The sequence below is a fragment of the Amblyomma maculatum genome, chromosome 5, assembly GCF_055883805.1.
Source record: "Amblyomma maculatum isolate TAMU_Amacu chromosome 5, ASM5588380v1, whole genome shotgun sequence".
Classification (NCBI taxonomy): Eukaryota; Metazoa; Arthropoda; class Arachnida; order Ixodida; family Ixodidae; genus Amblyomma; species Amblyomma maculatum.
Genome location: NC_139348.1, coordinates 163,348,400 through 163,636,757, shown reverse-complemented (window position 1 = coordinate 163,636,757; position 288,358 = coordinate 163,348,400). Strand labels below are relative to the sequence as shown.

Here is a 288,358-nt window from a genome sequence, read left to right as displayed (position 1 = left end):
TTCGCGCTGCGATGTTCAGATACACAAGAAAGCAGGAACCACGTACACAGGACAAGCGCGCACTGACAACTAAGGTTTATTGATAACAGGGTTACATTTAAAACATTCCACACGCACTCTCTGATACAAGAAATCTCGTAAACTCACTGAACAGGCAGTGTCACATTCCTACGCACCTACGCTCCTTTATTATTTTTATCTCATGATTAGGTAGCACGACTGGTGGCGTGTTTACGCACTTGTCTTCTCCAGCTTCCCATATCTGAAACGCTTCTTCCAGATATGGGAAGCTTTCTTGTCTATCTGTGTGTATCGTAGCGCGAAAATTCTTGAAATGGTAAACCAACTAGCCCCCATTGCTGCTTTGTATGCCACACATTTTTGACAGGTTATTTGGTGCTGAGAAAACCGCATTAACGTCAAACCTTCGGGCTATATTTTTCAAATTGTGTGATAGACCATGCACATATGGCAGGGCCACATATCTTTTTGTATCTTTCTGTCCAGCCCTCTCCTGCTCCCGTGAACCTGCGCACAACTGTTTTTACTTTATTGATCAGTTTATCACATGATCTTAATATGACGGGAACGGGAAATCCTGCGTTTGCTAGTCTAGATAGTTGTTCATTAAAGCTGATTCGCATATTATGAAAGCATGATTTTGACAGGACTGCAGGCTGGACAGAGTGATGCCATCTTTTACGAGCTTAGAATGTTGCGACCCATAATCTAGCAGCGGCTTTGCACTCCTAGGCGAATACCGCCAACAAACATGATGGGCACAAAACTTCAAAGTGTGGTCTAGAAAACGCAGCTCATTCTCTTGTGACATTCGCTCAAATGTAAATCTCAGACCCAGCCCTTGCTCTTGAAAACCTTTAAGAATATTCATAGGTGTTGAGCTACTATTGCAACCTTTGTAAAAGACCAGGAAATCATCAATATACCGAAAGATTCTTATCCCCAACCCTGGCAAGGTTTTGGCAATCATTTCATCTACTCTGCGAAGAAAATATCACTTAGAACAGGAGCGACCTTTGAACCAATACAGATGCCTGATTTCTGGGCATACATGGCACTGTCAAATTCAACAAGCATACTTATCAAATAAAAGGATGTGAATTCCAAAAACGACCAGGTTGATATACCACAGTTGTTACCAAAAGCTATTTTATCATAATGATCCGAAATGCACATTCGCAGGCTTGAGAGTTTTATGTGGAACCGAATAAAATAGATCCTCGATATCAATGCTAAATGCCGAGCAATCCACTGTGTTGTCCATTTTCAAGTACTCTACCACCATCTCAGAGTTTTTTACGAGATACGGATCTTCGAAAAGCAAAGTAGACAAATGTTTCTGCAAATAGTTTGAGACAATACATTGCCAGGAGCCCTTCTCAGAAATTATCGTTCTAAGAGGTTCCCCAAGTTTGTGCGTTTTCACAGAAAAGAATATGTCCAGAAACCTTGATTTGGCGTCTTTCAGAGCATTGGCCAATCGCCTAAATTCAGTTTCCCTAACAAGCGCAAAGACTCTCTCCTGACCTTCTTAGTGTCCTTTGACACCACCCTAAAATTCTTCTCAACAGCCTCCAGCGCTTTTCGGTTGTACACATCACCGGACAAAATAACAAAACGACCGTCTTCATCTGAGAGAGCGACCTTAAGATTCCTATCGACCATGAAATCAACCACAGGTCCAATACTGGCACCGGTCTGTCCTCGAAGCAATATTCACGCATTCCGAAATGAAGCAAGTGCGCGAGCTGTCTTTCACCTGCGTGGCCAATCGCCTGACGAATGCCACCTTGTCAATTGTTGACAGGCGAGGCTCCGTAGCAAACTTGCGGCCCTTGCGAAGCACAACACAATTTGTGAGGCAAGCGTTGCTTGACTGGAAAGGTTAATACACGAAAAAGAGCTCTGTGTACAAGACATATACTGTAATAGAAGAGACATCTGGGCGAGTTGGTACGGTGACATGATGAATAAACAGCGCTGCAGACTAGGACGAAGAAATACAGGGCAGGGCCCACGCTGCGGCGCAGGCCACTGGGCTGCCGGAATAGGCGGAACACCCGCAACTCCGAGAACTCCCATGCACTCAATAAAGTTTTCAATCAATCAAAATCTGCGCGTCGTCTGTGGCGTCGAAGAACAAGGTCACGGGCAACGCTCCTACCAGGAGTGGACAGGATTGCGGACAACAGCGCAGAATTCCTATGGGCAAGTGTTCCTCTACGAAAAGGAACAAGGTTACGTCTGGTGAAGTTATGGTGCTTGGGGATGCCTGCGTGCCGGAAAGATACCTGTTGTGCTTCGCAAGGGCCCCAAGTTTGCTACGGAGCCTCGCCTGTCACCAATTGACAAGGTGGCATTCGTCAGGCGATTGGCCACGCAGGTGAAAGACAGCTCGCGCACTTGCTTCATTTCGGAATGCGTGAATATTGCTTCGAGGACAGACCGGTGCCAGTATTGGACCTGTGGTTGATTTGATGGTCGATAAGAATCTTAAGGCCCCTCTCTCAGATGAAGACGGTGGTTTTGTTATTCTGTCCGGTGATGTGTGCAACCGAAAAGCGCTGGAGGCTGTTGAAAATTTTAGGGTGGTATCAAAGGACACTAAGAAGGTCAAAAGAGAAGCTTTGCGCTTGTTAGGGAAACTGAATTTAGGCAGATTGGCCACCGCTGTAAAAGACGCCAAATCATGGTTTCTGGACATATTCTTTTCTGTGAAAACGCATAAACCTGGGGAAACTTTTGGAGCGATTATTTCTGAGAATGGCTCCTGGTAATATATTGACTCAAAACTATTTGCAGAAACATTTGCCTACTTTGCGTTTCGAAGATCCGTATCTTGTAAAAAACTCTGAGATGGTGGTAGAGTACTTGAAAACGGACAACCAAGGGGATTGCTCGGCAGTTAGCATTGATGTCGCGGATCTATTTTATTCGATCCCTCATGAAGTTCTCAAGCCTGCGAATGTGCATTTCGGATCAGAATGATGAAATAGCTTTTGGTAACTACTGTGGTATATCAACGGTGTCGTTCTTGGAAGTGACATCTTTTTATTTGAAAGTATGCTTGTTGAATTTGACAGTGCCGTGTATGCCGAGAAATCAGGCATCTGTATTGGTTCAAAGGTCGCTCCTGTTCTAAGTGATATTTTCTTAAGCAAAGTAGATGTATTGATTGTCAAAACCTTGCCAGGGCGGGGGATAAGAATCTTTCGGTATGTTGATGATTTCCTGGTCTTTTACAAAGGTTGGAATAGTAGCTCAACACCTATGAACATTCTTAAAGTTTTTCAAGAGCAAGGACTGAGTCTGAGATTTACATTTGAGCGAATGTCACAAGAGAATGAGCTGCGTTTTCTAGACCTCACTTTTAAGTTTTATGCCCATCATGTTTGTTGGCGGTATTCGCCTAGGAGTGCAAAGCCGCTGCTAGATTATGGGTCGCAACATTCTAAGCTCGTAAAAGATGGCATCACTCTGTCCAGCCTGCGGGCAGTCCTGTCAAAAGCATGCTTTCATAATATGCGAATCAGCTTTAATGAACAACTATCTAGACTAGCGAACGCAGGATTTCCCATTCACGTCATATTATGATCATGTGATAAACTGATCAATAAAGTAAAACAGTCGTGCGCAGGTTCATGGGAGGAGGAGAGGGCTGGACAGAGAGATACAAAAAGATATGTGGCCCTGCCATATGTGCATGGTCTATCACACAATTTGAAAAGTGTAGCCGAAAGGTTCGACGTTAATGTGGTTTTCTCAGCAGCAAATAAACTGTCAAAAAAATTGTAGCGTAGTTAAGAGGAAAGCAGCGAAAAACGTCCGGGAAAGAAACACGTGTCGGGTGAAGCATGAGTTTCCCTATGTTCCATGTAAAGTAGGAGTGATATACAGGATTCCGTTATCTTGTGATAAAATGTATGTGGGTCTAACGGGCAGGTGCATTAATGTTCGGGTACGAGAGCACGAGAGATTAGACATTGATAGAGGCTGTAATCTGGTTGCGCATTGTAAGGGGTGTGATGGCTGCCATCCTTTTCTAACACAGACAGGTATTTTGGATGCCCATTCGGAACAGATTAACCGGGAAATCATTGAGTCCAGCCATATCATGCGATTAGGTAAAAAATGTGTTAGTGAACCGTCAGTCGCTTTAACTTATAATGAGGTTGGGTTTCTTGAACATGGTGTGTGTGCTGGGTCATCATGAATTGGTTTTTTGTTTAATGTGTGGTTTAGTGCGGCTTGGCTTGGATATTTGGTTTGGTTTGTGGGGTTTAACGTCCCAAAGCGACTCAGGCTATGAGAGACGCCGTAGTGGAGGACTCCGGTAATTTCGACCACCTGGGGTTCTTTAACGTGCACTGACATCGCACAGCACACGGACGCCTTGCTTTTCGCCTCCATCGAAAAGCGGCCGCCGAGGCCGGGATTCGATCCCGCGTCCTTGGGAACAGTCGTCGAGCGCCCTAACCACTGCGCCACCCCGGCGGGGTTGGCTTGGGTATTTATACTGTGTGTTTTTTCAATAAACTTCAGTTGCGACTCAACGCCCGTCCTGTTTGCTTCTTGATCTTCGTCCTAGTCTGTAGCGCTGTTTATTCATCATATCTAATATGAATTTATTATTTAGTTTTGTCCTCCGTGTGCAGTTGCAAGGGTGATTACAAACGAACGCCTGCCGGAAAGCAATCCGTTCGGTTGCCGCTCGAATCTTTATTTTTTCGCTCTTGTGACCCTAAGTACAACCATTAAAATCGGAGCCGTTCATCTCAGCGCCTGAGCAGCGTGTTACACACGGAATGTATATACAGGAAGCCCGTAGTCAAAGTCTCATGGTGAGCCTGTGTTGGGGGCTATGTTCCTGTACGAGCGAAATCAGTGCAACCATTCTGCTACATTTCGCAGCCCATGTTATCCAGAAAACTGCCTGCGGGCTTACTCCATTCAGTCGCCGTGATTGAGAAAAAGAAGCACTCTGCGCACTTCTCCGAAGCGAATTGAGCATGTGGCAATGATCCTTACGCAACCCTGACACTCTTCCCTCCCTTCATCCTGCTGCTAAACAGTGGCTACACCCATACATGATAAAGCCATCTACATAATGGTCATTGCAAAAGCCTGTTTAGTTAAAAGGTTGAATGCAAAAGTTGACGAATAAAACGGGACCAGGAGAAGGACACAGGGACACCTGAAGCAGCATCTATGCGGCAGTGTTTTATATGCGGAAATGAAACTAACTGCGCGGGACGTAACGTTATTACGCGGGCTCGGCTTCTTTTAAGGTGGGGAAAGCGAACAGCAAAGCAAGTCACCAAACTGCGCTGCCGTTGAACCTGTCCCCGCCAGCGGTACTCCCACGTCGCTGCCTCGCGTAGAACTGCACAGATGGCACGTCGATATTGCTTGAGCAGGAGCCGTTGCTCGCAGCTAACGAGATTACGGCGGGACCCATTAGCGCTTTCGCCGAATTTGTCTCTTTTGTAGAGACGTGGTGCGGCTGCTGGGGAGGAAGGAAAGACGGAAGGACAGCAGGGGGGTGGGGGGGGCGATGTGGACAAATTTCCATTGGTTCTGGCCGCTAAAGCGATCATCCGGCGGCAGGACAGAACTCGACGTAAGCCGGAGGGTTTACACAAGACGCACTACAGCACTTCTTCCAGACGGCGTTGTAGTTAGCGAGCGCAGGCGCCTTCCAGGCGTGTACTTACTTGTCTACACCGTATTCACCATTCGAGCACTGCCCAAAAAATACGCGTTCAGAAGCGAAACAACTATGGATTAAGTTGTCCCTCTTGTAAAAGGTATTAGCAGATATTCCAAGCTGCGAATACAAGCGGCATTAATGTTATATGTTACGCTGTAAAGTAACCTTAATGATACAAATTTACGAATAACATTATTTGCGTTTTCGAAGACATTAAGACAAAAAGTACACATCATTCCAATGCTGGGTTTTAAATCCGATTAGAATGTAATAGATTAGCAAATATAGTATAAGCCGTGCCATAAACATGAATCTACTGTTTGCAAATAAACGTCGTTTTTATTTTATTCTACTACAAATTATTGTATCCTTTTACAATGCAATTTTGAGAACATTACAGATATATTTATTCTGTTGATCCCAAAATTTTTCCCGCGGTTCTTGGCGTAAAATGTTTCTCAACTAGCAATACTTTACAACTAACACATTTAGTGTCGGCCGCAAAGTACACGCACATCCACATCATTTTGTTTCAATATTCTTCTTGTTACTCATTCGCTGTTTTCATTCACGGTGATATGAATAACATTGAATTATATTGTCACGTAGTGGTGACGAGGTTGACGACACAATTGAAGGGTCGATGATTGCACTAAAGAAACTGTTTATTTGGGCTGACTTGCGCCCGCAAAAGAACTAAGCAACTCGGCGGCGGCGATAGAAACAAACGTGCTCGTCGATCGTCGAACAAAGACTGCCCGTCACACTCGACAACGCTCAATTTAAAGGCTGCACAGAACAATCTAGACAACGTCGCAAACAGCTACCAGCACGGGCTGGAACATTGTGGCAAGACACCCAAGAGGCCGGAACCTTCGAGACAGATCTCGGTGCATCTTGCGCTACAACAAAACTGATAAAGGTGTGACTCGCGACATCGAGCATTAACAAACAAAGATTACGGAACTGATACGCGGTCCAGAATCAGAGTGATAAGCCTGTATGCCGGCGGCTGTTAAAAAACAACAAATACTGTTTTGAAGGTTTCGCGGCATTACTCCCCTCTTAAAAAAACATCGCCTCGATGTTCCAGAACAAAGAAACTTAAACATAAACACTGCAAAGTTTAAACACCACAGATTCTTTAACGCGCGTAATATGGCTTCAGTCGAACAACATGTACAATTTCTGGGCGTGCGCGTCGCCGTTGTGATGCTGACGTTCCGTCGGGAATGACTTCATAATCCAGTGGTCCGACGCGGCGAAGGATTTTGTACGGCCCAAAGTATCGACGCAACAACTTTTCACTCAATCCGCGACGGCGAATTGGTGTCCAAACCCACACTTGGTCTCCTGAATTGTACTCTGCGTGCCGTCGTCGTAAATTGTATCGTCGGCTGTCGGTGCGCTGTTGGTCCTTAATACGCAGCCGTGCGAGTCGTCGGGCTTCCTCTGCACGCTGCAGGTAGGCGGCGACGTCAAGGTTGTCCTCGTTGGTTAGGAGCGGCAGCATTGCGTCGAGCGTCGTCGTGGGCTCCCTGCCGTACACAAGCTTAAACGGGGTCGCTCGGGTCGTCTCCTGGACTGCCGTGTTATACGCGAAGATCACGTACGGCAAGATGGCGTCCCAGGTCTTGTGTTCAGCGTCGACGTACATAGCGATCATAACCGCGATCGTTTTGTTCAGGCGCTCCGTAAGGCCATTGGTCTGGGGTTGGTACGCAGTTGTTCGTCTATGGCTTGTGTGACTGTATTCCAGGATGGCTTGCGTCAACTCTGCCGTAAACGCCGTTCCCCTGTCCGTGATGAGCACTTCTGGGGCGCCATGTCGCAAGAGAATTTGTTCGACAAAAAATTTGGTGACTTCTGCCGCGGTACCATTTGGTAGTGCTCTTGCTTCGGCGTAACGGGTAAGGTAGTCAGTGGCCACGATGATCCACTTGTTACCCATAGACGAAGATGGAAAGGGGCCGAGGAGATCCATCCCAATTTGTTGAAAGGGCAGGATTGGGGGCGGAATCGGGTTTAGTAGTCCTGCTGGTCTGATCGGCGGCGTCTTGCGTCGTTGGCACTCACGACACGTCTTCACGTAGTGGGAAACTTTGGCAGGCAGTCGCGGCCAGTAATACTTCTCCTGGATTCGACGCAACGTGCGCGCAAATCCGAGGTGGCCTGCTGTGGGCTCGTCGTGCAACGCCTGCAGAATTTCTTGCCGAAGGGTTTTAGGCACTACGAGAAGCTGCGCGGTCTTGTTGGGTGCAAAGTTCTTCACGAGGAGGCCATTGCTTAATGTGAAGGATGATAAATGTCGCCTGAACACACCAGGAGGGGAAGCGGTCTTTCCTTCCAAGTAATCGGCTAGCGCTTTCAGCTCAGGGTCTGATCGCTGTTGTTCTGCGAAACTGCTGGCGCTTACCGGTCCCAAAAAGGCGTCATCGTCATCGTCCTTCGGGGGAGAATCGACGGGAGCGCGGGATAAGCAGTCTGCGTCGGAATGCTTCCGGCCCGACTTATAGACTACAGTCATGTCAAATTCTTGAAGTCGTAGGCTCCATCTGGCAAGGCGGCCGGAAGGATCTTTCAAATTAGCCAGCCAGGAGAGCGCGTGATGGTCGCTTACCACCTTGAATGGTCGGCCGTATAGGTATGGACGAAACTTAGAAGTGGCCCAGATGATCGCAAGGCACTCCTTCTCGGTCGTCGAGTAATTTACTTCGGCTTTTGTGAGAGACCTGCTAGCGTAGGCGATTACTTTTTCCTGTCCGGCAGTCTTCTGGACGAGAATGGCTCCTAGGCCTACACTGCTCGCGTCGGTGTGAATTTCGGTCTCGGCGTTTTCATCAAAGTGGCCAAGTACAGGAGGGCATTGCAGGCGGCGCTTAAGTTCGTCGAAGGCTTCCCCTTGCGGCGCTTCCCATTTAAAAGGTACGTCAGCCTTTGTAAGCTGCGTCAACGGTTCAGCGATCCGCGAAAAGTTTCTGACAAATCGTCGATAATAAGCTCACAGCCCAAGGAATCGGCGCACAGCTTTCTTGTCGGCAGGCGGTGGGAATTGTGCGATTGCAGCTGTTTTCTCCGGGTCTGGGCGAATACCGTCCTTGCTAACGATGTGACCTAGGAATCGGAGTTCTTCGTAGGCGAAATGACACTTCTCTGCTTTTAGCGTTAGCCCCGATGACTTGATGGCTTCCAGCACTGTCTGTAGTCGTTTTAGGTGGTCTTCAAAGTTTGACGAGAAGACAACAACGTCGTCCAAATATACCAAACAAATTTGCCACTTCAAGCCTGCCAGGACTGTGTCCATTACTCGTTGAAACGTGGCTGGTGCGGAGCAGAGGCCAAATGGCATCACCTTAAATTCATAAAGGCCGTCCGGTGTGATGAATGCGGTCTTCTCGCGATCTCTTTCGTCGACCTCAATTTGCCAATATCCGCTCTTCAGGTCCATCGATGAGAAGTACTTTGCATTGCAGAGCCGGTCGAGAGTGTCGTCGATGCGTGGAAGCGGGTAGACATCCTTCTTCGTTATGCTATTCAAGCGGCGGTAATCAACGCAGAAGCGAAGTGTGCTGTCTTTCTTCTTGACCAAAACGACTGGTGCCGCCCAGGGGCTGTTCGATGGCTGGATTACGTCATCACGCAGCATTTCCTCAACTTGATCGCGAATGGCCTGGCGTTCCCGCGGCGATACACGATAAGGGCTTTGGCGCAGAGGTCGGGCGGGTTCGTCCGTTATTATGCGATGCTTGGCCAGTGGTGTTTGTCGTACCTCCGATGACGATGAGAAGCACTCCCCGTAGCTTCGAAGCAGACTGAGAATCTGGTCTTTCCTGTTGTGGGTCAATGCCGGGTTGATGTCAAATGTGGGCTGACGGAATAGGTCCGGTGCGTCTTCCAGCGTTTGGTCGTGGAGGGAGAATACATCTTTGAGGTCCGCTAATTCGTCGAGAAAGGCGATCGTCGTGCCCTTGTTGAGATGCCGGTATTCTTCGGTGAAGTTTGTTACCAGAACCTGAGCTTGACCTCTCCGGAATTTCGCGATGCCTCTTGCGATGCCGACACCTCGTTCTAAGAGCAATTGGATATTTCCTTCGACGATGCCTTCAGCGGTTTCGATGTTGGCGCTACCTACGCAGACTGCGATACTTGATCGGGGCGGGACGTTCAATTCTTCGTCGAGGACGTTTAGAGGGATGTGTTGCATCGACGTCGTCGTAGCAGAAATGGCTTTGTCCGCAGAGAGCTTGATGAGCTTGGATCGCAGGTCGATGATAGCCCTATGTTCATTTAGGAAGTCCATGCCTAAAATCACGTCGCGGGAGCACTGCTGCAAGACCACAAAGCTGGTGGGGTAAGTACGCTCATTTACGGTTATTCTTGCAGTGCATCGTCCGGATGGAGTAATCAGGTTGCCACCTGCTGTGCGAATCAGCAGGCCATCCCAAGCGGTGGTAACTTTTCTTAGCTGAGAGGCTAACGGTCCACTAATGACTGAATAGTCAGCTCCGGTGTCTACTAGGGCAGTGACTCTGCGACCGTCGACAACAACTTCGAGGTCACTTGTTCGCGTCCTCGCATTGCACGTGGGCCTTAGTGTCCGATCTCGGCTCCGTCGTTTCTTCAGGTCATGGCCGGGTCATACCGTTGTTACTTCGCTGGGCGGCGGTGTCTGCTTGCACTCTGGTCGTGTTGTCGTCGATGTCGTCGTGTGGAGCTGCGATGAAATGGTTGCGTCGTCGTTAGTGGTCGTCGGCGGCGGAGGATCTTCGTCTTTTCGCCGTTGAGCAACCTCACCTCCAAAGGTTGCTGCCTTTAGTTTCCCCTATGGGGGCTTGGGGACCTTCCGCGCACACTACCATCATAGTTACGTCCTGGCGACGCAAAGCGGGCCCTGTACGGCGATGGAGACCTGAATCGACGGCTTGGTGGCGCAATCTCACCGCTACGCAGATAGTTGTGGATTTCTTGCGGTCGTTCACCTGGGCGTGGTCGTGGAGCGTCGACTGCAAATCCGCGGAGACCGATTCGTCGGTACGGGCAGTGCCGCAGAATGTGGCCGGCCTCACCGCAGTGGAAGCATAATGGCCTGTTGTTCGCTGTCCTCCATGTGTCGCACTTCCTGGGGCTTGTTGGTCGTTGGTAGGCTTGGCGGGCGGGAGCCAAGGGGCGGTTTTCAGGAACAGGCCGGTAGCGGCGAGGGCTCGGAAAGTCATCACGTCGGGGCGGAGGGCGACGTAATGCACCAGCGTAGTTCATCGCTGTTGCCTCTTGTGCTGGAACAGTCGCAGCCGTCGCTTCAGGAACGCCCAGCGCCTGCTGGACTTCTTCACGGACGACGTCCGCGAGCGTCGCCACCTGGAGTTGTTGCGATGATGGCTGCATTCGGCGGAGCTCTTCTCGCACGATCTCCCGGATGAGGTCACGAAGGTTCTCTCCACTTGCAGATGCGCTGGGGTAGTGGCTTGAGTAGTCTGGCTGAAGTGACCGCTCGTAGTGGCGCATCCGGGTGTCCAACGTCTTCTCGATGGTCGATGCTTCACTTTCAAATTCTTCCACAGTTTTCGGTGGGTTCCGGACAAGCCCCGCAAAAGCGACTCTTTAACTCCTCGCATTAGGAATTTCACTCTCTCACCTTCGGTCATGTTAGGGTCGGCGCGGCGAAACAGGCGTTTCATCTCCTCTACGTAGACCAGGACGGGCTCGTTCGGTAGTTGAATTCTTGATTGGAGGAGGACCTGAGCTCTTTCTTTTCGGACAGAACTTGTAAAGGCCATCAAGAATTGTGCTTTGAATATCTCCCAATCCTTGAAAGAAGTCTCGTGATTTTCAAACCAAATTCGGGCATGTCCTTGAAGAACAAAGTAGACCTGCCTGAGTTACGCAGCGTCGTCCCAGCCGTTGAAATCTGCCACACGGTCGAAAAGGTCCATCCAATCTCCCGCATCTTCATCCGGTAGTCCATGGAAGCAGGGGGGCTCCCGGGGTTGGACGAAAATAACCGGTGCTGTAGGCTGGGCCATTGTCAGCGTCGATGCCTTCCGATATCGAATGGGGTGAAGCAGCAGACCGTGTTCGGGTTGTAGGCCTTGAAGTCGGCGGCTGGCTCGGTGACCTGTAGGCTGGTCTTCCAGGGCGACAGGAACACGGTTTGCTTGGGTCTTCGCTTGAAGGCTCAAAGGCCGCACCTCCACCAGATGTCACGTAGTGGTGACGAGGTTGACGACACAATTGAAGGGTCGATGATTGCACTAAAGAAACTGTTTATTTGGGCTGACTTGCGCCCGCAAAAGAACTAAGCAACTCGGCGGCGGCGATAGAAACAAACGTGCTCGTCGACCGTCGAACAAAGACTGCCCGTCACACTCCGCAACGCTCAATTTAAAGGCTGCACAGAACAATCCAGATAACGTCGCAAACAGCTACCAGCACTGGCTGGAACATTGTGGCAAGACACCCAAGAGGCCGGAATCTTCGAGACAGATCTCGGTGCATCTTGCGCTACAACAAAACTGATAAAGGTGTGACTCGCGACATCGAGCATTAACAAACAAAGATTACGGAACTGATACTCGGTCCAGAATCAGAGTGATAAACCTGTATGCCGGCGGCTGTTAAAAAACAACAAATACTGTTTTGAAGGTTTCGCGGCATTATAAGCACTTCATTTGCAATTGTGAAGGCTATATAAGCTTGTCTGCCCAGTTCCCTCGAAGGTCAGTGTATGAGCCTCATATTTTACTTGTCTGCGGCGCTCAAGTGTCGCCCTCTTTATTGATCCCGGACAGCGTTCTCTAGTCGAACTGAACGACTTCCAGGACTTGTACTCAAGCTATTTTGCTTTAAAATGTTGGAGAAATTTGTTTTTATTTTATTTACATACTTCATTATTGTTAGTAAAGCATTATTCCCAAGTTACTTTGTAATGTTACTAAAATGTTACTAAAAGTAAAATGTCACTAAAGATAAAATCTCTGAATACTTCATAATACTGATGTCAATTGGGTTACATCAAGCTATATTTAAAATATAATAATGCATAAAACAATATGTAAAGATGTTATTAAGCCTTGAAATTAGTTTAGTGGTATGCTTCCAGAGTATTCGACAATACAGGAACCAGTTCCTTAATCACTGGAGGAGGAGGAGGAGGAGGAGGAGGAGGAGGAGGAGGAGGAGGAGGAGGAGGAGGAGGAGGAGGAGGAGGAGGAGGAAAAAACTTTATTTGCAGAAGAATTCGAGGCACGCAGGCCTCCTGGGTCTCCGCACGACCCCACTCACGATCTAAACGTTCATATTATGTTTATCCATGACGTATGCGGCCCGGCTGACAACGATCTTCTGCCTGGCCGGGTCCGCTGATCGCAGTGAGGTCTCCAGTCCTCCCAGGTTCGGAGAGGCACCGGCCCGGCGGGGGGAGGAGACGCAGGGCAGGATAAAAGAATGTGGGTAAGAGTGGCCTTGGGGTGGGAGCACAAAGTGCATATGGGGGATACCGGCTGAAATTTGGAAAGTAGAGCTGGTGTCGGTAGAGTTCGTGTCTGCAGACGACGCCAGATTGACTGCTCTCTGATCTGTTACACTTAACGTCCAGCTAAGCGTACTCACTTGTCTACATTGATCTACAGTAGAGTGGCACGGTAGTAATTTAGGTAATGGGGTGTCCAACACTTCAAAAGGATAGTTTATTTTCAATCTGGCGCCTAATAATCTAGATACAGCATCATTTATAATATTCAGAGTAGTACTGTACACGTAACAGAATACAGCGGGATGCCTATAAGTACAGAGAAATGTCGCATAATTTAGGTACCCTTTTGCATAAAGTAAGGGCGATTTGGGAAAAGTCTGCTAATCGCAAGAATTTCGTTTCTTCCAACAGTGGCCATTCAGTGATACTGCTTGGAAAGATTACTTGGCTTGTGTGCCGCATGTTGGATTTCTTCTGTCCTTCGATAATTATTTTGCTTTCAGTTATAAAGCTTCTTTTACTTGTTTTTATTAACCTTCTGCGGTGAGGGTTAAAGTCAGCTGTGTTGTATCGTCCTTTGTCCTCGGCTCTTCCTCGTGCTCTTCGTAGCATGCATGATTTCCAGGCCGTTTTCTTCTTCTTGAAAGCCGAAAAAAAAATGTGCTGCACTTAAGTTCCGCCTTTAAGAGCATGAAGGAAGGCCAGCCCACATATAATGCCCCGGTTTAACCAAGCAATATCAAAGAATGTGCGAGGCCTATGGGTCCTGAGAGGTTGGTTCTCGTATCATCATGTGAAAGAATAGGTTGCAGTTAGCCGCCAAACGAAACGCAACTCAGTGCGCCTGCCAGCACCATGCTCGTGAATTTTCGCTCACCTGATTTTCGGTGAACGGAGCCTTTAAAGCTAACGCGTTATAATTTCTTGGCCTCAAACGCTACTCAGTACGGTTCATTCGATAAAAGACAGCAAGGCGGCACTGACGGCAATTTTTTTTTTTTTTCAGGACTTCCTAACTCCTATGGTTGTCGCTGTATCGATTAGACTTCCATAAAATTGTTTCTGTAGCTACAACCATTTCGAGGTAGAGCGGTAGGAGAGGAGAAGAAAATCGGGGATAATCAGTGCGTAGTATACCTTTTTAGCTCTACGGTTATCTCCAAAAGATGAAGTTTGGTAGAAAAGGGTTAGGCAAGGAGAGGCGATCTCCCCATTACTGCACACAGCTTGCTTGGAGTACGTATTCAGAGACTTGGAATGAGAGCAGTTACGGATAAGGATAAATGAAGAATACCTCAGTCATCTACGATTCGCTGATGACATTGCCTTGCTAAGTAACTCAGGGGATGAAGTGCAAAGAATAATTGATGACCTAGGCTGGAAAAGCAGAAATGTAGGCATAAAAATCAATATGCAAAAGACTAAGATAATGTTCAACAGCCTAGAGAAGGAACAGCAGTTTGCAATAGGTAGAGAAGCACTGAAAGTCGGAAAAGCAGAAAGGTAGGCCTAAAATCAATATACGCAAAAAAAACTAATATAATGTTCAACAGCCTATAGAGAAGGAACAGCAGTTTGCAATAGGTATAAAGAAGTACTCCAAGTCGGAAAAGCAGAAAGGTAGGCCTAAAATCAGTACGCAAAAAACTAAGGTAACGTTCAACAACCTAAAGAAGGAACAGCAGTTTGTAATAGGTAGAGAAGCACTGGAAGTCGTAGGCGATAAAGTCTACTATAGGACAGGTAGGAACCGCAGATCCGGATCATGAAAGGGAAATAATAAGGAGAATAAGATTGGGAAGGAGCGCATTTGGCAAGTACTCGCAGATTAAGCATCTTACTGGTATCGCTGAAAAGAAAATAATATAACAGTTGAATCTTGCCTGCACTCACCAATGGGGACGTGGAGGCTAGCCAAAAGGGTTCTACTTGAGCTGAGGACAACCTAAAAGGCTACGGAGCGCAAAATGGTAGGTGTAACGTTAAGAGATAGGAAGCGTGCAGAGTGGGTCAGAAAAATAACCCGATTTAATGTCATTGTGGTAGAAATAAGAAGAAATGAGCATGGGCAGGGCATGTAGTGCGAAGAGAGAACAACCGATGGACGCTTAGGGTAACAAACTGGATTCCAAGGGAAGGAAAGCGTAGCAGGGGGCGACGGAAAGGGTGGATGAGGCTAAGAAGTTCGCAGGGGTGAAGTGAATGCAGCTAGCACATCACCAGGCTAATTCGAGAAATATGGGAGAGGCCTGATGATGATGATGATGATGATGATGATGATGACCCCTTCTTCCATTTGGTTCCACAGAGAAGGGACGTCCGGCAAGACTGTAGTACCATCCCGCCAATGCACCTTGGGAATGTGCTGCTCATAATAAGCGGAATATAAAGGAATCGGCGAAAGAAGCATGCATGGCCCTGAGTACTGCCATCTTTACGATTTTGTGTCTGAATCACAAGAAGGCTTTTTTTTTTTTTTTTTTTGTAAGCATCGCAAGTCCCAGCCAAAAACGACGCTCAAGTGTCATCGATGGAGCCCATTCACGATAGCCTTTTTTTAATACAGGAGAGCAAGCAATGCCATTAAAGCAAGCTCATATAGTCCAAGTTCTATGCCTGGATTAGTGAATAACTCCCAACAGTTCCTACCCTGAAACTTCTGCGAAATTTATTGCTGTCTGACTGCACTGACTTGTGCGGCGCCAGTCTCGTAAATTATTAGAGAAGTTGGCAATTTCCATTGAGTTCTATTTCTGTCCGACGGAAGAAATAGTCCGGTTCTATTTAATGCAGCTATCAAGGGACCACGAAGACAGTCTAGATTGAATAAAGCCCGCAGTTATTTGTGATCTCCAAGTTTGATCGGACCTACAGTTCTCGGGTTTGGTGGTTTATAAACCTGAAGTCGGCCCAACATAAATAAAACGTTCGCCACGCTTTGCGAAGTATTGCATGTTTTTGCCGCACTGACTTCGTACACGAACAGCCGCTACATCATTGCAGTGTGAGCACTCTTCTGCCGAAAGGGGCTCTCTTATTTGCAAAACAGCCAACTCGGTCATTATTTAGTTCTACTTTCCGTTTGCTGATCTTGCTTAACGCTCCGCTATGTTTAATCATGGTTGTGAAGTCCTGCGTCATCGTCTGCCGCCGTCTCTACATCACTAAATTACGCGCGCGTTTACTCTTCCAGTGCAAGCACTTGAGTTTAAAGCGTTAAAAAACCCTATACATCTGAATTGCATTAGAAATGAATATCCGCATGACATGCTCTGCCGAGGGATACGTCCTTCGCATGACCCCTAATTAGTACTTTCTAGCCGCCACTGTCGGCCAATGGGCAGCTTAGGTCTTTTGTAGGCTTGTACGGTGTCAAAACATTTTTCACTGACTCCGCACTGACCTATGTATAATTTGTTTTCAGACAAAGTTGCACGGGAGACCTTTATTAAAGGTAAATTACGCGAGCATCGTCATATAGAGATTTAGTATGGCATACACCGTCTACCACTAGCTGCCACTAGTTGGCTGGTGGTATATGCTTGCAGTAGGTTATGGCCATTTTTCACGAAATGGACGCCAAACTGCGATGGCGCCAGAAAATAGTCTAAGGAGGATCGGCAGTGCGCGGAACCGTTTGGGTGTTTATTTTCGAGTATTCATCAGTGCTCTCAGACGCTGTTACCTTAACTTTCCATGAAAAAGAATCCCGTCGGTGAAGAACTCACTCGGGTGACTCGCGCACTAAGTGATGCTGCGTGTATGAAACACTTTCGAATGGAGTATGTTAGCGTCGTGACGAAAGCAGCACTGCAACTTGGCTCTTTGTATGTCAACAACGCCGCAAAGAATGGTTGATGACCCAGAAAGGAATAGCAGAAAGATAGGCTTGAGCATCAATATTGATACGGGGCAGAAGGCTAGCACAGGAAACCACAACAGGTGATGAGCAAGTGTTCACCGCACAGCAGAGCAGAACACAGCAGGTGTTCTGGCAAGCTCCAACGGTTTCTTCAGCTTCAGCTTCAGCTCTCACTCTATTTTCTATCGTCGTCCTCTTCGGTGGCATATACGTAGCATTACCCCGTCACGAAAAGCACAGTCCCGGTGCGCACTAGGACAAACTACTGCAGGGGTAGTACGGCTTCATTCTGGCGACATGAACAATCTCGGTGCGTGGCATAGAGGACTGTCGCGGCGGATGTACAGGGGCGACCTCGTATGTCACAGGAGTGACTGGCCGTAAAACACGGTAGGGTCCTGCGTAGCGTGGCAAGAGCTTTACGAGCTACGAGCAGGAGTCCAGAGCAAGACGAGAGAGCTCGGAGAGTAGTGGACATCCCGGTGGCGAGAATCATGGTGTCTTTTTTTAAAAATTTAGGGAGGAGGCCAGTCGGCGGCGAGCAATAACACGGGCGGCGTCAGCTCGGGAGATGGCGTCACGAACGTAGCAACTGGCGTTAGCGGTGGGAGGCAGTACGCTGTCAAACGGAAGGGGAGGGTCGCGGCCGTATAGAAGATAAAACGGTGAGTAGCCCATTGTGTCGTGACGAGAGGAATTGTACGCGAACGTTACAACCGGCAATGTGATATCCCAGTCACGGTGATCATCCGAGACATACATTGACAGCATGTCCGTAAGCGTGCGGTTGAGGCGTTCGGTGAGGCCGTACGTTTGTGGATGGTAAGCGGTGGTAAAATAGTGCTTAATGTAGCAGTACCGAAGAATTTCGTCGGCTACTCGAGCAAGAAAGCAACGGCCATGGTCAGTGAGCAGCTGGCGTGGAGCACCATGGAGCAGGATGACGTCATGGAGAAGAAACGCAGCCACGTCAGTTGCACAGCTGGTGGGTATCGCTCGGGTGACAGCGTAGCGCGTAGTATAATCTGTGGCCACCGCAATCCATTTATTCCCCGACGCAGAAAGTGGGAAAGGCCCGAGGAGGCCAAGGCCAACTCGGGAAAACGGGTCTACTGGGATGTCGATCGGCTGCAGGGATCCAGCAGGCATAACCGAGGGCTTCTTCCGTCGCTGACACCGGTCACAAGAAGCCACGTAACGACGAACAAAGCGATAGAGGCCTGGCCAAAAGAAGCGGCGGCGGACGCTAGTCGTACGTACGACTATGTACCAACTGACCCAGATTTCAACCCTCCTTCGTACGTACGAGACACGCCAAGATGACCCGCTGTGGGTGCGTCATGCAGCTGTTGAAGAACGGTGGTACGCAGGTGTTCGGGGACTACGAGCAGAAGCTCGGCGCCATCTGGTCGCATATTCCGTCGATATAAGGTGCCGTTGTGGAGCACAAACAGAGCAAGGGTAGCATCAAGGTGATCAGTGCTGAGGCGATTAATAATGCTGCAAAGCTTGGGATCTAAGCGCTGCTCATGGCGAATGCTTGAAAGGTCAGAGACGGCCAACACATATGTGTCATCGTCGCACTCGCTCGCAGGTGGCGGATCTACCGGGTTGCGGGACAGGCAATCGGCGTCAGCGTGCAGCCGGTCAGACTTGTGGACGACAGAAAAAGTGTATTCCTGAAGTCGGAGGGCCCAACGGCCCAGGCGACCAGTAGGGTCCTTCAGCGTAGAAAGCCATCATAAGGCGTGGTGGTCGGTGATGACGGAGAACGAGCGGCCAAACAAGTAAGGGCGAAATTTTGTAATGGCCCACACGAGGGCTAAACACTCACGTTCTGTGATCGAATAATTCCGCTCAGCTGCTGAAGGGAGACGACTGGCATAAGCAATGACGCGAGTGCGAGCCATCTGCTGTTGGGCGAGTATGGCACCAATACCGTGACCACTGGCGTCTGTGCCTACGTCTGTTGGTACCGAAGGATTGAAGTGTGCCAGGACGGTCGGGTTGGTAAGGGCTGCAATGAGCACAGAAAAGGCTTGGGATTGTTCTTGGTGCCAACAAAATGGAGCGTCGTTCTTCAAAAGATTGGTGAGTGGACGAGCCGTCTCCACAAAGTTGGGTACAAACCGCCGAAAATAGGAGCAAAGCCCAACAAAACTACGCACGTCACTGGTGTGTAGGAAATGCACTTACAGCACGTATTTTGTCTGGATCGGGTTGAACGCCACGGGCGTCGACCTTGAGTTCACGTCGGCCGAAGCTACATTTCTTCGAGTTCAGCTGAAGGCCAGCTTTTCGGAAGACGCCAAGAATGGTATCAAGGCGATGGAGATGGCTCTCGAATGTAGAAGAAAATACAATGACGTTCTCGAGATAGCACAAGCACGTCGTCCATTTCAAGCCGCGCAGGAGAGAATCCATCATGCACTCGAATGTTGCGGGCGCATTACACAAGCCGAAAGGCATCTCCTTGAACTGATACAGGCCATCGGGAGTGAAAAAGGCGGTCTTCTCTCGGTCTCGTTCGTTGACTGCGATATGCCAATAACCGGAACGAAGATCAATGAAAGAGAAATAGCTGGCACCGCCGTGCAAGCAGTCGAGGGCATCATCTATCCTGGGGAGCGGGTAAACGTCTTTCTTTGTAATTTTGTTGAGGTGACGGTAATCAACGAAGAATCTCCAGGTATTGTCCTTCTTTTTAACAAGCACGACAGGCGACGCCCAGAGACTGCTCGAAGGCTCTATAATGTTTTTTTCTAACATCTTGTCCACTTCACCTTGTATGACGCGTCGTTCAGAAATGGCCACTCGATAAGGTCTTCTGTGAATTGGCCGGGCGTCTCCGGTATCAATACGATGTGTAACGAGGGACATTTGTCCTAAGGGGCGGTCACCAAAATCGTAAATATCGCTGTACGAAGTCAGAAGACTCGTAAGTGCTGTAGCTCGGTCAGGGCGCAAGTTAGGTGCAACCATTCCTGATATGCGGGCCTCCGGAGGTGGGGACGATGCAGGTCGTGTCGACACTTAAGCAGTAGGGTCAGGCAAAAGAGCGGCAACTGTGACGTCAGACCGTGGGATCAGTTCGGCGAGAGTAATGCCCTCAGGAAGAACGTGCACAAAAAGGCCGAAGTTCAAGACTGGAATATAAGCGTTGTTATTTTCTACGTGCACGATGTTATGAGGGAGAGCGATCCTTATGTCGGTTATGGGGCAAACAACGTAGTCGCCATCAGGAACGGAGGGTAAAGGCGACATGAGCACATACACTGCACCTTCTGGTGGCAGACGAGTAAATGTAGAGGAGCGGAGAGAGAGCGTTGAAGTATCAGAGGCCCGTTTGTCAGGACAGAGTGGCAGGTCCAGATGAAGCAGTCCAGACGAACAGTCAATGAGCGCGGAATGTGCAGTTAAAAAGTCGAGTCCTAATATAACGTCGTGAGGGCAACTGGTAAGGACTGTAAATAGCACAGGGATATGGCGGTCGGCAATGGTAATTATCGCAGTACACATACCAACCACAGTAGCTGTGTTGCCATCAGCAACACGAACGGTAGATGAGGGAGCGGGTGTGAGGACTTTGTTGAGGCGTTGACGGAGCGAGGCACTGAGGGCGGAAATGTGGGCGCCAGTGTCAATAAAAGAATAAAAGCAGAAACTGAGACTCCGTCCACAAAAATGTCAATGAGGTTACGTCTGGGTGCGAGGGTCAGTTCCGAGTTGACAGTCCGGGTCGGTAATGCAGCGTCACTCCCGGGCGCTGCACTCGCTAGTTTTCCGAGTTGGTGCCGCCGTATGATGGGGAAGAGTTGCGAGGAGGCACCGGTGAACGGGATCGACGAGACCGTGGAGATGGAGATCGGCTGGAGTGACGGACCCTTGAGACGGCTTCGGTGTGAGGTTCATCTGGGTGAGAAGGGAAGTGTCAAGGTCCATCATATGCGGGGCGGAGTTGTTCAGGTTGGGCAGGGAAGCGCCGAGGTCCGTAGTAGTACCGACGGTCAGCGTTGTAAAAAGGACGAGGGGTGGGGAAGGTACGAGTGCGGCAATATCGTGAAGTGTGGCCGGCTCGACAGCAAATAAAACAAATTGGCCTGTCGTCTCAGGTGCGCCACTCTGCAGGATTGCGACTAACGTAGCGACGTGGGGAAGCTTGGCTAGTGGTTGCAGCAGCCACTACAGGAACAGGATGCGATGGTGACAAGGGCGGTACGGGGTTGGAGGAAAGACCGACGTTGGCAAGTTCCTGGCGGACAACAGCCTGTATCATGGCCACGGTGTCGGGCAGTGGAGATGGGAGTGGTGCAGGAGCTAAGGCCTCGAGTTCTCGCCTGACGATCCGAGTCATGGTAGTGGACTGAGAAGGCTGTTGCAGAGGAGCCAGATCATCGCAGGATGGTTTAGCTGCCGTGTTCGGAAGGCGCTCAAAGCGATGTACCAGGCGTCGTTGTTTAGCCTGCTCGAATCTTCGGCAAGCACCGACTCGACTGTAGAGTAATCCATGCAGAAGAGGATGTTGAACGCGTCATCTGCGATGCCCTTTATGATGTGCCCTACCTTTTCACTTTCCAGCATGGAGCTGTTCGCCTTGCGACACAACGCGACCACATCTTGTATGTAGGCAAGGTAGGACTCCGTGGTAGATTGGACGCGAGAGGAAAGTTCGGTTTTAGCTGCGAGGGCCCGTTCAATGGGCTTCCCGAACAAGTCGTGAAGCTTTTGCTTGCAAATTTCTCAGGTCACCAGCTCGTACTCGTGATTTTGGAACCACGTGCGAGCAGTTCCCGCCAAATAGAAAATCAGATTGGCCGGCATGATGGTCGCGTCCCAGTGATTGTTCCGGCTGCATCGCTCGTATTCGTCCAGCCAGTCCTCAACGTCTGGGTGGTCGTCGCCATTAAAGATGGGAGGGTGGCGAATTTGTGTGAGTACAACTGGCTGAGGCGATGTTCCCGTGGTGGTAAGGGCTGCTTCTGAGGTTATCGTGGCTGTTTGTGGCGTCGTTGGGATCCCAGGTAGGTGGCGGCCGCTGCGCAAATCCAGCTTTTTGCAGCGTAAATTGGCTAATCTGTGCGTACGGGGACCTTGATTCACCTCCACCAAGATGATACGGGGCAGAAGGCTAGCACAGGAAACCACAGCAGGTGATGAGCAAGTGTTCACAGCGCAGCAGAGAAAAACACAGCAGGTTGTTGTTGCTGTTGTTCTCCTCTAATGTGATGGCACATACCCACACAGGGGGATCGGCCAAGAATTGGGGTGCAGAGATATTAGATTTTGAGATGTATAACTACATCGGAAAAAAAAAAATAAATGCCAGGGAATAGAAAAGGAAATGTAGATATGATAAACCAAAATATATAATAGTAAATACTAAAGCACGCAGTAAGAGAATAGTAAGATTTATATGTACAGAATAAAACTTCAAAGCATATTAGCCAGGTAGACGTTTTGTTTCTATTAAGAAGTTTTGAATGGCGTTGAAAACATACCTGTGGCTGTACCCAAGCATGGTGGCACCGAACGATAATAAAATTTGGCTGCTCAAATTAAGACCCAGCTGTTGTAACGGCTTCTCTAAGTACCGCTTTCTCATCATGGTAAAACGGCGGCAAAATATCAAGAAATGGTCTACTGTTTCCGGTTCCCCGCAGAATGCGCAGACAGGAGAAAGCGCCAAACCAGACCTATGCATATAGAAATTTAGGGGCGGAATACGACAGCGTAGCCTGGTTAGAGAGACCTCAGTCTGCCTTGATTGACATGACTTCCTATTCCAGGAATACTTGAGGTGCAGGTAGTCATCCGAGGATAAAATAGATCCAGACTGCGTGCTTAATAAGGCACGCCGCCGAAATCGTGCTGCTGTTATGTACGCTGTTGCCGGGAGGATGGGCAATACAGGGCCGTTCAGAGAATCTTTGGCTAGTCTGTCTGCAATCTCATTGGCTGTCACATTGCTGTGTCCTGGTACCCACACTATATGTATGAGGCTCAAATGTGAGGGGAGCAATGAAAGGTGTTTAAAATTGGCGAGTCCATATTCGAAGAAAGCGACAAGCACAAAGAATAAGAGTCTGTAATTACAGCCACTGTTGAGTATGTTGGGTCTAGTTTGCGCAGAGCAAGCACCACCGCCAGCAACTCCGCCTGGAAAATTGGAGTAAAATCCGGAAGACTGACTGAAAAAGCCCAGTCTAAAAGCGGACAGTATATTCCAACGCCGGCTTTTTCATTAAATTGAGAAGCATCCGTTGCTATCGTTATGCTAACGGGAAGACTTTGTAAATGATCTTCTAATAATCTATTTAAAATGTGAGGTGCTAAGTGTTTCGCATTATTTGGGAAAATGTCATCATAGACAATTTGAACCGACGATGCACTTACTTTTGTTGGAAGGATGTTAGAAAGGACTACGTGCAAAGGTTGTAACAGATTTTGCACTAGAATTACCTGCGGGGTATGAAACCGAGGCCATACGACTCCAAAAAAGGAGTCTGGCTCGCAACAAAAAATTGATATGGAGCGGTGGAATTGTGATTCATATATTTTCAGATACATCTGGACAGTCAAGAATTGTAATATAGTTAATAACGGTGGTATTCGGGCTTCAAGGTATAATACATTATTAGCCACGAATTTGGGGAGCCCAAGGCATAATCTAAGCGCTTCCCGCTCTAAAAGAACAAGCGGACGAATTTTGTAAGCAGGTGAACCAGAAAATAACACAGATCCAAATTCTATAATTGGGCGGACATACATAACATAAATCATTAAAAGTGCGTCTCGCCGCATCCCAGACCTTGGATTGCTTAACCTGCGCAACATACCCACAGCACGTGCCCCCTTCGCTGCAACATGTTGAATGTGATCCCTCCATGCCAGATGGTCATCGTAAATCACCCCTAGATATTTCAAAGACTTAACTTGAGGAATCATTTCCTGCTTAAATGTTAGAGCAAGAGTTACCGGATCCTGAATTTGGAAAACAAGGAACGCGCACTTTTTAACATTTAATTTAAATCTTAAGTCATCTAACCAATTTTGAAGGGAGCTTAGGTACGATTGCAGGCGCCTGTTGAGGGATTGAATGTCAGGTGCAGCCGTAAAGAATGCGATGTCATCCACATAGACATACGTGCGAACCTCCTGATGAGTGGGAATTGAACTCATTAAAATGTTAAAGAGCACGGGCGAGAGAACTGCCCCTTGAGGGACACCTCTGGTTTGTTGATATTTGCCAGAATGTACTCCATTCAATGAACAGTAAAATTGTCTGTTTTGTAGAAATGTAGTATCCAATCAATTAAGTATTGTGGAAAACATAGCGATTCTAATCTGTGCAATAAAATTCGGGGCTCTACACTATCATAAGCCTTCTCTATATCTAGAGTCACCAATGCAGCATGCATTTTTTTGCGCCGCGCAAGAAGAATTCGACTCTTAAGGTCGGTATGTGCATTCCATATTGAAAATTTTGCTCGAAATCCGATTTGACAGGGACTAAGAATATGTTTTTGTTCGACAAACTCGGTAACCCGTTTGAGTACGACCCTTTCAATTAATTTTACCAAGTTTGATGTTAAAGATATTGGTCTGATATTTTCCAAAGTATAGCCACCACCATTGTGTTTCCGTAAAGGAATCACTTTGGCTAGTTTCCAATCACCAGGTATCCAAGAATGAATAATTGAGTAATTTACCAATTCTAACAAGGAATTTGGAGACACTTCAAAGAGGATTTTTAACATTTTTGACGTTACTCCGTCAGGGCCAGGCGCAGCAGTTGGCAACGTCATTACAATCGAAGAAAGCTGAGAAAAAGTAATTTTAAGGGACATCCTTAACCGTATATACTGGGCCTACAAACATAGGGTATTTGGGAAGTGTTGACAAAAAACGCTTTTCTAAACCTTTAGCGATGTTTTCTACTGTTCTAAGAGCTTCTTTAGGAGTCGAAACACATGAGGGTAAATTTTCTGAGACAGGAATCTTTTCCGCGATTTTAAAAACCTGAAAAGTGCACGTCGGTTATTAGATTGTGAAAGGTAATCGAAATACTCATTGTCATAATTATCTTTCGCTTGTGCGACTGTGCGTTTAAATGCAGCTGCAAAAAATTTATAATCATGCCAATTTTTGGGGCACTGGTTGTGCTTCTTCCATGCAGCCTTTCTTCTTCTATAATCGTGCGAACAATCTGCATTCCACCATTTTGTTGATGCATTGTCTTTAGATGCACGTACTAAGAATTCACACTTCTTACGACAGGATGCAATAGCCTGGCATAATGTTTGCGATTTTAATTCTTCCGTAGACTCAACCACTGACTAAAGAGACGAGATCAAAAATGAGTGAAACTGGTTATAATTTACGTATGATCTCAACTGAGATGTCGGCAGAGTTAAGCGGCAGTCAACCTCAAAAACAATAGGTATATGGTCGCTAGAGGTGCCACCATCAATTGTCGACCAATTTAGTATAGAAACACTAGTGCTGGAAAAAGTTAAATCTATCACAGATTGACTGTGAGCACGTACAAAAGTTGGTAAGCCAGAATTCATGCATTGAAGCTTATTGTCTGAAAGCCAATCCCACAGACGCTTGCCGCAGGGATCCGTCTTGTAACCCCACGATACATGGTGCGAATTAAAATCTCCAGCCAAAATAACCGAATTTTGACAATTAACTAGTAGGTGGTCTAGAGATTTGGTGTCCTGAACACCATGAGGGAAATAAACATTCGCTAATGTAAACGGACTGAACTCTGGAATTTCAAAATCTAGAGCCAATAATTCTGAATCTAAACTAGAATATTGAAAAGAAATCTTAGCCCTGTGACAAAATTTTGAAGAAACTAGAATTAGTAACCCACCACCTCTTGACTGGCGATCTTGTCGGAATGATCGATAGTTTTGTAAGTGAAAATGTTTTTCAGTTGTAAGCCAAGTTTCTTGTAAAACGATTATTACTGGATTATGTTTTAAAGAAAGATAAACTAAATCTGTAGTAGCTGAAAGAAGAGATCTACAGTTCCACTGAAGAACTTTTAACTTTCCTATGGTTATGTAATCCGGGCAGCAGCAACAGCAGGCAAGCCCCAACGGTTTCTTCAGCTTCGTCGTCTCTCACTCTATTTTCTATCGTCATTCTCTTCGGTGGCATATACGTAACAATATGTAGAAGACTACGTTAATATTCAACAGCCTCGGAAAGAAACAGCGTTTACAAAAGGTAGCAAAACACTGGAAGTTGTAGGCGAATATGTCTACTTAGAACAGGTAGTAACCGCAGATCCGGACTATGAAAGTAAATAACAAGGAGAATAAGATTGGTATGGAGAGCATTTGGCAAGCACTCGCAGATTACGACTAACAGATCACCGGCATCGTTCAAGATGAAAGTATACAACAGTTGCATCTTACCTGTACTAACGCAGCGGTTTGCGATAGGTAGCGAAGCACTGGAAGTAATAGGCGAATATGTCTACTTAGGACAAGTACTAACCGCTGATCCGGGCTATGAAAGGGAAATAGCAAGAAATTAAGATTGGGATGGAGCGCTTTTCGCAAGTACTTGCAGATTATGACTGGCAGCCTACCAGTATCGCTCAAGAGGAAAGTATACAACAGTTGCATCTTACCTGTACTTACCTATGGGGCTGAAACGTGGAGGCTAACGAAAAGGGATCTACTTAAGTTGAGGAAAACATAGACCGCTATGGAACGAAAAATGGTAGGTGTAACGTTAAGAGATAGGAAGCGTGCAGAGTGGGTCAGAGAAATAACTGAATATAGCGACATTCTAGCGGAAATCAAGAAGAATAACCGGTCATGAGCAGGACATGCAGTACGAAGAAAGGACAACCGATGGTCGCTTTGGGTAACAAATTGCATTTCAAGAAAAGGAACTGATAGTCAGGTGGGCGGATGAGGTTAGGAAGTTCGCAGGGGTGAAATGAATATGCAGCTAACACAGGACCGGGTTAACTGGAGGAGTATGGGAGAGACCTTCGCCATGTGGTGGGTATAGTCCGGTTTATTATGATAATTATGATGACATCTACAACATGGATAAGCTGTTGGAAGGCACGATTTCATTCCTCTCTTGCCGCCATCAGCCATATGAAACCACGGCTTGACCGCTGCCATCATAAGATATTTTTGGGTGCAGAAACTGTGAACTGGCCAGTCGTGATGCAAGGTAAAAACAGCCAGCTAAAAAGACGCTACATAGTGCAGAAGGCTTCACGTACACTATGTAGCGCTCTTTTTTTTTTTTTTTTTTTGCTGGCTGTTTTACCTTGCACCAAGAACCAACTAGCGTAGAAACAAATCATTCTGCAGCAACGTTGATGTTCGAGGCGTCTTCTTCCTCACACGTAAGAAGTGAGTGCAACTACAGCTGTATCTTTTTTTTTTTTTTTTTTTCCGGCACAACTTAGCCTGTTTCTTTGGGACCTTGATGCAGATGGAACGCTCGCATAAATGCAATTTGTCGTAACCCAAGCTGCAAATAAAGTAGAGTTTTCATTTCTGCGTTTTATACCTTCGCACTAGTTAGGTCTGGTTTGTTTTATGGGGTTTAAGTCCCAAAGTGACTCAGGCTATGAGGTACGTTATAATGAAGTGCTCTGGAAATTTCGACCACCTGGTGTCATTTACCAAAAATTTCAACCACCTTTAGTTCCTTAACGTGCACTAACATCGCACAGCACGCGGGCGCCTTGCTTTCTGCTTCCACCGAAAAGCGTCTGCCGCCGCAGTCGGGGTTCGATCCTGCAACCTTTGGTCACAGCACTCGAGCACCACTGCACCACGACGACAGGGCCTTCGCACTAGTGCTTGTTTATTCACACTAGCGTTTTACGGAAGGCAAAATAAAACGTAGAAATGAAAAGCCTCGAACGTCGATAGGCCGTTGAGAAAGTCCGTAAGAGGCAGCAGGCAAGAGAACAAAATTCAGTGGCGAGGCAGGTCCAATTAACCTCCCGGCGAAGGGTATGTTGGCCCTACGGTGTGTTCCCTTTGACCCGTTTCACGCCTCGAAACTGAATTACCGGCAGCTGAGAATGGGGACAGAAGTTCGTCTATGCTGCTCACACGTCCACGACTGCATGCCCTGAGTTCTCGTACTAAAGCGCAGGCATGAGCAAGCTTGCCTCGAAGCGCCCCTCCAGAGCAAACGAAGCGAAATTTCGCAGCGCATATTGACTTTCACGCTCGAAATGTGTGTTCGTGTTGAAACGATACTGCAAATATGTAACCAAGGAACGAGCCTAATATCATTTCCGCGCTATACCTTTGGTCCTTAGCGCTCAAGCGCCCTAAAGAAGTTGGCTCGCGAACGTAATGTGGTACATGCGTTAATTGCTTCCGCAACTGACGTGACGGCCACACGTAAATCTCGGCTTCCTGAATTCAAATCTATGCAGACTACGAAAGTGAAACCACTGCAAACCATATCAGCTTCCATCGTTATATCATTTTTTCGCAAAGCCTTCCTCCCCTTTAAATATGAACCATAAAGCCCGGCATTTTTCTGACCTTTCCGACGCGCAGGTACACTCGGTGCTGGAGACGCCGCTACAAATACCCTAGAGGCGGACGATGAGGTATTTCGCTCGCACGGTGTGTGCACAGCTAGGTATCTCAGTTTTATCATGATTTTTTTTTTACTTCTATCAACACAAAACATTTAGCTGAGAGAAGGCGCTCACCTTAGTGAAACAGAGCGATTCAATGGTGCAGTCAATAAATCTGGCTTTTGCGCCCAGACTGTTTGCAGTCGGGGTCCTTCCTAGGATCGCCACATTGGCTCCACGACTACGCTGTGCCGCCCATAGTTGGTGGACACTCGTAACACACCTTGCTAAAACACTCGTAACCCGAAATTTCCGCATTCACATGCCCAAGTCAGGGCACATACTTCCGGTGCACAGGGGCGTTCCAACGTTCGTACTACGACCAAAAGGTTGTTGTTGTTGTACATCCATTCATGCGTTCACTCTGTGGTACAAATTCGACCCTTCGCGGATGACTGCGTAGTATATAGGGTAATAGATTCTATAGAAGATCAAATTATACTAAATGAATCTCTATCGTCTTGGTGCACTAGGTGGGGAATGAGACTCAATGCCACTAAAACAAAAAGCATAATTTTTAGCAACAAGAAAAAGCCACTAGATATTTCACACATTATAGCCGATGTCCCAATCGAGAAAACTGATTATATAAAATACCTAGGAGTGACCCTATCAAGCAATCTAAGCTGGGAACAGCACAATAAAAACATATGTCGTAAGGCCCAAGTAAAGCAAGCTGTAATTCCTCAGAAGAAGATTACGCAACGCTCCTCCTAATGTAAAACTTAATGCATATAAAACGCTATTGAGACCAACCTTAGAACATGCTGACATTATTTGGAGTCCGCACCAGAAAATATTTGATAAGCAAACTAGAATGTATTCAAAACTTAGCAGTACGATTCGTATACTCAAACTTTTCCAGACATTCCAGCGTATCTAACCTACTTCGCAAAGCAGGCCTTCACAGCTTGTCACAGCGTAGAACAACATCAAGACTAAAATTTATGTACTTACTTTATTACGATAATTTGGACATATCAAGAGAAACATACCTCCAGGAGCGATTTCGTCACTCTCCGAGAGCTAACCATGAGAAAGCACTTCATCAACCTATATTAATGCTCATAAGTGTTCTTTGTTTTCATCGGCTATATCTAGCTGGAACAAGTTAGCCTCGGCTGCTGTAAACTGCAACTCAGTTGAATCATTTATAGAACATGTCAATCGCATTGAATCATCAGTAATGCCACCGCGATATAACTATGATGCTGACTTTCATTTCGTATTTTTTGTAACTATATTTGTTTCCATGCTGAAACCGCTATTTCCGTTTCCCTGAATTGGCATTATTACCACCACGATGCCGCTATGTTGATGAATTGTTATTTTGTATTATATATGTACCTAAACGTGTTCCCCTGTATTGTCTCCTCTGTATCCACTCCTGCATGGGCCCGAGAAGGGCCTGCAGTATTTGTAAATAAAATAAAATAAATAAATAAAAACACTGCGTCCTTCGTCTAGACCCGCTCGTCATCAGGACTGGACCCTTTTTCGGTTTTTCGGGCCTCATAAAGCATCTGACATAAACGAGTTTTTCTCTTTAAAATTGCATTTTGCCAGAACGAAAAGACGGGGAAATTGGGAGAGATTTATGGGCTTATCGCGGATTCTTCAAGAAAGGCAACGATTGCTACCGTTCTTGTTTATCTTCACTGTTTTGTTTTGCGTACTGGAGCAAACTACATCGCTTCTATTGTACAGGCTGCGTTCTGGTTTGCCACCTTTTGCCTTTCTGGCAGCACATTATTTTGTCCGCTATTGTGCTCCCGGTTGCAAAACAGTGGTTTAAGGATGCTTTGCGACGCTTTGTGAGTCTTTAAACGCCCGCCCGTTTTCGGATGAGGATCCCATTGGTAGTCAACGCCTTGTTTCGATCGAAAGCTCTGCAACTCCAGGCACTACCCAAAGTCTCGCTTTGCCCGATCAAACTTCGACCTACGTCAAAGCAGGCCCCTTAATTATGGTAATCTAGGTTCGATGGTGGTGTAATATGCCGTAAAGCGAGACCAGGTATCCCGCCGTGCCTCGTTCCAAATCCGCGCAATTATGACGCCAGGCACTGTCGAGCAACCAAAGCGGCGACTGGGGCATGTATACAGAAGATGCCCCTGTGGCAGAGTGCTGGTGGCGCCTAAAGCCTCCTCACGCCAACCCCCCCCCATTTTTGACATTTGCTCTTACTGCATCACAAACGGACCTCTGTGTGGAGCCAGAGGTGTCCGCTGTCGTATCAATATCGTGACACAACCGTTCCTTGCACAGCGTTCCGTGTGGTGTCATACCACTTCGCTGTCTGGTTGGCGTGCATCTGCTTATCTAGTTAGTGGTAGGGGTTCGTCCGATGTGTGCGCTTGAACCTGTGCGCTTTAATGTCCTCCCCACACCACGTGACTTAGCGCAGAGCACGCTTTCAGAGGAGGAAGAGCGGAAGGGCTTTGTCACGGACTAGATCCCGCAACCGGGCGCTTTCACCAGGAGGAACCTATAATTAGAGGAAGCTCTCTCGCCCAAACTAGGAGGAAGGGACGTAGACAGCGGCTATATTAATTTACGTGGACGATATTATACTATTAGCTGATAGCCAGGATGATTCACATGCACTGCTCAATACCTGCGGAAGCAAAGAAGACACTGCAGTCCACACTTTCAGCGATGTTAAGTCATTCCTGATGGTATTCAATGATTCCAGTGATCAAGTGCTCAAAAACTAGTGCGTGCAAGGGAGTGAGATACCAAGATCGGCGTAATATAGATATCTTAGGATGCGCGCAAACGAAGGACAGGTATACGCGGAAAAGCATGTACTGGCCACCAGGGCGTAGAAGCGAAGAATTAAGTGCCTCGATAATGAATCGCAGAGCAACATGCGTGGTGGTATAATAGGCATGAAGCACTGAGAGATATTTGGAAAGCTACTGTATCAAGGCTTACCTTTGAGAACGCGGTTCTATGCTTAAAGGAAGAAGTTCAGTCGTGGTTAGAAATAAATCACAGAGTTATGCGAATATTAGCACTTGGGGCCAACGGCAAAACTAAAAACGAGGAAGTACATCGGATACTAGCTGGGCATCTTTCGAGAAAGTCAGCAATGGGAAACTACCCTTCTTCAATGATCAATATTCAAGAAGCGCTGGTGATTATTCACATTATGTAAAAATTACCTTTACTTTCCTTCTCGGTTTCCTCAGAAAGGGCCTGAGAAGAGCCATTGGAGTTTCTCAGGCGAACAAATGCTGTACTACGTGAGACACTATCCAAACCTCCTAGCCTTGCCGCTTCAGAGATTACTAATGCAACATGGTCGACTCGCACAGTCGGCATCCTACGAGCCCTTCCAGTGGCTACGCAGATCTCGAGCATACTTGGCATTTATTACACTTATTTCTGTAGGCCTTAATGTTCAGAGAAGAAGGAACCGTTCCAGCCAACCTGGTCATTTCCGAATCTTGACTGTCGTTACAGGTCAAGTGCTCTTTAAACGCAGTTCTCCTTTGGCGTTCGCTCGTACTTGAGCATTTGGAAACAAAGCATGCCCGCAATCTTAAAATTTTCGCTGGTGGTTGAGTGGACAAAGTCAGAGGAGCTTGCGGGGCGACTTTTTACATATTTCTTTGAATAATTGATGGTCTGTAGACTTTAGTAAAGTCGTGTCCTCCATCATCATCATCAGCCTGACTATACCCACTGCAGAGCGAAGGCCTCTCCGATATTTCTCCACTTAACCCGGATCTGTGCTAGCTGCATCCACTTGACCCCTGCGAACTTCTTAACCTCATCCGCCCACCTAACTTTCTGCCGCCCCCTGCTACGCTTTCCTTCCCTTGGAATCCAGTTTGTTACCCTCAGCGACCATCGGTTATCCTCTCTTCGCACTACATGTCCTGCCCATGTCCATTTCTTCTTCTTAATTTCCACTAGAATGTCAGTAACTTGAGTTATTTCCCTGACCCACTGTGCACGCTTCCTATCTCTTAATGTTACCCCTACCATTTTTCGTTCCATAGCCCTCTGGGTTGTCCTCAACTTAAGTAGAACTCTCTTGGTTAGCCTCCACGTTTCAGCCCCATAGGTGAGCACAGGCAAGATGCAACTGTTGTATACTTTCCTCTTGAGCGATACCGGTAAGCTGCTAGTCATAATCTGCGAGTGCTTGCCAAATGCGCTCCATCCCAATCTTATTCTTCTTGTTATTTCCTTTTCATGGTCCGGATCTGCGGTTACTACCTGTCCTAAGTAGACATATTCGCCTACTACTTCCAGTACTTCGCTACCTAATGTAAACTGCTGTTCCTTCTCGAGGCTGTTGAACATTACCTTAGTCTGCTGCATATTGATTTTCAAGCCTACCTTTCTACTTTTCCTGTCTAGGTCATCAATCATTATTTGCAGTTCATCCCCCGAGTTGCTTAGCAAGGCAATGTCATCAGCAAATTGCAGATTACTAAGGTATTCTCCATCTACCCTTATCCCTAACTGCTCCCATTCCAAGTCTCTGAATACTTCCTCTAAGCAAGCTGTGAATAATACTGGGGAGATTGTGCCTCCTTGCCTAACACCTTTTTTTATGGGAATTTTGTTACTTTCTTCATGCAGAACTATGGTTGCTGTGCAGCCACTATATACAACTTCCATGCACTTTCACGTACGGCTCGTTTACCCCCTGATTTCGCAATGCCTGCATCACCGCCGAGGTTTCAATTGAATCAAGTGCTTTTTCGTAATCAATGAATGCAAGGGCTGGTTATATTCCGAGCATTTTTCTATCACCTGATTGATGGTATGGATATGATCGATAGTAGAGTACCGTTTCCGAAACCCTGCTTGATCCTTTGCTTGAAGTCTAAGGTTGTCCTGATTCTATTAGCGATTACCTTAGTAAATACCTTATACGTAATAGACAGTAACCTGATTGGTTTCTAATTTTTAAGGTCCTTAGAGTCCCCTTTTTTATGAATGAGTATAATGTTTGCATTCTTCCATGGTTCCGGTATCGTCGATGACACCAGGCACTGCGTATACAAGGTGGCCAGTTTTTCCAGCACGATACCCACCCCCGTCCTTCAGCAAATCTGTAGTTATCTGATCCTCTCCAGCTGGTTTCCCCCTTTTCATAGTTTCTAGTGCTTTCTTGACTTCGTCCTTCGTCACTGGGGGAACGTCTGACTGTTTTTCCCTATCGCCAATCTCATTACGGTCCTGACTACTTTGGCTACTGTAGAGATCTGCATAGAACTCCTCGGCTACTTTGACTATCTTGTCCATATTCTTGATGACGTTGCCCGCCTTGTCCCTTATCGCATACATCTGGTTTTTGCCTATGCCCAATTTCTTCTTTACCGCTTTAAGGCTTCCCCCGTTCTTTACAGCATGCTCAATTTTCTCCATGTTATACTTCCTTATATCGGCTACCTTGCGCTTTTTTATTAGCTTTGATATCTCGGCCAATTCGATCTGGTCTGTTAGATTGGAAGCTTTCATACTCTGGCGTTTCTTAATCAAATCTTCCGTCTCCTTAGACAGCTTACCGGTATCCTCTCTAACTATCCTACCGCCTACTTCTACCGCGCACTCAGTAATGATATCTCTGAAATTATTGTTCCTTGCTTCTAGGGTAATGTCACCATCCTCGGTTAGAGCTGAATACCTATTCTGTAGCGAGATCCTGAACTCTTTTGCCCTCCCTCTCACCGCTAATTCGTTGATCGGTTTCTTTCTTACTAATCTGTTGCGTTCCTTCTTCAGATTTAGGCTAATTCGGGACCTCACCATCCCGTGGTCACTGCATCGCACTTTCCCGATTACCTCTACATCTTGCATAATGGCGGGGGTTGAACACATTATGAAGCAGATTTCATTTTTAGTCTCCCCGTTAGGACTTTTCCATGTCCATTTCCCGTTCTTCCGTTTCCTGAAGAAGGTATTCATGATTCGTAGGTTATTGCGCTCTGCAAACTCAACTAGTAACTCCCCCCTGCTATTCCTAGAACCAATGCCATAGTCACCTACTGCCTGGTCTCCTGCCTGCTTTTTCCCTACCTTGGCATTGAAGTCGCCCATTAGTACAGTATACTGCGTCTTTACTTTTCGCATTCCCGATTCTACATCTTCGTAGAAGCTTTCCTCCACAACAGACGAAAGCGTTGCCGTTGAGGCGGCTTTACACGTCAGGCGCAACCTGTTGTGATCCTAACCGATTCTAAACTCGCTCTTCAAACGTTAGAGCCGCGGGTTCCCTATTGATGACTTGTCCCTTAGCTATCTGCGCTTGGTGCATACTCCGCGGACCAGGGTCTTTCAACTACGTTTCCAGTGGGTGCCCTCACACATAGGTGACATAGGCAACGATGTGGCGAAAAGCATATAGCCTAGCCATTAAAGCGCTCTCAGGAAATCATGAAAAGCTCCTGAAAACACCAAAATGCTATTCAGAGAAGCAGTCCACGGGCATTTCAATTCCTTTTGGAGTTCAACCCACAAGCCATGCCTGGCGCCAAAAGACAAAACAAGATCTCAAGCCAATTTACTACATTCGCACGGGTTCTGTTCGTACCCTTGCGTGGATGTAAAGATGGGCCTGACAACGCATCCACTGTGGTTTACATTTGCTCTAAGCGGGGATATAGAACATTACATCGTGTGCTGTTCAAGGGACAGAGCGAGAAAGAGTGTGTTGTTCTCATCCTCCAAGAAAAGGGACAACCCCTCCTCCCCTTCCAGTTCACTTCAGGGCTCTATCTAGCCGTGAGGAAACCGGTCTTGTAGAAAGGAGGTTTCCCGCCTTCTTTTAATTTTCCTAAGAGGCTCGGATTTGCATTCCAGATGGTTACAGCACGCGTGACTATTGACTATTACGCATGATTGTGTGTATGTGCCTGATTTCTGGGTGCTCTTTAAATTTAAGTGCCACTACGATGGAGCAATTTCCGGCAGAACCTGTAAGGTTAATCCCACCTGTAGCCAACAAGACAATCCGCCCCATATGAGAAGCTCTAAAGAAAGAAAGAAGAGCGCCTATAAAAAACGGATGATATTAGGTGGGCAGCTAAGGTATTTAAATACCCATAAAAATAGGGTGTGGACTCACAGTGCCGGGAAAGGGCAATAAGACTAATTAATGAATAAGTATGTGTGAAAGCAGGACGAAGAAATAAAGAACAATAAACGAAAGGTAAAAACACACTGTAAAAACTGAATTGTCCATCAATTCGATTGTAGACCTATATAGAAGGTGGAAAATCCAAATTAACAACGGAGCGTCCTCTGCACCTCAAAAGGCAGCGGCCTTCTCTTTGAAGCTATATCAGGTTGTCTTAGGATGCGAAATTATATGAAGAATTGTTTAACTAAGCTGGTGAAGCCTGCTCCATGTGTGGTAGATGTGTAGAAACAATTGAAATTTTACACTGGAATGTGACAGTATAAACCCGAATGTGCCGGTGTGAGCACAGTCACTCTCACTGAGGCCTTAACGTTTAGGTACATCAAAGGAAACGTCAACGAATTCACAGTAGAGGTTAGCAAGACGCGTTTGAACGATTGGCTGCTAACTAGCAGGGTGGGTACGTAAAGACATCGAATCGGAATTAATTCAATGAAGAGCATAGCGAGGCAATGAAGAAAGTCGTTAGAGTCGAATATTTCTTCAATACAGAAGTGAGGTTGAGAATGATGGGGCTGTCGTCATCCCGTTTCAAAGGGGATACTCCTAACTTCGATGCATTCATCCAGTTAGTCACTGGAACTCTGAGACTAATTGTTGGAATCGGGCGTCCTTGCGCTAGCGACCTTTCGCCTTCCTATACTCGAAATTTTTGTATCCATCTGCTTCCGCTTATTTCCCACACTTTCTTTATGACGGACGCCCCTCTTTCGTCTTCAATACAAATGGTGCTTTATATAATGTGCATTGGTGCTGACTGACAGAACATTCCTATGATGGCCCATTTTATTTCCTTTTACTAGCCTGTCCCCGTTTTAGCTGGAAAAACTGATACGCATGACAAGTTCATATGCAAGCAGTGCAGTAATATGGCAACCATATCTTCAACGTCGCTACTAAGAAATGTATTTTCATCCCTTGTATGCTTCCGTATATGTTTAGAGCCGCGTGAATCGTGTTCTTAGCATGAACAGGTTTCCAGCCCGTTTTCTTTGCTGCCGTAGGAACAGCTTCAGCTTTCTGATGAAAGTGCTATGAGCCCGGGAGACATTTCACCTTCTCTCCATGGGATGCGAACACCTACTTTGTCTATCTGTTTGTTTGTTTGTTTGTTTGTTTGTTTGTTTGTTTGTTTGTTTGTTTGTTTGTTTGTCTGTTTGTTTGTTTGTTTGCAACGTGTGCACGTCAAAAGAGGCCGCCCAAAGGTTGGTACGAGTGTGCGCATTCAGTTTGACGATGACCGTACGACACCATTACCTAGCGCCTTGCTTGTCAGCAAAGAGATTAAGGTTTCCTTGTCCCCAAGTTTCATGCAGACAGAGAATAGAGAAGAAGGGTATTTTAGAAATTTCAAGATAATACAGGACGTATCTATGGGGAATTCGTCTCAGTACACTGATCAATGCAGACAGGATTTCCAACCTGCTGCCTATAATGCTCATCTCCCGTTTTCTCGAAGTCACGGTGTTTGATTTCGGCTGGAATCATATTGCACCGAGCGAGTGAGAAGGTAGCGTTCAACTCTTATCCGCGCTCTATCATTACAACAGCGCTCTTTTGCGTGTGGCCTACAAAAACAAAGCCCCTCAGTTTTGGATACAAAAGCAAATCCGACTATCTTCGTTTTGCACTTCCGTGTAATTCCACATCACCCTTACACGCCTGCGAAAGAAGGCATTGCGTTCACACACAACGCCCACCGTAGAGGAGCCGAGTTTTCAAGCATTCCGTTGCCACCAAATGCCTTCGAAGCGAAAACAAAAACACGTTTTATAATTATAACGCTTACAACAGTCGATTTCAAGGCCAAATGTTCCGTGGTAACTGTGACTAAGTATGCCTCGTCCATCGTATGACGGAATAGGCAAGCGCCATGAATGTTGCAGTAAATATTGCATGACGTTTTATAGATAAATAAGAATACTTAAAGAGCAGCGCTAAGAACAAGGCGAGAATACACAGAAGGACACAGCCGCTTTCGTCTTGTTCTTAGCGCTGTTAAGTATGCAGTGCCCGGCACTTGTGAACTTCATAATGAAGAAAAAGTACTTGCACCCACCTGCTAAGCTTAGCGTCCGGTTGAATCATGGCGCAACGATGAGGCCACACTTCGCGCGCATGATATGTTTCGTTTTTGTTTTTTTTCCTGACCTGTGGAATAAACTTCCCTCTCACGCTGTAGAAAGCGCCAGTAATACAAAATTGCAAACAAATTTCTGCTAATAATTTAATGAATGCTAACATGTTGCCTGTTCGTTGCGCCATATTACTTTGTATGTGCATTTTGCTTTCTATGCATTTGTACCAGCATAGCAGCTTTTTTTTTAGATGGCATAATTCCGAGTCGATAAGTTTGTTACGCTATTCTGTCACCTTTAAAATTTTAATAGCTGTCATTGCTTTTGTAGGTATTGTTCATTCCCTCCCTGTCATTACCATTAGTAAGGGTTACCATATTAATAAATAAATAAATTGGTTATAATGATAAACAAATGGAAATTCGCCTTCGTCATCACGCACACTGACTGCATTCACCCATTCCTGAATCTTCTCAATAGGCGCAGCGGGAAAAGAGCCCCACGTTGACCTCGCTCGCTCTGATTGTAAAGACAAATGTATTTTCTTCCCGTAATATCAAGTTCTGTATTCCGTCTGTTCGAACAATGAAGCCCCGCTTACTAAGGAGTAATGTTCTCTCCAGGAAAACGACTTTCATCTTTGAGATTTACACAGAACTGATGGTACATCTGCATTTCAAATTTAGAAACAACCGGCACTGAATCATGTTTGATCTTATTTTTTTCCTCTTCAGCACGCACCTCGTCGGCGATTTTCAAAGCGATGAAAATCCTTGCGTTGTGGCCCCAGCTATTCGTGCTTTTGAAAATACTTTCTGAATGAAGGTCCTTGGAAGATACGTTTGCTACAGAGGAAATGCGAGCAAAATAGACATTTCAAGTTTAGATTTACAGCATTCTGATTACCTTGCGAAACATCTTTAAGCCTAAATCATATTTATGTGTTCTAGAGTAACTGTAAATCTCTATCCTATTTTATCCCTAGTGGTTTCAACGCAAACCGACAAACCAATCAGTGAGTGAGCTCCTTCCCTTGCAATGTACACAGAGCAATTCGAAAGTCACACCTGATAAAGATTCAGTAATTCAAAACGTAACGACCACAGTCGTGGAAAGGTCTATATAAGCTACTTTTTCTGGCTGAGGACGTTGAGACAAACCCTGGCCCTCCTGATTACAGTCTTGCTGAAATTATTCAGGGGACACGCGACATGAAGTCCGGACAGGCAGCCATGCCGGAAGAGTTGAAATCTATTCTCTCCACTTTAAATTCCACTTTAAACGAATCAACTTTCGAAGACCTTACAACACGACTAACGAAAATTAAAATGGACTGCGAGTGCTGTAACAATCGAAGTAGAAAGCATAAAGGCTACCAGTAATAAGTGTCGAGATTTCGTCTCGGCTTTGGCTTTCCGGATGGACGACGCGGAAAAGAGGTCACGCCGCTGTAATTTGATATTGGCTTGGAAGACAAAGGCAAGGAATCACTGGAAGAATCAGAAAAACTAGTCATCGATCTTTGTAATGAGCGCTTGGATCAGTCTGTAAAACCTCGAGATATCGAGCGCGCTCATCGGCTAGGTACCTTCCATGACAGGAAGACTAGGTCCATCATAGTCAAGTTCACACATTTGAAAGATAAACAGCGAATAATCTCGGCGAGTGGAAAACTGAAAAAAAAAGAAAAAAGTTGTTTCAGTATAGTCGAGGATTTCTCACCCCGAACGCGCATTGCTCGCAAGCGGCTCGTAGAATTTGATATAGACCTAAATACAAAATTTAACTCCGCTCAGACAGGCGTCTCGTGGGAAAACAAAACATGTATTTCATCATTCTTCAAACAATGTTATCGCTCAAAATGAAATAACAAACAGTCGCGTCGCAACGCCAAACGAGCCATTGTGAACTTCTTTGTCGTTTTGTAGCGTAGCTACACACTACGCGGGTCAGAGCCGAGTTTCGCGTGGGTGTGCCCCGCCCGTTTTGCGCATGCGCGAAAGCCGCCAAATTCGAAACGACCAGTGAGAAGTCTCATACCCAATCACCTATTAATCGATACTTAAAAAATACTTAGCATGACCAGGACGCCAGTATGGCGCTTACCTTTGCGCGCACAGCGCCGCCCCATGTAGTGCCGTCCCGCCATTGTTTATGATTCCGGATTGTCGCCGCGAAAAAGCGACGACGATCGTATCCCTCTCGTGACGCGCTGCTTCTTCACATCGGCGACACCCCACTGACGTTCTAGACGGCGCAGTCGCTGCTCCTGGCTCTCTCTAGTCACCTCATCATGGTGCCGTTTAGCCGTCGCAGAGTCAAAGTCCATAGCTGCCTTGCTGTCTTTACCAGTGGCGTTCAGGGCACCTTGTGGCGACACGGTAGTACTGCTCGTGGTATCCGACTCTGGTGGTCTAAGCTTTGATGCAGGAGTATCTTCTTCAGCGCATCCCTCTCCATTGCTCTGCACTGTATCCGTTTGTTTATCGACCGCTGCGTTCGAGGCTGCCTTGTCCGCTTCATCCTCATCCATGTGCAGATCGCTGTTATCGCCGAACGCTCCTCTTCCAGCAGCTCGGGCATACGATCTCGTGCATACCGCCTGTTCGTGCCCAAAAGCGTGGCACTCATTGCATTTGGGTACACTGCAGTCACGCCGGATGTGGCCAGTCTTGTGGCAGCGCAGGCATATCGGCGCCCGCCCTGGGACGACGACGGTGGCGTTCCCGATACGCATCTGATGTGGTATGCGATCCAAGCTATCACCTTCACGAAGTATCAGCCGAACAACTCGAGTGGTCGAGTCAGCGTTTTGAAAACCACCGGTCTTCCATTTGTCGCCAAATACTTCTTTCACTCCGCCGTATACGGCAAACGCGCGTTTCAACGTATCGTTGCTGACGTTAACGCGCACCAGTGCACTTTAAGTCTTACTTCTTGCCTTTCGGGGTCAAAAAGCACGCACTTTTTTCCTTTAACAAGGATTTGCCCTAAGTCAAGTAACGTTTTCTTTGCCTCTTCAGTTCGAAAGTTGACTAACCAGACATGCGACATATATGCGCCGATACCTCCTACCTGTTCGATGACACCTGCGTCTTTCATCGGCTGGCAGAAATCTTCTATCCTGCAAGGCCTTACATTGATGTCGCAGTGAAGAACCAGCATAGTTTTTAGTCCTTCCCCGGTAGGCAGAGGTGGCAGTACAATCCTGTATTCATGAAGTGCTTCCGAAAACGATGTTCCACGGCCATCATTGGCCGTTACCACAGCTCGCGAGGAGCCAGCCATCCTGCGTCTGCACACTACGGCGTCCAGAAGCAAAATACCCACTGCGCCCCCTTGTCTATAGTGAGAATTCTTTTTTTTTCAGCATAGTATTTATTACACGCCTTTAAATTCAGGAAAGAACTATATACGTTATTTACAAAGTACTCAGTCTGTAGGCGAAAAGTCCAATTGAAACATACAACACAACACCACACAACTAGAATACGACTTATCACAACTTTACTAAAACGGTGGCAAGGAGAGACAACACATCAACAATGGCAGCCAAAGCGGTTGATAGTCACTATCTTCGTGTCTCTAAGCTGGTGCACCATCTGGCTGAAATGAGTAGCGGGGGAGACTAGAGGCTCAGCATTCCGATCCAACATACGTGTTTTCCACAGGCTGTGCAGGAGGAAAATTATGTCAAACGGTTCATGGTCATGTTCGGAGGTCATTAAGTAACGCACACTGTGGAAATTCAAAATTAAGTCTTTCTTCAGTGTTCGTTTTAGAACGTTCAAAAATAATATTGCATCTTTGCAGGCAATAAAACAGTGTTCGATGGTGTTCGAAGGCAAAACTTCGGCATGAAGTTTAAAGAAAAAATGTTTTAGTAGAAGGCGATCGAGATGGGCATTTTGCGCACCCTTTTTAAAACATTATGCCCCATACAATTAGAATAGAGTGAATGATATGATGGAGGAGGGAACAACATAGGTATCAATTCTTTGTATAAATTTTTCTGTGAAACAGACCGTGAAACAGAGATTAAGTGCTCGTAAGAAAAGCGAACTGCCGGAAAACGCACTGAATCGTAAACTTCTTTCATAAAACCAAATAATAACGGCCGTTCGGAAAAATTGGAAGAGATCACTAAGCTTGAAAAAAGGTTCACAAGGTTAGTTTGCAGAGACGCTCTGGTAATTGGATGAGAGCTCTTACGCAAAAAGAAGAAACGAGCAACTAACTGTCTGACATAGAGCTATGCCAAACTATAGTCCGCCAGCAGAAACAGGCCTGAATAGGTTATCGCGCCGCATAGGCTCAAAACTAGAGGACCATATGAACGTCGCAAACGTTCGATGAAAGCTTTGGATCTAATTTCTTGCGCAATGGAGTTCCTGTAAAACATAATTTTTTGTAGCCAGAAACATGTTACATGCCTGTGCTCGGTCAAAAATTGATAGGCGACGCGAAACAAAAGTCTGAGCAGAGTCTAGGAGCACCGGGACCCGCTCTTTCCAGTAGAGCCCGCTAGACTTGAATGCATGAAGGGGAACTCCAATGTATTTAAAGGGTACATGAGACTATTCAATTCCAGCATAATGAGTCAGCACTGCTCCCCATGAACCGAACCACAAACCAGAACTTTTGACCTATTCATTTGAGCGCCAGATACAATGCCAAACTGCTCAACGGTGGTTATAATTTTGTCAATGCTGGGTTTGTTAGTACAGAAAAACGCCAAATTATCGGCGTACGCAAGCACTTTGCCTTCATTACCAAAGGCAACATAACCACGGACATTATTGTTTCGCAGTACACTCAAACAAAGTAGCTCTAGGTAGAACGCAAAGAGTAGCGGTGACATAGGGACAGCCTTGCTTCACGGGTGATCGAATTGGCACAGGCTCTGAGAGGTGACCATTAACAATCAAGCGAGAGGAACAGTTGTAACGAAGTTACACCCGTTTAAGTACAGTTCATTCAACATTTGCACGCTCGAGAAGAGAAAACAGAAACGAATGCCGGACACGATCAAATGCCTTCGCAAAATCAATCTGGAGTAGAGCGAGCTGCTCGTAAGAGCCAGAGCAAGATTCGATAATTGTACGTGCAATATGTATGTTATTTTTTATGGAGTGTATCAGACGTGTGGCTCTCCAGCCACACGTCTGATGAGGGCCAATGAGAACCGTCATCGCATATTGTAAACGATTTGATAGTACTTTCGCAAACATTTTGTAGTCCACATTTGCCAACGTGAATGGCCTGTAGCCATCCACTGAGAGCAATTTTTCTTTATCCGTACTCCTTGTAATTAAGACTGTGTGATTCCTAGTAAAGGACTGAGGAAGGACTCCCACATCAAAACTTAAAGCGAAAATCTGCAGCAAGACAGGGCTCAGCAATGGTCTAAAAATTTTGCAAAACTCGCATGATATGCCATCAGGGCCAGGTGTTTTAAAGAGGGGTTATTGGTCAATTGCCTGTTCTATTTCTTCCAACGTGAAAGGGCCATTGATAAGAGCACAGTCATCGTCTGATAAAGGCGTTATAAGAGCTATGACGTTAGCTAGTAGGTTCGAATTAGAAGTAGCAGAAGCGTCACTGAACAGTGTCGTGTAATAGCTCACAAACACAGAGATGATCTCACACGTTTTCGTTACTAGGGTGCCATTGGACATCATTCCCGGTATCAGATTGGCAGTAGCATGACGGTACTTGTCAAGTAGAGCTTGCCGCGTAGGAGTGTCACAGTGCAAAGCACGAGTTGTACGAAATCGAACTCGGGCACCCCTGTATCTTTCAGCGTCCTGTTTTTGTGGGTAACACTTTACCCTAGTAATTTCGTCTAAATATACTCCAGGTGCCTCACATTCTAATTCATAGAGGTTATACAAACTCTTATGCAATGTCCTCTCTTGAAATTTCCTGCAAAATGACCTAACAGACCCAATTACAATAGCTATCACTTGCACCTCCTGTTTAAACAGCTCCCAAGCAGCCAATATTGGCACCATCATCATCATCATCATCAGCCTGAATATACCCACTGCAGGGCGAAGGCCTCTCCCATATTTCTCCACTTAACCTGGTTCTGTGCTAGCTGCATCCACTTGACCCCTGCGAACTTCATCACGAATATGGACAAGATAGTCAAAGTAGCCGAGGAGTTCTATACATATCTCTACAGTAGCCAAAGTAGTAAGGACCGTAACAAGATTAGCGGCAGGGAAAAACAGTCAGACGTTCCACCAGTGACGAAGGACGAGGTCAAGAAAGCGTTAGAAACTATGAAAAGGGGGAAATCGGCTGGAGAGCTAGGATCAGATAACTACAGATTTGCTAAAGGAAGGGGGGGATATCGTGCTAGAAAAACTGACCACCCTGTATACGCATGCCTGGTGTCATCGACGGTACCGGAACCATGGAAGAATGCAAACATTATCCTCATTCATAAGAAAGGGGACTCTAAGCACCTTAAAAATTACAGACCAATCAGCCTACTGTCTGTATTTACTAAGGTAATCGCTAATAGGATCAGGACAACCTTAGACTGCAATCAAGAAAAAGACCAAGCAGGCTTTCGGAAACGGTACTCTACTATCGATCATATCCATACCATCAATCAGGTGATAGAAAAATGCTCGGAATATAACTAGCCCTTATACATAGCATTCATTGATTACGAAAAAGCATTTGATTCAGTTGAAACCTCGGCGGTGATGCAGGCATTGCGAAATCAGGGGGTAGACGAGCCGTACGTGAAAGTGCATGGAAGATGTATATAGTGGCTGCACAGCAACCATAGTTCTGCATAAAGAAAGTAACAAAATTCCCATAAAGAAAGGTGTTAGGCAAGGATACACAATCTCCCCAGTACTATTCACAGCTTGCTTAGATGAAGTATTCAGAGACTTGGAATGGTTTGGTTTGGTTTGCGGGGTTTAACGTCCCAAAGCAACTCAGGCTATGAGAGACGCCGTAGTGGAGGACTCCGGAAATTTCGACCACCTGGGGTTCTTTAACGTGCACTGACATCGCACAGCACACGGGCGCCATGCTTCTCGCCTCCATCGAAAAGCTGCCGCCGAGGCCGGGATTCGATCCCGCGTCCTTGGGAACAGTAGTCGAGCGCCGTAACCACTGCGCCACCCCGGCGGGGTAGACTTGGAATGGGAGCAGTTACGGATAAGGGTAGATGGAGAATACCTCAGTAATCTGCGATTTGCTGATGACATTACCTTGCTAAGTAACTCGGGGGATGAACTGCAAATAATGATTGATGACCTAGACAGGAAACGTAGAAAGGTAGGCTTGAAAATCAATATGCTGAAGACTAAGGTAATGTTCAACAGCATCGGGAAGGAACAGCAGTTTACATTAGGTAGTGAAGTACTGGAAGCAGTAGGCGAATATGTCTACTTAGAACAGGTAGTAACCGCAGATCCGGATCATGAAAAGGAAATAAGAAGAATAATAAGATTGGGATGGAGCGCATTTGGCAAGCAGTCGCAGATTATGACTAGCAGCTTACCGGTCAAGAGGAAAATGTACAACAGTTGCATCTTACCTGTATTCACCTATGGGGCTGAAACGTGGAGGCTAACCAAGTGAGTTCTACTTAAGTTGAGGACAACCCAGAGGGCTATGGAACGAAAAATGGTAGGGGTAACATTAAGAGATAGGAAGCGTGCAGAGTGGGTCAGAGAAATAACTCAAGTTACCGACATTCTAGTGGAAATTGAGAAGAAAAAATGGGCATGGGCAGGACATGTAGTGCGATGAGAGGATAACCGATGGTGGCTTAGGATAGCAAACTGGATTCCAAGGGAAGGAAAGCGTAGCAGGGGGCGGCATAAAGTTAGGTGGGCGGATGATGTTAATATTGGCATGACACCTGTCAAACACACTTTCAGTTGTGACCGTCTCCGAAAGGCAAACTCCTGGTCATTTACAAGCAAAGAATTTAGAATGATAGCGGCATTCCGCGATTGACAGATACAACGCCTTTCCTTTCTACATGTAGACGAATTATGGAATGCCGGTGAACTTTGATGTCTTCAATGAAATGCTGGTTGTGTTCGGCAAGGCAGGGGGCGGCATAAAGTTAGGTGGGCGGATGATGTTAATATTGGCATGACACCTGTCAAACACACTTTCAGTTGTGACCGTCTCCGAAAGGCAAACTCCTGGTCATTTACAAGCAAAGAATTTAGAATGATAGCGGCATTCCGCGATTGACAGATACAACGCCTTTCCTTTCTACATGTAGACGAATTATGGAATGCCGGTGAACTTTGATGTCTTCAATGAAATGCTGGTTGTGTTCGGCAAGGGGCGCGCGATGTACCGTCACGACAAGACGCTTTAAGCGGCCGCGAGAGAGGCCCGGAACACTGAATCTTCCCAGAACGAGAAGAACGCCTAGCGAAAAGACGTCGCCAGGAAGCTCAACGACGTGCTATGGCCGCCGCTAAAAAACAGCAACAGCAGCCGGAGGAAAGTGAGGAAGAGGACAAGGAGGATGAAGAAAGTGATTCCAAGACTTGTCGGTGCACTGAACACATGATAAAACTCAGTGAAAGTGAAAACTCAGCACCAAGCATAACCGTAGCTTTACACTACGTATATTCAGGCATAGCAGAGCTATGCCACAGCCATTTTTTTATTAACCAATATTCGCAGTGTTGCCCCTAATCGAGATGAGTTATGCAGCTTAATATCTTCGTCGTTCGGTGTTGGTACGCGGAAACGTGGTGGCACAGTCAGGTGTCAGCATTCCTTGTGTGCACATAGGACAAAAGGGGCTTGTCACAACGAACTATTTGCGCTTGCTAGGTGAACAGCATCAACGGAGGCCGTTGGAATGGCAGACGTACGAAAGGGAGACGCACCCGTTGGGAGGGGGTCATTTCGGCAACAATAGCAATGGTGAAGGCCTCTAACGGTCACTTATCGATACAGCGAAATGATGACTTTAATATAACGTTGTCATCCGTGGCTCTGGGGTGACCAGGTGCACAGTGCCAACGCGTAGGCGACCCAGGGGGGTTACAAAGGAAAGCGTTGAAAGGATCGGGTGTTTGTTTGTTTGTTGTTCCCTCTCTGTGTGAGAGCGGGACCTGGATTCGGCAGGCTCGGGTCACTATCGTCTGTATGTTCTGACTCAGATTGCTTTTTCTTTTTGCTTGTATATGTGTTTCGGGCAAAAGTTGTTAGTTCTAGGAATGTCGAAAGGGGTGCAGTAAGTAGCAGATGACCAACCGTTGTGATTCTTGCTGCACTTGACCAGCATTCAGATGTGGACTGGACCCGGAGGCATTAAAACTGATCCCCAGGGCCTAGTCGAGGGTTCTGTGCTATGGCTTAACTCGTCATCTTCGGCTATACCGAGCTAGCCAAATCCGTGTGTTACCCAACCTTTGCATAAACCTCAGTTAACCTCTTCGTTTATCCCATCAGACGTCGCCTTCCATTGTCGTCGCCTTTGGCATCACCATCTTTGACAACACCTAAAATTTACTGTCGTCTTCCAACGTCAATCTTTTAACTGAAACTTGGGTTAATGCAAACATTCGCGACTCTGAAATTCTGCATTCTCTATCTGGGTTTCATATTTTCCGCAGAGAGAGAGAGAAAGAGAACGAATAGAATAGAAAGGCAGGGAGGTTAACTAGGCAATGCCCAGTAGGCTACCCTACACGTGGGGAGGGAAACAAAGGGAGGAAAAGGAAAGAAAGAGAAAAGGGGAAAGAGGTAGAGAGCTGACACTTAAAGTCTTGAACTCAACCCGCAAAGACAGAATCGACGGCTCGCGTGGTGGTGGTGTACTCATCACCGCAAAATCTGAATGGCATTGTTCTCGCTTAGATGTTCCATCCCCGCTTGAAATGTTATGGCTGCTCTGCACGGCAACTTCCCAGATGTCATTATTGTTATATGCTACTGTCCGCCCAGCAGCGACAGCATTTTTGGACCCATCTTTCATAAAGCACTGCGTACCATAGCAACGACACTCTTAAACACACCCATCATGCTTTTTGATGACTTCAACTTTCCATCAAGAAATTGGTCTGATACCGCGTCAACATTAACCAAATCCACGCCATCAAGCGAATTCCTAAACACGTGTCTTACCTTCGGTTTAACACAGCTAGATGCCCCTCCCACTTGTGCCACAGATAACTCTCCCAATATTTTGAACCTGGTTGTAAATACTCATCCTGATGAATTTACCTCGATAACATGTATATATATATATATATATATATATATATATATATATATATATATATATATATATATATATATATATATATATAAGCATGGCCTCAGCGATCATTCAGCAGTCCACTCTACATTTTCTTGTAGCATGCTACACCACAAACGCAATAAAAAGTCAATTACCCTCTATGATTTTTAGGTTGTCAGCTCGCGAAAAAAAACGCGTGTGTGTGTGTGTGTGCGTGCGTGTGTGTGTGTGTGTGTGTGTGTGTGCGTGTGTGTGTGTGTGTGTGTGTGTGTGTGTGTGTGTGTGTGTGTGTGTGTGTGTGTGTGTGTGTGTGTGTGTGTGTGTGTGTGTGTGTGTGTGTGTGTGTGTGTGTGTGTGTGTGTGTGTGTGTGTGTGTGTGTGTGTGTGTGTGTGTGTGTGTGTGTGTGTGTGTGTGTGTGTGTGTGTGTGTGTGTGTGTGTGTGTGTGTGTGTGTGTGTGTGTGTGTGTGTGTGTGTGTGTGTGTGTGTGTGTGTGTGTGTGTGTGTGTGTGTGTGTGTGTGTGTGTGTGTGTGTGTGTGTGTGTGTGTGTGTGCGCGCGTTGAAATATAGTTACACTGTTAAACTTCGACAAATTTTTAACCGCACAGACGCCTAAAAAACCGTCTGCCAATGTACTCAGCTGCAACGTGTTGAACTGCATTGAATGCATGACAGTTTGGCGAAAGTAACTGGAATTTAGCCCGTAAACGTGCACATAATATTTTTATACACTGCTGCACAATAAAAAAAAATTACGAGGGGCTTTAGCGACTAAAGTAATAAAAGGCGAAAGCCTGAGTGCCGCATTCTGCTACGCAACTGGCACTAATTAGTAGTCAATTAATTAATCAGTCGTTAAGTAGGTAATTAATTACTCGGATAATTAATATTTGATCACTGAATTACCTAATTAGTCATCAATTAGCGATTAGTTAGTCATCAATTAGTAATTGATCATTGATTCAAATATGACCATATAAGGAACACATTCGCGCATACTGTGATGGTGCTCTGTGATTGGTCGAGACCTCTGTGACGTCATCCCTCCTCGGCCAATCAGAGCCAACGAAAAAGCGGGACACATTTTGTCCACGACAGCATGAGCCATTAAAGGCTTTCGTCTTAAAAACCAGACACCCTTTATCTGCAAATAGCAGCTTTTTTCCGCCTGATAACCCTGATAATTCCCGCGTAAATGAACTTCAGAAAGTCCTAAGTAAATCCTTAGAAGTGATAGCCTCAGAGATACAGCACTTCGAAGGAACGCTGTCAGACATACCTCTACTTGTCGAAGGGTCCATCGCATACGACGATGTTTGGGCAGCGGATAAACTGCACTTGGGATTTCATTGCCGCCGCAGCCCTCAGCTGTCACACCGCCGACTGCGCCCGTGACCAAGGAGCGCAAAATTATATTTTAGTTCACCACTCACATCCCACATCACCACTCGCATCTAAACAAGTCCATCGAACGCGCATAGACTGCGGCGGATTAACGTATCTCCCTAAATGGTCACGGGTTAAATTCTCATCTCACCCCAATTCTCTTTTCAGCGCCATTAATTTACTTCACATTCTTTCACATTCACGCCATGATGAAGGGCGGGCACGTACTGTGTTATTGAGGTTTACCAGAGAGACTAGAACTAGGAGTAGGTTCAGTTCAGTTCAGTCGTTCAGTCGTGTCCGACTCCTCGTGACCCTATGGACAATATCACGCCACGCTTTCCGGTCTCTCACTATCTTCCTAATATCACATAACTTCATCTGCAGCGCCTCGAGGATGCCATCTAACCATCGCGTTCGCTGCCTACCCCTTCTCCGGTGACCCTCAACCTTTCCCAACATCAAATCTTTCTCCAGCGACTCCTCTCGTCTCATCAGATGACCAAAGTATCTGAGCTTTAACTTTAGAATTTGATCCTCCAATGAGCAGTCAGGGTTTTGTGGTCGACAATGTCGACTGATTTGATCTTCTGGCCGTCCAAGGAACTCTCAAGATTCTCCGCCAGCACCACAATTCAAACGCGTCAATTCTTCGGCGGTCAGCCTTCTTCACAGTCCAACTCTCGCATCCATACATCACAACTGGAAATACCATAGCACGAGTTATACGGATCTTGGTTGGCAGACTAATGTCTCTGCTCTTTACTAGGCGGTCAAGGCTAGCCATGACTCTCTTTCCCAGAAGTAGGCGTCTCCTAATTTCATGGCTGCAGTCTCCTTCCGGAGTTATCTTGGAGCCCAAGAAGAGAAAATCTGTCACAGCTTCCACTTCTTGTCCCTTGATGCTCCAGGAGTTGATGGGGCAAGACGCCATGATCTTTGTCTTTTTAATGTTCAGTTTAAGCCCAAACTTCTCACTCTCTTCTTGTACGCGCATCAGAAGTCTCTTAAGTCCCACTTCACTTTCTGCCATTAAAGTGGTATCATCCGCATATCTCAGGTTGTTGATACGTTTCCCAGCAATCTTCACTCCAGCTGCAGACTCGTCCAGACCGGCCTTCCTCATGATGCACTCAGCATATAGGTTAAATAGGCAGGGCGACAGTATGCAGCCTTGTATCACTCCTTTCTCAATCGGAAACCAACCAGTAAGACCATGCCCAGTTCTGACTGTGGCCTCTTGCCCTTCATACAGGTTTCTGAGGAGATAGATGAGATGATTTGGAACTCCCATCTCTTGGAGAGCTTGCCACAATCTGCTGTGATCTACGCAGTCAAACGCTTTCGCATAATCAATAAAGCAGAAGTAGATGGGTTTTTGGAACTCCCTTGCTTTTTCCATGATCCAGCGAAGGTTGGCAATCTGGTCTCTAGTTCATCTGCCCTTGCGAAACCCAGCTTGCACGTCCGGAAGCTCCCGATCCACATACTGCTGCAGCCTACCTAGGAGGATTTTCAACATCACCTTGCTAGCATGCAAAATAAGCGCGATATGCGGTAGTTGGAACAATCTTTGGCACTGCCTTTCTTTGGAATATAGGGATGTAAACTGACCTCCTCCAATCCTTTGGCCACTGCACGGTTGTCCAAATTTGCTGAGGTAATGTATACAGAACGTTAACAGCGTCGTCATGGTTGAGGTTTTGAAGCAACTCTGCTGGAATGCCATCAATTTCGCTAGCTTTGTTCTTAGCAAGGCTGGCTAAGGCCCATTCAACTTCTCTCTTCAGGATGCCCGGCTCGAGATCAGTAATCACAGCCGTCTTATGTTGGGTTTGCATATCCGGGTCCTTCTTGTACAGTTCTTCTGTGTATTCCTGCCACCTCTTCTTTATCTCTGAGGCTTTCTTGAGGTCCCTGCCTCGTTTGTCCTTTATCACGCCCAGCTTAGCACAGAAGCTTCCTTTGATATCTTTGATTGTCTTATACAGAGCTCTTGTGTTCCTCAATTGGCTGTTCTCCTCAACTGCTTGGCACTGTATGTTCAGGAAGGCATTCTTATCTCTTCTTGCGATTTTCTGAAAATCCGCATTGAGAGCCTTGTACCTTTCTTTTTCCCCAATAACTTTTGCCATCCTCCTTTCCTCAGCTATTTGCAAAGCCTCTTCAGATAACCAGTTTGCTTTCTTGCATTTCTTTTGCTTTGGAACTACCTTAGTAGCAACTTCTTGTATTATATCACGCACATCAGTCCACATCTCTTCAGGCTCTCTGTCTTCTAGATCTAGTTCTTGAAATCGATTCCTCACTTCAACAACATATTCTGATGGAATTTGATCCAGGTCATACCTGAAAGGCCTTCTAGTTTTCTGCGTTTTCCTCAATCGAAGCTTAAATTTGGCAACAAGAAGCTGATGATCGGTGTCACAATCGGCCCCAGGCCTTGTTTTTACTGCTTGTATAGCGCTTCTCCATCTCTGCCGGCAAAGAATATAATCAATCTGATTCCTGTACAGACCGTCCGGTGAAGTCCATGTGTACAGGCGCCTCTTGTGCTGTTGAAAATGAGTATTCGCTATGGTCAGGTTATTTTCTTGACAAAACTCTACTAGCATCTGCCTAGCTTCATTTGCCTCACTGAGACCGAACTTGCCTGTAATTCCGAATATTTCTTCACTCCCCACCTTAGCATTCCAGTCTCCAATGAGAAAAAGGACGTCTGATGAGGGAGTGCGGTCTAAAAGGCATTGCAGGTCAGCATAAAATCTCTCAACGTCTGCTTCTTCAGCAGTAGTGGTTGGTGCATAGACTTGTGTAACTGTTATGTTGAAAGGCTGACCTTGGATCCGAAGAGAAATCATTCGGTAGTTTTTGGGGTTGTACCCTAGCACTGCTTCGCCCATTCTTCTGTTTACTATGAGAGCGACCCCATTCCTTCTCCTGGAGTCGTGCCCACAATAAAATACATAATGGTCGCCGGAATTAAATTCTCCCATTCCGGTCCACTTGAGCTCTCTGATACCCAAGATATCAATGTTCAATCTGTCCATTTCTCGCTTGACGACATCCAGTTTACCTTGCGTCATAGATCTTAAATTCCATGTTGCTATGTGATATATCTCCTTGCAACATCGGACTTTCCGGTCGCTTCCCGACACATCCGCAACTGAGCGTCCTTTTGGTTTTAGCCCAGCCGCTTCATTCGTCCTAGAGCTACTAGAAATCGCCCTTTGTTCATCCCCAGTAACATGTGGGACGCCTTCCAACCTGGGGGCTCATCTTCCGGCGCCATATCATTAATGCTATTGTGACTGGTCATAGGGTTTTCTTGGCAGGAAATACTGGAGTGGGTTGCCATTACATTCTCCAGTGAATCACATTTTGTCAGAACTCTTTGCCGTGACCTGTCTATCTTGGGTGGCCCTACACAGCAGAGCTCACGACTTCATCGAGTTTCGCAAGCCCCTCCGCCACGACAAGGCAGTGATCCATGAAGGAGTAGGTACCCTTATCCATAAGGATCTAGCTGGTAATATTGTAACGGGTATTGCGCCGAACGTCCAGGCAACGCCCTGAGCCTAGAAGACTGCCGAAGTCCGAGAGCGGTCCGAGCAGCAGTCTGAGCGCGGTTCCAGGCAACCCACTTCGTCGTCTACGCCAACTAGCAACCACTTCATCGTCTACGTCAACTAGCCACTGATTGTCTCCGCTTCGTCGTCGACTATAGTTTGTATCACTGCCCCCCTCCTCTGTAGCATCGACTCGATGCGACGCGGTGCTACTAGGAAGAAGTCAGCGAAAGGGTGCACTAAAGTGTCACAAGGGCCCAGCGGCGTTGACGAAAAGTTCAGTCATGTACGATCATGATAGGGCTTCAGCCGAACCACGTGCACGACTTCAGGACGCTGTGGCCTTCGGGATGAAGCTGAAGCTACGGGAACAACGGCGTAGGTGACTTCACTGATACGGCGAACAATCTCGTAAGAGCCGAAGTATCGGCGCAGTAATTTTTCAGATAGGCCGCGATGACGAACAGGTGTCCAAACCCAGACGAGGTCGCCCGGCTCGTAAGTGACGATTCTTCGGCTGAGGTTATACCGAGCAGCGTCATTCGCCTGTTGTCGGTGGATTCTGAGGCGTGCTAGTTGCCGCGCTTCCTCAGCACGCTGAACAAAGATGTCGGCGTCAAGTTCGGCGTCAGAGCCGCAAGAAGGACTAACTGGCATCATGGCATCCAACGACGTGCTCACTTGGCGACCTAAGACAAGTTGGAACGGGGTCAGTCGTGTCGACTCTTGAGTGGCGGTATTGTACGCGAAAGTTATATAGGGCAAAATCGCATCCCAGGTGCGATGTTCTGCGTCCACATACATAGAAATCATGTCGGTGATGGTGCGATTGAGGCGCTCCACCAGCCCGTTGGTCTGAGGGTGATACGCCGTCGCACGTCGATGGCTAGTGTGAGAGTCATGACCAACCGGATTAGGCGAGCCGTAAGAGCTGTTCCACGGTCAGTGATTACCACGGTGGGGGCGCCATGACGCAGGACAATGTTATGAACGAAAAATTGAGCAATTTCGGCTGCCGTACCTTTAACAAGGGACGCGGTCTCTGCGTACCGTGGTAGGTAGTCTGTCGCGACGACTACCCAACGGTTGCCAGACGAGGAAGATCCATGCCCACTTGATGGAAAGGGGTCTTCGGCGGAGCAATAGGCTGAAGAAATCCAGTGGGTTTCAATGGCGGAGACTTGCGACGTTGACAGTCACGACATGAGCGTACATAAGCCCGCACCGATGGGAGTAACCTGGGCCAATAATACTTTTGACGAATTCGTGCAAGTGTACGGCTCACCCCCAGGTGGCCGGCGGTGGGTTCATCATGACAGGCACTCAATATATCTCGGCGCAACTCGGAGGGCACAACAAGGAGAAACGTCTCTTCACTGTTAGCGAAATTTCGCTTGTAGAGCACGTTACCACGCAGAGTGAACGTTTGAAGCCCACGATGAAAAACACGGGGAATACGGGCGTCGACGCCCTGCAGATAGTCGACGAGTGACGCTAACTCTGGGTCCATTCTCTGCAGCTGTGCCATTTGGGTTGTACTAATAGCCCCCAGAAAGTGAAAATCATCGGCCGTTTCTTCTGGACATATGGCGATGGGCGAGTGCGACAGACAGTCAGCATCCTGATGCTTCCGCCCTGATTTGTATACGACTGTTACGTCATACTCTTGTAATCTAAGGCTCCATCTAGCCAATCGTCCTGAGGGGTCTCTGAGGCTCGCGAGCCAGCATAATGAATGGTGGTCGCTTATAACGCGGAAAGGTCGGCCGTAGAGGTATGGTCGGAACTTGGTGAGGGCCCATATTACCGCCAGACATTCTTTCTCAGTTGTTAGATAGTTGGTTTCGGAGCGGGTAAGTGTTCGGCTCGCGTAAGCGATGACCCGTTCTGCACCGTCTTGCCACTGAATTAGTACTGCACCAACCCCAACGTTGCTGGCATCAGTGTGAACGTCAGTTGCGGCGTTTTCGTCAAAATGGCCCAGTATCGGAGGATTCTGTAGGCGGCTGCGAAGCTCAAGGAAAGCGGCCTCTTGTTCACTTCCCCACAGGAACGGCGTGTCATCTCGAATCAGTGTGATTAGCGGTTCTGCAATGTGCGAAAAGTCTCGTACAAAGCGTCTGTAATAGGAGCACGAACCTAAGAACCATCGAACCGCGTTCTTGTCAGTAGGGTGCGGAAAACCAGAAACGGCAGCTGTCTTTTCAGGGTCAGGGCGAACACCTTTTGCGTGTTCGCCCTTTGCTTTTAACACAAGGCGTAACCTTTCTAGGTGTTGGTCGAAGGTGGTCGAAAATATGACGACATCGTCCAGGTAAACCAAACACGACTGCCACTTCAAACCGGACAGAACGGTGTCCATCATGCGTTGGAACGTGGCCGGTGCCGAACATAGGCCGAACGGTAGCACCTTAAACTCATACAAGCCATCGGGTGTCACGAAAGCCGTCTTCTCCCGGTCTCTCTCATCCACTTCTATTATCCAGTACCCACTTTTTAGGTCTAGCGACGAGAAGTATCGTGCATCTCGCAGTCGATCGAGTGCATCGTCTATGCGGGGAAGTGGGTAAACGTCCTTTTTAGTGACGAGATTAAGTTTTCTGTAATCGACACAGAACCGCAGAGTATTGTCCTTCTTTCTGACGAGAACAACCGGCGAAGCCCACGGGCTTGTAGACGGCTGAATGACATCGTCGGAAAGCATTTCGGTGACCTGTCTCTGAATCGCTGCTCGTTCCGTTGGAGAAACGCGGTATGGGCATTGGCATACGGGGCGCGTGGTCTCGTCTGTTATTATACGGTGCTTGGCGACCGGAGTTCGGCCCCCTTTGGAAGACGTTGCGAAGCAGTCTGCAAAATCTGCCAAGACAGCCGAAAGAAGATCCTTCTGAGCCGGCGATAACTCGGTGTTTATTTCGACAGGTGGCAGAACGTGACGAGGTCCAGTGTCGTCTTGAAGGGCTTCTTCCACGGTGCACAAATGTGGACACTCCGCGACGTCTTGTAGGAAGGAGATTACCGTGCCTTTGACGAGGTGCTGAAATTCGTTCGAAAAGTTGGTGAGCAGAACGGTAGTGCAGCCATCCCGTAGGTGGACGAGGCCTCGGGCAACAATGAGACCCCTCTCAAGCAGCAGCGGGATATGACCCTCCGCCATGCCCTCAAAGTCATGAAATAGGTCATTCTGCACGCGCATTACGACACTGCACCGTGGTGGCACCGTGACATCATCCTCCACAATACGCAGAGCATGGCTACAGGGATCACGGGTGTCTAAGCGTGCCACTGCCCGTTTGGTCGAGAATGTGACTCGTGCCTCGTGTAGGTCGATGGCAGCACCGTTTGCCAGCAGAAAGTCGAGCCCCAGAATCAAATCTCTCGAACATTCGCGCAAGACAACGAATTCCCCAACATAGACGAAACCGCGGATGCCAATTCGGGCTGTGCACCTTCCGGCCGGGCTAAGGAGGTGACCTCCAGCCATGCGAATGCTAGGGCCCAACCATGGCGTCACAACTTTGCTCAATTCCTGGGCGAGGGCGTGGCTAATCACTGAATAGTCTGCACCGGTGTCAAGTAACGCGATCGTGTTAGTTCCGTCATGCATACCCTCCTTAGCAATCTCCTGCAGGATGACGAACGCATGGATTTCCTAAATCATTCTCTTAAACGGCCCCGTCCATCTACATTCCCTGAAGCAACTGCTGCATCCTCTTCTGTCCCTCCCGAGAAGCGCGCTAACGTAGCTTAAGAATGGCAGGGAACAATCACATACACATTGTACAGTGGAATAGCAGAAACCTGCGTACCAATCGAACACTATTTATCCAATGGCTCCTGACTTTACCCTCGCAGCCCCACGTCATTCTCATTCAAGAATCGCGTGCTCTTAAAGGTATTCCGGGCAACCGTGCCCTGCATGCAGCGCATGACAGCGACTGTGCCCCATTAGTGAGCACTTATATTCGTCGGGACATCCGATTTGAGGCCATTGAAGTCCCCAGTCGTCTTGAACGTCACCTTATTGCATTTACACTGTATTCTGATCACTCATCTCGCCCTTTATCCATTCTAAATTTTTATAACCCTCCTACAGAGTACACGCTTTTCAAACCGCTAATGCACTTTACTTCAAGATTGTTTCGAGACTCCGACTTCTTGATAGGTGGGGATTTTAATGCCCCGCACGTTATCTGGGGTTACCCACACACCTTCCGACCTGGCCGTATACTCAACGACGCATTAAACGGAGCTCAATTAACTGTTTATAACACCCCAAACTCCATTACCCGGGAAGGTTACAGGAACCAACAATACACCATGCCAGACCTCACAGTGGGCCGCGGACTGCGAGAGGTCACCTGGCAAGTTACAGACGAAAAATTGCTCAGCGACCATTACATTATTAACATCACTGCCCCTAGCCGTACCCGTCCGCGTAAACGTAAAATTTCCCACACAAACTGGAATACCTTTCGCACTATACGCGACACCTCTCATACTACTGGCAGTCTTCAGAGCTGGACAAAAGCACTCAAACATGCTCAGAAACAAGCTACGCAGGAGAGTTCCACTTCAGCCCCGTCAGATAATCCGGACCCTTACCTTGTACGCATCTGGAAGAGGCGGAAACGACTCTTGCGCACTCTTCGCACTCAGCCCAACAATGCTCGCCTCTCCGACCGAGTCACCGAATTGACGCGACAGGTTAAAGAACACTGCGTTACACTTGACACCAATCAATGGAACAAAATTTGTAACACCATTAACGGCACACTAAATCAAAAAAGAACCTGGCATTTACTAAGAGAACTACTCGGGCCTAAACCGGCGCCTGTTCCCACTCTCGAGAAGCACTATTCTCAACTAGGCGCGGATGCCTTAACAGCCCAACTCCGTGATCTCTACATTCCTCCTCTCCTACCCAGCCTTTATACTCCGTACACTGGTGCTTCCAATGTAGAACTCGATCAGCCGTTTACCCTCTGGGATCTCGACTGGGCTCTAGAACAGCTAAAGCGGAAGTCAGTCCCAGGTGAAGACCAGATTACATACTCACTCATTCGAAATCTCTCTGACAAGGACAAAGAACATTTTCTGAGCATTATAAACTTACATTGGGAAGAAAGCACACTCCCAGCATCTTGGAAACAATCACTTATAACCCTACTTCCAAAGCCAGGCAAAAAACCGCTTCAAAACCTCCGCCCAGTTTAACATCATGCCTGGGAAAAACCATGGAGCGGATGGTGCTCAATCGGCTCGAGACTCATCTTGAATCCATAGATTTCTTACCGCCTCAACAAATTGGCTTCCGAAAAGGTGTGTCTACTCAGGACCTATTTTTTCTCCTCATGCACGAATTTGACCCTCCGCCCACTTCCCAGATCCAAGCCATAGTGGCCCTTGATGTGCGAAAAGCTTTTGATAACCTTGCCCACGATCCTCTATTAAACATCCTTGCCTCTACTGGCTGTGGTCCAAAGATGTATGGCTACCTCACAGCATTTCTTCGCGACCGTACGGCCAAGTTCCGTCTCCCCGATTCGATATCTGATCCTTTCCCCCTCACACGTGGTACTCCTCAGGGCGCTATTCTGTCACCCACCCTTTTTAACCTTGCAATGGCTCCCCTATCTCGTACTTTAGCGTCTATCCCAAACCTAAAACACACATTCTATGCAGACGACCTTACTCTTTGGTGCACTTCTGGGTCTCCTGGAGCAGTAGAGGAGACCCTACAGCAAGGTATCGATGCAGTCGTTAGTTACCTTGATAAAGTAGGGCTATCTCCCGCACCTGAAAAATCCGAATTGCTGCTGATTGCAAAAACTCGCTATCAACGCCAACATAACCAGATGATCAATCTTACAATGGCAGGTCACCCCATCCGTCGTGTATCATCCTGCCGGATCCTCGGACTTCATATCCATGAGTCAACCAATCAGGCCAATGTATCTACAACCGTTAAAGTTTGCAATCAGCTTACGCATCTAGTTCGCCGCATAGTCAATAAGCACGCCGGGCTACGCGAGGGTCAAGTCAGGCAGCTTGTCCACGCATTAGCACTTAGCAAAATTTTATATACAATTCCTTACCTTACACTAACTTGTCGCCAAAGACATCAGATTGAGGTTGCGCTTCACATATTGTACAAGGCCGCCCTTAATGTCCCTGTACATACGTCCACGGAGCGCATATATACTCTACGGGGCTGTTCTTGCCCCTGGGAGACCTCATACAACAACATTGCGACCGGCAAATGGCACGTCTTTCTAGCACCAAACAAGGACATTGGATACTACAGCAGGTTGCACTCAAACCTATAGACCTCCCTATAATTACCCTTCCTTCTTCGCTCCCGGATAACCTCAGAATAATCCCCATTCCAAAAAACGTTGCACCCGACACTAACACAGGCAGACGTTCCGCTCGCGTTTCTAACCATTTTCAACCAACAGATTCCACGATCATCTACACAGATGCATCACAAACTAATGTCGGAGCGGCTGCTTACTCAATTCAGAGCTGTAGCGATGTAGTGACGCATACCCTCGGTCCTTACATAGATCCTCCTCCTACAGCGACTCTCGAGGCCCTACCAATAGTTACCAGTATTCAAGACCTCGCACAAGCACCTCCTAACCCTTCAGGATATACCATATACACTGATTCAATACAAGCTATACGCGCCATTCACACGGGTCGCATTCCTGAAGAACTACACGATGATCTACACAGAGCTCTTACCAAACTACGTCCCCACACTGTAACACTGAGGTGGATTCCTGGTCACGCTGGAATCCCAGGCAATGAGGTAGTGCATCGCCTCGCCCGCGAACTTCAACACCGGGCGCCTGGGATTTCCTGGCCTTATCCACCAACGTGGGACACTACTCTTCACTACAAAAAAGAAATCAACGTTCACTACGACAACATTAGGCAAACTCTCCGTACACTTCCTCTTCCTGATAAATCTCTCACTACCACGCAAATCCGCATTCTTAGACGCATACAACTAAATACACTGCTTACTCCTGCCCGATCTTTTCTATACAGAATCATACATTCCCCTGCATGCCCAAATTTCCCAGAACACTATGCAAACTTGGAGCATTGCATCTTTTCATGCCCTGTCGCCCTCCAATCTCTTCACTTTCCACACCCTCCTCCCCCAACGTGGCGGGCTTGGTTAGCCTCTGACCAGCTGCAAGATCAGTTGGCCTTGGTGACCGTGGCCCAGGACATTCTTAACGCTTAATGTAAAGTGTTAAATAAAGTTGTTTCCTCCTCCTCCTCCTCCTCCTCAAGTGTCACGCACAAATCAGAAGTAGCCCGTCGGATGCTGTCGCTACCCTGCCCCTGTGAGAAATCAGCGTATCGGTGTATCGGCGGCGGAGGATCTTCAATTTTTCCGACAGCAGCGGCCCTGCCTCCGGAGACCGCTGGAATTAGTTTTCCCGGTGTGGACTTTGAGAACGCCGCTCAGTATTGCTGGCGTCTCTGCGAGGGCTTGGGGAACGGTACCGCAGCGGAGATGACGATCCTGAGTCATAGCTCCTGTATCCTCTGACTGGCCGACAGATGAGCTTCTATTTCGAGCGGCCGTTCGCCGCTCCGTGGACAGGGCGCATCGGGTGCGAAGCCTCGAAGTCCCACTCGGCGATACGGGCATGCACGGTAAAGGTGGCCGGCCTCCCCGCAGTGGTAGCAGATTGGCCTGCGGTCCCGCGTACGCCACACGTCCGACTTGCGAGGGCGTGTAACAGGCGCCACAGCTTGAGCCGATACGTCATACGGACTGATGTGACTAACCACCGGTGTCGGGTCAATAGGACCACAGGCAGTTGCTTGACGTGCAACGAACGCGTACGTTCGTTTGTCGTCGACCCGTGGAGGCATGGTAGCGACAGGATCGTAGGCAGCTGCCTGAGGAACAACGGATGTGTGCGTGGGCATTTCATCGCCGCGCTGCAGTACGTTGATGACCGGGAATTCACGAGCAGCCTGGCGTACTTCATCTCTGACGACTTCGGTCAGTGAGGTCACTGGCGCACTCTGAGACAGACGGAAACGTTGGAGTTCCTCTCGAACAACCGACCGAATGAGGTCACGTAAGGCGTCCGCACCGCCTCCATGGCACGACGAAAAAACATCTGGGGCCAGGCTGCTGACATCTCGGTTGTACTGCCGGGCCCGTTGTTGGAGCGTCGTTTCCATGGTCGTTGCTTCCGCGAGGAATTCAGCAACGGTACGCGGTGGGCTGCGAACGAGGCCCGCAAACAGCTCCTGTTAACTCCACGCATGAGGTGGCGAAGCTTCGTCTCCTCTTTCATATTGGGGTCTGCGCGCTGGAAAAGACGGGTCATGTCTTCACAGAACATGCGTACACTTTCATTTGGCCGCTGGTTTCTGGACTGAAGTGTAGCTTCAGCTTTCTCGCGGCGATCGGCGTTGGGGAAGGTGGTCAGAAGTTCATGGCAAAATGCTTGCCAGGTGGTAAGGGCGCCCTCGTGGTTTTCGAACCACGTACGCGCAGACTCTTCTAGGGCGAAGTAAACATTATTGAGCTTTCGCTCGTCACTCCAGCCGTTGTACCGAGCCACTCGCTCGAAGGTAGCCAACCAATCCTCAGCGTCTTCGAAGACGTCGCCGTGAAAAGATGGTGGTGTTCGCGGCGGGTGGCAAAGGATCGGAGCTGAGAGCCTGGGATCAGTGGCCATGTCGAGGTGGCTCGAGAGTTGCGGCTGCGTGATCCTCATAGGGGTGGAAAGGGGCCCAACCTCAGGCGACTGTCCGCGGAGGCGGCGACTGAGTCGCTGGTGGACCGGAGTCAGATCCGTCGTGAAGCGTGTAAACGTGGGAAAACGTACCCAGCACACTCCACCAGACTGTAACGGGTATTGCGCCGAACGTCCAGGCAACGCCCTGAGCCTAGAAGACTGCCGAAGTCCGAGAGCGGTCCGAGCAGCAGTCTGAGCGCGGTTCCTGGCAACCCACTTCGTCGTCTACGCCAACTAGCAACCACTTCATCGTCTACGTCAACTAGCCACTGATTGTCTCCGCTTCGTCGTCGACTATAGTTTGTATCATTATTGATGAATTTTATAGCATCAATGAGAGAGTAGCCGGCATCGTAATTAAGCTAAATAAGCTGAAGGTTGTACAAGCATACGCACCTATATGTAGTCATGATGACCAGGCAGTAGAAAGCTTCTACGAAGATGTACAATAGGATGGGGAAAGTAAAAACACATTATACTGTACTGATAGGCGACTTCCATGCCAAGGTAGGTAGAAAGCAAGCTGGTGACCACGCAGTGGGCAACTATGGCATTGGGTTAGGAGATAGCCGGGGGATATCAGCTAGTTGAGTTTGCTGAACGCAATAAATTACGACCCGCCGGGGTGGCGCAGTGGTTAGGCGCTCGACTACTGTTCCCAAGGACGCGAGATCGAATACCGGCCTCGGCGGCCGCTTTTCGCTGGAGGCGAAAAGCAAGGCGCCCGTGTGCTGTGCGATGTCAGTGCACGTAAAGAACCCCAGGTGGTCGAAATTTCCGGAGTCCTCCACTACGGCGTCTCTCATAGCCTGAGTCGCTTTGGGACATTAAACCCCACAAACCAACCAACAAACCAAACCAGCAATAACTTACGAATTATGATGACCATCTTCAGCAAATGGTAAAACCGGAAGTGGACATGGAAAAGCCCTAACGGGGAGACTAAAAATGAAATTGATTTCATACTGTGTTCTAACCCCAACATTATACAAGATCTAGAGGTAATTGGAAAGGTGCGATGCAGAAACCACAGGATGGTAAGGTCTCGAATTAACCTGCATTTGAAGAGGGAGAGGAACAGATTAGTGAGGAAGACGTCCATCAACGAATTAGCGGTAAGAGGAAAAGTAGAATTCAAGCTCTCGCTCCGTGCTAACCGAGGAAGCCGAACTTAGCCTAGAAGCAATGAATAATAATTTCAGAGGTATCATTACTGAGTGTGCGGTAGAAGAAGGCGGAAGAATTGTTTTAGAAGATACTAGTAAACTGTCTAAGGAGACGAAAAATTTGATTAAGAAACGCCAAAGTATGAAAGCTTCCAACCCAACAGACCGGATAGAACTGGCAGAGGTATTAAAGGCAAACGCAAAGTGGTCGGCGTAAGGAAGTATAACATGGGGAAAATTGAGCATGCTCTAAAGAACGTTCGTAGCACGAAATCGGTGAAGATGAAGTTAGGCATATGCAAAAATGAGGTCTATGCACTGAGGGACAAGGCGGGCAATGTCGTTATCGACATGGACAAGATAATCAATGTAGCCGACGAGTTCTATACGGACCTCTACAGTAGCCATAGTGGTCGGGACAAGAATAAAACTGGCTGTAATGAAGAGCAATCAGACGTTCCGCCAGTAACGAAGGACGAGGTTAAGAAACCCTTAGAAGCTATGAAGATGTGGAAAGAGACATGTGGTGCCACCTGCCGGCCGACTGGAGCTAATACTGAGGCGGCGCAAAAGCTAACGCCGTGTATGGTCGTCAGCACGCGCGGCCTTCCCGCGCGAAGCGAGGAGGAGGGCCGGGTCCGTGCGGGGCAATGCGCGCGTGAGTCAGCTCATGCCGACGAGGGCGAGGAGGCGCAGAGCGGTGGCCGAGATTGCGTAATCGGTCGCGCCGCTTTCTCGAAGCTTGAGGAAATTTCCATCGCCGCTTTCTGCGGCGCGTGCGCCGAAACATTAGAGAATAGGCAACCTGCAATGGAGTTTGCTGAGACATGTGGTGCCACCTGCCGGCCGACGGGAGCTAATACTGAGGCGGCGCAGAAGCTAACGCCGTGTATGTTGCGGCCGCTGTGTTTCTTCTGCGTTCGCGTTTTGTTATCCCAGTGAGTGTGATTTGCTCATTTAGTGACTTCAGTGGTCTCGTGTGAGGCTTCGACTACTACGGATGTGAACAAGAATAAAAATAAGCGCAGGGGCGGCGAGAAAGACTGCCACAATCGCGAAGGAAACCCAAGCGTAACGCTTGCTGGGAGAACCTGGAGAGAATGATGAGAGAATGGGATAGTGGCTGTGTGAGAGTAACGAAACTGAAATTTGTTTTGTTATGGGGTCAATGGCGTACAGACGCCAAGGAGCTAAAATAAGACGATTGCCCGTTGAGCAGAGGAAACGCTATAAACTTCTGACTCGGGAGTCGCACGCTGGTTGGGGCACTCTCCTCAGTACGCGCTGCGCGCTGTAAAATCTGGCGTGTACTGGTATATGCTGCGCAGGATCGAATGGCATTGTCATTTTAAAGGGCGTAACGTCCAGAAAATCAACAAAGTCGCACAGCCGCAGCATCGAATTCCAGCCGCGTTTCATCGGAGGCGAAATAAAAAAAAAATGCTCGTGGATCTGTGAACCGGATTTCTAATGCGGTGTCTATTCGGAACCTCAAAGCCAAAATATGTTCAAAACTTCCAATTACAGATTTGAATAAGCATATTTATCTGTAAAATAGTTCTTAAGGCGCTGAAAAAGTCGAAGTGGAGGAGTGTGGAGGCCCGCAATACTGTGTACGCGGAGCATGGAACTTCGTTCTATCGTTCCGCGCCAAACATTTCTTGCACTGACTGCTCAAGCTGCCCAAGAGTTTCTTGTCCCGTACGATAGACCGTTCCATCATTAGTAGCAACAGTAAAAAATCTTAACTCTAACGACCTCATTTACGGAAGCTTTGCCGTTGAGTACCAGCCTTTCCCGCCGGCTTTTCCCAAGCTTGTGGTACGGAGGTACAAAATGCATGCCAGTTGTTGTTGTTAAGAACTTTGTATTTCCACTGATGTAGGAGGCCCCCTACTCCCCGCCCCCGGCACGCAGGCCTATGGGACGGAGGCCGGGGCCTCTGTGACTAAATGCCAGTTTTCGTTGATGACGCACGCTACAACCGCACAGTGCTTGCAATCGCCACGACATCCGTAGCGGGTACAGCAGCATGCCTCCTGTAACCTCCGCGGCACTGTCTAAAGGTGCACCACGAACAAACGTTTTCGTCATGGCATTAAACTGTAAAGCGAAACTGCGAGAAAATTCCTATGCTGCTGTAATCAAACAGAAAGAACAAAAAAAAGAAGAAACGGCGATCAATCTCTACTCAGAACTCAGAACACCCTGTCAAGGAGAAAAGGATCAAGTCTGGCGGGTGTAAAGAAGAAAAAGACTTTCAAGTCTCGAGCAGGTTGTCGTATGAAAGACGTACAATTGGTGACAAAGTTGGTAAAAGGTCTATGAAATGAAAATGAACACCTTTCAAGGACAGAGTTTGAAAGAAGGGTTAGTGGCCTCTGTTAAAATATGTTTTGAGGCTGCCAAACGCAATTCAAGAAAGGTCAGTTCAGTTCAGTTCAGTCGTGTCCGACTCTTCGTGACCCTATGGACCATATCACGCCACGCTTTTCGGTCTCTCACTATCTTCCTAACATCACATAACTTCATCTGCAGCGCCTCGAGGATGCCCTAACCATCGCGTTCGCTGCCTACCCCTTCTCCGATGACCCTCAACCTTTCCCAACATCAGGGGTGGAATATTCGAGTGGCTACTCGGCTTCCTAAGCACCAAAGAATGCATATCAGCAGTTTGCCTGAAGCGCGATGCGATTTGCAGGGCTCGGGTTTCCATCTTGCGTGCTTTAATTGTGCATGCATCCGAAAGGTTCCAGTTCTACTTACGTGTTATAACTTAACAAGAAGTTAAGATGAAATTATAACGTGAACGAAAACGCCGGCGACAGCGCTGCTTCTCGTACATATGGTCCTCTGAGCCTAGAATGTGCGTCTAATATAGTCCTTCATGCAAGCGCAATTGTTTATACAAAATCTTCAGAAGACGTTATTACAATACGGCACCGCGGTAGTATTCAGTGAGGATAACAGGGTATAAAAAGCAGCTTCGTTTCTCCATCGGCATGCTCCGGGGCATGCGCGCAGAACTTCGGTCACGACAAAAAAAAAGTTGGCAGAGGCTTAGTTTGGTTAAGCCCGGTAGGTTGCGAAAGCATCCTTAGCAGTAGGCGGCATCGTAGTCATGCGCACCGCCGTCTCTCACGGACGGCGTGAGTTGGTCGCCCAGCTTTGAGGCGTGACGTCATAACACCTGTGACGCTCCTGGCGGAGAGAGCGGGAGTTAGGCCGCCGTTCATGCGCACCGCCGTCTCTCACGGACGGCGCGAGTTGGTCGCCCAGCTTTGAGGCATGACGTCATAACACCTGTGGCGCTCCTGGCGAAGAGAGCGGGAGTTAGGCCGCCGTTCATGCGCACCGCCGTCTTTCACGTACGGCGCGAGTTGGTAGCCCAGCTTTAAAGCGTGACGTCACACAGAGGTCATGCGAAAGGTGATTTCATGTGCACCGCCGTCGCACCGCAAAGGCTTGAAAGTGAAAGTAGTAATAAAAAACGTTTCCGTGGTTATGCCAATAACTGGGGCGCGAATTCAATGCTACGACTAAACTGAAATAAAAAAACTTAAAGAGCGGCATCGCACGTACAAGGCACCAGGCAGTGCGCAGCGAATGCATTTCGAAGCGCACGGGTACATTGCCCTGTTGCACGGGCGCGCGCGTCGTCTGCGTTGGTCGTCTGCTCCGTCAGCAGTGGCGCACTCCGGTTCACAGCAGCGCCACCGCGGCGATCATTCAGCGGCAGCCCCCGCCGCGGCCGGCGGACGAGAGACTAGCAATATTTCTAGGGACCCTAGCGAGATACTGAACTGATGAAGCGAGCCTGTTAGTTAAGCCACCATGTTTTTTTCCATAGTGGCCAACAGAGTGGTAACATTCGACTAGATGCCGATTACAAACACTACACCACTCACTGTAAAAAGAGCCATTGCATCGCTCTTGGAATCTGCACTTCGAAAATGCATGTTCACACGAAATTAGCTTTGATAATCAGGTTTGCAGGCTTTTGGCTGCTGGCTTCCCGTGCTCGGTCTTAACGGCAGTCGCAGAAACCCTCCTAAAGAAACTTGGACCCCGACGAAAGATGGCTGCTACTCAACGCGCGAGGGCCAAACCTAAGGGGATGCCTTACGTTCACGAGGTTTCTCATAAACTCGAGAAACTGGCCAGCAGGCACAATGTGCCGCTTGTTTTCTCAGCGCCAAATAAGCTGTCCAAACTGGGCCCCCGCATCTGCGAGGACGTTGAGCGCGTTTGCAAGAAGCGACATGATGAAGCCTTCGTCAAATGTGCCTTGGGAGTGCTATACTTAATGTCCTGTGGAAGATGTTACATAGGGCAAACGGGGCGCTGTCTTAATGACCGCTTAAGGGAGCATGAACTAAACATACAAAAAGTTCGTGAATTTGATTTCGCATGTTCTGACGTGCAAGTGCGAACCTCGCTTTAAAGAAGCAAAGACTCTGGGCAGAAGTTTGTGCACAAAAGCCGAAGTTTTGTGGAGGCTTTTCACATCCACAAAAAAAAAAAAAACACGAACCACTGTTTTAGCAATGCTTCGATAAATTGCGCCTTCCTGGAGAGCTATCTGTAAGATATAGTCTTTTACGCGCGTGCTGGTTTTTCTTTAGGTTTATTCAGTGTTCTTGATGCCCTTTCTCGGCTGATTATTTTCTTACCGGTTCTTTCAGCAATTTAAAGGCGGAAGACTTTAAAGGTCCCCTGAAATGGGTCATCAAGAAGGGTAAACAACGCCATAACACTGATAGATATTGAATCACCCATCATTCTCCCGCACACGCCTGAGGAGTTCGCTAGTTCGCGCAGCGACGGTTAGTGTAACCGCGAACCCGTGGTTAGCCCATGTTACACTGGACCAAAACATGGTTACACCACTAACCGCGGTTATCGCGCCCGAGTACGCGAAACGTACGAGCGGGTCTGCTTCACAAAGTTATTCATTTGCCCTCTGTATCACGTTTAAAGATCCATGTATAGAATACCGTGCCGCCCGACGTCTTCGATTACGGCCGACAGCGCACTGAAGCCTTAGCAGAACGTCAAAAAATGCGCGGCCTTAGCTATGAAAGTACACTAGTTTGCAACGCTTGCAGCACGGGATGCCGCTAGCAGGCTTTACCGCGGGGGTGGGGCGCGCGAGAGCGGCGAACGACGGCGCCGTGCGTGACCGTCCCTAGTCGTCGCTAGGCTTAAATTGTTTCGCTTCGAAGCCGTGGCGGTCGGCGCTTTGGAACTGATCAACGCTGTCGTAAATCGTCTACTTATTAAACTGTCTTATAGTGAATCCTATCCTGCCGTAGTAAAAATGTTATAGGATTAACTCTGGCGACGCATTAATCGCAGAGCTAGTACGAGCAGATCGGATCAGCCGAAATGCACCAGCGGCAGCTGGCTTGAGCAGAAACTTAGCTATCGCTCTTACCAGCAATTTGCTGCTCGTCATCGATCCTCACGAGGGCTTTATGATATTCGGCTCAGTATTCCAGACGCCAACAAATTTTAGCACGCTTTATTTCGGACATCGGTGCTAACGATCCGCCCTGTCGTTCGCATACGGTATGCGGGAGGAGGGGCCACAGCGGCGGTGTTTACGGCGGTCGAGGAGGTGCTGCCATCGTACGGTGCTTGACCGTGCTGTTGACGCCTCGTCGGACGACCCGGTATTCCTGAAACCACGTTATATAAATAAGATATTTGTAAATGCAGCTTCGTTCCGCCGATCACTGCGTCGCTTCGGTTGTTGTACTTGATGGGCAATGGCCGCCTAACCGATAAGGGCGGCGAGCTGTGTACCAGCCCGCACAGAGTTCGAGCAGCGCACGAGCAGACGACTTTCGCAGCAACCGGAAGTGTGTCCGTGACGTCATGGCTGCAGTGGCCGCAGCGAATGGCAGCTTCTAGCAAGCCTTGCCAGTCAACTCACCCGTGACGTCACGGGTTAAGGAAATAGCTTCATGCGATACCGCCAAACGATTTCTCTGCCCGCGAATTTCAAACAACGTTGTTTTTAAAAATTAATAATAAATCGCTGGCTTTGTTCCAAAGAGTTATTCTTTGGGTTAGCGCTCAATAGTATTTGTTCTACACACTGAACACGTTTATCAGTGGCTTCTTGGTGGCCGTTTCTGTGGACCTTTAATGGCTCATGGTCAAGGTCATCTGCCGTTAGCAGAAATGGCCAAAACTTTCCGCTTCCTCCATCCCCCGTGTCGTGATGTCACTGTCGTTGGGCGCAGGTGTGGTTCACTGTGCCTTTCGTTTTATTTAAACTAAAGAACGTCGGTGATTTTTGATGCGTTCAATGGAATGCTGGTGTGTTCAACAAGGGGCGCTATGTACCGTCAAGACTGGTCATCATGGGGCCACCAGGCGATCCATGCATATGCGAAGCTGACCCCGCCGGGCGTCCAATCTAGGCGTCCGCGCGGCGCCTTCCATTTGGTGCTTTCTCGAACACCGCTCCACACAGCAAAAAGAAGCAGACTCAATTAAATGTCTAGAAGGCGTCAGTACAGCAGTCATCAGCGGCGTTCCACGTTGATTTACAGGAAAGAGAAGGGGCAGTATGTCACAATTCCCTGCGAACACATTTACCGCGCCGTAAAGGAAGGAAAATGTTAGTGAAAGGAGAGAGATAGAGGTGCCGTAGTGGAGAGCTACGATTCACCGCGCTATAATGGCTTTCGCCTCCTCGAACTTTAGTGGTCCAAAGTGCCCTCTAGAATTTTTAGATGTCTTGAGATTTTCTTTTCCGATAAGGCTGTGGTTGCCCTAGTGTCATGTGGGCATGCAATGTGTAGCCCTATATATTGTTAACTGCCGCGCGAAATAAAAAGTTGCTAGTAGGATTTATGTTTGTGGTCCCTTCCTCTGTCCTTGTCCTTTTGCGCTACCTTCTTATTCTAAAAATGTGTAACCAACTAGCCCAGCAACAAGTTTTATTGAATCATTTAGGAACGATTTGCCAGCACGGCCTCACTCGAAAAAAACATGTTCCAAGTACTACTCGTAGGTGCAAGGCAGTCGGCCGTGATGTCATGGTATAGCTCTTCAGCTGTTGGTTGGAGGGGGGTCCTTTGATAGCTGGATGCCGCTTTTTTCTTGACCTATCTGACTATAGTTTACGTAGATTCTTCGATGCAGAATTGCCTCAGAGGGCCACAGGCTTGAAGTGTCCCTTTATTGTGTGCTGAACATACAAGCATTAGTTGGTTTCGCTATGCTTCGAACGTGCTTTTACACTAGTTCTGTGCTGCAGAACGAGCTGATGCGTTTGGGCTCAATAGCTTTCGCGTGGTCATCCTTGCTTTTTCAAAACTCCTTACTAAGACCCACAGTGGTGGCTCGATCGGTCTCTCTCGATGGAAGCTCTACTACCAATCCTGGCCACATTGCAAAACTGGGTGCATCACATGTGCAGGAAGCATAGTGGAAACATGTCCGCTGACGTGTGGCAGCGACTGCTATGAACATAGGCTTTGAGGGCCGCCACACAGTGGGGCTAAGGAATAATTATATTCACCATAGGTTCTTGAAAGTTCATTGGCACTGCACAAAACTTTGGCACATTGCGTTTACCTCTACTAAAATGTGGCCGCTGTGCCAGATACCACATCCGCATATCAGTGAGCTCAGCATCGAGCACTCTAACCAATGAACTAGTGCAGCAGGGCATTAATTAGTATGCATACAAAATATGTGGATAGCATTCCCCCCCCCCCCCCCCCAAAAAAAAAAATAAAGCTGCAGACAAAAACAAAGCATTGTACTACAATTAAACTTCTTGACCTCTGACCTCTTCAAAACTAAGGTACAATTTTCATAAAAAAAGAACCAAAGAAGCAACTTTTTCCACCAATAGGTCGATGCATATTAATGAAAATGCCAAATGGAAGGTAGACGCATGAGTGGGAGTTTTTTTTTTTATTTGTGCCACATGGTCACATTTTAATGGGGATGATCAGGCCTTGAGGAACTGCTTCTTGGAGCCAGCCGCCTTGGTGACTTTGAGCACATTGAAGCGGACTGTCTTGGAGAGGGGCCGGCACTCGCCCACCGTCACGACGTCACCCACTGCAACATCTCGGAAGGCAGGCGACAGGTGGACAGACATGTTGCGATGCCTCTTCTCGAAACGGTTGTACTTGCGCACGTAGTGCAGGTAGTCCCGCCGGATGACGATGGTGCGCTGCATCTTCATCTTGACCACCACACCACGTAGGATGCGGCCTCGGATGCTCACATTGCCTGCAGTGGACAAAGCAGAAAGAACCTAGTTCAGATCAAGTGGATTTTTGTCATCATCATCCCCATAAGGCAGAATGCGAGTATACCCACTGCAGGACGAGGGCGTCTCCCATAGTCCTGCACTAACCGCCGTATTCTAGCTGCATCCACTTGACCCCTGCAAACTTTTTAGCTTCATCCCACCACCCGATTTTTTGCGGACCCCTGCTAGCTTTCCTTCGCTTGATATCCAATTTCTTAACCCTTTTCGACCACTGGTTAGCTTCTCTCCGCACTACACGCCCTGCCCATGCCCATTTCTTCTCTGACCCACCCTACACGCTTACTATCACGTAATGATACACCTACCATTTTCCGTTTCATAGCTTCGTTCCTACCAAAGCTTTTGAATCATACCAATTAGAAAATTCCACTTCAAAAAGTGACTAGTTTTTGTAAGCACTTTTCAGGTGCTTATGAATTGTCACACCATCTAAATGCTACTGCTGTCATTGCCTTTTGGAAACCACTTTTTTCTTTCTTTTTCATCTTAATTAGCTCTTGTGTTGTGTCCTACTCCTTGGTCCTTTTTTTTCGTGCTACCTTTATTGTTATTAACTTTACGGCTGTTTTATCTAAGAGTTTTTGCTAATGCAAGCCTTCAATTAAGTTTCTTTTCCAGGTGTATGCACATTTATCAACAATCTGAAAGTTTGCAAGTTAGATGCAGTTTCCTTTAATGGCCGCGGGCACCGCCCCTATTCGTGTACACACAAATATTGACCAATCAAAACCGCTGTTTTTTGATACATGGACTCTATGGGAAGTTTTGCAACTGGTAGTATTGAGGTCTGGTTCCTACCTCCTAGCACCATTACATCTACCGTTTTCTGTTTCAAACAATAACAAAAAGGAGGAGAGGGAAGGTGTGGAAAACCAGTTTCCTCCCCCTTCGCCGCGACCAGTCACCACCACTCCGCCGAGCGTCGTGGCAGCGCCGGCTGGGAGAGGAGGTAAATACCTCCTCTTGGGGGAAGGAGAATCAACGATGGATGCGCCACCCACCAAGACGTCTACGCGGGTTCCCGCGAGACAAAGAGAGAGAGATTCTGGATCCAGCCGGCAACGAGAGCGGTCGTCTCCCGCTGCCTCTCCCGGCAAACGCCGGAGGATAGCGGGCACGGAGTATGCAGCGCGCACGGGAGGACCCGTCGTGCACGACCGGTAAATACCGCATGCTATCGCCGCCTCCCGCGGCAAATGCCGTGGTATGGCTTAATCCGAAGACTGCGGCGCGCACAGGAGATCCCGGCCGCCGAAGTCGCACCCCCATTCCCCAGCCGGTGAGTCAAAAGTCCTTCTTACGTAGCCTTGCCCTTCCAAGAAAAACCTTGTTGATGTATAGCTAGCCGGCATGTTCTGTATTATTTGCAAGTGCAATAAATAGCATTCGAGTATTAACTATGTGTCGCCCCCGTCCTCTGTCCCCTTTGTTCCCCTCCGCGGGTCGCTAGCAAGGACGTTACACCTGCGGAGTGTGAGCGGGGTGGAATACTGCCCCCTAATACCCCCACAATGGCGCCTCAACGTGGTTCTCTCGTGCAGAAGCACTTGAGCTAGTTACCCCTCCCTAGGGACAAAGGACGATAGTCAGTTCGCGGCATGGAGTGCCTGCCCGGACTTTTAAACCTGACCCGGCATCGCTATGCTAGCAAGGCTAATATGCTTTCTTGACGGAGAGGTGGGAGGAGTTGCAGCGATAACAAATGGTTGTGCATGTATTTGTGTGTGTGTGTGTTTATGTGTGTGCCAAGACCTTTGAAAGGTGCAGCCACAAGGTCCGTACATGGAGTGCGAGACCGAGCCATCCACGGAGAACAGCACGCCGGAAGCGAGTGAGTGCCTCAGCCGGGACGGTGGCCCTCCTTTTCTTGTATATAGTTGTAATTGTAAATATTTCCTCTTCTGTCTCTTTGGCTCTGGGAGCCAGGTGCCGCAATCGGCCGACTGGTATTGCAGCCGTGATTGCCGGAAAGCACCGAGGCGCTCCGACACCGCTGGACGCAGTGGGCGCAGAAGTTGCCTTTGGAAGCATCGAAGAAACCTAATGAGCTAACTTCCAAAACGCTGGCTTCTTGCTGCACTCAATCTCAAGTAGCACACGCTTGTCGCTGCCATTCATGTTGGCGCAAAGCAAGACCGAGATGCGCAGTTTGCTATGTTTCCCGCCGTGGCACTGTTCACCTTTTAATGCCAATGTGCGATTCAGCAGCATCTGGCAGAACAATGCCGTCTCGTTGGCGTTGTAGACATCTGCTGGATCATAGCGTGCTAGAATCTCAGACACTTCCGTGTTAACCCAAGCAGCCGATATCGATTCGCCACTGAGAATTTTGCGAACAATGGCACCCGCTGCTAGCCTGAAAATTGTCACGACCGAACAGACAGGCAAAATTCCTCGCCTGTTGTTGAAGTAATGCACCACAGATGGGAATGTTCTGTTCCCTAACGGACATGAACCACGCAAAAACAGCCTTACCCACCTTCAACCTTTCTCGCTACGCGTTCCCTTCAGAGATTCGATGATAGGACCTTTGCTTTCGAAATCGTCGAACGAGAGCTCTGAGGTATGCCGTACCGAACGGCGACATCCTTCTTTTCATCATTTTGCACAGCTTGAAGAACACTCGCCTTTTCTTCAAGGGCTAGAACTTTACATTTGCCACTCATGCTGTCGAAGATGTTAGACCAGGCGCACACACAAAAACAGTGCGAGGCACACTGACGCATAAAACTTCAGCAGCAGAAAACAAAACCTAAAATACACGTCTTGGTGACTAGGCCTACACTAGATCATGTAAGTGTCAAACAAACTTAAAAACTGCATGACTGCGTCAACGCTAGCGCCCTCTAGAGAACTTACTAACACATTCCCCAGTGTCGACTGCCGTACTCCCAGATGGCACAACAAACGCCTTTTCATCATCATCACTGCGACTGTCGGCTGCAGGGACGAAGACGCGCCGCGCCCGTGTGTCGCGGCCGCCGAGGCCGGGATTCGATCCCGCATCCTTGGGAACAGTAGTCGAGCGCCATAACCACTGCGCCACCCCGGCGGGGCAGAATGCAAGATCTGTCCAGAGCTTCCACGAATAAGTTTAAAATACGTAACGTTTACCGATGTTATAAGTCTCGATTGAGCAGTATGGCATGAGAAACAGTTCGTCATTTGAGGTTCAACGACTCAGTAGGCATCGAATGACAGACAGGGGCTTTATGAGTCACATCAACAGACGAGGACGAAGCAGGCAGCTGGTACTTCGACGTCAGATATAGAAAGTCTCTTTTAACACATTTTTGTTTGGTTTGAATTACAAAAGCAATGAAAATCAAGGCAGAGCAGGCAAAAGGTGTATCGACACCTAAGGCCCACCCACCCCGTGTAAGACTGGTGCTCATGCAAGCTATCATAGATAGGGAAATATAGACTGCAGGACAGCTTAAATAAATATTATGCAATGATCAACTGCATCCACGTGCACGGCCCACTCGGCGTGCACGGCGGTCCCAGTAGACGTGCATTCCATTTGTCAAGCATGCCTGCACCATGCAGATAGTGCAGATGCCTATGAGTTGCCCACAATTGAAGTTAGAGTGTCCTCTTAAGGGAAAAGACACTTCGCAGAAAATCTGGACGCAACAAATCCAGACATGACTACCAGCTCACGGCTCGCTTCGGATGTGAAAAATATTTTATCAGGCCAGTGGAAATGTGTACAACCCAGTGACTACAGCCTAGCAATTCATTTGTGACCATAGAATGCCACGAATAGAATCTCTTTTCTGCCTGGATAGGTGCTCCATGTGCCCATAGAGTTGGTACTGAGGTTTCAGCATTAAGTGTGGCTTAATGTTTTACAACTCTTAATGTTATAACTCAAGAATGCAGTGGCAAATGCCTCTAAAAGCAGGCCCTCCAGCCTATGGTGTTGGTTGGTTGCTTCCCCTCTGAAGGGAGGGAAAGCAGCCTTTGTTCCGCTAGGAAACGTTTTCCTTTTCCCTCTTTGAGGTGCCGAACAAGGTTTGGGCAATACAATGCCATTTTGGCATGAGAGGGAAAAATCATTTCATGGCTCAGTTGCAGAGAGTTTCTCCTGTCCATGCCATTGGCTGGGTGGAAGGCCTCCTATGAGGGATTTTCGCGTCCAAAATTACTGAATATGTCCCTAATTTACCAAGAAGCAGGGATCAAGTTCGACTAGGATAGGATGAGCTGTACTGAGAACCTCTCCAACTGTTGACCCAATACCACATCAGATAAAACTCTTAGCAAGCCGCTAGTAATATAAGCCCTTAATTGTAGCCCCCCCTCCCCCCCCCCCCCCAACAAGTAAAAAAAAAAAAAAAAAGACTACAGCAACAGAACATTGTGCACGCAAGCATCATCTAAGGGAACACAAACCGCTCGTCAACTTCACTCCACACAGCTGAGCAGGTACAAACGGTATCACATGCAATCACGGGTGCCATCCACCATTCGGCGAGTTTCAATGTGTTGCGCTGACATAACGCTGGCGCCTCTAGCTACTCCGCAGGTGCCTGTGACATCCTTGACGAGCTCCGCACAGCCTGGTTAGGAACGCTGGCAGATCACGCTTATCAAGAGATCACACAACGAAAGGCTCACCTGTGAAGGGGCACTTCTTGTCGATGTAGGTGCCATGAATAGCCTCACGCGGCGTCTTGAAGCCCAGACCGACGCTCTTGTAGTAGCGCTGCACGCGCTTCGGGTTCCCCTTTGGCAGGCCCGCCTTGCGGTTGAGGAACACCGTCGGCTGCTTCTGAAAAGCTCGCTCAACTTGCTCAGCCATGGCGGTACCTGTACGCGCAAGAAAATAGGACAACGGCGTTACGACCACCGCAGCCGGTGCGAAACACGCCTGGACAGGCGGTACGATCGTACGATCACGCAGCGAGGCTTAACCCCACGGCCACGGCTTCATTCACCGCAAAAGGAAACTTAATCAACCGAGACAATAACGATGTTGTTCAGTGGCTGTTTCAAGACCGCTTATACGATTTCCTTATAAGCAATAAGAACCTACTTAGTGGTAAATTCACGTGAACTAAAGCCACACGTGGTCACTCACCTATCGACTGTGATGGCAGGCCGGAAAGAAAAAGGATTGCTTTGGATCGACTTTTGCAGAGCTAGAACAAAGAGTCAAGCTACGCCAAGCCACCGTTATAGTCAACGTTTAAATCTTTATTATTCTTGCAAAATGTAATTAATTTATATATTTTGGTACGCTTTTACATTAAAATTGCTTAAAAACTTTTTAAAAGTTTAGTTTTACAACCGACCTGCAACTTTTACGTTTTGATCAAACTGGATCAACTTGGATTAACCATGGTAGAAAGAGGGTTATTAGCATTATTTTTTTCGCCTATTTCTTTTTCTTGGCTCCGCCATGCCGACAGGCGGAGGTGACCCGTAAAAAGGGGACAGCCGTCATCACCATCACCATCACGAGTCATTCTGAGGCAGCGGTGGTGCATAACGGCGACTTTTCCACTTTTCGCAAGGTCGTAAATGTCACCAGTGGATCCGCGCATCTTGTGGCCGCGTTGGTTCCGTTTTTCGGGTGTGTTGGTGAGCCGCGCGTGCGAGGCGGCTTTGACGGGCCGTACTACTCACCGTTGTACTTGGTTGTACTCGGTCCGCGCCTGCAGCGGCGGCGAGCGCTCACCGGCCGGCGCCATGGGGAACACGGATTCCAAGCTCAACTTCAGAAAAGCTGTGATCCAGCTGACGACGAAGACGCAGGTGCGTGGTGTACGGCGCGGCATATGCTAGCGAGTCAGCCGCGCGCGCGCGGTCTCGCCGACGCAGCCATGTCACGGTCTGTGACCTCAGTTTGGCCGCTTTCGAGTGCAGGCCGTTTTTTCGTCCACATCGGCTAACGCCGGTCACTGCGCGCAATATCATTTGTTTGAATCGACCGCATCCGAAGGGGTTACTCATCCGTGGTCGCCTCCTAAACTTGGCGTGAGCAGCTTTGGACGGGCGCGCCTCACTCGGCCGCTGATGAGCACTTTCTTGTTGGCTGTCGTTGCCGATTTCTCCCAGACCTTCTGTGGCTCATTTCATGAACCACACGTCGTCAGAGTGGCAGCTCGCCGATCGAGATAGCTGAGGCTAGGCTTGTTGCGTGCCCGGAGAAAACATATGCTTGTCTCGAGAAATCGATCTTTGTGGAAAGGATGTGGTTATTCAATTGGTTGCGCGCACATATCTCATCCGTTTCGTCCGATCTTTCTGTTGATTAGCGGGCGATCGCGAGCGTGCGTATGCGTACGGAGTGCGAGTTGCACAAAACGGACGTGTTCATTGATGCGCAGTTGGAATACAAAAGAAAGGACAATGCTGCTAAAGAGAAAGCGCTGGAAAAGTGATAGGGACTTTTGGAGCAAAAAAATGCTGTTCTACGCGTAGCATTTGCTGTGTCAAGCAGCCATATATTGACCAAGAATTATCTAGTGAGGCAAGAAATCCAAATTAGAGATGTCATTCCAGCCTTTTCCGCTCTAAATAAACGCCACAAGCGAATATCTGATAATTCGGGCTGCAGAAGTTTATATTTTGGCTCATGATGCCTGGCACCGAAATATTGCACACGATGACCTGGCGTGGTTATATGTATTTCCTTGTCTACATGTGTGTTTATGTATGCATAACCATACACAGGCACTATTTCTTAACTCGCCTTGACTAGTATCGAGATTGTCTATAGCCTATTATATATACAAACAAAAAAAGCCCATGCCTGGACAAAAAGAATGTACCAATCAGTCATCATACGTAATTAACTTTCAATATGTCTGTAATATTATATATCTTTGCTTTAACTTTCAGTTACACAAATAAAAATATTAAACTGAAAATGGATGTTAAATAATTAAAGGTACAAAAATACAGGACGACCATAAAGAAGACGGAATGGGTGGTTTGTCTTGGATTTTTGCGCCTTTATGTATTTAAGAATGCACTTTAACCAACTAGCCCAACAACAAGTTCTCTGAAAATGAATGGTTTTAGCGGTTTGGCTCTCTGGAAGCAATATCACTTGTGCTGTAGTGTTGGATTGTGAGCTAGAAATTCCAGCTCAGAAAGCATTTGATTCTAGAAAAGACAATTGATTACAGCAACAAATGGTTTCAGCCAAAGTAATAAGCACAACTGAAACCTACATGTAGGAATTTTTTATCTAAGCAGGTCAAAGTTTTTAGTGATCACCTTTTTGGTTTGTGACAATGGTAGTCTAAATGTTTGAACACACTTTTCTCAACATAGCCATGTACATACATACTCAACTCTGTAATTAGAAAGCGTCATCATCATCAGCCAGACTATATTCACTGCAAGGCAAAGGCCTCTCCCAAATTCCTCAATTCCCAAATTAACCCGGTCCTGTGCCAGCTGCATCCACTTGAGCCCTACAAACTTCCTAACCTCATCCGCCCACCTATCTTTCTGATGCCCCCTGCTAACACTTTCTTTCCTCCGGAATCCAATTTGTTACCCTTAGTGACCATATCCTCTCTTTGCACTACTCGCCCTGCCCATGCCCATTTCTTCTTATTGATTTCAACTAGAGAATGTCGTTAACTCAAATTTGCTCCCTAATCCACTCTGCGTGCTTCCTACCTCCTTAACATCACACCTACAATTTCCCATTCCATAGCTCTCTGCGTTGCACCCTCAACTTAACTTAGAATCCTTTTTGTTAGCCTCCACATTTCAGCCCCGTAGGTGAGTACAGGTAAAGGCAATTTTTATATATTTTGCTCTTGAGCGATACCGGTAAGCTGCTAGCCATGATCTGCGAGTACCTGCCAAATATGCTCCATCCCAGGCTTATTCTCCCAGTTAACTCCCTTTCGTGGTTTGGATCTGCGGCTACTGCCTGTCCTACGTAGGCTGTTCAACATTTCATTGGTCTTCTGCATATTAATTTTTATGCCTAACTTTCTGCTTTTCCTGTCCATGTCATTAATCATTCTTTTACTTAACAAGGCAAGGCATCTGTGAAACTCAGATTACTGAGATATTATCCACCAACCCTTATTCCTAACTGCTCCCATTCAAGGTCTGCGAATACTTCTTCTAAGCAAGCTGTGAATAGTACTTGGCAGATGGTATCTCCTTACCTAACACATTTCTTTATGGGAATGTCATTAGTTTCTTTATGCAGAACTATGGCTACTGTGCAGCCACAATAGATATCTTCAAGCACTTTCACATATGGGTTATCTACACCTTGATTTCACAACGCCTGCATGACTGCTGAAGTTTCAACCAAGTCGAATGCATTCTCGTAATCAATTAATGTTATGTATAGCGGCTGCTTTATATTCTGAGTATTTTTCTTTCACCTGGTTGATATTATGGATTTGATTGATGGTAGAGTCCCTTTTCCGAAAATTTGCCTGATCTTTTGGTCGATTGAAGTCTGAAGTGGCCTTGATTCTGTTAGCGATTACCTTAGTAAACACCTTGAACGTAGCAGATATTAAACTGATTGGTCTTTAGCTTTTCAAGTCCTTAGTATCCCCTTTTTTATAAATTAAGTTAATGTTAGTGTTCTTCGAAGATTCCGATACAGTTAATTAATGTTGTGAAGCATTGCGTATACAAGGTTGTCAGTTTTTCTAGTATGACATCCCCCCCTCGTCCTTCAACAAATCTGTAGCTACCTGAACCTCCCCAGCTGCTTTCCCCCTTTTCATAACTCGTAAAGCTTTCTTAATCTTTGTTACTTGCGGGATATCTGATTGCTCCTCACTACTTCCAATCTCATTATCATCCTGATTACTTTGACTACTGTGTAGGTCAGTGTAGAACTCCTCAGCTACTTTGACTCTTTCATCCATAATAGTAATGACGGTGCCCACCTTATCCCTTAGCGCATACATCTGATTTGAGCATCGATCAGAAGGAAGAAATAAAGAACACTTTAAAACAAAATAATGTCATCTTGGAGACGTAAGAGGTGCACTATTACAATGCTGCTGAGTTGATTGAAAGGTTGCTGAGCAACATGCTTGGTTGTTGGTGCAGTACAGAGAAGAGTTGGAAGTGATTGTGCAGTTGTGCAGTGCATATCATACTAAGCGTCACCAGAACTATGGGCTGTGTCATGTGAAATATGTGGCTGCAAAACTTGCCAGTATGGACCACGTCCCGTTTTAAAAAACTAAATCCAAGATTGAAGTTGTCATGGCAACCACAGGAGGTCAGTTGCTAAACTAGCAGGATCTATCAATGGTTCTCCACATTGCTTCGATGACGGCCATACTTGTCTACTAGTGAAGGCTAGGAATGAACTGGTTCATCGGGTAATAATTAGTGTTTGTTTCTTTTTTCCCCTCATAGTTGACATATGATGATATGTGATTATTATTTTGAAGGTATTGGTTTTAACATACAACCACGGATCTTTAGAACGCGGCTGTTATGTACCCGTTCACTGGATGAGCTGTGTTGCCGTCGGTGCTGCTGTTGGTGTAACCGAGCGAAAGAGAGTCATGAGCCATGAAACAGCCATGGCACAAAGAGAATTTCTCGGAAGAAGAGAAAGAAGAGCTGCAAGCTCTGCACCCTCGCTCATGGCTCTTCTTTCTTTTCTTCTGAGAAATTCTCTTTGGCAAAAGAGTGCTTTGTAACTGCACATAATACAGGCAAGCATCTTTCAAATTCTTTGCCTCAGTACATTGCAAAAAACTCTTAAATAGCTGCATTCAAATTTCGCATTAAGAAGTATCATAATTGTCTTTTTTTGTGTGTGTGTTTAAGACAAGCTGTATTAGACTGAACTGTTCATGCCACGTCAGATTGTTACATACACGTTTTCTTATTCGGGTAATAATGATGAATGGTTTAGTGCCTCTTAACAGAAAGGGAACCAAGTGTGTTTAACTCACTTTTGCTTCAAAAGACGATGTAAACTATTTTAAGTGAGTGAAAACTAAAGTTTCAGTTGTGCCTTGTATTGAGCTGTATTGAGCCATTTCTCTTGACTGTGAACTGCATACTTTTGAAACTTGCAAGCGTAGATGCAACAACACTAATGTAAATGTTCTGAAACTGATTTCTTCAAACTTTTGGAATCTCAGCAAAGGAAGGAGTGTTTGGTGCTTGGAATATCCTTTTGGTGTTTGAACAGTCAACTTTGTTTCTGTAATGCTTTCATCTACTAAAAACAGCTGCAATCAGAGTGTAGTAAGTAAATATTGGAAATTTAGTGCAGATAAGGTTTTTCTATCTGCTCAGATATTGGCCATATAGTGGCTGAAAAGCTTCTTTGTGCTGCAGAGCATTTATAACATGTATATCATGTGGTTTCGCACTTAAATATAGCACGTGACCGCCATGCATCAAGAGTCACTGCCATCGGGAGCCAATGAAATGGTTGACACCAGGCCCCCGTGCTGAAGGCACAGTTAACCAGCTGTGCATGCGCCTTTACATCCTACCTTCCCCGACTTTCGGCTGCAACGATTCACAGAGCGCGGAAGTCACACGCTCCCAGTTTCACCCTAAGCATGAAACAGCCTGTACTTTCATTTGGCAGCAAGCTAGATAAGTATTCTGGTCCTTTTATTTTTCATGTGCTGCCACTTTCTTTTAACTCTGCAAGCTAATTGTTAACTAAGCCAGTGAATTTGTAGCAACGTTCTCTCTATATCATAAGGTCGGGGGAAGAAGTAGAGACAACAGCCGCATGCCCTGTGCTCAGGTTGGTGAAAAAAAAAAAAGAAAAAAGAAGATAAAAACCTCTATTTTCAGTGTACATAGACAGGTTCGGGCCCTGTTTCTTAACGGCACCCTGCAAAGTAGGTGTCTTCCTTTCAAATTCATTCATTTGATTATCGTCACTGATTGTGTTGTTTGGCAAATTCAGGTGATAGCAGGGTCACTGTGGCCTACTAAATGTCATATTATTTCAGCCCCTGCTTTTGTTTCAACTAGCTGAGCCAAAGCAGACACTTTGCACATACACTTAATAACCTGAGTGTGTCGGAGTTTGTTTTTTCAGATAGTTAAAAAGTTCTCCTTGTGTGGCCTTGCCTATTGAAAGAGGAGATAGTGCATTTTTGCTCATAAAAGGTGCACCCACATAACAAACTCTCTCGTATAATTTATAGATTACCCGCCTTTGTGATGGAAATTCTGTGAAATTTGGATTGGCCACAGTGCAAGTATTAGTTAGATGATAAATGTTTCTACAAAGTCAGCATCTATTTTAGGGAAGAGTTAGTGCATCTGTTATAGAATAAATATGGTACTTTTCCAAAGTACAAACTGTATTTCTTGTCAGGGCCATGGTTGGGATTATCCTGCTGGTTTTTATGCAACACACATCCAATGCAATGCATATAGTGTATCTTTTCTTTTTATTTTTGAACAAAGATCTGTAGTTGTACTTCAAACACAGCTTTTTTTTTTCTTTTTTTCTTTTTTTTTTGCTGGCTGTCTACATTGATTGCATGAACAGCATTGTGCCCCGTTCTTGTGCAGCCCATCGAGGCCCGAGACGAGGCATTCTGGGAACAGTTCTGGGGAGAGTCTGGGCTTCAGGGTGCCCAAGATGTGTTTGCCCTGGTGCCAGCGGCTGAGATTCGGGCACTGCGTGAGGAGGCCCCCTCCAACCTGGCAACCCTGTGCTACAAGGCAGTCGAGCGGCTGGTGCGTGCCGCTGACTCTCTCTGCAACACGGCAGTGCAGCAGACCGCTGGTACGCTCTGGTGCTGCTCTCCTTGAACACACATTGGCACTTAGCGGAGTATGTGTGGCATATGTTGCAAAGGAAAAAAAGATCTACACACGGACAGAAAGTGAAATGATACATACCCAAGCAGCACGAACCATGGCCCAGTGTTAACTGTGTTAGTAACAATATCGATCCTATACAGGGCTGGCCATTGCCAACATACTCCCAATATTGGTCTGATGTTTAGGGGCCAATGTTGGGAGTATTAAGTTGGGAATGGCAGAAAATGGGGGGAGTTATGTTGGTGGGAAGGGTACAAAAGTAGGGTGGCTGCAACCAGTTCAGGGCGTGGAAAGTTGAAGTCAAATAATGAGCCTAGCTAAAGTGGTGGGGTTGGAAGCCTGTTTCACTGTCTGCAGGCTCTGTATGGTGCAAATAAGGAAAAAGGGCTGGAAGAGTTGGAAGTGATCACATGTGGTTCCAATTGATTGCCCTGCTGTGGGTGAAACTTGTAGAGAGACGATAAAGGGAATGAGAAGAAAATGAGAAGGGAGGTGCATTAACGGTGCGCTGTCATCGAAAGGGTGCGTGTGTAAGAACATCTAAGTCTTTCAATGCTTAATAATTTTGTGAGGTGGAGTAGTCCCAATAGTTTATACTTTCCCTTCCCTACAAAGTCCTCTTCCTTTGTTGGATTTCAGGAGGAAATTGCTGAACACTAACACTGCAAGCTGGGGTTTAGAATCTCCAGTCCCAGACAAGTTGCTTAACTCATTATCATGAGTGTGTGAGGCATCTTAGGTATGTTTAGTTGCTGAGCACTCACAACCATTGCTGTAGCATTTATAAGCTCGTCACATTGCAATTTTCACCCCGCCCCTGTGGTGCAGTGGGTAGGGCACTCAGTTACTGTGCTCAAGGATGCGATATTGAATCCCAGCTGGGGCGGCTGCTTTTCAATGGATGCGAAACGCTAAGAACCCATGTGCTGTGCTATGTCAGGGAACGTTACAAGAACCCCAAGGAGCCGAAATTTCTGGAGACATCCACTACGGAGTCTTTCATAACCTGAGTAGTTTTGAGACGTTAAACCCCATAAATCAAACAAAACATAGTAATTTTTTTTCGTTGCCAACATTGTGCACATTCATACATTTCCTTGTGCTTGTAATTACTAAAGAGTTCTGTCTTTGCATCTACAACTCTGTGAAAAATAATGGCTTTTCTTTTCTTCACAAATTCGCTTTATCACAGAGAGAGGATCAAAGAAAACATGCAACAGCTGATTCGTACAAATTGTGTGGGATGCTTTTTGGCACTTGGGCTGCAGTGCTGAACTGTGTGCGGCTGTTGACTCGCATCCTGCCCTACATCTTTGAGGACTCGGATTGGCGAGGCTTCTTCTGGTCCAGCCTTCCAGGGGCAGCCGAGGATGGAGCCTCCACCAATGGAGGGACGCAGGTGTGATGGATGACAATGTGTGTGTGTGTGTGTGTGTGTGTGTGTGTGTGTGTGTGTGTGTGTGTGTGTGTGTGTGTGTGTGTGTGTGTGTGTGTGTGTGTGTGTGTGTGTGTGTGTGTGTGTGTGTGTGTGTGTGTGTGTGTGTGTGTGTGTGTGTGTGTGTGTGTGTGTGTGTGTGCGTGCGTGCGTGCGCGCGCGTGCGCGCGCGTGTGCGTGCGTGTGTGCGTGCGCGCTCTTAATTGGAACACAGGGATACACAAAATCAATGAGGGCAGAAATTTTTTTGCGTTTTCTGAGGCCTTGTTTATTTCGTATCTCTGCATTGCATATAAGCCCTGTGGTGTGACCACATATTTTAGTATGGTGTCTTTTCCTTAGATTTCATGTTTTTTTTTCCCTATATCGCAAATTGGAGTCATTTATTGCAAATTATGAGCGCTGCGACGAGTCGTTTATTCTGCTGTAATCTCAAACGAGGGCGCAATATTTGCAGATGTAAAAACTCAGTTCTTGTGTTTGGATGATTTTCATCATCATCATCAGCCTGATTATACCCACTGCAGGGCGAAGGCCTCTCCCATATTTCTCCACCATCATTTCACCTCCTATGATAAGGATGATTTTAGGGTTTTTTTTCTTTTACTTCAAGGTCAGGCGTGAAGTGCACACCTGCTTTCAAGGCTTGATTCATTTGTGTCGCCTTTAAAGAAAATGTGCTGCACGAATCAAAACATGCTAATGTGACAGGAGTTGTGTGGGGGGATAATGTTGTACTGCGATGTAGTGCTATATGGAAGTTGTCACGGTAATCTAAAATACTATTTGGGAAAAAAAGTGTTACTTTTTTAGCTGTCTTGTTACGGTGAACTGCACTCTTGGCTTTTAAGATAGGTAAAATGCTTTTTAGTTTGGCAGGTGACTTCAGAAACAAAACTAATATGTAGGGAACGCATATGGTATTCTTTATTTCATTTGTCATTTGTTGTTGCTTGTCACCTTGTCACTCATTCAAGCGGCCAATTACATGTTTGATCTGTCAATCTTGCATGTGTTGATTGAGGCAGAGTGTTCACCAATCTGCCCACACTTTTCTGATTTTGTCGAGTCGCCTGTTTGGCATCTTTCTATATCCATTCCTGATATATCCATCGAGGCCCACATCATTCCCAGCCTAGTTGAAGGGACACTGAAGACAGCTCCTGTGCAGTTTTATTGTAGCCTTGTAAAAGTCTATCATGACTCTTCCCGGCTGTTTTGGTACTTCTCTTTTCTGTGAAAAATGAGTTCAGCTGTCCAAAATATTTATCCAATTTGAAAAAAATGGGACATATTTTTCCACTGAACTCGGCTCAGATTCATGATGCCCACACACAAAATGGACTCTGTGGTCACCATTGAGTGCTGAATGGCACTGCAGTCTAAGTGCAAGAATCCACTCAGAAACCTTGTTTGGCAGCTTGTTTGCAAAAGCAGCCTGTGACAGCAACGCTTGTATAGTACAGTTGCAGTAATTCAAGCTCTTGTAATTCTTGTTTTTAATTCATTTGAGCCAATTTCAAAATTTTGGTTGACCAGTTTATATTGCCACAAAGGCTCCTGTTGTGTAAAAAAGTAGTGGCTGGGGTCAGATAGGACAAGTTTTGCGGAGCTGAAAATTCGGCCCCTCCAACTGGTCAACCCTGACGTGGCTCAAAAGGGGGGGATGGGCCAAGGTTCTGATTGGGGCTTCAAGTGGTCACACCGTAAGCGATTTCTTTAGCAGTAGCAGTTATTGACCAAGAATTAGCAATGCTAGGCTCAGCTGTGTGCAGTTTTCTACAGAGATAGGTGCTTTGGTGGTTGTTTCTCTGGTGAAGCCATCAATGCATGGGCGCTGTCGCTTGCAAAGAGGCATCTATGATGGAGGCCGCTGAAAACCTTACTATTTTGGAGCAGTTCCGCTTTGATATTCCTGACTTTTGACATCCAGTAGGGAGCACATCGTATGTGCAAAAAACTATGATTTTCATTCATTTTTTCTTTCGGAAGCAGATGGCCGTTGCCTATTTCTTCGCCATTTTAATTTGCTGCAGTTAACCTTTCTTTTTTTCACTGTTTTTTTTTTTCTAGCTGCTTGATGATTTCACCTTCAGATCATTCAGAGTTATTTTTTTTTTTCTTTTTCAACGCCTTGAGGTCCCAAGAAATATGGTCTTACTTTGTTGAGAAACTAGTGCATTGTTGCTTTTTTTGCCATTGCATATTCGCTTGGACACTGCTGGTCATGTAAACATACAAGTGCCTTCCATTCACATTTTACTCTAGGCTTGCTTTTAGTAGTGGTATATGCATAGGAAAAGGTTTCAACAAGCTATTTGTGTGGACCGATACAAATCCTTGAAGCAAATCACATTTGTTGTTGAATTGTGTCAAATAGCAGCTTTAACTTCTAATACTGTAAATTAAACAAAAATCTGTTGTCTTGTAAGTTGAGATTAATTAATGAGAGTCAATTATAATTCATTTTTTTTACCTTTTCGAGCTTATAAAAGTATTCTTGTGAGTGCAACGTTCATCTGTTTCTTGAACATGGTGGCAACCTATCGATGGAGCCCAACTTCAGTTCGTCCCTGGCGTTCTTTTAACACACTCTCGCAAAGCACTTAGAATTTATATTAAAGAACTCTCAATAAGGTGCCGTGAATCTTTGCGTCAGTCTTGTAATATTTGGAGCATATATTATTGAAGTCTGTAAAGCTTGGTGTACATCTTGTTCAGTTTAGGTGCGAGGGAATTGAGATGCCTTGCTTGCCCTTTCTGTTCTTTCAGACCGAGTCGCTGGCCCAATCCCTCATCACTGCATTGTGCGTAAGTATTTCTCCACAACCTTTTGGGTCATGGAGGCCTTCGCACTTTGTTCTCAGTCCCACATGCCGCATTGAGGTTGCAACCAGTTCAATGAACCCACCAAGGTGGGTCAGTGGTGGGCACTTGTCAACCAAGGTGAAGGACCCAGTTTTCAGTACCATCGGTGGTGGCTGCATTTTGATGGGGGCAAAATGCAGAAAGTATCCATGTGTTATATACATGCAGTGTCAGGGAACCCTCACAGAGCTGCAGTTGACTGGCTATGACTCGGAGACCTTCACCACATGTTCTGCACGGCCGACATGTAGACACTACAGCTTACAATTTTCGATTGCATGAGGATTTCACAATTAGTACTCCTCTCTCCCAATATGGCTTTGAATTCTATTCTTGTGCATAGAATGTAGTGAAGCTGCAGTAAAATGTTGAACACTATTAAAAAGTAGTGTCAATGTTGGCATAGGAAGGTTCACTGCCACACTTTACTTGTCCTTGAGCAGTCAGTATATTGTTGGGTCTCGATAGAATGCCAAGGAGGCCCGAAAGATAAGACTGTTTTAATAGTTGACTAAAACGAGTCTTACGCTCAAGCTTCCTTCTTCTTCTTCTAGGCTCGCGCTTGTGGTCCCAGTCGTCATCTTTTGCGTCGTCTTCTATGTGGCATTTGCCCCCCTCCTCAGGAAGCGTCATCCCGATGAGAATAAAAGGAAGTAGGAGGATAAGGTCAGCCCGTGTGGTACGGCTTCATACGTACAACGTGGACGACGTCAGCTTGGTGCTGGCGTCGCTTTGATGTCGACACCCCGTCTGGCACCACCTCATAAGTGACGTCGGTTAAACGTCGCTGAACAACATAGGGTCCGAAGTATTGCTGCAATAGCTTTTCGGAGAGTCCACAGCAGCGAATAGGCATCCAGACCCACACTTTGTCGCCAGGTTCGTACATTACATGTCGGTGCCTATGATTGTAGCATCGTGCATCATGCTTCTGCTGATTTTTGATCCGCACACACGCTAGTTGGCAAGCTTTCTCTCACGCTGAGCGAATTCTTCGGCGTCCTGATCGAGATCATCAGTGTCAACATTCGGAAGCAAGATTGCATCCAGCATAGTTGTTACTGGTCGCCCGTGAAGGAGGCTGAAGGGTGTCATGCGAGCGGTGTCTTGGCGTGCCGTATTGTAAGCGAACGTGACGTAGGGAAGTATTTCGTCCCAATTCTTGTGGTTCACGTCGACATACATGCAAAGCATGTCTGAGATGGTCTTATTGAGGCGTTCCGTCAACCCATTGGTTTGAGGGGGATAGGCTGTAGTTTTACGGTGACTGGTACCACTGAGGCGAAGAACGGTCTCCAAAAGTTCGGCCGTAAATACAGTTCCTCGGTCAGTTATAATGAGTGCCGGAGCGCCATGCCTCAGGACAATGCTCTCAACGAAGAACCTAGCTGCTTCAGCGGCGGTACCCCTTGGCAGAGCCTTGGTTTCCGCGTAGCGGGTCAGATAATAGGTGGTGACAATTATCCATTTATTCCCGGCTGTAGACGTCGGAAATGGTCCCAGGAGGTCTATGCCAATTTGCTTAAAAGGTGTCGTTGGCACTTGAAGAGGGTGGAGTAGGCCGGCTGGTTTTACAGGGAGTGATTTACGGTGCTGGCAGTCTATGCACGTAGGTACATAGTGTTTCACTGTCGCCGACAGTTTTGGCCAGTAGTATCGTGCGGTACTCTAGCCAGCATGGGGGTGTCGGCGGTTGGCCCGTCGTGGCACGCTTGCAAAACTTCAGTGCGGAGAGCCGATGGGACAACGAGTAGATGACTGTTTCTCCCAGAACGGAAGTTCTTCTTGTAAAGTATGTTGTTGCGAACAAAGAATGAACAGATTACTCGGGCGAAAATCTTAGGCACAACTGTAGTTCTCTTCTCCAAGAAGTCAATAAGAGGGAGCAATTCCTGGTCCTCTCGCTGCTGTTGGGAAAGCGTTGCGTCATCTATGACACCTAAAAACGCAGTGTCTTCATCGGTCATAGTGGAAGGTTCGACCGGCGCTTGCGAAAGGCAATCTGCATCCGTGTGCTTCTTTCCAAATTTGTAAATAACTGCCATGTCGAATTCTTGTAATCGAAGGCTCCAACGCGCGAGTCTCCCTGAAGGGTCCTTTAAGTTTGTCAGCCGACAGAGAGAGTGATGGTCGCTGATGACTTGAAACGGGCGAGCGTACAAATAAGGGCGGAACTTCATAACCGCCTATACCCCTGCAAGGCATTCTTTTTCTGTTGCTGAGTAGTTCGCTTCTGCTTTAGATAAGGATCCTGCTGGCGTAAGCAATTACTTTTTCCACACCATCCTGGCGCTGCACCAACACAGCACCTAAGCTCACGTTGCTGGCATCCGTATGAAGGAGTGTAGGGGCGTCATCATCAAAGAGCGCCAGGAAAGGTGGTGTCTGTAGACGCTTCCGTAGCTCATTGAAAGCTTGTTGCTGTTCTTCACCCCAGCGAAAGACAGCATTGTCATGCGTCAGTGAAGTTAATGGCCAGGCAATTCGCGAGAAGCTAGCAATAAACCGAGGGTAATAGGCGGAAAAAACCAGGAAGAGCCGCAATGTCTTTTTGTCCGTAGGTGTGGGGAACTTGGCGACTGCGGAGAGCTTTTCAGGATCAGGCTGGACACCTTCTTGGCTAACCTAAGAACTGCAGCTCCTCGCAACCAAAGTGGCACTTCTCAGGTTTTAGTGTGAGGCCCGCAAATCGTATGGCCTGAAACACAGCTAGCAAATGACGCAGATGCTCTTCGAATGTGGCCGAAAACACGATCACGTCGTCAAGGTACACCAGGCATGTTTGCCACTTGAGTCCCGAAAGCACACTGTCCATCAGTCTCTGAAATGTTGCTGGCGCCGAGCATAAACCGAGCGGAAGGACCTTAAACTCATACGATCCGTCGGGAGTGATGAATGCTGTCTTCTCCCGATCCCTCTCATCTACTTCGATTTGCCAGTATCCACTTTTCAAGTCCATCGAAGAGAAGTAACATGCATTTCGTAGGCGATCAAGGGAATCGTCGATGCGAGGGAGAGCGTACACGTCTTTTTTGGTCACTCGGTCGAGCTTGCTATAGTCAATGCAAAATCGTAAGCTGCCGTCCTTCTTTTTAACAAGTACCACGGGGGAAGCCCAGGGGCTCTGTGACGGCTGGATAACGTCGTCTCTAAGCATTTTGGCCACCTGGCGTAGAATGGCTTCACATTCTTTCGGAGCCACACGGTAAGGATTTTGTCGTATCGGGCGAATCGAGTCATCCGTGATAATAATTGACACCGTGCATGAGATGCCGTAGCTTTCTTGGCTCACTCATATCAGGGTCGGCACGGCGAAAAAGGCATGCTCCTATTCAGCTTATGCACGCGCACTTCAAGTAGGCGCAGGGCATTGTTTTCTCGATCAGTTCTCGCAAAAGTTGGCGAGCTGGCGGCGGAAGTCATTCCATGTGGATAAGTTGGCCTCGTGGTTTTCAAACCACGTTCTAGAATTATCCTGAAGGGCAAAATAAACATTGGAGAGCTTCTGGTCTGCGCTCCATTGATTAATCTTGGCCACTCGCTCAAACTGGTCAAGCCAGTCCTCCACATCTTCAAACGCTTCCCTGCGAATGCACTCTGGCACCTTGGTGTTCTGAAAAGACACCGGCGTAGGGTTGGGGATATGCCATGGCTTGGGAGACCTGACGAACTTGGGCGTTTGAAGAGTTGTTCGGCAGATGGCTGTGCTCCGGGGCTAGGCATAGAAAGTGGCAGCTAGCACGATGGACAGGCGTGTCGATGTCTGGGATCTGCTGTGGACTGCCGAAAGGAGTTTTATGCATACCCCAGCGCGCTCCACCAGTGTCACGTCTTGATAGAACGCCAAGGAGGGCCAAAAGATAAGACTGTTTTAACACTCGACTAGAACGATTCTTGCGCTCAAGCTTCCTTCTTCTTCTTCCAGGCTCGCGCTTGTGGTACCAGTCTCCACCTTTTGCGTCGTCTTCTATGCAGCAATATTCAACTTTTTGTTTCTGCCTTGTGTTGGCTGGCATATGTTGAAGCAGCGGTATTGGAGGAGTATTGGAAAACAAGGAGCCAGACCTGGGAGCTTCACCCCTGTTTGCAGCAGCTGCAGCTGGTTTGCGGTTAAGCCGCTCAGTCCCATCCAAATGTTCGAACTGTTCCGATTCGACCAGGCAGCAAACACTCGAAACTAATCGGTAAATTACGGTTTAAGCAATCTGTTATGCCATCGTGGGGTCACCAGTAAATAGCTGAAACTACCGTCTTGAGTATTTACCAGGGGCGTCCGAACATTGAAATGTTCAAATACGAAGGTGGGGAAACAAATGGCTTCGAATACCTAATATCTGATCACTGAAAATTAAAAAAATACCAAGCATTCTTTGTCTCGTTTATTTCAAAGTTGATATAGTGTTTACAAATAAAATTAAACTAGAATTACGCAGAGCAGTATACTGTATACTGAAAAATCCAGAATAAATATTATATACATGATTTCATGTACAGGTCTTTTTTGTACAGGAAGTTACTGTATGAAACTGGGCAGAGCTGTTATATCGCTGCTGAATACAGTAAACTCTCTTTAATTCGGCCTTCAAGAGGCCAAAAAGGAAGTGCGAATTAACCGAAAGCTCGAATTATCGAATGGACCTGAACGAACTAAAAAACCATTTTCATCACAGTAATATAATCTCATAAGACCTGCATGACACTCTGATGAAGCCGAAGCAAGAACGTTTTCTTTTCCGGGGGGTCTCGTCAAGTGCTTCGTATTGTGCGCACATTGTCGGGAAGGCTCTCTTCACAAAATGGCCCAGTCCTGTTTCAAGGATTCATCAGTGCACATTCCATGCTCTCAAGCATTGGGGAGAAGCATGCAGTGCAGTGAAATTTTCAGTGCATTCAGTAATTTTCGAATACACATATGAATCGAATAACAAACATATTCAATTTCTATTCGAAATTTCAAATGTTTGCACACCCCTAATATCTACAGTAATACCATTCTGCATTGTGTCTTTAGCATTTCTTCAAAAAATCAGGACATGCGGTTGTGTGAATGTAAATGACATGACTTGGTGAGCTGAGAGTTTCTGCGCTAGTTTACTTTGTGAGTGCTTATATTCTATCCTTTGCTCTAAGGCAGCAGGCTTGCTCAGTTAACTGATTGGCATTCTGATTACCTTTCATGTTGATATTATCGTCGCCTGTGCGACATAGCACACAAGTGCATGTGCTTCTGTGTGGTTCATGTGTTAAACGGAAAGTGTTTGCTTGTGTGCAGGACCTCCTCTTTTGCCCTGACTTCACGGTGTCCTGCTCGAAGAAGTCTGGACCTGTGAGTGGCTCTAGATCAATTTAGCTCGATGCATTTTCAGATGTTTACACAGAGATGACAACAAAACCACAGAGTTCAGCTTGACATGCCTTCTTTACCTCCCTGCAAGGCATATATGCTGAAACTTCTGTGATTTGCAAAAACTTCATTATTCTTGGAAAAAAATGTAAATTTCACTTCTGGATTCAGAATTATCCAGTTATTTCTGGAAATAATTTTCTCAGCACTGACTTTACAGCCATGCTGAATGTAAAAAAAATAAATGAACTATTCATTGCGCTAAAGCTGTAAACATTTGACGTCTACTTTAAAACCACAATTTTCATCTCACAGGATGGTTGGTTTCTTTTTTCAGGGTACAGGGTATAACAATTATTTGTTTTTGAAGAGTCGCAATATTTGCAATTAGTGGGATTGAATCTAAATATGGCGTTCAAAGCAGAGTAGTGGATCTTTCTCGGTGCATACAGTTCACAACACTGAATGCAAAGAGCAAAACTCTTGCATGGGAGAAGTTTAGGACCTGTCAAAGCTACGCTGGCATGGATCACTGTAAAATGAAGCATTACACCACTGTTCAAATTGAATTAGTTTTTGAACGACGGTGCAAATGCCTCATTCTTGCCAACACATATGCCAATGTCAGCACTTGTGTTTGCACCCTTCTTATCTCATCCGTGTTGCTACTGCACTGCATTCTCCAGTATACAGAACCAGCTAGCCAGTCACTATGTTTTAAGCAAATTTTATAGGCACTTGAAGGAAAGAGTTTAACAATAATTGTGTTTCTGTGCAGACTGACAAAATTCAAATGCCATTGACTTCTTCTGGCTTGTTATAGGCATTGCAAGGTAATAGAAGGGGGAGTAGCCCATGATGACATTAGCCTCTGCTGTTGCAGGAACGTCCAGAGGAGCCGTGGTCCTTGGACAGCTGCGAGTACATCTGGGCTGCGGGCGTGGGCTTTGCACACTCGCCCCCCTGCATACCCCAGCACGACCAGAACCGTCTGGAGCTGCTCAAGCTGCTCCTCACCTGCTTCTCACAGACCATGTACCTCACTGCACAGGGTACATATGGTCAGCTATAAAAGGCGTAGGGATGGAGTTAACGGCTAGAGATAGGGAAAGTGTAGGGATAACACAAGGGGTTAGGGATTGGCTAGGGGTATGGTGGAAATACGGATCACAAATAGAAAAAGGTTATAATGTAGAAACCAAGGTAGGATGGGCGAAACTTTTTATGTATGTTTCCTTGAATTCATTGGTAAAGTCGGGTCATCTGGCATTCACCTATACCCTCCTAAGTTAATTTATTCCTCAGTGTGTTGTTTCAGTGGTTTAGTGGAGCTCAAAAGGCCACAAATTGGGTTGTAGGGAAGGTGCAGGGACAGCGCAAGGAGTATGGACATTAGTTAGGGATTGGCTAGGGATAGCGTGGGAATAGGGGTTACCAATAGAAAAGGGCCAGAAACTGAGGTAGTGTCAGGAAAAGGGTGGGTAATTGTGCATATGTTTCTTTGGATTTGTGCATAACACAAGGCAGATCATCATGTGCCATTCACCTACAACCTTGTAAGTTAATTTACTGCTCAGTTTATTTGCTGTTTCAGTGGTTGAAAGGTGCCCAGAAGGTCACGAATTGGGTCGTAGGGAAGGTGTAAGGATAGTGCAAGGGGTACAAACATCAGTTAGGAATTGGCTGGGGATAAGGTGGAAATAAGGATTACTAATAGAAAAGGGTTAAAGACCGTGGTAATGGCAGGAAAAGGGTGGGGATAGCTTTTCGTGCAAGTGTTTTTTTTTTTGCATTTACACGTAAAACATTGGTTAAGGCAGATCGTCATGTGCCATTCACCTGCAACCTTATAAGTTCGTTTACTCCTCAGTGCATTTGCTGTTTCAGTGGTTGAATGGGGCCAAGAAGGTCATGAATTTGGTTGACGTCATGTGTGGTGCAGATAGTATGTTTATGTATGCAGTCTTGGCTACCAGGCGTGCTGATGAGAATGTTGGAGCAAATTAAAACAGGGAAGCAGTGATGATATCACAGATCTTGAGGGCCCTTAGTTGCCTCAGCATCCCAGAGACCTTAAAGGATTTCTCATACTTATTGCTTGAACATCACAATGGTTTAGGTGCACAAAGAGTATAGATTGTAAGTTTTCATTTAAGTTTATCTGCTGCAGCATCTCACTGAGACATGAATCTCTTCGGGGTATAAATTTGAGCCCTTAATCAAGCTGCACTTCAAATTGACCCATTTTCTGTGCCTCTGTTTAACACTATTTTGATGTTCTTATCAACTGTCTTTTGCCGCAGTGTCCATTCACTGACTGCTTGCTTTCTCGGTCATGACTGTGCAGAGGCTCACCAACAGCCCAACAAGTGGATCCACTTCTTTACATCAGCCGACAACAGGTGCGTTCCATCGTTTTTGTACACTGTGTGTCAATGAAAGCTGCACCTTATGTAAAATAGAGCAGTGCAGTTTTGCTTTTTATGCTTATATTAAGGGCGTTTCAATTTCAGACTTAGATAAAATTATTTATTTATTCGAAAAGGACAATGCATATGATTGTATAGAAGCTCATATGAAGGTAGGCTCTTTCTGGAAGACTATGCTTAGCAAGTCTTTTAAAAAATATATGTATGTGGTGGATATTGAAGAGAGTACTTCCCGTGTCATATGCATATGAGTGGACAGAGGCTGAGTAAAAAATACAATGGCTATCATTGGGGCCCTTGCCTCTCGGTTGCAGTATCCCCACTGACTATGCACCAGTTAGCATTCTTTTTGGCCTTCTTGCCCCTTGCGAAGAAGGGAGGTGTCACATGATTTTTTAAGAACATTCGTAAGCGTGGTTCGGGATGAGACAGGTACTCTGCAGGACCCTTTGTGCGTGCTGCCCGTCTTTTGAAACAAAAAAAAAGGAAGGAAGGAAATCTGCGTGCCTCCAGCTCCTCACAGTTTGTTGAATTGGCTTTACCACATTTTCGTCTTGTTGCAGTGAAGCCACCATAACGAAGTTATCGACAGTAATTTTGCACTTAACAGCAAAGTCTGTAAACGATAAGTGCAGCGTCCCGTTGTATCCCTGTTCTCGGTCGCAGTCGGATGCATGGCTCTTTTGATGCCTCAGAGTATTTGATTTTCAACAAGTTCCGAGCATTCGACAATACTGGAGTTCATTAAGCATTTTCTAGCTCTTACTCCAGCTTGTTGCAGCTTCCAAAGTGCAAAACTTTTTGTGCTCTGTACATTAGTCAGTGGGCAAAAAAAGTTTTTGCCACTGTCTCGCTGATTTTCTCGCAAACTTTTGCCTTGCACGGTATTTGTTAACTCTGTCAGAAACAACCATGCTTGTTCCGTGTAATCGCAAAGGACAAGGGGCTTGTATAGTGATGAAATTCCTACTCTTTCCTCATCAGCCAGGCCACAGCGATTCCAACCAGATGGGTTAGGTAATAATCGTTTGCTATTAAATGAGGTGGACTCTATGGGATCTATCTATGGATCCCATATCTATATAGGGGATCGCAGTGACAGAACTGATTTTAGTAGGCAGTTTTATTTATTGTTGCTGTCACAGGTGTATATATTTCAGGCATAAGCATAGGCTTTGCCCCCTTTCAAGACCAAGATGTCGTGGTTGTTGCACACACGAAATGGTGTCACCACATAGTGAAGTCACGTGGTCCACTCTAATGTGTGCACACGGCCATGATCTGATTCTGAAATCTGTGACACATTATGTGAATGCCCTTTCAATATTTCTTATTGCATGTACTGCCTTGAATGTTCACAATGCTTTTTACTGGGGGTGTGCGCATATTCGAAACTTTGAAAACGAATCGAATATGTTTGTTATTCAGTTCGTACAGTCGAACCCGGATATATTGCCGCGAAACCTGCAAAACAGTATTTGTTGTTTTTTAACAGCCGCCGGCATACAGGCTTATCACTCTGATTCTGGACCGCGTATCAGTTGTGTAATCTTTGTTTGTTACTGCTCGATGTCGCGAGTCACACCTTTATCAGTTTTGTCGTAGCGCAAGACGCACCGAGATCTGTCTGGAAGGTTCCGGCCACTCGGGTGTCTTTCCACAATGTTCCAGCCCGTGCTGGTAGCTGTTTGCGACGTTATCTAGATTGTTCTGTGCAGCCTTTAAATTGAGCGTTGCCGAGTGTGACGGGCTTTCTTTGTCCGACGAACGACGAGCACGTTTGTTTCTATCGCCGCCGCCGAGTTGCTTAGTTCTTTTGCGGGCGCAAGTCAGCCCAAATAAAGAGTTTCTTTAGTGCAACCATCGACCCCTTCATTTGTGTCGTCGACCTCGTCACCACTACGTGACATCTGGTGGAGGTGCTGCCTTTTATCCTTCAAGCGAAGACCCAAGCCGTGTTCCTGTCGCCCTGGAAGACCAGCCTACAGGTCACCGAGCCAGCCGCCGACTTCAAGGCCTACAGCCAGAGCACGGTCTGCTACCTGACCCCATTCGATTTCGGAAGACATCGAAGCTGACAATGGCCCAGCCTACAGCACCGGTTGTTTTCGTTCAACCCCGTGAGGCCCCCTGCTTCCATGGACGACCGGACGAAGATGCAGAAGACTGGATGGACCTTTTCGACCGTGTTGCAGAATTCAATGGCTGGAACGACGCCGCGAAACTCAGGCAAGTCTACTTTGTTCTTCAAGGACATGCCCGAGTTTGGTTCGAAAATCATGAGGCAGCTATGAAGGATTGGGAGATTTTCAAGGAAGCATTTCTGGGGCCGTATCCAGCGGAGGTTCCTTTCGGGAACCGTTCTCTTTCAAGATGACGTCAATTTGACGTCAGCAAGACAGCGGGTGCCACCTCACGGCGAAGACGGGAAAGACAGCGGCCAATCAGCGATGGCCCCAGATCGTAGGCGTGTCCATCACGAGCATGTGGCTTTTTCTGGTACCAAATACTTGTACCAAAGTGGTGTTAAGCACGAAATAAATCTAATAATTACATAGTAATGCAAACTAGTGAATAATAGACTGAAATATTCTTAGAAGCATCCTGTTAACAACTGCCAAGCAATTATCTTGGCTCATGAGTACCTTTCTTCGCCGCTAGATGGTGTTGCGCGCGCGGCGGCGTCGTCTGCTTCCTCGCTCGCTGTGAAGTTTTTGTAAGTTCTGCCTTTCGCACAGAGTGGCAAATATCCTAAGAACGATGTCTACAACGCCCGTAGTATGCAGTCCGAATCACGCTAGCTCTTTGACGGAGGAGTTGCTGCCGCCGTTGCGAGTACGAACGAGCTGCTTGATACCGGCACCGCGCCGGCGCGTCCGCGCCTGCCTATGTAGCGGGGCAGCGTCCGTAGCCTTATCGGCCACTCAAGCGTCGTGAGTATGCGCGACATTTCCGTGAATAGCTGTCAATGTAGGACGCAGCCGATGACACATGGAATCCGACTGCACTCGACCCAGTCAGCCACCGTCTGCTCCCCTTCCGCTGATGTAGAAGGAGGGAAAACTCAGCCCGCACTTACGGACGCGAATTATTTGTCTCTACGACTGCCGGATTCAAATGGTCGCACTGCTGTTGGCCGAGAGCTCCCGATCGCAAAGTAGCGATCGAAGCGCCTTTGCTTCTGACGGCAGCCCGGCATACCCCTTCGTCCCCACTTCGCTTCGCGATCGGCACGCAGCCTTAGCCAGTGTTGCCGCAAAACCTCCTGAAACATGTAGAAGGCGTTGTCTCGTTCTTCTTTTTTTTTTTTACTGCGTCAGTTTACTAAACCCGCAAAGCGCTGCCCCAAAAAAAACACACAAAAAAAAAAGGATACCACGGCCGTACTCAAGCAGCTGCGCGGCGCGCGCCGTCGCTCGACTACGGCCATGAGGCGCCACAGCGAGCGCAGAGCGGTTCCATCTCGAAGCAGACCAACTCGTCGCGGTTCCTGCGCCGGCCGGCAAAACGGTTCCTTTCAGAGCGGTGGCCCCGCCCCGTGCCGCTCCGCTCCGTGACGTAGGCGAAAAACGTGGAGCCGCCTCCGGAAGTTTTGGGGGTCACGCCGGACGTGACGCAGCAACCAATTAGGAGCGGCGAAAGGAACCAGTTCCCGAACGGAACCGTCGCGGGATCTGGCCCCTGACTGCCTTTTCAAGCGCCATCCGAAAGGAAAGAGCCCAGGCCCTCCTTCAGTCAAGACTTCAACTCCCTAACGAGCCTGTCTTGGCGTATGTTGAGGAGATGAAGCGCCTCTTTCGCCGCGCCGACCTTAATATGACCGAAGGTGAGCAAGTCAAACTTCTATTGCGAGGCGTAAAAGAGTCGCTCTTTGCGGGTCTTGTGCGAAATCCGCCAAGAACTGTGGCGGAATTTGAAACGGAGGCGTCTACTATCGAGAAGACGTTGGCCAACCGGATGCGCCACTACGAGCGACCGCTTCAGCCGGACTGCTCAAACCACTACCCCAACGCATCCACAAGTGGAGAGAACCTTCGGGACCTCATCCGAGAGATCGTGCGAGAAGAGCTCCGCCGACTGATGCCATCATCGCAACAACCGCAGGTGGCGACGCTCGCGGACGTCATCCGTGAAGAAGTCCAGCAGGCGCTGGGCGTTCCTCAAGCGACGGCTGCGACTGTTCCAGCACACGAGGCAACAGCGATGAACTACGCTGGTGCATTACGTCGCCCTCCGCCCCGACGTGATGACTTTCCGAGCCCTTGCCGCAACCGTCCTGTTCCCGAAAGCCGCCCCTTGGCCCCCGCCCGCCAAGCCTACCAACGACCCCCAAGCCCCAGAAAGTGCGACGCCTGGAGGACAGCAAACAACCGACCGCTCTGCTTCCATTGTGGTGAGGCAGGACACATCCTCCGTCACTGCCCGTACAGGCGGATCGGCCTCCGTGGTTTCGCTGTCGACGCCCCACGACCCCGTCCTGGCGAGCGACCACAGGAAATCAACGACTTCCTGCGCAGCGGAGAGCACTCGTCGCCAAGGCGTCGATTCAGGTCTCCATCGCCGTACAGGGCCCGCTTTGCGTCGCCAGGCCGTACCTATGATGAGAGTATGCGCGGAAGGTCCCCAAGCCCGCGCAGGGGAAACTAAACAGAGCAACCTTTGGAGGTGAGGTTGCTCAACGACGAAAAGACGAACATCCTCCGCCGCCGACGACCACTAACGACGACGCAGCTATTTCATTGCCGCTCCACACGACGACATCGACGACAACACGACCAGAGTGCAAGCCGACACCGCCACCTAGCGAAAAATAACGGTATGCCCCGGCCATGATCTGAAGAAACGACGGAGCCGAGATCGGACACCAAAGCCGACGATACAACTTACGACGAGGCCACGCAGAGTACAACCCAGGAGACCAAGTGTGGATTTGGATACCAATTCGCCGTAGCGGACTAAGTAAAAAGCTGTTGCGTCGATACTTTGGGACATACAAAATCATTCGCCGCGTCGGACCACTGGACTATGAAGTCATTCCCGACGGAACGTCAGCATCACAACGGCGACGCGCACGCCCAGAAATTGTACATGTTGTACGACTGAAGCCATATTACGCGCGTTAAAGAATCTGTGGTGTTTATACTTTGCAGTGTTTATGTTTAAGTTTCTTTGTTTTGAAACATCGAGGCGATGTTTTTTTAAGGGGGGAGTAATGCCGCGAAACCTGCAAAACAGTATTTGTTGTTTTTTAACAGCCGCCGGCATACAGGCTTATCACTCTGATTCTGGACCGCGTATCAGTTGTGTAATCTTTGTTTGTTACTGCTCGATGTCGCGAGTCACACCTTTATCAGTTTTGTCGTAGCGCAAGACGCACCGAGATCTGTCTGGAAGGTTCCGGCCACTCGGGTGTCTTTCCACAATGTTCCAGCCCGTGCTGGTAGCTGTTTGCGACGTTATCTAGATTGTTCTGTGCAGCCTTTAAATTGAGCGTTGCCGAGTGTGACGGGCTTTCTTTGTCCGACGAACGACGAGCACGTTTGTTTCTATCGCCGCCGCCGAGTTGCTTAGTTCTTTTGCGGGCGCAAGTCAGCCCAAATAAAGAGTTTCTTTAGTGCAACCATCGACCCCTTCATTTGTGTCGTCGACCTCGTCACCACTACGTGACAATATCGAACTCGAAGGGGATCGCGAAATAGTTCGATATATCGATAATTCGATATACAGAAATCGGCTTGGGACAGCACTTACGATGCGAAAAAACAATACCGTATTTGTCGCGTAATCAACTCACTCGCATAATGAACCCACCCTCCACTTTTGCACTTGAGAATTTGGAAAAAGAAAAAAGCGTTAAGGCCAGCTCGCTCACATGCAAGCGATTAAGCGATCTCAGCGACGAGCGGCAGCGACAGAGCAAGAAATTTCCAACTTGTTGGAACTGCGTTCCTCTGCCGTTCGAGCCACCACAGCAGCTCAAAACAAGGTTTCTGTGCGTTTTCGCTTGCATGTCGCACTCAGTTTCAGTCGTCTCATCCACAGCTCATTTCATGGCAGCGTGCCAAGATGCTGCACAGCGATAACGTCGAGGCGTGTTTATCTTTTGATAGCTCCTGGGGCGGCGGGGAGCGAACTTGGCAGACTGCCCATGATGGCTTGATTGCACAAGCCTGGTTCGATTTATCACGCCGCGCTTGGGGCCAAGCGGGCGTAGTCCACTGCCACAAGATGATTGGAAAGCGTGATACAGTAGCTGAAAATGCTGTTTGAAGCGAAAAATGCTAAAAGCCGGCGTCATGATCGGAGCTGACCGTGTGCTTTCGTTGATTCATACATGCAAGGATAAACGACTCCCGCAACAAAAAAAAAATGCAGCTTCATAACGCCATATCTTACGCTACACCGCGCGAACAGAACAACGATAAGAATAGACGACTCTCGCAAAAAAAAGAAAAAGATAGATCTGCCGCTTCTTAACTACCGCAGGTGCCATAGCCACGTCAGCCGCCGCGTGCAGAAGGTTCGCAACACACTCTGGAGAAAGCGTCCGACGTTCTGTCTGATAACGGGCTGAACTGGCTTGGCATATGCGTAGCGCTTGCTACTGCGAACGAAGGCCGGGAAAAAGGAAGGAGAGAGATAGCTCGGCAAAAGAATGGGCATTTCACTCTATCGCGTTTTTCCCCCTCTCGTTCCTACCGGTTCTCTCTGGTTCATTCACGCACATGGCTTGCAAACGTCACGTGTTGGCGCAGTAAACGATAACCGCAAATGTGCGCGCCTTTGGGGAATGGGCGCGGCGCTGCCCTAGCCGAACTGTCCCCTCTCATTCCTTCCACGCATGGCTTGAAAACTTCACGCGGCAAACGGCCGAGGGTGATGCGATCATCTTTGGGAAAGGCACACTTTCCAGTGCGTGGTGCGGAGTTCGATATATGACGCGGCTTTCCTATACTTTTACATGGGATTTTCAAGGGGATATTCCGTGAGTTCGATATAACCAAAATTCGATATAACCAAAATTCGATATATCTGGGTTCGACTATTCGGAAAACTGATATTCGGAATTTCCGAATGTTTGAAGACTGCTGAGAAGCAGGAAGAAAAAATTTTATTAGGAAAAACTACCGAGTACATGGAAAGTTTTCAAATTCACCTCAGTTTCTCCACACTGTGTGCTTCACCGCAGCTTTTAATCACGTACCAGTGAAGCATCCTTAAACTGCGACGAGGCCATTTCGGGAAGGGAGCCTTCCCAATATTCCAACAGTGTGCGCGAAAAAAAGCACTTGAAAAAAAAAAAATACACAAAAAGTTCTCACTTCAGTTTCATCTCTAATGCAGGCATTTTATTGTATAGGTGTTCACGAGATAACATATTACTGTAATGCAAACGGTTTTTGGCAATTTTTCAGGCCCATTTGATAATGCGCTTTCGGTTAATTTGGGCATTCATTCTAGTTTTTTGAGGAGCATATTGTCGCGGACAACAGGGCAAGACGTAACTAAACGATAGGGCGAAGCTGTGCAAGCAGGCATAGTTCCGCAAACAGCATGCGAGCCAACTTCAGCGTCCTCTTCTTCCAGGCGCCACCTAAGAACGCCAGGTGGCATTACTCCTCCTTCTAAAAATATGAAAGTAGACTGAGTGTGAGCGATGGGCGATGCAAGCGAAAACAAAAGGATCAGCACAGGAACATAATAAATAATGGAGGCGGGGTAAGGTGCCCTACGCGACAACAAAACAAGCGCATAGCAGACTGCACATTACCACATGAGATACGGCTTTATGCAGACAACATGCACGACCTCGGAGCATGGGTGCCGATGCGAGGGCTGCACAGTACCCACTGGAAGGACTTCGTATGTCACTTCCGTGACACGGCGCAGAACTTTGTAAGGTCCGAAGTAACGTGAAATCAGTTTGTCATACAAGCCGGGCTGGCGCACCGGGGTCCACGCCCAAACTTTTTCTCCAGGATGGTATGTGACGTGTTGATGACGGAGGTTGTAGCGGCATGCATTCGTGCACTGCTGTTGATGAATGTGTATGCAGGCAAGTTGACGTGCTTCCTCAGCGCGCTGAGCAAACTGCTTGGCATCTGGCATGAGTGGATGATCATCAGTGGAGCACGGAAGCATGGCATCCAACATCGTCTGAACATCACGTCCGTAGACTAGGTGAAATGGTGTAAAACACATCTCTTGGATGGCCGTGTTGTTGGCATATGTTATGTAGGGGAGAATCTCATCCTAGGTTTTGTGCTGCGAGTCTATGTACATTGTGATCATGTTGACGATGGTTTTGCTGAGTCTCTCTGTGAGGCCATTCGTCTGCGGATGATATGCAGTGGTTTTGCGGGTAGACGTCTTTTTTTAGTGATGTCATTCAACTTTCGATAATCAACACAGAAGCGAAGGGTTTCATCCTTTTTCTTTACCAGCACGACAAAGGACGACCGCGGGCTGTTGGACGGTTGTATGACGCCATCATAAAGCATCTCCTGAACTTGTGTCTGAATCGCTTCACGTTCCATCATTGAGGTACAGTACGGCGGCTGGCGTATAGGGCGGGCATTGTCGGGCGTAATTATGCGGTGCTTCACAAGAGGCGTTTGCTGAATTTTCGATGAGGTCGCAAAACAAGTGTTGTGCTCTAGTAGGAGGGCACGTAGGTCACGCTTCTGTGTTTCCGAGAGATCCGAACTAATGTCAAGATGGTCAAGGGGCGGGTGCACAGTGCTAACAGCCCCAAACGTAAAACATTCTGAAACATCTGCTAAAGAGTCAGCGAATGCGATGGCTGTAGCACGAAAAAGATTCTGGGTTTCCTTGGTGAAGTTAATCATCAAGAGCTCAGACCGGTCGTCGTGGAGGTGAATGAGGCTGCGCGCTGTACAGATGCCGTGGGTAAGCAATAGAGACTGGTTGCCTTCCGCGACCGCAGGCCCATCACGCAGTACGTCACAAGTAACAGTCACAAAAATACTGGCGCGTGACGGGATCGAAACACTCTCGGCAGAAATTCGAAGGGCGGCGCGGCGTTGGCAATTCTTGGTGTCAGTATCAGCAGCTTTCTCGGTCGAAAATGTCAGTGTGCGCTTCCGAAGCTCGATAATAGCTCCATACTTCCGGAGAAAATCAACACCAATGACAAAGTCACGGGAGCAGTCAGGTATAACGAGGCAGCTTACAATGAACGTGGAGCTGCGAATTTGAACTCTTGCCGTGCACAGGCCACTCGGAGTTGCGACATGTCCGCCAGCAATGTGAATCTGCATGCCAGACCATAGAGTCATTACTTTTTTAAGAAGTGCCGCTAGCTTCCTGCTTTTAATCGAAGAATCAGCACCAGTGTCCACAATGCCGCTAGCTTCCCGCTTATAATCGAAGAATCAGCACCTGTGTCCACCAATGTGCTAACCTTATAGCCATCGAGAACCACGGGTATGACCGGCGAGAATCGATCTTCAAGCGTACAAACTGTTGTTGGGGTCATAAAATCGCAGTCACTCACAGGTCTCGTTGTCAGGGGGTCTTCGTCACGTCGATTGCAAGCAGCCTCGCCCCCGGAGGTCGCTGTCTTTAGTTTTCCCGATGGGGACTTGGCAACCGTCTCTGCGCCATCCAGGAGGATCTGAGCTGCGGCGATAGTCGGCGTGGGGACAGGCAACGTGACTGCCGCTGGTAAGTTGGTGCCATGCGCTGCTGGGCTAAGTAGTCCTCAATCTCACGAGGTCGTCGACCTAATGGAGGGTGAGGCATGTCGATGGGAAATCCGTAAAGCCCCAGGTGTCGATAGGGGCACTAGCGATACAGATGACCTGGTTCCCCGCAATAGAAGCACAGGCGCTGGCGATTTGGGGTGTGCCACAGGTCTGCCCTCTGCTGGGGTGGTCGTTGGTTGTCGATGTACGGCTCATTGTGTGCGGAATATAATGAGCCTTAATCGGGCGGATAATGGCATCGAAGCACGCACAGGGCATCGCAACATATCTGCATAAGTTGGACGATGGTACTTCGTGGGAAAAGGTGGCGGATTAGCAGATGGTACCGAAGGCCTCAATGCTTGAAGCTCTTTGCGGACAATACTAACTACATAGCAGGCCATCGGCTGGGGAGCGTGAAAAAGCGTCTGGAGCTCTTTGCTTAAAGCTGAGCGGATGATGTCGTGTAGATTCGGGGCGGCCCCAAAGGCTGAAAGAGGCTCCGCAACCGAAGCGGCGAATACCGGCCTGCCGTAAGTGGTAGACCGCTGCTGGAGCATCCTCTCCATTGTGACAGCTTCCACAAGAAACTCGGCAACCGTGCTCGGTGGATTATGCACGAGGCCAGCGAACAGTTGCTCTTTAACACCGTGCATAAGGTGGCGCACCTTTTTGTCTTCGGTCATGGCCAGGTCAGATCGTCAGAAGAGCCGGGTCATGTCCTCCACATACATGGTTAGTCTCATTCGGCATCTGCATGCGAGACTGTAAAGCCCTTCCTGCACGTTTTCGCCGATCCGCACTGGTATAGGTCTCAAGGATGCGTCGGCAGAACTCGCGGCATGATGTTAGGGCGTCTTCTCGGTTCTCGTACCAAGTGCGAGCGCCATCTTCCAGGATAAAGAAGACGTTTCTAAGCTTGGTGGCATCGTACCTCTGATTAAACAAGGCGACCTGTTCAAACTGGATGAGCCAGTCTTCGACATCTTCAGTCTCACTGCCGTGGAAGGGCTGAGGCAGTCGCGAGTTCTGCAGGGTCACGGCCAGTCTCGAGGGAGAGCGCGCGCTCCTTCTTACGGCCTTCTCAATCGCCGTGGGAACAATGGGAACGTTTCTCCTTGAGTTACGCTCTCCGTCGCCGCAAGGGGCGCGACCTGCTCATTGTTCACTCCGCGTCTGCTTCAGCGGCGGCGGGCGGCTTTTGCCTGGTTTTTCACTGTCGCTCGCGGGTTTCGGGGTTAGTGCAGCCCCGAAATGAAAAAACACAGAAGGTAGATGCCGCAACGGCATGTCGTCAACATACTACACATGTGAACGGAGTCTTTATGTAAAAAACACTGTCACTCAGCAAACGTTCGACAAGCATATGACATACATTGCGGCGCGATAGCTGCTTTTGTCCATTTTAATACGAATTTTTCCCAAGCCTGTACAAGAATAGGAATAAAAAAAAAAAAACTGAATGAGCAGTGATCCCATCGAAGCTTCTTCAAGGCTAACATGGCAGCATCTCGTCTGCAACAGCAAAACAGTCTTTCAGCGCTTGATGTGAAACCATCCATGTAGCACCCCTTCATGGATCACTGCCTTGTCGTGGCGGAGGGGCTTGCGAAACTCGATGAAGTTGTGAGCTCTGTTGTGTAGGGCCACCCAAGATACAGGTCACGGCAGAGAGTTCTGACAAAATGTGATTCACTGGAGAAGGTAATGGCAACCCACTCCAGTATTTCCTGAAAAGAAAACCCTACGGCCTGTCACAATAGCATTAATGATATGGCGCCGGAAGATGAGCCCCCCAGGTTGGAAGGCGTCCCGCATGTTACTGGGGATGAACAAAGGGCGATTCCTAGTAGCTCCAGGACGAATGAAGTGGCTGGGCCAAAGCCAAAAGGACGCTCAGTTGCGGATATGTCGGGAAGCGACCGGAAAGTCCGATGTTGCAAGGAGATATATCACATAGCAACACGGAATGTAAGATCTATGACGCAAGGTAAACTGGATGTCGTCAAGCGAGAAATGGACAGATTGAACATTGATATCTTGAGTATCAGCGAGCTCAAGTGGACCGGAATGGGAGAATTTAATTCCGGCGACCATTATGTCTTTTATTGTGGGCACGAATCAAGGAGAAGGAATGGGGTCGCTCTCATAGTAAACAGAAGAATGGGCAAAGCAGTGCTAGGGTACCACCCCAAAAACGACCGAATGATTTCACTTCAGATCCAAGGTCACCCTTTCAACATAACAGTTATCCTAGTCTATGCACCAACCATTACTGCTGAAGAAGCTGACGTTGAGAGATTTTATGCTGACCTACAATGCCTTTTAGACCGCACTCCATCATCAGACGTCCTTTTTATCATAGGAGACTGGAATGCTAAGGTGGGGAGTGAAGAAATATCCGCAATTACAGGCAAGTTCGGTCTCAGTGAGGCAAATGAAGCTGGGCAGGGGCTAGTAGAGTTTTGTCAAGAAAATAACCTGACCATAGCGAATACTCATTTTCAGCAGCACAAGACGCGCCTGTACACATGGACTTCACCGGACGGTCTGTACAGGAATCAGATTGATTATATTCTTAGCCGGCAGAGATGGAGAAGCGCTATACAAGCAGTAAAAACAAGGCCTGGGGCTAATTGTGGCACCGATCATCAGCTTCTTGTTGCCAAATTTAAGCTTCGATTGAGGAAAACGCAGAAAACTAGAAGGCCTGTCAGGTATGATCTGGATCAAATTCCATCAGAATATGCTGTGGAAGTGAGGAATCGATTTCAAGAATTAGATCTAGAAGACAGAGAGCCTGAAGAGATGTGGACTGATGTTTGTGATATAATACAAGAAGTTGCTACTAAGGTAGTTCCAAAGCAAAAGAAATGCAAGAAAGCAAACTGGTAATCTGAAGAGGCTTTGCAAATAGCTGAGGAAAGGAGGATGGCAAAAGTTATTGGGGAAAGAGAAAGATACAAGGTTCTCAATGCGGATATTCAGAAAATAGCAAGGAGAAATAAAAATGCCTTCCTGAACATACAGTGTCAAGCAGTTGAGGACAACAGCCAATTGAGGAACACAAGAGCTCAGTATAAGACAATCAAAGATATCAAAGGAAGCTTCTGTGCTAAGCTGGGCGTGATAAAGGACAAACGAGGCAGGGACCTCACTGAAGCCTCAGAGATAAAGAAGGTGTGGCAGGAATACACAGAACTGTACAAGAAGAACCCGGATGTGCAAGCCCAACATAAGACTGTTGTGATTACTGAACTCGAGCCGGGCATCCTGAAGAGTGAAGTTGAATGGGCCTTAGCCAGCCTTGCTAAGAACAAAGCTAGCGAAATTGATGGCATTCCAGCTGAGTTGCTTCAAAAGCTCAACCATGACGCTGTTAACGTTCTGTATACATTATGTCAGCAAATTTGGACAACCCTGCAGTGGCCACAGGATTGGAGGAGGTCAGTTTACATCCCCATTCCAAAGAAAGGCAGTGCCAAAGATTGTTCCAACTACCGCACGATCGCGCTTATTTCGCATGCTAGCAAGGTGATGTTGAAAATCCTCCAAGGTAGGCTGCAGCAGTATGTGGATCGGGAGCTTCCGAACGTGCAAGCTGGGTTTCGCAAGGGCAGAGGAACTAGAGACCAGATTGCCCACCTTTGCTGGATCATGGAAAAAGCAAGAGAATTCCAGAAACCCATCTACTTCTGCTTTATTGATTATGCGAAAGCGTTTCACTGCGTAGATCACAGCAGATTGTGGCAAGCTCTTCAAGAGATGGGAGTTCCAATTCACCTCATCTGTCTCCTCAGAAACCTGTATGAAGGGCAAGAGGCCACAGCCAGAACTGGGCATGGTCCTACTGGTTGGTTTCCGATTGAGAAAGGAGTGAGACAAGGCTGCATATTGTCGCCCTGCCTATTTAACCTATATGCTGAGTGCATCATGAGGAAGGCCGGTCTGGACGAGTCTTCAGCTGGAGTGAAGATTGCTGGAAAACGTATCAACAACCTTAGATATGCGGATGATACCACTTTAATGGCAGAAAGTGAAGTGGAACTCAAGAGACTTCTGATGCGCGTACAAGAAGAGAGAGAGAAGTTTGGGCTTAAACTGAACATTAAAAAGACAAAGATCATGGCGTCTTGCCCTATCAAGTCCTGGAGTATCAAGGGACAAGAAGTGGAAGCTGTGACAGATTTTCTCCTCTTGGGCTCCAAGATTACCCGGAAGGAGACTGCAGCCATGAAATTAGGAGACTCCTGCTTCTGGGAAAGAGAGCCATGGCTAGCCTTGACCGCCTAGTAAAGAGCAGAGACATTAGACTGCCAACCAAGATCCATATAACTCGTGCTATGGTCTTTCCAGTTGTGATGTATGGATGCTAGAGTTGGACTATGAAGAAGGCTGACCGCCGAAGAATTGACACGTTTGAATTGTGGTGCTGGCAGAGACTCTTGAGAGTTCCTTGGACTGCCAGAAGATCAAATCAGTCAATATTGTCGACCATAAACCCTGACTGCTCTTTGGAGGGTCAAATTCCAAAGTTAAAGCTCCGCTACTTTGGTCACCTGATGAGAAGAGAAGAGTCGCTGGAGAAAGATTTGATGTTGGGGAAGGCTGAGGGTCCCCAGAGAAGGGGTAGGAAGCGAACGCAGTGGTTAGATGGCATCCTCGAGGCGTTGCAGATGGTGGAAGATAGCGAGAGTCCGGAAAGCGTGGCGTGATATGGTCCATGGGTCACGAAGAGTTGGACACGACTGAACTTAACTGAACTGAGCACCAAAGATCAAAATAATTTCATAAAAATTTAATGTAAACTGCAAAATGCCTGCATGATGTAAAGTATTAGTATAACAGTCAAAGTAAACATTGTAAGGTTGAGTTTTAAATGTTACTACAATTCATATATTTGCAAATGTGTGATATTATAAACATTACTTTAATTTTGCAAAAATGTTGCTTTGATGAAATTTTTACGTGATATTAAGCTTATTATGAAAATAATAAAAAATGGTTTGATATTTATGACACCACTTTTGTTGGAAATGGTAGAAAGAGGCCAATAAATGACGCAGGTGATACTCAAATGCAGTGGCTTACAAATGAGTTCGCCTACTGTATCGAAAGTATGCAAGAAACTTCTAAAGCGGTTAGAGAAAAACACTCTCACTGAAGACACATTTAAAGCCATATAGCGACCCTATTGAGGCTCTCTTCGGAAAAGTAAGGCTAGTGTGTGGAAGGGAACGACCTTCTAGATGCGAGGGCCGTAACAGCTAGCGGCACTTGACTACATTGTCAAGACGGACGTTTCATCTGAGAGAAAAATCAAGGCACCTTGCATCAATGCCAAAAAAATCATTTCTGCTGTGCTGCAATCAGTAACCGAGGAATCAGAAGTGATGGAATCTCCTGCCATCCCATTACCCACTGTCACATATTCCGGTTTACCATACGTCGCTGGATATATCGCTAAGTTAATCAACTTCAGGTGTGATGCTTGCGCGAAATAAGCAGTCCCATGTACCCTCTTCTACGAGGACAATATTCTAGTGGACTATATTATCCGAAACCAGACCTTGTTGCCCTAATGGACAAGTTTTATTTACTTTTTTTTTTTTTGGAAAATGTGCCATGCACCTACTACACACAAATGTTCTCGAAGTAATTAAGATTCTGATTCAATCAGCACTTGAGAATATACCACTGAGTTGTCCGGAAGCAATTGACAACAGCCATGTTATAAGGTCCGCTTCTTTGATATTTGAAAAATTTCTCAGAATCCTTCTTGTCAATTAATTATGCCAAGAAAGTGACAGACAGGAATGAGAGGCCAACTCCTTATGTGCACAAGCCATGCAGGAAGATTTTGAGACTGTGAATTTTCTAGCCACAGATCGCATTTTGATGAATTGATGAATATACAGTGCAATGTGTAACTTTGAAGGACCATTTTTTTTTAGTGTTTGCCGCTCTTTTCAATTATGCATGACTGTTTATGCCCATTTCCTTAATTAAAAGTAGTTTTTATCTATGTATTAAACAGACTACGTCTGTCATACTTCGGTCTTTCAACCGACTGATATGTTTTGAATGAAGCTAGAACAGCCCACTTCACTAGACAACAGAAATTTTAACTATATTGCCACACCACTGACCATCTTCTGGCGCCACCAAGTGGCCGAATGGCTTGGCACGTGGCTAAGCGTCATCCTCGTCTCTCTCGAGTTTTCGCTTGATTAAAAAGGGCCAGCTCGGTTGTTGTGCTGCTTGCTACGTGTGTTGGTGACAATATGCTTAAATTTTCATTCCTTACTCTGGATCTGAGATGCGCCATGAAATTTCGCCAGTCCTCTTTTGCTCTGAACGAAAACGGCAGCGGTTGACAAAATCTTCACCCGTCAGTTTGCCATGCACTCATGTCAGGTCGCCCTACACCTACTTACAGCTTTCAAAGGCACACTGCATAGCCTGGTACATTTTCTTTTATTTGGTACAAAATTTAGGGGCAAAAAGTGTTGAGGTAAGTGTACCCGAAGCTTCATTCGACCTTGCGCGGCCAACCTGCCGAAGGCACGCGCGCGCAGATTATTGGCTATATTTTATTCCTCGTACAAGATAAATCTTAGACGCTGAATACGGCATCTTTGTATAAACCATAAGGGGTGAAATGTCAGGACCTGGGGGTTGCAATTGATGCGGGCGGAGAGAAGAGCGAGTGCGTGTTTCTCTTGCGTGTGAACGGCGGTAGCAGACACAGCAGTGGGGTGGTGGCGACCCCACCGTGGCGCGGCGGGAGGTGGAAACAGACCTTATTGGGGAGGCCATAAAAGAAGAGAAGCGCGCTCTCCCTTGAGACCGGCCGTGGCAGGGTGTAGTAATTTGCAGCTCGCATGGCTGGCCAAGGGACGGCTGTGGTGCTGAACTCCAACGGCCCATGCTCAGGGGGCAGGCCTTGATCCCTGCAGCTAGCACGGTGCACAGGGGTGTCCACTGGCACAGGAGTTGAGTCCAAGAAGTGCGGTGGTGTGCTGTACATATACTGGGATCGATACCCGGCGCCAACACCAAAATATGTCGCGGACAACAGGGCAAGACGTAACTAAATGACAGGGCGAAGCTGTACGAGCAGGCAGAGTTCCGCACATAGCACGCGAGCTGACTTCAGCGTCCTCTTTTTCCAGGCGCCACCTAGGAACATCGGGAACACCAGGTGGCAATATTAACGAGAGTTTACTGTATTCAGCAGCGATATGCAGGTCCTTCTTGTACAAACGACTGGTGCATGGAATCCCATATAAAATTTATACAGGATTATACTTATTTGTGCAATTATAGGTTAATTTTATTTGAAAATACCAATTGAATTCTGAAGCAGACAAGATGACCAGTGTTGTTATTTTTTGATTTTTCGTTCTTTTCTTCTCTGATCAAATATTCAATTCAATATTCGAAGGCATTTTTTTTTTATATTCAAATTTGTTTTGTATTTTAAAGTTTCAGTATTCGCACACAACTACTTTTCTCTCGTTACCAAGTATGTGCAACCCCCTTTCTCTGCTGCAGCATATAGGGAGAAGGAATAACTCGGTGTTGGCTGTGCAGGCATGCACTTCCTCTGTTCACCTCGCTGCTGAACGTAGTGTGTGGCTACGACCCCGTTGGCTACGGCCTGCCGTTCAACCACCTGCTTTTTGCCGACCACCGGGAGCCCCTGGTCGAGGTGGCCCTGCAACTGCTTGTGGTGACCCTGGACCATGACTTCCGACCCCCACACAACTCTGCGGGCAGTGTGGTGCGTTTCTTCAATGTCATCGTGAAGTGCGGTTTACGTAGAAGAAAGAAAGAAGAAGAAAGTTTGTTTATTCAGGAAAACAGGTATTACATAAATAATACAGAAGGAGGTCCCAGAGCTCAAGGCTGTATCGGGACCTCCTATGGATGGATGTATAAACTTATGAAAAATATTATTGGTACAGCAAAAACAGTCAAAAGAGGCAAAACCGGCGAACACAATATGGTAAAAACAAAAAAAAGTAGGAATTCAATACACGCTCGAAAATTTCATTCGCGGCCGGTATTGTTAAAATAAAGTATTTGAAAATTATATACAAAGTGATACATCTTCCCAACGGGCATATGAAAACACTCATGAATTGAATGTGAACAAAGTGGTATGTATATAAAGAAAAAACTTGTTTGAAAGTTATGTGACACTATTGTGATAATACGGATAACAGTTGTTGTTTAAAACCGGACAGAGGTGGGGATTGCTTGACATGAGAAGGGAGGTTATTCCAAATTTGTAAAGAAGCAAAAAGAGCCGTGTGCTTGCTGTAGTTTGTATAGTGGTATAGTGGTATAGTAGAGATAACCGACAGCGGCTCAGGGTGACGTGGATTCCAAAAGAAGGCCCTTCAGTGTTTGATTTCCAGACATTATTAAGGCGAAATCCTCACTAGGCTATGTTTGCGAAAGCATGTCCACAAAACTTGGAAGCAAAATTTAACATGCGATATAATGTCACTTGAAGATGAGACCGGTAGTCATGAATCTGTATGTAATGACAAATGGTATATAAGTATTTGTCATGTGAGTGATTATAGTTTAGTCATGAGTCACTTTTCATGAGTCAGTCAGATCGGAGATCCAATGTGCATGACTTGTGTAATTCAATTAAAGTTATGATCATGACTAGTGCATAGTCATGACAGTCAAAAAGGCTGAGTCATGACACTCTAGGAGCTGCTAAGCTACTAAAGAGTCCATTGCAGATCTCTGCAGTTCTCTCAAAGTGATTAATTGCATTGTGCGTCATTTCTGCCTTGCACGTGCAGAGTGCGGAGAGCGAGGCCTGGTGCGAGAACCTGTTCATCAACTACCTGTCACGCGTCCACCGGGAGGAGGACTTCTCCTTCATCCTGCGTGGCTTCACGCGGCTCCTCAACAACCCGCTGGTGCGCACCTACCTACCGCACTCGGCCAAACGCGTCGCCTGCCACCAGGAGCTGCTGGTGTTCTTCTGGAAGCTCTGCGACTACAACAAGGCATTTCTCATCAGATTACGCTTAACTCTTCTTGTGTGCTAGTGCTTCTAGCTCAATCCCTTTGAAGTGTGTGATGCATAAATTTTAACTTTCGTAAACAAATCGGCTATGGGAGAGGGAGGGCAAAAAGAGGAGGCAGTAAAAAACTGAAAACTTGGACAGCTTCATTTTCAAGTAGGATAACGCAACTTGGTTTCATGTGCCTCATTGTTGAGCTCACTTCACGCGTAGGGGCACATGTGCTCCATCTGCACTTATTTTCTCTCTGCCAGGCGATTTTAATCATTGTTGTCACGCAACATATACTATTAGAACATGCATAGCGCATTCACATATCTTTCTGGAAGGCAATTCTGTTAAGATGAACTTTTGATAAAAAACGAGCAAATTTTCTGGTCTTTTTGGGTTCGCCTCAAAATGAGTCTGCTGTATTGTATTTGTATTCTGCCGTTTCTCTTTATTTATTTTTTTGCTGATGATGTGTTTGCCCTTGCCCTCTAAGTACACGTTTTCTGTTAGATCAACGCGAGAAAGTCAGCAAATAGTTTGTTTGTTATGCTGATTCCCTCTGTGCCCTTACAGAAGTTCCTGTTCTACGTGCTGAAGAGCTCGGAGGTGCTGGAAATCCTAGTGCCTACACTGTACCACCTCAATGATGCCCGTGCTGACCAGTGTGAGTAGCCACGCAAGTAGCCACACTTTTCTGCTGGTCGTAAATTTCCATGCGGGGCTGTGAGAGGGGTTTGTACACCAATTAGAATAAGCCTTGAGAAACACAAAATGGTGGCAAGAGAAGGAAGAAGGGTGTCTCACATAAGTTTTGCCGAACTAAAAAGAGCCTTGGAACCCTGCTTATTTATTCAGTTATTTACTTCTTTACCCATAACGTCAAATGGCATTACAGTGGCAAGGGTGTACATAAAGAAAACCTAATAGCCACGGAAACAAGTCAGCATCACACCAAAGCAAAGACAAAATAGAACAAATCTCACAGCAGCACAAAACTGAAATGTTCATTCTAACGCAGAAAATAAAACATCAGGCATAATACAAGCAGTGTCTGAAGGCAGTTTTTCCAATTGCTTATTGTTTTTGGAAAAAACAATCAAAATTCATCAGTTTTTGAGGTAGTCTTCTAGGTTAGGACAAGGTTAGGATTTTGTATCGCCACAAAGAGAAGATGACGAGAGAGATAGTGGAATCATATTTTATTTCAACGGACAATAAGTGTGTCAGCAAGACTTCTCTTGCTCTTTCAAGCAAAGAGGTGTCATTTTTAAGTGATTTTTTGTGCAGCAGGTGAACCCAGGGGTTGTTTCACGTGACTGTTTCGTTTTCTTCATGTTTGTTTTTTCTGGGCCTTGGAGTGAAAGGTTTTGGCATAGTTGTGAGTCAGCGCTTGTACTGTGGCTTTCTTTTATCTTGTCCTTTGTCTTCATGTTCGCGCTGTTTATATTAATAATGAATAAGTACCAACTCGCCCAACAAAGTATCTTGGTAGGTTGCTCTTGCCATTCGGGCGTGCGAAGTTTGCGAAGTTTTTGCAAGATCTGACAATGATTCCAGCCATTGAAGTGCCAAGAAAGTAGGGACAGCTTTCACTGCAAGAAATTGATGCAGGAAATAAGCGAATCGGCCTCTGCAGACGGACAGCCAGCATTGCCCATTGACGGCCATCATCATTTTGAAAGACCGAGACAAGGTTTTCAAAGTTCAGAGAGCAATAAATATGAGACCATATCAAACTGTATATATATATATATTTTTTTTTTTTCATGTAGACAAAGTCCATGCTTTCTTCACTCGGTGCAATCACGCACTCGATGAGGTGTTGTGCAGAGTAAAAGGTGTACTATGTGCTGTAGTGGTGCAATGCAGTGCATGGTTATGTTTGCTGCACGCAGGAAAAGGAAATAATTGATTTCTTCAAATAGATCAGCTTTGAAGATAGTGCAACATTTTCATTTGAGGTTTTGCTTGTCCATAAACGTGCCTACCAAGGTATGTCATTTTCATACTTAGGTTTGACCACTGGCTTACAATCGTAGGTTTTTATTACACTGATCTTTCTAAATAACGAGCCAATTTTTTCTGTCCCGTGGGATTCGTTATATCGTAATTTGACTGTATTTCTCCCTTTCAATATCAACAGAACAATGATAAATCGCATGAAAAAACTTGAGTCTCAATTCTTACATCTACAGGTTTCCGAGTGCTCCCATTGCACTCTTTTTTTTCAGTCTCGGCAGAGATATCTTTTCTGTAAATCCCTGACACATTCTGAGCAGCTAAATTCTGGGCCCTTCCTGATTTGTCTTTGTCTTGTATCGCTGGAGGGTCCCAAAATGTGCAGGCATATTCAAGGATTGACCAAACATTAGTATTTACCAGTAATTCTTTAGTATGTGGCAGAAAAGTCCTGGTATTTCGACACAGAAGCTTTAGAATGTTTTAATTTACTTATTTAGTATGCAAAATACGCCTAAAGGCTCTCACAGCTGAGTGTATTACATGGGGGGGGGTTACAGGCAAGTCATCATAATAGACGAAACCATGAAGAGGAAAAAAAGAAAACAGAAACAGCTTATGATATTGGAAGTAAAGTATTAATTAGTTATAATTAACATTAAAGCATGAGGAAAGAACGAAACATAACAAATAAAATTTGAACAGAGAAGCAGACGAGGAAAAATTAGTACCAACTATACACAACATGGAAACAAGAGAAAACTCGTTGAAGGGATTCTTTTTTTTTTTTTTTTCCACTTTTATGGATGGTAATGTTTGTTGACTAGCAGGAGTAGTGCCCATTGACATTAATGTGTGCGTGCTATTGCCTCCTTTTTGTGCAGCACGGGTGGGCCTGGTGCACATTGGGGTCTTCATCCTGCTGCTACTGAGCGGAGAGCGCAACTTTGGGGTACGCCTCAACAAGCCGTACTCAGCCAGTGTACCTATGGACATCCCCATCTTCACAGGCACCCATGCTGACCTGCTCATCATCGTAAGGAGGGCCCTTCTTCCGTGCACAGGAAAGGGGGGGGGGGGGGGAGGGGGTTCTTTGGGGAAGCCACTGAGGTTTCAACAACAGTTTTCTCCCGCTGTGATGGTGCAGTGGTTATGGCGCTCGACTACTGGGCCCAAGGATAGCGGGATCTAATCCCGTCTGCAGCTGCAGTTTTTCAGTGGAGGCGAAAAGCAAGGCGCCCGTGTGCTGTGCGATGTCAGTGCACGTCAAAGAACCCCAGGTAGTCGAAATTACTCCGGAGCCCTGCACTACGGAGTCTCTCATAGCCTCAGTCGCTTCGAGACGTTAAACCCCATGAGCCAAACCAGTTTTTGTTTCAAACACTTTCATCAGTGACAGCCAGTAATAGCTGGCATAAACTGAGCAAGAACCTTTTTATAATTATTATGATGGTTTACAGGCATTACACATTTATATGTAGGATGGTCATTTGATGTTGGTAATTATAGTAGCCATCCAAGTAAAGCAAGCCATAGAAGAGACCGCATGGCTTGCATTCATTGACTTGCTGTGACCTAAATTGACCACCATTCAATCTGTGCACCAGTGTATCTTCTCTGGGGCAGAAAAAGTGGTACAGTTGAAAGCTCACCAGAGAAAACCTGAATGTGCGTTAGTAACCCCTACCTAACAGCTGTGTTTTGAACACCTCCAGTGGCTTTGTCATACACCTGCATGCACCACCTTGTCTTGTGGCAATCACAGGTGTTCCACAAGATAATCACCACGGGTCACCAGCGGTTGCAGCCTCTGTTCGACTGCCTGCTGACCATCGTCGTGAATGGTGAGAGCTCAGTAAGGTGGTTGTTTGGGCACGTTGGTGAGACATGATTTAAAGTTGAAGCGCACAACCAGACAAGGGCGGTGACAGACGGTTTTTTTCATCTCTTTCGCCGTCCTCATCTGGTTGTGCACTTCAACTTTAAAAAATGGTGAGAGGAAGACCTCTTGACAGTACTGGTAGCTAATGCTGGAAAGTAGTCAAATCTTGACAACTCTTGTTTAATGATTTGTGAATGATAACACATCTCAGTAATTGGTAGCATAAAGTGGGCTGCCTGTTCTTGCGGATTTGCTATTTACGTGTATTTCAAAGCAACCATAATAAGCCAGCCACTGGTGTAGTATGTCATACTGTAGAAATTTTTATATAAAGTTCTCACCTCGCACAAGAAGGGTTCAAAGCCAAAAAGCCTTTGCAAATGTATCATAATTTTGAGTATTTGGTCGAATAGTAAAGTATTCAATATTCGATTTGACTCGAATATTTGTTTTGAAATATTGCAGTACAGGTCTTGAGCTAGTATTGTTTTTGGAACTTTGGAAGGCTTACTTCATCAGATCGGCCAAAAGTCATCACGGCTAAATGAATGTGACAAAACTTTAATGCACTCATATTTTTTTTTTTGTTATTGTGGCCTTGTTTGTTAGGACGGTATGTCGTTCTAAAAGTACCTGTTGTGCCATTCCATTTTTTTGTGTATATGTGAGTGCCATAAATGTTCAGAATTATTGCTTCAAGATTAGCTGAACAAAATTACAGCTCACTTCAAAGTTGCTTGAAATCAAGAAACAAGCAAATCGTAAGGGCACATTGAAAGGCATCCAATATTATGGTTTCTGTTTTAAATTGAAGCTACTACAGCTACAACACCATCATTTGCAGAAAGGTGACGCTGCACGATTATTTGCTATGAAGCACACAGTATAGTAAACTCGTTAATTTTACCTTCAAGAGGCTAGGAAAATGATTGAATTAATTGAAAGTTCGAATAATGAAATTGGTCTGAAAAAGTTGCCGAAAACCGTTGTTAGTAATTTTGCCTACCTTTATGATGGCTCTTGGCATTTCAGAGGAAACCCAAGTGAGAACAACAGTTTTTCCTGGTTTAGTCAAGTGCTTAACTTTGTGCACACTGTCAGGAGCATTGCGGAGAAAGGGCTCCGTAAATTGTAAAGGCCTCTTCAGCAGTGTGACAGAGTACCAGTCATGTCTCGTCACAAAACAGCCCACTTGCATTTTGAGGACGCTTCACTGCACGCTCACGTGGCGAAGCATGGCGGTGAAGCATGCAGTTTTTTGTTCACCATGACGTAAGCAGTGTGTTTACGCACTTGAGGATTATATTGCTACGGGTCAACTCATCGAAGATGAGGCAGATGAAGTGTGTGTGCACTTGGCGCATGCTCGGGGCCCAAATTCTGGCCAGCGGTTTGTGTTTTGATGTCCGGTGTGCCCTGTGCTTGTGTCGCATTGTACCAGTCTTCTACGTGGTGTGCACGCTTCCTGCCACATAACATCTTGGTGGAGGTGTGGATTTTCCCATCCTTCGCGTCCTGACTTATTGCATCGCGGTGATTGGCAGCAGTCGCTACACCAGCACTGCCACCCAACCCAGCGACTCTACTAAGTCCCACTGCTCCTACATTCATGGTCATGGCTCATCCCCGTGACCCCTGACATCTTTTCCACTGCCTCAGGTGATAATGTGAACAAATGTATCTCGATGTACGAACGTGTCAGCACCCATAACAAATGAGACCCCACCATCATGCTGGCAAACATAATTTTCTATTTGTCTGGCACAGCGTGACAATGATTCGAAACACATGAGGACGAATTAATGAGTTGAGAGATCTTCAAAGAAAAGTTTTGCACTCTCTTCGGACCACCAGACGCTTTAAAGCTCGCAACCATAAAACGCCTTGAGTCACGTGCGCAGTCTCCCACTGAAAGCTACGTCACCTGCGTACAAGACGCGCTAGCCTTATGTCACCAGGTCGACACCACCATGACGGAATGTGCAAAAGTGGACCATGTTTTGAAAGGCATTGCGGACTACGCCTTCCATTTTCTCCTCTGCAAGGGCTCTGATACTGTGGATGCCCTCATCAAAAAGTGCCGTCTCTTCGAGCAAGTGAGGAGCCGGCGCATATTTCCACAGTTTCAATGGCTTCCCTATATGGTGGCCACATCTTCATGTGTTATGCAGCAGCCACCAACTAGCACACCTTCTGCTTCGCCTCTTACCATCACTGACATCGTCAGCCGGCTTGTTCGCTGCGAAATGGAGGCCTGTGCACCTACACCACCCCAAACCACCGTTCGTGGCCACTCCTTACCCAACGTCTCCCTTAATTTGCTGTCATGCGAGAGTAACTTGCAAACTTGAACCTCACACCTGCTCGCTGTTCCATCGGAAACCCCAGTGTCCGGCCACCAAGCACGAATGTTTTCGATCCCCAGGCCCCACACTTTCGTCGATACCGAAATTCAGTAGAATGGCGGACGCCTGATGATCGCCCCATATGTTTCAAGTGTTCCTACGTTGGTCACATATCGCAGCATTGCCATAGTCTATGGTCTCAGATTCCTCGCACTGAGTTTTCCTATGACTACCGTCCAGATATTCCCCGCCGTTTTCCGCTCCGACCACAGCCTGGCCAGCCTGATATTCGGCCGATGATTTCGCCACCTCTCGACCAGTTGTTCTTCTCGTTCTCCATCTCCACGAGGCCATCGTTTTCGATCTCCGCAGCCCCCTCGATCCTCGGCTGCAGCCTCATACGGTCGACCTTACTTGGAAAACTAGCTGATGCAGCTCCAGGAGGTGACGCTGCTTCCACGTCCAGGTCCACAAATCCTCTACAGATCTCACGCTTTAACCAATTAGACATTTGTGTTGATGGTGTTCCCGTGCGTGCGCTTGTAGACACTGGAGCGCATATCTCTGTCATGAGTGCAAACCTTCATCGTCGTTTACGTAAAGTTCTCAGATTGGCTCGGTGTTGAGTGCGTGTCGCGGACGGTGGAACGGTTGTTGTTGACGGACTTTGCACTGCTCGCATTAGTGTTGCTGGCCATGACCATCCAGTGCTGTTCGCTGTTTTGAACCCTTGTGCCCCTGACCTCATCCTCGGCCTCGATTTCCTGTCAGAACACTCTGCTCTGATCGACTGCTCGCAAGGCATCCTGCACCTAGATCTTCCAATCATCGATACTGAGCCCTTGCATTCTTTTCCCCGACTGTATTCACCCGACCAAGTTTCTCTGCCCTGACTAGCCGCCTCAGTCATTACCTTGCTTCGTACCTCATCTGTCCACGATGGTGACTACTTACTTGCACCTATTTCCGATCTCTTTTGACCGTCGCTACAATCAAGGGGAACACTGTGTCACTGCCGTTGGTCAATTTCAGCTATTCGGCCCAAGTGCTTCCAGCTGGTATATGCGTGGCGATGTTCTCACTTCTTGGATCCTGTCAAGTTGCCCCATTGGACCCTGACCATGCCCCAGCTTCTGCACACCCTGCCCACAATCCTACTTCGATTGACTCGATCATGGCACTGTTGCCTTCCAATTTGCTGCCTGCTCATTCTTGTCAGCTGCGTGCGCTTCTAGAGTCCTATTCCGACATCTTCAACCTCCATAACAGGGCCCTGGGCCAAGCTCTTACTGCTAAGCACCATGTCAACACCGGCGACTCTCCTCCTATCCGCCGTTGACCATACCGGGTCTCCCATGCAGAAAGACAAGTTATCCAGGCAGAAGTGGAACACTGTGTCACTGTCGTTAATCAATTTCAGCTATTCGGCCCAAGTGCTTCCAACTGGTATATGCATGGCGATGTTCCCACCTCTTGGATCCTGTCAAGTTGCCCCATTGGACCCTGACCATGCCTCAGCTTCTGCAGACCCTGCCCACAATCCTACTTCGATTGACGCGATCATGGCACTGTTGCCCTTCAATTTGCTGCTGCTCAATCTTGTCAGCTGCGTGCGCTTCTAAAGCCCTATTCCGACATCAACCTCCATAACAGGGCCCTGGGCCAAGCTCTTACTTTCAAGCACCGCATCAACACCGGTGACTCTCCTCCTATCCGCCGCCGACCATACCAGGGCTCTCATGCAGAAAGATAAGTAATCCAGGCGGAAGTGGCAAAAATGCTGGAGAAGAACATTATTGAGCCCTCACAGTCCCTGGGCTTCGCCCGTCATCCTGGTCAAGAAGAAAGATGGCTCGTGCCGCTTTTGTATGGATTACCCCGTCACCTGAATAGGATCACTAAAAAAGATGTCTATTCGCTTCCTCGTATCGATAATGCCCTGGATTGCCTCTACAAAGCCAAATTCATCTCCTCCATAGACCTGCGATCTGGCTATTGGCAAATTGCTGTGGATGACCAGGACCGGGACTCCGGACGGTTTATATCATTAAGGTTATGCCTTTTGGCTTATTTAACCCCCCAGCCACATTCGAACACATGATGGACTCCTTGCTGCAAGTATTTAAATGGTCCACTTGCCTGTGCTATTCAGACGATGTAATTGTGTTTTCACCCACGTTTTCATCCCACATGGTCGACCTCTAAAGTTCTGTCACACTTTCCCCACGCCGGGCTACTGCTCAACTCTTCAAAATTCCATTTCGCTCATCGTCAGCTCAATATACTAGACCATGTCGTTGATACTACGGGGTTCGTCCCAATCCAATCAAGATTATAGCTGTGAGGTACTTCCCGGTGCTCCGTTCGAGCAATGACGTCTGCAGTTTTTTGGGTCTTTGTTTCTACTTTCGCAGGTTCATTCAAAATTTTGCCGACATTGCTCAGCCGCTCACGGATCTTCCTAAAAAGGATGTAAGTTTTTACTGGGGGTCGTTTCAAGACCAAGCCTTTGCCCAGCTTATAAGAAAGCTTATCACCGCACCGGTCTTGGCACACTTTGATGTGTCAGCTCTTACGGAAATCCGCACAAATGCCAGTGGCCACGGCACTGGGGCCATCCTTGCCGTGCATCAATCCGGCACTCATTGTGTAATTGCCTATGCCAGCAGCCTCCTATCCCCTTCAGAGCACTACTCCATCACTGAACGAGGGGGCTTGGCCCTCGTCTGGGCTGTTGGAAAATTTCGACCTTGCCTATATATATATGGCAGGTCATTCACAGTTGTCACAGATCATCACGCCCTGTGCTGACTTTCTTCACTGAAGGATCGTATTGGTCACCTCGGGCATTGGGCCCTACGACTTCAGAATTTGACTACACTTTGATCTATAAGTCCAGCTTGTTGCACAAAGATGCCGACTGCTTCTCTCGTTGCCCTGTTGCCCAGTCTGACAGGCCCACGAGTACATGTGCCATTGACCTGTTCTCTCTATCACTGTTTACAACTATTGGCGAAAACAGCGTCGGGATGCAGAACTTCTTTCCATCATTATTCACCTAATATCCACCCAAACCAATCCTTCACTGAACTGCTTTGCTCTTGTTGATGGCATTTTATACCACCGGAATCTTCAGTCCGCTGGTCCTGACCTTCTCCTAGTCGTCCCCAAGCACTTACGAACAGTCGTTCGTAAGTGGCCTCTACCGCTCGTGGCCTCTACCGCTCATTGTGCCGTTGTGTTGGTGCTTGCGATGAGTGTCAGCATCACAAGCGGTTTTCTTCAGCCCATTGACATCCCTCCGGAGCCGTTCTATCGTGTCGGCTTGGACCTTCTCGGCCCCTTTTCTTGAGTTCACTTCTGGCAATAGATGGGTACGGTAGCCACAGATTATGCCACCCGGTACGCGATAACGCACGCGCTCCTCACGAGTACTGCCGCTGATGTCGCCGGCTTTTTTCTTCATGACCTCATTCTGCATCATGGAGCTCCTTGCCAACTGCTCACTGGCCGTAGCCGCATTTTTCCTTTCAGGAGTTGTTGACGACTTTCTTCGCGCGTGCTCAACTAAACACAAGTTGATAAAGAAGGATAGACAATTGGGCAATTTGGTATCGATTCATATTGGAAGGGCACAGCGCAAAAAGACACGGGACAAAAGGAAGAAGACGTACACACGAGTGCTGACTCACAATTAAATTTTTATTAAAAGAAATAAAAAGATAAAAATAGAAACAAAACCAACTGCCGCCCTTTAGTTGCAAATACTAAGATTTTATTTAGACAGCGGGATAAAACAACAAGAGAGCTGATGAAGGCGTATCTGATCCAAAAAAGACAGTCGCACTGTATAAGATAAGCCAGCCTTCGATCATACTAGTAGATAAATAGGTGGCGTTCCTTGATAATTCTTAATCGTTTCCTTAGCCTTCAAGGGAGAAGGGGGAAAAAACGTGCCGGAAAAAACTATCATTCAGTGATTATATAACTTTTCATATCTTTTGTTGACCCCTTCTAATGTGTTTTGCGCAAGTGCTATATTACTTGTTATCATTTAAGAATTGTATAAAGATGTGTTTCTTTCCAATAAAAGTTTAGTTGAGAGTTAGGGCTCGTGTGTAAGTCTTCTTCCTTTCGTCTCGTGTCTTTTTGCGCTGTGCCCTTCCAATATGAAACAAGTCGATGACCGCTTACCACCCATTAACAAATGGCCTGACTGAGCAGCTAAATTGCACTCTTACTGATATGTTCTCCATGTACGTCTCCTCTGATCACCATGACTGGGATCTCGCCCTCCCATATGTTACATTTGCGTATAACTCATCCTGTCACGACACTGCCGGCTACTTTCTGTTTTACTTCTTGTACGGCCGTGAGCCTCAACTTCCGCTTCGCACATTGCTTTGAACATCTGGTCCCCCCATTCTGAATACGCCCATGAAGCCATTGCCTGTTTCGGTCATGCCCGCCAAGTTGCCCATTCCCGCTTGCAAGCCTCCCAAGCTTCTCAGCAAGAGCACTACAACAGCCGCCACCTTAACAGCTCCTTCTTACCTGGATCCCTTGCGTGGCTCTGGGTGCCTTCTCACCATATTGGGCTCTCGGAAAAGCTACTTTTGTGCTATGTGGGCCCGTATCGTGTGCTGCGCTAAGTCACTGCTGTCACCTACGAGATTTAACCTGCCTTGCCCGAACGCACTTCCCGTACCATACCCTCAGATATTGTTCACGTCTCGCGCCTTAAAGGCCCACTGTCCACCCTCCGGTCGAAAATATTTTCTTCTCCGGTGACTGTGAGTCTTCGCCCCAGAACGCAAGGCCGCAAAATGTTTTTGAAAAGAGTAACTGATAACGCAGTTACAGCTACCGCAATCACCCGATTCTGTCGTGCTTCTCTCCACCCGTTCCCTCGCAAAGGTTTTTCACTTTCCTGCCCGGTCGTCTAGCCTCTGCAAGACAAATTCCCCTTCCTCCTCCACGTTTGGCGGGAGGTGGGGCATGGCACTCCGCGTGCGCGAAAAAGAAAAAAAACGGGCGAGGGAGCGCGCGCTGCTGGATTCAGTCCGGCCGTGGCGAGAGAAAAGTGCGCAGTGAGCAGAAGACACCCATCCTTCACCCTCAGACAGTGAGACGGACCAATGGACGTGGTTTTCGACTAAGACGTCATAGCTGCGGCTCAATGGGCCAGCGCAGGGAACAGGAAAGCTGGCTTCCTGAAGGAGAACATGAGAGAGCTTTGATTTGTATCTTCATTGCTTTGTGGCGCGCGTGTCACTGTAGCATTTTGCACAGACTATCTCTTGTACCTGATCGAAACACTGGGCTCTTTTGCTTAAAAGGTCCTTCTCTGGACAGTGGCCCTTTAAGCCCTACAATCTACTTTGCTCTGACACTCCCTAAGCAGCTCCGTGACGGTGCTTCTGCGCCCGGGGGCCATACTGCAGGTCGACTCTTCGAAGATGAGGCAGACGAAGTGTGCGTGCACTTGGCGCGTGCTCGGGGCCCAAATCCTGGGCAGTGGTCTGTGTTTTGACGTCCGGTGCACCCTGTGCTTGTGTCCCGTTGTACCAGTCTTCTACGTGGTGTGCACGCCTCCTGCCACATAACAGTATGAACAGTGAAGAACACTGACGTGCCAAGCAGTATCTGAACCTGCACGGCTGCCCTCTGCATCCGCCTGATCGCAGCTGCGGGATGAAGTGAAGTTCAGGAGAGCAAAGCTGAAACTATATGACTGAGCTTCATTTCAGAAATGGGGAACTTCCTTTTGTCGTTGTTTTTGTCATAGCACACGTGAAGTGTGTGGGCACCTCTGTTTCGTGTGATTGAAGTTTAGGAACACCTATTTTGGTGATTGGTTGCCGGCTGAACCTGTCAGACCATGGTATGGTTGCCTATCTGAATTAATTGGAGCGAGGTTCGCTCATGTTCGAATTAAAGGGCATTTGGCGCCATAGACTTGTAAGAGCATCCACTGGGACTGTGCTCCTAGTTCAAACAATCTTCTTTTTTGAATTAGTGGGGTTGAATTAACGGGATCTTACTGCACTTAAATCTCATCTTCAGTTTACATGTAAATATTAAGATGCTGCTGTGGCCCATCAGTGCCGGCTAGATTGTGGTGCTTTTGTGCTGTAGGAGGCATATAAATAGGACCTCATTGTTTAATAAAAATGCACAAAAATGGAATCGTCTGGGCAAACATGATTCGAACTGTGTAAGACTGAAAGATGTAACACTGGGTAAGGTGCAAGAGCATCTGTATGCAGTTTCCCATCGTAAAACTACTGTCTAGCGTTTCTTGGCACAAGGGTTGAACGGCTCATTTTTTTAGTGCTGACATAATTTGGCTTGCACTTATATTGCCCTTAGCACAGCAGAAATGTGCCAGTACTTCTAAACCATGGACGACAGTGACAAAGATTTTATTTACGTGCAGTTAGTCACTAGATGTTGACTACAATCTCACGGAATTTTGAACTTAGGACCTTGGAAATCATGCTGTCGAGGGACATGTTAAACGGAATAAAATGAGTGCTACTCTATGGTGCATATTTATTGCCTGTGTTTCGAGTATAATATTAGCTACAAATGTATCCACGGGTTTCTGCTGTGTAATAAAAATGAATGTTTCTCTCTTTTTGTGTGCCTAACTGGGTTCCCATTGTTTCTGGGGCGGTTTAGTGTCACCATACCTCAAGACGCTTTCCATGGTGGCCAGCACCAAACTGCTTCATTTACTTGAGGTAAGTGGTCAGAAATGGCGAGCTGCCAGTGAGCGGCACAAGGTACATAGATTTTGTCGCAGGTGCTTTGGAGCAGCAAACAAATCAAATGTAGAGAAATAACGGGCTCGTTACTGACACCACAGGAGAGCGGAGCAGAATTTTCATAAAATAGCTGCGTAACTTTGGAGATAATTGATTAGAACATAAAAGAAGAAACAACCACATGCTACCAGTCAGATCCAAACCCATGACCTCCAGACTTTCTTACCTTGACGCCATAAGTAGCCTAAAATGGTAAGTGCACAGCTCCCACCCTCCGCTCCGCCCCATTGGCGGCACGTGATTGTTTTTCTCTTCTACTATATAATCAGTTATCTCCATGATTGAATTATTTTTTCTCAGTAACTAAAGCCAAAAAAAAGTTCCCTATGCTGTACTGCATGTTAATGGCTGTTGGCTCCTTTTGTACAATTTGAAACATCCATGCGTTTTTGTGTGTGGATGCAAGGAGATGATAGATGGGTGTCACTTTTAAAAGGCGTTTTACTCTCTCTGCCCAGCCATTCTACTTCTGCCAGGAATAAAAACGTCAAATACTTACACTTGAAGCATTCCTTTTCTCTCCAGAAACAAGTATGAGGAATACAGTTTTTGCAGATTTACTCATTCAGATTGTGCAACCAAGGGTTGCATTTCTCAGCTTTAAAAGCACTCTTGCAATACAGATTGAGTGCGAAAGTACCATGGAATCTCGTTGATGCGATTTTTGTGGGAATTTAAAGTTACCCAACTCGATCCTCGAAAGGTGATGAATGGAACATACTTGGCGTAGAACTTGTTTTTATTGCAGTGCTTTGAATAACCTGTAATTGTGTGCAGGAATCATTTGTTTCTCAATGCTCAGAAGTATGATCTTTTCTGACGCTCATAAAAACCAGTTGCGGTTTCGTCGCTTGGCCCTTTACCAACTACAGAGCCGTGAAGGGCGCGCAAGAATACTTGGTTTTTTAAGTCTTGGTAGGCTGCCAGGCTCAATGCAGGAAACTGAGGTGCCCACGACGAAAATCTGGAAAAAAAAAAATGTTAACAAAAGCGGGAGGAGAGGGGGGTCATTCGCACAGGCAAATAGTACTGAAATATTAGCCATGAGCATTCCCATTGCAGCGATGTATTCCCCCTCCCCCCTCTTCCATACTATGTTTTTGATGCCCCTGAGAAGGAAATTCAGTCACATTAGTTTTTTGTATATTTTCTCTGCCCATGATCCAAACCCACATGAAAATACAGTCATAATTAGCCCTAGAAAAAGGCATTGCCTAGAAACCGAAAAAAAAAAATATATATATATATATACGATTAAACTTAATAAGCAGGATTGTATCAATGAGATTTTATTGTAAGCAATTGCATAAATCCTTCTTTCAATACTGTCATTAGAAAACTGCTGTTACCTACAAAGGATCCCGCATATATTCATAGAACGTTTCCTGGGAGGACCGTGCACATGCACTCTAGTTTCCTCGTATTTTCCACTGCCGTTACTTAGAGCAGTTGTTGCTGTGCAGGCGTTCAGCACCCCGTGGTTCCTCTACTCCAACCCCACCAACCACCACCTGGTGTTCTTTCTGCTGGAGATTTTCAACAACATCATCCAGTACCAGTTTGACGGTGAGAATGGCACCACCCTCGAATTGTTTAGGCAGGGGAGATGCAAATATGTGTGCCCGCAAGAGTCTGCAAATTAGAGTAATTTGTGCGAATTTGTAAATCGTCTTTTTGCATACTCTCCACCTGTTCTGCAAGCTATGAATATGCCAACACAAGTGACAGACTATAGTTGTTGGCTCCCTTTTCACGGACGTGCCCCCTTGCATCATCGCAGGCAACTCCAACCTTGTGTATACCGTTATCCGCAAGAGGCACGTGTTCCACGCGCTCGCCAACCTGCCCACCGAGCAGGGCACAATCGAGCGCTCGCTCAGCCGACGCTCGCGTGGGGGAGGGCCCACCCCATCGGTCCCAACCACACCCACCGAGGAAGCTCAGCCACCGACCGCACCCACCGAGGATGAGCAGCCGCACCCCCCGGAGGAAGCCCCATCGGCTGCTCTCAATGCCAGCCTGGCAGCCACCCCACGTATGGCGCTCGCACATCAATTGATCGGTCTTTTATTTTGTCTAAATTAGGGCAAGACTAAAAGCTCATTCCTTGCTATGGGTTTTTTGCTCAGTTATGAGAATAGAGCCCCAAATTCCTGATGAAATAGTTAAGAAGGACAGGTCACTAACGGGGCTGAGCAGACTCTGTCATATGCGTAGCTTGAGCGAGACGATAATTTTGAATGCCCATTGCTGTTGACTGAGTGTAAGCTCGAGCGAACATTCCTTGCAAGAACCTAAAGAACAAAATTATCTTGCCGTCACCATCCAAGGTTCCGCACACGCAGGATAATAACGTGGAGGCACCTGGAACTAAGTTAAGGACAACACTGTGAGCTTTGGCAAGGAAAAGTTAAGAGACTGGAAATGTGTAGAGTGGGTGAGGGAATAAATGCAAGTGGATGAGTCTGCGCAAAATCAAGAAGAAATGGCCATGAACAGGCCATGTAGTGCGAAGAGAGGATAACTGATGATCGCGAAGGGTAACAAATTGGATTCCAAGGGAAGGAAAGCGTAGCAGGGGGCAGCAGAAAGTCTGGTGGGCACATGAGGTTAGGAAGCTTATGGAGATCAGGTGGGTGCAGCTGGGTGCACCGGGCCTTTGCACTGCAGTGGGCATAGTTCAGAGGATGGTGATAATGGTGGTACTAACCACCGATGTGGGCAGACTCACATACATCTGCAGTTAGAATTGGTGTAGGCAGACTTAAACTAATGCACTGAATCATGTCAAATTCGCCTTTGCAGTGAAGAATGGTAGATCTCTAGTGCACCCTTACAGAATAAACTTCCACTTCTTAAAAACATGAAATTTGCATCCTAGTGAAACCAATGATTCATTTACACGGAGAAAGCTATTTTGCTGCTAACCAGTAGAAACACTACCAGCTTTGCGGGAACAAATATCAGAATTTTACTGACTGAACTTGGTGAAATTCATTACGGTTATTTCAAGTGATATTGGACGAACGGTGGGTATTCGTTGTATTCTCGATTCAGCTCAATATTTTTTTACTTGAGATTGGCCCAGTGGTTAGGATATGTGCATTGGCAGCTGTTGTTTTGTCCAGAAAAGGAAAAGGATATACATTGATGCCAACAAAGCTGATGTCAAGTTTTCTAGAAAGCAGGCTCTTAAACGCTGTTATGTTAATATTGTTACTGACTTGGTCTCAAGCAGAGCATGGAGGATGGAAGAAGTGTGCGCGCCCATTCGACCTTTGTCTTGTGGCACCTGTGGTGCTTCCTGCTGGCCGTGCGTACCTGGCTTACTGAACCGACTAGAACTTCTCGGTCGCGACGCTAAGGGCGCAACATTGTGGTGGAGGTGCTGGGTATAGTGCCAGGGATCGTTAACCGGCTCCTCCACCACAATGTTACGCCCTTAGTGTCGCGACCGGGACGTTCTAGCTGGTTCAGTACGCCAGGTACACATGGCCAGCAGGAAGCAACACAGGTGCCACAAGACAAAGGTTGAACGGGCGCGCACACTTCTTCTTCCGCTTCCTTCTTCCCTCCTCCGTGCTCTGCTTGAGACCAAGGGTGTAACAATATGAATTACAAAGCTCCAGATCATAAGAAGGTAGCAGGTCTCCTCACTTACACACACACTAGATTTTTGGCCCATAAAAAATTTTGTCATTTTTTTTTTTTCATTTTTATTATTTTTTTGTCTTTTTGAGAACCCAAGAAAAGTAATCTGCAGCTGTCAAATGCCTAGACATGTTTTTCTCTCCTCAACAAACATAAATCTTTCTCCACTTGGGAAAAAGAGAGGTGGAAGGAGGGCGGGGAGGGGGGGGATACAGTAGTAGTGCTTTTGCAGTAAGATTGGTAAATCGGCGATGTTGGATTCCCCCCAGGGCTGGAGAAAATGACAGAGCAGGCACACCCGGCGTCCTCTCCCACAGGCAGTACGGCCACGAGTCCCGTAGAGAAGTCGCCACCTCGGGTGAGCAACACTCCGGTTCTGCGTAGATTCAATCGTGCATTTTTTTTTTATTTTTTTTTTTTAACACCATCTGAGCACTGCAGAACAGTGCAATGTGCTTTTTCGGAGGAGAGCACTACACTGTAGAAATTCCTGTCCACATCCATTCATTGCACGACGTCCTAAAGGATGGTAGATGGTCTGCTTCTCTTAAATGCTCTTAAACGCTACTCTTTCACTCTGACTTTTAAAGAGATATGAAGCATGCAGAGTGGGTCAGAGAAATAGCTCGAGTTACTGACATTCTAATGAAAATCAAGAAGAAGTGGACATGGGCAGGCCATGCTGTGCAGAGATAAATGATGGCCAAAAAGGCGTAACAAATTAGATTCCAGGGGAAGGAAAGCATAGCAGGGGGCGGCAGAAAGTCAGGTGGGCGCATGAGGTTAGGAAGCTCACAGGAGTCGAGTGGATGCAGGCACCGCAGGACCGGGTTGATTGGAGGAATATGGGAGAGGCCTTCACCCTGCAATGGATGTAGTCTAGCTGATGATGATTATGATGGTGATAACGATGACTCTGACTGACTGTTGGACTAGGATACCGAGATGTGGTATCTAGTGAAAGAGGAAAGTCCCTGAGAAAAAGGTATCGAGAACACAGCAGAAAAGGAAAGAAATTTGACCGTCGTTTACTGGGCACTCACGATGGTTCAGCGAGCGAAAGTGAAAGAGTCTTTAAGCTATTTTTAGTGTGTCCATGCACTGCAGTTGAGAATCCTTGGATAGAGAGCTTGTTTTCTTGGCACTTCATTTAACATGATGGTTCATAATCTCGTGACACCCCTAAGTGTTTGACCCCAGTCCTACGCTGTCACTCTTTGCCTGAATGCAGACTTTGATTGCGGGAAGAATCCTTTTGTTGCACCAGCAGTCTGACCTCATCGGCAAGGCGCTCTCCCTCCCCTCTTTTCATCCTAGCCTTCCACTGAATAGTTTAAGTGCCCAGGATAGGCTGCTGTGCCTTCCCTTTCCTCAGGACCACCTCGTCACTGCTACCCATAGGGTAACCACAGTTATTCTCCTTGCTGCGTAGACCGGCTCCCGGGGTGGACCGGCATTATCGCGAGCTGCCAGCGGTGAGGAAGAGTGGCGCGGTCCAACGCCTGAGTGGGTGGCTTCATGGAAGCAGAAGCTTCCCCTGCAGACCATCATGCGCCTGCTGCAGGTCCTGGTGCCCCAAGTGGAGAAAATCTGCATTGACAAGTCAGTACTAATCTCTGAATTGCCTGAACGTTCCTCCATGTGTTTCTTAAACATGCAGGCCCTGCTTTTTTTTTTTTTTTTTTTTTTTTTTTTCTTTCTAACGCCTGTAAGGCATTGTTCTGCAGAGTGCAAACATTCTCCAGGAGCACTGTTCCCGGGACCTGTAAGGCACAGCTGTAGGTATACTCTTCGAGCCACCTTGTTCCAAGAGCTTGTAAGGAGCTCTTCTGTTAGCATTCTCTAAAAAGGTTTAAGAATGACACAATTTGCAGCCATTGACAAAAGGGTTCTGCTTTCGTTGAGGACAACACAGAGAGCTACGGAACGGAAAATGGTAGGTGTAATGTTAAGAGATAGGAAGCGTGCAGAGTTTGTCAGAGGAATAGCTCGAAGTACTGACATTCTAGTAGAAATCAAGAAGATATGGGCATGGGCAGGGCATGTAGTTCGAAGAGAGGATAATTGATGGTTGAAAAGGGTAACAAATTAGATACCAAGAAAAGGAAAGCATAGCAGGGGGTGGCAGAGGGTCAGGTGGGCGGATGAGGTTAAGAAGTTTGCTGAGTTCAGGTGGATGCACCTAGCGCAGGATCGCGTTAGAGGAATGTAGGAGAGGCCTTCACCTTGCAGTGTGGGTATAGTTCGACTGATTATGATGATGATAATGATGGAGCTTTAGTGGTTACCTCTCTCATTACAACTAAAGCATGCCAAAGGCAGGTCTTTCTGGTACCACTTATTATTTTCTATTAGTTTTTGGGTAGCTTCACCATAATATATGTCGTAGTAAGGGCCAGCATCCTATTCCCAGTAGACCTCGTGATGGAAGAGTGAAATTTGTGGCTGTGGTCATCGAAATGGGCATGCCCGTTTCGTGGTCACTCGAGTGATTGCCCACCTGATGGATCTATAACTTGTGCTGTGTGCGTGGTGCAGGGGCCTGACGGACGAAAGCGAGATCCTCAAGTTTCTGCAGCATGGCACCCTGGTGGGCCTGCTTCCTGTGCCTCACCCCATCCTGATCCGCAAGTACCAGTCCAATGCAGGCACCACTATGTGGTTCCGCACCTACATGTGGGGACTCATCTACCTCAGGTGCACACCTTCCCGTTGCTGTGAAATACTAATTAGTACTGCTTCCGTTTTCTGCAGTGCTAAAGTATGCATGGAGTAGCCTGTAATTCATGAATGTACGTGCTGCTGAGAGAACAAAATGGCACAAATAAAACTGAGGACAGAACAGAGTCACTTATATATTACTTGTTTATTTTCTTGCAAGTTTACCAAGGAGCCAAGCTCACTGTTTGTTTGCTTGTTTGTTTGTTTGTTTATTTATTTATTTATTTATTTATTTATTTATTCTGTACACCTACATCGCCTGGAAGGCATTATTGTAGAGGGGTATAGATACACGGGGTCGCGTGAGGAAACACATCAGTAAATCCAACAACGTGCAAGCAAGAAGAAAAAAAGGCAATAAAGCAAAAACAAACTGCCACAGCATACAGTATTTCTGAAAATTAACAAAACTATAACTTTTCATAATAACAAAACTAAAGTGCACAAAATAGCATAAATTCAGGAATCAATAAACTAACATTCAATGAATAAAATTCTCAATAAAATTCTCAATATTAGATGCAGCCATTACATGACTAGGGAGCTGGTTCCAATCGTTAATCGTGAAGGGTAAAATGAATACTTAAACACATTAGTACGGCACTGATAGGCTTTGATTTTATTATTGTGGTCTCTTCTAGATGACAAGTAATGTGGCTGCTTAATAAACGTTGTCTTATCAATACCAGTTTTATTTTGATGTTAGATTGTGAAGACATTTTAGCCTTATAATTTTTCTGCTTGGAGAGAGGGTTTTTCAGCCCAACCCTTCCCATATATCAGACCCTCTGACAGTGTAACGATAATTTCCGGTTACGAAGCGTACTGCCTGTTTCTGCACCATTCTATTTTTCTATTAGGTTTTTTGTGTACGGATCCCATGTTACGCATGCATATTTTAATATAGGTCTAACGCTAGTCAGATACAAGTTAGCTTTCAGTGAAAGAGGAGAATACTTAAAATTTAATTTAAAAAAATGAAGACTGTAAGCTTTTGCGGTAATTAAGTTAACATGATTGGACCAGTCAAGCGTTTGAGAAAAGGTTACTCCAAGGTATCTGACATATTTGGTGGTATTGAGTGCGCTATTATTTATGCTATATGAACTGGGGAACCTTTTCTTTTTCTTTGTGAACTTCAAATGATAACATTTTCCGGTATTCAGAGTCATCTGCCACCGGTTGCACCAGATAGACACTTTTTCTAAGTGGCCCTACAGAACAGACATATCAGCACATTTAACCGGACGATACAGGATGCAATCATTGGCATACAGTGCAATGGTCGAGTGGAGGCCTACTACTAAACTATTTATATAAATCAGAAATAATAGTGGCCCAAGCAGAGATCCTTGAGGCACACCCGATAGAACATGCATTGGAGCCGATGTCACCCAGTTTAGAATAACCTGTTGTTTGCTCATGTGTAGGTAATCCTTTATTCAGCCAAAGATATTTTCAGGGATGCCCAGGAATGATAATTTCATGCAAAGCATATTCTGTGGGATGACATGAAATGTTTTCCGTAAATCAGGAAAGAGCGCATCTATTTGTTCCTCTTTGTCCAAACTGGCTGCAATGTTATGCGTGAATTCCGTTAGCTGCATTACACACGAAAAACCAGCGTGAAACCCATGCTCAGCTGAGGTAAAAAAGTCATTTTCTTAGAAATGCTTCATCAGATTAGAGTAGAGGACATGCTCAAACGTCCTACAGCAAACGGAAGTTGAAGATACCGGCCTACAATTGCCTGCGTGTGTACGATCTCCCTCTTTAAATACTGATGTTATGTTGGCTGTCTTTCAGTCTTCAGGTAGCTTTTGAATATTCAGTGATTTGCTGAAAATAATTACCAAGAAAGGCGCTACCTCTCTTGAGCAGTGTTTCAAAATATGGTTCGAGATGCTGTCGGGTCCATAAGCTGAATGTGGGTTCAGATTACTTAACATAGTTTCTATTCCACTCTGGCTCCCGGTAATGTTTTCCATTTCCGGTAATTGTACCGGTGTCTCTGAGATACGAACACTACAGAGTTTTGAAAAAACTGAATGAAAATATTTGTTGAAAGATTCAGCTTTATCTTCATCATCTTTGAGCAGTTTACCATCATTGGCAATGGCCGGAATGCCAGTGTTATCCTTCTTGTTGTTCTTTATATGCCGCCAGACTTCTTTTGGATTTGTTTTGAGTGAATGTGGGTTCAGATTACTTAACATAGTTTCTATTCCACTCTGGCTCCCGGTAATGTTTTCTATTTCCGGTAATTGTACCGGTGTCTCTGAGATACGAACACTACAGAGTTTTGAAAAAACTGAATGAAAATATTTGTTGAAAGATTCAGCTTTATCTTCATCATCTTTGAGCAGTTTACCATCATTGGCAATGGCTGGAATGCCAGTGTTATCCTTCTTGTTGTTCTTTATATGCCACCAGACTTCTTTTGGATTTGTTTTGAGTTTATCTGTTAAGGTTGATAGATATGCATTCTTTGCAACCTTCAATTCATCTTTAAGTTTTGCGCCCATGTCCTTTAACTTTGTGTATAAGCTGCGCTTCCTTGTCTTGCGGTACATTTTATAAGTCCAAGACTTTTTCTGTATTGATGAGCGTACTGTTTTATTAATCCAAGGTTTATATTTGCAATGCTTTGCCGAAACCACTGTAGACGGAACAAACTCTGGTGTCAAAGAAAACAGTTTATCCTTGAATATCATCCAAAGACTGTCGATGCAGCTAAATAAGCTATAATGCTCAAATATGGGAAGAAAGTCATTCAGCTCATTAGCGATGGCCGCATAGTTACCTCTTTCATAAAAGAATACCTTTCTCGGCTGTATTTTGGCAACTTCTATTTTCCTACAACAAGCAGTGCCTGCAACAACTTCATGATCACTAATACCTGGTACTGGCGCAATCGATTCTACGATGCCACTCTGATTACTAAAAATCAAATCTAACACGTTTCCGTCTGCGCATCCAAAATGAGTAGAAAAATCAACAAACTGGATGAGCTCGTAGGTCATTATGAACTCGCAAAATGCAAAGTGAAGCAGCTACCTACTATCCTGCACAGGACATCGATCACGCCATACAACATTTGGCATGTTTAAATCACCACCAAGAAGTATGGTATCAGACGACAGTGCTGATGGCGACCTTGAAAGGCTGATGAATGGTTCGACAGTGTTCAGATTTGGTGGCTTGTAGAAAGAACCTACTTTGAGGGCGTTTCCATTGTATGCGACACCACACTGATTCCGACGTGTCGTCAGCAGGAAGTAATGGTGCACTTTCAATTGTGTCGCATACAAGAACGAACACACGCCCTCCACGGGTATTTCTGTCCCTTCGGTTTGCAACATACTGTGACGGAAAAACCTCAGCACCTGCAATATCCGAGTCTGGTCAGTATTCGGTGGCGATAACCATGTCGGGCTCTGAAATCGGCAGAAGGCCTGCGAAATCAGCAGTTTTGTTCTTTAGGATGCAGCAGTTTACGACAATAAAAGAGAGCTGTTCAGTTATATTTCCAGAAATCTGGGAAGAAGGCTGTGATAGTTGCTATTGCCTACATTCCTGAACACAATCACTAGAGCAGTCAAAAGTATACGTTTTTCCACCCATCACAAGCTTTCTATACCTAAATGTGTACTTTTATTTTCGTTCTGCAGCATATGCGCACAGGCGGTTTCTTGCCTGACGAACACGTTTAAAATAATCTTCGCTTAAGGAAAAATCAGTGTCTTTCAGTTTAGAGGCTGCTGCCAAGATCCTTTGGTTATCTTTGAAAGCTGTGAACTTTACTATTATAGACCTCTTATTGTCATCCTTGTGTCAACCAATCCTGTGGGCCCTCTCTATAGAAGAGCGGTTAATTTCAATGGTAAAGGGACACTAAAGACACCCAAATATGCTATCAAAATTTAATAAACGGCATTGGGTGACACTTTCGGTGCATATCGGGCAGCAAAATATCGAATTATTGCTGAGATATTGCGATAAGAAGTTGAGGTTTTTTTTTTGTTCCCGCTGGTCAAATTCAAACTGTTTTCTCCTACTACATAGTGGGGTAGAATGACGCACACTATAGCGCAAGAGGAGACTGTAATTGCTGCTGCGCGGGGAGCGGAGAATATTTCACAGGTGCGTCACGAGAGGCGCATCTGCTGCTCCGAGCTCGTATTTCAGGCGCCGCAGGCCCAAACCAAACTATCCAAGCACGTACGAAATGCCTGAGGAGGAACATAAGCACAACTGAAGTGGACGCCCGTAGTGCCCATAGTGCTGCGTTAGCCACTTTACCATGCCACTCCGATTACTAAAAATCAAATCTAACACTCACGTGTTAGCTGAGAGACTAGCGGCATCTACCGACAAGCGGGCGAAATGAGTATATTTTTATATTTGCCTTGCAACATTTACGTTGTCTTTTCGCCGTCGTTTACGTGTGATAAAAGCATGTTATCATATTTGAGACAAAACCGACTACCGTATTCAAATGGTCAACGTAATTCGCATTTGTCAGCCTCCGGGATCCCTTGCGCATCATGTGATTTGTATTGCGAGCCTCGGCCATTTCGGCTGTGGCGGCGATACCTGTATTCCTGTTCTTCCTCTTTACTACCTTATAACAGCTCTGTTATCAGTAAGAGTGGCTTCTTTTGTAACCAGTAACTGGCATTCTATGATGCAAGCCCACTTCATTTTTCTCTTTAGTGTCCCTTTAATGTGTTCCGCACGAAGCGAAATCGCTTTGGACTCGGACTGATCCCATGTTTCTTTATCGGTGTCGTCTAAACCAAAGAAAAGTAAACTGTTTCTGGGAGACCGGTTTTCAATGTTGACCTGTTTTGCTAATACATTCTGCATGGTATCAACTAGTTTAATGTTTTGTGCTTGGAAACCTTCCCTTCCATGCTCTCGGACAGAGCTTCAAGTTAACTTTGACTTACAGATCATGTGGTACTTTATATCACTAAGGAATGGAACTGAGTGGAGCCGGCCAGCTGTGCCAGAACTTGGAAGGAGTGTAAATTGTTTGGCGCGAGCATGAATTGTATTTGTTCATGGCAGTTGTATTTGTATTTATATTCTTTCTCGCTGCTATCGCCCATGTCCGACTAAACCTGTCTCTGGACCACCATAGGCGAACATATGACTTGTGCTAGGTCGAGATCCTCTGTCATTTGAGGTGTGGGATGTGGGCCTGGCGGTCCATTCGATTTCCACAGATTAAAACAAAAAAATGGGCCAAAATAAAAATTGGGAATTGCACACAGGACAAGTATAAATATGCAATGCAAAGGATGTTCAGCTGCCTTATGTGCTGAGCCATACACTTGCTAGTTTCCTATTTGATGGAGCATTTGTTTTTGTAGAGAAAGGAAGATGACAGCCATGAAGGGGCAGCCCTGTAGCTTACAGGTTAAGTGTTTAGCAATTTTAATGTGACAGCGACACTGCCTCCATCAAGTTTTTCTCTCTTTCAGTGTCATCTGTTACACAATTTTTTGCTTCAGTGCCGTGTGGTAGTACTGCTGCTAACTAGTTTCAGTAAACAAAAGTGGTCAACTTTTGTGCCATCCAGTGCTACTAGTCATAGTGGCAAGAGTGATGAGCAGTCCGCTTTTCTCCCCAACAGGAATGTGGACCCCCCGATCTGGTATGACACAGAAGTGCGGCTCTTTGAGATCCAGCGACTCTAGTCAGGCCAGCAGTTGCCACCACAGCCTTGAGAGACCAAAGGGAAGTCCATGCCTGTGCAGTGTGCAGACGACAGGGTGACGTCATTCCATGCATCATACCAGAAGGACATCTGGTGTGCTGTGACTGACAATGTGCGATGCTGTGTCACGAGTGCTGCAATTGGTGGCGCCATCTCTCTTCTTCATTTGCGCCATCTGGCCCCTCCATAGCGAGCGACTGCACAACTCATCTCGGGCACAGGCTGGCATTTCCCATCGATAGCAACAGATGGCGCCACAACCAACACCAGCAATGTCTGTGTGGAGCAAGGACTATTTGTACCTTCCTGTTGGCACTTGCTAGGCTGCTTTCTTGGTTGTGGCTGTCTGCACCATGGACTCACTCACGAGCACAAAACCGTGCCCGACAGATGGCACGTGGGAGCAGGTTTCCACATTTACAGTGCTCGAAGTGTCTGCTGCAATTTCTGGGCCTGTCTGCAGTCCTCTCTAATCCGTCTTTTTCACAAAATGTGGCGCCCTCTGGGAGTGGTTGAAAATTCGTCTGCAACTGGTTGAAAACGCCCTTGGGAGATGCAGCCACCAGCGAAATGGCGATGTGTGCCTTTGACAGCTACCGCCATCTGTCGCATACGCCTGTCACGAATATTAGCTGCACATGGTCTCCGAGATCAGCTCCGGCTGCGCCGACCACGGAGGCCAAGAACTGCTCATGCGCAGCTGGGGCTGGGGGTTTGTTTTCAACCAGAGCAGAGGCGCACATGAGCAGAGTGGCCTTGTGAAAAAGGCGGATTAACAGCTATCCAGTCGGTACCCAGCCTAGCTTTGGCACAACTGTTGCTCGATTTGGCTTTACGGCTGTAAATGTAGGTTGTCGTCATAACCTTTCACATGGAGGCAAAATGCATTGCTGTGGCTATGGTTTGCCCCGTGTCCAGGACGCGGTGCCACTAAAGCTTTTTCTCCTGATATACTTGTGAATAGCTACTTCATTTTGGACAGTGAAGATAGGTGGTGAGGTGCTGCAGCTGTAGCGTAATTCCGTCTCCTCAACAGTAGGGTCCCACAACATCTTTCTCCTCACTGGTTGCACTCAAATGACGATTGTTACCGAGAGGTGTCTGAACGCAACCTAAAGGTAACATACACTCACTGAAGGCATGAGATGATACGGTGAAGCTAATTGAATAGCGTTACCGTTGTCATGGCGTCATGTTGTGGTTCTGTTCACGGCTGGTTTTGCGGCTATTAAGAATTAAGAACATAACATAATGCAACCTAAAGGGCTACTGCCCCCCGGAATGATCTTGATAGTGTATTTTAACATGGCGTTTAAAAGAAAAATCAGAAAAAAGTTACGCTTACAAGATTCAGACAGATGTTTTATTCGCTCAGTACTTAGGTAAGTTGTGTCAATCCATTGCACCATTGAAGCAGCAAGTACAGCAGGCTTTAAATGCGCTCTTATTCATTTTTACAATATTTCTGCTACCTGTCGCCAGGTGACGCTGTTCAGAGGACCCTACCGTTGAGAGAACTGAATCTCGCGCAGCTACAGTATCGAACATGCACGAGAAGGCACTAGGAAATAAAAATGAAACTTTCCGATAAGATGCTAATATGTTGCATAGCTTTTTTTTTTTTTTCTTTCTTTCTTTTCTTTTCTTTTCTGATGGGGGAGGTGGGGGTGTCAGGGAGCTACCATTTTTACAAGTATCCTAGGCTTCACACAGGTTACAAATGGTTTTTATTGTGAGCTTCATGTACTGGCCATTGTGATGTTTACATTGGGCTTAGTTTAGAATGGGGGAAGGTAGCTGTTGGTTAAACGTGAAACAAGGGAAAAGAAAAACGAGCTGCAGTCACTGATTGCAGACTGAATTTGGTCTTCATGACAGATCTACATCACTCTTGGTACAGGGAGCCTCTGGTGTAGGCCACTTCTTATCCGCTCGGTGTCACAATGGTTATGACACTTGCAACTATCTCAACTTCCCTGCATCCCGTTCCTTTCCACGCATTGTGCGACATACGATTGCTCCAACTCTTTTGTCTCGGTCAGTGTTGTGTGGCAAGCACCATTACCTATGCCATGTGACATCAGGGATGAAAAAAAAAAGAAGGTAGAGCCGGTGAGAAAAAAAAGGATCTGATTTTTTTTTCGTAGTAAACCAAGTACATTTCATGGTTGTAATAAGTTGTACTGTTTGGTACTTAAGGAGCCCCCTTTCCCACCTTGTGGGCCGTGTCCTTGGATATCCTGTGCGTGCCCTTCGATGGGAACCTCTGGTCCAGCTCATGCAGGGTTGAGCAATGTCAAAGGCATGTGTTCTGTATTGCGTTATAGCACCAAAAACCTATCCCTTTTCCTGGCTACCTCTCTTTTATAGCGTACTTTCTACTATACACTTGTTCTTATTATGAACACAACCACGTTAAAGAATTTTTAAACAACGAGCACCAAACGCCTCCTGCAGCTAGGGGTGCACAACACGCTGGAGGAGATAGCGGAGGCCCAACGTGCCGCACAGCTCGAAAGACTGTCACGACCAAGGCCGGCCGGAAAATTCTGGATAACCTGGGAATTGGATATCAAGGCAGGGAGCAGACGCAGCTCTCCGTCCCCGATGAGATCAGGCGCAACATCAGAGTGGACTCGGTACCGAAGAACATGCACCCGGAGTATAACAAAGGGAGGAGAGCAGCGAGAGCCAAGGCGCTGATAGACCAGCACGCGGCCGACACACACGCACGCTACGTTGACGCGGCTGAGTATGCCAAGATACACGGGTTCACGACGGTCGTCGTCGACGCGACCGGCACCGTTCGCACGACCGCCAGCACGAGATGCACCAAGGCAGAGCAAGCGGAGGAGGTGGCCATCGCCCTGGCCATCGCCGACCGCGACTGCCACACAGTGCTATGCGACTCGAGGCAGGCGGTGAGAAATTACGCCAAAGGCAGGATAGCGAAAGAAGCTGTGCGCATACTGCAGGCAACCAAAAACGACAATGGCAGCAGACAAGTGTGAATCAAGTGGTTCCCGGCGCACGCGGGCGAGGCGTCAGACCGCAACGCCAACCACAACGAGACGGCACACGCCGAGGCGCGCGCGCTAACGGATCGCGCCTCGGTCGACTGGCCGCTGTGGTTCAGCACCAAAGACCGCATGACGGACTACAACGAAATAACCAAGGTGTTCCGCCTAGCTCGCAGAACTCTTCCACCCCCTTGCTCAGGGCTCAGTCGAGAGCAAGCCGTTTTATTCAGACAGCTACAGACGGGCTCACTCCCCAGTCCGTTGCTGATGCATAGAATGTATCCCGAGACGCACCCGACAGACAAATGCAGAGTCTGCCGAACGGAGACTGCCGGCTTCGCACACATGCTGTGGAAATGTACCCAGTACCAGGAAGAAGCTAAGTCTGGGAGGATCCCGCTGCGACTGGAAGCAGCCGCAGGGAGCGACAATCAAGATGAGCAACTCTGGGCCGTCCAGCAGGTCATCAAGGCGCTGGCCCGGCAGGGAACCAGTGAGCCGGCCACGGCGAGCGGGGACCCAGGCCGCGCGGCTGGTGCCCAGAGGACGACGTAGGCCCCATCCGGAGCGCGCGTTCTACTGCAGGCCCCGAATAAACGTTTTACCAATCCAATCCAATGAGCCAGTTGTAGCCGTACTTCACAGGTGCTAGTTGTATTTAGATTGTTTTGAAATACCCAAGATGCAAAGGCATGGTATATCACTGTCAGACATGTTCTCAGATCAAGAAACATGACATATATATAGATTGACAAGATCTTTATGAGAATGTCAAAATGTATTGTGCCAATTCCTAAACTTGAGTCTCAAGTTTGCAGTGTGTTTGTGCGCAGTGCCTTGATTTGTACCTTGTGTTACATTTGGGGCTCGAGCGGCTCATCCAACCGCTGACGCCAGTTGTTAGATGCGGGTCGCGGCCCCATCGATAGCGTTGGCCTGGCGGCTCCGTGGCCCGGCGGACAGCATTAACGATCCCAGCAAAGACGAGGCGTCTTCTAACAAAACAAACGTTTAATACAACATCATGAAGGAACGGGCAAAGAAGCCGAAACGCTCACACAGCTGGTGTCTGGCGTCGTCACTGCGACGTCTTCCCAGTAGTCTCTCTCACAGCGGAGTCTGCTGCTGCTTTTTATAGGCTTGTCAGTTCAGAGGGAAAGGGAGAGCCCTGCACCTGCAAGTTCGAACAAGACGAGATGACTCAATCGTCGGTGACGCGACTTCATCTCCTCCACCTCCTGCAGACGGGCGAGGGCGACGCTCTCTCTCTCGAACGCCGGGCTTGGCCAGCGTTTGCACACACACGCATGCACACACATTTGGCGCATCGAGACGTGTTCCGTTGGGCGGTCAACCGGACGGTGCCAAAATGGCCGAAACGCTCGCTACTTTCCCTGTTGCTACGCAGTGGCCACGTCAGCTGTCACACTTGGTGGCGAAACGTAACAGACTGCCCAGCCGGTGAAAGGAGATCCCGAAGGGCAGGGGACTGCATCCGCTGTCCGGAGAGATTGGGATGTTGCCGCTCCAAGTGCTGGATGGGCAGCCGTTGGTTGCTTTGCTTAGCTCCGGATCTCATTCACCCCTCTCATGCGCGCGCTTGTTTTATTTTCTTTGTTTTGTTTTATTTTATTAATATTATTCCTTTTTTTTTCTCCTATTGTGCTCTCGTCAGCTGTCACACTTGGTGGCGAAACGTAACAGACTGCCCCGCCAGGGAAGGGAGATCCCGAAGGGCAGGGGACTGCATCCGCTGTCCGGAGGGATTGGGATGTTGCCGCTAGCCGGGGTCGTCCGACTCTGCTTCTCTTGAGCCCAAACAGCCCAAAGACTTCCTTGGCAAGTCCTGGTTTCCAAGGCACTCTGCAACTTGTCTTCGGGAGAGTTTTCTGACAACCCACATCACAACCACGCTAAAAACTCAACTGTTCAACTAGTTATGCCAGACTATTTCCCTCTGAGCCTTGCGTTGCCCAGGACGCTGCGGCTAAAACTCCTCGATAAATTGAAAGTAGCGACACTCTCCTCCATTCCGGCGTTTTCCTCCTCGAATATCCTCGCCCGCCGGCTGCGTGCGCTGCACACGGCACACTTTTTTGGGCATCGCTCGCTCGCCGTCCGGGCAGTTGACTGGCACATGCGCGCGCTCTTAAGTTCGCGCTTTTTCCACACTCTGTTATTGGATACAATCACGAGTAAGACATGTGACACGCGTGACTACCACGAGTCACATAAATTAGCGTCCCGTACGCGCAATGAAAGTGCCAATTAAGAGCGCTTGTGGTGCGAACAAAACCACTTGCTGCATACATCTCACATTCCTTTTGACTTTTCAATACCGTCTGGCATAGTATATGAAGCTTAATGTTTTATAATATATTTAACATTCCAGAATATTTTCAGCATACCAATTGTTAGTTAAATTTAGATTCACCTCGAACTAATTTTCGCGGAAGTACAGTTTATGATGTTGCTCACGAGTCACGAGTGGAGTTTTAGTAGTGGCATGTTTGCTGGGAACAAGCTGGGACATTTGCTTTGATGGCCGTCCTAAAATTGTTCATTAAGGTTCAGTCTGAGTTTGGCACCGCGCAGTGCACATGCAACGGCTTAATCGTTTTTGTAGTTGAGAATTTTCGCGGCGGCTTGAAAACGAATATTAACTTTTTTCAATTAAGCATGAAACGCCTTTAGCTCCCGCTGTCCGCGACCTTGAGGTGATGCCGAGCCGAAACCGAGAGCCAAAGATCCGCGCACTGATTTCCCGTCATCCAAGGAAAGTGTACGCACCCCAAAATTTGGCCCTCTCGACCACCGAAATTCGAATATTCGACTTCACTGAATTTGCCATACGCAAATTATAGATTAGACATCGATTTTGGCCACATTCGGAATATGGTAATTTCAGAGGGTTTCTGGGGCTGCATTTTGCGGGAGGTCCCGAAATTTGGATGTAACCACTGAATTCGCCATATTCAAATTAGGTTAGACACCAATTTTCGCCAGATTCGGCAAGTCAAATTATAAGGATTTAGAGAAATTTTTGATGTGCGGATATACAGTTTTGCAGACACGTTCTGTGGAAGAGTTCTCTACACGCTTTCCTGTGGCGTAAGCCTATTAATGCTTAATAAATATCCATCATTGCACGCGCTATCGTTGAAAAGCGAGACCTAGGTTCAGAAATTAAAGCGGGTATTGTATGTATGCGCATTATAGCACGTTGAGCGGAACCATGAAGTGAAAACAACAGTCATCTTACGACACGGGCCGCCACGAATTGTCATCACTGATCGGGGCCGACAATTCACTGCTGATGTTGAAGAGCTCATGCGTTTATGCGCCGTAACTTTCCGACACTCGACGCCATACCATCCCCAGACAAATGGCTTGACTGAGCGCGTCCGCTTATCAACATGCTAGCCATGTATGTGGACGCAGGGCATAAGAACTGTCCACATACATGGCTAGCATGTTGATAAGCGGACGCGCTCAGTCAAGCCATTTGTCTGGGGATGGTATGGCGTCGAGTGTCGGAAAGTTACGGCGCATAAACGCATGAGCTCTTCAACATCAGCAGTGAATTGTCGGCCCCGATCAGTGATGACAATTCGTGGCGGCCCGTGTCGTAAGATGACTGTTGTTTTCACTTCATGGTTCCGCTCAACGTGCTATAATGCGCATACATACAATACCCGCTTTAATTTCTGAACCTAGGTCTCGCTTTTCAACGATAGCGCGTGCAATGATGGATATTTATTAAGCATTAATAGGCTTACGTCACAGGAAAGCGTGTATAGAACTCTTCCACAGAACGTGTCTGCAAAACTGTATATCCGCACATCAAAAATTTCTCTAAATCCTATAATTTGACCTTGCCGAATCTGGCGAAAATTGGTGTCTAACCTAATTTGAATATGGCGAATTCAGTGGTTATCATCCAAATTTCGGGACCTCCCGCAAAATGCAGCCCCAGAAACCCTCTGAAATTACCATATTCCGAATGATGGCCAAAATCGATGTCTAACCTATAATTTGCGTATGGCAAATTCAGTGAAGTCGAATATCCGAATGAAGGGTAGTATGGTACGTGTCCCATATGGGACACGTACCATACTACCCTTCATCACGTATGCGTTTAATACCGCCACGCATGAGATGACTGGGTACAGTCCATTTTTCCTGCTCCATGCCAGACTGCCACGCTAGCTACCCCCTGGATACTATCCTGCCCTTCACAAGCCGTGAAGACCCCTGCCTGGCTGAGACCCTCTGTCTCGCCGAAGAAGCTCGGAGAATCGCCCGATTGCGGTCTGGTGCTTCACAAGAACGTTCTAAAGTGCGATACGATGCCAGTCACCGGCGAGTCACGTACTCTGTAGGTGATTTAGTCTGGCTATGGCGTCCAATTCGGCGCCGTGGCCTACATCAAAAACTCTTGGCCCACTATGACGGCCCATATATGTAGTTGTCAAACGCATTAGTGATTTAACTTATACAATAGCCCGCCTGACAGCATCGGGTCGCCGGTCTGCGAAAACCGAACTATGTCATGTTGCCCGCCTGAAGCCGTGTCAGCCTCGCACGACTCACGAACACGCCCAGAGGGCTTCGTCTGAGTAGGGGGCAAATGTCACGCTACTGACGACGATGAAGGATTGTGATGGTGTGGCAGAAGAAGAGGAAGAAGCGTTGGTTTCTGGGCGCTAGTAGGCTTCATCTTGTTCCGCTACATCAGCACTGTAAATAAACACCCCTTCTTATTACATCGTAACAATATAGAGGATCCGCCTGCAAAATAGCACGATCAATGTTGCGAAGCATTACGGGGCTGCTCGTTCGCACCACCGCGCTATTGGCTTTACTACACGCCGGCATTCCATGTGTGCAGCTGCACGTATTTATAGGCGTGTTTTAAAACACAGAGCCTTAACTGTTTATTTCTACGAAGATTCTATGCAGAGCGCGCAGCCACGGCGAAACGCGCCACATTTCATACAGGATGGATGGAATATAGGAGCGTCCCCTTTGAAACTGGGTGGTAGCAGTAGCTATCATGCTCATTTATTGATTTAGATTGGTTAACTAAACCATCATTCTATTTATTAAATTTTTTGTTTCTACATTACTAATGGTCCATAGGGTCACGAAGAGACACGACTGAACTGAACTGAACATTCACTTCTCTGCTTTTAATATGTTTCAGCCAGTTGACATGCAGGGATGGAAATGTGCATCCACTGTAGCATTTACTAAAGCAAATTTGCCCATGTACTTGGTCAGCGGCCATCTTTTCTGTTACCCCTGTCATTGCTACTGTTATGACACGGGAAGCCACCAATCTTCCAGTCGTTTTTTGCTAGTTTCCACCGCCGGCATATTTACCCGCGGGTACCATTACATTCGAGTATAATATGGTCAATTGTTTCACTGGAGTTACCACATCAGCACATGCGTCATATCTCCATTGTTAAATTTCTTTTTGTAGCTGCGTGTTCTATTAGGCACCCTGATATATCTTCAAAAAGTAGGGCACTGCCTCTTGAGTTATCAAAGAAATCTTCCTTCCTGATCTGCATTTTCCACTTTCGGTATAATTCCACACACTGTTTCTTTTCCGTCGAATTTATCCAATTTTTACCTTCTGTGTTTTTCACCTGTTGCTTAATGCTCTTTATTTCTCCGTCCGTGTGACTAGCATACTTACTAGTAGTTTTTTATTTCTCCGTCCGTGTGACTAGCATACTTACTAGTAGTTTCCTAGTTCTTTTCCTCCATTGTGAGTCAACGCTTTTTAAGTACAGGTATTTAAATACTTTAGCTGCCCATCTGTTACTGTCCAGTTTCCTCAGGCGTTCCTCATATAATATTTTACTCTGAGCTTCCCGTACTTCGAAAGATGCCCAGCCCATATCTCCCTGTACCGCCTCATTTGTAGTTTCGCCGTGGGCACCTAGTGTTAATCGTCCAACGGATCTCTGATTTATTTCGAATGTCGACTGTACCTCTGATTTTAGGCACAAAACCGCATTTCCGAAAGTAAGTCCGGGCACCATATAATTCCTTTCCAAATACCCCTCAAAACCTCATACCTATTGTATCCCCACAATGCCTTATGCTTCATTACCCCGGCATTCATTCGCCCTTTGGCCTCGTGCCCCCAGATATTTATATTCTGCTACTCTAGGTATTTCATGGCCTTGTATTTTAAGACCCTGATCAGTTGAGCCGTTGAAAATCATCAGACCCGACTTAACTGCGCTAAAACTGAAGCCTAGAGCGATCCCCTTCGTCTCCGCAATACTTAACTATTGCAATTATTCCAGACTCTCAGCTAGCAGCACAATATCGTCTGCATACAGCAAACCGGGGAGGCGCTGCTCTCCCGCCTTTCCACCTAATCTATATGACAGGTTAAAACCTAGGTTACTGTCTTGCATCCTCCGTTCCAGGTTTATCAGCTATGCGGCAATATAAAGCATGAACATGGCGGAAGTACATATACAGCAGCGGTGATAGAGGACAGCCTTGTCTCAATCCTTTGCATACTTTGACATCTTCCGTACATATTATCCCTTCCCACGTAATTTCTACTTTGTTATCCCGGTATATTTCCTGTAGGAACTCTATTATCTCATAACTGATACCTTCTTTTAATATGTTCCACAGGAGTTCCCTGCTTACGTTGTCGTACGCCGTTTATGTCCAGGAAGGCCAAATACAAAGGTCTATTTTCCACTCTAGATATTTCGATGCATTGGGTAAGCACGAACAGGCTATCATCTAAGCGCCTACCATTTCTAAAGCCGTTCTGAAGTTCTCCGAGTATGTTGTTACTTTCTACCCATGCTTGCACTGCTTGCACCTTTAATTTCACCGCCGCCTGTATGGCTACATAACAGATGTTATGGTAATCGGCCTGTAGGATTTTATGTGCCTGTAGGATTTTATGTGCATCCTTTCTCATTTCCCTTTATAAATTAAATTCATTTTACTCTGCCGCCAGCTGTCCGGAATTTGCTTATTCGTTATGACTGTTTCCAGAGCTTTCAACAACGTTTCCTTACTTTTTGGACCGACAGCCGACTTTTTGAACAGCCCATGCTTTGAAGGCGCCATCTGATATCGTCGACACGAGCCGCTTCACCGGCGGCTTCTCCCTGAACCCACTACTAATTAAAAATAGACCGTAGACAGGTCGAAGTAACATAATATTGATTACTTGGTTATTAAAAGTAAGGCAAGATTAAGTACAAATAGTATCAATTATCACGGCTAGGAGGCATATGCGTCGCAACCTCCCGATTTAAAGGATTCTGGTTTATATGCCCATGCGAATACTTTTTGCGTCTATGTCGTGTGTTGATGGCGAGCAACATACAGGTACTGCTTCCGCTCTTTTAAGCACTGTTGGTAACTACCTAACTACTTCACGCCAATGCCTCTGATCATACTACGAGATGCATGCAAAAAAACGAAACCGAAAGTAACGATGTGGCCTCGGAGATTTGGCCAGGGGTGTGAAACTCCCTATACCTCACCTGAACTTGCAGAGAGCCGGCTCCGTGAACTGCGCATGCGCGCCCAGGACCAAAGTGGAAAGGAGGATATCTTGCTCTTCTGGACGGATGTGACGTCAAATAGCTTTTAGTGCTTGTTTTTTTCTAGAAGTAAGCCTCAAACCCAGATGTTCACTGAGCCGCCCAAAGTATGGCCCAAACAAGGAAGGCTGGCGCGCTTTTCAGACAACGAGCATTTGCGCTTTGCGAGCCCTCGGCACCTTAGGTTGTCTTTCATGCGTCGGTCTGCTGCAGTTTGCGGGCCATCATCCCGGTAGATGCAAACTCGGTGAAATGCGGATTCAGTTCGTGGATTATAGCCTTAAATTCAAGGGCGCAGCCTTCGGTGCAGTCCTACTGACTGCGGTGAGTCGTACATACATGCCCGCGAACTCTAAGTAAAGTATTTGTCGTCTTTCTGCCATCGCCCTCCTTGCAGCTTCTTTAACGAGTTTTTGCACGGCAGCGCAAGCATGCGTTATCCTCAATTATTGACGTGGCGTAATCGCGCTATCGCGCGACAGTCTCCGGGCGAAGGCGTGAGGAGACGACGAGACTGCTTAATGGCGTCCACGATCTCGTTTCATTGCGCTTGGAACAACTTCCATTCCTGCTGCTGTGCACCGATCGGTCGCCGGTTGCTGTTGTCTTCCGGATGCACTGGAGTATTGGGACATATGAGGCGACTAAAAGATAACGTAAAACTATTTCTGAGTTCGCTTATATTTGTTTGGGCAGTATAAGGCATTTTTGCGTGCGCCAGCGTGAACGCGCTGGTTTATAATCGGGGTTTCATTGCCTTCCTCGCAGCTTCAACCGATGGAGCGGCTCGGCCCATAGAAAATGTCGGGCTTCTTTCGGAAAACTGTTGGAAGGTAAGTGGCACTCATCTGTACAGACCATACGTGGTAGTGCTGCAATACATGAGTAATATCTGCGGACTGCTAAAAGGGGGGTTGCTGGCCAGCTGAGAGAGTTTAAACTTAAGTAGGCCCTGTGCGGACTGAGCCTCGAAGTGCAACAAGCCTACTGCACAGCATGAAATGGCTACAAAAGTATGGTTATATACATGACCGAATTCATGTGCTTATTTGCTCAGACCTTCCACTGTCAAGTACTCACACATTTCGGTGTATGCAGCAATGAAAGTGACTTCATTACTCCTCAGCCAGCATAGGTTCATGCCTGTGACAATATCTGTCCTTTTACTGCCGAAATAACTGCATTGGTGGAACTCACTGAGCTTGTTTATATAGATTTAACACTTTGGATGCATGTTGCTACTGCAGAGTTCCCTAATATATATATATCTTTTGCCTGCTCCAATGCTGCCAAGGCCATTGACAGCTTATTTGAAAAGAGAGCAATAATTAACCTGAGCTGGCATGTTTTGTGGGAGAGTGAGGCACCATTGCGAGTACCTCGTAATCCTGTCAAAGAGCTTGGCAGTTGCTGCTATAAGCACTCTCCATTGCAGTTCCATGCAAGCCGCAGCATATTGGGCACTTACTGCACAAGTGATTTAACTTAGTCTCTTTGTTGCTATTTCAGTGCTTTGTAAGTGTGCTAAATATTTGTATTTGTGCTAGCATTGACAGCCAGTCTCGTTGCTACCTTTTTCCTTCTGCAGCAGGCACTCTCACTTGTTTTACTCGAACCAAATTCTATTGTGAGTGAGTTTGCTGAATTTATGCAAACTAAATGTAATTGCAGTATTACTCTCATTTATTTACATCTGCAGAGGCAACGAATTCTTGGTGGCGACGAACGAGTTCCCTCCGCCAGTTCGATTACACCGCCACCTCAGTTGTGGAGTGAGCTGTGACTGGTGTGACCAAATGGATACTCTCACTGCTTCCACAGGTTTAGAGCGTGCTCCCAGTTAAGTTTAAAACACCTTGCTTGCAATGTATTTAACCTTGTTGTGTAATATTGTCACCGTTGCTGATATGCTATTATTTGAAAATCATTGTGGGTGGTTTGGAACACATGATTTGCAATGGGGGGAGGTGGGAAGCACAAATGTGTGACTGCAATTTTTTGCCAGTCTAGCTTCTAGCCTTGCGAATTAAAGTAACATATTAATACCTGAACAGGCCTGACATTTATTGGAGAGTTTGTCATATAGAAGAAAACTTGATCCGGTGTGGAGGTAACACAGCTGTGGTTCTCCGAGAAAATGTTATCCGTGTGTGATGGTGTCTAAAACATGGCATTGTCTTAGGTAACTTGGCATGGAATCGGCCACTTCTTGTACTCTCTTGACAGCATCTATTGTACTATGTGCTAGGTGATATGCCTTCAGGGATAAGAGTAGATGGAGAATACCTCAGTAATCTGCAATTTGCTGATGACATTGCCCTGAAGCAGTCAGGATGACGGGCAGTAATGTGAGCAGTTTGTACGTCATGCTGATCATGGAGGAAGTAAAAAAGCCTTAGAAGCAATGTAAAGGGGTAAATCGGCTGGTATGGATAGGCAACTGCAGATCTTTGAAGAGTGGTAGGGAGATTGTGCTAGAAAAACTGCTTGCTTTGTGTGTGTAGTGCCTCACGACCTCAAGTGTATTGAAATCTTGGAAGGATTCTAACAGTACCATAATCTATAAGAAAGGGGCTGTCAAGCACTTGCAAACTTAAACTGATCGGGTTATTGTCCGTTGCCTACAAGATAATAGAATTGGGAAAATCTTGGACTTTCTATCAGCTGAAAGAGCAGCTGGCTTTCGTAAGGGCTGCCATGTTTTTTAATGTGTCTGCCCTGCCGCTGTTGTGTGCTGGATTGTAGCCTACATCCACATCGGATAGGAGGCTGTGCAAACAAACTGCTCTTTACAGAAGGGACATAATTTGAACTGCCCATATCATACAATGCAGCAGCAGTAGTGAAAAGTGCTCCACAAGGAGTGACTTATTGTAGAATGGTTGCTTTATTGCGGTAGCGTAAAAGGCGTCACCCTTGAGAAAAATCACAACCATGCCTTTGGCAGGTGACATGGCCATGCACTGATTGGTTGTCTGGTTCTGCGATGTCATGAGGCCACATGATATGGCCGAACTGGCTGGAGCTCATATTGTGGAAAAGCGCAAAAGAGACAATGAATCGAGAAAAGAGAGGACGACGCTATCTGGAGCTGCTAACTCAGGCAGCTCCTTTGAGGTGAGAGGGTGAGGTGGAATAGAACCCTCCGAGACCCTTGGATCCAGTATCAGACGTGCTACTCCACATTCATACAGCTTGGTTAAAACAGAGCTTTATACCCATGTTGGGTGGTCTTAGGCACAATGTGGTAGATTATGGTTGTATGCTGACGATTATGTGTGAGATAATACCGGCACAAATTAAGGGATTGGGGCTTATACCTTTCAGGACCGCTTTAAGCCAATCGTTCATATATGAATGATGGTTCTCACACACTGGCAGACGTAAATTTTCGTGTTTGGAACATGTAGCCCCATTTAGGCAGATAGTATGACAAAAGTAATTATAGTAACTAGTTCACAGGGATGGAAAGGCACAGAATCTGTCACTTGTTTCTGTGGGCACCTGAACTGTGTCGTAAGGGAAGGGAGGAGGGAGTCAAAGTGGAAAGACAGAAATGGGTGCTGTAGTGGAGGTCTGTGGAGTAATTTTGACCACCTAGGGATCTTTAACGCGCGCTGACATCACATAGCACACGGGTGCCACTTCGTTTGCATCGAAAGCAGCTGCCAGCGGTCGGGTTCGGACATGGGTACTCCGGCACAGTAATCTAGCATCTTAACCACTGCACTACCGCAGTGGGGCTATTGTGACAACCATAGTTTCTGTTTGTGTGCAGCTTGTTTATTTTTTATTTTATTTTTTGTTCTTTCTGGCACAGTGTGACATTTAAAAAGTTATTCGAAATAAAGAGGTCTTTGGCGCCATTCACACGATTCTGCTGCTTCTACTATAGTTTTCTGTTTATGAGAGTAGTAGCGAAGTCTCTTGAAGACAATTTTACTAGCTCTCAGTTCAGCTCAGATGATGAATCAGTCAAATGTCAGCCTCGAACTTCAGCTAGTGGCCAAGAAAAGCTTAGTTTCAATCTCTAATCACTCTTGGTCAGTTACACGTGCTCATTTTGTGTTCCTACTGTTCTGTTTCCATTCGCTGGGTTTCAGCAGCAATGAAAGCTTGGTACTACGTGATATGGCTTCTCCAGAATTTCAAGTGTGGAACTCCTTCAAGCAAATCGAGTGGAGTTTGAACACCGAGCTCCTATTGCAGATTTTCAAATTTGATGGCAAACTCTCCCACCTTGTGGAAAACATATCACCAAATAATCCAGTCATAAATCCTGAAAGGTTTGGAAATGCCAATGCTATAAACTGTAAAATGAGTAGAGGAAGGCCGAGCTTAAAAATGGGTGTTTTCAGCAACTTAGCTATATTTCTGAGAGAACAGCACACCTTCAAAATGAACTTCAGAACGTAAATTATTACTTCCTTGGCAGTTGGGCTTCGCTGCATTTTGTTAGTGTGATGTGGAGAATAGGTACATGAGACTCTCAACAACTGCTGCAGGAAATCAAGAATGACCACTGCTTCCGAACAGCACTACGAAAAAAAAATCTGCCAATAGGTGCACCATATCTTTACTAGTAATAAAAGAGGCAGTGTAGCATATTTTTTAGTATTCTGAATTATTTGATATTCATGCCCCCTTTTCTTTCACTTTTTGGATTTTTTCTGCAAATTTCGGAGAAAAAGGTTTTTATGTTATGTATAAAGCCAAAACAAAAACATGGGCATTTATTTAATTGAGGATCAAAATACCTGCATTTTAGTATTATCTAATAGCAAGATTGTGTAAATATTTTATTTAATAAACAAATTACATGGTGCTGAAGGAGTTGAGGCAAAAAAAAAAAAGACTTCTTCATTTTCAAGCTGTAGTTTAAGAAATGAGCATTCTTCTGCCTTTTGTATATCCTCAAGATTTTATTACAATTTCTTGTTTTTATATTCATGTTTGACAATACTTTGTGAATATTTTACCCAGTGCTGAGAATTTATCTTATGTATTATGCTTATATTCACGTGTTTAGAGGGCATTTAAATAGCTGTATTTTAATTGGCTCATGTGCGTCATGTACAGAAGGTGTGATCAGAAATTGTCATCGAAAAACGTCCTTCATACTGGAACTTGCGTGTGAAGAGCTCTCGCAGGTGCGTGCTCTGTTGCCGCGTTTCAGAGAGGAGGAAAGGAGGCATCCTGGCTGTGCAAACCGCTGCAGAGAGGTGACAAAGAGGGTAATGACAACCCCATGCATACTCGGGCCACTTATGCGCTTATACACAGGACCTCGGAGGATGGGCGTGTGGTATTCGATCTGTCATTTGACGTGTGTAACTAGAAGGCTGCATTCCCTGCACCGTACCTATTAGTCACATATTCTAATTCTGGTGCCGGGTTGTGTTCGCCTTAGCGATCTTAGAGCTCTTAAGCACTTCCTGCATTATTTTTTTTTTTTTTTTGTAGGTTGCAGCAAAGTTCTTTAAACACTTCATTTATAAAATAGCAAGGTGCATGTATGCGATCAAGGATCCACAAGGGAAGCTGCAGACGGGAGCTGTTGACACTACCATGCTATACGCTTAAAGACAGATCTCAAGTGTGTCCTAAATTTTTATAACAAAACGAACATCCGCACAGTGTTTGCTGGAGATGCTTACAACCCTGCTGTCTTGTCCGAAGACAGGGGTACATGCATTACTGCCCGCCATATGCAAGGCCAGCCACAATTAAAGGGGTCGTGAAACGTTTTCCGGAAATTTTGCACGACTTAGTTAAATGGAATCCTTGTCCTGCATCATATAATATACCTCGATTCGTTTCATCGCCCGCGTTGATTTAATAGCGACAAAAACAGAATTTCGGTTTCCTAGCGCGCGTCCTCCTCAACTCAACAGATACGTCATAGCGCTAAGCCAATGAGAAGCTCCCGTTGCCGGAGCCTGCTGAGCCAAAGTTGACCAAGCTCGGTGTATTTTAGAGGTTATAATTGTGCCCTACTCTACGCTCACACAGGGTTTTTTAATATGGCCGACGCCTAGGTTCCTCCGTGGGTTCCAGCGTCGCTGTGCTGCTATAGTGAACTAGAATATAGTCGCTACTGTTAAAACATGGTTACATCGTGGGCTTTGAGCCTTACGCCGACGCAACTTTTCGGGTGCCAGGTCGGCAAAGATGGACCCTGCGAGCGACCGGTACAGTAACACTTGTGTCGAGAGGCCGCGGTAGCCGCGGCACAACTCCGGCTTGCAGAAGCCGCTACCGTCAGCCTCCCGATCCCAGCCGTTTCGGAACTACGCATTGGTATGTATGTCCGAGTCTTGCAGCCTAGCCTACGTTTGACCGTTGCGAGAGTGCGCAATCGCTAACCGAAGCTTTCGAACAGGTGCAGCTGCGGGCGGTGCGTGCCGATGCCGACTGCTCTTGAGAGCATCTGGCGAGATCCCGGCGGCGACTACGTAGTTGAAGCAGCCGTCTGGGTGTTACAGATCATCCGCATTTACTCCAAATGCTTCTTGATAATGGACTGCTAGTCGAGAACACAAGGTAAGAACCTTGAGCGAAAGGCGACATAACTTGAACAAGCGGCACCTGTTTTTCATTTTCTCGAGCAAGAAATGCTGTAATGAAATCTATTGCGGAAGGCAGTGTTAATAAAATAAAGCTTCCCCTTTAACGTTACTTACCTGCGATCATCTACACTGTCTACAGTGTTGATATTGCGCCACGTTAGCGCGAATACATCGCTGGTCTTCATATTTTTCTTGTTTTCGTAGAAGCGCATGAGCATGACGTTTCACCATGCAAATTACTGGTTTGCTTAATTCCATGCACGAGTAAATGAGAAAACACGCATCATCTGATAGTGTGAACTTGCTAAATGGAAAGGGCATGCAAATTGATGTGAAGTAACGGGGGTGGGGGGGGGGGAGAGACGCTGTCCGGACACATTAGCTTGTTTTATTAGCCAGGTATGACCTTCAGCAAGTGCAGCACTTCAAAACATAAATACATAAGGAATGCCACAAGAAATGCAGTAAATAAGTACAAAAGCAATCTCATTTCGGAGGACTCTGTGCTAAGTGAAATTGCATGCAGTGAAGTAGCCTGTCTCCTGCGGAAGCCGTGGGAAAATGCACTAAAAAACGACACAGAAGAGAAAAACACACACAGCAGGACTGGCTTCTGCAGACGATCACTAACTAGCCCGACAACTCTTGTTATAGCCTGTCCCCACTTGCTGCCAGAACAATCACCATACCAGCACTCAAAGTTTTATTTGCTAGTTTTTTTTTTACCCACTTGCATTAGGTGAGCGTTGTATAGTGTGCAAATATAATTAAAAAAAATTGACTTCACTGGTATCATCATCAACACCTGCACACAGTAAACCTCTCCAAAATGCTTTGACACTGACATTTTACGTGTGCTGAAATGTAACAACCAAAAAAAAAAAAAAAGAAAGACGTTCTCTCAAAGGCCAGTACACCGAAACTTCCACAGTTTGAGTAAGTGTTGGAAATTTTACAGTTAGCAAATGAAGTTATAGAGTTGTTTTGCGGCACTTGCAGAAAGTTCGGCACGTGCCGTGTTGTGGGAAAACAACTGAGAGCTGTTGACAGAAGTGCACTTGTAGTTTATGGCTCCTTCGAATAGAATGACTCCATGCACAGAGCTGCTTAATGCATAAGTCGCATACTTAACATCTTCGTGCTATGCGGATGATATCAGCGTGGACATTGACATCGGCCACAACACTAGTATAGAGAATGTAAGACGACTACCAGGTTTTGTCAGTCAAAAGCTGCATTGCCTTCAGGCATTATTTTGCTGCAGTAGCAAATTGTGATTGCACTGGAGTTCTAATATTGGGTGGGTCTCATTCTCTCTCAATCACCTGCAGCAGAATTCAAAGTTTGCCATACTTCCAGGGAGAATAAATTGACAGTGAAAGTTACACTGTACAGCTTCTGTTAGACGGGAATTAATTGTACAGATGCAGGAATAACTTTCAAATTTGTAAAAGACCTAAATCATATTTTCATTTTGCTATGCTGAAAAGTGAATATTGCTTTTTCTCTTGTCAACAGGAGGCACCACTACATCTGCTACAGCCAGCTTGCGTACTGGCTTTGGGGATGCCTCGGCAGACATCACAGTAAAGTCCTCCCTATTTGTAATGCAAGCCAAATAAGGGAAAGGTTTCCATCTGACAGTTACACTGGTTTCCAGTTTGTGCAAGGTTTGTAGAGTCATCACCTTATTCATTCTGAAACAAGCCGGAAAATATGAGAAGAGAGAATTGCAGGACAGCTGGACTAATCACTGGAATTTTACTAAAGGATAGAGGCAAAAGAAGACTTGCACAGAGATGCACATGTAAAAAAGGCCCCAAAAGGCTGTTGACCGATTTCTTAGCCACATACACGTCCTTAGCCTTTGCAGTATAGTGTGCCTTTGGACTTGGATCTGTGGCTTCCCTTTTGTAACGAGTGGTTCTTGACCATAAGGAATTTGCTTTTTTTGGATTTTGATTTTTTAGACCCTTTCTGCTTTGGGGGTTTTTCGGGCACGTGCATTTCTGTGCGAATCTTCTTTTGCCTCTTTCCTTCAGTAACATTTCAGTTGTTAGTCAGACTTTGTCTTGTGCTCCTCTCATGTGTTTTGTCTTCTGGCTGGTTTTAAGATGAATCAGTACCAACTCATTCAGTTGTTAGTCTTGTTGATATCACTAGCCTGACTGCACCCACTGCTGGGCAAATGCTTCTCCCATATCCATCCGAATAACCCGATCCTGTGCCAGGTGCATGATTCTCGCAAACTTCCTAATCTCATCTGTCTGCCCGAATTTCTGCCGCCCCCTGCTACGCTTGCCTTCCCCTGGAATCTACAAGACATATATAGGCTCACTTAGAATGAATTTTGTGTACTCACTCCCCACCTATACCTTTGATGGGTGGAATTTTTTTTTAGCACTGACCGCAAATGCATCATAATTGTGCAGTTGTGTATATACCTGCTTGTATAGATGTCTCTCCCATATCTATCCAAATAACCCGATCCTCTGTCAGCTGCATCCATCTGATCCCCGCAAACTTTTTATCTGCCTGCCTGAGTTTCTGCTGCCCCCTGCTTTACTTGCCTTCCCTTGGAATCTACAAGACATATATAGGCTCACTTAGAATGAATTTTGTGTACTCAATCTCTAACTATACCTTTGTCGGATGCATTTTTTTTTATTTAGCACTGACCTCAACACATCATGATTGTGAAGCTGTATATACACATTTGTATATTTAGGAGAGAGGAAGACAGCAAAGAAGCGTGAATAAAAGATGTCTTGCTCTAGGTCAACTTCCTTCTAGCCTAAAAATTTTGTATGCACTGATGAACCTGCGGCCAACCAATAAATTATTTTGAAAGCAACATGTCTCTAACACTCATTTGGTAACATTAGATAATGCCCAAATGTACTACAAAGTGGTGGTCCTTGTGGCACTGACAAACCTAGATTTTCTAGTTGCCGCGTTCACCTTTACACGGCCTCGAAAAATAGTGGCTCATGGGGAATAGAAAAATCAAACCGTTTTCTGCAAAAGCTGCTTTGAAAGGTGGCCACTGTTTTCAGCATTTTGCAGTCTCATTCAGAAGCAAGCCAGCATAATCTGCAATCTGTAGACATGCATACAATAATATGTGCCTTATACTTTGAAATGTACCAGACTTTAACCAGTCATAAAACAGCGTGCTGAAAAGGTATGTATAGTAAAGCCTCCTTCGTTGATGATACCCGTAGTTTGCATGAAAGCATCTGCACTAGAACCTGCTTGACGTTGAGTTAATTGGCCTGCTGGTTGAATATGCCACCAAAATCCTGGTAATACAATGAACTTTGTCGGTGCTAGGGTCAAGTCTAGAAATATAAAGTTGGGATGATTTAATTGTGAAACCTTGCTGCTGAATTCACTGCAGGCTAGAATGTAACAGGATTAAAGGGCAGCTGTAGATGTAAGGGCGGTCCACATTGTCACGGCATCTTATGCGTCCTAGTACACATATCTACATACCGTGCATGTTTTGCTAGTAAACAATGTAACCACAGATTTGCGAAGCTCCAAGAATGCTACACTGATGCTGTCTGAGTAGCTGCTTGTGTCGCTGAATATTGTGAAAGCCTTTTGATGGAACGAAAACTGCTTGGTGAATACTTATGCAGAGTGAGGTTGGTCAGGAGCGCAGGTGATATGTACACCCTCGCAATTTAACCATACAAGCACAGACTGTATGATACTCATACAAATTGAAAAATATAAGGGAAGGAATTGAACTGAAGACTTCACGGTTCGACAGTCCAAACTTCTACTACATGTGCTTTGGGCTTTGTGTGCTAGCCCGCTTGCAATCTGATTGCCCGAGCCAGGAAAATGGTACACACCCATATGAGCACCACTCCCAGTACTCTTTAACATGTACATAGAAGTGCAGGTGCTTGGGATAAACCTTGGCTGCCGCAATGCACCTCAAACAATGGCATGTTAGCCAGAATAGCAGGTTGGGCTTGTTGGTTTTCCATCCTGAGGTAACAGCGCAAAATGTGGACGGGAGCACAAGACGAGAAGACGATGAGACATTGTGTCGTCTTCTCGTCTTGTGCTCCCATCCATGTTTTGCACTGTTACTTCAGAATGTCACGTGCCTGCCCAATATCTACATAATTGTCACACGAGCCACTTTGTGTGTATTTACGACTACTTGCACAACACCATTGCCACCCACTGATGATGAGCAGCTGAACAGCAGTTTTTCACGTACACTCCGCTGCCATTAATTACAAATGCTATTACGCTACGACTTCCCATACCACCCCACCCAACCTCTGTGTGTAATGACTCAACCTTTGGTGCGTTTGCATGTTCTCGGGATACTGGAGAAATCCAAGATATCAATTAGTAGATTCAAGCAACTTAATCTGACATACATCTGGTGAGAATATTACAACTCTATCCATGTATACACAGATCTGTATCACCGCAAGCGTCGCCTACAATTGTGATGCCGCTCAGAACATGACTCAACTTTTTTTTTAAGGGCATAATTCTCCACAAACCGCTGCTGAGCTTGTGGCCCCTTGGTAAGAGGCTTTCCACATCTGTGGGAAACCACTTTAGAAGTGGTGTGAAATCACAGTTTCAAAGCCTGCATTACAAATTTTTGGAACTTTTCAACACCACACCCTTACCAGCCTTTGGCACTACACATCACTGAGTTCCTTATATCTACTTGTGCTCAAGGCCACAAGTAGATATAAGGCCACAAGTAGATCTCCATAGACTGCATCTAAATGTGGTTTCACACACAAATATTTATACTTAATTGGACAGGCGGACTGCCCAGAACGTTCCACATGTGACATTACGGAGACTCTGGAGCGTGTACTAGTGGTGTGTCCCAGTATATGCGTGCAAAACAATAACTCGAGTTACTTCTTTGAAGTGTTTTGGCAACAGGCCTCTCTCAGAGGACTTATTGGCCGGTTGGCCAGAAATAGAAAGCTCTACAGGCAGTGCAGGCTTTCTGCTGCTTCTTGCATGACACAGGACTTGACTCGTGACTGTGGTGCAAGTTACTATTCCTGTATATATTTTAATCAAGTCACGACCCTCTTTGTTCTTCTCTTTCTGTAGCAGGTCAGATATTAAACTTTTAAGCCAATCTATCCGCCTTTCCAATCAATAACACTTGCGTGAATGCATTTCTCCTGGATGGTTGATCTGGTAATCACACCATCGTAATGCAAGGACATGGGGCGTATGAGCTTTTGAGGTGAACAATTTTTACCCTAGAAATGTCTTTTAAATGATGTGAAGGATTCTGAGCTCTGCTCAACATGATCCTCCTCTTTGGAGTCTTCATTAGGTTCTATGGGACTAGATGAGTGCTGTGGAAAGAACGTGATCGAAGTGGAACCAAGGGGCCTGTTCTGGGTGGTACGATATGCTGGTAGGGGCACCTGTTGTGCTGGCCTCACGGTATCGTTCAAAATAAAAAAAAATCCAAAATGCGCATATTACTGCTATGAGGGCAATCTGGCAGGAAACAATCAAATAGAACTGGTGGCTTCTGCGAGTCGAGTAGTTCTCAAATAAGCATATCTGTAAGGCTACAAATCGCAACTACGTTTACTGCCTTTATCACGCGACCTACACTTTTTTTTTGCCAATGCACTGGGCCAGCGGTTTTGCGTCGGTACGACGCATCGTTTGAGGTGAGCTTTCTTCGTTTCCGGTCCATGCCGAGGCTTCGAAAGACGCCGAGGTTCATTTAGGACTTCCAGTAGAAAGTAGTACGAACACATGAACCCAATCGGTGCGCCAAAACTTGTGAAAGCGAACGTTACTTCCACTCGGAGAAGCCGTGCTGCAATCGATCGCGACGTACACGGTTGGCATAGCGAGCACTCAAACCCGCACAACACGCCTAAACCCAGAACCTAACGGTGACGGGAAAAATAGGCGAAGTCTGAGCACTGTAGACGCTGTAGGAAGCATGCTTCCTCTTTTTTTTTTTTTTTTTTTTTGAGAAAGGTTACGAGAGAGGCGTCGGGAAGGTGGGGGAGCAAAGCTGCGACAAGGCGTAGGGTGAAAGGGCCACCCAAGTACATTGTAGCAACCTTTTTTTTTTTTTTTCGGTTTCCGGCTTTCCGTGTAGTGCCATAGTTCAGGTCATCCGGCCGAAATAAAGGAAGCGAAGCTCGACACGCAATTCTCAGTGATGCAGCGCGGAGGCGAGCAACTAATATACGAGTACGCGCCGCGCGGCGCCCGCTCCTGAAACACTCCACCCACCACTCGGATTGAACACACTTGTCGATTTCTTTGACCTGAAACCGTATTTAGATCGTATCTTTAATGACGCCAAGAATAATGATAAAAAAAATTACAGCAGCGGCCGCACAACCAAGTTGTACCGGTGGTATGAGACTGCTCAAGACGTTGTGCTCCATCATGAATGTTCACAAAAAAAGAAAAAGAAAATAACAACAAATTAGATTGGAACCATTGTCATTTGGAGTACCCGGCGGTGCGAGGTATAGTCGTCGTTACCGAAAATCTGAACTTGAGCGTCACCTCTCGCTCTGTTCCAGAGCGCAGCGAGAAGCAGACACCACCCGTAAAGTGAGCTTTACCACCCGTCCTACTCCGCCGCCGCCGCCGCCGACCGCGCGTCACGTGACAGTATTGTTGAAGAAATGCGTTTGCGTGAGCGAATAATTGATATACTATATTTTTATTTGCTAACTTTAACAGCAACCTTTTATTGTATGGGAAATAATGATTATATCTGCGTTTCTAAACGGCTAAACATGACGTAGACGAGTACTTCTAATTCCGGCCTACAGGGTCGCATGGTCGCTTCAGGAACGCAAAAATGCTTTGATTTCAGAATGGTATTATTAAATGCAGAAGCAATATTTCGACGAGGTATTTTGGAATAGGCATACCTAATGTTTACTGAAGCAAGGAAAATTGCAACTGGGCTGCTACATTTTCGTTTCACGACCCCTTTAAACATACGTTACCAGAGTAACATGATTGCCTGGCTTTTTTGTGTGTTCACTTCCTTAGCATACTGTAGCATAGTCATAGTAGTGTGCACCTTTCCAATAAGTGGTCACGGGGTGTCACCATATTACCTGCTGGACTGCTTTGTGCATTTGGTGCTAGCACAGTGGAAGCAGAGCCGGTTTGCAGCAGTCCAGAGAGGAGGAGCGAACAATATGGTGGCACCGAGTAACTTATTGGAAAGGTGTATATAGATAGCTTGTTCCTGCAAGATGCGAGTTAAACTTCTCTCATACGAACAGTTTCGATCCTCATTGAACTGGATCTACATTCAACTCATTGTAGATCGAGGTTGTCACACGGCAACTGTCGAGTGCAGTTGAGCTCGAGCCTGCTTGACTCAAGGTTGCTTCCTCAATCGCTCTCGAGATTTCAAGCACACTCAAAAGCGGTCATTGACACCCTCGTCATCAACGAGCTCTAAAACTTGAAAACAAATAAATGCAATAGAACTGCACATAATAACACATAAATGTATTAAAAGGCATGATAGAACATTCGTAGAACGGCTAATTTTATAATATTGACACCGTAGTCTACTGCCAGTGGAAGCTAAGGTGGCGTTCTCTTCGACTGCGTCAGCGTGGAAACTGTAGAGCGGAAGAGAAACTGCACTGTAGCACTTGACCGCTGGGAAGATAGGTTAGATGACCTGAGGCGCCAAAAGCGGAATGCTGTTGTGCACACTGAAATCGTGCAATCATTACCCCAATCTTAAATTTCCTTTTGAGGCTCATTGCGACTGACAGCAGACGACGGACCACGTAGGAAATTTCTCAATGCTGACTGAAAACGCCCGTGTAGCACCGGATGCTTCAATCCTTCTTGAAAGCCTGAATGCAGATTGAGTTCAATGAGGATCGGAAGTGTTTGTGTGACAGAGGGATTAGTGTAGTGCAGCTAAAGCTTTGTGTTAGCTGGTGTGCACAAGTTGGGTGGCCGAGCTGTGTTAAATGGTATTACAATGCATATTTAGAAAACAAAACAGGGCACCCCAAACGGTTTATTCAACTTCTCAGATTATTTGGCATTACACACATTGTCTTGAAAGCAGTCCACAATATGGCCAGCACAACTTATGTCCTTGCTTATTTCAGATTGTTCATTTAAGAGAGGTAACATATTCAAGGGCTACTGACCAGGTTGACATTTTAACCAAGCCCGATAAGGCGTTGGACATGCTCTCTGCGAAATACTGCAGCGATGCACACACTGGAAAGCAACAAAATGCAAGCCAAAGCTCTCATGGTCCTTTTAAAACAGCCAAACCTCCTCATCCTTTGCGCTGGCCATCGAACTTTGTCGATGAGGTACCAACAGATACTGCATCCATTGGTTTCTCTCTGACTGATGGGCGAGGGGTGTCACTTGGTCTGCTGATGTCACGCACTTTTTTGTCTTGCATTTCGTTTTCACTCATGCATACACTCACACAAGAAAGAAGGCTTTTAGTTTCTTGCCCTTGTCTATGCATGCTTCAGCGTGTTCTGTGCACTGTGCTATTCATACACCAACGGCTGGACTCAAGTGGCAGCGGCGCGCACTTTCATACAGCCTGCGCATTCGCCGCAGATATAATGGCAGCTCTTCTAGGCAAGCAGTGCTCTCTTCCCCATGAAGTTAGTGCAGGATTTACCCAACCCTGGCCACTCGCTTCTGTGGCGGCGCCCGGTGTGCACCTGCGTTCGCGCCTTCAAGCGTTCAAGTGTTCAGTTTACGGAGTGAGCGAAACTATTAGAGAAATTATGCAGTCTCAATTTTGTGTGCGCAAAAGCGGTGCAGTGTAGGCTCAGGCAAAAGTATTATTTTGATCGTAGTAATACTTACTTTGTCTTATTTCTTACAGTGCGCAACATGTGCTAATTACTATCTGAATACAACAGTGATTTGGGTTATCAGTCTGCAGTAAGGCAAGTAGCAGCATACTATTGTAAGGGAAGTCCCTTTATGCTGCACAAAAGCTGATTTTTTTCTTCCTGCTGTAACTTTGTTTCCTTCATGATATGAGGGGAACTGTCAAAAATGCATTGACATGGCTACAGAAGCACAGAATTTATCACGAACATTTTTGGCCTCTCGGGCCTGTTCTGCCAGGCCTGTTAAAATTAGTGGCCGAGCAAGGAGGAGTACCTGTTTTGCCTACATGCATTATTTCAAATGATATGCCAGTGTGACGGCATCTTTTCGCTTTTGGGCACATTTCTGTCTGCTTCTGCACATGTACCAAAAGTTCGGGCGCCTTCACGTGTCTGCAAGTCAGGCTGGTCGTTGACCTGTTTTAAGTTGTTAGTGCAAATTAAAAAAAAAAGGTAACCTGCTCTTATTGCACTTTTTGTGCACTTTGAACAGTGCATTCACTGTAACTGCTTTTCCTGTTCTGAGGCGTGCGCAACATCACCTCGAAATAACAGGAGACATTCATCACCATCCTCATATAAGGATAGTAGGAAAGCCTTCCGACCCTTGTCTTTGCCTGCCACCTATGTTGCTAAGCTCTGCGGCTAGTTTGTAACGAAGCTAACTTCATGACAATAGTTGAGCTTCTCGGCCGCAGTGTGCTTTTGGTATTTCCTTCGGTCCGGACCCATGCGTATGCTTTCTGCCACGCATTTGAACTTTATTTCCTCTGAACGACGTGCCCACGCCTGCAAGTTTGAAAAACTAGCGGTGTTTCCTTCATCAATTTCCGAGTGATGGAGAACTCTGTTCCAATAATTTAGCTATATTTTATGCGAGTTTTTCCCTGGTTTTGGCTCTTCGGCAAGATGCTGATACACAGCCAGAGCCTGTAAGGATGGCTCACGGCCGGCATACCTATCATCTATAACTCTCAGTACAGCAGCAAAAATCACTGCAGGTCGCTCTGAACGCTCAAGTTCATGACATCTCGTTGGCAAGAATCACAACCGGGTGAAAGTGCAGGCTTGCAGCCGCAGGCTTGGCCAGCCTCCGCTTTTTTTTTTTTTCCAGCTTGTTGCACACCAAATGACGGCATCACTGAGTAGACGCGTCAATGCCACACAGTGCCACGATTTCGCAGCTGTAGCAGACAGGAAGCACCCTCCATGCACAGGTCGTAAAGAGCGCACCGTCGCCACTCGAATCCAGCCATGGTACACCATGCATAACCATGAATACAGAAAACACAGAACATCCATACATGCACGGGCTTGGTTTCCTAAGAAAGGCCAGAGGCCTCGCACCTATGCTTCGGCCACCCATTGAGCTCAGCCTCTCCCACTCCTCCTCCTTATTGGCATTGTAGCTGGATGAGCCGAAGGTCACTGGTGGTGCTTGGGTAGCAGAAAGCAAGAAAAAAAAAAAGCTGCGGCGGTAGCTTTTTGATGGAAGGCAAAAAGCAAGGCACCCGTGTTTGTGCAATGTCAGTGCACCTTAAAGAAAGAACTCCAGGTGGTCGGAATTGTTGGGGACCTTCACTATGGCGTCTTTCATACCCGAGTCGTTTTTGGACGTTAAAACCCACAAACCAACCAGCAACAAAAAAAAAATTATGCCTGTAAAAGTCGGGGCCATAATGACTGCATTTGATGCGTTCTCGTAGCTGTTTTTACCCAGCACAGGGCAGCCAGCGTTTTCATTTTGTTGACCAAACCAACATGGCGGGCATAGTTCCTCAAAGCACTAAGAGATGGCGCTCCACATTTCGCGTATTTAGGGAGCCTAGATGTACCAGCCCTACGCGTATTCTTTTGTGGAGGCTAGTCAACCAGGGAGGAGGGAGAGACTCTTTGGTGATGGAAGGGAAGGAGAGAAACATACCGGTTTTGATGGTTGTAGCTCTGTTATTAACGAGTCTGCTGCAAAAGTATTTTTGGCCATCGCGCATTCTGAAGGCGCTGCCTCATAGACAGCAGGTTTGAACACATTTTCGAATCTAGGGTGGTTCATAAACAAGTTCAGTTTATGGAATCGCACCTGAAAACGAAAGGAATGATTTAAGCAGGAGAAATGATAGCACCTTAAAATAGAAACAAAATGTGGATGGGTTTTAAGATGCTTTGCAGCTGTTTTCCACTTGCCCAAAGGCAGTGCAGAGTTTTGGCCGGTGTGCAATGAGCAGTTGGGCGCATGGTTTCGCTGATGGCATGGCAGCTGCGTGCTGGTTGGTGGCATTTTATACACAAGGTCTTGTAGACTTTGTGTCTAGTTGGAAAAAAAGAGGATTGTAGCAAATGAGCATTTATGCTGAAATAATTTTGTGAGTATCTTCAAAGAGCAGCCTTTTTTAAAAAATGGCTGCTTTCCATGAAAACATGGCATTAGATTTTTGCTTTTCTAGATGGGGTTTTAAATTTTGTTTTGATGGTTTCTTGCAATCTTTTGCTTGTTCTTCAAGACAAATGTATTTACTTCATAGCTTGCAATAAAATGCTTCCATTGCAAATAAGCATTCCTTGTGTGTCGTGCTCTTTGGTCTCATTATTTTGAACTGTAGTAGCCATGACAATCGGAAAACATTTGGGAGAACAGCATTGCATCATGTCTACATTATATTCCTGTAGAAAAAGAGAACGGGCATTGCAGTTGATGTCGATGAGACTGAAATCGACATTTGTTTCAGCTAAACTGTTTCCTCGATTTCGAATCTGGTTTGGGCTATTGCATGTCTAAGGCCCCAGCCAAATATTGCCCACTGCCTCAATAACAGCACATGCTCAAGGACCTAAAGAAACTACAAGATGAACGTTTATTTTTTAAACCTTTGTGATGAGAGCAACTTTACAACAAGGAAAGGTATTGACATGGCACACAGGGATCGGGAATGCCAAAACCTAATGCGGTCTATGAAAGACGGCAAGCATGGGAAAGAGCTAATTAATTTTGACTGCTTGGTGTGCTTTTTATATGCACTGACATTGTATAGTTCACAGGTGTCTTTACATCTTGCCTCTGCCAAAATGTAGCCATGTATTTAATCTTAAAACCTTAGGATTAGCAGTTGAATGCATAGCCACAAAGTCACTGCTGCACATAGGTAGGAAGGTTTCGGACGTAGGAAGGGAGTAATGTTTTTAAGCCAGGTAGTCACTCTGAATCTGAACCATGAGAAACATTTCCCCAAGAGCAAAAAGAGGTGAATGTAAATTTGGAAGGTGCTGTACATATAATGTAATAAAAGGCAGCTTGCTATCATGTGATCATTTGAAAGGCTGAAAAGTGGACATTAAAGCATTAGTTTAAAATACCTAAGCAAAGGACAGTGCAGCAGGTTATAGAAAGTAAAATAATTTGGAAAACCTTCACAAACACAGATGTGGATTAAAGTACAGTATCAAGGTAATCATAACAAGGAAGTAGTAATCAGCTATTATTGAAATGAGCAGGCCCTATTTGCCCTGGGCAGGTGGCGTCCTTGATCCAAAAAGGTGAGGGCATAAGCAGGTTCTCATCTGATGGTTTGTGTGGGTGGTACTTCTATGCTGCCGCAACACCATACCATATGACACAGAGTGCTGGGCATCTTGCAGTAGAGTACCTGCAGTTGAGATTGCAGCACATGGTGCACATCTTTGAGTATGAAGATGCAGAAAACTGAAAAGAAGCATTAGAGTGGGACATGTAATCCAGGAAATAGGGCTTTTCAGCTAATCGATTAGGTTTCGAGGGAGTGAAACAAGCAAGGGATACCAGACACTGGGATGAAGAGATAATGTCGGCAAATGAGCCAAGGTTGGCGGCTGCAGCTAACGCATGAAGCAGCGATGATTGTAGACCATTAATTCCCTTCAGCATACCTAATGCAGGCAGTGATGATGAATCAAAACTCTGTTGCCAATTTATGAAATAACTATAGATATGTAACTGCACTGTGGGAAGGCACTTAGCCACTTGATTTTTCTTCCGAGTTTTTTGTTATGAATGGACAGAGTGAAAATGCGCAAAGGAAATAAATGCCAGACTAGGAATAAGTGTAGTCCTTCATTGAATGGCTCTAGTGTCGCATTGCTGAACTGTGGTTTAAAAGTTACTTGTGGCGAGATAAATGAGTCCTACAGCCTCTGGGAGGCTTGCAGAGAGAGCTGAACTGAGAAGAGAGAACTGCAGAGACTTGTGCGAGCACCGTACAACCAGCCGGTTCAAATGGCGCGCCGTTGCAACGGTTGAGTGACAGCGCTGCAGGTGGCGAAAACGTCCAATACCAACAAAAATTAATTCTGTAAAAGGAAACCTTTAGATAATTAAAATTCGCACTTGTAGTTTATGCGTCACCACCTCCTTTGTTTAACTGAAACTGTATAGTTTCATTTGCAACAATTTCAGATACGATGGTGCGTGCGCCATTATCATCATCATCGCCCCCTCCGCTAAATTATTTGAGTTGCGGCGCGTTACATGAAACGTTTTAAAAAAATGTTTGACGCGTTATTGACTCTGGTTATTCTCCTTCCAGTGCTTTACGGAGCCTGTGTTGCGCTTTATCTACTTGAGAGAGAGAGAGAGAGAACAACTTTTATTTAAAATGCCTGCAGAATCGGTTAGGCTCCCTCCACGCAGGGAGGACAAGCTTTTACCGCGACGCGGCCACTACGTCAGTCTCGTGCGTTGTGCTCCTTGAGGTCTTGTTACGTCCCTCGCTACTTCCGCGGGTTCGAGAGGGCCGCCGCCCCCTTCTTGGGGGTGCTGCCCCCCCTCTCCTCGGTTTCGCTCGGTCGCTGCCTCTCTAGAGCTGCCGAGACCTGCTGGACGGCCTTGAGTTGTGTCTCTTGATCACAGCTCCTCGTTGCAGCCTCTAGCTGCGGCGGGATCGTCGTCTTCTCGCTGGCTTCGCGCGGATTTACTCTACAGTCCCAAAGGATGTGAGCCGCGGTGGCTCTCTCCTTCGCGCATAGTCTACACATGTCGCTCGCGTGCACACTCGGACACATGTGCTTAGCTAGCACCGGGGTAAGCAGGGACCCTGTCTGTAACTGTCTGTATAACACTGCCTCCTTCCGGGTAAGCCCCGGGTGAGGTGGCGGCATAGTCTGTCTGTTCAGTCTGTACCATTTCACTATTTCGTTGAAGGTGGTCATCTTGTCCTTGGCACTGCGCCGCGACCAAGACTCCGAGTCGGCCGTGCTTGCAGCCGCGCGGTTGGTTAGTCCTCGCGCGGCCGAGTTGGCCGTCTCGTTGTGGTTCACGTTTCCGCGTTCCGACACGTCACTGCCCATGTGGGCCGGAAACCACTTGATCACCACAGGACTTTTGCGTTCGATGTCTTCGGCCTTGCGCAGTATGCGCGCGGCCTCACTACATACCCTACCCTTGGCGTAGTTCTTCACTGCCGTTCTAGAGTCACACAACACTGTAGTGCATCCGGGGTCGGAAACGGCCAAGGCGATGGCCACCTCCTCCGCCCGGTGCGCTTCTCGAGTCCGGACGCTCACCGCGGTCTTCGTTGCACCCGTCGATGCCCCGACAACCACCGCCGCGTATGCGTCGGTGTTCCCTCGATACTCCGCCGCGTCCACGTAGGCGGCGCCTTCTTCTCTGGCGTGGAGGTCTACGAGAGCCCTGGCCCTCGCCAACCTCCGCTCCCTGTTGTGCTCGGGGTTCACGTTCTTCGGGATCGGGAAGACCCTGAGCTTTCTGTTGATGCTATCTGGTATAGGTACGTCTTTCTGCTGCTTGTCTTCCCTCGGTTCGAGGCCAAGGTCCCGCAGTATCTGTCTTCCGGTTCTCGTTTCAGAGAGACGCTCGAGTTGCGCCGTTCTCTGTGCTTCGGCTATTTCGTCCAGCGTGTTGTGGACTCCCAGCGCCATGAATTTTTCGGTGCTCGTGCTCCCGAGGAGACCGAGTGCCGCCTTATATGCCTTGCGTATGGTGGCGTCTATCTTGTTACGTTCACTCGGCCTCCAGTTGTGGAAGGCGGCCACGTACGTTATGTGGCTAACTGCGAAGGATTGAACGAGCCTAGTCAGGCTCTCCTCCTTCATCCCCGCTTTTCTGTTGGACACCCTCTTGATGAGTCTCATTGCCGCAGCCGCTTTGCCCGCGAGCTTGTTGACCGTTTCACCGTTGGTTCGGTTTCGCTGGATGAGCAGCCCGAGTACTCGAATCTTCTCGACCTCCGGTATTACTTGTCCTCCTGCCGTCTTGACCGTGATCTTGGGACGCTCGTACTTGACTTCCATATTTTTTCTTTTCCTGCCCGATCCTTTCGGGGGAATCACCAGCAGTTCTGACTTGGCCGGAGAGCAAACGAGTCCAGACCCGTCCAGCTGCTCCTCGATGGCGTTGACCGCTTCTTGCAGCGTTGTCTCGATGTGTCCGTCGCTTCCTCCCGGTACCCATAGCGTAACGTCGTCGGCGTAGATGGTGTGCCGGACTCCCGCTACTCTTTCTAGCCGGGTGGCCACCCCGATCATCACGAGGTTGAAGAGTAGCGGGGAGATTACCGACCCCTGCGGAGTTCCGACGCTGCCCAGCTTCTTCTCTTCGAGCTGCAGGTCTCCCGCACAGATTTCGGTGGTCCGTTCCGTCAGGAAGTCTTTTATGTACTGGTATGTCCTCCTGCCCATGTTTAGCCTGGATACTTGGGCCAGGATAGCCGAGTGCCTCACTTTATCAAAGGCGCTCTGCAAGTCCAGCCCGAGTACGGCTCTGTTGTCCTTGGTGCCCGTCGTATCGTCGATGATCTCGTTCTTCAGTAAGATCATGGCGTCTTGCGTCCCGAGTTTGTTCCGAAACCCGATGATGGAATTTGGGTAAAACTCCGATTCTTCCAGGTAACGCTGCCACCTGTTCATGAGAACGTGCTCGAGGACCTTTCCCACGCACGAAGTGAGCGAGATCGGCCTGAGGTTCTCTATGTTGGGTGGCCTGCCAGGCTTGGGGATGAGGATCGTCTTGGCTGCTTTCCATTGCTTGGGTAGCCTTCCTTCTTGCCAGCACTTGTTGTAGAAGTTCGTGAGCGTTTCGATGGCCGCTTCGTTGAGGTTCTTGAGCGCTCTGTTGGTCACTCGATCGGGACCCGCGGCAGACCTTCCATTGAGATTCTGCAGGGCAACTCTGACTTCCCAGGTCTGGATGTCGCGATCTAGCGTCTCGTTCTCTTTGCCTTGGTAATCCGGGTGTCTTTCCGTGGGGGTGGTCGGCAGGTACTTGGCGTCCAAGCGCCGCTTGACCTCGTCTTCCCCGTGTTCGCAGATTGCCTTGTGTAGGATCCTGGCCAGGTTGTTGTGTTGGTGGCCCTTGGTCTTGGTTTCGTCGAGGAGGTTCCGCAGCATGTTCCACGTCTTGCCCTTGTGCATCTGTCCGTCGGCTTCGTTGCAGGCCTCGTTCCACTGTTGGGTGCATAGCACCCTGCAGTGGACCTCGATCTGCCTGTTGAGCTCGGCGATCTTCTTCCTTAGACTTCGGTTGGTTCGTCGCTTCTGCCACCTCGCCTTTATGGACTGCTTGGCTTCTATCAGGTGGGCCAGCCGACTGTCCATCTTGTCTATCCGTTCGTCCGTCTCTAGCTCTTTGGTGGCTCCTTCCGTCGTCTCAACGACGTTGGCCGCCCATTGCTCGATGTCCGTAATGTCCTCTTGCACCGCGGATAGCGCCTTTCGAAAGGCGTCCCAGTCCGTAATGCGATGCTTCCTTATGCCGGTGTTGCCTTGGCCTTCGAGCGGTACGACGACCTCCACGATGTAGTGATCGCTGCCCAGCTCTTGGCCCGTGTTTCTCCATTTCGCTTCTCTTGATCCTCCGTCAGTTTTGACGAAGGTAAGGTCCGGAGTTGTGTCTCTCGTAACAGAAGTGCCAATCCTGGTGGGAAAGATCTACTTGTTGCTAATGCTAACGAACCATAAAATGGCTGTGTTCTGTGTTTATACAGCACAGGCGACGCACTTCGCACGGTGAGCATCACTTTGGTAAGTCGAATAGAAAGCCAGCTGATTGCTCTTTGGAAGGAAATGAGTTAATATATTGATTTGTGGAACATTAACGTACTCGAGTGCCATGTTGGTAAGCATGGTGCCTGCGCTAGAACCGCGATTCTTCCGCGAATCGCTGTGTGAAATTAGCTGGGAACGATTTGTTTCGGGACGTTTAACTGTGAACATTGCAGCAAGGTTACTTTCTTGCTGCACTTGAGGTCGTCTGAGAGAAGTTCTGAGCTTGCCTGCGCAGAACTAAATAAAGCGCTCCGTTGAAAGTGTTTAGGCATAATGACTACAGAGACATCGAAGGCTTACGTTTGTGTCCGAAGTGCTTTGAATTAATTTTTAGTGTGAATGTGAGGCATGTAGCTTTCCCCTAGCAGTCGTAAGATCACCGAGGCCAACGTCAGTTTTGCACTTGCATCGGACGCGCCTTTTCAGCACATGCTGCATGTATGCGCCTGTTGTTGCTTTTATGCATGAAGACTGTGGTAATAGTTTGCAGACTAGCTGAATATAGAACTGTGTTTCAAGAGTGTTGACCGCTTCTTAATAGTGTGTAATGTTGATTTACTAGAAATTAAGCTTCGCTTTTTTTTTTTTTTTGGCAAATGATAAGGACCTAACACGCTGTCCGTCAGTCCCGAGACGAGTGGTACGCTGTACAGCAAAGTAAATGTACTGCATTACCGAACGGGGTCACGTACTCGTTAGCTATGATTTTTATTTCTATAACTGTAGTGCACAACGTAGATGTAATGTGCGATCGCTTGGTTCTTTCCTAGCGTATTCTTGTAAAACAAATAAACTGGTCAGAACAGCATAGAGATGTGGCTTTAGGGAATGCATCGAAACAGGCTTGCCAAATGGCTTGTCTCTGTTCTCATTCTTGCTCAGATCCAAAGGCAGTACTTATCAACTTATAAGTTCAGTGTTTGACTTTACAGTAGTTGTCTGCATGTTAGGTAATCTGCCCAAGTATAGATGACTTGCAGCACTGTCACATTCTTGGTGGACCAGAGCCATGAACGAACCCTGTTTGCCTGCCTAGCCTGCTACTAGCTACCTGCCCCATGGAAGATACCTATACCTGATTTACTATCATGGAGTATGTGCGACAGCCACCTGATAGCTCGCAGCTGCAACCATGTTTTTATGTTCTACACCTGTGCACTGCAGTGTAACGCTCTATCACGCATTTTAAAAAGGACAGTATTTAATGGCTACATTTTCATCTACAATAATCTGTCACGGTTCCATCCACCAAGGCTGCACAACATTCATAGGTGCCCTAGTGAGGCTCAGAGGAGTTTTGAAAATTCTTGTGCAGTATTGTTGAATTATTACTTACAAAATATTGTCCAGTGAACCAGTTATAACTGTGAATGTATTTATTTTTTCTAAATTACTACCCACGCAATGTTGTTATTACGGCATTGTGAATGCACAAGATTGTTAGTCTGCTAGAGTTTCCAGTTTGTACAACCCATAGCCATTTAAACAAGAATTGCAATGGTGGCGCTGAATGGCAGCACTTATCTGCGAGATGGCTGATGCATTGTGAGGGCACCAGACATTCCCCTCATCATCTGCGGCGACTGTCATCGATACTACGAAATCACAGTGGTTGCCAGTGTTCAGGTGCGAACTGCTCGGGGTCGCAGTCGTCAACAATTTCAAGCCACTACAAAAAGTGTTAATTGCATTGATTACATCTTTGCATGACAGCCGATGTATCCAGCATGAACTATGTCTTACTACAGGTACCATATGCCATTACTTGCTGTACTGTACGACAGTACAGAGCACATGTGTGATTAGTGGGGTAAATAAAATAAATAAATACTGTCTCCACTGCGAATCAAACCTTCATCCCTTGTATTCCTCACATACTGTACTTTGTTTATGGCAATAGAACATGAGTCAGCATAGATGCATTCTTGCAGTGGAATTATCTAGGCATAGCACTGCTAATTTTTGTTCTAATGTGGCACCTTTTATGGAGTTCACCGATTTTTTATTTTTTGCATCGTTCATATAATAAACACATAAAAACCCTGCAGCACTATGAAAATTTGCCCGTAGCATTCAACTCATGCTACAGTATGTGCAGTAAAGCTACCTTTGTCTTTGTGTGCAAAATAAAATTTTTTACGAAAGATTTACATTTTGCATGTTGATTTGATCAGAATATATTGGTTTTGAACAAGATTGGAAGAGGCTTTTCAATACCCGAGCTGTTTCATGTGCATGGTTAACTACCATGCTGAACTTTGTAGTCAAGTACAATATGTGCATAGTGCCTATATGCATACAATATATGCATAGAGGCAGGTAGAGTGATTGTTTAGGTGTACTGTAATTATCAGGCTGTGCTAGTATCGTTACAGCTATGATATAAAAATTCGCATCAGGTTTGTAGAACTTGTATTGTGAACAGTGGTTATATGGTGTCTGTGTATTTTATTTTAGCATAGCAGTGATATTGGTGCAAGTTCTGTCAAGTTTGGTTTTGTTTTGATTTTAACTTTGCTTATTGCCACTTGTGGACAGCCTTTCACACAGCGCTATTCAGGTTCTACTAGTGTCAAAGATGATTGATTTCACTTTTTTTAATAGACACTGAGGGTTCACTGACACATACGCTACCAAATTTTTTTGTTTCAACTGCTTCAATTGTTTTCCTTCCCAGTGGTGTTGTACATTTTCACAAAAATTTGCTTTCAAAGTGAAGTTGTCGACTTTCTTCCAAGCTGCGTGATATGCTGTGAAAAATGGCATGCGTGTCATAAAACTTGCTCCAGATTTTTTGATCGCATTCTGCATGTACGAGTTTTTTCAATATTCTATGAATGCTTTGTCTAAAAAATATTAAGTATGCAGGCTAACGTAGGATTAGGTTGCATTCTGGGTTCTGTTGTGCCAGGTAGCAGCCCAGCAGTCAGATTCTTTTACTGGACTTGCCTGAGAGTACGAGTTGTGTGAAGCCTGCACACAGGCCCATATCATGCCATTTGACGCAATTTTTACGCTTGACTGCCATCAGTTCAGAAAAGGACTGTATTGGGCTACTACGACAAACATTACCCCAGCTTGTTTTAGCCGGAAAAAAAAAGTTTGTGCCATGGTCGCCATCTTGCATGTTCTCATACACTTAAATTTCAAATTTGTAAAATTTGCTGTTCTCATCGTAGTTGTTCCAACAATATCCCAAGTTTTCCAGAAGTAAAGGAACCCAAGAAAATTGTTTTGGAGATTAGAGAATATAAGCCATGCCAGAATAAAATTCTTAAATTTAGAAAATTTGCTTTTTGCAGCATTTACAGCTGTAAAATACAGAGTAAGGTGGTTCTAGTAAACGTATGACCTGTATTAAGAAAAAAGAACCACTCCGTGGCATTTATTTTGGGAAGTTAAATCACAGCACTCAGTTCCTTGCTCGTATAGAGCCGCCCAAACCTTCAACTAGACTGCTCAACGGCCACTTTCAACAGTGATGCTGTTTAAGCTGGAGGTTGTTTCATCTATTCTGTGCAGCTTAATGTGTTCGCAGTAATGTCATCATGACCGGATGTGACATCATGTCCGGTCATGACCGATGACTTCACCGTGCGATTCACGCATATATGAAGCTAACCTTGCCAGGCATCCAATCTCCCCAGTACTATTCACAGCTTGCTTAGAGGAAGTATTCAGAGACTTGGAATGGGAGCAGTGAGGGATAAGGGTAGATGGAGAATACCTCAGTAATCTGCGATTTGCTGATGACATTGCCTTGCTAAGCAACTCGGGGGATGAACTGCAAATAATGATTGATGACCTAGACAGGAAAAGTAGAAAGGTAGGCTTGAAAATCAATATGCAGAAGACTAAGGTAATGTTCAACAGCCTCAGAAAGGAACAGCAGTTTACATTAGGTAGCGAAGTACTAGAAGTAGTAGGCGAATATGTCTACTTAGGACAGGTAGTACCCGCAGATCCGGACCATGAAAAGGAAATAACAAGAAGAACAGGATTGGGATGGAGCACATTTGGCAAGCACTCGCAGATTATGACTAGCAGCTTACCGGTATCGCTCAAGAGGAAAGTATACAACAGTTGCATCTTACCATTACTCGCCTATGGGGCTGAAACGTGGAGGCTAACCAAGAAAGTTCTACTTAAGTTGAGGACAACCCAGAGGGCTATGGAACGAAAAATGATAGGGGTAACATTAAGAGACAGGAAGCGTGCACAGTGGGTCAGAAAAATAACTCAAGTTACCGACATTCTAGTGGAAATTAAGAAGAAGAAATGGACATGGGCCGGACATGTAGTGCGAAGAGAAGATAACCGATGGTCACTGAGGGTAACAAACTGGATTCCAAGGGAAGGAAAGCGTAGCAGGGGGCGGCAGAAAGTTAGATGGGCGGATTAAGAAGTTCACAGGGGTGAAGCGGTTGCAACTAGCACAGAACCGGGTTAAGTGGAGAAATATGGGAGAGGCCTTCGCCCTGCAATGGGTATAGTCAGGCTGATGATGATGAATCCCACAGACTTTCGGTAGAAGCAATGTTAGGTAACCCAAGGGCCGCCTTATACGCCAGCCTAATCATAGCGTCCACCTTGTTTTCCTCCGTCACGTCCATATTCATACAAGGCGTCGCATAAACTGTTCTACTGATCACGAATGCCTGTACCAAATGACTTGACTCCTTTTCCTGCAATCCTCTCTTTAGATTGGAGATTCTTTCAGTGAGCCTCATGGCAGCGTTTACCGTATTCTTTAGCTTTCCTAAGGCCTCCTTATTTTTCCCGTTAGTCTGCAAATACATGTCCTGTTGTAGCGTATCCTCCTCCTCCAATTGTCTGTCTCTACCCATGGTGACACAGAGTAACATCGCACCAAGTGGTGACACACAAGCGATGTGTATCTGAAGAATGGTGGCACCTTAGACAGAGAAATTTTCGTGTCAGGCCGCACAACAAAAAACACTGAAATTGTGTGATTCAGCAACTTCAGCTACAGATTTTTTTTATCGCACTAGCAGCAAAGAAGCCAGAAGAGTCTGTCAGAAGAAGCTCTGATTTCAGCTTTTAGCGATTCAGGTACTACAACCACCTGTAATGCCAACTAGTGGCCAAAGGTGCACATAGTTTCCGTACCCACTTGCTTTTGAGTATGTACACATGATCGCTGCATGTTCTCAGTTTTATCTCTGTTTAGGAGGGTTTCCACAATCGTTAGCAACGATCTGCTGACACTGGCAAACAAGCGTGTAGTTTTCACGTAGATAGGAACCTAGTGTATACTTGAGTGAAGGCTCTCCAGCTTATGATACAAACTATTTGTAAAAATAAAAATAAATATGATTGTACAGGGATTTTGGGGAAACCAACAGGTTGCTTGTTTTGACGGATGTTTGGAAGAAATGACTAAGTGAAATGCTTAAGTTCATAGGCCTCTTGTTTGTCCAACACGGGCATTGTGAAACTTCACTGGCTGAAGCTGCACTGGAATGAGGACATCTACAGTGGTTTGCCTCCACCAGGAACAATGCTGTGAATCTGCTTCATAGCAGTGCTGGTGCTTCTCAAAGTGGCAGTCCTGTACAATGTAGACCAGCTGCCACAAGTAATGCACCGGTACATCAATCAAGTGCGAAGCCCTCACAGCCACATTAGGCAGTATTTGCATGTAGCTTCCCGAGAAGAGTTCAATAAACAGATATTTAACCTTCGTGGCACACCAGCTCAAATTTTGTCACCCTCTGCAAAATGTGCCAACCATAAACCACAAAAAGTTGACAAATGCACGAAATGAGTTGTGCTATGAGCAAAAGAAGACCAGGCTTAAAAATAATGTTTCTAGCAATTTGGCAAAGTTACGAGAATGGCAAGCCTTCACAATGAACCATGTAACACATTGGTTCCTGGTATTTGGCTTCACTACATTTTATTGGTGTAGTCGGGAGAATAGGAATTTCCAACTCGCAACAACCACCCCATCTTGATACATCAAGGCAACTGCTGCAAACATACAACAGATCCGAAGGCATGTCGCCTAGCACACATTACAATAGATGCTGTCAAGAGAGTGCAAGAAGTGGCCGATTCCATGCCAAGTTACTTAAGACAATGCCATGTTTCGGACACCATCACATACAGAGAACTTTTGCTCAGATAACCACGGCTGTGTTACCCCCGCAAGGGTCAAGTGTTGTTGTATATGACAAACTCTTTAATCCATGCCAGGCCTGTTCACATATCAATCTGTTGCTTTAATTCTAAAGGCTGAAAACTAGAGAGGCAAAAAATTGCAGTCACACATTTGTGCTTCTCGACCTCCCGCCACTGCAAATCATGCGTCCAAAATCACTCTGAATGCTTTCCAAATAATAACATATCAGCAAATGCAAGGGTGACAATACTCCACAACAAGATTAAATACATTGCAAGCAAGATATTTTAAACTTAACTAGGAGCACGCTCTAAACCAGTAGGAGTGAGAGTGTCCATTTGGTCACACCAGTTACAGCTCACTGCACTACTGAGGTAGCGGCGGAATCCAACTGGTGGAGGAAACTCGTACGTCGGCCCAGAGTATTCCTTGCCTCTGTAAATGTAAATAAATGAGAGTAATACAGCAATTACATTTACTTTGCATAAATTCAGCAAACTCACTCACAGTAGAATTTGATTTGAGTAAAGCAAGTGAGAGTGCCTGCCGCAGAAGGAAAAAGGCAGTAACGAGACTGGCAGTCAATGCTAGCACAAATACAAATATTTAGCACACTTGCAAAACACTTAAATAGCAAACAAAGAGACTAAGTTAAATCATGTGTGCAGTAAGTGCGGAATATGCTGCGGCTTGCATGGAATTGTAATGAAGAGTGCTTATAGCAGCAACTGCCAAGCTCTTTGACAGGATTACGAGGTACAGTCTTTGTCAAAAGTGTAGAGCCTAGGGGGTCTGCTTCTGGGCCAGTTCCTGCGGCTTGTAATGAATTTCCGGTATTCCAACTTTGTTGATGGCAAGAAGATTTTTTGTCCTACCCCCTTCAGTGGGAAAGGCCTCAACTAATTCTACATCAGTGCCACTATTCGGCTCAGAAGCGGACCCCCCGGGCTCTACACTTTTGACAAAGGCTGTACATGCAACGGTGCCTCACTCCCCTCAACAAAACGTACCACCTCAGGTTAATTATTGCTTTGTTTTCAAATAAGCTGTCAATGGCCTTGACAGCAGCTTGAAGCCAAGCACTGCCCACTATTTATGGAGGCATTGTTTCTGCTATCATTCCCAGTTTTCTCAAAGTGATGACGCTGTTGGAGCAAGCAAAAGATATATATTAGGGAATTCTGCGGTATAAACATGCATCTGAAGTGTTAAATCTATATAAACAAGCTCAGCGAGTTCTACCAATGCAGTTATTTTCGTAGTAAAAGGGCAGATACTCTCATGGGCAAGAACCTATGATAGCCGAAGAGTCACCCTCATTGCTGCATGCACCGATGTGAGTACTCGACAGTGGAACGTGTGAGCATACAAGCACAATACATTCGTGCGGGTATACGCCCGTATCTTGTAGCAATTTTATGCTGAGCAGTAGGCTCGTTTCACTCCGGGGCTCATTTCGCACTGGGCCAGTTTACATTTATACTATCTCTCAGCTAGCCAGCAACTCCCCTTCTTTAGCACTTCGTCGACACTGTAAAGAAGCTGACCTCTTGCACTGCAGCACCACGTATGGGCCGCATAGATAAATACCTTACGACAGTTTTTTGACGGAAGCACGACCGTCTCTATCTGCTGAAGCTGCGAGGAAGGCAATAAAACCTCCTGATCATAAACCAGCGCGTTCACGCTGGCGCACCACACCAAAATGCCTGCTACTGCCCAAACAAACTAGGCCACAAACGAAGAATTAAAAAAAAAAAAAAGCAAATTACAAACTTCCGTGACTCTCGACTCACAAATAGTTTCACATCATCTGTAAGTCGCCGCGTACGTCCCAATACCCCAGTGCACCCCGAAGACAACAGCAACCGGCGACCGATCGGTGCACAGCAGCAGGTATGCAACGGTTTCAAGCGCGAAGAAACGGGATCGACGCATTTATGCAGTCTCCACATGCCTTCGCCCGGAGACTGTCGCGTGATTACGCCGCGTCAGTAATTGTGACTACCGCATAGCTGCACTGCCGTGTAAAAACTCGTTAAAAAAACTGCAAGACTGTAGCAGAACGCCGACAAATGCTTTACCTAGAGCTCGCGGGCATGTACGAAACACCATCATTCGCGTACGACTCACCGTAGTCGGAGGCTGCAGACAGGGCAGCGACAGGACCGAAGGCTACGCTGTTGAATTTAGGGCAACAATCCACAAACTGAATCAGATTTTCACCGAATTTGCATCTATCGGGATGATGCCCCGCAAACTACAACAAGCCGACGCATGAAAAGCGACCTAGGGCTCGCAAGGCGCGAGCACCCGTTGCCCGAAAAGCGCGCCAGCTTTTGCTCGGGTGCGATGACTCGAAACGGGGTAAGTGGCATCTGGGTTTGAGGCTTATTTCCAGAAAAAAGCAAATACTAAAAGTTGTTTGACGTCACATCCGTCGAGAAAATTCACGCATTCTCCTTTCCACTTTGGTTCTGGGCGCGCATGCGCAGTTCACGGAGCCGGCTCTCTGCAAGTTCAGGTCCTATACCTCCCAGCGGCCACGAATTACAGACGCTAGCGCCAAACTCCCCATTATAGGATTATAGCGGGCGGGGGCGCGTAAAAAATGGACTTGACGGGGGAGGCCGTATAGCGGACTGGTCCAAAAAAAACGGTGCGCTGAAGGGGGTGTCGGTAGGCTGCTTCAAGCAGCGCGGGTCGCGCGCTCGCGTGCGCCCGCGCCCGGGAAAACGCTCTGCCCGTGGATTTTCTACCGCATCATCGTTCTGCCGCGGCGCGACCATGCGACCGGCTCGCGGTAGGAACAGTGTGATGGAAAGAAAAACCACAAACATAGCGCTCTCGAGGGCGCAGGCGCTCGCGAGCAAGCGTACCCGACCGCAGCAAGAAATAGCACAGAGAACAGCAGATATCGTTTCTCTTTTTTATTAGCTGCACGTGAAACAGAAAATGAAAAGATGCGACAAGGTATCCCTCACACACGCGCACTTTACATAGCTAACAGTTTACAGTAGTGTTATGTGTTCTGCGCTAACATTGTAATCTTGCATCACTACACTTTATCACTACACTTTATCACTACAAAAGAACCCAGTTTGCCGGCACTGCTTCTGTCAGCATGTGTACAGTTGATATGAAATTAAATAAATGATGCACATATTCATTCTACGCATTCCATACCATCAAGACAATGTAGAAACATGAGCAAATACCTGCGTTCTAGTTACCTAGTGGTTGGTATTTGATGCAAGTAATCACATGTCACTGCGCTATACATAACCAAAATGCATGATTAAAAATTTACACTACCCTTCCAGGAAGAACCGTCTTCTTCGAAACGCACGTCTCTCCACAGTACATGAAGGTAACAAGTTCAACAACACGAAACACAGCGGATATCGCCGACTGTAATGGCCAACACAATGAGCAGACGAGATGGGTCCACGGAACTGGAGGTGCACGCAGACAAGTCTCTCGTCTCACGAAAGGGCGAAGAGCCAGCAGGAATGAGATGCACAGAGTAAAAGAACCGCGACGAAAAATCGTGACTTTGGCCGATAAGCCAACACGCAGAGAATTCACAGCGCTAGGCTACGCAGACGACCGACGCAGACGACAGTTCTAATTCAAAAACGAGCGGAGTCGTAACGGTTGCAGCGGTTCACGCGACGAAGCAAGCCACGCAGCGCAGTCGGCGGCGCCGTCAGTGCGAGGGAAAAATTTAGGCGCGAGGAAGAAGTCCTCCTCTCAGCTTTTTCTTTCCTCCTTTCGCCCCCGCTTGGGAGAATTAGACGGGACGGAAGTGCCCCTGACTTTCCGCGGCCTGATTTGGCTATAATTTGGCTGGCACGCTTCGCCGACTCCACTGCGCGCCGCTGTGCGCACAGCGGGCCGCTGGGGCCCTATGGGAGGTGGGTAAACCACATGGTAAACTTCAAAACGCATGCGACGTATGTGACTGTTTCCTACTAGTTTAGATTTGTGTGTGCAGTCGTGTAGTTGCACTGTCCACGGGCATGCAGGCGACGGGCTAGAACACTAATTTCTAATTTCGAGTCCTTCACTTCGCAAGCACGACCAGCGACCACGAAAGACTGTCGGCTTGATCGGCTTTGTTTTCGTGACTGTTGGGGAGTAATCAGCTGCTTACCGTTCACACCGGTGGGATTAGGCAAGTCTATAAATGCCAAATCTGTTGTTTGAGCAATGCAAACGGGGCGAATGTCAATGCGACGCGAGACTTGGGCCCAAGTAGCGCCTTTTCGCGCACCTATTATTTCTGCCTTTTGCTTATCGCATGCCCATTGCGGCATTTTTGCTTTCAGGCTGCTGCCCGCAGGGCCTTGGATAGACAACTTGTATCAGTCCACCAAACCTGATGGCGCCAGGAGTGCTGCGGAGCGACCTGGGGTAAACCATTTCATCTTTTTTCACTTGCTTCTAGTCGAACAGCACAATAAGCACATCGTTTCGGCCAAGACAGCCCTGCAGAAAATGTGGCAAGCGAGTTGTCCTCCTCACCAGTCGATCTTGTCACCAGCAAGTGATATGTGATATTTTCAGTACGAATGGTACGTTGGTTGTCGTCGAGTGATCCCGTTTTGACATTGCTTAGTTGGAGGAGTGCGTAGTGTGTGTGCGTGCTGTGCGTCGGCTGTTACCTTTGGTATCGCCTGTCAGAAGTTTCCACGTTTTCTTTGTTTTGTCACCAGCACGTGTCCTAATCTCGGGAATTATGTAGCTGCCATGATTTTTAAGGCGAAAGCCTTTAATGGCTCATACTGTCGTGGACATGTGTGTCCCGCATAAGCACATCGTTTCGGCTAAGACAGCCCTGCAGAACATTTGCAAACGAGTTGTCCTCCTTACCAGTCGATCTCGTTGTACAAGTGATATTTTCAGCACGAATGGTACGTTGGTTGTCGTCGAGTGATCCCGTTTTGACATTGCTTAGTTGGAGGAGTGCGTAGTGTGTGTGCGTGCTGTGCGTCGGCTGTTACCTTTGGTATCATCTGTCAAAAGTTTCCACGTTTTCTCTGTTTTGTCACCAGCACGTGTCATGATTTTTAAGGCGAAAGCCTTTAATGGCTCATACTGTCGTGGACGTGTGTCCCGCTTTTGCGGTGGCTGTCGCGTGGCGTTCCTTGGCGCGCGTTCAAGTGTGGGATTGCAGATGGCAGGAACGCTAGACCATGGCCTCCTCTAGAAAGATCCCTGCGGCATCGCTCGCTTACGCATTGGAGCCAGTGTGCCTTCAGTTGCGCGCGGTCGTCGAGAGATTGTGCAGATACGCCCCTATCTGTGCAAAGGGGGTTGGGGGTGATGCGGTGTCGAAGCGGGAACGGCTGTCCGGAAAGCGCATGCGCAAATGCGTGTTGCAGCCGGTAAGGATCGCTAAATACCACCTCAAGTGGAAAGGAGAAAAAGGGAAAGGTAAGGGCAGCAGGTTTTCGGCGCATACAGCAGACATCTTTCTAGAGGAGGCGATGGCTAGACAAGATGAGACTTCTAGAGGAAAGGCGCAGTACTCCCACAAGTGTGCGTTTGGATAGTACGCCATCGCTCCTGTCGCGTTGCGTTCCTTGGCGCGCGTTCAGTTGTGGGATTGCAGGTAGCAGGAATGTTAGACAAGATGAGACTTTTGGAGGAAATGCACAGTATCTGTCGCTTTCTCCGACAAGTGTGCGTTTGGATGGTACGCCATCGCTCCTGTCGCGTGGCGTTCCTTGGCGAGCGTTCAAGTGTAGGATTGCAGATGGCAGGAACGCTAGACAAGATATGAGACTTCTCAGGCTTTCGCCTTTCACTACTTTAGTCGCTAAAGTCCCTCATAATTCATTTATTAGTTACCTTTGTGTATTGATGCTTGCCTTAGCTGCCACACGTTTCCCCACTGCATAAAATAATGCACGCACAATATTCTCTTCGACATAATACAGCTGAGCAAGTACCAAAGTTGTGCCTGTGATTTGGGGAGAGGATTCAGTGTCAAGAAGACTACAAAGCAATTTTTGATGAAACCTTTAATGCAGCATGTCAGGCTCCTCCCAGCCCCAACAGTTTCTTTGAGCTGTTGTTTTCTAGACAAAACAGGTAATTGACAGTGGCGCGCCGCAATCTCTGGCCACTGCAGGAATCGTACTGGAGGTGCTTCCAGCGAATCTGGGCGAGCTGCTGGAGCCAGGAGGGAAAATGTAGCCGAGGATGCAGAAAGGATAGAGTTTGATCAGCGGCGGTCACGCAGTCCGGTTATCGAGATCCGGCAGGAGGACATTGATGAATTTCTGTCGGACCTTCTCATCCACCTTCGGGAAGCCGAGATCAACAAGGAGAGGCGGCACCGAGAGCGCATGGCTGCTGAAGAGAGGCGCCACGAGGCAACCATTGCCATTCTGAACCAACTGACCACTGCTTTGAGGGAGCGGCATCAACCACCTGTCTATGATGCATAACTTGCACATTTGTTCCATCTCCTTTGTCAAACATTCTGTTCTACTAACATTTTTGATTTTGAATTAAATGCAACAGTGATGGAAAGAAGCTTGCATGGTGCTACCCTGTTCATTGAGTGAGTCCCCGCTGACTGTGGTGAGAGTAAGGTCACGGGGCAGAAAATTTGAAAAGAAAGCAAAATGGTAAACATCAAAGGCCGACAAAGTGAATGCGACAACTGCAAGTTGACAACTTAAGGGGTAGAAGCGCTGCCCCGTTTGCACCATTCTGCTCCAAACTGTTTTTCCTACTCCATCCTACTCCAAAGCATGATAGCGGAACGCTGGTTTTTGCTGCACAGTGAACTGTTTTATTGTCTGCAAAGAATATGATCAAATCCAATTAACCCACCATAGTATTACAGTACATTGTAACTAATAGAAGCATGGCAAGCTGATGGCATGTTTTGAGTTGTGCATCCTTGATTTAAGAGTGGCAGAAGCATAATGCACCTTATGCTGTGCCTAATACAAATGAAGGTTTTATAATCTTGAGATTCATATTTGTAGCAATAATAAATATTTGCAAGTAAATTTAAAATGAAGTTCAAGCAGTTCAAGGGAAATTGTGCAAAAATGCTGTTCATGTGACCTAGCATCTCCTTCCAGCCTTTTCGATCACTTGTGGAGAGAGAAGTGATGCAATTACTGCAAATTACCACGAATCATTGGGAAACTTGTCCAGGTGAATAAAACAGTGCTAGCGCTTCTGCTGTGAAAGCAGGAAGGTACCCTGCCATTGAGACTGTATCAATAAGTGTGCAAAGCGTACGTCAAACAAAAGCATATTTGAATCGTTTTGGGGGTGACACACCAAAAGTGCCAATCACTAGAAACCTTCTCAAGGGGTTCGGAAAGCCGTACAGGGCTTGTTACCAACATGCTGAAATTGAAGCGTCAGTGTCTTTCAAAGAAAACATCGGCAGCCACTGGCTGCAGGAGGGAAATACTACCCTTGGTGTACTGTATATCCTCCTCGGGGACACTACTGACCAGTGTCCAGGAATTTATCGGCTCAGGCATGTGATCGGAAGTGATACGAATGAGAAAAGAGCGGACGTGCTGCTCACTGATGTGAATTCCAGACTAGTGGCAGTGGTTGAGCACATCAAAATGTCACACAAAAAATGACAAAAGACGAGGTGAGGACGCTTTGCTTTGTGCGGCGATGAACCAATACGCCCAAACATTTTCCCTGATTCTGAAGCACATCTAAATGGCAGACCTCACATTTCTCTGTCGGGCCAAGTAAACAAGTCAAAATGTTTCTGTTAAATTTTGTGTTCAATTATGAAGTTGACAAGCAAGCATTGCATTTGCGACTAGTCTGCTGTTATTTTAGATGTTATACATGTTTGGCGATTTGTGTTGTCAGAGATAAATTCATAGTCAGCAAAGCAATGTATGTTGAATAAAAAAGGAATCAAATTGTTTGTTTTTCTTTGTCAGGAATATAAAGTTGCAAATAAGGCGTTTGACCTTAGAAACAAAGCTGCTCCAGAATAGCATTATTACTGCTCCAAAATGCTAGAGCCTGCTTTCACCCCTGAAACTTATTAAAGTTTCCTCGCTATGTGCTTAAACTCCACTCACTTGAGGATCCTTGAGTTCGATTACGCAGGGGTAGTCTTACCACAGATGTAGTCGCAAATGTCCAGCCAATATCGATCTGTTGTGTTAACACAGTGCAATCAATGTCCAGTTGTTGGCAGCGGTCCACCACACCAGTGTTAGTTGATCAAGGGCACTATCTCGCTGCGTTGTGACCTCTTCAATCGAAAACTTGCTGTGAGCATCACTATTTGAGTGCTTCGTAGATAGGAAGGATTACAGCGAGTTTTCAACAGCAGAGGTTGAAGTTATTAGATGTGCTTGCATCTGGCCTGCACCAAATAAGGCATCCCTAATGAAAAATCCTGTATCAATTTCATACCGGATTTGACATACCTGTTTGTGGTACAGGCTGAACCGACATGAAACCGAGCGGAGCTCCTCCTGGAATTTCCTGTATAGTCTGGGACCCTCGTTTATGGAGTTCGATCACGCAGGGGTAGTCTTACCACATATGTAGTCGCAAATGTCCAGCCAATATCGATCTGTTGTGTTAACACAGTGAAATCAATCTCCAGTTGTTGGCAGCGGTCCACCACACCAGTGTTAGTTGATCAAGGGCACTATCTCGCTGCGTTGTGACCTCTTCAATCGAAAACTTGCTGTGAGCATCACTATTTGAGTGCTTCGTAGATAGGAAGGATTACAGCGAGTTTTCAACAGCAGAGGTTGAAGTTGCAAAGTAGTGAAGTAATACCTGCCTAGATGCAAACAAAAAAAAACAGAACCGTGATGTAAAGTCAATGTAGATTTTTGAGAACTAACAGATGGCATACGCTGGAATCAAGAAATGTCTAGGAGATATTTCTTTATTTGATACCTCAAATGCCCCTGGTATGAGGCATTACATGAGGGATGGGCATGGCAGTTAAATAGCAATGGTCTTGATAGTGTTCTTAAAATGGATGGCATTGATATGATGCACAGTGTCCTGTGATCATTCCAGTCCCGGGATAATGTGACAAAAAAAGGTGGACAATGAGCAGTAGTTTTTGCACTGGGGGTGTAGACTGCCTTATGGTGATTAATACGGCTTGAGAGGCGATAAGCTGAAGATATGGCTGAATATTCTCCTAAAGATGAATGATAAAACACATGAAAGAGGCACAATCGAGAAATTTTCGTGGTGTTTCAAGAGTAGGTAAGTTGGCTCTAGATTTTAAACCAGACCCACTAGTGTAGTATGAATAATCAGAATAAATGAAGTGGATAGCACGATTTTGTATTTTTTCTAAGGTTAAAGAGGTGAGGATCCCATATTGCTGAAGCGTATTCTAGTTTAGGACGGACAAATGACTTGATGAATGAGGTGGCAAATCATAGATTGTGCCATATGAAACCAAGGTACATACAATTAGCCTCTTTAGCAATGTTCATGATATGAGATGACCATGTTAGGTTTTGCGTTACGGTAATACTCAAGTACTTACAGGAAGAAACGTACAACACTTCAGAACCAAAAAGAGTGCATTTAGAAGGAATATATCATCTGCCGACATTGGAACGAAATCAAACATGTCTTGGAAATATTAAGAGACATTAATTAACCAATGTTTGCACCAAGTTTCGATTTGGCTAAGATCTTGTTGAAGAATGCCAACGTCAGTATACTGTTATTGATTGGGCGGTAAATTGCACAATCGTCAGCAAATAAGCGGATAGTAGAGGAAATATTGGAAGGAAGATCGCTAATGTATATGAGGAAGGTCCTAGCTAGGACTGTACCTTGGGGAACACCTGAAATGACCGGGCTACAAGGAGAAGAATAATTGTTAGCATAGACAAATTGCTCTCTGTTAGTCAAAAAGTTACAAAACCATTCCGATACTAACAGGCTAAGATTTATGCATGATAGCTTTAGTAGCAGTCTTTTATGCGGTACTTTATCGAAAGCTCTTTTGAAATCAAAGAACAGAGTGTCAATTGGAATGTTTGGGTCAAGGTTGGAGTTTAGGTCATTAAAAAGAGCCAATTGCATGGGAGTCATATCAACATTCTTTCAAAAAGCCATGCTGGTTAGTATGAAAAAATTTTACGGAGACAAGGAATTTGCCTATGTGCAAATAAATAGTATGTTCCATTAGTTTCGAACAGATGCACTTGTGAGGGAAATGGGGCGGTAATTTTTTCATGAAACAAGGGAGCCCTTTTTGGGGACTAGAATGATCTTACCAACTTTCCACTCTTATGGAAGGACACCTGTTGATATGGACTGCTGAAAGAGGTAACAAAATATATTGCACTTACAATGTTTTTAGTGTTTTTTAGGATTTTAGGATTTATGCCGTCAACACCAGATGAAGATGTAAGTTTCAATGAGTTTCATGATGCCATTAGCATCAAATGTAATCTATGACATAACTGGTTGGCCGAGAGCTGGGAATTCTGGTAAGTCACCGTCTCGTTTGCTTGTAAAAACTGAAGAAAAAAGTTATTAAGACCGTGGCTAGATTCGTGTTCCTGAAAGCCTGTTGACGTCATGTAATGTTGGAGGCTCAGAATGTGATTGGTTTATAGTTTTCCAGAACTTGCGGTGGCCGGTGTGCAACATGGAAGGTAGAATAGATGAGAGAATTATGTATATTTAGTATGGCCTGATAAGGATAAATGTGTTTTTTTTTCTACAGAATAATATCTTTCCCATATTGTATATGCGGTTTCAAAGCATTTTGTGGATGGAAAGTCTTTTCTTTTTGTTTCTGAGGAGCATTGAACCATGGTGACGATAGTTTATCGGTGACAGTGATAGTAGGGATCGACATGTAAGTTGATGAACCTGTTTCTGAAAAGGGACCAGTCATTTTTGATTGATCGCTCTGAAAAATTTCGGAGAAACCATATGCAGAAATCAGTTAGTTCGGAATTAATGGCTGAATATATAGTTGCCTTTATCGCACAGTGTTAACGTTTTTCGTATTTCTTTTTTTGTGCGTGACAACGGCAGGAGTACGTGGATTGAATTACGGAATGATCACTGAATCCTGGTAAATGAAGAAGTGGCAAGACGTTATCAAGGTGGGAAGTTAATACGAGGTCGAGTATGTTGGAGGAAAGATAGATTTATTTTGTTGGGTTTGATATGAGCTAAGACAGAAGAAAGGTTAGTCACGTTTGTGTTGCCGAAATCACTTTCGATGTTATCTTTACATGCTGTGGTGAAAAGTTTGGACCAGTTTATGGCAGAAAAGTTTCTACAATGCGCAGGTCCAGACCATGTAGACTAGATCTGCTATGCTATTACAGAAAACGTCGCTGAAAAGAACAATGGGGGCATGTTGGTGAGCCACGGTTATCACGCGAAGTGCTTCGTGGAAATTAGCAACAAAAGAATAAGTTAAATCAGATGGACGATAGCAAATGCCAATGATTACGGGAGGAAATGAAGCATCGACACTGAATGAACAATATTTCTGGAGGGGATGGAATTTTAATTTCAGCATAACAGTACGTATTCCGAGTTTGCGTCGTTATCGAAAGTGTCGCTATATCTCCCTGACCTCCAGTCATCTGATTGGTGGAAACGCCGGAACATGATGTTGCCACCTCATCCGGTTCCGTAGTGGCGTAGTGGTAACACCGGTTCCGGCGTTTCCACCAATCAGATGACTCGAGGTCAAGTGAGATAGCGACACAAACTTGGAGTACGGGCCCTGCACGCCTCCTTCCTGCCGCCTCCACGCGAGGAACCCCTCCCTTTTGGTGACGAACTCAACTCAGAACGTTTCTCGTTGCAAGCTCGGTCGTGAGACCTACAGCAGCGCGGATAAACAGTTCAGCAGAAAATATGAAATAAACCGGGGTGTTTCCAAACCTTCAATTGCACAGCAGATAGCAAAGCAGATCTATAGCAGATCTAGTCCACATGGTCCGGACCTACCCATTTTATAAAGATCCCAATAGAAATGTACAATCCTAGGAGACCTTATCACTCAATCACGAGGCAGAAGAGCAACGCAGTCATCGGTCTCGCCCTGCTGGCCGTCGCCGATTCCCAATAAGGGATTCCGGCTGCCATTTGGTGAATGAATGGGGATTTAGACTAAAGCCATGCATGTTCCTCGTCATTCTAATAACGGGTGCGAACAAAAGTTATTTTTCTCTCGCGCGAAAGGAAAAGCGAGCAGAGAGGGCAAGGATGCGCACACTCCTCCATCTACGCCACCGGGTTATCAAACAGGAAGGGAAAAGTTAAAAAAAAAAAAAAAAAGCTTGCTGAGAGGAGAGTTGTAGTCGTGACGTAGGTTTTACGTCACCTTTATTGTCACGTGATCTTTCCCAGTGCCTCCCAGTTGATGTAGCCGAAAGTAGATGTTTGGATGTTTCGTGAAATTACGTTGGTTGCGTTGTTTACAAACCGACCTCACTCACGAGTGAGTGCCTAGCATTGACCTTTTGATACTCAGGTAAGCATGCCGACCCGCTCCGAGAGCACCGACGGTTCAAGCTCCTCTGGCCGAACTGGGTCAAATGACACGGTGAGTTCTACGCGGCGATGTCTGTCATCGAGGCGATGTCCGGATCGGCTGTATGATCGCGCTTCAAGCTGGACGGAAGGCGCGTTTCAGTGGATTTCCAAAAGCGTTGAATGTCATGCAATGCAACTTAATTATTACAGCAGCGCTTGTGAATTCACCCAACAACGGACTTATTAAACTCCAGACACAGCGATACGATATTGACCACACTTCAGTTGGAGAACTATTTAATGAATTTAATCAAAGTACTGGTTCAAGACTTTAGCTGCCATTTTTGACCAGTTCCTGATTTAATTCATGTGTTTGTTTGTTACAGTTTTGGTTTTGGTGATCACTTTGGCCTTTTCCCAGGTTTTTTTGTTTACGTTTTTTATCTGCTGATAAAACTTCTTACTTGTTTTTAACCGCTTGCAGCTTCCAGCGGCAGACACTTGGGCCTCGTGGCACGCTGCTCGGGCTTCTCACAACCGCTGCCTTCAGTTTCGGTTAGTGGTTTCCTTGTATGTAGAATGTGACGTGAGCTAACCGTTGTTCTCTGGATATGATCGCACTCACTGTCGCAGTCATCGCCTGGTGTGCGCAGGGTGAACAACGGGCGTGCTCGGGTTAGCTGCCTGTTGTGTGCCACCCCGATGGGCAGTCCACGATGGCTTGTGCCGTTCGTAGCGCGCCGATTGCCCCGGGAGCTCGCCAAGCGCCTCGTGCATGCTTCCCAACCGGAACAGGTGGGTAGTTCAAATCAAATCAATGTTTATTAATGCTGTAGCATTTAAGTTCCCGTCGCACAAACTCTCGGCGCCTTTAGAGACGAAGTTCCATGATTGGTCGAGATGACGTCATAGAATTCACCTGATTATGAAGGACCAAACAGAGCACCACCACAGGAGTCAGGTTAATAAGTCACTGCTTGACCCACCCCAAAAAGTTTCTTTCCTCAACCACCAGCGTCTGCCGGCTGATGCGCTAAGAAGTGCAAAGAAACTGACACAAGCACACAAATAGAATGCAGCTAAATGCTATTGCATTCCTTTTTAGGAATCTTTAATGACGTCATAGTTCTGGTTCCAGAAATTTGTAAAATATGTACTTTACAGAGTAGGGTTCCAAGGTTGGTAGACTTTAAAGGACCACTGTCCAGGGTATGACTTTTTAAGCAAAGGAGCCCAATGCTTCGATCAGGTACCGGATATAGTATGTGCAAAATGCTACAGCCATACGCGCACCGCAAAGCAGCAAAAATACAAATCAAAGCTCTCTCATCCTCCCCTTTGGGAAACCAGCTTCCCCGTTCTCTACGCCGGCCCGTCGGGCCACTAGGCTGACGTCAGAATGGCAACGACATTCACTGGTCCGTCTTGCTGGCTGACGGGTGAAGGATGGGCACACACGACTAATTGTGTGCACCGCTCTCTGTGCGCTTTTTCCTCACCATGACCGGAATGAATGTAATGTATGCAGCGGCACACGCTCCCCTCGCCTGTTTCATTTTCGTGCACGCGGAGCACCATGCCCCACCTCCTGTCAAACGCGGAGGGGGAAGGGGAATTTGGCTTGCGGAGGCTAGGCGACCGGTCAAGATAGTGAAAAACTTTTGCGAGGGAACGGGAAGAGAGAAACGCGACAGAATCGGGTGATTGCGGTGGCTGTAACTGCCTTATTAATCACTCTTTTCAAAAACATTTTGCAGCCTTGTGTTCTGGAGGTGAAGCCTCACAGTCACCGGGAAAAAAAATATTTTCGACCGGAGGGAGGACAGTGGCCCTTGGAACTCTTGAGATATCAGGATATTTAAAACTACAACAGACGTATCCCGAATCCTTACAGACTGGCTTACTTTTCTACCCTCCTAAAATTCCTTCTTAAGTTATTACAATTTGTTGATTGTTGAAAAGTGATAACAGCAGATTCAGCATTTTTCTCTTGCTTTTACATTCTTCTGTAAGGCTTTCTTTTGTTTGTTTGTTCTTGCACCTAATGTTTTTACTAGTAAAGTGTCTGCAGATATGTCCAAGGCACCCATTCGTTTCTAGGTAAAGGTACAGCAGACGTCGATATAGGCCTATGGCTAAAGTCATGACGTCTAACGTATGTCCACATTCCAACTGCTACATGTACTTTGTGTATCATGAAGCTCAGCCTTCGTGACTCACGAGGAGATGCTAAGAAGGGTTTGTCTGTTGTAACATAGCTGCATTGCATGCATTCCCCCAATGACGTAGATTACTGTCTTCACTCAGGGCTGGGTGCAGTGAGTACCACTGTCACGCGCGTAGGTTTGTGTGCACGTCGTAGGTGACGCGTCGTATGTACACACAGGTACGCCAGCAGAGATGACGCATTCACGAGCAGCTTTCGCTTCGCACTTAACTGTTATTTCTATCTGCTCCTAATGTAATCGAGCTGTTCCTAGCTTGGTTTTCTGTCTTGCACCGACCTCCAAAAGTCGAGCGCTGGCACAACACGCAAATCACTGAGCAGAACACCTGCCTGTACTTGTCCATATGAAATTCTGTGCCAGTTCTTTTTTTACATGCAAATCCATCCTTCAGATTCTACCTCACAGAGATGGCAAAAGGCATTCCAAATCTACTAGAGGCCTACGCTGGCACAGCGACGATGACCAGCAGGCCGATGAGTGTTTCGAGGCAAAGGCGCACCGCACCGACCGCAATACTTGAATGTACAATGGGAAAGCCGGAAGTGCGAATTATCCGCTTCAGAACAAATAGCAATGTCATTTTGGGTATTTAGGAGAGAACTAGACAATTAAGTGCTCAGCCAGCAGCTTTGTCTTTTCGTTAAATTTCACGCACCGGTGCAGACAAAAGTAAACGGAGCACGCTTTTTCCTTCTAAAATTTTTCACGTGTTGCATAATTGAAACTGGCAGTCATGTTATGTTGTGCGAACCGATAGTAGATGTCAATGCCCTTCCACTTAGGCAAATATTATTTCCTTATCTTTGGTACAGAAGGTGTGATTTTAATTTGAACGGAAAAGCGTGCTCCGTTTACTTATGTCTGCACCTGCACATAGATTTTAAGCCCACATTTAAGTTGGGACTAACGGTAGCCGATTAAACTGTCGATATGAATGAAAGATATGTAGCGCTGGGCTTCGGTACATTGTAGAGATCACATTCTTGCATGTGTAAAAGCCAGGAGTAACATTCCAGTTCAGCGCTGCTGCCCAGCGATCTGTGTCAAACAGTGTACAACTGAAAAGCATGCTGTTTTTCATGCACATACAAAGCAGCACAAACTATGACAAACATTTATTGTGGCACTCAGAGTATACGCGCATCGAATGTCAATCCCATTTCGGGCAGAGCGTAAATATTGGAAAAACAGTGGCTAAAGGTAACCATCGTGCGACTCACACTTGTGCAATTATGTTAGCTTGGATTTGCCGTAGCTGTTACATTTGAAACGCCGCGGTTGTATCTGTGTTACCGAACCTACGCGAATGCCTTGCATGTGTCCATTCGATGTATCTTAGCCACAGAATTCAACACAGCGGCCATATTCGTCTAACATACCAAGAAGAAAATGTACCAGGTCCATCTGACATACTTTTAGTCGCAGCCTTTTACTAAGGTGCCATGCATTTCAGTAGGCAGTCACTGTCACCAGTTTTGGTGCAAGGCAAGGACCCTTTGGGTATTTGAAATAAATCTATAAACGACAAAGAAGCGGGCAGTGGCGCGGACAGGAGCGCTCACGCTAGGCCCGCTAACATTTCATTAAACGTCATCTACCATCGCCATCAGTCATGTTCTGTCGTCTTTCTTCATCGGCTTGCCGCATCGTAACATTTGGTTGGAGGTGCGAGGTACTTCATAATCACCCCCTCATCTTGGTCCGGAGCTTCGGCGCCGTGCGACTTCTTGTGCCGTCGGCTGAAGGTGAGGAGGCATCGCATGGCTGTTCCCCAGCCTGCCAGACCCAGCAAGACCTTGCCGTTCCTCCGCCCCGTCCCCCCCCCGCCCCGACCACAAGACACAACGAAGGAGAGACTGACCTGAGACGCCACACATGACCACAAGACACAAGAAGAGACCCGAACGACCATATATGATCCCACTGACCAGATGTGCCGACCAAAGACCCCCCACGACCCGACATCGCTACACTTCAAGACATCCTCCCCTGCCTAGCCATGCAGTGCGTGCCTTCGCCTCTGCCATCGAGTCGTGGTAACGTGTGGACCGAGAGTGTCCTGGGCCAAGGTTCATCATCATGCCGGCAAGCCCGTTCTATACTTCCTTCTTCCTCTTCTTCTTCAAGCATCCGGACACGCCCATTATCATGCCATGGAATCATCACCATCGGTAAACTTCCTCATCCATGATCGGGACGATCGCTCGGTGGCCCCGGGTCATGTTACGGATGGGCAATGACGAAGAAGCGGGCAGTGGCGCGGGCAGGAGCGCTCGCGCTAGGCCCGCTAACATTTCATTAAACGTCATCTACCATCGCCATCGGTCATGTTCTGTCGTCTTTCTTCATCGGCTTGCTGCATCGTAACAATATGTTCATAAAATAGCTGCCGTTTCAAGGTGTTACCATCACAAGGTGTTACTAAATCACATGTGCGAGTTGGCAGCAACTGCCAACTCAGCTGCTTTGAGACGGGAATTGAACACTCTGCGACTCTTGTATCCTGGGCTCTGTACCGTGCAGGCATATTCGTTCAGCTTGCTTAGACTAGGCCTTTATATTTGTGTCGGGTAATCTTTCATGTGCTGTGGTAGCTTACGACATGCTGAGTGATAAGTGTGTGTGAAATAAAAGAGGCAGAAATTAAGGCGGTTAGTGATCAAGTAAGTAGCAGAGTGCACATATGCAAATGAAGGCCCACAAGAGGAGCAATGGACGAGAGCCATTAATGCTTTCACATCTTACCCTCCTAAGCTGGTGCTTAACAGTTCCCAAATTTTTTCTTTAGGAGGGTGCATTGTACATTATTTTGTGTGGTGACCGTATGGAATTTGGCTGTGCATGATAGATAACTTGATTCTTTTTTTATATCATGCATTTTCTGGCTTCAACACGCAAAATGGTGGCTGTGATGGCCAGGACTATATTTGCGGTGATGTGAGGCATACATAAACTGCAGTATCAACAGCTGCATTTTCATTTCTTGTCATTCCAGCTCTTGAAGCCAGCTGATGTACGAGTTATAATTAATTTTAATGAGGAAGTACGATTACATTGCAGTTTATGTATGCTTCACTTGACCTCATGTCATACTGTGCACCACAGTTGCTGTTTGTCTATTGTAATCCCCCCCCCCCCCCCCCCCCCCCCCCCCCCCCCCCCCCCCCTAAAAAAAATGTAAAAGAAGAAATAGAGTTATAAATTACTTATTATGTACTAGTCAGCGAGCAGATGTCGGGAAAGTGAGAAGCATGTTCTGCAGACTAGCTAATTCTGTGGGCTGACGTGTTTGCTAATGTCATGCATTATTAAAAAGAAATACCGCACATCGCCATTCATAAATCAACATCTATTTTTTTTTTTTTTTAAGAAAGCCATCTGAAAGTAAAGCTTACAGTTGCACGGAGTCAAACTTTGTGGGGTGGAAGATAATAACGTCGATCCATGGGTAGTATGTGCCTCTTGGCTGTATCCATTCCTGACAGGATAGATGGGAGCTTCATTTTCTTTTATGTGCAACAAAAAAATTAAGGCGCACTGCAGAATCTGCAATGGAGTAATGCGAAAGCACGGATGCTGCCATTGGTTGCTTCTGGTTGCTTCTAGTTACTTGTTTACCCATTTTAGTCTTTGGTACTTTTAAAATGCGCGCCAATCCCTTCCTATGCCCTTTTTCAGCTCTACTTCTGCTTGCGTGACGTCACATCCTTGAAGGCATATCCACCATGGAACCCCTTTCTGTCTTTCACCTTTCACTCCCACCTTCCTCTCTTCCCTTATGGTGGGGTTCAGGTGTACACAGAACAAGTGTGGCCGATACGGGGTGTTTCCTTTTTTGTGAACCAGTTATTCTGATTAATTACCTAATTGACTTATTGCCCTAATTATTCTTTCTGCAGCAACATTATGTCAGCCTCTATCGATTGATACCACTCATTAACCTTTACCACTTCTCAATTACAATTGCTGCGGACATGATTTTGCAGACACGATCTGCGAACAGGGTCTGCGGACATGGTCTGTGACAAAGTCTACGGACAGAAATATGTGAACACACTTTCACATTAAAAAAAGAAACCCTTAATTTGTATGCAGATTGATCCCACTAAAAAGATTAACACACTTTTTATCCAGCTTGTGATGCTTTATATGTCACTTCCTGAGGAGCGATTGACAGCTTCAGAGCAAACTTACACTGACTTCTGGGATGTGCTTTGCATTGGTATCTGAAACGACAGGAGTTTTGCCAATTCGGTTCACATTTAGGGATCTGGCTGTGCGCACTTATAGAAGGCAGGATGGGGCATCATTCCATTGCCTTTGGTTTCCATTTGCCTCCAATATTTAACCTAGTGAATACATTGTTGCGCAATTTATGCTTTTACCTGTGCTCACCACAGTGGCATCCAAGGAGGTTATAAAAAAACTGCTGGAGTGGAAGGAGCGCCTGTCGAGTGAAGCCTTCGCGACATTATCTTAAGGGGGGCAGAAAAGTTAGCCGGTTACCACAGAATGCGCCCGCTGAGCACACGGAGATGTGGAGGTTGTTCAAGTGCATGTGCATGTAACATGATCAAGACAGACATTGTTGGTTCATGCGGGGCTTACAGCTGTACGAACCGTGTGAAATCAACGCCAGCAGTCCTATTTCACAAACTGCGTTCGTTAAAGCTCACCCCGAACTTTCATTGCGGCGCGTATGTGCTGGCATATAGCGCCCCTTTCTTTTCTGCTACTAGATTTCCAAAGAATCCTGAGGCACAAACACTTTGAGAACAAGCTGTTCGTCGTGAGGGCTGGCAAGCGAAACACGGACACCGCTTGTCTTCGGTTCATTTTACTTCAGAATTGTTTGACTGGGCTGGGCAAACGTCACGGTTGCACAGACGCTCTGTGCTTGTTCTGTTATTCCCGGAGCGGCTGTAGGCACCGCTAATGATTATATAAGCTTAGCGCAGTTTCTTCTTTGTATTAAAATGATGGCAGATGAACCTGCGTGCGGTTATTACGGGAAGAGTATACAGATCGTTTGGTCGAAAAGCCGTCGCCATACACCAACATTGAGAAAAACGTGTAGTAAAGTTATGGAAGCCTTGTGTGAGGATTATGAGGTAGTGGCATTGTATGTCGTGCACGGGAATAACACTTTAAGTCGGATAGAGTGTGGATGAAATTGAATTATGGGTCGATTAAGGATGGTTAGATGGAGAAAGTTGAATTAAGGTCTCACCAAGTTTTGGTGAGCATAAGGGGCTATTAGGGCATATTGTGTTTAATTAAGTGCAGTAATGTTAGATTGGGTGGATTAACTTGGATTATGGCAGATTACTTTTGATGAAGAGTGATTACATAGGGTTAGGAAGAATTATGTTGGATTAAAGTTGGTCATGTTGGATTGTGTATATTAGGTTGAATTAAAGGTGGCTAATTTGGCTTATGCTAGACTAAGCTAGATTAATAAAGAATTGATTTCGTAAGTTGCAGCCATCTAGTTTAGAGGAAAAAACTTAATTTTTAATTAAGCAAACAGATAAGGGGCTGCATTGGTTGCAAGCAGAATTTGAAATCATACAGAGAATTCATTTGAAAACAAAGCACCTAGTCCAAGAAGTGCTGAGCAAGTGGCAGACAAAAATATGCTTTCTCAGTTGAATCTGCATCTCGTAGACTACAAGCATTGGACAAGCATATCTATAAGCTTTGCAAAGATGTAGTGGAGCTGTACATAAAAATCAGGATTCATCACATAGAGTCGAACATGTTTAGTATGAATGACAAACTGAGGTCCGTCCTTTAAAGGCTTACCTTGTTTAAGAAGCAATGAAAGTTTATATGCAGCATCAGGACCATGGCATTAACAGTGACTAGTGTCACTGTTTAGGGTCACGAAGAGTCGGACTCGACTGAACGCCTGAACTGAACTGAGTGTCACTGTTTGTAGTTAAAAAAGAATTTGTGTAACGGTAATGTCACATTGCGGTTTGAGGCTTCCTTCATACCATGGAAATTTGGTGAATAATGTATTCCGAAGAGGAAACCATGCTTTGTTTACACTTCAGCAGAGTAGCAGTTTTTGCATTTTCATAATTTACTTTGTTATGTGCAAGTGTTGCATCAACTTGCTATAAGTATTTTTCAGCCAGCAAGTTCTGTATGTGTGCCAAAATATAAACAGTTTGACGTTCATATTCATGTTGTGCAACTGTGCAACCCTCCAGAATAAATGTTCCTCCTTGATTCTTCGCTGTTTGTTACTTATTTAGCTTGCACAAATGCTAACAGCTAAATAACATCTGCTGCTTTTAAGCTTAATAAAGTTGCCTGTATCAGTGTGATGCTCAGGCTTATTATTTACAAATGTGTTTCTTCTTGTGAAGAATCGGAAGCTACGATTCTCATTTTGCTTTCTTCAAGGTACTGAATTCAATAGTTACTCAGGTTTGTTGCAAGTTATTTTTCATGCTTTGAATTCTTTTACCTTCAGAACATTACTGTTCGCTTATACATCTCAAGTGAGTGCATCACATTATATGAAGAAACACGAATTACTGTGCATATTATGTCTACTTTATGCCAGAAATGGGTATATTTTAAGCTACAGAGGGAGCTTTTACTCCAGCTGCAGTGGGCCTTGGCAAAGGCATTCGCCTGCTAATCCACAGGTCATGGGCCCAATCCCGATCAAGAAAGCTGCATACAAAGAAATTGGCCTCCTAACTCGGTTCAATGGAGTTAGACGAGCATTAGCTATGTTTTGGGTGGCTTTTGCATTGTTCAGCGTTTGAGTGCGTCAAGACCATTTCAACAATATATGACATGACGCTGTAGCATAAAGTTCTATTTTAATCACAATTACTAATCATCAGACGTTAGGACCTTAGTGTAGTGCAGTTACATTAGTGTAAGCTCGATATAAGCTTTGCTGCAATATATATCTTGAAAGTATAGCATACATTTCAATTTTTAATCACAACTAACTAGCAGTGATTAATTATGTGCAGTTAGTCCAGTGCAATCATAGCAGGCATAAGCTATCCAACGATATGACTTGTAGCTATACCATATATATATATATATATTGTTATGTACTCAGTACGTAACGGGGGTGTTTATTGGTAACCTAAAGCGCTGCGAGTCAAGCAAGGAACACCAGCACACACCACTGTGTCTTCCGTTTCTTCGTCTTCTCTCTAGCCTCTTCTTCCTTTCCTGACGCCCCGAAGCACGTGACACTTCCCCCCTCGCAGACGAAGCCCCAGGACAAGCAGTTTAAGAAAGGTGCCGGGGATGGAACCTTTTTAGTCGAGCGACATGCACCACCTGGGTCCGGCGTGAGCATCGGCCACTTTCGGTGCGGCGTGAAATTACATAGTTCACGTCACTCAGGCGCTCCAAAACGACAAAAGGGCCGCTATAACGAAACAGCAGCTTTTGGGCTAAACCACGCTTGCGCAGCGGCGTCCACAGCAACACTAAATCACCGGGCACATAAGAGACATGTGGGCGTCGGTTGTCATAACGCTCCTTCGAACGTTCCTGTGAGTGTAGGATGCGGAGGCGGGCAACGCGGCGAGCTTCTTCGGCTCGACATAAAGTAGTGGCGATAGAAGGCTCATTGTGGAGGGAGAAAGGAAGGATGGTATCAAGACTACTGCGGGGAACTCGAGCATACAGGAGGTAAAACGGACTGTAGCCAGTCGTCTCATGCTGTGCAGTGTTATAAGCGAATGTAATAAAAGGGAGGATTTCATCCCAGTTCTTGTGATGAGAGTCCACGTACATCGCCAACATAGTGGTCAGAGTGCGGTTGGTCCGTTCAACACGTCCATTCGATTGCGGGTGATACGGAGTTGTATGACGGTAATCGCAGGTGCATAGACGAAGGAGTTCTTCAATAACTTCAGCAGTAAATTGGCGCCCACGGTCACTGATCAGAACTCGAGGAGGGCCATGGCGCAGGACGAGAAATCGCAGAAGAAATAGGGATACTTCGTAAGCAGTGGCTGAGGGTATTGCAGCTGTTTCTGAATATCGAGTGAGATGGTCAACACATACCACTATCCACCGGTTACCGTTAGAAGATCGCGGAAAAGGACCCAAGAGGTCGATGCCCACCTGCTCAAAGGGTGTGCTCGGAGGCGCAATAGGGTGCAGCGGTCCAGGTGGACGGGAAGTAGGGAGCTTGTACTGCTGGCACTTGACACAACTGGCTACATAGCGCTGAATGACTTGACGCATTTTCGGCCAGTAAAAGCGTTCCTGTGTGCGATGAAGGGTCCTGGCGACACCCAAGTGGCCCGACGTGGTATCGTCGTGCATCATTTCAAGAACGGGAATGCGGAGGTTTTCCGGCACGACGAGGAGAAAACGTGCACCTCCGGGGTTGAAATTCTTCTTGTAAAGTAGGCCGGCACGAACGCAGAAACGCGCATCTCTTGAATCATGAGCGGCAGAGAAGAGCGGTGCCAAAGTCTGATCGTTGCGTTGTTCTGTCTGGAACAGTTGAGGGTCAGGAAAGGTTGCCGAGATAGGCGCCAGGTAGTCATCAAAGTTATCATCACTACCAGTTGATGAAAGCGGCAAGCGTGACAGACAGTCAGCGTCAGCATGTTGGCGGCCGCTTTTGTATGCCACAGTGAAGTTAAACTCTTGCAACCGCAATGCCCATCGAGCGAGCCGGCCGCAAGGGTCACGAAGATTTACGAGCCAACAGAGCGAATGGTGGTCAGTGACGATGGTAAAAACATTGCCATATAGGTAGGAACGGAATCGTTGCACCGCAAAAACCACTGCGAGGCACTCCTGTTCAGTAACGGTGTAGTTGCGCTCCGCCTTGCTCAACGAACGACTAGCATAAGCTATCACGTGCTGATCGGTGCCATGACGCTGGATGAGCACAGCACCAACACCTACGCCACTAGCGTCGGTGTGGACCTCGATGGGGGCAGAAGGACAGAAGTGACATAGGATAGGTCCTGATGTCAGAAGGAATTTGAGGTGGCGGAAGGCAGAGTCGCAGTCAGTAGTCCAATTGAACGGTGCATCTTTGTGCAAAAGGCACGTGAGCGGGTATGCGATGTCAGCGAATCTGGGCACAAAACGACGAAAATAGGAGCATAGTCCTAAAAAGCTCCGAAGCTGCTTCACTGATTTCGGTGCTGTAAAGCTGGTTACAGCCGCAATCTTCTGAGGATCTGGCCGAACACCATCCTTATCAACCAAGTAACCAAGAACAATTGTTTGGCGTTCGCCAAAGTGGCACTTCTTAGAGTTGAGGACGAGGCCTGCTCTCTCAATGCAATCGAGAACGATGGCGAGGCGGCTATTGTGTTCCTGAAAGGTCTTGCCGAAGATCACAACGTCGTCCAAATAGCACAAACAAATTTTCCACTTGAGTCCGCGCAGAATGGTGTCCATGAATCGTTCGAACGTGGCAGGCGCATTGCACAATCCAAAGGGCATTACGTTGAACTCATAGAGACCATTGGGAGTCACAAATGCCGTTCACTTGGGTTCATCGGTATCTGCCAGTACCCCGATCTCAAGTCTACCGAGGAGAAGTATGACGCCGAATGAAGACAGTCGATTGCATCGTCAATACGTGGAAGTGGATATACATCTTTTTTGGTGACGGCGTTAAGGCGACGATAGTCCACACAGAAACGCCATGTGTTGTCTTTCTTTTTAACGAGAATAACTGGAGCCGCCCAAGGACTTGAAGATTCCTGAATAACGCCACGTTGGAGCATGTCATGAACTTGATCGTCAATAAGCTGACGTTCGGCCGGAGACACACGATAGGGCTTCTGTCTGATCGGGCGAGAAATTCCAGTATCAATCGAATGATGGATGCGAGAATTTGGAATCGGTGGCTGATGATCTCTGGCGAAGTCGAAAACCGAAACATGCTTGGAGAGCAGGTCTGTCAAAATTCGGCGCTCCTGTGCTCCCAACGCTGTGTTTATCATTGCCTGGATTCGAGACTCTGCAAAATGAGATGTTTTCTCTTCAGGAGCATGGTTACTTAGTGCCGCCACGTAATTCGACACACCTTCCTCGTAATGAGCGAGCCTCATGCCACGAGGCAAGACGGCTGGCTCGTCTGAATAGTTTACAGTCCACAGCAAGGTGTGGCCTCTGGTGACTGAAACTATGCAACGAGGCACCAAGACACTCTTCTTTGCACAGGCCAGCATTGTAGGTTCCACTACGGCGTCGAAATTCTCGCTCAAATTCGTAGATGAAATAACTTGAATGAATTCTCCGGACATCGCAGGTACAACTGTATCTTCAGACACAGAAAACGCTCCTAAATCGAGCGACGAGGTTTCTACAAGGGCCGACATCAACTCAGCATTAAGCGAGATCTGTCCACTACGGCAGTCTAACGTTGCACCACACTGTTGCAAAAAGTCTATACCTAGAATTACTTCATGCGTGGAACGAGGCAACACTGTGAATTCGGTTCGAAACGCTTGGCCACCAATCACAACTTTCGCATAGCACACACCCAAAGGCACCAATGATTCACCGCCAACACCACGGAATACCACAGCTTGATTCACGCTAAACATCACTTTATGTCCTAATCGATTCTTGAATGCTAAACTCATAACAGAGACTGTTGCGCCAGTGTCAATTAGTGCCATGGTGGGGATGCCGTCAGTGGATACTTCGAGTTTGTTCTTTAACATAAACACAGGCAGAGGTATTGGGAACGTTGATTTTCTGGCGACCTCACCCCCATCGGCCGCGTCTTCTAGTTTCCCGAAGGGGAAGAACGGCGCCGAGGAGACGGAGATTGTCGCTGTCTTTGGGTTGGCGGCGTCAAGCTGCGGTTCGAAGCAGGCGATCCGTTTCGCATCTGTGCCGTGCGGTATGTATCCAGAGTCTGTGTCGGATGAAAGTCAGTGTCGAAATGATTAGAAACGTTGGGCTGCGGTCGATGATCTTGTGGTAGTAGGCCCCGCCGACGGCAATACCGGGAGATGTGTCCGGTCATGCCACAGCTATAACACACGGGTTGCTGGCGCCACCGGTCCGAGTAAATGCGGGCGGAAACTGGTTCTGGTTGGCGGTAGTAATCGGGACGGTATTGCTGACGAACCACCTGGCGTGTGTAGGTGGTTCTTCGGCCCATCCGTGGCTGAGAAGTGCTTAAATCGTTATGCTGCCTGCTCTCGCCAAAGCGTGACGCATTTAAAGCCGGAGTCCAGAAAGTTGATGGGGTTGCGGGTTCTGCTTGCAGCGCGCAACCGTCATACTGGTGTTCGTCCCGGCACGAAGAATCTTTGTCACGCAGCAATTCTTCCCGCACGATGCGGCGTATCAGATCAGCCATGGATTCCGGAGCACTGACATCAACGCTCGCAACCGATGTGACGTTGGGCAGTCGCCCAAATTTAGGAGTGATACGGCGCAACTTCAAGGTTTCGAAAGTGCAGCAGTGCCTGATGAAATCAGCTGTAGAGTTCAAATTGTCTTTGCTGATAAGAAAATTATAGACATCTACAGCGATACCTTTAAGCAAGTGCCCCACTTTATCTTCCTCGGACATCCGAGGGTTTACCACCTTGCACAATTTCACAACATCCTCGATATATGCGGTGCATGTCTCGCCAGGTACCTGGGCCCGCTGCATCAACGTTTGTTCTGCGCGTTTCTTCTTCGCGGATCCGTCGCCAAAGCAGTCCTTTATCTCTTCTGTGAAACAATCCCAGCTGGTAAGCGAGTCTTCATGATTATCAAACCAAACTAGGGCAGTGCCTTCCAAGAAGAACACTACGTTCGCTAGTTTAACGGTCGCGTCCCAACGATTGTACCGGCTCACCTGCTCGTAGTTGGTTAGCCACTCGTCGACGTCCTCGTCAGGTTTTCCACCAAATGTGCGCGGCTCGCGGTAGTGCTGCCAGTTGCTCACCGCAGGTGTTGTTCGGTCAGCGTCGCCGTCTTGAGCCATGTTAGATGGTAGGGGTGGCAAACCAGCGAGCCGGCGGCTTCGTCGAAGACAACGGGGATCCGTGTTGATCTACACTGCAAACTCCACCACAACTGTTACGTACTCAGTACGTAACGGGGGTGTTTATTGGTAACCTAAAGCGCTGCGAGTCAAGCAAGGAACACCAGCACACACCACTGTGTCTTCCGTTTCTTCGTCTTCTCTCTAGCCTCTTCTTCCTTTCCTGACGCCCCGAAGCACGTGACAATATTTTTTCACAGTTAGCAAATAAGCAGTAATTAATTTAGACTTATAATTAGCCAAGTGCAATTATACTCTACATGAGCTATCTAATGACATATAACTCTATGTCGCATAAAGTCATAAGCTTAATAGCAGTTATTTTTTCACTATGTTTAATTAACACTTGCAATTAATACAGTGCTATTATACTCTGCGTAAGCTACGCAACTATGCAATACTAGCGTTGCTACGGCTTGACTTCGTTTGACATTGAGGTTGAGCTGCGACTTTAGCATTGAATGGAGCTAAAAGTGCCCCCTTGCTTGGATATCATTAAGCTCTTTAAATATCCAGTATGGCTCAAATCTATTCAGAGACATCCAGTATGGCTCACCTAATAGCCCACATCATTGCATCAGAACTTAAAAATCCTTTAAACACTTGAAGCACACTGGCAACACCGGCGAACAGCGCTCCCGAGTGCTTCACAGGCCGCTTCTTGCCCCCCTCAAAATGGCCGCCGCAGGGTTCATCTCAGCCCATTGACCGGTATAGACGGTTTTGACGGCCCCATGCCGCCAGAGTGCGCCAGCGTGCTTCAAACCGGATGCTCCCCCAGAAAACTTCCGGTCTTTCGGTCTCTCCATGTTTTGGGTGCTTCTGTGCATGCTGTTTGCCCTTCGCTGCACGATGTTTTCTGCCAGCAAATTACCTCCCTTGAAACGGACTCGACGTGGAAGCTGCTGTGCTGTTCCTGGCTATACTCTACGGTCCGGAACAAATCTTCTTTCAGAAATATGAACATACAGGTTTCCTGTCGAAGACGAACATAGAAAGGCGTGGATCACTGCGGTTAGAACGGGACAAATGGCAGCCTACAAAAAGCTCGCAGATTTGTTCGGCACACTTCGTTCAAGGCAAGTATCTTTTTGGACCTACGATGTCATAAAACGTAATACTAAAATTTTTGCTGCTTGAGCGAGACAGTCAAGTGTGTGCGGCGTTCGAGTAACTTTTCGCTGTGCGTGCAACAGCCACGGCAATGCAGCCGAAACGAAATCTGCAGGTGCGCGTAATTAGGTTCTTTTTTTTTTTTTCAGGCAAGTCATTGTCTGACCCGAACTACCTGGACTACATTCAGATGGTGTTTTCGTACCTGGTGCAAGTTAATGTTCAGCAGAAGCTGGAAAGATATGAGCGGGCTCAAAAGAAACAATATTTGAAGCCAACTGTGCCTGCAGCAGCTCATTCTGGCCTCTTCATGGGTGCAAGTAGCCGTCATGGATGAGGACACTGCTCACAGAACGCGCGACACTGAAACTGAGACAGACCCCGCCGGGGTGGCGCAGTGGTTACGACGCTCGACTACTGTTCCCAAGTACGCGGGATCGAATCCCGGCCTCGGCGGCAGCTTTTTGGTGGAGGCGAAAAGCAAGGCGTCCGTGTGCTGTGCGATGTCAGCGCACGTTAAAGAACCCCAGGTGGTCGAAATTTCCGGAGTCCTCCACTACGGCGTCTCTCATAGCCTGAGTTGCTTTGGGACGTTAAACCCCACAAACCAACCAACCGAAACTGAGACAGCACTCTCCATGCAGAACACTGCACATTTCGTTGAGAAAAACAGATCCCTTTTAAGGACCGGGTAGCTTCTTTAGAGCTGGAAGTTGCAGCAGGCCATAAAAAAATTTAAACTGGAAAGCTACAGACAACCAAACCTTTCAAATATGACGAGAGATATAGTCATGCAGTCAGACAAGAGTGTTAAATTTCATACAAGCTTTATTTCAATACAGGTGTTGAAAGTACTGCTTCAGATGGTTCTGTCCATCTGGACGCCAACCCACAGAACTTCACTTGATGCCGAACAGCAGCTTATTCTTGTGCTGATGCGTCTACGGCTTGGCCTCTTGACTGAGGACCTAGCATCTCGATTTGGCATTTCTCTTGGCAGCGTAAGTGTCATTTTTCACTCATGGATCGACATGCTGGCCGCAAACATGCAGAAATTTATCATTTGGCCATCTCGACGTGCGCTTGTATCACACTGGCCTAAAGCATTATCAGACAAATTATTTGACCACCTGAGAGGGATAATTGATTGTACAGAGATGTTTATTCAAGGGCCCACATGCATGGATGCCCGAAGCAAGACTTATTAAAACTATAAGCACCACAACACTGAAAGTGCTTGCCTCTATCACACCTTCAAGAGCCATATCTTTTGTTTCCAAAGCATCGGGAGGTAGGGTTTCTGACAAAGAGTTGACCTTGGACTTCTTAACAAGGTCGAAGAAGGAGACTTGTTTTTGGTAGACAGGTTTTTCCACTGTGAAGAAATGTTTGCTGCACATGGTGCCGCAATTCTGATGCCTTCCCTAACTAAGTGAAGGACACAACCACCAGGGGCTGAAGTGACTGCATCGAGAAAGCTTTCCAGTGTACGAATACTTGTGAGACGAGCCATACAGCACCTGAAAGTCTTCAGGGTTTTCCAGATAGTACTCCCAGTAAGCTTTGTGAAGAGAGCTGGAGATGATCAAGCAACCATTGACAAAATTCTAATTGTATGTAGTGCACCTGTCAACCTCTAAACACCTATAGTTAAGAGCCTGCTTGAGTAACTATGTGACTATGTGTTAGAAAGATGGCTCTTTTTTGCATATAAGCACTGCGCAGTTTAATGTGAAGTGATGCCATTCATTGTATGGAATGAGACCACACTGCCATGTAAATTAAAGTTTTATTAGCCTTTGTCTTTGGTTAGATCTGTACTGCACTTTTTTCAATGTCTGCAAACACAGAATTATTGGTTGTCCATTTTAATGTGTCTAAATGTACACGCGGATCATCAGATATTTGTTTACAACAGATAAATCATATAATTCAGCTTGAACAGCCATACAGTGACTAACATCAAAAGTCAATTTTGGTACTGATGCTTCGCTTAAATTTATTACAACACTAAAGCAGGCATGCTCAAGAGCCACAATGATAGGTAATAAAAATTGGCTAGTATAATGTAGCTCCGCCTTGCTTCACATGATCTATGCTGACCAATGTCGTCACAGACTGGTTGTTCAAACCAAGACAGCATGAAAAAAATAGTACGCAATGGTCCAGTTCTTATGCATTGTAACAAAGAACAGATGCAACCAAGCAAAGAAGCAGTCTGAAAATACAGTAAGCCAAGAGAATTTTGTCGTTAATGAGGGCAAATAATTGATGTCATGCATTTAGAAACAATTAACTGGATATAAACAGTTTTGTATGCTGGCAAGTCTGTTTACGGCTAATTACTAGTTTCTAAACATGTAATATCAGTTATTTCCCTTTTTCACTCATTCTTGTTCACTCGAGTGGGGCTTGTTGAACTTCTCTTCCTGGACAGCTGCTTCAGGTGAAGAATCTGTGTCTTCACTGTCAGTTATTGATGCTAGCAGCAGTGTGTTTCCTGCAAATGCCTGTTGACATGGAAGCAACATAAATATGAAAGCATGTTCATGGCACACAATGTAAACTAGGAAACAGTCATACAAACATCATTTAGCACTTATTTTATAATAGCTGCCTCAAAGAATGAACAGCGGGCATGTATAGATGATTTCTCCTTGTATTACAATAAGTGGAAAAGTCAACACACAAGCCCTATTTGCTTGCACCTTTGTCAATGTACAATTCCTGTAATACCTCTGTCACACGAACACGTCTGATCCTCATTGAACTCTATCTGCATCGAGGTTTTCGAGGAGGATTGAAGTAATTGGTGCTATACGGCCGTTTTGAATTATCGTTCAGAAGTTTCGTGTGCGTTAGGTGACGTCGAGGGTGAGGACGCCCACTCTCGAATGCACTTGAAAACTCAAGAGCGATTGAGGAAGCGGCGGCTTCGAGTCAAGCAGGCTCGGGCTCAATTGCACTTGAAAGTTGCCGCGTGACAACTTTGATCTTCATTGAGTTGAATGCAGATCGAGTTCAATGAGGATCGAAAGTGTATGTGTGACAGAGGTATAAATGTGTTCAAGCTGCCTGTATGTGCTGGAGTAAGAATTTTTTTTTTACGTTCACTTGCTGCAAGAACGTTCTGTCTTTGTTGATCAGTCCAGGTTGGTGTGCTATTTTGAGCTCTAGGGAGAGGTTCGGGCACTGGCTGGCTTGTCTTTGGCTCGAAAAATATCATGTTGCTGACTGGCGCTGCCTGCATTCATCATCATCATCAGCCTGACTATACCCACTGCAGGGCGAAGGCCTCTCCCATATTTCTCCAATTAACCCTATACCTAGTTGCCTGCATTCAGTTGACATCAACTCAGTTTACGATGAGGACTTGCATGGCAGGACAGGATGGCAAAAGAAACAAAGACTGGGCTCACTGTGCTCTTCTTTGATACCTTGATCCACTTGCATCCAACATCAGTTGGCAATGGGTTGTGCAGTTAATACTTGAAATTTGCTTCCACACTGAACAGCAGTGCAGCAGTGCGAATGCAGCATTCTTAGCTAGCCTGCAATTTGCAACAGTGCGGTCATATCAGCTTAAGAGTACTACCAAGAAACATTGTAGGGAAAACACTAAACAAATCAAAGCAAAGAATGAGTGCCAACATCTCTCGATCATTGAACTATATTTATGTACTTTGACACTCACTGCTCACATTTACACTGTAAACACATTAATAAAGTTTCAAGATGTGTGACGTAACAGCACGACTGTTCTAGTCCATAAATCAAGTAGCCATTTCAATGTTTGTCTAGAGAGCTGTACTGCATTACAAATAGGTAAATATTAGTGCACCTGCTCTGCTAATGGCAACAATAATGGGCTTTTCATCGCTGTTATGCCTGTGCCCTTTGCTTGAGTTTTAAGTATTTTCCCTGAAAGCAAAAACCAAAGAAACAATCTGTGGCCATGGATGGCAAAGGATATTTTTTTGTAGTTGTTGTGGAAAACGAATTGATCACATTTTTAGTCACTGGTAATTAACTATAAATAAATAGATACAAAAACAGCCATTTTACTCACAGCTCATTACCAGTTTTCAAACATTTGAGGAAGGACAGTTGTTTCCTCACAAATGACAATTAAAAAAAAATGCATCCGTGGCTTTTCTTTGCTGTTTCTTTCCGAGTCTCGCAACTCACTTGCTTGTTCTGCGCACTGCCCCTAAAGCAGCTACGTCATTTTCTCTTCCTAGTGGTTATTTATTTTTCACAACCCATACAAAAGAAAATGATTGCTGCATGCCGCGGTAATTGCCATCTGCACTTGCGACACGCGAGCTATGGCTGACGGACAGCAAGAGGGTAGAAGAAAATAAAAGTGGGAGCGATAGAAAGAAAGGACAGGAGGTTAGGTCCTAGAATAGTTCGATTATTTAGTTTTGCAGCGAATCGGACGAGTGCTCTACGAATATTAATACATGTAAGCAGTGAAGGCATTTGTGATTATCGTTTACTTACCCAAAAATGCAGGCACAGTGAGCGCTGACTACTGTTCCGTCGTCATTAACAATTTGCCACAGGCGATATGTTTTGGACAAAGCTTGGCTGGCTTCTACAGTTGCCACTATGACGACAATGTCTGCCCCACTCTTGCTGCACTTGAACGATGCGAGACACTTCACTTTTCCGCTGACAAATGCATTGTAAAAGCTTCGGTGATCTTGTAGTTCTTAAACTGTTTTCTCGTGTAAAAGCACGCACCTTCCATAAAATAAACAAAAATATCTGCTGCAGAGTGACTGGCGGAAGGTTTTCGGAGCCGGCTGAAAACGAGAAGCGCACCACATCGTTGTCCAGCGGGTTGGGCAGCTCTGCACCTCTAAATAAAGGCTTCTAGCGATACCAATCCTTCGCTTTGGTGCTGAGTGCCTTGAAGTAGTCGTTCGACATAACCATAATTACATTCAAGACTCAGAATTGGCCCAAAGCTGCGCACAAAACACCTACGCACTAGTCGCACGTTGCATACGCCTTGAAAATGCACAACTGGAAGTACAGATGCCTTCCTGCTGGAAGTTTCCAGGGGGCAACCAATCAGCGTCAAGCGCGGTTTGTTTGCAAACACTAAAACCGTCTATAAGCGACTTCTACTCCTGCAGTTTTTCATAACCTTCTTGGTGGTATCTCATGGAGGGTGAGGGGGGATGTATTGACATAATTGGAGTCAGCTTCTTTTTTTCAAGGGGGGGGGCTTTAGCTAGGAGAGTTGGGAGGTTGGCCTATACATGATGCACAGTAACATGCTGCTAAAATGAATTCAGTGTCTTTTCAGAGAGAGAGAGATCCTTTAATGAAGAAGAGAGATTTTAGCCGGCGTTTAAATTTCCCTGACATGCTACTCTGTGTAGAAAGGGGAATTCGGAAGGTAAAGATGAAAGATGGTCCTTTCAGAAAATGGGGAATTATTAATTAGTTCTATTAGCGTCTGGCTTCCAGCAAGGGGAGGCACTGCCTAGTGATGGCATCGGCTGACTGTTCAGACGATTTCAATTTCACCACGCCGACCTTGCGATCCTTTTGACCACAGTGCCCGCACACACTTGCGACCGGAGGGAGGTCAATCGCACCTCGAACGCACAATGTAGGGATGACGAAAGGATCACATTGCATGGTTCTCTCACGGGCCTCTCCAGCCATGCTGGCCATGCCCTACAGCCGAATGGTGGACACTTGACCAGTACTCCCAAGAGCGTGTTGATTGTGCTTCCGAGAAATGTGGGATACTGAATGTGTTTAGAGGTACAGAAGAGTTTCTACAAAAAGATGTTCCTATTAAAGGACTCTCGGCAGATGATACTTATAGGCGGTACTGATGTGCCGTGTGTGGTGCATTGTGAGTAATTGTGGCACAGTCGGTCATTTTTGTGCCTACCGAAAAAACGGGGCAAACATGCGTATCAAGGGCTGTCGTGTGGTTCCACAAGCAGTGGCATCTGCAGCTATGGGTTATTGCGCTGTCGTAGACTGTAATTGCCGTACACAGAGCAAGCAACGGAAGCTGAAGAGCTGCACCAAGGACCTCAGCCTTTTTAAGGTTCCGAAAGTACACACGAACGACTCCGGCTGAACGGAACCACTCTCCGAGATGCGACGTTATGTATTGGTGGCACGGTTCAACCACGTGGGCATTACGGAAGATGGGAAATCTAAGTCAACAATGGGCTGGGCTGAAATCTTCCGGATGTGCCCTGGTAGCCAGCTGTTGCCACATTCAGTGCACTACTGTTCTTCATGCATTCGCATGCCATATTCCAGGTCAAAGAGCAGCGCGACAGCATACGTGACAATATGTTTCGTTTCCAGCCATGCACATGCAGTGCACTGCCAACACCTTCCCGTCGGGTTTTGAGACGAGCGAAGTCTCAAAACAGCATGACATGAATGAGGGCTTGACAAACACTGAGGGTGATTGACTTGCGTGTGCAATAAAGTTAGTAAGCAGTAGCTTTAGCTGATCTATAAATAACGCATCTTGTGCTTCTCTCAGCCGCTGAATCCTTCTAGCGCAAATTTTACGCAGAAATGGCATCTGGTAGTCAAATTTTTTATATGAAATTCGGGATACTTGCCTCTTTCGATTAGAAGACATCGGATGTTAGCTTTGTCTGTGTTGGCTGTGAAGCAAAGCAGGCCGCTGCCTCAGCGATGGCACCTGTGACGCTATCTCATGCTGTTTACAGGAACAAGAACATACATATTCTTCGAAGAAACAGATAGGCAGACTTGTTTTTTGGAATGTTTAAAGAGCTTTATAAACTTCTTTATCAATAATAACAAGCGAAACTTAGTCTCGTCAAAACTGCAATAAATTTGAAGAGCTTTGTTTGTGCATCGCAAAAATAATTTCGAGACCGCGATGCAACGAGGTGGCGACACCTGTGCCGTTGCTATAACATCAACTTCTTTTGCTTCGTTGCTGCCACAGACAATGCAAACATCCGATTTTTTCTAATCAAATCAGGCAAGTTTAAAAATCAAAATTCTATTTGTTGTGAAATTTGAGCTGCCATGGTTCAGCAGTATAGCTGGGAAAAGCATTTTAGGGCACGCATGTAATCGCGCAACGCACGGGTTCGTCTTCTTTAGCCAAGGATCTTTAAACCAGCCGCTTGCAATGAGCTGTTCTTCAAGTGATCTGCCAGCTTTCAGTTGGTTCCTTGTGGCGAAGCCAGCCCGGAGCACAAGGAACTCATGAATGTCGCACATATTTGTGTGCGGGTGGCCACAAGCCGATGCTTACTGTGCTTACGCGCACATCGACTGCGAACGCGGGTCGGTGCCACACAGTTTCATTTTTTGTTTCATTTTTTAATGCACCGGTCTCTGTCCTGTCCACATTGTGCACAGTTCCCAGTAGTTCGGACTCTCACTCACAATTCCAATTTAGTTTTCATTACATCAGTGCTTACCTGAGGTTGGGTGACAGAGAAAACGGATGCACAAGAGCAGCTGAGGCGCCGACCGCACCAGTCAGAACAGGATGCAAAGATGGCGTTAGCTGCGCACTGATGTCGGCTTTGATGTCACGGGAATACCCCCTATACCGAACGACTATGACCGTGAAAACCCCGCATCCGAGAACACTTCTTGGGTGCACACGCCGTGCACCTGCGTGCAATGCTAGATTTCGAACAGGTGCGATCGTAGCGCATGCTAACCAGCAGCTCGTGAACTGCTGTCCCGCGTCCAAGCTGGAAGCAGCCTGCTGGTTTTAGAACAAACTGAGGACTGTGTGGCTTTCGCAACTGCCTGGGCGAATGTGAGCTGCTCTTCTCACATTGCGGGAAATGTTTCTATCTGATGGGTCGGCACGAGAAGGGCAGTGAACCATGCAGCACTGCGGCACATGACAGTTCGTGGCATTATTCGACGAATGGTGCAGGGCGGCATTGGTCGCGAAAGCGCAGAACATGTACACCTCGCGGGGCAACCTCGAAATGCAGTGCAAATAAATACTTTTGTTGATCTCTCCTCGCTCAATATACAGTGATGAAAAGTTCTTTTCGGTTCTTGCTATCCCGAAATTACACCTCATATTATGTGCGGGCTTTTACGGCAATTATTTGCTGCAGTGTTGGTGGGATCTGCTCATTGCAGGTGCAGGATGCTCTGTGTGCCAGCCTGCAGGCCGTTCACGAGGCCTGGCTGCAGAGCCTGGAGCCCACACTCAGCAGAAGGGATGAGCTGCTCCAGGCAGCAGACCAGGTGAGTCTCCCTCGAAGAGGCACCAGAAGGTGATATGCAGAGCGCTCATACAGGAAATGGGTGTGGTCCCTCAGGATTATGGAGTAGGTTTTAAGTTTGGAGTAAATGCATCATGCAGTTGAATCCAGGTGTCCAGGTCACCTTTGTCGATTTTCACAGAATTGAAGCGGTGCAGCAGAAGTAGATGTACAGTGTACCAGGTTTCCAGGACCGAACTATGCTTGCACTTTGGGCATGCACCGCTCGACTTTATTTTCTTCGTTCCCATAGTCAACCGACATGAACTTAGTGGCGCCATGTTGAGACGTCAGTGTTCGCTACACACTTATACAGGCATTCCAGAACCACAGTGGGAGGCCTGCGTGACTGCCGAGTATTAGTACCTGCATTCACCTATATGATGCATTTACCCTTTTCTTAAAATCTATTGCATCATCCTGAGCGACCACATCCATTTTCTGTATAAAGCATTCCAGAACCGTAGTGTTGAGGAGCCATGTTGTATTTATAGCAGATGCATAGCTACCATAGTCCTCCGCAGAGAAAGTAAATAAGATTTTAATCGGAAAGGGCATCAGGCAGAGAGATGCGGTCTCTTTAGGGCCATACATCGTGTTTTAAGGAAGAAATTCAGAGACCTGAATTGGGAGAATACTTCAATGATTTATGATTCACTGAGGCTGTGCTTCCTTTGCTTTGGGTGAATTCAGCATCTCCCAATATAAGGTGGTCGTCAGTGCCTTGCAATGAGTGCAGTCAAGAAGATTTCGCAGAACAGTGAGTGGGGTAGCGTACTGTCCGCCATTTCTGAACAGGTGTCATAGGCAATGAGGCAGCGGTTAGCTTTGCCTATAAAGCGGTGTTTGGGAGTCCATGTCGGTTGAAACCTCAGCAGTTATGCAGACATTGTGAGATCAGGGTTTATGTGAGCCATATGTGAAAGCACTGGAAGACATCGATATCATAGTTCTGCATAAGGAAAGTGAAAAATTGCAATTAAAAAAGGTGTTAGGCAAGGATCTCCCCAGTGCTGTTTACAGCTTGCTTAGCGGGTGTATTCAATATTCAAAGACATTGAATGGGAGCAGTTAGGCATCAGGGTCGATGGAGAATATCTCAGTAATCTGCAATTCGCTGATGACATTGTCTTGTTAAGTAACTCAGGAGATCAAAGACATGGAATGGGAGCAGTTAGGCATTAGGGTCGGTGGAGAATATCTCGGTAATCTGCGATTCGCTGATGACATTGCCTTGTTAAGTAACTCAGGAGACCAATTGCACTAATGATTAAATCGTGGTTCGAATCCCAGTGCCATGCAATTCCTCACCAGATTAAAAAAAAAAATAATTTGTGTGCTGATGGAATTGCATGAACAGGTTTGGGGTGTGATCTGATGCCGGTGAACGCCTTCGGAAATGCTAATCCACCATCGCTAATCCACCAATTAAGACAACAGAGAGAATTGCTCGCGGCTCTTAGCATATACAATATTACTGCTAAGTTTATTGCAGTCTCGCTTCGGACATAGAGGACGTCTACAGAAGGTAGGTGGACAGTTCCTCGTGTGATAACTACTACATCCAGCTCTAGCAACCAACAAGCCCAAATAAGAGCCTTGGTAGTGCTCTTTCAGTAAAAAAGGAATACTACATGCAGTCTTTTAAATATCTTTTTTCTTGTATGGGCTTGAAATTTTTTGTTCCGCGTTATTCTGAAAAGGCATTAAGTGCTTTTTTTCGCCTTAACTGTACATGTTTAAGGCGTCCGCGCAGATGACTGTCAGGCCTAAGCCGGGCCGAGTCTTTGTAGCGTGGGCCTTATTCGGGCCTGCTTCATGTCAGCGTGGGCTCGGGCCGAGCTTGGATCCATGGGCCCAGGCTGGGCTCGGGCTTCAAACGATGGGCCCGGGCCAGGCACCAGCCGCAAAATCAGGCCCGTGCAGTGCTCTACTATGGAGCGCAAAATGGTAGATGTAACGTTAAGAGATAGGAAGCATGCAGGATGGGTCAGAGAAATAACTCGAGCTAATGACATTCTAATGGAAATCAAAAAGGAGAAATGGACGTGGGCAGGGCATATAGAGTGAAGAGGACAACCAATGGTCGCTTAGGGTAACAAATTGGATTCCAAGGGAAGGAAAGTGTTGAAGGGGCGGCAGGAAATTAGGTGGGCAGATGAGGCTAAAAAGTTTGCAGGGTCAAATTGATGCAGCTAGCACAGGACTGGGCTGATTGGAGAAATTTGGGAAAGGCCTTCGCCCTGCAGTGGGTATATAGTCTGCCTGACGATGACGACGACGATGATGACATCACCTAGCTAAGTCACTCATGCGACAAACTGCAAAGCGTGCTCAATGATATTGACATACAAAGACGAACTGCAGGTCTGAAAATTAATATGCAAAAAGCTAAAGTAATAGTGAACAGTCTTGGAAGGGAACAGCAGTTTACAATAGGTAGCAAGGCACTAGAAGTGGTAAAGGAATGCATCTACGTGTGCAGTGATTGCACATCCAAATCACCAGATTAAAATAACTAGAAAATTAAGAATAAGATGTTGTGCATTAGGCAGTTATTCTCAGGTCATGGATGGCAGTTTACCAGTATCGCTCAAGAGGGAAGTATGCTATAATAGCGGTATCTTACCGGGACTGACCTACGTCGCAGAAACATGGAAGCTAATGGCAAAGGTTCCACTTAAAGTGGTTATGACACCAATTTTGGAATATAAACTGTTGATTGCACCTTATTCCCGATTGGCCAAGCAACTAAACCTCAAAGTTCCAGCTTCATCAGAGCTACAGATATTTTTAAAACATATTTTCGTTTCTTCGTGAACAGCTTGCTGATCTGGCTACTGGCGTAGCCGGTGACTACATAAACCGACGCCACGTCATCTGCTGCATGTTCTGTTGCTGCATGTTCTGTGCAGAGGCAGCGTCAACCACGGTTGCGCTACGCGAAGCTGATGTGGCGGCGGACCAAACAGCAGTCATGCTGCTAACCGTGTTTATCGGAAAGTGCTTTTCGATTTCTGTTAGTGCTTTTAACCTAGGCAATAGCGGTACCTGTGAGCGGGATTTAGGAGCATGTCGGCACCCGACTACGAAAGACGCATGAGCTGGCCCGTTCGAACAATATACACGCTGTACATTGAAACACTTATCAAAGCAATGCATAAAATGTGCATGCCTTCCGATGGCGCTTTTGTACTATCTTCGAGTGCCACTTGACAGTGCAGCAGTGTACTGTATAAGGCGTGGTGCGCTACATCAAAGCACCCAATACCCCATCCCATCTTAGTCCGCCCCCAGCCGCATCATGAAAGTAAAGGATAAGCTCACGAGGCTTACAGCACAGGATGCCGCAAGCTTATAGCAACGGTTCCGCCCGTGAGCATGGCTAATGACGGCGCTTTGGCCGTGTACTTCTTCCTAATCATCGCTAGGCCTACTTTGCTTCGCGTCGAAGCCACAGCGGATGGCACTTTATAAGGGATCAGCAAAGCATTTTATTTAAAGGGCCACTCGATCATGAAACTTCCTCTCAACTCCATTGTTTTGTAGACCGCATTGGCGGAAGCTGTTATGCGGCTGCAGGCAAAAAGTCCTATCGTAGGGGTCAGTGTTTCTCAAAAAGCATTTATTTTTTTTAATTCTCTTTTCCAAAGCCTAAAATTATTGTACAAGAAAAACAAATTTTAGCATACTTTTCTGACACGGGTGCAAGGGATCTGCCGTATCGCTTGCACGGATGGCTTGCAGAAGGCTCGAAGGGCAGGGTCGGCGCGGCGGTGTTTTTGGCGGAGGGGGCAGTGCTGCCGTGGACGATGGTGGCGGCCGTGCTGAAGGTGGATGTGCGGGCAAGAACTAAATCACGCTGCACTACAGTCTGTGTTCTGTTTTCAGAAACATACTGAATACGCTCATTGGGAGTCATGCTGGTTTTGGACAAGCGCGAACACAGTAGTGTATCGGCAGCTTATCGGCGCCGGCATAGCAGCAGACGCCGCAGAATCGGTCTGTGACGTCAGCAATTGTCACAGCATGGCGATCGCTGGTGTTGGGATGAGCTTCACGGTGTCAACTTCAGTCACTAATTTGGAAATAAAGAATGCGTTTAGGGTGCTCAAATTTCAGAAATAAAATAATAAGGTCCAGTATTATCTGCTAAATTACAAAACTGCAATATATTCAAAGACCATGTCATGACCCCTTTAAATGAAAGACGACAACGCAAGCTATGGAAATGAAGATTATAGATGTAACTTTAAGAGATAGAAAGAGATGAATGTGGGCCAGAGAACAAGCATAACATTGATGTCATTGTAGTAGAAATCAAGAAGAGATGTGCAGGGCATGTAATGCGAAGGGAGAATAACCGATGGCCTCTAAAGGTAACCAGTTGTATTCCAGGGGAAAGCAAGCCTAGCAATGGTCAACAGAAAGAGGTGTTTGGGTGAGATTAGGAAGTTTGTAGGGATCAACTGGATGCAGCAGGCACAGCACCAGGTTGATTGGGAAAATTTGGGGAGGCTTTCACTCTGCTGTGAGTGCAGTTGTGATGATGGTGATGGTGATGAAATGCAGTATGAGGAGCGAGTAAGAATGTCAGATAGCATACGCGATCTGTTGGAGATGAGATGAAGCCTCAGAGACTGCAGGGCTGGGCTGGTTTGAGATTATTGGGAAAGGCATTTTGTACGGAGTGTACGAAGGCCTCAGGCTGTTATGAGCAGCGGCGGTAGTTACGATGATACCACGGGTGTCTTTCTAATTTTGAACTCAGTCCCTTTCAGAGAAAACGAAAAGACACACCGCGTGTCTGGTTGCCATCTGTACTGGCACTAGAATGCAAAAGGGGTAAGTGTGGACACTTGAGTAATGCTTATACACATTAGTAACAGTAGGAGTAGTGAATAAATTAAACAGTTAGAGCCATGGTATGAAAGTAAAAACAGGACGATGAAATAAATTTCAGCTATTTAAATTGAATGAAGTGGCTGTAAAAGAAAATTCAAATCGATATTCAAGTTAATGCATACTATAGTGCAGCAAACAAATTGGAAGTAGCTATTCACATTATTACATAATATGCTCCTCTCACTTTTTTGTTGGTAGCATATCCTTTAGATCAGACACTTCAGCAAGTCTTGCTAGCACTTCATTTGTGGCGCCTGTCTACACACTGAAATTGAACTGCGCAGGCGATCTTGACAACATAACTTTGTGTCAGGTCCCCTTTAAGTGGTTGTTCAATGCAGCGCCCTGGTGAAGCGTCCTTGGCTGCCCTGGAGGCAGAGCTGTCTTCGGGGTGTTCCTTGGCGCTGGCCGTCGTCATGGATGGCGAGCAGCTCTACGTCACCAACCTCGGTGGGTTCTGGCCTTCTCTGCTTGATTTTGCCAAGGCATCTGTTGAGTGCCTTTTTGGTCTCGTTCTTAAAGGGACACTGAAAACGGATAGTAGTAGGCCTGTATTGACAGGTTGCTGCAGTCAGAGGCTTTCACTAAAATTGGAGCTTTCATAAATAAAAAGAAAAGGTGCGAAAATAAATGGTGATAGAGCAACTCAAGTGACTGGACACAAGGAAATGAGTAAAGATACGCAGTTCTGGACAAAGAAAAATGTGCAGCTAGAAAGGGCTGCAGAGCGAATTTTCAATTAAAAAAATAAAGTTATCTGGAGTTGTCCCTTTTCTTTATTGTCTCCTTACATTAACTTTGGGCAACCTTCTGTTTACCACGTATTTTTCTATGGAAAAAAAAAAACGTATTATACTTCCATAAAAGGTGTCCTAGTCTTGTTCAGCATTTGACTTATGGCGTATTCGGTTGGGGGGACGAGAGCAGAGGCGCCGAGCATTGCAGAGCAGTACAGGAGCATGCCGAACGAGGGTGTAACTGTCCTCCCACGGGAACGCTCTCTGCGTGTTAAGGGCAGTGCGCCACGACCACGTGATCGCACTTCTCTCCCCAGCATTATCCGCCTGCCCGCAGTGGCGGCAGTTGCAACCTGAGGAGAGGCCAATGCTCTGTGATGAACCACTTGTTCTGTATGCCTTTGTTCTCACAGTGCATCGATTTGCCTCCTTTGGCCCTTTCGACGCCAGCAGCGACTCTCAAACGTGCATACACACCTGAGCAATGCTTTCTGCTCCTGACGCAAATTCGCTTGATTCCGAAGAGCTCACCAAGTGCCGACACTTTGCAGCTGCCATTTTGAACATCACTGACTCAAGAGATAAAAAAAGGAAAAAAAAAAAAAAGAAAAGATGGCGCGGATATAACATTTTATACCATGTGACTTCTTCTACACTCGCTTTAGATGAGAGAGCAGCCGGAAGTGCATTCGACTACTCTCAGCGGAGGAAAAGCCCTCCTCCTCTACCATTGGAAGCGAGTGATTCTACTCCTGCTCTCCCACTGGAGGGTGCCCGCTCGTCTGAGAGCACTTTCGAAGTGCTCTCGAGTGCACCTGCTCTCCCATTCGAATTTGCCATTATACATGCACGTTGCATTGCCCAGGAAAACAGACACAGGCGCTCCACACAACTAAATTTCTGTCCGGTTAGACTCTACTTTCGCCGAGCAATATAATATGGCTGTCGTTTTGTTTGTGTATAAAGTTAATTTTAGGCAGGTCATTACAGCATAGAGGGAAGCCCATGGCAGATGCTACATACATTATCTACACGACAGTTTACTAAGGCCACTTGGGTGTTGGCTGTGTTTGTTGCGGAAGTGACAGTTTTGTGAAGAAGAAGATGGGCTCCTTCGCTGGACGTTGACAAAGAGGAAGCAGTCTTTGGAGTTGTTGTCGCGCAGACCATAGTGCCGGTCTGAATCGCCCCGCTTCCTCGCCAACCTTGACGCCGTCCTCGACGTGTAAAATAAACCTTCTCCTACATTTGGTGGAGTTGCAGCTTGATACCCTTGCCTCACGTTGGAGCTTCGTACCCCCACGCTACCAGCAATTCGCATGGCCGAAGACGAAGCCCACCAACTGCCCCGATGACCCCGCCGGTTGTCTGTTCTGGCTCCTTACGCCAGCGAGACCCTGCGCTCTTCAGTGGGACTGACGAAACCGACTGTGAAGACTGGCTTGCTTCATACGAGCGAGTGAGTTCGTACGATAAGCGGGACGACGCCACAAAGTTAACGAACGCTATCTTTTACTTGACCGGAGTTGCCAACCTGTGGTATCATAACCACGAAGCCGATATCACAAATTGGGACACGTTCAAGGCGAACCTTACCACCGTGTTTGGTTGTCCTGCTGTACGCAAGCTGCGCGCCGAACAACGCCTGCAGGATCGATCACAGCGGCTCGGGGAGGCATTTACCAGTTACATTGAAGATGTGCTCCACCTGTGCAGTCGCGTAAATGCTCAGATGTCCAAACCACAAAAGATAAAGCACATCCTGAAGGGCATCGATTATGACGCCTTTCAAATGTTAAACTCCCGGGATTTGACTACCGTTGCTCAAGTTGTCAACCTTTGCCAGAGCTAGGATGAGTCGCGCAAGCAGCGCATCCTCCCTCGAGAGCCTTCCGCGCCTGGGGAGTCACTTTCTGGCCTCTCCGCTATGTCTGAGACCTCCTCGCTGCTGCAGCAGCTCAGACTTCATCTGGGAAGAAGTTGCTTGCCAAATGTCTCTGCTGCCCACAAACTGCGAGCTGTCCCGCAATTTGGCGCCAGGCCCTTCCATCTGTCCCTCTGCCAGCGCCCACGCCTCAGACCACGCCGGCCGTGGAGCCCCTCGTGCCGAACTGGAGTTTTTTGTGCTAGACGAACCGTCACTGGACGTTCCTTTTCCCAAAGTCGTCATTGCCGAAGATACTGATCTCCCTGCATGCTCTTTCGTTCTTGTGCCCACTGCTTATGCTTTTTCCCGCAGTACCGATGTACTTTCCACCCCATCGCTTACCTTTCTAAACTGAAAAAGTCTTCCTCTGCCTTATACCGTACTTACTATATCTGCTGGCCTGACCGGGCTCTGGATTTCTAATCCGTTCTCATTTCCCGTATCCCTGCGTCACGGTGAATACCTCGGCACCATCCAGCTCATTGATTCTATTCTCACGGGTGACGCAACACCCGTTTCGCAGCTTGCTGACTTGGCTGCACTCACGCCGCCGCCTGTTCTTGCGCTGGACGAGTCTTCTGCGGACGGTTTCCTCCGCTCCATCGATACCAGTCTTCATGGACCTGAACGTTCTGAACTTCTCGCACTGCTTCATCAGTTCTGTTTCTCATTTGACTCTCACCAGCCTGCTTTGAGTCGCATATCAACTGTTACTCACCACATTGACACCGGTTCCAATGCTCCTCTGCGTCAGCGCCCTTATCGAGTGTCTGCCACCGAGCGCCGAGGTATTGAAGCCCAAGTAAACACTATGCTTCAGAATGGAGTGATAGAGCCTTGTAACAGTCCCTGGTCCTCCCCTGTTGTCCTGGTGAGGAAGAAAGACGGTTCTATTTGCTTCTACGTTGACTACCATCGCTTGAACAAAATCACGAGGAAAGACGTCTACCCCCTTCCGCGTCTAGATGATGCACTGGACTGCTTACAAGGTGCTGAACTCTTTTCTTCGCTCAATTTACGATCCGGTTACTGGCAGGTGCCCATGGCTGTGGAAGATCGCCCTAAAACAGCATTTGTCACCCCTGATGACCTCATTGAATTTACCGTCATGCCTTTCGGTCTCTGTAATGCCCCTGCTACATTCAAACGTATGATGGATACATACTGCATGGCCTGAAGTGGAAGACATGCCTCTGTTACCTTGACGACATCGTGGTGTTCTCGCCGGACTTTGCGACCCACCTCTCTCGCCTGAAGCAGGTCTTGACATGTCTTGCGAACGCCGATCTACAGCTCAACTTGAAGAAGTGTCGTTTCGCTGCTCATGAGCTGACCATTTTAGGCCACGTTGTGTCCAAGGAGGGTATACGTCCTGATTTCACCAAACTTCGAGCTGTGACTGAGTTCGAAGCCTACTACCATCAAGCAACTGAGGAGTTTTTGGGCCTGTGCTCATACTTCGGGCGTTTTATACGGAACTTTGCTTCCATTGTCGCCCCGCTGACTGAGCTCCTCGGCAATAACTCAGATATTTCGCTGTGGTCACAAGCATGCGACGACGCCTACAACACCTTGCGCCGCCTCCTCACAGCCCCGCCCATCCTGCGCCATTTTGACCCTCAGGCACCCTTCGAAGTGCACGCAGACGCCAGTGGTGTTGGCCTCGGTGCTATGCTTGCTCAGCGCCCCTCTGGCTTCGGTGAATACGTAGTCGTCTATGCCAGCCGTACTCTCACGAAAGCTCAAGCGAACTACTCTGTAACGGAAAAGGAGTGCTTGGCTATTGTATCTGCACTTACAAAGTTTCGCCCCTACCTTTACGGCCATTCTTTTGATGTAGTCATGGACCATCATGCCCTATGCTGGCTTTCATCGCTTAAGGACCCCTCCGGTCGCTTGGCACGATAGGCTCTTCATCTGCAAGAATAGGATATCCGTATTATTTACCAATCTGGCCGCAAACATAAAGACGCCGACACTTTGTCTCGCTCACTGCTTCCAGTCGACCTTGCGGGCCTCTCCGTCTTGGACTCCACGGAGTCTTCGATCGACGTCAGTGACATGCCCGCCGAACAACAAAAGGATCCATGGATCGCATCTCTTATTGACTACCTTTCCAACAATTCAGTGATTACCCCTTCACGCGCCCTTCGCTATCAAGCCTTCCCACTATGAAATTCGGGATCACCTTCTTTACCGGCACAACTACAACTCAAGAGGACGAAAATGGCTCCTCGTGATTTCGCGCCATCTACGGACTCAAATATGTACAGCATTTCACGCTGATCCGCAGTGCGGTCACGTCGGAGTTTTCAAGACATACACTCGAATCTGTCTTCGCTATTATTGGCGCGGTATGTACAACTCGGTTCTTAAGTATGTTCGATCGTGCTTGACTTGCCAACGCCGCAAACCTGCCTCTCACCGTTCGGCTGGTGAGTTACAGCCTCTCACATGTCCGCTTAGACCCTTCGACCGCATTGGAATTGACCTGTATTGCCCTCTACCGTACACAGCTGATGGCAATCGCTTTGCCATTGTCGCCGTCAACCACCTGACGCAATATGCCGAAACCGCCACGCTCCCAGCTGCAACAGCCCGAGATGTGGCCGGTTTCTTATTGAAGAATTTCATTCTCCATCACGGTACTCCTCGTGAATTGCTGAGCGACAGAGGCCGTGTTTTCTTGTCTGAGGTCGTTCAAGCCCCGCTTGCTCAGTGCAAAATCATTCACCGGACTTGCGCCGCCTACCACCCGCAAACAAACGGCCTAACTGAACGATTTAATCGCACCCTCGGTGACATGCTCGCGAAGTATGTCGGGTCGAACCACACAAACTGGGACATTGTCTTTTCTTACATATCACCTACGCGTACAGCACTGCTACGCAATCCAGCACGGGTTTCTCTCCGTTCTTTTTGCTTTACGGTAGGCATCCATCTGCTCCCCTTGATACTGTCCTCCCTTACAACCCTGACCCATCAGACTGTACTACAGTGACCGAAGCTGCAAAGTACGCCGAAGAATGCCACCAGATCGGGACATTCACGACCGACTCTCATTGGTGCCAAAAATATCGCCATGACACCAATCAGAAGAACGCACCACACTTCGAGCTCTGCTCACTGGTGTGGCTGTGGGTTCCATCCGGCAGCCCCAGCCTCTCAACAAAACTGATCTCCAAGTATCATGGGCCCTACCGTGTCCTCGAGTGCACTTCACCAGTGAATCACGTTGTTGAGCCACCCTCTTTCGATTTCCGACGCCGTGGCCGCGAGACTGTACATGTGCAGTGCCTTAAGCCGTTCTACGACCCCATTGTATCTTCATCCCCTTAAGTCGCCAGGATGGCTCCTTTTTCTCTGGTGTGCTGGGCTTCTTCGCTCGACGTTGACGAAGAGGAAGCAGTCTTCGAAGTTGTTGCGCAGACCATAGTGCCGGTCTGAATCGCCCCGCTTCCTCGCCGACCTCGACGCCGGCGTGTAAAATAAACCTTCTGCTACAGTTTGTATAGGAGAGGGGCTGAACTTGCATATGAAATTAGTTTATGCAGTTGGCAGATCGACAAAATTCTACCTGAGCAGGCTCCTTCAGATTGGGTCAATGGTTGCATTTTGATGGGTATTGTGTATGGGGTGGTGAACAGCGAAATTTTCAAATACAAATCGAATGCAAATATGGGAAAAAATGCCTTCGCGTAAGGTATCTGGTCAGGGTAAAAGGAATAGAAAATGAGAAAATAGCACACATTGTTCAACTTGTTTATCTCAGAGCTGACGTAATATTTGCTAACAACATAAAATTAGAATTGAACAGAAGTGCGTATCCTACTGGAGTATGCAGTATCAATTTTATACAGTATTTTAAATACCGGAGTTTTGTACAGGAAAAACCTGCATTAAAACTTGGTGAAGCAGTCATACAGCTTCTGAATACTGTAAACTCTCATTAATTCGGCTTTCAAGGGACTATAAAAATAATGTACGAATTAAATGAAAGTTCATATTTTCGAATGGGCCCGACAACACTGCCGAAAATCATTAACAGCACAGTAATATTATCTGGTTAACACCTGCATGATGATTGTCTGCATTTGAGATGAAACTGGAATAAGAACTAAGTTTTTTTCCTGCACTCGTCATGTGCTTCACTTTGCTCGCACTGTCGGGAAGGCATCCTTCAAAAACGTCCCTGCCACATTTTGAGGATGCTTCACTGTGCTGTCCACATGATCAAGCATTGCAGTGAAGTGCAAAATCTGCGGTAAATTCGAAAAATTTTCAGTGCATTTGATAATTTTCCAGAATTTTCAACTATCACATTTTCGAATATGAACATTTTTAAATACGAACATGAATCGAAGAACGAACATAGTATTCGATTTTGTGGCTTTTCCAAGGTCATCAGCTTTTGATACCTACCTTGGAGTGATGGTTTTGTCTGGCTGCTGCTGTTTTTGCAATGCAGGGCGAACACGGGTGTTGCTGCTGCGCGGAGGAGAAAAAGATCCGCAGCCGCTGACGGTGGAGCACAGTGTGCGCAATGCAGATGAACTGGCCCGTTTGGCCCGTTTGGGTGTTGACACGAGTGCCCTGACAGAGCAGGCCTTGCCCATCACCCGCTGCCTGGGTGCACACCCATGCCGGCGCCGCCCAGATGGGTGTGTCACTCTGTGTTGATAAGGGAAATGGTGATGTAACAATGGGCTGCAGATGATTCATTGTTGCTTTGTTCCTTCAGACATAGCGTGAACTGAGAACGACTGGAATTTATTTATTTTATTTATTTTAAGATACTGCAGGCCATTCCTTGGCCAAAGCAGGAGTGAAAAAACATGTTGTTTGCATGCAATATAAGAATAAAACTTGCATTTTTAGCAGCATAAAAGGTACAAATTCACTTTGTAAAGACTGCTTACCAGCTCGGTAATGAAGTCTTTAGATTCAAACACATACTTTGGCTAAGAATTCTAGTTGTCAACCGTTCTAGAGAAGAAATTAAGTTTAAAATTGTTTGTTCTAGCAGAGATTGGTGCAAGTGTGTGCACGTGAACTTAACGGGTTCATCTTACTGAGGGAGGTTTGATACATTGTGGAAGTTTAAGTGTGTTTTTACCTGTCAACCTGTTGTAGAGGACTATCAGTTTATTCATTTTCCTACAGGTTTCCAGTGTTCTAATATTATATATATGCATTAATTGCTATTGAGAGTCATCTCTTTTATATTTTTCAAATATGAATCTTACAGCTTTCCTGTTTACTCTTTCAATGTGCGAGATCTCTCTGTCTCTTCTTTTTTTGTGTGTGAAAGGGCCCCACACTGGTGAAGCATGTTTGAGTAATGGCCGTACACAAATCTCATAAGCCAATTTCTTCATGTTTACTCGAGCAGATTTTAGTTTTCTTCGTGATACCTACCGTATTTACTCGCATAATGCTCGCACTTTTTTTCGCGGAAAATTGATGTAAGTTAGGGGGTGCGATAATTATGCGGGGAAAATTTTCGAACAAGTCGAGGGTTCGACGGCATACCGTCTGGTCAGGAATCATGTTTTGTTGATCGATTCACTGGTCACTGACCATGGTCAATGTTAAAACAAATGACGTTTCGGGAGCGCTACGGCTCCCTTGTTCACAATGAACAACCGGCCGGACGTCCCGGGCCTTTTGTAGCAGTTAGTACTGTTCTTAGAGATTTCGCGTAGATAGGGTGCAGTGTGCCATCATTCTTGTTTATTGTGTTAGATGTTGTCTGGATGATTAGTGACTCGAGATTTCGGCGGGCTGATACGTTCTTTTCCGTTGTCATTATTTCTGCTTCATCCCAGTTAATTTCATGGCCAGTCTCTTGCGCATGCTCTGCGATTGCGTTCGTTGTCACTTTTCCTTTACGTACATCGTACTGATGATCTTTCAGGCGTCTCGTGAAATCTTTCGTTTCGCCTACGTAAACTGCTGAACAGTCTGCGCAGGAAATTTTGTAAACCACGCCGGGAAACTTCGCACGTGGGAGCTGATCTTTCACATTTACAAGCTCATTTCGTATCTTGCTTGTCGGGACATGTGCCACATTGACGCCATGCTTGCGGAACATCCGTGCCAGTGCCTCACTGATTCCTGATACGTACGGGATAGGGGCTCGTTTCGGTTTCGGTGCGTTGGCACTTTCGTCTTCCCTGGCAGTAGGCTTCTTCGATGGAGCCAATCTTCTTTGCGTGTTTCGAATGAACGACAGCGGGTAGCCGTTTCTTTTCAAGTCATTTTCTATGGTCTTCATTTCGTGGTTTAGGGCTTCGTCTTCACTGCATACTTCCCTAGCACGGTTGATTAGAGACGCATTCACGGATCGCTTATGACTGACTGGGTGCGCTGAATTAAAATCAAGGTACCTTCCGGAATGCGTCGGTTTCCGGTAGACGCGAAAACTGAGACCAGTCGGGGTACGGGATACCACAGTGTCGAGGAACGGAAGGCAGCCGTCGGTCTCTTCCTCAACAGTAAAGTTGATTGAGGGCTCCACGGCGTTGAGGTGATCGAGGAAAGTGCTCATGTGCTTTCGGTCTATGACACAGAAGCAGTCGCCCACATACCTTAGAAACACTTTTGGTCGTGGTTGGAAGGTGGCCAAAGCTTTGCTTTCGATGGCCTCCATAGCGATGTTAGCCGCTGTGACCGAGATGGCTGCCCCCATTGCTGAACTGATCGCTGCCATATCGGAGCAACTATCTGAGACCTATGACCCCTTTCCCAAACATTTCACCCCAAAGAGCCGAGCGCCAGGCCAGGGGAAAGCTTGTACCCATTGAAAGGCCGGTGGGTGCCCGGCGGCACCAGGGATCGAACCTGGTACCTCCCGACAAGGCCACACTTCGGTACCCCCTTTCCCGAACATTTCACCTCAAAGAGCCGAGGACCAGGCTGGGGGAAAGCTTGTACCCATTGAAAAGCCGGTGGGTACCAGGCGGCCCCAGGGATCGAACCTGGTACCTCCCGAACACGAGGCGGATGCTCTACCACAAGGCCACGCTTCGGTATAAGGTGGTATGATGCTCACAGCAGACCATACAGTTTTACTCTTGATCAGAGACTTGATTTGAGTCCGTGTCGACACTGCAATCACTGTCTCCGTGCTATGCAGAACTCGTTGATGCCGAAGTGCCTGCTGGCAGCACGGTTGCCATGCTGTAGCCCGTACTCGAAAGCTCTCAGTTTAAAAGTACCTGTATAACTTGCGTACTGCCCCACCGCGATGCGGCGCCAAGAACACGGTAGATGGCGAAACAAAGCAAGCAACACGGACGAAACGGAGGAACAATGACAATGAGACGCGGAGACACCTCGCAAAATGGCAACGACTACAAGCATCATGGAGATAAAAAAAAAAAAAAGAAAGACGAGCATAACCGATGATGATCTACCCGAGCATGCTATCGCTGCCTGGTAGCGCGTGCACACAACGAGGCCAGCTAGGTTCAGTAGCGCTCCAAAGATCGCGCTTGTTACTACTAGCAGACGACTCTTGCGGTGGTAAAATTGGTGGTGCGATGATTATTCGAGGAAAAAAAATAAAATTTCCAATTTTTGACGCCCAATGTTGGGGGTGCAAGCATTACGCGAGTGCGAGCATTATGCGAGTAAATATGGTATAACTTTCGCGATGCACTCACACAAATACTATTAGTGATATTTCTTGACCAGATTAACTTATTATCAATTGGGATACCGAAGTATTTATAATTTTCAATTTCAGAAATAACGTTGTTGTGAAGAAAATTAGGAAGCAGGTTTGGAGATTTATTTTTTTATTTGCAAAAGAAAGGATTTTTCAGTTTCTAGCTCCGTACCCTATTGCAAACGCCACTTATCAATAGCTACAATCGCTTGTTGTGCAGGCCTGTGATCTTGCTCAGATAAAATTTGTTTGAACACCACACAATGATCCGCGAAAAGCTTGACAGATACATTGTTAGAAACAGCCGCAGCTAAATCATTTACACAAATTAAAAGTAATTGCAGTCCAAGCACACTCCGTTGTGGAGTTCCACAACGGAGTTCCACTTGATTGAGTATAATTAATTTCTACATAGTATTGTTTTCTGTCTTTTAGGTAGGCTTGAATCTATTGGATGATATTAAAAAGAACGCCATTGCAATGTTTTGAACTTCCAAGACCTTTGACAGGTTTTAAATGGTGCTTAATAGACCTTGCTTTCCTCCTTTCCTGCCTGACATGAGTGCAAAAAAGGGCATTTTAGATCCTCAAAAGATGCCAAAATTTTATTAGTAGTGACAGGCTGTTTAGTGACATGATCTGCCAGATACAGTCAGAGTATGATTGGTCCCAAGATCAGAGGGGTGCCAAGGCATTGCGTGAATCAGGAGCTGTGGGACCCAATAAACCACTCTAGAAAGCCCAATGGTTCTTCAGAAATAATTCAACAAACTCCTGGGTTAAAGCAACTGCAGGGGAATTGGTAGAACTTGCTCATACGCTCGCTCCCCCCATGTCTGGCCAACGACACATACAGAGCTGCTGGCCATCCGGGATGTAGCCTGCCTCCCATAGTAGCCACTTTGACGTTGTTGCTGGTGGTCTGAATTCCGAATTTTCGGTGCTGGAGAATCAGGGTGCACTTGATAAAATTCTCCCATCGCAGTACATGTGCAGTGGATTTTCTAGGAATGCTCATCCCCCACTCAAGTCTTGGTGGATGAAGCAAGTCTCACTGCAACACCTCCTTGTCCCCTTCAAGGGTGTCCTGAACGCCCAAAAATTTTCACATTGTACACGATGCACTCTGGCCAGAGAATTTTAGGAATTCGTTCCACGCAAGAATTTTTATCGGCCATGGTTGTATCATTGAGGTTCTGCCCGGTTCTTTTCTCCCAGATGAGGGGCTCTTAGACGGGGTTTCACGGAACGTTTTGGTTTCTTGGAGTATTCAGGTTCCCTAGGCACCTAAACTCATGCATGCCTGAACCCACCAACCTTTTTGTTCACTTCATATTTTGGCACTAATCGTATGGTAGTTGCTCATAAGGTAGACTGTCCGTCATTACAACTGCAATCACTCATCAATCATGGTCTTTAATCCTGATTAAACAGTGCTCTTGCACATGGCAAGAGAGAAACGTCATATCCACTTTTGGTACTGTGCTTGTGGCACTACTATTGCAGACGTTGAAAAATACATACATTTAGGTGTTTTAATAAATTCACAGCTTAACTGGAGTGACCATGTTGATTGCATCTGTTCGTCTGCATTAAAAAAACTTGGACTTTCGAAACACAAGCTAAAAGGAGCACCCAGTCACGTTAAGTTATTAGCCTGTAACTCTCTTATTCGGCTCAAACTTGAGTATGTGGCGATTGTGTGGGACCGGTACACCAAAAAAGATATAGCAAAAATAGAAAACGTACAAAGACGGGCTGTGCGATTCATTTACAATAAATTCGAGAGAACTGATTCCGCATCTACTTCGATGGCCGCCAACAAAATTAAACCTCTTCATATATGATGGAAAATTGTTAGACTAATATTTCTTCATTCACTCATCCAGGGAAAGTTTGTGTTACACGCATGGCCCACCGGCCACAGCGTCAATAAGCAACCACTGCAGACAGCGTCGCCTGGCGAATGACCACACGTTTATTCTCGGCTTGAGAATATAGAGGAAAGCATTGGAAAGAAGAAAGCTAAAACGAGAGGAGGAAAAAGGCGCGACGCATGCGCTGGTAGCTAGGGTCCGGTTATCAATGCCAGCCTTCGCCGAGTCGAACTTGGCTATCAGCATTCCTTCCCCCTAGTAACCGCATTCCTTCCCCCTAGTAAATTCTTCTTCCCCTTATGTTACACCATCAACCACACGAAATACCTGTCACCAATATACCCATGCCCTAACGCCATATTTTGTAAAAACAAACTCGTTTACATACTCATACTTTCCGTGTACAATAAACGAGTGGAATGTACTGCCTGTAGAGATTATCTCAAGTGAGAGTTTTGAAAGGACTCTTAGCGATGATATATATATATATATATATATATATATATATATATATATATAAAATGTGCAATGTATTTCCTTTGACTTGCTTTGCTCATTTGTGTCATGTGTCAAACCTTTTGTCCATGTATTAACTTTATGGCGTTTGCCTTATCTGCCCTTCCTGCTTGAACCACATGAGGTCTGCACTATTAAGTAAATAAAATAGTGAATTTAAGCACTTTTTTTTTTACGGGGCCACGTGGTTGTATGCTCATTTTCCATCTATGTCACACAGGAAGGGAGAGAAGCTGAGACATGTTTTACGTGGCACCGTTCGAAGCACCGTAGGAGTTCCCCAAGGTTGGAGCGATTGAGCATTCTTGTCCCAGAGCAATACAGCGATCTGTATTTCTGTTCTCCCCTAATGAAGAAGAGGGCTAAACATTATCCTTGTGGAACTTAATTCCTTGCCTGAGCTGTGCCCATTCCTGCAGACCCGACCCGGTGTCCAATGAGCCCGAGCTCTGTGGTCCGTTGAGCATGGAGTCCGGCTGCCGCCTTGTCTTCCTCTCGGATGGTCTCTGCGCGGCCCTCGACTGCTCAGGCATTATGACGCAGGTGAGTTTTCTTTCGGAGGCTTTTTTTGTGGCTTCTTAGCTTTCATAGAGAAGTCACATTGCCGATTGGTTATGGCTGGTTGATTTATGGTAAGTTTGATTTCTGGTCTATAGGTCTTTTTATGTCCCTGAGCGACTTGTGAGGAGTGCCATAGTGGAGGGCTCCAGATAATGTTTGACCACTTGGAGTTCTTGAACATGCACTGACGTTGCATGGTACATGGGCACCTTACGTTTCATGTACCAAGTTGAAATGAGCCCGCTTCAGCCGGGATCGGACTTAGCCCTCTTGTCTTAGCAGTTTAGTGCCCTAACCGCAACCACTGTAGCAGGGCGAATAAGCGCCACTTTAGGACTTGGTGTTCCCAGGGGGCCTCCCTCTTAGGTACTGATCAAACTAACCTCTGCTTTCAATTTGTTCCTGAGCAGATGCACCCTGTAAAATTTTGTTAGCAATCGTAAATGGAAACTGGGAGGTTGGGGTGGACTGGTCAGTTTTGGCTTGTTGTTTCCAGTGATGAAATTAAAATAGATGTGATGAAATGTAACTTTTAGAGGTTGACACAATGAAAAGGCATTAAGGTGTAATTCAAGAAGAGTGTCTGATGTGCTGAATTCGCATCTGTGGCATTCCGCCACCGAGCATTTTAAAAGTCGCAGGAGAATAAATTTCAGCAAAAGTGCTCATGGTTTGATGGAGCCAAAATGCAAAAATGCATGTGTGCTGTGCGATGGCACGCAAAGGATCCCCAGGAGGTTGAAATCAGTCCAAGGTACCAGCACTATGTCATCTGCGATATTTCGTGTGTGGATTTGGGGCATTAAACACTACACGTCAGGTTATTACATTCAAGAACAGTTTTCTTTTGTGGCACTTTAATTGTCATCCTGTGCTCTGTGGCACATTACTTGATGCAAAGAACTGTGTTCGATTATTCAAAGACATTGGGGAGAACTTTTAAAACAACCACAACAAAAATTTTAATTCTCCAAACTGCACTCACTATGGACACTGGTCGGAGAGCGTCTCAATGAACCACCGCACTGCTTCGTAAATGCCGAGCGTCTCTTACACTTGAAGGGAGCACGTGCACGAGCGTCCCTTTCTCGCGCCACCCACCGACACACACAACACACGCGCACACAGCCGTACCCCCGGGGAAGAACGGGCGATTCCAGTCCGTATGCGTCCCTCCCCCGGAGTCAGTGGAATGGCCCAGATGTCATGCCGTGAAGACCGCAAAGGCAGTACCCGGAATATTCAACAAACTGTACCTAACACCTGCTGGAGAGCTTTCTGTGTGAAGACATTCAATGCTGCAAGTTTTGAAATTTGCAGAAACAGAAGGTTGGTTAGTTGGTTTGTGGGGTTTAACGTCCCAAAGCGACTTAGGCTATGAGAGACGCTGTAGTGGAGGACTCCGGAAATTTCGACCACCTGGGGTTCTTTAACGTGCACTGACATCGCACAGCACACAGGCACCTTGCTTTTCGCCTGCATCAAAAAGCGGCTGCCGAGGCCGGGATTCGATCCCGCGTCCTTGGGAACAGTAGTCGAGCACTTTAACCACTGCGCCACTCCGGCGGGGATGCAGAAATAGAAGGGAAGTATGTGTAAGATTATTGACTTGTATTGCATCTTCTTTTTTAAACCCTAGTTCTAACTGATTATTGTGCAACAAGTTGTATTAAAGTTTTTGCATTACCAGGACTCCAATGGTTTTTCACTCAAAGGGAATTGTGCTGTGGAGTGAAAGGTGCGAGAATTGTGCTGTGGAAATTGCAGATTACTGCGAGGCCAGTGCACTGCAATTCAGGTGCAACATGTAGCTGTAACTACCGACTCTGTGCAACTGAGTCGTCCTTGCCTTGGCCTGTCCCTGCGTTTTCTGCCTCTGTTGCTGTTTCATGTTACAATGGGCTCTTGTTAATTTGAACTCTCTTAATTTGAACATCCTTTTCATTCAAACTGATGCTTTCATCCTGTCTGTGTGGAGTGTACCAGTAAGGCTTTTCCTGATTTGAGACCAGCATAATTTATCCTAATTTCTAGGCCCTTACAAGTTCAAATTGGCTAGAGTTGACTTTAAGGAAAGCAAGCAGCTGATATTTGCCATTAACTACGACTCATCCAAGGTCGCTTTGCTTCCAGCAAAAGTGCTGGCCTTGCCTAGTCATGTGTTACGTGTTTGAGGCATTCGTCTACAGAAGAATCCTTCATACATACCTGTGTGGTCGTATGCCATGCAGGAAGCGGACCAGCTGGTGGGTCGGCTTGTGTCCCAGCCGGGCAGCGCGCGGCTTGCCCTCTCTCAACTTCTAGACCGCTGCCAGCTGCCGGCTAGCTGGCCACATGAGGTCACCCTCATGGTGAGTGCGATACGTGGCCCTTCAGAGCACAGCCCCACACTGTGACAACATTTGCCTGCTTAGTCAAGGGCATAGCTGGATTTGGTTCGGTCCGTGAGGTTTAATGTCACAAGGCGACTCGGGCTATGAGAGACAACGTAGTGGAGGGCTCCGGAGATTTCGACCTCCTGGGTATCTTTAACGTGCACAGACATTGCACAGGACATGGGCGCCTTTCTTTTTGCCTCCATCGGAAAGGGGCCGCTGCAGCCGGGATTCGATCTTGCATCCTTGGATCCTTGGGTACAGCAGTCCAGTGTCCAAACCACTGCACCACCGTGGTGGGCCATAGGATTTACTGTCTACAAGCGGTTACATATTGTCATGAACTTTCCAGAACATAGACGGAAGAAGAAAATGACCGGTCGGAAAAATCAAATTATCCGGTTTCAGTATATTCGGGTTCGACTGTATCTGGGTTATTTTTACATAGGTGCGATGGGAACGCTGGTACATTCCAAGAACATGATCGTTATAAGTGATATACAGTCAGACCTCGATATAATGAACACGCATATGACAAATTATTTAATATATCCAACTCTTCCAAAATATTTTTGTCAAACACAGGTACTTTTAACTTCCCATAGCGAACGTGTTTCAGCATAAAATGGTCATAACGAACTTCGCGATGCCAAGCACTACCTCCCTTCATTAGCAGAAGGCAGGCTTTGTTGCACTACAAATGTGTTGTGGGATGCAGCAAATGTTCAGGACTACCTCGCAGGTGCTGACAGCGCCACAGATGCTACGTTGGCATTGAGAGTTGACAGCCAAAGAAATTGTTCGCATCTTACAATCGCTGACAGCACCGCTTCGGCAGCGGCGCGATCGATTGTTGTTTTTGTGCTTTTGCCTCTTTGAGTCTTATGCGTTTTAGTGTTAGCAGCGGCCATCGTAGCGTTCGGTGGAGGGCTGCGTCGGTCGTCGTGTCGAGTGTGGTGTGCGGGTGTGCGTAATGCTGTGATGGCGGTGAACGTGCAATTGGATTGGATTGGTAAAACGTTTATTCGGGGCCTGCAGTAGAACGCACTCTCGCGCGCTCGCTCCGGACGGGGCCTACGTCGTCCTCTGGGCACCGGCCGCGCGGCCTGGGTCCCCGCTCGCCGTGGCCGGCTCGCTGGTTCCCTGCCGGGCCAGCGCCTTGATGACCTGCTGGACAACGTGCAAAAAAAGAGCAGCATTGATGTCAAAGACCAAGCTCGAGATAAAATCGGGGCCTTCAGGGCAGTTTACAAGAGGAGACTGATTCACACTCTTCTCGGAAACTTCGCATGAAGCAGGACTTGAAGATCGGCTTGCTGGGAGCGTTAAAGCGGCATGGGACAGCGTGAAAGGCGAAACGATTGCCAACTGCTTTCGGCACGTAGGTTTTGTTCCAGCAGAGGCCCGTGCATCAAGTGATGATGGGGGCGATCCCGACGAAGCAGAAGCAGCTCCGCAAGCTCGATGAGACCTGGAACGATTTTTCGCGTTTTGTTGGTGACATGCCCGCAACAATGACTGTAGAAAACTTTGTAGGCAGCGACGACATCGCAGCGACCACGGCTGTACTGACGGACGCCGAAATTGCTGCGGAAGTTACTGAACATCCTGCAGAAGAAGCTCAGGCTGCACCTGTAAACGATGAGAACATTTCGACTTCACAAGAAGCGCTTGCTGCATTGGATTTACTGCGCCGCCACTGCAGTGTTATTGACGGCAGTGGGTTTGCTCTTGTTGAATGTTTGCAAACTGTGGAACAGGGCGTGATATGGAACGCGATCAACACAAAAAAGCAGGCTGCAATAACGCAGTTTTTTGCACGTAAATAAATTGACATGACCAAGTAAGCACCCTCTGAGTTGCTGTGCCTTCTCTGATTGAATTTTGCTGCTCTTGAATATATTTTCTACGAAATTTTATATTATGTATTATGGATATAGCGAACTATTTTCCAATTTTTTAACTGTTCGTTATAACGAGGTTTCACTGTATCATTATACCTGGTATCGTTATAAATGGACTGCACTGCACTTGTGAAGATCACGACCGTAGTGTTGGGGAAAACCACTAGGTGGCACGGCTGTATGTGTTATGCGCGTCCAGAAAGAGAAGACGCAGCACTCGCAGGCTTGCCCGAAAGATTCCAAATGCTGTGCAGCGCATGTACTCGTTTATTTATTCGTATAAGGTTTGGCAAAAGAATTTAAAAGTAGGCACACCAACCCGCCTGACAACTACATTTATCACTCGAATGCTCGTGTTTGAAGCGCAGTGCGGTGAAGTGCTGCATGAATCAGGTTTCATTTCATCCGTCCGTTGGTCTTTAATATAAGATGATAGCTTACAACTTTATTTTTATCAGTATCTGTGAAATAATAATAAGGGCACACCCACTAAGGGCTTAGTGGTTAAGCGACTGCATATATATACAAATGAGAATACATAAAGGGAGTTGCAGGTAGGATCCATTAACACTTTTTAAGTGCATAGCACTACTAGTCGCAATCACGGGTTTCGCCGGTGTCTGTCCGAAGCCGTGGGTCCACTGTCGCGGGGGGGATTCCGAAGGGGCAGCCAAGTTTATTTATGACAGTCGCGCAGGCTGTCGCACTTCGGAAGTGATGTAGGAACGAATGGAAACGGGCGACGCCAGCGGTTCGGTCCGTTCCGATTCTCGGAAAAGCCGCGCTTCGACTGTGCTACGAAGGAGGCTAGCCAGAGCAGTTAAAAAGCACAGCATAAGCGCAGTGGTTGTGGGTTCGGCACTAACTGCTCTGTCTCTCGGTTTGAGGGGAAAAGGCGCGGAGGCCATAAATCATGGCGAAACACGGACTGGGGAGAATGCGCGGCCGAGGGAGCTGCTGTCGGTGTCTTCTTGGGAAGATGCCTGGACATACGTCCCTTTGAAACCGCAGCCCGCTCGCTACCGACCAAGGGCAGCGATCGGAATGTTTGGGCCTTAGGTTTGTGAGTTGTTTGTTTTGGAAGCGCAACCGTCGGTGCTGTTCGTCTTTGTGACTGCTGGCCACCTCTTGCGTGAGCTGAGGGAAGATATTGGAGAGAGTGTAAATCGAAGATGTGTGTGGTAATGCATGAAAGGTATAATGGTGATAAGCGGTTCTATGCACCTACTTTGTATTTGATTAACTATTCAAATCGGCCATATTTTTTTTTTATCCTTCTGGAGGCAGGATTGTGTGTCTTTTTTTGGCTGAAGCCCGTTACACAAAAAAATATACAAAAGGTTTTATTATATTGTTTGAATATTGTTTTAAGAGATTGCAATTCTTGTATTGCCTTGTATTGACATTGCCTTGCTAAGCAACTCTGGGGATGAACTGCAAATAATGATTGATGACCTAGACAGGAAAAGTAGAAAGGTAGGCTTGAAAATCAATATGCAGAAGACTAAGGTAATGTTCAACAGCCTCGGGAAGGAACAGCAGTTTACATTAGGTAGCGAAATACTGGAAGTAGTAGGCGAATATGTCTACTTAGGACAGGTAGTAACCGCAGACCCGGATCACGAAAAGGAAATAACAAGAAGAATACGATTGGGATGGAGCGCATTTGGCAAGCACTCGCAGATTATGACTAGCAGCTTACCGGTATCGCTCAAGAGGAAAGTATACAACAGTTGCATCTTGCCTGTACTCACCTATGGGGCTGAAACGTGGAGGCTAACCAAGAGAGTTCTACTTAAGTTGAGGACAACCCAGAGGGCTATGGAACGAAAAATGGTAGGGGTAACATTAAGAGATAGAAAGCGTGCAGAGTGGGTCAGAGAAATAACTCAAGTTACCGACATTCTAGTAGAAATTAAGAAGAAGAAATGGACATGGGCAGGACATGTAGTGCGAAGAGAGGATAACCGATGGTCGCTGAGGGTAACAAACTGGATTCCAAGGGAAGGAAAGCGTAGCAGGGGGCGGCAGAAAGTTAGGTGGGCGGATGAGATTAAGAAGTTCGCAGGGGTCAAGTGGATTCAGCTAGCACAGAACCGGGTTAAGTGGAGAAATATGGGAGAGGCCTTCGCCCTGCAGTGGGTATAATCAGGCTGATGATGATGATGATGAATTCTTGTATTGGCCTGGTCGTTAAGTACATGCAAATTTTGCATAAAGTGGGAGGTTCTGATTGATGATGAAATGAAGCATCATAATAGAAAACTTTCTTACCAACACTCATCTGTGTGCACCAATAAGAATTTCCAAGAAAGTGTTTTGTTGCAAAAGCAACATTACGCCAGGTTTCAGCTTGTCGCGTATGCCATAGCCGCGGCCACGAATGACCTTGAAAAGCCGGGCTTAGCAACCGCTTAGCCGAGCTCTGCCAGATGGCGCCGCAGTCGGCACCGTGCCGCTGCCGCTCGCTCCCGCTAGATTTGTGGTCCGCGGGCAGAGGAGCACACATCGAGGTCTCAGCGAGACCTCGGATGGCTGCAGCTACGCCATGAAGGGGCATAGCTACCTCCTCATAAAAAAAAATCAGCCTGCTATGACATTTGAATTTACGTTACCCTTATGCCACGGGCAGGAGCTGCCAACCCGGGTCGCTCCTTTCATATGGGAGGGTGATATCAGAATCAGCCTGCCAGAACCGTTTGCATTCTCGTTACCCCTACAACACGCAGGCACGTCTGTACGGCTTGGTTGAAGCGTGACTTTATATGTGGGCTGGTAGCTTACGCTCTCGCGTCATACCCTTAAGGGATGAGCTTCTTAGATTGATAGGGCTTGAGACGGGAATAATGTAGCATGCAAAAGAAGCTTCCGCCATTGCTTTTGCAATTCAGCTAGGGTTAACCGGAGCTAAACCACAACTAATTTTTTGTTATTGATTTTAATGTAATTTTTGTATGCTTGTTCCTAAATATAAGAACCTCTTGCTTACACTTCAAAGCTTTACATGGTTCTACTATTGCTTAAACATTGCATATTTTTTCCTCTGTCCAGCACCCCTTGTGCTGGCTTGGTATTAAGAATGCACAAAGGAATTTGTTCATTTTATTTAGTCTCGAATTGTCTCTCTGAGTTTTTGGCATAGCGTACATATCTTCACATCAATTTGTTGTGATTTCTTTGTTTCCATAAAAGTTTCTTTTTGTGTTGCTCGCAGAAGTTTCCGCCTTTGGGAACGTATGCGTACACATGGTGTTGTATTCCCAGGTGGTGTCGCTGTGTGAAGAGGAGGCCCCGCCCCCACCTCCTGTGGCACCCTCTGATGGCCGCGTGGATCCCTACGTCGACTTCACTCCCCTCATGCACGCCCTTGAGGCAGTGGCACGTTGACAGGACAGCTTTGAGGACAGTCTTTCCAGCACTGTTAAAGGATGCTATATTAACCACACAGAGCGGTCTCTGAGAGTAGTTTTGTTGTTGAGTGCTTCCACCAAGTGCACTCCTGAGTGTTTGTCTGGATTATTGCAGTCGTGAGCGCTGCATTTTGCAAGGTGATAAGTGTGGCATATACACAGTGCTGCTTTTGCACATTTGCAAAGCCTGGCAATCTTATCACAGCATATAAATTGTCACTGATGCCAGTATACTCCTTGACAACTTTTCTGGCCATGTGACCAGGGCTATGGGGGAGAAGCTTTTGTCACTGTGTTACTACGCCATGTAGCTCTGGCATATCTGGCCTCAGTTTCAGTTCAACCTTCGCTTGAAATTATAGTTTTCGAGCCGCCAACGACGCAAAAATATCTTGACACCTTAAGGCCTAAGTGAATGTTAATTTCCGGTCAGTGAATACCACGCACTTTGTATGTTACCGAAATAAGCGAATTTGTTATAGCGCATAGAAACTGGCTGGTAGAAGCAGCAGAAGCAGCCGAAATACTCTTCAGGAATCTCATTTGCTTGGCATACTTTACTGATTTGAAAATGCACTATACTAATGTTGTATTGGCTTGTGTTGTAGTACCTACAATCGTGATGCAATAATAACGTGAATATTTCCGTAATGGTACAAAAAGGTTCCGAGATCACTGTGGAATCTATACAGCAGAATTGCGAAAGCCTAAGTGTTGCTGCTGCACACGATGCAGCACATTTGCTCTCATTATCATTAGCAACTAAATGCTCCGTCATTATCATCGCTAATGCCATCATTGTCATTGTCACTAATTTCAGCGTCATAGTCATCGCTACTATCATCCTCACGGTATACAAGGAGAATTTTGATGTGTGTTTCACTATCCTGGACGTAGCGCAGTTGGTTAAAGCTCTCTACTGGGGATCCGACGGATGGATGTTCGATTCCTGGTGGAGACTGGGTTTTTATTTTTCTGATGGCATTATTTTCGGTTTTGGGTGATGACATCATTTGATTTTGTGACCGAACGAATGAACGCCAACAGTATGAGCCATTAAAGGCTTTCGCCTTAATATTCCAGAGCACGAACTTCGTGAAGGGACTTATAATCTTCTGCGCATTGCGCTGATGCATTTCAGCTCTGTAGCTTTAGTTGCATAGCCAGAAAAAAGTTGTCAGGGAATATGTTAGTATTTTTCAGCCTGCACTCTGTGGCAACTGTGATCGAAAACCCAGGCTCCAAACGTGTGATTGACTTACTGGCAGACATGATTTGTATCAGTTTCTATGCACATCAATGAAATTCTCATTTTCAGCTGAAGGAATTTCATGCGAGGGCTTTTCCTTTTACTTCGTTAATACCTTCATAAATTTTTGAAACCTAAAGGGCACCAAAATTAGTTCGAACGGTGTAGAAATTTGAAATAGTCAGGGCCTGTTTATCACCCTTTATGTGGATGGGACCAATGTGTCAGTTCAAGTGAACTGGTAGTTGATATTTATCAATTCTAAATTGATGAAAGGCCTACATGTATTTGTAATATTTATTTCATTTCTTCTTGAAAAGCAATCCTTAGACGCCTGTGACACACAACGCCCACAGACAGAGTTCTCATTCAACCAGTCCGGGAAATTGCTCTGGGCTTTTCGCGGGCTTTCATGGCGTCTTGCCCTATCAAGTCCTGGAGCATCAATGGACAAGAAGTGGAAGCTGTGCCAGATTTTCTGTTCTTGGGCGCCAAGATTACCTCGGAAGGAGACTGCAGCCATGAAATTAGGAGACGCCTGCTTCTGGGAAAGAGAGCAATGGTTAGCCTTGACCGCCTAGTAAAGAGCAGAGACATTAGTCTACCAACCAAGATCCGTATAACCCGTGCTATGGTCTTTCCAGTTGTGATGTATGGATGCGAGAGTTGGACTGTGAAAAAGGCTGACCGCCGAAGAATTGACGCGTTTGAATTGTGGTGCTGGCGAAGACTCTTAAGAGTTCCTTGGACTGCCAGAAGATCAAATCAGTCGATATTGTCGACCATAAACCCTGACTGCTCATTGGAGGGTCAAATTCTAAAGTTAAAGCTCAGCTACTTTGGTCATCTGATGAGAAGAGAGGAGTCGCTGGAGAAAGATTTGATGTTGGGGAAGGTTGAGAGTCGCCGGAGAAGGGGTAGGCAGCGAACGCGATGGTTAGATGGCATTCTCGAGGCATTGCAGATGAAGCTATGTGATGTTAAGAAGATAGTGAGAGACCGGAAAGCGTGGCGTGACATGGTCCATAGGGTCACGAAGAGTCGGACACGACTGAACGCCTGAACTGAACTGACTTTCGCGGGCTTTAGCAAACTTTCATCTGTCTGAATGGGTTCAAATCAGTAATTATAGATCGGTTGTGATTGGTAATTTAACTTGCAGTAAACTGTGTCAGTTTGTGTTGTATGCACTGTCTCGCATGGCAATCTGTTGCTAGAAAGTAGAAACCTGTTGTGTCTGTAAGTTGGCATGACCAAACATGCTTTTAACTATTAATACTGCCTTTGTTAAGGCAGTTTCACTGTGTTACTTTCGTTTGTGGCCCTTTGGGGTTGATTAGAGCCATAGCTCCAGCTCTACTTGATGACTGCGCAAGCAAGCACAACGATTTATTGTTAGATCAGCTTATCTGTGCTTTTTTTTGGTGGGGCAAGATATTCATACTTTTACCTCTTGCATGTGCAAAGTTTACTTAGCATCATCACTGACTGCACTATGGTCGCTCAGAGAGAAGGTTGATGCAGGATTGGTAATATGCAAAGTGTGCACTAAATGGATCACATGGAGAAAAAGGGTCCTGCATTCTATGACCCTTGTCATCTTGGCCGTGCCAATGTGGAAATATGCTGTATTCATCAGTTTTCTCATAAGCTGCAACTCACTGTGGGACCAGGAACAAATGTGGGTGCCATGTTGTCACATTGTTGCACACTAAATTTGTTTGCTTTCATAGTGAAGAGCTTTTATCTGGTGCATGGCTTTGAAATTAGGCCTTTGTGTGCAATTTTTTTGGTAAAAGTGAAGAGGCTGGCAGTGTTCTTCATGGCATCCTAATTCTGTGGCTCTTATCTAGGCTCAAGGCTATGCAGTGTCCGCTTCGAAAGCGTCTTTCTCCACATGCCAGCCTCAGTGCTTTTTCCAAAGCCTGTGCTGAGGAGCTTCAAAGCTGTTCATCCCATGTCCTTTGTGTGTCCTACAAATGATTTTTAGAACAGTCAAGTGTCTGCGCTTTCTCTTTTCCATATATTTTCCACCTAGTAATTTGCGGCCATTCCAGATTTTGGTGAAGGGCTGTGAAGTGTGAAAAGATGAGATTACGAATGACGTCCTGATAATTTTACTGTTTTTTCAAAATGATAAAGTGCATTCAGAGGAATGTGACATTCACCGAAGAAGTGCATCTCTCTCTGTGGGCTTTTGTTAAGTTGATGGGACGCATTCTCACTGGTGTCGTAGTCGAAGCAGCTTCGATCGCTGACTGCAGTGCCAGTAATGTAAAATTTGAAACGTGGCCTGATCCTGCATACAAGTGAAAGCAAACATATTTAATGAAGCCCTTGCTCATCTCACTGCTGCAATGTTTTCTGTGCATGTAAAGAAATTCACCCAGTACTGAACACAGGCATACTTTAACACTGTATAAATATGGACATTTATGGAGAGTAACATTGCAGTACAGTACCTGTGACAGGTACCGGAAAAATGCTTTTTCTGTGTAAATGAAATACAGTCGAACCCGGATATATCGAATTTTGGTTATATCGAACTCACGGAATATCCCCTTGAAAATCCCATGTAAAAGTATAGGAAAGCCGCGCCATATATCGAACTCAGTTTCACCGGTCGTTCGATATATCGAACTCCGCACCACGCACTGGAAAATGTGCCTTTCCCAAAGACGATCGCATCATCCTCGTCCGTTTGCCGCGTGACGTTTTCAAGCCACGCGCGGAAGTAATGAGAGGGGACAGTTCGACTAGGGCAGCACCGCGCCCTTTCCCTAAAGGCGCGCGCATTTGCGGTTATCGTTTCCAGCACATGACGTTTGCAAGCCATGTGCATGAATGAACCAGAGAGAACCGGTGGTAACGAGAGGGGGAAAACGCGACAGACCGAAGCGTAAGGGCGTGCTCATTCTTTTGCCGGGCTACCTCTCTTCTTTCTCTTTCCCGGCCTTCGTTCGCAGTAGCACGCGCTACGCATGCACCAAGCCAGCTCAGCCCGTTTTGTGACAGAACATCGGACGCTTTCTCCAGCGTGTGTTGCGAACCCTCTGCGCGGCGGCTGACGTGGCTGTGGCGCCTGCAGAAGTTAGGCGGCAGATCTATCTTTTTTTTTTTAATTTTTTGCGTAGCCTAAAATATGGCGTTACGAAGCGGCATGTTTTTTTTTTTTTTTTTTTTTTTGCGGGAGTCGTTTAACTTTGCATGTATGAATCAACGAAAGCACGCGGTCAGCTGCGATCATGACACCGCCTTTTGTAGCTACTGTATCACGCTTTCCAATGATTTTGTGGCAGTGGGCTACGCCCGCCCCGCGCGGCGTGATAAATCGAACCAGGCTTGTGCAATCAAGCTATCACGGGCAGTCCGCCAAGTTCGCTCCCCGCCGCCGCAGGAGCTATCAAAAGATAAACACGCAGCGACGTTATCGCTGCGCAGCATCTCTGCACGCTGCCAAGAAATGAGCTGTCGATGAGACGACCGAAACGGAGTACGGCATGCAAGCGAAAACGCTCGCGATTTCTGTCTGCCGCGGCGACACAAACTTGTTTTGAGCTGCCACGGTGGCTCGAACGGCAGAGGGACGCAGTTCCAACAAGTTGGAAATTTTTTGCTCTGACGCTGCCGCTCGTCGCTGAGATCGCTGAATCGCTTGCATGTGAGCGAGCTGGCCTTAACGCTTTCTTTTTTTCCCCCGAATTCTTAAGTGCAAAAGTGGAGGGTGGGTTCATTATGCGAGTGAGTTGATTACGGGACAAATACGGTATCGTTTTTTTTGCATCGTAAGTGCCGTCCCAAGCCGATTTCTGTTTATCGAATTATCGATATATCGAACTATTTCGCGATCCCCTTCGAGTTCGATATATCCGGGTTCGACTGTATATAAGTTCAGGTAGTCACATTGAAAAGCCTAAGATTTACTGGACATTTCAGCTGGGTTGGATCCCGCCATACACACGCAAGTACACCAACATGCAGCAAGTTTAGAGGGTCGCATTGAAAAACGTAACTGATTCATTTGCCATTAAGTCATGGCATGACCTTTGTCAAAAATAGATGTTCTGAAATGCTTGTAAGCGTATTTGTTACAGATGCAACAGTGACAGAAGACAGTTGAAAAAAAAAAAAAGAAAAACGAAATAGAGAGACGGGGGGAAAATAGAGGAAGCTGTCCAGCACTATACCAGCACACAAAAGGGGAGAAGTGGGCAATTGTGACAGCTTGGGGTGTATCGAGGCTAAAGAACAGCCTCAGAAAGGAGCAGCAGTTCGACTTAGGACAGGTAGTAACCACAGATCCAGACCACAAAAGCACATTTGGCAAGCACTCACAGATTATGACTAGTAGCTTGCCAGTATCGCTCAACAGGAAAGTATATAACAGGTGCATCTTACGGTACTCGCCTATAGGGCTGAAGTGTGGGGGCTAACAAAATGGTTCTACCTAAGTTGAGGACAACACGGAGAGCTATGGAATGGAAGATGGTAGTGTAACCTTAAGAGTTAGGAAGTGTGCAGAGTGGGTCAGAGAAATAACTCAAGTTAACAACATTCTAGTCGAAATCAAGAAAAGTAGGCATGGGCAGGGCATGTAGTGCGAACAGAGGATAACCGGTGGTTGCTAAATTGGATACCAAGGGAAGGAAAGCATAGTAGGGGGCGGCAAAAAGTCAGGTGGGCGGATGAGATTAGGAAGTTCGCATGTGTCAAGTGGATATCGGGTTAATTGTTAAATATGGAAGAGGCGTTTGTGCTGCAGTGGGTACAATGTGGCTGCAGTAACCGATTATGATGCCCCTTCATGTAATATGTTTTAAGGAGTGTTGTGTCCCGTGCATTCCCATGTTACATGGTATGCATTCGGCCTGTCGTCAAACCATGGGCATGCGGTATTATCACATTCTGAGAAAATGATGTTATTTATACAAGGAAGGTGTCCATCTGGAGTTGCCTTCAGCCTTTATCTTCCTGCATGCTCAGCCAAAAAGCTAGAACTGAGGGAAAAAGGATTGGTGCATTTGTCTTTGGTACTGTAGTCTAGAACTGTAGGCTTTGTATACTCAAAGTTTGACAGAGTGGACGAGACTTTCATAGCTGGCTCGGTTAACATACTGTCAAGTGAGGTTATCGACCCTCTTGAGTGTGCCATGTGACTTGGTATTTGATCGTGGAGTTTGTGCTTTCTCTGCTTTATGCAAGTTCCCGTAGCCTTTTATATGTCCAAGAGGAGCCAACATGCCGAGTCGGTGATGATGTGAAGGCATTGGCTCGTAGAATTTTTGTCCTGGTTGTCGAGTGCTGTCGCTGCCACCTATGCTTCGAAAACCATGCCCTTAGCCAGGGTCATACCTCTGATTTCTTGGTAGTCTGGTTAATGACGGCTATCGCCGCCGTCTTCCTGGTGTTGTTTGTACAAAGTGCAGCGTCTGCATGGACTGCCCCGCAACTCTTTCCTAGTGTTTCCTAAATGTAGTTGACTTGTGCTTCTCTGCAACCCTCATATGAGTGGATGTACTTGTTTTTTGTGATCAGGGACACACGGATATTTGCTGTGTCCTCTAGTGCTAGATTAATTGTGCTCTAGATTGGCTGTGGGTCTGTGGGGTAACCTATGCACGAGGACTTGTTTTTCTATCGCAGTTCGATACGGGTGATCTTTTTAAGACATTGGGACGGCTTTTTGTATTTCGTCAAAGATATTTGTGCATTCCTAGTGCTTCCAGCTGATCATTCGCAGCATATGATGGGAGTTCCAGGGCGTTCTTATGTATCATTTCATCATACATGGAGCATTCTTCTTCGAGAAGTGGCATGAAAGGGAGGCCATATAATATTCTGCTGATGACTAGTGCCAGTACCAAATATATTGTGTCCTTTTTTTTTCTCATCCCTTTTCTTGCTATGTGCCATATCATGCATGATACTTGCACAGTGGATGTATTTGGGAGCATGATGGTGTGCATGACGTTCCTTATTTATTTATTTATATAGAGTACCTACAGTGCCCTCGCTGGGGCATTATTGTAGGGGGGAAAACAACATAAATAGAAACTGACATGTAGTACTGTCACCTTGAAGTGAGAGTCCAAGGATGCAAATGAGTGGAACTTCACAAATTGGCTCCCCTTGAATGTTAAAGATTAAGGGATCTGGAGTTGTTTAGTTCTAGCCTTTGATACAAATGATTTCCAATTTTTCTGATTTTAAAAGGTAGGCTATGTTACTGGTGTCGTGTCACATTCTAAGCTTCCTCAAGCTTCTGAATGAAAAAGAGGACTCTGAACCATTATGACTGCATCAATCATCGTACAGACCTTAGAGCGAAGTTTATTGCAATGTTTACATCTTATGACTTAATCATCATTTACGTTCAGTGAAGTTCGTCAAGGCATGAAGTTGGACTGGCTTGGTTCTGGTTCACCATAACTGAAAGTTCAGCAGAGCAATACAAAAGGAAAACTAAGTGCATCAACCAAGCAAGCGCCTACTCAACACCACCGCACAGAAATCACGGCAGGTGCAGATAGGTTGTGGCAAAGGAAATGGTATTTCTCCAGATAAACAATCTCTTTTTCTGGCATTGCTACCATAGGATGCTTGCACAATCAACAAGCGTTACTCTATCACGGTTCTTCTTTATGTATTGTAGCCTTAGAGATTGTGCTTGCGCTGTCCCTTCTGGCAGTCTCTGAAAAAAGAAATGAGAGCAGTGTGAGGTTACTCATAGTGGCTGGCATCTATAATGACTCGGCGCACTCTCTCAGCTGATGACTGTTTGAGCGACCGCATGCTTTGCACACGAGCTTGACCTTGTCAACACCTCCGTTACCGCTTTGGCCATCAGTATACCATGGCATGTCTTCACTTCTGCCCTTGGAAGCCAAGCGTCTCGTAAATGCATCATGCTTCCTTAGTCCGTCATTAACACATATACCTGTTTGATCAACTTACGAGTGGCCACAAGAAAGCGGAATGTGATATACGATACCCTCCTGGCAAGGTACAAAGCCAGTCAAACATTTCTTCTTGCCCCCCTTTCATTTTTCTTGGAATCTCATTGACTTGTTTGCACTTTTTTGTCAATTTGTGCGGTTCCAAAAAAATGACACGAACACCTGCTCTAGTGCCAATCTTCTTGACCTTGAGCACAATTCCACTGACATCTGGAATCACCACTGTCGGTGCCTTTTGCTTTTTTTTTTCTGCTTAATATCTACATCACCATAAATTTAAGCCAGAAGCTTCTCAGAAATTAATAGCAATACTACAGTTAAGTACAGTATATGCCTCAATCGGCCTCCTAACCTCACTAAGCCCTATGACATCTCATTTCATACCCTCTAGTTCCTCTAACAGCACTGCTAAACTAGCTTCACTAGCTAGGGTTCTAGCGTTAAACGTTGCCAGGGTCAGTTGGGCATGTACTGTGTTATCGAGGTTTACCGGAGAGGCGAGAACTAGGAGCAGGTTTCCTTGTCAATAAGTATATAGTGGGTAATATAGATGAATTCTATAGTATTAATGAGAGGGTGGCAGGCATTGTAATTAGGCTTAATAAGCGGTATAAACTGAAGGTTGTACAGGCCTATGCACCTACATGTAGTTACGATGACCAGGCAGTTGAAAGCTTCTATGAAGATGTAGAATCGGCAATGCGAAAAGTAAAGACGCAGTAATGGGCGACTTCAGTGCCAAGGTAGGGAAAAAGCAGGTAGGAGACCAGGCAGTAGGTGACTATGGCATTGGTTCTAGGAATAGCAGGGGGAGTTACTAGTTGAGTTTGCAGAGTGCAATAACTTAAGAATCATGAATACCTTCTTCAGCAAACGGAAGAACTGGAAATGGACATGGAAAAGTTCTAACGGGGAGACTAAAAATGAAATTGACTTCATGCTGTGTTCAACCCCCGCAATTATGCAAGATGTAGAGGTAATCGGGAAAGTGCGATTCAGTGACCACAGGATGGTGAGGTCTCGAATTAGTCTAAATCTGAAGCAGGTATGCAACAGATTAGTAAGAAAGAAGTCCATCAACGAATTAGCGGTGAGGGGGAGAGCAGAAGAGTTCAGGATCTTGCTACAGAATAGATATTCAGCTTTAACTGAGGATGGCAACATTACCTTAGAAGAAATGGACAATAATTTGAGATATCATTACTGAGTGTGCTGTAGAAGTAGGCAGTTGGATAGTTAGAGAGGGTACCGGTAAGCTGTCTAAGGAGACGAAAGATTTAATAAAGAAACGCCAGAGTATGAAAGCTTCCAATCCAACAGACCAGATAGAATTTGCAGAGATATCAAAGCTAATCAATAAGCTCAAAGTGGCCGATATAAGGAAGTATAACATGGAGAAAATTGAGCATGCTGTAAAGAACAGGGAAAGCCTTAAAGCGGTGAAGAAGAAATTGGGCATAGGCAAAAATCAGATGTATGCGCTAAGGGACAAGGCGGGCAACGTCATCAAGAATATGGACAAGATAGTCAAAGTAGCTGAGGAGTTCTATACTGATCTCTACAGTAGCCAATGTAATCAGGACTGTAATGAGATTGGCGGTAGGGAAAAACAGTTAGACATTCCACCAGTGACGAAGGATGAGGTTAAGAAAGCAATAGAAACAATGAAAAGGGGGAAAGCAGCTGGAGAGGATCAGATAACTATAGATTTGTTGAAGGACGGGGGGGGGGGGGGATATCATGCTAGAAAAACTGGCCACCCTGTATACGCAGTGCCTGGTGTCATCGACGGTACCGGAACCATGGCAGAACGCAAACATTATCCTCATTCATAAGAAAGGGGACACTAAGGACCTTAAAAATTACAGACCAATCAGCTTACTGTCTGTTACGTATAAGGTATTTACTAAGGTAATCGCTAATAGAATCAGGACAACCTTCGACTGCAATCAAGCAAAGGATCAAGCAGGTTTTCGGAAACTGTGCTCTACTATCGATCATATCCATACCATTAACCAGGTGATAGAAAATGCTCGGAATATAACCAGCCCTTATACATAGCATTCATTGGTTACGAAAAAGCATTTGACTCAGTAGAAACCTCGGCGGTGATGCAGGCATTACGAAATCAGGGGGTAGACGAGTCGTACTTGAAATTCCTGGAAGATATATAATGGCTGCACAGCAACCATAGTTCTGCATAAAGAAAGTAACAAAATTCCCATAAAGAAAGGCGGTAGGCAAGGAGACACGATCTCCCCAGTACTATTCACAGCTTGCTTAGAGGAAGTATTCAGACTTGGAACGGGAGCAGTTAGGGATAAGGGTAGATGGAGAATACCTCAGTAATCTGCGCATTTCTGATGATTTTGCCTTGCTATGTAACTCAGGAGATGAACTGCAAAGATTGATTGGTGATCTAGATAGGAAAAGTAGAAAGGTAGGCTTGAAAATCAATATGCAGAAGACTAAGGTAATGTTCAACAGCCTCAGGAAGGAACAGCAGTTTACGTTAGGTAGCAAAGCACTGGAAGTAGTAGGCGAATATGTCTACTTAGGACAAGTAGTAACCGCAGATGTGGACCATGCAAAGGAATTAACAAGAAGAATAAGACTGGGATGGAGTGCATTTGGCAAGCACTCGCAGATTATGACTAGCAGCTTACCGGTATCGCTCAGGAGGAAAGTGTACAACAGTTGCATTTTACCTGTACTCCCCTATGGGGCTGAAACGTGGAGGCTAACCAAGAGGGTTCTACTTAAGCTGGCAACGCAGAGGGCTATGGAACGAAAAATGGTAGGGGTAACATTAAGAGACGGGAAGCGTGCAGAGTGGGTGCGAGAAATAACTCAAGTTACTGACATTCTAGTGGAAATCAAAAAGAAGAAATGAGCATGGGCAGGACATGTAGTGCGAAGAGAGGATAACCGATGGTCACTTAGGGTAAAAAACTGGATTCCAAGGGAAGGAAAGCGTAGCAGGGGGCGGCAGAAAATTAGGTGGGCGGACGAGGTTAAGAAGTTCGCAGGGATCAAGTGGATGCAGCTAGCACAGAACCGGGTTAATTGGAGAAATATGGGAGATGCCTTTGCCCTGCAGTAGGTATAGTCAGGGTGATGATGATGATGACTACGGTTCACAAGCTTAGAGTGGGCAGAGTATAGTGCATAAAGCCTTGCTGTGAGCGAGACGCATACCTCCAGCACAAATGGTCCGCCTTGATTATTAAGACCAAGTCCTCAGGAAATTTGTTCGTCAATTCAAAGACACTGAGAATTTGCCTGAAGATAGCAAGCATACTCCTATAGTAAGCATGGCAAAAAAGTGCAAGCAAGTAAATAAAGTTCAAAGAAAAAGGGGTGTAAAAAGAAATATTGGATTTGCTTTGCGCCTTGCTAGAAGAGCTTTGTATATGACATTCTGCTTTCCTACATTGATCAACCGGGACCAAGTGTTAACCACTCCGAGATTCTTGGCTTCTAAGCTAGGACAGAAACAAGGACATGGCACGGTGTCCTGACTGCCGAAGTGATAGTGGAGGTCAGTTTCCTGTGCAAAGCGTGCAGTTATTCAAACCAGGGTGTTGAACGGGAACCAAACCCAAATTTTTGCCCAGAACCGAACCGAACCCGAACTGGAACAAATGAGAGGAACTGTTCCGAACCGGTTCGTGGTACGGTTCCAACCCACTTTTGCTGGCAACTTACTTTATTACGTTTTCTTTTATCGTTGCTTGTAAAGCGCTCCTCTTACTTATTTCCAAAACGCCACTGCACACCGCAAATATCACAACCATACTGAAAATTCGTCCCTTGCAGAAAGATGACTAGAACAAAGGAAAATAAGTTGCCAAATGCATGTGACCAACCTTAGGTATGGGGCCATCGTTACATCCCGAACGGGTGGCCGCTGCACTTCGCGGAGAAAGTTGCTGCATTCGAGAGCCTACTTCCTAAGCAGTGAAATAATAGCATGCAATTCGTAAGTATAGTTACATATTTAGATAAATAAATATATAACCGTGTACAACTCAAAAACAAAATGATGAATCTGTTAAAAAATGTGGTAAATCATTTTATTTACATGTCGTTCGACGAAGTCGCAATCAGTCGCATGGCACGTGCAGAGCAGTCTTATGCGATGCGGCGCCAGCAGATACAATTTGGTTGACTGAGAGTTTAGAATGATAAGCCGACGCTGATGAAGGGAACGCCGCCTTTGGTAGCAATTTACCAGCTTGTACTTTAGTTGTATTTGAACTTTAGGACAAAGGTGATTCCATAGGTCGATTTCCCCTTTTGTCCCTAGCAATGTCTGCTGGTTTTATTTCCCTTGGCAAGTCAAATATGCCAGGAGTGAAGCTTCGATGTTCAAATGTGAATACTGACTGGGCAAAGCAAGGAACTTAATGGAATTATTGGTAGGAGTATTAATTCACAAGCTCTGTTTGGTGTGCTACCTTTTCGGCCCGTACAACTATGGTGTCAAAAAAAAAAGAACGCATTTCATCGTTTTACGCACTATCACTGATGCAAACACCTAAGATAGTCTAGAAAAGTTGCACTAAAAGCTAGAAGTTCACTATTTAGAGAAAACGTATCTAATTAGTATCCTAATCTACAGGTTTCGTGGTGACGAAGAAGGTCAGGACAGACACCTTGAAAAGCAGGGAGAGGAACGAGGTCAAGCCGACTGAAGGAGACTAGGCCCTAAGAAAAAAAAAAACAAGAAGGAAAGGCAGTATTTGAGAAATCGGTGAACTGTAGTGTGAGACCCTCGATATCACTTTACTCTGACCAGTGAGGAAAGGTGCCATCAAAACAGCATTTGTTCACCACATGGAACCATTTTCGTAGGATTGCCAGCGCAATCAAGTATCGCAACAGGTTGCAGCAGAATCTCCCCTTATGTTAAGCTTACAAGCTGAGGATGAGCTTGAAGCGTCTCTTATGGTAAGTGAAGAAGACTGCCTGCAAGCAATCGGAGATAGCGGCAGTTCTCTCAAAATTGAAGTACACAGCCAGATCTACGCATTTGAAAAGGTGCCTATAATGAGCAAAGACTCAAGTATTTTCAAATTTTTGGAGGAGGTGAAGTTGCGGTGTCCAGAACTATATTCACTAGCTAAAGTAGCACCATCTACACAAGTCAGCGTCGAGAGAGCATTTTCTGGACTAAAGTATATATCCTCTCTTGTCATCGAATCCGGATGACTTCAACAACTTTCGACAATGTCCTCCTCCTTCGGTCTTTCTAGGCTTGCAAATAAAAAAGTTGGCAGTATTTACTGAGCACATAAAATATTTGCGAAAAGCCATGGTGTCATGCCATGCTTGTAAATTATGCGACTAAACATACCAGTCTAGTTTCGAAGTGGCTATAGAAGTTATATAGCACGTCTATGCAGGCAATGATGACACGCAACAAGACGGTGGTCATATCAAGTCATGGCTACTTGAGTGAAACAGTTAATTATGCCGGTTCTCTGGCAAATACGATAAAGACTCCAACCCCAATACGTGTTCGAGGGGACTTTTATCTGCGCCTTTCGGGCCACAACACACAGATGCCTTCGCATTTCACCTCCATAGAAACGTGAAATGCAAAGGCGCTCACGTGTTGTGCGATATTAGTCACGCATGTGGTATATTCATCGTTAGTCTCGAGGTGTGTGCTTGGCTCGACCTGGATTTGATTTCAAAGTCCTTTAGTGGGACTTTGAAATCAGCCGGACGAAATATTGTTGTACATGTACTAGGCAAGGTTTTGCTCTAAACTAAAATTCATGTGAAATTGTGTACCCAAAAAGCGCAGCAGGAAACGATTTGTTTCAACTTTCGGCGCGTAATAGCTTTAATTGGTTATGCGCCAATGAAAATATTATTTCCCCCAACCCTACTCTAATCGTCGGTCGCTCATCATAGACAGTTTGCTGAGGTCTGCACAACCGATTGGAGCCCGTCTTATCTGACGACAGACAATACATGAACTATTATATGAACATTCTTGCTTTTGTTATATACTGGAACAGAAAAGAAAACTCAGTATTTTTTAAAAACGTGCAGTGAAAAAAAAAAAAAATACACTTCAAGTTTTTTTTTTTTTCTGAACCCGTTTGAACCGGTTCTGGCAGGGTCGAATTGGTTTGAACCGGAACGGAATGGGCCCCCGGAGCCAAAACCGAAAGGTGTGAGCCCGAACCCGAAAAAGTTCCGGTTCTACAACCTGGTTCAAAAAGTGATCAGTTGAGAGAGTGCGGTGAGCCATTATAGATGTCCCCCATTTTTTTTAACTGCCTGCAGAGACAGTCCAAACCCAATCTCTAAGGCAGCAAGATCATAAAGAACTGGAATAAAGTCATGCGTGAGGTCGGTGAAGTTTCTTCAGTATGCAAAGGAGTAATGGTTGTGTAAGCATTCTTTGGTAGAAATGCTAGAAAAAAAGAGATTGCCTTTCTGGAGAGATAGCATTTTTATCATTGTCTATCTGCACCTCCAGTGATTTAGTGCTTGGTTGATGCGTTTTGGTTTCCTTTTTTATTGCTTCACATGCAATAGAATGCCAGCAGGTAGTAGCGCTCATGTTGTGTCCTGTTCTGTGTAATTTTCAATTATGCTTAGGTTCAATGCGTCTATATCCATGTAGATTAATAAAAGATTAGTTTGGAAACCAGACTGCACAGGCTTGTTACGATTAAGATTGTATAGCAGTCTTTTGCTGCAGCTTTCTCATGGCATCATAAATAATGGGCTTTGGGTAGCGCTGTCAAACCAAACCCTAGCGGAGTTTCCCGTGTTTAGAAGTGAAGTCCTCCTCGCAGGAGCATATGCGCTTGGATCCAAGAGTCCGTAGTTATAAACAAGAAATGCAGTAAAAGAAGAAAATTGTTGGCTTTATTCCTTTAAAAAGACATGATCAATTCAAGCTGTCAGGATATTTTTACGGGGACATTGGTCTTGTCAGAATGCAGCCATTATATCTAGTACAATGGGTTCTTGGTAATTCAAGGTCGCTTTATGCTAATATCTAAAAAAATATCCATTGGTAAAACGGAGCCCCAGATTTCATCTCCACATAACTGAACCAAACTTCACAGGCATCTTTGAGACGTTGATGCATTTGCTGTTGCTGGCTGGTTTTAGAATGAAAGAGAGTCTTCAGCACTGTACGAGCCAACTATTTGAGATTCAGTGAAAAATTGCACTCGTGCAGAAGAATCAAACTCTCTTTATTACAACACTTCCGATAACATAATCAGTTAAATCTTTTACATTTGCTGTTTTCTGGCAGTTCAAAGTGGCCATTGTGTCATTCTCTGGACAAATTTTGTGGAAACTAGAGGCCTGGTACAGACCACAAATGTCACAAAATTTACATTTTAAAGCAAGGAACCATACTTGCCACCTTCAAAAATAATGGTTCGAACCATAGGTAAGAGCTGCATTTCAAGCTGGTGTAACAACCATGTCACTGACTGCCTGAATATGCTAAGTGGAACTGTTACCTAACTTCATGAAACGATGCTGTAAAATGAAAGACCATGGGCAAGGGTCTGGCAGTGGCTGCGTCAATTCCACTCGGAACAAGGTCACCAACAACTAAAACATTTATTAAAGTGGGTGAGAGCAATTTAGAAGTGAGCGCCTAGTAGTGCCAGCATTAGAAAAGCGACTGTTCATCAGTGCTGACAACTACCCCTTATCACAACACGGTGCTGTTTTGCTAAGCCCGCAGGAAGTAATGCGCAAACCCAGCATGACAAGCTCGAAGATTATTTAGATGTAAGAAAAAAAAAAAATGGGGTCGGGGGAAGTGTTCAGGAGATATGTTTTGAAGAGCCTAGCGCCACGCTCCTTTGCCTCCTGATCGATACATTTTAGCACCGAAGCACTGATTTGTTTACGCCCTCTGCAGACACGCACATCACTACTCTGTCCGACGCACGTCACAAACCGCGCCCGCACACTGGCAAGCATCTTCGGCCATGTAACGTCCACACTAGCATGCCGAATGGTCGTCGCTCTCTTGGTTCTCACCACCGCGGACAGCCTCCAGGCAGGCGTCGGCGAACTCCAAGAAGATGGGCTCCCGCATCAGCGAGCCCAGCATTCGCTCGGGGTCCTTGCTTCGGTCCAGCTCGCGCAGCAGAGCGCGCAGGTGCTCATTGCACAGTGCCTCCAGCACGGGCTTCGACGCGCGCAGCTGGCACAGCTTCTCTGGTGGAACCGTGTCCGGCGTCGGATACCGGTAGCCGGGCTCCTCGCTCGTCTCCGGTGCGGGCGCTGGCGGCTCGACGCAGCGGCCTTTCTCCTGCTTGTGGTCCCGGTAACAGCCGCACGAGCAGTACCGCGTTCGGCAGCGTGGACACCGGTAGCGCGCCTCCCCACGACCACACACACCGCATAGCTGGTCAGTAGCCACCATGGTCGAGCGTTTCGAGTATGTTCAAGAAAATCTGCTGCACTGTCAGCTTCACGCAAGTCCTTGCTTTCAGTGCAGTTGCAGCGTTGTCTTCGCAGAAGCTACTGTGACATGCCGCGCTACAGTGGCTAGCCACGCGTAGAATGACAGCCAAACTGAATTAACTAAATAAACCCACACAAACAACGAGGAGGCGCTGGTTAGGTGGACAGCGCCATGTGGATTTATGTGAACCGGCTGCCGGTGGCTGGCTTGAGGTGGCTAGTGTCAAGCCTTGTTGCAAGGCGCCGTCTGCTGCGACCCGGTTGCAGCAGCGGAATGCTTGCTGCAACCCATGACGTCTTATCCGGTTTAAGAAAAACGTCACATCTGGCTATTGTTTTGTGGGTTTTGTGTTGCTTGTAGAAGCAAAATGGCTGGTCGTCGTCTTTCATGGTGGGAGGCGTGAGAGCTGTGTCGCCGTGTCAGCCGTGTGCTCTCGTGTTGTACGGTACGTAAGCAATTTTTTCTATTCTTAAGATACTTCAGTATGCATGTATTGAGTCATTGCCCACTGTCTAGAGTTCTACATTTAGTTTTCAACGTCCGTGCGCCCGAATGTTCTGTTGACCATTGGGCCTGCTTGGCCGGCAGTGGGCCCGAACGCCCCAAAGGTGTATTATCGAAGGTTTCAATCGAAAGCTCAACGCAGTTCGACACTAAGGAACATGCGGTTAAATACCGTTTATTAGGCCAACCGCACGAAAATCTCAGTCATGTAAAGCACGCCTGACTATCAGTCTTGCGTGCGCTTGAAAAGGGCGGGAAACTTGGGTAAACTTTGCGCACCTGTCTGGGTGAATAGTTAATGATTGTAACGTCTCTGAGCTGATAGAGGGACTCTAGGAGGTACTAGGACATGACAAAACAACGCGTAGAAGCAGGAAAGGCGAGGATCACACAGGCCTATGTGGGAAGCTTTTGTTTCGATGCACCACGACGTACTAACCATTTGTGCGACATACTATCATTTTGTGTGGCCCTCGTTGCTATGACGCGGTGTAATGATTTCATACCTCATTTTATGACTGCGCACGGTCAAATGTATGCAGGGCCGCTTTCTGATTACGGTGAGGTAAGCGATTTCGCCTTGTGCTTAAAGTGCATCAACACGTACTTGTTTTAAATTCAATTTTTGTGTGTGTGAAGATCGCTTATAAGCTGACGTCTAATATTTGGTACGCAGGGACCTTCCTGGTATGTGTTTTGGAGTCTAGCATGTACTTGCTGGTTGCTGAGGCTGAACAAATGGGACTATGAAAGGCGGAGACAGCATATGCTCAAACGCCGCAAGGTGAGCCCTGTACTTAATTTCAAAACAATTGCTGTGCCACCGCGACTGGTCATTTGTTTTACATGGGGAACATGCTTGGACACAGGTCCCCAGTTTGCATAGAGTGCATGAATGAATCAAATCAAACAAGCAAGCATTCCTGCAGCTGCAGTGTCCAGCTTGTAGTTTGCAGCCTTTCTTTCTCAGTTGCAATTAATGCATTGCAAACAGTGTGCAATGTAACAGTTGATTCAGACTAAGAAAACCAGCCTAGCTCCAAAAACAAACAAATGTTTGCGCAAGATGGAAGATCAAACCACGCTATATTGTCTTCTCAATTCTCTCTGAAAAACTGACAAAGCTGCCTTCTTTAACAAATGGTATTCCTGCACAGGTTGGTTGTGTTGCTTTTTTTTTTGTGTGTGTGTGTGACAAAGTTCCTGCAAGAACTTTATAGCTTTGGAAACCACTGTGAAAGATAAAATGAGGTCTGCAAGATTGGCATCAATGGCTTGCAAGGCAAGCAGCACAGAATATACACCCTGCCAATTCTTTAACAGTATCGCTCGAGCATCGACTGTCCGAGCAGAAACAAACTGGAAATCAGGAGAGGTAACAAGCAGGGAGATGTAATCACGCTGCTTCAGCGAGTGTTGTCTGCTTGGCTGTTCTGCTCCGTTGGCAGCAACCCCTTGGATCGAGTTTCATATCGGAGTTCTGAGCGCACTCTGCTATGCGCTTGTGGATTAAATCTGTGCAAGCTTGTAACATTCCAAATTTTACACTTGTCCCTGGTTCTATTTGCAAATACTGTCTCGGGTGGTTTTCTTTTTTTTTTTTTTCTTCAAGCAATGAAAGTATCGATGGCAAGAGTTATGGGGAAAGTTAGATTTTTCATTGGAAATGTGTGTGCTTTGGAGATATCATTCGCATGATATGCAGATACTATTGCAGCTAAAAACAAACAATGACAGCTTCTCCGGGCACCGACATGCCTACCAGCCAATTGTGGCAGGGTTGCTTCACATTGATCAAAGCAGCGTAGCAAACGAGGTTCACTGCAGCATCAAGAATTGTGAGCTTGCACTTCTGCATCTTCCGGCGCAGCAGCGCCGGGCAGTCGACGGTCACGTGGTACTGTTAAAACATTGGCCAGGTGTACACTGCCTAGGGTGGTGCCCATTTCGTAGCAGAGGCAGTGCCTGCCTAAAGTATATCCTCTTCACTTGACGAGCAAAGAAGCATTCTAGTTTCCCTTGCTGAGAATGGGGAATGCAGCCTCTCCACTCCATCCACTATCTTCTCGCCAACATCGAACACTTTCTTTCCGCTCATCAAAGATTATCCTTTTATGCCAGGGGCCTTGGCGCACGGCCCGCGGAGCTGCGTGATGCAGTCCGCCAGCTCAAACTTTTCAGCTGAAATTTTTGAAAGCATTACCACCAGCCCTAATTTCCAACTAAAATAAACTCGGACTTTGTACCAGTTAGTATGCATTCATTTTTTAAAAGGCGTTGACCACTTAATCTGCGTGAACTTTCATTTGACATCACTATGCCTTCAAAGCAAGGAGCCAGACATCCTTGCCTTCTCTTTTATTTCCAAGTGTTTTTTGAGGATTATAAGTGTGGTAGTATTTATTAACAGGTGTACCATTTCATTACCCTCTCCGAGCGATCCTGAAGCGGCTTTTCTTTTGCAATAATAGGAGGGCTTGGTCTGACAAAACGAAGTTTTGCTTATTTTTGTTCATTTTATTATTATTTATTGTACTTTGTTTCCTGTTGTTTTGTTGATTTCTGGCTCCTGGGTCATGAGAGAAAAAGCTTTCTCAATGCAACCCACATAGCAATATGAGTTTGAGACCCCCTGCTCTATGCCCATAATGGCGGGGGGGTCAATGGATAATTCATAATGAGTTTGTCTGAAAGGTAATTGTTTAGCAAAAAGCTACCATATGCCACTGGTCGGCCCGGACCCACAACCTCCGCATCATGGTGTTAGAAGTGTGTGAACGGGCCGCTCCGCACCGAACAGTAAGTGACGATACTGATGCTCTGATTTCCGTAGGCTGTCGAGAGACTGCGTTGACTGTTGGTGGCCGCGGGTTCGCTGGGTGCAGTTAAACTCTTCGGGCGAAGGCGTGGGGAATAGAAGGGCTTCCCTACACAGCAGGTGCTTCTTGCTTTTTCTTCTGCCTTCGCTCGTACCGAGTGGTGTTGGTGACCACCGCTGCGTCCGTAGCTCAGCAACACATTGCGGTGCGGAGATGAGGACTTCCCTTCTCGACTGCACACATTTATTTACACTTGTTTACAAACTATTTACAATAACGTCGTCAGATGTGATATCAAAACATAGAGGGCTAACTGCAACTGGGTGCACGATCGGAGGTCAGAGGCTAGCAGAATCAGACCTTGGCCTTCTGCTACACTTTAGGCCGGAGTCCCTTGAGACCTCCGTCAGCCTAGCCTCCCTCCTCAAACAACCCGTCTGCCCTCGTCTGAGCCCAACCGTCCTCCGAGCCCAACTGTCCCAACGCTCCTTCCTTAGTGCTCAAAATTCGAGTCTAGTCCGTTAACCAATCAAAGACTAGTCACTCTGTGGCCAATAACATGCAGTCCTTCAAAATGGGCTGGCCAATCGCTGTGCCACATATACCCCTCTCCTATGCATGTTAAGTAATACAAACACAAAGCATGCACTACGCGGCGAGTGGTTGCGCACACAAACACATACATCTGCGATTTCTCCCTCTCCAAAATCCTCCTACGCAAGAGGTGCCAAGCAGTCGCAAAGACAAATGGCGTCGACGGTTACACTTCCGAAAACACACGCATAAACACACACACGCAAACCTCAGGCCCAAACATTCCGATCCCTGCCCTTGTTTGGTTGCGCACGGGCGGCGGATTCAAAGGGACGTACAGGCGTCTTCCCATGAAGACATGTCAACAGCGCGTTCTCCCCAGGCCCGTGTTACGCCGCGTTTCGGGATTTATGGCCTCCGCGCCTTCTCCACTCGAACCGGGAGACACAGCAGTTAGCGCCGAACCCACAACCACTGCGCTTATGCTGTGCCTTCCACTTGCACTGCTCTGCCTCCGTCGCGGGACGGACAGAGCCGGCAGCGTCGCCCGCTGCCGTGTGTTCTGGGCTCACTTCCGAGAAGCGGTCGCCTGTGTGACCGTCATAAATCAGCCCGCGTCAAGCTGCCCCTTGACCTTGGCCGCCCCTTCGGAATCTCCTTCTGGGCAAAGCCCGCAAACTTAACTGGCGCCGCAAGATTGCCAGTCAGTTCTCAACTTGCATCGGTGCGCATTTTTTTTCTCGCTGACGCCCCCACTCCACGCCTTTCTTCGATCATGGTATATTCTAAGTTGTAATGTAATGTAATGTGGAAAAAAGTGCATTGTTCACCGCTGCAATACAGGCTACATATTCTGCAATGAAAAATGTCAGCTTTCTTCGGTGCGAAAAGATGTCGAACGACTTCAGCCATGGTTGCCGGCATGCCAAGAAAGGGCCGAGCTGTACTGTCACTGTTTGTGAGGGGCACTTTGAGCCCAGGTTTGTGTCCAAAATATGGACGACAGAGTTAAATGGGCATATGCTGCAAAGCGTTGCTAGCAAAGGAAGCGGTCCCCACTATATTCTCTGCCTGCCTTGCCTACCTTTCAGACATCGAAAAGTAGAAAGCGAACCACTGAAAGGCAGCCCCAGGAACCGAAAAAGTAGAAGATCGTCAAACCTTATGTAGAAGCGTCAGGTGAAGGTAGCACGCGCTTCACATGACACTGTGTGGGCATGGACAGGCCCAAAAGCTGGGTGCGGCTCAACCCACGGGCCGTCTGGGCCGATACATGAACATTTTTGCTGGACTCGGGGTGGGCTTAAACGTACGGGTCTGAGCCGGATTCGGGCTTGTACACAGAGGGCCGATGTCCTTTATAGTCACTTTGTCGGAGTAAAATACACATTCGCGGCGTCGCTGCAGCGAAATGGATGAAATGACCATGATACGCTCCGAGAAAGAAGTTTAGTCTTCTTAGCTTATTTATTTACTTATTACAGCACCGCGGTGGCTTAGTCATAAAAGCTCTCGAGTACTGAGCTGGGATACCCTAGTCTGATCCTATTTGGGAGACAGCGTTTTGGTCGAAGCTGAAAGCATGGCAGGCATATACTTGACGATGGCAGTTTCATTGAAGAATCCCAGGTGGCCGAAGTGATCCGGACGCCTCTGCTACGGCGTCCTCACACTTTGAGCCGGTTTGGGACCATTGCTCCAGAGACACAGCCCTTTTGTTGTTTTTTTGGCGTCATGTACACTTTTTTTTTTCTCCACATGAGAAAATTCAAAACCAAATGTGGGTATGGTTTTCATTTTAATCTGTTGATTGGAACGTCTCATAACTGAAATAGCCGCAAAGGCTTGATAGAGTTTAGAAATCTCCTTGACGATGAAATAAGATAAATCTTTAATGAGCAATTTTTAAATAGTCAATCAGTGTCGTAAACAATTAGGCGCGCGCCGGCCACATTGAACGATACCAAAGAATATATGAAATTACTCCCCTCGGTGACTAAAGAGCAGCAGTCAGACACCGCTCTTGCGTGTTTTAAAGCGTAAAATGCCATGTGCGGGTTACGCTGGTGTGGTGCAGAGGGGAGTTCGCCTAATAAATTAGAGTAGCGCCAGATGAGGCTGTCTCAGCTATCAGCGAGCACAGGCAGTCTGGTCTGCGATAAGGCGCTTTCAAATATGGTCAGTTTTATATACCACTGGAGGCTAGGAACTGGAAGCCTCATACAAACCACTGGGAAGGGCCAACATTCGAATGCTTGGTGAGGTGCTATCTTTTTCAAGGTTGGTGTTCAACACTCATGACGCTTCAGCCACAGATAGTCTTGCTGCCGCAGCGGCGCCATCTTTCTCGACAGAGGAAATTGAGGGTGAGGGAGGGGGGGGGGGGGGGGGACCTTCTACATGCAGAATCAGTGAAGAGCATTGCAGCCAGAACATGTGCCGGCCCTGGCAGCGGTGCTGTTGTGAGCTATGATATAACAGCACCTCTCGCACACCACAGGGCGGGCACGCCGCCTGAGCTTCTTGTCTTTTGTCTACCGCCGTCGCCTCCAGTTAACAGATAAATTAAAACGAGAAGAATATTGGCTTTCTCTTTCTTTGACGGAGGTGGTACCTACGCTTGACGAACGGCAGTTTTGGCATGGCGTGAAGGCTACATACGCACGTTATTGGCTATTTTGCGTTTCCTCGAGATTTTAATCAGTTATATTTTGCTGCACACGGTGTCTAAATATTAAAGCATCCTTGCAAGAAGTCCGATGACAATTTTTTTTTTTTCATTCTAATTGAATGCGATTTCACGAATTGAAATCATGGCCAAACTGGTTGCTTTTAAAGGGGACATGGCTCTTAAAGCTATTTTTCCTACGTTTTTCAACAAATTTGATAAAACCTGGTATTCTGATTGGGCAGCTGGAAAAATGGTTACATGTTTGAAATCAGTGCAAGAAACTGAATCAGAATGCCAGGTTTTATCAAATTTGGTCAAAAATTGGAAAATAATTTTAAGAGCCATGTCCCCCCTTAAGCAGAAGCGAAATGCAATACAGCTGACATATTTCGTGGTGTGTTTGGAGACTGTAAACAGCCTAAACTAATACATTCTTTTTCAGCGAATTTCTAACAGTTTAGAGTTGTCGTGGGAAGACGAAAGAGTCACACTGGCCGTACTGCCCGAATCCGTGAGTCTCACTGCCTGTCGGAGGTTGGGCACACTACAAGCAGTGGCGCGCCGTGCCGGCGCTGCTCGTTCATACACAACCCTTCAGACACCACACTCCACATCATGTTCTACTTGGCACTTGCTGTATTTTATTTTAAACCAGCCAAAAAACGAGACAGGGAATAGAAGCTAACGAGATGAGGCTGGCTTCTCTGTGTCTAGTCTTTTGGCTGGCTTAAAATGAATTATTACCAACTCGCCCAGTTGTTAACCTTGTTGCTGTATTTACAGGGCATTCCCACGTCTGCTGCTGCGGTTTAGTTGAGCACTGGTGAACGCTGTCTATGTTGGGATACATGCAACATAAATAGCTTGAAAGTAAAAGATTGCACAGCCATCATTGTAGCTAGTAGTTTGTAAAGCATGGGATGCATAATGTGCAGGTCTCGGACCTCAACGGTGGTATGTTTCTTGTTTTTGTTTTTCTAGTTTGCAATGAGTTACTTTTCATTTGACAGTAGATACACTACTAATTACCGTTCATCACCAATGCAGATTTTTTTTTATTAGTTAATTATATGCTTCCTCAATTTCATTCTGTTGGTTTGCATACCTGTGTCGTAACAGAGCCTTTATATATTTTTCCTTTTCTGCTAAATAGAAGAGCATGAGCCTCTCATAGCCTGTGTTGCTTTGGGACGTTAAACCCCATAAGCCAGACCAGCATGAGCCTCGTTTCTGGCAGTCGTAGATCTATTTCATTGAACCTCTTTGTTAATAATAAGCTTCTCAAACATACGTCAGACAAAAACATACAGTATTATGGGTGTGACACCATGAAGGTGTCAATCATTAGAAATGTCACAAGTGTTGGGCAGGCATGCAGGGCCCATCATTAACGTGTTAAAATTAAGCTCGGATGCCACTCAAGCGAAAACATGAGAAGCCACTGACAGAAGGCCATGGAGCAGGGCATCTGAAGGGGGAAAGGGCTACCCTTGAGTGCAGTCTATCCTCACTGAAGGGATTACTGACCAGTGCCTTGGAAATTTTATCAGAACAGGCATGGTTAAAAAAAATTATATGCACACGATAGGTAGTGGAAATGTGCTGCTTATTGATGTGAACTCCGAACTAGTCCAGTGGTGCTTGAGCACATCATAGTGGTATAGTCCACATTTCTCAGGCTGAAATAGTCATGTTTTTAGTCGAACTTATCATTCGGGCATCAAGTATGGAAACAAGCATTGCATTTTCTGCTAGTTTGTTCCAAATTGTTTCTAAGGTCATTTGTGTTATTTTAAATATCTGTACATGTTTTGGCTGTTAGTCTTATATTTTCAGCAATGCATTGATCTTTGAATAAAAAGGAATCAAATAGGTTATTTTGGTATGTCAGGTATAAAATATTCAGCTAATAAAATCATTTGACTTTAGAAACGTGCTCCAAAACAATTTGAATGCTTCAAAACTTCAGTTTTATAGCTTCAAAGTGCTCGAGCCTGCTTCTACCTCTCCAAGTTGGTTTGCGGTTCAGGTCATTATTGACAGTTCTGCATGACTGAATTGATGTCTTGAGTTTGGAGTTTTGGGGAGGGTTGCATCCATTGGGAAGAGTGAAAAATGCTGGCTGAAGATAAGGAACGCAGCATTATGAAAATTCCGATTGCTATTGGGCAACCATCTCATGGATGATGGCACTTGAAAGCGTTTTGACTGGAGGTACTCGCACTGCTTGGGCTAGGCCAGTGCAGTACTTCATCTTACAGGAGCATATGCATCTAATCTTGGTCGCATTTTGCTTGTTAACGACATGCAAGACATTACTCTGTACAGGTCATCACCTGATTTTTATCTTCAACTGCTAAATAATTTATAATTGATTTTTTGTCTTATCTGTTTCAGGGTGTCTATACTCCATTAACACACTGAATGTTAGTAGTGCTGCTACTGCACTTAAAGTCAAGTATTGGTCTCTGTTTGCAATACTTTTAGCTGCTTTGAGAAGTAAGATGCTCATGGACAGCCACCTTAACAACATGAACTTGTGTATTTGTGATGAGGACCTTATACAAAGACAGCCAGAGGTTTTATAATGCTGGCATTGTAGCAACTGTTGTGGTGCTGCAGTTGGTGAGGGATTTGGCCATCTTGTGGTTGTTGCCCGTTTGCTGTGGCCACCCTCAAAGTAAATAGCTATAGTCCTGTCACATAATTTGAGAACTTCTTGTTACTTTTATGGAAACTACTGTTTGGCACAAAATGACTTGTGGCTGCCATCATGTGCGAGCGACTACATTTGGGTGGAACAGTTCCTCATTCTTTTTCACAGCCCATAGGGAGGATTTCGCAAGTTTAGAAATTGAAAAGTCCGCAGCTGAATTAGTCGCGATTCTGGAATCATGCTGTGTAGTCGACAAACGCTACATTCCGAGAGCAACGCATGTCGTCTAATGAACAGTGCAAGCGAAACTTCTTGGATGCAGCAGCAAATGAAAATGTGCACACATGGTTTTCAAGATGTCTCAACGTTTATTTATATGCTTCACAACCTACCAAAGTTTGCACGCTTGCGTTATACCAAAGCACAATCACCTGTCTGTTCTGATGTCTGCGGCCAGTGTTGATAACTTCATATCAGTTCTTTACCACCCACTGTGTCCATTTCTGCTGTGCATGTGCACTGCAGTGATACATTGTCGCACGCATGCAGAGAGCACTAGTACTGGCCTTACTTAGGGTAACTTTTTTTTGCTGTTTTGGCTTTTCTCATTCTTCAGCTATGCTACATGGTGCACACTTTCCTTTTGGTCTGGTTCCTTTGACGAGTCGTGAATTCAGCATTTGTGCTTCTTTCCTTTTTGAGGGTGTAGTGACCATATGCAAATCCACTGTTAGAATATATGAGCTGCTGCATAGTCTGCAGTCCTGTTATCTTTTTATTTAAATTTGGTATGGTCTCTGAATTTCTCTGAGTGTTTTGTTATTGTTCTGAGCTTGCATACTTTTGTTTTTTCTCCCCATGACGGCCGATCCTGCACGTGACTGATGCTAGTCAAGAGATCACAACAGCTGCCCACCTTTCAAAGCATGGCATTCCCTGGTCCAAGTTGACTGCTCCCTGTGCTACTGACTCAACAGTGTACTCACAAGTCTGCACTTCACTTGCACACGTTGGCCATAGCTTCTGTGTCAAAATAAAGTATTCCTACTTATGTGCCTTTTCATTCATTAATAACGCACATGATTGGAGTAATAAATACTCCAGTGCCAAAACACCACGTCGAGACACACGTTCATGTTTAGACTGCCTACCTTCTGCATTACTTCCCTTTTGTAGCCTACCTAGAAAGGTAAGTATTTACTGCATGTGTCATAGAACCACATGTATTTCTGTTATTCCTTTTGAGACAGGAAATAATCTGCAAAACCAGTGAAGTAAGAAAAATTCACAGATATGTTTCGTAGATAATATTTAGAGGTAAGCGTATAACCGGATGGATTGATCTGGGTGATGTGGGGACGTCCAGCTGCCTACCCAAGCAGCTCCTTTTGGCACGAGAAAAACTCGTTGCCTTTCAGAATGCGAAGTCGGATGTGTGAGTTGCGAGTTCATTCACATCATGTGGCAATTAGTAAACTTACAAATTGGTATGTGTGATAAAAGCGCAAACTGAGATTGGCGAGTCAACAAGTAGCCAACTAAATGTACAGGGATGAGGATACAGGAGTCGTAAATGCTGTGGCATGTTTTCCTTAACAGCGGTGCAGAAGTGCCCCTGAAATATTTGTTGCATTTGCTCAATTTAGGTGTATTTCAGTTTCTGGTATAACCTTTCCCACACCTTTAACCTTTAGGCACAGTAATTGTAAGTAAAATCAGCAGTTAAAAAATAGCATTGTCAATATGACAGCGTTCCAAAAAATTGAGAAATAGTAATTAAGGTACGTATAGCAGCAAAAGTTGCTACACTGTACCATCAGCATGCACGTGTGATGCCAGCCATTTTTGGAACCATAAATGCAGTATTAACTTCAGTAGTTTATCAATTCAGTTTCGGACTATCCTCATGTTTGACACGATTTTAATGATGAAACCTCCAGCTTAATGCCTCTAGTAGCCTGAGTATTCTGAAGCATAGCATTGTTGCCTTACTTAATTGCTTGGCACACTTTTCAATTTTGCAGTGAGAAATGTTCTTAGCCTAAAAAAGTGAAAAATTTGGCAGTATTCTGTCAGGGACAAAGCAAGCTTTTGGAAAAGGAAAATAGAGTAGATGTCTCTGAGTGGACACCCCATGTGCACTGTGAATGAAACTAATGAGTAAAAAAAGAAGCATATGCTTTCAAGCAAAGTATTGCAATGCTTAATATTACATAGAATTCCTCCTGGCACACATAGATTTCATATTTCAAGCTGCCAGTTTCCATCATGCAAGGACGACATCTGCTAGTTACTATACAGCACCTTCGTGCTTTCGCACTGGCAAGCCACGTTTTGCGAGAGGGTACCTAAGTGGACTCAGCTAGGCTTAACCTGATTTCCATGAAATATATATGGAAGGGTGCTTAAACCAGATGCTATCAGGCTTTACGTATACCTGCAGGTAAGGGCCCTGCCAACTACTATTTTTAATAAAGAAAATTTGATATATCTAGTCACTTAGTGTTTGTCATATATACTCCCTGAAGCACAATTAATAGTGGTCTAATTGAGCTGCTTGGTTGATACTAAAAATGAAAACGCAGCACTGACACCAAACATGGGCGGGCTACTGCTCAATTAAAACGCCTGGAGAGAGAGTAGCGTAAGTCAACTTAATCGCTTTCACTTCTTTCTTGTCGACTGCGACATAAAGTATCGGTAGCACTTGTGCAGTGCTCACCTCTGGTCATCGACTCGCAGCTATCGACCGGCGCATCGTCTCCCAGCGGCGCCACGCCCTCCGCGGCACGGATTCAACTCTCTTTCCAGTTTGGTTGCTAATGGCCATCAATTTTCGCTGATTATTGCACTAAGCAGGTAAGCCCAGCTCTACTAATTGAGCACATAAATAAAATATTTTATCGAGTTTAGTTTACAGCCCAGCCCTATGGCAGTCGCGTAACCGGCGAAACGAATAAAGAGCGCATCAGAGGAAGAAAGTTCGGCGATGCACTCTGATGCATATCTTACGCATTGGATTTGTTAGAGACGACCATGGAATAATTTGAACAAATTGTTCGATATACACGGTCTGCTGGATATACCATTGCTTGTAAATCCGGCCGCGCAAAATATATAGTAAAAAATTTACTTCTTTTTCGACATTATATGTTCACAACAAACCTATGCATAACCACGCACTGAGATCAAGCGCCACGTGAAAATTCGCGCTTCCACTTCAGTTCGTATAATAGCTCTCGAGGCCAAATGTTCGAATGAGTCACGTTACATATGCTGTGTATGCGAGGTGGGTACGTGGGGGACGAATTAAACTGCACTGCAAAAGATGGTTTGGTTTATGAGGTCCCAAAGCAACTCGATCAGGCTATGAGATGCGCCGTGTATAGTGGAGGGCTCCGAGAATTTCGTAAGCTGACATATCGCGCAGTACACGTACGCGGGCGCCTTGCTAGTTTTCGCTCCCATCGAAAAGCAGTCACCTCAGACAGGATTGAATCCCACACCCTTGGACACAGAAGTCGAGTACGCCAACTGCACTAGCACAGCGGGGGAGGGGGGGGGGGGGCACTACTGCTCCATTGTCGGGTGCTTGGTTTTGCCCGCGGCTGCTACGTTTTTGTGACATGGCCATGCAGTCCCGTTCCATAGCTTCCACTGGGCCATCGCAATTCAATTTCGACCTACTATAAAATCGCAACCATGCAATTCCTGGCACGAAGACACCTTCTGGTCGAATTAGCATGGCTTACCCTGCTCGAGTCGCCAGACAGTTCGTGTATACACGCTGGCCAACAAAGTCGTACGGGATCTGTTGGCTCTTAAATGATCCCAATGGTGCACTGCAATGCCGATCGACGCCACGTAGACGCTTACGGGTGGCATGCAATTCGTTGCAGCCTCCGTCGCTGCGGGTGCGAGTCGTGAAAAAAGAAACTATGCCGGGACTGCGGACATTGCAGAATTAACATGCAGTTTCACGGGTTGGTTCGGCTGGAGGCTTTTAATTGTGCCCGTGTATGCGGTGCGATTTCTGTGGTGGTGTGGAGCAGGCAATAGGTAACACGCGGTAACAATTAATTAAGCAAGCGCTGATATATAACTGACAATACTTTTTAACTAGTCATGCGCACTAGCGCCTCATTTTCTAACAGCTATAGGTTTGTATAGCTGAGGTCGCAATTATAATATATCTGTATCAGTTTTTTAATTTTTGGAAACACCGTTATCGTCCCCGCTTTTAGCACATGAATTTAGGCCGCGCATGGCAGAAAATGAAACCTCTCGGTCGAGGATAATTTAGTGCGCGCGGCATATATATGTACGGGTGTACGTTGTACGATCGCTTCGCTAGCCATTCCTCCCGGGCGCTTCCGAACATTATGAAAAGAGTGACACCCGCGGGGGTGCATGGCGCGTATTGAATCGTAAAGATCAGCATACATGACTAGCATGACGATTTGCGCTCACCCGCTGTATAGTTTCGGTTTCGCCTGTGTACGGCCGAAACTACCCGAGCAGGTAGCGTAGATGGCAGCGTACTGCTCCGAAGTTGTCATTTGTTCCTTCGTAGCGGCCAGGAGGGACGGCAAGCTTCGAGAGCAAGGTATATATGAAGCGGGCTCACAAGAGTGCCAGGTCGAAAAAATAGAGGTGGCTATGGCCAGGTACGGGCTCAATCATCACAGTGGTTTCAATTTAGCCCGCGCATCAAAATTTCTTGCGCTAAATACGGCAACAGAATTATGTTTTGGGAAAGTTTACACTGATATAGATACTGACATGGGCGTCGGCATGACCGCCTGCATGGTGCCAACAAATTCTTATTCACTGAAACTGCTCAGTCAGAACACTTAGTGACATAATTTGTTCATTCTAGAAGGTCAAACTTGTGGAAGTTTAAATTTTAGGGCTTGTGTTATGAAATTAAGAAAAAAAATATGGAGATGGAATAAACCCCACCCTTTACAGCCCCCTTTACTGATACATTATCACCAGGTTTGATTTGGTTGTTTATTCTGATGCAAAAAAATTCATAAATAGCGATAAATGGACAGCAGAAGACAATTAAGTGGTTCAGTTTGGCAGTTAAAATCTTAAGGGTCACTGTATCAAATGCTTTTTGAAGATTAAGAAAAGGTAGCTAATTTTATTTGAGTTGAATATGCCCATGCTTCTCATTTAGTGAATCAGTATATGCAAAGCATTCCTCATCACCTGATGGGCCAGCTCATCAAGACACTTACAGTAGTTGCTCAACTGTGGCTGCTTCCTCTTTGTATGAAATGAAAAACAAACTTGAATTTGAGGGAAAAATTCCTAAGAAAGGAAAAGGTGCGAGTACTGAGTCATCAAAAGTGCCTTAAAATTGAGATACTCGCTTAAAATCAAGAGACTTAGCTGCAGTATATGCAGCCAAAGAAGAAACAGAAAAAAGCTTTTGAAATGTGAGAAGTGATTTTAATAGCACCCCCAAAATTCAGCAAGAGTACTGGGCAATTTTAGAGTGTATGGTTAAAGCAGAATTCATTTTACCCAAATTTAATACTCATCTTGGCTGTTCTGCCAATGCCAAAATTTTCTAAAAAATTGCAACACTTAGAAGCACAGTATCTTGCACAAAAAAAGCCTAGCCCTGAAGGCTTTTGCTTTCTTTTCTAGGATGCATTAATGCCTTGTTAGAAATGTTAAGGTATAGAAGCACGATCAAAAGCGACCATTCAGAGCTTCATTGTAACTATCCAAAATATAAGTTATGAACTGCAAAATAAAACGACCCAAGTTTAAGGTCTAATTGTGTTTTTTAAGTTTCGCTCCCAGCTATGCTGGTCCCTGTAGACCTTTCCTCAACTCTTTAAACTGTACTTCAGGACCTAGTAAAAGTAGTAGTAATAAACTTTATTTCGCTACAAAAATGAGTGCCAAAGAGGTTTGCAACTTGTAGAACCAGGGCCATCTGTCACTTCGACATGGAGGACTCCAGCCAGGTGCACCAATTAAAAGGAGGAGAGTCAAGATAAATGGGCGACTGAATGGCAATGGTGCAAAGGAAAAGCAGTGTTCTAGGTTAATGCAAATGGGAGATATAGTTGGGACAAGATGCTTTAGGTGGAAACGGTAAAAAAGAAATGCACTGGGAGAAGGAGGAAGAAACTTTAATGACACGGAGCATTAGGCGCCGAGAATGTCCTGCGTACGGGTCACCAAGGCCAACCAGTCCGTCAGCTGGTGCAAGACTAGCCAAGCCCACCAGGTCGGGGAAGAAAAGTTATGTTATATCTTTTCTTGTATGGCAGTTTTCGGTTCTATATCAGGTGGTTTTTAAGGCTAACGACAGACTTAATCCTGCTCATTCATACTTTACATTTTAAAAACGGAAGCCCATATACAGCTCAACCTGGCTTTTTGAAGCAGTACAAAACAGAGCAGCCAGGTTCATTCATTCTTCATATTCCTACGACATCAGTGTGTCAGGGTTGAAAGATAAATCAGGGTTATCACTCCTCTCAGTTCGTCGTCGCATCGCCAGCCTTTGCTTATTCTACAAATTTTATGACAGTTCACTTTCCTGCGCGCCCTACATCGTCCCGCCAACCCGCATATCTCATCGCACTTGTCATCCTTCCCAGGTTTCTCGTCCACGTGTCCGCACAGTTACTTTTGCAGCCTCATTTTTTCCCCGTACCATTGTTGACTGGAACGACCTTCCCAGAGACATTGCAGCCATCATGTGCTCCGTGACCTTCGCTGACAATCTTCATGCTCATTTTTCATCGTGTTAACACTTGCCGCCTACAGTGATGTACCCACCCCTTATGTAATGCCCCTCACAGGGCCTTTAAGGAAAATAAATGAAATGAAATGAAATTTGTCTTCATCGAATGTTTAGCGGTTATGGTGTATACTACTTCACTTCTGCTTTGGATTTTAGTGATTTCTTGTTTATTGTCACTTTTTTTTTGTCAATGCTTCGTTAGGAGAGAAAACTGGTACATGTGTATATGACGTTTTGACTTCGGCTGAGTCACATGTTAAGAAAATTTGCATAAATTCCTCCGTTTTCGAATAAACCTCAGTTGACAGTCGGTGCTGTGTTCACCTCCCTACCTCTGACCACATCTATCTCAATCTCAAAGACCTCATTCCAATAGTAACATGCACAAGTATTGATACAGTCATAAATTTATTACAATGAATAAGACTTTGCTGTCAACCATGATGAACTTGACTTTCTGCAAGATCTAATGTCAAAGTGAAAGTGATCGCTCCTTCTGCTTATATGCTTCGCTTATTATTAAGGAGATTATTAAGTTGGTTTAGACCTCAAGGTAGAATATTAGTTTAAATAGTCTAGTCACACAAGCAAAAAAAACACGGAAAAGAAATTATAACCGAGCTTTTTCTTGGTTGAAGCGCCATACAGAGGAAGAAAGTAATCATATTTACACAGGTTGAAGCAGGCTCAAGCATTTTAGAACAGCTCAGGGAGCAGTAATAAAGTAACTTCGGAGCAGCTTTGAAGCAATAAATCGAGAGTTTTGGAGCAATCACATTGTCTTGGAGCAAGATTCCAGACTCGCTTTTAATGATAGAATTCTAGCTTCCTCACTTAACCCTTTGAGTGTCGAATATTCCGAAAAAAAAAAAAAAATCACCTCCAGTGTCGAACTATTTCAAACGCAATGTGTTTAGCGCAATACCCGTACTGCAAAAACGCCGCTGGACGGCATGCGTCCGCAGCACCTGTACGGCAAAACCAGTCGAAGGGTTAAATAGCAGAAAATGGAATGCTGCCTTCTACACTTCATAATTGAAGATCGTTTAACTAAGAGATTTATACTGTTTTGTAAGATTCAAAGGTGGACTTTACAACTTTGATGCGCTCAAGTATTACCACTAGTTCGAAGTTCACATCAATGAACAGCACATTTCTGCTTTCTATATTGTGCACATTCTTTTTGATCCTGCGCCTGTGCTGATAAATTTCTGGATACTGGCCAGTAACGCGTTCAGGGAAGATAGGTGGCACTTTAAGTATAGCCTTTTTCCCCTTCAAATTCATTACTTTATGGCCTTCTGTGCCTGCTCAAATTATTGCTTGAGCTATCTTAGTTTCAACACACTGGCGATAGACCCTGTATGACTTAACAACACTTTTGAAAACACATTTAGTGACTGGCACCTAAGTGGCATCACCTCCATAAGAGTTCCAAGTGTGCTTTTGTCTGTCGTAGGCATGACAGGCTAGATGGTGAAGCACCTGCTTGTATTCGCAGCAGAATCACTAGAAACAAACCGTGTAGTTCGTTGCAGCTGGACAAGTTTCCAATGGCTCGTAGTCATCATCATCGGCTAGACTATACCAACTGCAGGGTGAAGGCCTCCCCCATACTCCCCTACCTGTGCTAGCTGCATCCACTTTACTCCTGCAAACTTTTTAACCTCATTCGCCCACCTAACTTTCTGCTGTCCCCTGCGACGATTTGCTTCCCTTGGAATCGTTTATTACCCTAAGCGAACATCGGTTGTTTTCGCTATGCATAACATGCCCTGCCCATGCCCATTTCGTCTTCTTGATTTCCACTAGAATGTAATTAACTCGTTATTTCTCTAACTCACTCTATGCACTTCCTATTTTTTAACGTTACACCTACCATTTTTCGTTCCATAGTCATCTGCGTTGTCCTCAACTTAGAACCCTTTTCGTTAGCCTTCACGTTTCAGCTCCATAGGTGAGTAAGTGTAAGATGTAACTGCTGTATACCTTCCTCTTGAGCAATACCGGTAAGCTACTAGTCATAATCTGAGAATACTTACCAAATGCACTCCATCCCAATCTTATTCTTCTCGTTATTTCCCTTTCATGATCTGCATCTGCGGTTACTACCTGTCCTAAGTAAACATATTCGTCCACTACTTCCAGTGCTTTGCTACCTCGTAGTAGTTTGGTGTGCCTGCTTCACTCGCTGATCTCATTTCCCTCAACACAGGCGATTCAAAAGGCTGGGAGTAGGTGCTATATCAAGTGCACAGAACATTTTCCGTAACGAAGTCCTCAAATTTGCTTATAAGCAAACATTATGCTGCATACTTTTCTAGTATATTAAAATTTTATACATATTAGGCTCGGGTGAGATGCATTACACCTCTGCTACCGGTGTGCTGCCATCGTTTTGACTACACCAGCCACATACCCTGTATACAGAACTCATAACAGACCATTGCCCAGCTGCGCTTCTCATAGTCACTTAACTTAATTGTCTCAGATTGCGGTTCTTGCTGTCAATACCAGTAATGGCCCACTGAGCGGCAAAACCGTGCTCCACTAAATTTAATGTCAGAACGTTGATGCAGTCGAGTTGGAGCAATTTTGGAGCAGGGAAAGCAGGCTGGAGCAGAATGGAGCAGCACTTCCACCCCTGCATTTAGGATGGATGCAAAGAAAGGAATACTGCAATCAAATTCTAAGTTCAAAAGGCAAGCCACCATGTCAGTGTTATCACTCAGTATCCCACTTTCTAAGTTCAACATCACAGGAAAGACAATAGTGCCAAGCTCAAGCTTAACACCGTTCAACATGGTCCAGTTACATATATATATTCCTGCCGAACATAATCACAGTTCCCATATTGTAAGGAATCTTTATCAACCATGCTTTTATTTATGTGTTTATTGATACCTCAGAGGTCCTAATGTGAGACTTTACAGAAGGGCTTGTGCACAGTGATAAATGGCGACAGGCTAGTGGCTAGTAATTAAAAAATTAAGAAGAAGAAATGGGCATGGGCAGGACATGTAGTGCGAAGAGAGGATAACCGATGGTCGCTTAGGGTAACAAACTGAATTCCAAGGGAAGGAAAGCGTAGCAGGGGCGGCAGAAAGTTAGGTGGGCGAATGAGGTTAAGAAGTTCGCAGGGGTCAAGTGGATGCAGCTAGCACAGAACCGGGTTAAGTGGAGAAATATGGGAGAGGCCTTCACCCTGCAGTGGGTATAGTCAGGCTGATGATGATGATGAGTGGTATACATGGCTGTGATTAGACAGGTTCTTCGATGGCAGTATTGAAGCTTACAGGATCACTGATGAGGGATGATTCCAGTTGTGAACAGTGCTTGCGAAGAATGACTCACGAAATGTAGTTGTGCGGGCACGCGGTGAAACGCCACATTTACGATGACCTGTGCGAGGTGTTCTATACACTGGTTAGCCGAGACGACTGCCATGAGGTCTTGTATGAAAAGCTGGTGATAAAGGCAGGGGCATGAAGTACAGCGACGAGAACAGAGACTGTAACAGAGACTTCATGGCACAGATGCTGAAGGAGTATTCGAGGGAATGAAACTGGTGGCATGGTTTTGAACAGGCTCATAAGGTTCAGTAAAGTTACAGTAGTGTGGATCAACTATATCATTGGCATATTAAAGTTGTGATCACACAAGGGTTTTGTAATCTAGTAATTTTACACAAGAAGGTGCCAGCCATGGGTAGGTTACGATAGAGGTATCCAACAGTTCTATTAGAGTAATTAGTTACATGGCTTACAAGGCAAGACTATGCTAAGCCATTAGTGAGGTGAACACTAAGGTACTTAAACGAATTCTTTGAAAAAATAGTACTAGTGTTAATTTTGTAAGTAGGATGTGTTGTTTTGGCAGTGGTGAGAAGAAATCAAAATAGTCTAAAGCTTCTCAGGGACGGAAGCCACATAGCACATCACTATTGTATGTGAATTAGATATAGATATAAGGCAGAAACGTCAGACGAGTTGGTTACAGAGCAGCAAAGTACACAGTCATCAACTAAAATGTAGGTGGTAGAAGTTACTGAAGGGAGATCGTTAAGAGTAAGGGACAGTGCTTCGTGGAACACATAGCTGAAAGAAAACTTTGAAAAAGAGGACTGGGTATTAGCAGTAACAAACCGCGCGCGGTTGGTCAGAAAGCCTTGGATCAAACTAGTGGATAGAGGTTTGTTCAATTCAGGCAGCTTCAGCACAATGCGGGCAACGTGAAAAATGCGTGCACACAGGCGACGCAACTTGGGAAAAGCGGTAAAAGAAAATCGAGTACTGAACCTGCTGGATATATTTTTCGAAGTTAATATTGGGATATACTGAGGGCGAAAGGCACCACTTCGGCTCCATCTTAGTGCCTATACCCTGTGCGATTCAGGGAACGTAGGAACGGGATAATGCTAAATATTTTTTACACACTCTTGCACACTACGCGAACGCGGACACCTCGTGAATAACGCGAAATAGAAGTGTCCTTTCGCTAAGGCAGTTTTGGGAAAACTGCTCGCAGCTTCGAAAAGGCCCGTTTTATCTGGAGTGCCCGGCATTGCAAAAGAAAGAGCACATAAACACCCTTCCCGAATCAGGCAAGCGATCACATACGGTGATTACATAAACACCGCAACCTTCAAAACGAAAGCCAAGACCACCTACACGTTGAGAATATTCTTCTTCCATGGCAGCACAAACCAAATCACGATCCCCATAAACAGGCCTTTTACATACGCTCTTGGTTTCTAGTATGCCACACTGTGCACCATTCATGCTTCAAAAATAAATCCAAGACGCCCTGTTTGTGAAGCAACACGCAAATATGATTTGTTGCAGAACGAACGGAGAGACCGACGGGGTCCGCAGGTAGGAGCACTCTTTCAACTTCCGTGGATGCACGAAGCCTCTACTGCGTCTATCGCCTCTGTCGTTACTAACGTAATCCATGAAGAAACTGCAAGATGAGCACTGAGGCACGAAATGTGCACGGCGCAAAAATCGCGATTCACACGACCACACATTCCAAACGTCGTTTACAAACACACGACACGTGATCTGCCTTGGGCTTTCCTGCAAAAACCCCAATCCGAAAATAATAAACAAAGCCAAGCCAATCCATGGGTTGCAATAACGATTTGCTTATTTTCACCCGGTTGCACCAAGCTTCTAGCTTATTCCAACCGGGTCGCAGCAACGCCGGCCCTTGTTGCAATGCAGCCTTGCTTACAGAAGACAGGGACAGAGAAAAAGACGCATAGAGTTGTGTGTTTATATTTTTTTTAATGCGAAAGCTTTTCAGGGTGTCCGCGCCAACGTTACTAGAACAAACTCGGGTATTACTCCGACTCTGTCACCACCCCTGTTAGGTTGCGAGCCTCCCATGGTAGAACAACAAATGGTAGCGTAACTCCCATAGAAGCCTGCGTGTCGACTCTGAGCGAGATGATGATGATGATGATGATGATCTATTGACTATACCCTTCGTATCGGGCGGGCACCATGTTGGCGCCGCAGTCGTAAAAAAAAAATCATAAACAATACAAAGTACCATAGACACAACACCACACTTAACTCATACACACACACACACACAAAATTAAAAAAAAATTACAAAAAAAAAAAATTACGGCTTGCGTATTGCTGTCCACCACTCCGTGAGTCTCCTTTTGGACGCCTGCACGAAGGGAGTCGCGCCACGCGCCACTCTCGCCACCACCCGGAAGACAGTCCGGCGGGTCAAAATCGAGCGCCTGCGCGAGTGTAGCGCCCTCTGGGAGCAATGTTTTGAGGCATGCGCACCGCAGCACTACGTGCTCCATCGTCTCGGATTCAGCACCGCACAGCCGACACAATGTGCATGTAATAGTCTCATCGTACCGGCTACGGTGGGCAAGCGTTTTAAGGGCTCCTGCTCTTGCTTCAAAGAGCAGAGCACTGCCGACGCTGTTGTATCGATGCTCCTGAGCTATGTTCCGCTTGTGGTTCCGGTAGAGAGTCAGGGTGGTCTTGCCTTCCATGCTGGCGCACCACTGTAGGCGTTCGGCTTCCACCACTCGCTCTCGCACTTCGGCAGCCCACTTTCCAGCCGTTTCTGCCGCTACGGGGTCCTTGAAAAATCCGAACTTTTTTTCGAGCTGGTAGATCCGGGCCGTCCAACTCGTTCTAATGCATGTGGCCGACAAATATTCGAACACTCGGCGTGCCCAGCGCTCCGGTGCCATAAAAATGAGGCGACCGCGGTATCCCAGCTTGCTCGTTGCCTCCCGGGCCTCGAAACTGGACCACCCCAGGTCTCCTTGTACTGCCTCGTTCGCAACCCTACAATGGCAGCCCAGTGCTACTCGCCCCACTTCACGCTGTCGCCGCTCCAGCCAGTTGCGCGTTGTCGCCGAAAAGCAGACCACTGCGTTCGCAAATGTGAGCCCGGGGACGTGGACGATCTTCCACAGGTCTCGCACCATGACGAATCTGTTGCAGCCCCATAGGAAACGTCGGCGGAGTATTGCTTGGGCGCGCGTAGCTGCCTTTCGCACCGATTCTTCCTGGGCGCTGCAGATTCTACCACTGGTCGAACAGAGTTTCACCCCGAGGTATTTGTACTCCGTAAGTACTGCCAGCCTCTCTTTACCAAGCATCAGCTCTGCTTCCCCTTTGGCGTGCCCTGCAAAGCGGACGACGGCCGTCTTTTTTGCACTGAATTTAAGTCCCAGGGAGACAATTTCCGAATTGCAAATGTTCAGCATGGCTTGCATTTCCGCTGGCGATTCTGCCATGATGACCAAGTCATCTGCGAAGGCCAGCCCAGGTAGACGGCGATTCCACATGTGGTGAACCGCAATCGGAAGCCAAGGCATGACTCTATTAGTGCCCGCTCCATCCTGGACACATAGAGCAGGTATAGCAGTGGTGACATAGGGCAGCCTTGGCGGAGACCCTTGGTGACGGAAAGCGGCGCAGACACTGCATCTCCGAAGTGGACGGTCACTATATTGTTTGCATATACCCGAGCGATCATGGATAGGAGCTCTCCTGGCACATCGAGACTGGCCAAACAGCTGAGCAGGGACGCGTGGGGAACATTGTCATATGCCTTCTCCACATCAAGGAAGCAGCACAACAGCGACCTCCCCTCTCTCTGCGCTATCTCTGCACACTGGGTTAGGATGAATATGTTGTCGTCCAGTCGGCGCCCGGGGCGGAAGCCGTTCTGAAGCTCGGTGAGAACGCCCCTCGTCTCCGCCCATCCACTCAGCCAGTCCCTAACTACACGAGCGAAAAGGCGGTATATCACGCTGGTCACCGTGATGGGGCGGTAATCCTTGATGTTGCTTGGGTCCCCGCCCCGCTTCGGGACAAGCGTAACCCTACCATGCTTCCAGTCGTCCGGGATTGGTGCTTCTTCTTGGATGATGTCCGTGAGGATGTTTGCCAGCTGTTCTTTTGCTTCATCCCCAAAGCATTTGACCACACGAGCTGGCAGACAGTCTGGACCGGTGGCCGTTGCCGCGCTGATGTGCTTCAGTGCACCTTCCACTGTCCGCTTAGAGACCGCCCACCGTAGAGCGGTTTGGCTCTGGGTACTTTGATTCCCAGCTTCGGTTACAGTGTGCACAATGTCTATCGGGCGAGGATCGACAGCATCCGTAGACCCAAATACTGTGGTGAAGTGGCCTGTGAGGAACTCTCCAAGTTTGTCTACTGTCCGGCCAGTTGCTGGGTCTGTTAGCGGGGGAGTAGGCGGGGGAGGCCTATCCAGCGACTTAACATACTTCCAAAACTTCTCTGATGCACTCTTTTTATCTGACGACAGTGAATGCATCATACGCAGGTTGTGGTCCGCAAGCTTGGCCTGCACTAAAGTCTGTACCTCGTGCTTCAAACATAGATACAGGTCCCAGGTTGCGGCGCATGTTTCACTGTCGGAATATTTCAGTGCCCTTCGATGGTCCCGATTTGCCCGTCGGCGCTTTTGCCATGCAGCTTTCACTTCCGCATCCCACCATGGGTTCTTCAGGGTGCGTGCACCTGGCCTTGTGTGTGTCATATACCCATCCATGATCGAGTATAGCGCACTCATAAAGTCCGCATATGACTTGGCTTGTTGTCTACGAGGGCATAGCTCAAACTTCTCCATCACGGTAGTGATGTGTCGACTCGGAAGACGGAACCCGGCCTTGTCCCGTCGGTTGTTGCGTGCGCCTCGCCAACCAGAACGGCTAAAGTCCAGGAGCAGACGATTGTGATCACTGCTCATACTGTGTAGTCCTTCCTCGTCGATGGTGATCTTGTGGAGCAAGGAGTACAGGCCAGTGGACACCAAGGCATAATCGATTGTAGTGGCACTGCCACGTGCGCACCATGTGAATTGTCCTTCACAGAGCGGGTGTAAATTGGCAATCTCAAGCTGAAGGTTCTCGGCCAGCTGCAGCAGAAGCGTTCCATTTCTGTCCGTGTCACCATCCAGCTCACTTAGGTGCCCATTAAAATCGCCTATTATTATGATTTGCTTTCCGTGTGCCCATGTGGTGGCATCTTGGCGGATGCATTCAACAAGTTGCACGTTTGCGGCAAAGTTGCGGCTAACCGATACGTAGACCACACAGACTGCAGTAGGCATACCCATCACCTCGCCTATTATCCACATGTGGTCGTTGCATGCAGTGTGGTCATCTGCTCGCCAGTCCAGACTGTGTTTCCACAAGACGCCGACACCACCACCTTTACGCATGTTTGCCGTCCTGTTCTTGCCCGCCCACACCCACTTGTTGTTAACGGGTGGCTCTTCCAGGTCACGTAAGTGGGTTTCCGCAAAAGCAAACACATCCAGATCCTCGGCCTCGAGCGTCTCGTACACCTCCGCCCATTTCTGTGCATTGCGAGCTCCATTCAGGTTTATGAAACCCAACCTGAAGTGGGGCCACTGCTTCCGCCTGCAGCGTCGGTGTTGTCGACTTCTGTCCGCCGCTGCATTGGCAGCTGGAGCTCCGACCCGAGGGGCCGCTCGGATCTGCACCTGTCCAGCAGAGTGGACAATTCGCACCGAAGGGGTGGCCTGTCGTGCCTGCTGCAGGGGGCGCGCTCCCACTACTGGGTCAGCAGGGGCCACTGTTGAGAGAGGTGATGTCCGACCTGGTCGGACACCACTCTGTATAGCTCTGAACTGCTCTGTCTTTCCCACAGAGGCCCCGGGAACTGTTGCGACTGATGCCGTCTCTGGAACATTGGGGGCATCTGGGGGGCTGTAGGGACTCCATGCGGTGACGTCACGGGTACCTGCGCCGAGACAGTGGGCCATACATTGGCTGTCTGTATCACAGGCTGCGTCTCGTTGGTTGGCTGGTCCCATCGTTGCAGCTGTGTCCCGCTGGGTTGCGCCTGTGCGAGACGCTGGGACGCTGGGGTGTCTGCATTCCCCAAGCTCATCTGGCTGTGTGCCTGGTCCGACTCCCTGGTGCTCCTGTCTGCAGGGCTCCTTTTGTCTTGGGGTGGCCCCTGTTTTCCTCGAGGGGGGCGACCTCGCTTTGAGGCCGGCCCCATGCAGCTGTGGTTCTCTTTCCGCGGTGCCTGGTGTAAACCTAAAAAAGGGCGAACCACGGATGCCACCTCTTTTGCTACCTGCCTTGCTGTGTCGGCCAGGTAGTGAACTCCATCCCTCGCCAGCCGTCTGTCGCCCTCGAGAACGCGAGACACATCGACGAACACGGCCTTCGCCTCCGTACATAGCCTTTTGAGCTGTGCGTTTAGGAGCATCGCTCTTGCCTTTACCTCTTTGCCGCGTGTCACGATCTCTGGGACAGAACACACTTCAAGCTGTTGCTTGTATGAGGCAATGAGCTGGTGGATGGTCCGCACGATTGTTTCCGGCTGGGCGTCTTCGATTATGTCCGCTACTCCTACGTGTAGGACTAGCAAGCTACTGTTGCTTAATGCGGCGTCTTGATGCTCGCTCAGTATCCGCTGCGCATCGGTCACTGACATGTGGCGCTCATAGATGCACCTCACCTCTGCGTTATTTCCCAGCTGGCGGCGGAGTCCTCCAGCTACTCGCTGCGCATTGCCATCTCCGATGATCCACACTTCGCAGGGCGGGCCCCTCTCTTGTCGGGTTTCTCCGGTCTGCCTCTTGCCGGGTGATCGGTTTTCAGGCGGTAGTTGCACATCTGTGCCGTGTGCTCGACCTCTCTTTTTCCTCCAGCGCTTGCTGTTCGCCTCCAGATGGATCCATTGTGGGTGTTGCAGGGGACCGGGTACGATAGACCGAGCCTGAACGTCCGATTCTGCGGCTGCCGCGACTTTTTGTGCCTTATCCGTTATTGCGGGTGGTGACAGGTTCGCGTCTGACTGCCCAGTTCGTGGGCTCTCTTTCGCTTGGCCCTCTACTTCGGCTTGAGATGGTGCGTGCTCCTGTACCTTCAGACCGTTGGGCTGCGTGACCCCGATCGGGGGGATATCCGCCTGGTCCTCGGAGGCCGCCGCTGTAACGGAGTCGCAACCTTGAGTGGATTTACTTTGCAGGGCCCGGAGTTGATCCTGTAGCTCCTGAACCGCTCCCCGCAGTGTTCCAATCTCTGCGTCCGTAGCCCTCGACTTCTTCCGCATCTCCTCCAGTGCGACGCACAGCCTACACACGAAGACACTCGACGTTGCCGCCTTCAAGTCGTCAAACTCCGTTTAGTTTCCCAGCGCCCCCTGCGAACTGTGAGGCACAAAAAACACGTGACGTTGCTTGTGACGTCACAGTGACGTACTTTTGGCGGGGAATTTGATTGCCTTTTTTTTTTTTTTAAGTCGATATTTATTGCCTCAGGGCATCAGTAGGTTATGAGATGAAGGATGAATAAATGATTAAATGAATGGAAAAAGGTTGGCTGATTTTATGAAGTCCAGAAGTGAGCGATGATGAGGTCCCTGCGTCCAAGTGGCGTATGAGGCAGGATTGGTTGCTGAAAGGCCAGCTATTCTCAGGTGCCGAATTCGTGTTGGCTTGAGTGCTGGGCAGTCCCACAGCAAGTGGTGGATGTCGGCCTCGACATCTTCGTTGTTACAGATCGGGCATCCTGGGCGAGGATATAAGTGTTGGAAGTATGACCACGTCCTGGTTACTGCTGGTGTAAGGGCAACACCGACCCGGATCCTCCTGAGCGCAACCTCCTCTACACGGGTGAGACCGCGGGGAAGGGATATCGCACACGGAGGGATAAGTGCACGTGTGCGGCGCCGGAGGTGCTCCTTTCTTGACAAAAGGAGGGTAGCGTCGTCGACTTCGAGAAGCCGTGGGATTGATGCGTCTTGGTTCACGAGGCGGGTTGCAAAATCGGCTTGACTTTGGGAAGGCAGCAGATCCCGTGGGACCCACTCAATGCGTATTGACTGTGGGATGCGCGCCGCAAGCTGGTGGATGTCCTGGCAAATTTTAGGGCAGCGGCTGACACGTCGGAGCTGACGTACTGCTTGTAGTTTGTCAGTGCGGATGACAATGTGGGCTGTAGGGAGCATGGTTATAGAAGTCACGGAGCAGAGTGCCTCTTGAACTGCCACAAGCTCAACGCAGAAAGATGTAAGTGGTTCTGAAAGCTGAAACGTAGTTGTCTGATTCAGGCTAGGTCTCCGTGGACAGTGGATTGCCGTTTTGGCTTCACAGCCTTGCAGGCTTCCATCTACGTACACTACTATGGAATCTTGAGGCAGGTTAGTATCTTGCTCTTCAAATCTCTGGCGTAGCAACGATGCAGAGTTGGCAGACGTCGGTCTGCGGATGTCAGTTGGCTTGTTGTCTCCTAACTGTATAAATTTCCAGGGAGGGAGAACTGGCGCAGGTGGCTGAAGAATACTGTGTGATGTTGCATACGCCCTCAGTGCTTGCGTTGAATGTGACAAAGTGGCCTTGAGTCTGCGAGCATCTCGGCGCTGCTGCACCAGTTCATCGATGGTGTTGAGCTGCGCATTCTCCTGTAAAGCTACGACCGGTGTGATTCGTGGAAGGCATGTTATGGTCCTCATAGCTTCTCGATTTACGGTTTCAAGGCGATCCCATTGTGCCCTTGTAAGATGCTGGAACTGGGCCTGATAAACAATACGGGGCTGCAGAACCGCCCTCACTAACTGGCGTGCAACAGACGAGCCAGCGCCACCCGTTTTAGGTGCAATTCTTCTTATTAAACTTATAGTTTGAAGTGCTTGCTTTTTTGCCTGAGAGAGCCAAGCAGTCGCTGATCCTGATTGGTGAATTGTTAAGCCCAGAATTTTCAGGCTCGAACTTTCTTGTATTGGGGTGCCTGATAGAGAGAGACGAATTGGATTTGAGGCAAGTTTACGGCGTCCCCAGCGGTTGGCGACTGACGTGTATGAAGTTTTACACACAGAAAGTTGAAGGCCAATGGAGGATGCGTAATCAGAGGTTACGTCTAATGCTGACTGAAGGGCGGCCTCTTGAGTGAGATCATGGTGAGTGCTCCATACCGTGATATCATCTGCGTACTGCAAAAACTTGATTTCAGGGATATCATGTAAGCGCCACGCCAATGGGATGAAAGTAATATTGAATAACGTCGGAGACAATACTGATCCCTGGGGCACGCCACGTAGTGAAACGAATGAACCAACAGTGTCACCGCTGAGGCGTATTGCAAATTTTCGTCCGTCCAAAAATGATGCGACAAAAGTGCGTACTCTCGGAGGGAGATGGAGCATGTCAATGGCATTCAGGATTGCAGCATGACTGATGTTGTCATATGCCTTTTCAACATCCATTGCTAATATGGTACGTACATCGCGGCTGCGGGTAGATGACAGAACTGCTGAGGCCAAGACAGCCAACCCGTCCTCTGTACCTATGTATGGACGAAATCCAATTTGAGCAGGGTGATAAAAACCGTGCTGTTCAAGCCACCAAGAAAGTCGTGTGGCTAGCATTTTCTCTGCGAGCTTGCAAAGCGTTGATGTTAAGGAGATTGGTCGCAAGTTGGCGAGGTCCGTTGGAGGCTTCCCAGGTTTGGGAATAGGGATCACGACAGCGGTTTTCCAGCTCTCGGGTACGACACCATCAAGCCACACTTTGTTTATGTTGTCTAGTAGTTGAGGAAGTGCAGCAGTACTGAGGTTTTTGTAAACCTCATACTGAATTTTGTCCAGGCCGGGCGCTGTTTTCCGTTTCGCATCGTCAATTGCAGCCAGCAGCTCGCACATCGAAAAGGGGCTCGCAATTCCATCTGCATCGGCAGCAGATGGTAATTTCCATGCGTCTGCAGGGATACCTGCCAAATTAAGGTTTACAGCTGAAGGAGGCAGTATATCGTATTTTGGGAAAAATTTTCGAGCAGCTTCTTTGACGAAATCACCCGGCGACAGATTAGCCGCAAAGCATGCTGTTGCTGCTGCGTCAGTAGAACGACGACCATGTTTCATTGCACGAAACGTTCGCCATAGTGAGGCATTCGATGATTTATCAGAAAATTGTTCACACCATGCATGCCACTGGCGTCGCGATAGATCGCGTTCATATCTCCGAGCCTTCGCGGTAAGATAATTCAGTCGTGTACGTGCCTGCCCCGAAGTAGGGTCTCGCGTAGCAGCCAGCTCAGCTTGACGGCGGGCTGCCCACAAGTTAAGCAGGCCGAGATCTGGTGCCGGTCGACCTACATCAATCCAGGTAGTAGTCGTAGCGCTGTTTAGTGCTCTCTGTATACGGTCAACAAGGAGTGACGGCGAATCTGAAGACATACTGTCGAGACATGAGCGAAAGCTGTCCCAGTTTATCACAGAACATTTGCGGCGTAAAGGGCGGAGGCGGGAGGGATGGAGACCGATGAGGATAGGGTGGTGATCACTTCCCCAGCAGTCCGGCTCCATGTGCCATGAGGGAGTTCCTGCGCCCAACCACCACGTCAAGTTTGGAGCATAGGCAGCACTATGTATGTGACGCACAGGCCGTGTTGCTTACCTAAGCTCTTACAGGTTGGCGTTCTAGCGCTAGCGTTAGTTATTCCGTTCGTTTGTTTTTGTTGTTCTTTGACGCTGATATGTATACTTTGTTCGTTAGCAAGATCTTTTGCCCTTTTATAATCTCGCCGCGTCTCGTTTGGAGACCTTTTTACTTATGAACGAAAAACAAGGCCAACAACGACGGAGGCAGAACGATGCTCGGATAAGGCAGAAAAATGGACACCGTAACTGTTCAGTCAACTTTACTTGACATGGATTTCTACTGTCAAGTTTTACGTTAACTGAAATGTTACGGCATCTTTAACCACCTTATCATAGCATCGTTCTGCCTCCGTCGTCGTTAGCCTAGTTT

The 288,358-nt window shown here is 46.5% G+C and overlaps 5 protein-coding genes, 3 long non-coding RNA genes and 1 pseudogene across 12 annotated transcripts; 5 read left to right on the top strand and 4 right to left on the bottom strand.

Annotated features, from left to right (window-relative positions):
- Positions 1-40,106: 40,106 nt before the first annotated feature.
- LOC146190191 (uncharacterized) lies at positions 40,107-41,242 on the bottom strand (annotated as a pseudogene).
- A 29,763-nt stretch (positions 41,243-71,005) lies between these two features.
- Positions 71,006-76,574, bottom strand: RpS11 (ribosomal protein S11). The gene is made up of 3 exons (XM_084604924.1): positions 76,499-76,574; positions 76,036-76,227; positions 71,006-71,369 (listed from the first exon to the last, which is right to left on the bottom strand). The coding sequence occupies exons 2-3, from the start codon at positions 76,217-76,219 to the stop codon at positions 71,083-71,085; spliced, it is 471 nt and encodes a 156-aa protein (XP_084461050.1). The 5' UTR covers positions 76,220-76,227; positions 76,499-76,574; the 3' UTR covers positions 71,006-71,082.
- A 232-nt stretch (positions 76,575-76,806) lies between these two features.
- LOC146190189 (protein HID1) lies at positions 76,807-140,726 on the top strand. Of its 2 annotated transcripts, XM_084604921.1 has the most exons (19): positions 76,807-77,175; positions 82,930-83,146; positions 84,453-84,583; positions 87,392-87,430; positions 92,760-92,813; positions 93,715-93,883; positions 95,179-95,233; positions 112,564-112,753; positions 113,796-114,005; positions 114,588-114,678; positions 116,858-117,009; positions 117,739-117,817; positions 126,885-126,946; positions 128,494-128,596; positions 128,811-129,065; positions 130,951-131,039; positions 132,114-132,283; positions 133,220-133,378; positions 139,044-140,726. In XM_084604921.1, exons 1-19 carry the CDS (start codon positions 76,942-76,944, stop codon positions 139,105-139,107), a joined length of 2,523 nt encoding a protein of 840 aa, XP_084461047.1. In that variant the 5' UTR covers positions 76,807-76,941; the 3' UTR covers positions 139,108-140,726. The 2 variants fall into 2 exon arrangements, with proteins under 2 accessions (XP_084461047.1, XP_084461048.1); XM_084604922.1 differs by lacking the exon at positions 84,453-84,583.
- Positions 140,727-149,355: 8,629 nt separating this feature from the next.
- Positions 149,356-187,324, top strand: LOC146190186 (uncharacterized). Of its 4 annotated transcripts, none has more exons than XM_084604919.1 (3): positions 149,356-149,530; positions 183,731-183,815; positions 185,539-187,324. In XM_084604919.1, the coding sequence occupies exons 2-3, from the start codon at positions 183,784-183,786 to the stop codon at positions 185,855-185,857; spliced, it is 351 nt and encodes a 116-aa protein (XP_084461045.1). In that variant the 5' UTR covers positions 149,356-149,530; positions 183,731-183,783; the 3' UTR covers positions 185,858-187,324. The 4 variants fall into 4 exon arrangements, with proteins under 4 accessions (XP_084461045.1, XP_084461043.1, XP_084461046.1 ...); XM_084604917.1 differs by lacking the exon at positions 149,356-149,530 and adding an exon at positions 183,232-183,316; XM_084604920.1 differs by lacking the exon at positions 149,356-149,530 and adding an exon at positions 183,298-183,355.
- On the top strand, positions 150,080-152,127 carry LOC146190188 (uncharacterized). Its single transcript, XR_014707713.1, has 3 exons — positions 150,080-150,404; positions 150,517-150,581; positions 151,448-152,127. It is a non-coding gene; the product is annotated as an uncharacterized LOC146190188 (long non-coding RNA).
- On the bottom strand, positions 179,150-181,749 carry LOC146190187 (uncharacterized). Its single transcript, XR_014707712.1, has 2 exons — positions 181,533-181,749; positions 179,150-179,834 (listed from the first exon to the last, which is right to left on the bottom strand). It is a non-coding gene; the product is annotated as an uncharacterized LOC146190187 (long non-coding RNA).
- Positions 187,325-191,758: 4,434 nt separating the features above from the next.
- On the top strand, positions 191,759-256,301 carry LOC146190185 (TGF-beta-activated kinase 1 and MAP3K7-binding protein 1-like). The gene is made up of 9 exons (XM_084604923.1): positions 191,759-191,982; positions 192,397-192,467; positions 192,566-192,707; positions 215,418-215,525; positions 220,789-220,897; positions 227,580-227,772; positions 233,596-233,719; positions 235,969-236,088; positions 241,281-256,301. The coding sequence occupies exons 1-9, from the start codon at positions 191,917-191,919 to the stop codon at positions 241,401-241,403; spliced, it is 1,056 nt and encodes a 351-aa protein (XP_084461049.1). The 5' UTR covers positions 191,759-191,916; the 3' UTR covers positions 241,404-256,301.
- Positions 256,302-256,498: 197 nt separating this feature from the next.
- LOC146190184 (zinc finger HIT domain-containing protein 3) lies at positions 256,499-258,313 on the bottom strand. Its single transcript, XM_084604925.1, has one exon. The coding sequence runs from the start codon at positions 258,054-258,056 to the stop codon at positions 257,631-257,633; it is 426 nt and encodes a 141-aa protein (XP_084461051.1). The 5' UTR covers positions 258,057-258,313; the 3' UTR covers positions 256,499-257,630.
- A 123-nt stretch (positions 258,314-258,436) lies between these two features.
- On the top strand, positions 258,437-268,325 carry LOC146190183 (uncharacterized). The gene is made up of 3 exons (XR_014707711.1): positions 258,437-258,543; positions 259,279-259,386; positions 268,174-268,325. It is a non-coding gene; the product is annotated as an uncharacterized LOC146190183 (long non-coding RNA).
- The last annotated feature ends 20,033 nt before the right edge of the window (positions 268,326-288,358 follow it).

Coding starts and splice junctions, on each gene's coding strand:
- RpS11 (XM_084604924.1), bottom strand. CDS start 76,219: ATGGCTGAGCAAGTTGAGCGAGCTTTTCAGAAGCAGCCGACGGTGTTC. Junction 71,370..76,035: donor CAAGAAGTGCCCCTTCACAG/GTGAGCCTTTCG, acceptor TGTCCACTGCAG/GCAATGTGAGCATCCGAGGC.
- LOC146190189 (XM_084604921.1), top strand. CDS start 76,942: ATGTCACCAGTGGATCCGCGCATCTTGTGGCCGCGTTGGTTCCGTTTT. Junction 83,147..84,452: donor GGCAGTGCAGCAGACCGCTG/GTACGCTCTGGT, acceptor CTTGGGCTGCAG/TGCTGAACTGTGTGCGGCTG. Junction 92,814..93,714: donor GCTCGAAGAAGTCTGGACCT/GTGAGTGGCTCT, acceptor CTGCTGTTGCAG/GAACGTCCAGAGGAGCCGTG.
- LOC146190186 (XM_084604919.1), top strand. CDS start 183,784: ATGGCGCCAGGAGTGCTGCGGAGCGACCTGGG. Junction 183,816..185,538: donor GTGCTGCGGAGCGACCTGGG/GTAAACCATTTC, acceptor TGGCCACTGCAG/GAATCGTACTGGAGGTGCTT.
- LOC146190185 (XM_084604923.1), top strand. CDS start 191,917: ATGCCGACCCGCTCCGAGAGCACCGACGGTTCAAGCTCCTCTGGCCGA. Junction 192,708..215,417: donor ATGCTTCCCAACCGGAACAG/GTGGGTAGTTCA, acceptor TGCTCATTGCAG/GTGCAGGATGCTCTGTGTGC. Junction 236,089..241,280: donor CACATGAGGTCACCCTCATG/GTGAGTGCGATA, acceptor TTGTATTCCCAG/GTGGTGTCGCTGTGTGAAGA.
- LOC146190184 (XM_084604925.1), bottom strand. CDS start 258,056: ATGGTGGCTACTGACCAGCTATGCGGTGTGTGTGGTCGTGGGGAGGCG.